The following is a 288,358-nucleotide window of genomic DNA, read 5'->3' as shown; positions in this document are numbered from 1 at the left end:
AATTGGAGTATGTGGTCAATGATCAAAATCCTTCCAGAAAACTGTGCGAAGTTTTGTCACCTGTACTGGAAGAAGACCATACCGCACAGACTCTAAATTACAATGGAGAGTTCCTACATTGTGGTTTCATAAGTATTTTGATACATTCTTGATTGCTGTAACACATCCAAGCAGTCTAAGACTACAGCTTGGTACACTGCCACACATTCTCTTTTCATACAATGACTTTGAGATCTGTGTCAGTTGCTAAACTGACGTTAACAACTTTCAGTCCATTGCCTCACACCAAACGCTGGGCATTGCATGGTGGCGCGTATGCTCTGCTCTGTGGAAGACATCGCAGCTTATGGAAACCGGAAGATTTTGCAGCATTGTGTAGCGTTTCAAAACTGCTGTATGAACGTAATGACCTCTGCATTTAATCTCATGTTCAACAGTGACAGAGTAGCAGATGTCTCAAAATTCCATTTTTGAAGAGACCAAGAGCATTGATTCCTCATATTGCAGCCAGGTACATGATCACTGTTTCAGTGTCATAGGTGTTGGTCATCCTGACCTCTGACATCCTGACCTCCAAATCTTTGGACACTACATGTTTCATTTTTATGGCTTACACTGCATAACTGCATGTGGAGCAGGGTGTATTCTGCAGGACTTAAACACACAGAGCACGGATAGTATGCACCGTCAATTGTCAGTTGCATAAGTGGAGGAATGGAATAATTTTCATAGACCCAGGCTGGCATGTAAGTACCCTCATTTTGTAATATTTTCCTCAATTTTACGTATTATCCAGCAATTTTCGAAATTTTACCAGGTTTTCCATAATTTCAACGCGTTTTACCCAAATTTTTAAGGCTTACATTGCATAACCACATGTGGATCAAGAGATCTTCTGCAGGAGTGAAACCCACGGAGCATGGATAGAACGCACCATCAGTTATCGATCAGACCATTGAATGAATGAAACGATTTTGTTACACCCCGGTGAACAAGTAAGTACTCTCATTTTTGTTGTATTTTCTCCATTTTTACGAATTTTAAATTTTCATAATTTTACAAAGTTTTCCATAGTTTCATTGCATTTTACCCCAATTACTCAAGTTCCAAACCACTGCACTCGACGACTTGTCATGTCAACAAAAAGTCTTATCGCATCGATCCCATGGAGCACTCAGCCAATACCTCTGCAGCACGGTTCTCTATTTCTGTATCATTGCTAAACTACACCTCCATTACCAACGTTTGTGTGACGTCGACTGAAATAATACAATGAGCAAAATCCCTCATGAAAACTGCTAAACTTTGCCCGGTAACCTGGTGGAAAATCCAAAGAGGTTCTGATCGTATGTAAAGTTTGCTACCGGCAAGACACAATCAATGCCTTCTCTGCGCAATAGTAATGGAAATGCTACCAACGACAGTACTGCCAAAGCAGAGTTACTGAACGCAGCCTTCCGAAATTCCTTCACCAAAAAAGACGAAGTAAATATTCCAGAATTCGAATCAATAACAGCTGTCAACATGAGTAACTTAGATGTCCTCAGGGTAGTGAAGCAACTTAAACCACTTAATAAAAGCAAGTTTTCCGGTCTAGACTGTATACCAGCTAGGTACCTTTCAGCGTACGCTAACACAACAGCTCCATACTTAACAATCATACACAACCGTTTGCTCGTAGAAAGATCTGCACCCAAAGATTGGAAAGTTGCACAAGTCACCCCAATATGCAAGAAAGGTGAAGCACTAAATTATACGCCCATAGCATTAATATCGATATGCAGCAGCATTTTGGAAAATGCATTGCGTTCGAAAATTATGAATTAACTCGAAGAGAACGGCCTAGCGCGGGATTAGCCGCGCGGTCTAAGGCGCTGCAGTCATGGGCTGTGCGGCTGGTGCCGGCGGAGGTTCGAGTCCTCCCTGGGGCATAGGTGTGTGTGTTTGTCCTTAGGATAATTTAGCTTAGGTAGTGTGTAAGCTTAGGAACTGATGACCTTAACAATTAAGTCAAATAAGATTTCACACACATTTGAACATTTTTGAACAGAATGGTCTAGTGACACACAGTCAACACAGATTTAGACAACATCGTTATTGTGAAACACAACTAACTCTTTACACACAGAAAGTGTTGAGTGCTATTGGCAAGGGATTTCAAACTGGTTGTGTATTTCTAGATTCCAGAAGGCTTTTGACACTGTACCACAAATGTGGCTTGCAGTGAAATTACGTGCTTATGGAATTTCGTTTCTCTCATGTGACTGGATTCGTGATTTCTTGTCGGAGAGGTCACAGTTCATAGCAATTGACGGAAAGTCATCGAGAAAAGCAGAAGTTATTTCTGGTGTTCGCCAAGGTAGTGTTATAGGTCCTCTGCTGTTCCTTATCTATATGAACAATTTAGGAGACAATCTGAGCAGCCTTCTTAGATTGTTTGCAGATGATGCTGTCGTTTATCGTCTAGTAAAGTCACCATAAGATAAAAACAAATTGCAAAACGATTTAGAAAAGATATCTGTATGGTGTAAAAACTGGCAACTGACCTAAGTAATAAAAAGTGTGAGGCCATCCATATGAGTGCTAAAAGGAATCCGTTAATTTTTGGGTACACGAAAAATCACTCAAATGTAAAGGTCGTAAAATCTCCTAAACACCTAGGAATTGCAATTACGAACAATTTAAATTGGAAAGAACACATAGAAAATGTTGGAGGAAGGCAAACCAAAGACTGAATTTTAATGGCAAGACACACAGAAAATGTAACAGATCTACGAAAAGACTCCCCCCGTCGATGGTTCGAATTCTCCATCGGGCATGGGTGTGTGTGTTGTCCATAGCGTAAGTTTGATTAAGTAGTGTGTAAGCTTAGGAACCGACGACCTAAGCAGTTTGGCCCCATAAGATCTTACTACAAATTTTTTACTAAAAGACTATCTACATCATGCTTGTCCATCCTCTTTGAGAGCACTGCTGCACGGTCTGGGATCTTTACCAGATGGATTAACGGAGTCCATCGAGAAAGTTCAAAAAATGGCAGCGCGTTTTGTATTATCGTGAAATAGGGGAGAGAGTGTCACTGAAATGATACAGGATTTGTAGCGGACAACATTAAAACAAATGCGTTTTTCGTTGTGGCGGAATCTTCTCACAAAATTTCAATCACCAACTTTCGCCTCCGAATGCGAAAATATTTTGTTGCCGCCGAGCTACATAGGGAGAAACGATCATCAAAATAAAATAAAGGAAATCAAAGTTCACACAGAAAGATGCAGGTGTTCGTTTTTTCCGCACACTGTTCGAGACTGGAATAATAGAGAATTATTGTTAAGGTGGTTAGATGAACCCTCTGTTTAAGCGTGATTTGCGGAGAACCCAAGTTCTTCGGCATGTGTAATTTGGGTGTCATGCAGCTCTACTCTTCTATATCGTACACGTAGCACATTAACTGTACATAGAGGACTAATTACCTTAATAGGGAATGGTTTATGTCTGTTCGATACATTGGTTCCTCTCTGCCTCAGGTGTCAACGGAGTGAGGGAGAGAGGGTGTGAGAGGTCCCGGCTTGAGGATCCAACACACGAAATAGGGAACTGTGCTGTTTGTGTGTTTACAACAGAAAAAGGATTGCGTCTCTTTCCTCCTGAGACACACTGGTACCACTCACAGGTAAAACACGTCCATTCACTCGATATTGGTTATTGTGTTGTTGTTTGGTCCTGCCAGCATTATGTTTTCGCCTAAGTATTCTGCTCATCATAGTGTGTGAAACTTGGTAACTGAATGTATGTTTAAGGACTGTTGGATGATGCTAAGTGCTTATTTTGTAATATATTTAACTCAAGATTCAATGTTCTCGGTTCAATATTCATTGTAGCAAGCATAATTTCATACCATGAGAGTGAGTTTACACTTATTTAGCTGAATATTTCATTGATTTTAGCATCATATCTGCAATTTGCACTGTTACCATCACAATATTCGTTTTAAAAGCATAAGACTACACAACCTGAGGTGAGGTCTGACGGTACAATTTTCCTTGTTGCAAGCATAAAAGCATAAGACTACATCCTGTAGATGATGTGAGATGGGGGTCCGTCGGAACAATATTCGTTGTAGCAAGCATAAGAATCACGCCTGGAGAATATATGATGGTAATACCCCATGGACCAAATGAATGTTCGTGTTTATTCACTCACTTTTTTTGTAAATAAATAAGCTGACATTATTGCAGTTGAGCTGCTAAGAATGGAAACACTTTAGGACGTCCATGTCCGCAGCTCGTGGTCTTGCGGTAGTGTTCTCGCTTTCCGCATACGGGGTCCCGGGTTCGCTTCCCGGCAGGGTCAGGGATTTTCTCTGCCTCGTGATGACTGGGTATTGTTGTGTCGTCTTCATCATCATCATCCCATTACGGTCGGAGGAAGGCAATGGCAAACCAACTCCGCTGGGACCTTACCTAGTACAGCGGTGCAGTTCTCCCGCATCGTCCCCTACGCTCGTCGGAGTATGGGATCTCATCATCATCATCATTACATGCAGAGTGTTACTCCATGAGCAGCAAATGACGCGAGTAAAATTTCTTCACCGTCTGTTCCTCTGCCGTCTGTGTAGCAGGAATCACATCTTTCCACAATATACAAGAAAACAAACACGCACACACACACACACACACACACACACACACAAAATTGTTATTTGGGACAATGGAGCGTCTAAAACCTCTACGAGACAGCCTTCGGACAGTTTACCCGAAGAAGCAGAATAAACGCGAGCAGTGACGGTTTATAACCGCATGCAGCTGCGGAGGATACCGAGGGAGGTGCTCTCCATCTGTCGGGTGTACAGCGGGCAGATCGGCACACAGTGAGATTTTGCTTACCTGAGAACTACTTTCAGACAGTGCCAGACGTCCAAAACGTATGCAAGCACACTGCTGTTGACCGTTCAGTTTTTTATCCATGATGAATAGAGCAGTGTTCCACAGGGACCAGTGTTTCTGAAAAATATCGCTGTATGTCAATCTTTTCAGAGATGGTAGCGGACTCATCTATTCAGTACAGAATGTACTACGCCATCTCAGGCCTCCTGACTGACGTGTAAGAATATTCCAGTCTCGGTTCCGGCCAAAATAGAGACCAGCATCTCGAGGGCCGGTATCTGTAGATTTCTGTCAGGAGTCGCTTCAACCATCATCTGCCGTCTATCGGCAGATGATTGTTGGCGTGATTGCTGTATCAAGCAGAAGTCTGCAGACATCAGTCTCTGAATGCTAGCCACTATCTTGATCGGAACCGACACGTCAGGGGGCCAGAAGACGTAGTAAATCGTCAAAACTGGTAGCCCAATAAAATAATAGTTTGAAAATTAGACGGCTGAAAGGTATCTCATTTGACATTCTGTTCTGCAAAATATGTCTAACGATTTGCAGGAACAGTTCTGTACTTGACTCCTTTGTCTGTCTGTGACCGTTTTCTGCAGACTGGAATCAGGATATCACTGCCAGCAGATATATCTCTTTGTGTACAATGATCGATAGGTCAGAAGCAGCATGGAAAAGCGGTATCCCTACCTACAGGGGGAGGAGAGTGAAGGAGGAGGGAAGATAGGAAGGGAGATAAGATTGTTTCACGCTCATCCAATATCGCCTCCTTCCATTCCTCATGTAGGATGCTATGGAGCCAGTCCTCAGTTGTATACCTGCTTACAGGTAATACACTTATTAAACCCCTCTCTGTCCAACACCCCATCAATTGAACGCATTTCTCAGCCATTTAATTAATTAATTTAATTAATGTTTAAATTAATAAACAATATGTTTCTCGAATTTACCATTTATTTCACATCACGGTATCTGTTGTTTCACAAGAGCGCTTTTCTATCGTCATATCAATTTTAAGCAGTTGTGTTTATTTGAATTTCAACCAGCAAAGCTGTAGGGTAATTGTCAGTTCGGTTCCCCCGCCATACATTAGGAAATTCTTACAGCAGGATAATACACATATAAATAAATGAACACAGTTCCCAAGACAGCACCTTATGTGCTTCTTCTCCAGAAGCTTGGCACAGACTAAGTCTTTTTCCATTAATTCACAAGTGGGCAAAGGGAGGAGAAGTTGTGGAGAGGAGCAAGGAAGTGGAGAAGGGGAGGGGAAGAGGGGGAGGGGGAAGGAGTGGGGGTGGTGATGTCAGAAATGTGACATTGCCACATGTGCCCTTCACAGAGACGAGTTGGAGGGCCACCCAGAGAGAGCTGGCATCTTGTATAAATTTGGCAACGATGCAGACTGCACCAGAATGAACATTATTCCCCTACTCTTGTTGTGAGTCTTTATTTGGCCTGCTGGTCGAATCATGCAGTATCCATATTTCTGGGCATTCAGGTGTGACAGGGACCCAGTGACTGGACTGTTTGGGAATGTGAGAGCAACCACACTTGTCATCAAGGTTCCAGTCGACCACGCCTGACCACGACAAGGCAAGATAGCTGTATTGTGCACCAAGCACTCGTAACACCCTTCACGCTTGCGTCTGCCATCCGAGAACAAGTAATGGACTCCTACAACTTTCTTTGTCATTCCGCATCATTGACTGGAGATTAGCAGTGTATGGACTAGAGAATTACCATGCCAGGCTGCCATTAACACATCACCGACGGTTGCGTTTGGAATGGTGCTCTGACCAGGAAGCTTGGACAGTTTCTGAATGTCGTCGCATTATATCCAGAGATGAATCGCATTTCTGTACTAATGTACTACCTCCTTGACTATCATCGACGAGTACGGTGGCAACCTGAGAAGAGATTCCACACTTCGAATGTTTTGAAGGGATACTGTAGTGTTATTGCTGGCATCATGGGGCAGGGAGCGATCAAGTATGACTTCAGGTCATGGCTGGTGGTGACTGAGGGAACTCTGACGGCACTTCGATAAGTCACGGTGTAACGAATATGCAACAAATTTGCAGCAGCAGCGGCTAAATCTAACCTGCATAACACTGATGTATGAGTGTCAGTTTCACTGTCATTTAAGACCTCAAAAGATCGTTAAAACTAACATTTGGATACGTTATATGACTGAGTATTTGAATACGAAAAACTACAGGAGCAAATGAAACTGTAACAATAAATACCTAAGCTAACTGAGTGCGTTTTTGAGCAAGAATTTTCAAGTGATACAGAATTTGACTTCTGCAAAGGAATTTACTGGACTAGAGTACATGACATATTGTGGTGTGTCAATGTCTCTGTTTTGGCACTAAGTTTTGCGCACACCTCTTTAGATGACTTCCTTTTTCAATGTGGTTTACAGCAATGCGCAGCAGCATGGGCTAAAGCTTACTGTTACTAAAAATGAATTTAATAAAAAGGAGTTTGCTTGGGTCCTATTAACTACTAAATAACTTTTGAAAAGGGACTTCATTAATTAAGTCTATTTAAAACTTCAGAATCGCCATGAACAAGTATTAATAATGACGATGACCAATGACATATGTGTCAATAATGGCTGAGTACCAGATTAACAAATTATTTCTATTTCAAAATCACATTAACATTTAGTAACCACAGCATATTATATAGATGTGGAGAATAATTATTATTATTTGCAGGATAAGAAGGCTTCTTTCACTGACAAGCAAAAAATGGGATTATTTCAAACACGGACTAACAATCACGAGCCTAACCCTGCAATTGCAGGTCCCCGATAGGACTAGCTCCGAGGTCAATCTATCTCAGTGCCAGTACGTGGAATATCAAGTATCAGTTACAAGAGTTGTGGGTCACCTTGCCTAAGGAAACGATACAGCTGCTTTATGACACCCTTTCCAAACGAATCAATGCGTGCATGCAGGTCAGATGGGGAGGGGGATGCGACGTCATGCTCATTAGTGGGCTCATACTGCGAAGGTCTTTGTAAATTTGACTCGATTTTGCAGTCAGTGAAGTAACATCATATGCCCTCTTAACCAGTTAAGTTTAATTTCGTTTCCTCCTCCAGTTCTTGGTGCTTCACTTATTTTGTCAGTCAGTGTATTTGTAACTGTTTTACCGCTGATCTGTGTTCTTAAGTCACAGACATACATGCAACCTCTGCATGTTTAAAAGAAGTCTTGCTACCGCCAAAACTGACTGTTAATTGAATAGGTTAAAGTATTTTATTCATCTCTGTCGATCAATTTCGTCCACAGGGTCATCAACAAGTGTCATTTGATCGTATGCACATAAGAACTGCTAATGACAATATGACCAAATTACGCCGATCTACATCTACATTTATACTCCGCAAGCCACCCAACGGTGTGTGGCGGAGGGTACTTTACGTGCCACTGTCATTACCTCCCTTTCCTGTTCCAGTGGCGTATGGTTCTGCCGGAAAGCCTCCGTGCGCGCTCGAATCTCTCTAATTTTACATTCGTGATCTCCTCGGGAGGTATAAGTAAGGGGAAGCAATATATTCGATACCTCATCCAGAAACGCACCCTCTCGAAACCTGGCGAGCAAGCTACACCGCGATGCACAGCGCTTCCCTTGCAAAGCCTGCCACTTGAGTTTGCTAAACATCTCCGTAACGCTATCACGCTTACCAAATAACCCTGTGACGAAACGCGCCGCCCTTCTTTGGATCCTCTATCCTCTCCGTCAACCCGACCTAGTACAGATCCCACACTGATGAGCAATACTCAAGTACAGGTCGAACGAGTGTTTTGTAAGCCACCTCTTTTGTTGATGGACTACATTTTCTAAGGACTCTCCCAATGAATCTCAACCTAGCACCCGTCTTACCAACAATTAATTTTATATGATCATTCCACTTCAAATCGTTCCGTACGGATACTCCCAAAAATTTTACAGAAGTGACTGCTACCAATGTATATTCCGCTGCATATAATCATACTATAAAGGATCCTTCTTTCTATGTATTCGAAATACATTACATTTGTCTATGTTAAGGGTCAGTTGCCACTCCCTGCACCAAGTGCCTATCCGCTGCAGATCTTCCTGCATTTCGTTACAATTTTCTAATGCTGCAACTTCTCTGTATACTGCAGCATCATCAGCGAAAAGCCGCATGGAACTTCCGACACTATCTACTAGATCATTTATATGTATTGTGAAAAGCAATGGTCCCATAACACTCCCCTGTGGCACGCCAGAGGTTACTTTAACGTCTGTAGACGTCTCTCCATTGATAACAACATGCTGTGTTCTGTTTGCTAAAAACTCTTCAATCCAGCCACAGAGCTGGTCTAATGTTCCGTAGGCTGTTACTTTATCAGGCGACAGTGCGGAACTGTATCGAACGCCTTCCGGAAGTTAAGGCATCTACCTGGGAGCCTGTATCTAATATTTTCTGGGTCTCATGAACAAATAAAGCGAGTTGGGTCTCACACGATCGCTGTTTCCGGAATCCATGTTGATTCCTACAGAGTACATTCTGGGTTTCCAATAAAGACATGATACGCGAGCAAAAAACATGTTCTAAACTTCTACAACAGATCGACGTCAGAGATATAGGTCTATAGTTTTGCGCATCTGCTCGACGACCCTTCTTGAAGACTGGGACTACCTGTGCTCTTTTCCAATCATTTGGAACCTTCCGTTCCTCTAGAGACTTGCGGTACACGGCTGTTAGAAGGGGGCAAGTTCTTTCACGTACTCTGTGTAGAATCGAATTGGTATCCCGCCAGGTCTAGTGGACTTTCCTCTGTTGAGTAATTTCTGTTGCTTTTCTATTCCTTGGACACTATCTCGATGTCAGCCATTTTTTCATTCGTGCGAAGATTTAGAGAAGGAACTGCAGTGCGGTCGATAGTGGCGAATAAAACAGTTTATTCAAATGACAGACAGCCATGACTCCGAATAAATGGTTGATGACTGTGGAACCAATCATAAGAAAAACAGTTCCGTTTGTTTGCTAAGGACCACAGCCTACATTCCTTGACCTTTATTTGAGTATTACCGCAGACTGCAGTTGGCACTCAGTACCCTCAGCAGAGGGAGTTAATGAAGAAATACTTCACGATTTCGTAGCGTGAACTGCTTTAATTTGCGGTTCGCGTTACAGTTAGCTGGAGAGCTGCAGGTGAATGAACTCTACAGGCTGCCTCTTATTAAGCGCTCGGTGGTTCCCCCGTGAAGATGCTCATAGCGGCGTGTCCTCATTTCCTGTTAGTCACCTTATATCTACATCTGAGGCCCACACTCGCGGGTCCGCATTAATTAATTGCGTGTGAAGCGCGCGAGGCGCAGGCGAAGGGGCGTGTCCAACAGTACTGGAGGCGCTTCCTGACGTCAGTAAACAGACGGAGCGCTCTGCAGCTGCGATTCTCATCGTGTACAGGCTATTTACAAATTGTACAGAAACCAGAAGGCAGTTATAAGAGTCGAGGGACATGGCAGGGAAGCAGGGGTTGGGAAGGGAGCGTGACAGGGTTGTAGCCTATCCCCGATGTTATTCAATCTGTATATTGAGCAAGCAGTAAAGGAAACAAAAGAAAAATTCGGAGTAGGTATTAAAGTCCATGGAGAAGAAATAAAAACTTTGAGGTTCGCCGATGGCATCGTAATTCTGTCAGAGACAGCAAAGGACTTGGAAGAGCAGTTGAACGGAATGGACAGGATCTTGAAAGGAGGATATAAGATGAACCTCAACAAAAGCTAAACGAGGATAATGGAATGTAGTCGAAATAAGTCGGGTGACGCTGAGGGTATTAGATTAGGAAATGAGACAATTAAAGAAGTAAAGGAGTTTTGCTATTTAGGAAGTAAAATAACTGATGATGGTCGAAGTAGAGAGGATATAAAATGTAGACTGGCAATGGTAAGAAAAGCGTTCCTGAAGAAGAGAAATTTGTTAACATCCAGTATAGATTTAAGTGTCAGGAAGTCGTTTCTGAAAGTATTTGTTTGGAGTGTAGCCATGTATGGAAGTGAAACATGGACGATAAATAGTTTGGACAAGAAGTGAATAGAAGCTTTCGAAATGCGGTGCTACTGAAGAATGTTGAAGATTATATGGGTAGATCACATAACTAATGAGGAGGTACTGAATAAAATTGGGGAGAAGAGGAGTTTGTGGAACAACTTGACTAGAAGAAGGGATAGGTTGGTAGGACATGTTCTGAGGCATCAAGGGATCACCAATTTAGTATTGGAGGGCAGCGTGGAGGGTAAAAATCGTAGAAGGAGACCAAGAGATGAATACACTAAGCAGATTCAGAAGGATGTAGGTTGCAGTAGGTACTGGGAGATGAAGAAGCTTGCACAGGATAGAGTAGCATGGAGAGCTGCATCAAACCAGTCTCTGGACTGAAGACCACAACAACAACAACTAGGCGTGTGAATAAAATCAGTGATACGATTTATTAAGCGAGGATCTGTGAGTGATGAAGCCCCATGCCACAAGAAACATAACCCCTTCATCCATAAGAGGCAACTGCATCAAATAAAAATTTCTCCAAGTCGTTTTTAGAAATTTCTTTCAACAAAATCACAAAAAATGCAGGAAATGACCGATAAGTATTTAGTATTTGCATTATAAGCTGAACTTGGAAATGGTGAGGTAGTGTGAACCTTGACCTCACTCAAGTGGTTTTTCTTACTATGTAAATTTAGCAAGACACAGTATGACTCCGGTCGCAACTAAAACAGAGAAAAACTTTTTAATTAACACGTTCCCAAAAATATGCATCAAAACTAAAAGAAGTTAGTCATAGGTCAGTTAACACCTGTAAACACATAAAATCGAACTAGGCCAATAAGAATATAAACAGTGTGAAATGTTGACCACAGAAATACACTTCTGGCCATTAAAATTGCTACACCACGAAGATAACGTGCTACAGACGTGAAATTTAACAGACAGGATGAAGATGCTGTGATATGCAATTGATTAGCTTTTCAGAGCATTCACACAAGGCTGGCGCCGGTGGCGACCCCTACAACGTGCTGTCATGCGGAACGTTTCCAACCGATTTCTCATACACAAACAGCAGTTGACCGGCGTTGCCTGGTGAAACTTTATTGTGATGCCTCGTGTAAGGAGTAGAAATGCGTACCATCACGTTTCCGACTTTGATAAAGGTCGGATTTTAGCCTATGGCGATTGTGGTTTATTGTATCGTGACATTGCTGCTCGCGTTGGTCGAGATCCAATGATTCTTAGCAGAATATGGAATCTGTGGGTTCAGAAGGGTAATACGCAACGCCGTGCTGGATCCCAACAGCCTCGTATCACTAACAGTCGAGATGACAGGCGTCTTATTCGCATGGCTGTAACGGATCGTGCAGCCACGTCTCGATCCCTGAGTGAACAGATGGGGGCGTTGAAAGGTGGCTACACTGAGTCACAGCGCCAGAGATTGCGCCAAAGAGTATTATTCCGCCGCCTCCACTAGCGCAGTAGTTGTTCAGAGAATGTCGAGGGCAATTGTAGTTCAGAGGTTGCCGTGGGCAGCGCTTGTTGAGAGGATGTCGAGAGCAGTACTAGTTGAGAGCAAGTCGTGTGCAGTTGTTCTGTTGGGCGAAACAGCAGATGCTGTTCGATTGGTGTAATGTATAGATGGAAGATGTTGCAATGATCACAGTATATTTTTCGTCAATATATATGAAGGTAACAAAAAATTTTTATTTCAAATTTCCTAAATAACAATGCTTCTTGGTCACAGGTTCAGTCAACAAATCATCTGGCTCGTGTTCATGTATTATACTGTAATTCTGGTTTCTATGTGCAATTATAGTATTTCTGGCTTTTCAATTAGTTCATTGTAAATGGTGTTTAAAATATCTCGTATTGAGGAAGAACCGTGCCAGATACGTCTACGTTGAATCACACTTCCACACACAGAACAGTTACACTTGTGCTTTGTTGTTTCGTAGCTTTTATAGTTGCTGGGGACTTAATTAATCAATCGTGTTAACGGAAATTTCCCTTCATTCTTTAGTGTTATTTCATGCAGTCAGATTGCGTACTAATACAAGTCAGGGCCAACCGGTTTTCATCATTTTTATAACTAAGCCCCCATGCAACATTTGCAAGACATCAACCATCTGCACGACCAGTTCGTCGACGTTTCTAGCAGCATGGACAATCAGCTCGGAGACCATGGCTGCGGTTACCCTTGACGCTGCGCTGCAGCACAGACAGGAGCGCCTACGATGGTGTACTAAACGACGAACCTGATTGCACTAATGGCAAAACGTCATTTTTTCGGATGAATCCAGGCTCTGTTTACAGCATCATGATGGTCGCATCCGCGTTTGGCGACATCGCGGTGAACGCACTTTGGAAGCGTGTATTCGTCATCGCCATACTGGCGTACCACCCGGCGGTGATGGTATGGGGTGCCACTGGTTACACGTCTCGGTCACCTCTTGTTCGCATTGACGGCACTTTGAACAGTGGACGTTACATTTCAGATGTGTAGCGACCCGTGGCTCTACCCTTCGTTCGATCCCTGCGAAACCCTACACTTCGGCAGGATAATGCACGACCGCATGTTGTACGTCCTGTACGGGCCTTTCTGGATACAAAATGTTCGACTGCTGCCCTGGCCAGCACATTCTCCAGATCTCTCACCAATTGAAAACGTCTGGTCTATGGTGGCCGTGCAACTGGCTCGTCACAATACGTCAGTCAGTACTCTTGATGAGCTGTGGTATCGTGTTGAAGCTGCATGGGCAGCTGTACGTGTACACGCCATCCAAGCTCTGACTCAATGCCCAGGTCTATCAAGGCCGTTATTACGGCCAGATGTTGTTGTTCTGGGTATTGATTTCTCAAGATCTATGCACCCAAACTGCGTGAAAATGTAATCACATGTCAGTATTTTTCCAATGAATACCCATTTATCATCTGCATTTCTTCATGGTAGCAATTTTAATGGCCAGTAGTGTAAAACAATGTGAAATGTTGACCAGAGAAATATTAACTGACCATTCATAAATAATCGACCAGTAACAGGCAACAATGTACGCTGAGGTGACAAAAGTCATAAGATACCACTTGATATCAAGTCAGCCTCCTGTTGCCCGGCGTAGTGCAGTAACTCGAAATGGCATGGGCTCAACAAGTCATTGGAAGCCTCTGCAGAAATACTGATCCGTGCTGTCATGAAGTAATCCACAACTGCGAAAGTGTTGCCTAATGCAGGATTTTGTGCAAGAACTGACCTCTAGACTATGTCCCATAAATGTTCGATGGGATTTTTACGGACGATCTGGGTGGCTAGATCATTTGCTCGAATTTCCAGACTGTTCTGCGAATCAGTTGCAACCAATCGTGGGGCGGTGACACGGTGCATTGACATCCATAAAAGTTCCATCGTTGTTTGGGAACGTGAAGTCATGGATGGCTGCAAATGGACAATTATCGGTTCAATTGGGCCAGGACGCAGTCCATTCCACGCAACACAGCCCGCACCATTATGGAGTCACCACCATGTTGCACAGTGTCTTATTGACATCTTGGGTCTATGGCTTCATGGGGTCTGCGCCACATTCGAACCCCACCATCATCTCATTCCAAATGGAATCGGTATAAAAGTCATGAGCCCAGGAGAGGCGTTGCAGTCTATGTCGTTAGCAAAGACACTCGCGTTGGTGGTGTGTTGCCATAGGCCAGTAACGCCAAATTTCGCCCTGCCATGCTAACGGATACGTTCGTCGTACATCCCAGTTTTATTTCTGCGGTTATTGCGGTTATTTCAGGCAGTGTTGCTTGTCTGTTAGCACTGAAAACTCAACGCAAACGCCGCTGCTCTCGGTCGTTAAGTGAAGGCCGTCGGACCGTATGTTGAACGTGTTGATAGGTAACCCCTGAAATTGTTTTTTTTTTTCTTTCGTCTCGTTCTTGAAACTGTAGGTCTACGAATACTGAATTCCCTAACGATTTCCGAAACAGAATGTCCCATGCGTCTAGCTCCAACTACCAAACCGCGTTCAGACTCTGTAAATTCTGGTCCAGTGGCCAATATCACTTCGGACGCCTTTTCACATGAATCAAATGAGTACAAATGACAGTTCCACCAATGCATTGCCCTTTTACACCTAGTGTATGCGATAGTCATCACCTGTACATGAGCATATCTGTATCCCATTACTTTCGTCATCGAGTTGTACATAGCTTAATTTTAAAATTACTCAGGCTAGTTTAGTAAAATAGTGTATAAATAAAATTTAACTAAGAACGCCCTTAAGAGCACCTTAAACAACGATGAGTAAAATTAATCTCGAGAACGAACACCCAATGCATAAAAACAAGACAAATAATATTTGTAAATTACATACTACGGTCAATCGAGATAGACAGAAATAACAGTAAGATAACAAATTTTACCAATGTAATTTGGCGCGACCGGTAAACTCTTAAAGTTTCTTATTGAATTAATCTCCTGCTTGATAGTGAAATGTCTAAAACTTATTTTGATATCGAAAAGTGTAAATTAAGGTGCAGGGCAACACATCTACGTGAAAATTTAGTTCTGAACGGAAATATGTGAAAATTTAGTTCTGAACGGAAATATGCCACCCGATGGGAAATCCGGACTAGCCAGTACAGCAAAAAGTCCGTCTGCGAGAAAGCAATTCGTTTTCAGTTAAATCTGACTGCAAAACAAAATGATTCAGATTAAAATCTTGGTCGTGAATATTACTAATCTTCATCTTTAGTCTTGCAAACAATAACTGTCGTTAAACTTTTACTGTAATTGCATAACAAATGAAATAAGCGTTTGGTGTCGCTGGCCGGGAGGCCGCTTACGGTTACGGTTAACGCATGTGATGAAACTGCTTGAAAATTCACAAGGTAGCACTTTACTGAAATCTTTTACTGAAATTAAGCCTCTGAACTGATATGGAAGTATTTTCACAAATACACTGTGGCAATCACAGTGCCTTACGATGGACATCAACTTTGATGGTAATTAAATTGTTGGCCTACCTGTGCCCACGGAACGCTCGTCCACTCTGCAACTTGTTGCTACTAGAAATGATGATGTAATAGTCAAAATTCAAATTTCATTTGCCGTACTTGCAATGTGCAATGCAAGAAGATATCTTACCAATTTCTCAGTGCACAACTCGCGATGTGCAATGCGAGTTTGCAAACAGAATCATGAAAGCAAATGAAAATGGGGAAATAATCTTAACGACTAATAAATGAGAACAAAGACTCCAAGTTCGGCTATACTTTATTAAGACACCTTTCCATAAATTTCTCACACCTAGGTAAGTCGGCAAAATATCTCTTGAAAACTCTCCTGCTTCCAAATACCTTCCTTTACACTTTTTCAACTATAAGATAAAACCATATGTTGCATTATAAAATTTCTACAGCAAACTTGAACCATACGCAATGTTCTTACATCAGTAAGCTACATATTGCGAATATAAAAAACTGGATTAACTTAAAAGTTGGCTTCTACCATTTTTCCATTAATATGATATCATTTGCCCAATATCTGTCCTCAAAATACGTTATTGCAAAATCCTTTCTGAACAACGGTGCCTCCATCTCACAGCAGGACAGCTTCCATCCTTTTAAAACCAAGTACTTTACCAGACTGTCCAACGCACTGCTACAATATACTCTGACTTACTGTAAACAATATCTCTGGTGTCAAACAAGGACTTACAAAGAATACAATAATATCGATATTATAAGTGGCTGAGTACATTTAGCCGGCCGCGGTGGTCTCGCGGTTGTAGGCGCTCAGTCCGGAGCCGCGCGACTGCTGCGGTCGCAGGTTCGAATCCTACCTCGGGCATGGATGTGTGTGATGTCCTTAGGTTAGTTAGGTTTAAGTAGTTCTAAGTTCTAGGGGACTGATGACCACAGATGTTCAGTCCCATAGTGCTCAGAGCCATTTGAACCATTTTTTTGGTACATTTATCAAATCCGCAACATCATTCACATAAGCCGAAACTTTCTGAAAATCGTCTTGGCAAATAGGACAGCCCCCTGTCAACCACTTTAAATAACAGCGGTGTTAACTCTAGCATAAAACACCCAGTTTAAAGAACCATACGGCACAGCTTATAGCTTTGAATAACAGCTCGTACAGTCTACAGACGCTCGCCATAGAAGTCCATACGGGTCAGCCATTCAACTTTACCCTAATTTCCGCAGATGCCGATAAGCAGACGAAATCCCAAGGTCGTCTTGCATCCAATCCGAGATACATGTTTGTAGGTCAAGTAAGTTGACGGCTTAGTAACACACACTCTCGCTCAAAATTGTCTCCAAATTCGACCGTTGCGTATAGCGTCCACTCTCGGATGGCCATCCTCTGGTTATCGGCGGTCAGCGGCTGACTGTGAGAGCGAGCCGATGACAGACGCCGTTAAGCGTGGATGTCCCCTGGCGAGAAGAGAAGCACTCCGTTGCTTAGCTACAAGCAAAGAGATCATATCGCAAATTCGATTACATGCTGAAACAGCTCATGGGTCAATCAGCATAATGAAAGAAGAGGAGAAGCTGTAAAACAGTCACACTTTTCTAATCAACACAAACTGTTGAGGAGCTTGGATAATTAGTTAATTATATAATGAAATATATGTTTATTCTCAAACTTAACATTCATAAGGAGGGGACAAGCCTTATAACATGATATTGTGTTGAAAATAATCGTGCAATTATTCAAGGTGTACACAAAGTCCGGGAACACTGTCAATAACTAAACACTGTACAGATGTCATACATACTGTATTTTGAAGAGATACTCTGAATTTTTGTTTTACTAACATTCGATATGTTAATCACGAGTTACCCTGGTAGAGGTTACTACAGTAATCGATTTTTTGACATACCCGTCCCTTCGTCGACGGTAGCAGTCGCTTCCCGTATTCTATCCCAGAGCTCTGCTACATCACGTGGTAGAGGCTGTACATACACCAGATCTTTAATGTGTCCCCACCGAAAAAAGTCACACGGAGTGAGATCTGGTGATCAGGGAGGCCATTTCATGAAACAGTTGTCTCCTTCTGTAGCACGGCCGATCCATTGATGCGGCAGCTCCGTGTTGAGGTACCCGCGAACTTCACGATGAAAACAGGTTGGAGGCCCATCGTGCTGAAAGATGAACAGATAGTCCGAGTGCATTTGAGGCATCAGCCACTGCTGCAACATGTCCAAGTAGGAATATCCAGTGACAGTGCTGTCGGCGAAGGAGAATAGCCCTTACAGTTCTCGAACTGACAAGGCACAAAAAATTCAATGTATTCGTGTGGAGGCTTTGTACCCTTGATTCGACAATTATGCCTGTTCACTTTCCCATTAGTGTGAAAAGTGGCTTCGTCGCTAAAAATTAAGCGATCAACAATTCCGTCCCCATCCTCATTCAGTTATTGCAACAGCGAACAAAACTCAAAACTCTTGTATTTGTCGTCGTTATTGAGCTTCTGCAGTAGCCAGGGTAGCCGAGAGCGCTAGTGCGCTGCTTCCTGGACTCGGGTAGGCGCGCCGGCCCCAGATCGAATGCGCCCGGCGGATTAACGACGAGGGCCGGTATGCTGGCCAGCCTGAATGTGGTTTTCAGGCGGTTTTCCACATCCCGCTAGTTGAATATCGGGCTAGTCCCCCCGTTCTGCCTCTGTCACACGACTCGTAGACATTTGAAATCGTTCGCACTCTTCCACGGCTTACAGTACACGCAGACAGCTGGGGTATACTAATTTCGTCCTGGAGGGTATGGGGTGGCGGCAGGAAGGACATCCGGCTACCCTCTGCCACTAACACTGCCAAATCAATAGTAATAAGACCGACCCCGCGTTGGCGAGAGAAAGAAAGAAAGAAATTGAGATTCTGCAGTAGCACCAATTTGAATGGTTTCACAGACAGCTTCTGTTGCAAGAATTTCCATACTGTCATTGGAGCCATTTCAAGTTCACGGGATGCAAGACGCACCTATTTCGTTGGACTACTTATAAATATCTCTCCTCTGCACTCCACATTCATTTCACTCATACTGGGACGTCGGCTTCTCTTTGCTGGGCTCAAGCAACGCGTCGTAACGAATTTGTTGCCAGTGGTAAATGGCCTTCCTTGTTGGTGACTTCTTACCGTACTTGGTTCTTAACATCCGCTGAACAGCTGTGGCACACTTGTTTTTGTCGAACTCCAACACACAGAAAGCTCTCTCCACACCTGAACTCGCCATGTTTGCGACTAGCGCTGACTATCGGCAAATTATCAAACTAAGCTGTGATGGTATATATCAAAAAAACCTTCAGAGTGTCTCTTCAAAATGACATATGTATTATGTCTGTACAATGTTTGATTCTTGTGCAATAAATAATTGAAATTGTCCCGGACTATGTGTACACCGTGTACACCGTGTATGTCATAGATAACATTGTGAATTACTAGCGCGTTTACGTATCAAATCGTATTCACGATAAAATTAGTTTAAAACCATACACAACACTTCAAAAAATATTGTTGGAAGATTATTTAACTGATCTATCTAAAACTACGTATTTTCATGTTTTTCAAAGTGAATATCGGACAACTTTACTAAAATGTACTGGAAAACTAGATATAAACAGTTTACGAGGTGTTGATAGGTTTTGTGCGTGAACAACACCATTATCAAATATACTACTTGACGAAATAAGTGAAACACCCAGAAGTGGTAGGAGAAAACAAAAGAAAGCTTCATGGGTTGAGAAGGTATGTCACGTTATTTTAGCGATTACAAAATCGACTCAAATTTACAAAAAAATTGACAGTACGAGCCCACTTATCAGTAATGCATTGCTGCAGCCTCTCTGAGTTGGATGGACGCACTTACTCGGTTGCGAAATGTGTCGTAAAGCCGTTGTATCCTCTTCTGGGCCAAGCTGGCCCGCGGCTGCCGACCTTGATATCCTGGATACTGGGACTGATGTCCGAGCTGGTCACACATATCTTCTATTGTGGACAGGTCTGGGAATCTTTCTGGCCACGGGTACATCATAGTCACGCAGGTTATTCATAAACACACGTGCCATGTGTGAACGAGCATTTCTGTTGAAAAATAGCACCACAATACTGTCGCATGATAGGTAATGCATGAGGATACAATACTTTGATGTATCGCTGTGCCATCAGATCTCGATCTATCACAACCAAGCGTGAGCTGAAGTCCTAACCGATGGCTACCCTCACCTTATCATACTTTCATGCAACACAGGGGTGACCTTGGACTTCAGGTACTGAGTTATCCACTTTAACTATAAACTTTCACATTTGTCCTACATGTTTTTTTACAGTCATCTCCCACCATTCGTTAGCTCGTCGACTCGGTCGTTTATTCCTTGTAATCCCCCAACTACTTGTTTAGTCCATCTACCATCTATGCACCTTACTATGTCCCACATCACTTCGTCACAGTATGATTCAGTCTTCCCCTACATGAACCATGGACTTTGCCGTTGGTGGGGAGGCTTGCGTGCCTCAACGATACAGATAGCCGTACCGCAGGTGCAACCACAACGGAGCGGTATCTGTTGAGAGGCCAGGCAAACGTGTGGTTCCTGAAGAGGGGCAGCAGCCTTTTCAGTAGTTCCAGGGGCAACAGTCTGGGTGATTGACTGAACTGGCCTTGTAACATTAACCAAAACAGCCTTGCTGTTGTGGTACTGCGAACGGCTGAAAGCAAGGGGAAACTAAAGCCGTAATTTTTCCCGAGGGCATGCAGCTTTACTGTATGGTTAAATGGTGATGGCGTCCTCTTGGGTAAAATATTCCGGATGCCATTCGGATCTCCGGGCGGGGACTACTCAAGAGGACATCGTTATCAGGAGAAAGAAAACTGGCATTCTACGGATCGGAGCGTGGAATGTCAGATCCCTTAATCGGGCAGGTAGGTTAGAAAATTTAAAAAGGGAAATGGATAGGTTAAAATTAGATATAGTTGGAATTAGTGAAGTTCGGTGGCAGGAGGAACAAGACTTCTGGTCAGGCGAATACAGGGTTATAAATACAAAATCAAATAGGGGTAATGCAGGAGTAGGTTTAATAATGAATAAAAAAATAGAAGTGGGAGTAAGCTACTACAAATAGCATAGTGAACGCATTATTGTGGCCAAGATAGATACCAAGCCCATACCCACTACAGTAGTAAAAGTTTATATGGCAACTAGTTCTGCAGATGACGAAGAAATTGAACAAATGTATGATGAGATAAAAGAAATTATTCAGGTAGTGAAGGGAGACGAAAATTTAATAGTCATGGGTGACTGGAATTCGAGAGTAGGAAAAGGGAGAGAAGGAAACATAGTAGGTGAATATGGATTGGGGCTAAGAAATGAAAGAGGAAGCCGTCTGGTAGTATTTTGCACAGAGCATAACTTAATCATAGCTAACACTTGGTTCAAGAATCATAAAAGAAGATTGTATACATGGAAGAATCCTGAAGATACTGACAGGTTTCAGATAAATTATATAATGGTAAGACATTTAGGAACCAGGTTTTAAACTGTAGGACATTTCCAGGGGCAGATGTGGACTCTGACCACAATCTATTGGTTATGAACTGTAGATTAAAACTGAAGAAATTGCAAAAAGGTGGGAATTTAAGGAGATGGGACCTGGATAAACTGAATAAACCAGAGGTTGTACAGAGTTTCAGGGAGAGCATAAAGGAACAATTGACAGGAATGGGGGAAAGAAATACAATAGGAGAAGAATGCTCTGAGGGATGAGGTAGTGAAGGCAGCAGAGGATCAAGTAGGTAAAAAGACGAGGGCTAGTAGAAATCCTTGGGTAACAGAAGAAATATTGAATTTAATTGATGAAAGGAGAAAATATAAAAATGCAGTAAATGAAGTAGGCAAAAAGGAATACAAATGTCTCAAAAACGAAGTCGACAGGACGTGCAAAATGGCTAAGCACGCATGGCTAGAGGACAACCACTTGTATGAATATCAAGAGCTCAGATGGAAGCCCAGTTCTAAGCAAAGAAGGGAAAGCAGAAGGGTGGAAGGAGTATATAGAGGGTCTATACAAGGGCGATGTGCTTGAGGACAATATTATGGAAATGGAAGAGGATGTAGATGAGGATGAAATGGGAGATATGATACTGCGTGAACAGTTTGAAAGAGCACTGAAAGACCTGAGTCGAAACAAGGCCCCCGGAGTAGACAACATTCCATTAGAACTACTGATAGCCTTGGGAGAGCCAGTCCTGACAAAACTCTACCATCTGGTGAGCAAGATGTACGAGACAGGTGAAATACCCTCAGACTTCAAGAAGAATATAATAATTCCAATCCCAAAGAAAGCAGGTGTTGACAGATGTGAAAATTACCGAAATATCAGTTTAATAGGTCACAGCTGCAAAATACTAACGCGAATTCTGTACAGACGAGTGGAAAAACTGATAGAAGCCAACCTCGGGGAAGATCAGTTTGGATTCCGTAGAAATGTTGGAACACGTGAGGGTATACTGATCTTACGACTTATCTTGAAGAAAGATTAAGGAAAGACAAACCTACCTTTCTAGCATTTGTAGACTTAGAGAAAGCTTTTGACAACGTTGCTTGGAATACTCTCTTCCAAATTCTGAAAGTGGCAGGTGTAAAATTCAGGGAGCGAAAGGCTATTTACAATTTATACAGAAAGCAGATGGCAGTTATAAGAGTCGAGGGGTATTATAGGCAAGCAGTCGTTGGGAAGAGAGTGAGACATGGTTGTAGCCTATCCCCGATGTTATTCAACCTGTATATTGGGCAAGCAATAAAGGAAACAAAAGAAAAATTTGGAGTAGGTATTAAAGTCCATGGAGAAGAAATAAAAACTTTGAGGTTCGCCGATGACATTGTAATTCTGTCAGAGACAGCAAAGGACTTGAAAGAGCAGTTGAACGGAATGGACAGTGTCTTGGAAAGAGGGTATAGGATGAACATCAACAAAAGCAAAACGAAGATAACGGAATGTAATCGAATTAAGTCGGGCGGTGTGAGGGAATTAGATTAGGAAATGAGACAAAGTAGTAAAGGAGTTTTGCTATTTGGGGAGCAAAATAATTGATGATGGTCGAAGTAGAGAGGATATAAAATATAGACTGGAAATGGGAAGGAAAGCATTTCTGAAGAAGAAAAATTTGCTAACATCGAGTATAGATTTAAATGTCGGGAAGTCGTTTCTGAACGTATTTTTATGGCGTGTAGCCATGTATGGAAGTGAAATGTGGACGATAAATAGTTTAGACAAGAAGAGTATAGAAGCTTTCGAAATGTGGTGCTACAGAAGAATGCTGAAGATGAGATGCGTAGATCACATAACTAATGAGGAGGTATTGAATAGAATTGGGGAGAAGAGGAGCTTGTGGCACAACTTGACTAGAAGAAGGAATCGGTTGGTAGTGCGTGTTCTGACACATCGAGGGATCAGCAATTTAGTATTGGAGGGCAGTGTGGAGGGTAAAAATCGTAGAGGGAGACCAAGAGATGAATACACTAAGCAGATTCAGAAGGATGTAGGTTGCAGTAGATACTGGGAGATGAAGAAACTTGCACAGGATAGAGTAGCATGGAGAGCTGCATCAAACCAGTCTCAGGACTGAAGAGCACAACAACAACATTCTAGTGATCACCACTGCCGGCAGTCGTGTACAGTGCATTCCTCCTAAATCTTTCTGAAATACCGCAGAAGTAACATCTAACTTCCCTTAGCCCTATTACACAACCTCATTCAAATCAGAGAGAGGTTGATAGTGGCGTCTTTGTCGCCTTTAAAGACGTTCTTGACAAATATCAACTCACCATGTCCAATCTCAAACGTAACTAACGCTCACGACCATTGCACCGTGTATTTAAAGCAAGCCTGATTTGCATCCCCATAGCTGCGTTACTAGCGCACTCTTATGTGAATGTCATGAAATCTGAACAGACGTCATCTTTCAGATGTGGGGAACAAACCTATCCACTTTCGTTTACATCGCACAACTCCTTCTTGGTATTGCGGTTATTTTCTATCCTGTCTGGAAAATTGAAACAGTGAAACACAAATACCGAGAGATTTGATCACAACGAAATTTATTCCCCTGATTAGGGACATGACACTACAGAAACGATTGGCATTAAGACGTGTACATGCACTGTAACTGTGGTAATTCGTTACAGGACAGTGCCACCATGTCCTGCAATCGGAGCTACTAGATGTCATGGCATGGAATCAAAGAGCACCTGCATATGCTGATGAGGAATACCCTGCGACGCGGTTTGTAGGCACGTCCACAAAGCATCAACTGTGGCTGCTGGAGGACCTGAACGAACAAGTTGGCAAATGACCATATCCTAGACATGATCGATGGATAACATGTCAAGGTGCATATCCATTGAGCAAGGCTGGCACGTGTCACAGTTCGGGGTCGGCAAATCTATGCGTGTTCGCACATGGCAGCTGCCCTCAGTTGCTACGCGACTTCACTCCACGACAGGTGTTGAGAACATCATGAATACGCCACATGCAGTGACTGCGTTGATACTGATGGCTAACATCATAAACAGTAGGAGTGAGAGAATGGTATCGCCAAAGAATGCAGTATGGAAAACCCCTTCTAGTACCTGTTGACAGGTAAAATAAAGTAGCACATTATCTGTGTTTGTGAGAGTATTCTTACAATTACGTAATTACAAATCATACAAGATGTCTACACTCTAGAAGTTAAATTGACTGAAGTTTGTACGTACCAGAAACCGTCGTACGATGTTTTCTAATTCGAGACTTCTCTCTTCTGTAAGGAGCCAGTAAAGATATCATTTTATTTTTCCGTTCTTGAATCGGCATCTTTATTTCCCTGCTTATGTACTTCCATGCGTCCTCACGTGTATTTCTGTTGTGATGGTCTTTGTTCATTGGATTCTCGCTGTTCATTTTTGCCGCACACGAAGGACAGAACTACTGCACGAGCACAGCACTCCGAAATCCCATTGCAGTGGGACAGTTGACCGCTCCGCTGTCAGATCAATGCGCGGCAAGTTCAACCAAGGGAGCCATGGGGTGCAAGCCGTATCGACTGCGTGAGCCACAGCTATGAAAACTGTTGTGGGCTGCTGCCGCATTCAGTGGATATAGCCTTCAGGCGAATGTGCAGGCAAGGGAAACAGTGGTAGCCATAGTTTTTCAAAAAAGGCTTCTGCACTTCTCTCGATATATAGCCAGTCACTGTCCTGCTGAAACAAGGCAAGTGGAATGGCCTTTAGTAGAGACAGTAGCTCAGGCTGTAAAACCTTCCTGATAAAGTGGTAGCGTCTCAGATTGCCCCCAAGATGTAGGAGGCGAGATTGTGTATTGCAGGCAATAGCACCCGAAACCATCAAACTTGTCGTTTGTCCACTTTGTCGCTGAACAATACAGTCTGAGTGATTGTGTTCACCAGTAGCATCAAACGCATATGCTGCCGTCACTGTAGGAGAATATGAAGCAGGACTCTTCCAATAACACTCCATTTTGCCACTCAGCATCCCAGTGTCGATGTTCATGTGTCCATTGCGGTTTGCATTGGTGGTGCATTTTGCTCAATGGAAGCTAACGCGATGGCATGCATGCCACCAGTCCAGCCCAAAGAATATGGCGGTGAACTGTTAACACAGACGTGTCCACACCAATTGCAGGGCTCCAACGTTGCGCCAATATTGTGGACGAAACTCTTGTGTCCATTACAGCCAGGTAGACAAGATGGCTGTCACCTCACAATGTGGTCACATTGTGTTGTCCAGTACCCTGTCAGCACTATGTCGGTCTTCTTCTCTCCATTGGTTTCACGTATGGAACAGTGCTGCAGCCGCATGCCCTGCGTAAGTTCCAGTGTCGTGAAACGACAGTCTTGCCTCCTGTAGAGCAATCATTCTGTGCCTTTCGAATGCATTCACGTTTCGATATTTCACAGTGTGATGGTGGTGAGGCATAATGGCACTTGGTTACAAGTTTGAACTTCGTATGATGGTTCTGCACTGAAAGTTGTGTAAGACTAACCTGTCTAAAAACTCTGCCCGAACAGGCCGTGAAGGCCTAACGGTACCGAATGGCCGCCGTATCATCCTCGGCCCACAGGCGTTATTGGCTGGTCAGCACACAGCTCTCCCGGCCGTATGTCAGTTTACGAGACCGGATCCGTTACTTCTCAATGAAACACCTCTTCAGTTTGCCTCACAAGGGCTGAGTGCACCCTGCTTGCCAACAGCGCTCGGCAGACTTGATGGTCACCCATTCAAGTTCTAGCCCAGGCCGACAACGCTTAACTTCTGTGATCTGATGGGAACCGGTGTTACCATTGCGGCAAATCTGTTAGTAGCACTACTGTATGGTCACACAAAAGAGGGCCCTGTTGGGCCTACGAGAATACCACCTCCCTGCCATTTAAATTACTTATTATGGTTCCACCGTTCTACTAGTCCTCTTATCATGCCTTATCATTGATTCTGAGTATTTCAATTTAGCAGACAGTAGTATATATATATATATATATATATATATATATATATATATATATATAGAGAGAGAGAGAGAGAGAGAGAGAGAGAGAGAGAGAGAGAGAGAAAATGGTTCAAATGGCTCTGAAGACTATGGGACTTAGTTTCTAAGGTCATCAGTCCCCTAGAACTTAGAACTACTTAAATGTAACTAACCTAAGGACATCACAAAGATCCATTCCCGAGGCAGGATTCAAACCTGAGACCGTAGCGGCCGCGCGGTTCCAGACTGTAGCGCCTAGAACCGCTCGGCAACTCCGCCGGCCAGAGAGAGAGAGAGAGAGAGAGAGAGAGAGAGAGAGAGAGAGAGAGAGACAGCGCTGAACACATAGAGCATATAGAGAAATAGGCAGAGGAACAGCAGACACTGCCATAACCACAAAAACGAAACAAAAGACAATATTCTTCTGTGGGATCAAAACCATTATCTTAGTCTTTATAGCCTCTGATGATATAACTAGGATTGAGAGACAAAACATTATGCTGAGAAATATGCCTTAGAACATAGAACAAAAGTCACCTAGGATGCAAATACCGACAAAGAAATCTTGCGTTGTAGGACAGAATACACAAAGTTCATGAGCTCAGCGTGGATAGATGAAAAGATGCAGTGTAGTGTGCTGAAACAATCGAACGCCTGTATGTAGAAGATCGTTGGAGAATAACGTAGAAGGTAAAAAAGTAATTTTTTTAAGATGGGAACTGGTATGATCTTGATACAGTGACCTTTGAAGGTGCTTTAAATAGAAGTGAAACGTGTCTCTTCCAAATAAGACTATATTGCAGACGCAGAAGAAGGTATAACTCCTACATACCCCCGATTAAGTCGAGTTGGTAGACGTTTTGTTGGAAAACGGTAAAATTAAAGAAATGCGGACATATACAGAGATAGGGCGGCGCTCCTACAATTAGGGAGACAATCAGGGGACCCTCCTCTGTATTCTTCTTAAATGGAAGAGGAAAGAAGGGAGACGACTCTGCACCCTTCGCACACACTGTACTGGCGCTTGCAAGGTGCAGATAGTACCGTAGCGGCACAGAGTTCCATTCCAGCGGGACGTGCTCCGCTGAGTCCCTCGTTTCTGCGGCTGAGGAGGAATTACGGCGTAATGGAGGCGCCATCCGGCACGTAGCGCGGATCTGGGCCGTGGTGGAGCGGCGGGCCGCCGAGTTATTGCGTGGGAGTCGCCAGCTCAGCCAGCAGCGAGACCGCCGCGAGCCAGCCACACGTTGGCCAAGACTGCGGAGGCCGCTCTCCCGCCCGCGTCCCTGCGGTCTCGCTGCTGCGGCTCGGAAGCCAGTCTGCCTGTCGCCGCTGTCGTCACCTTCATTCTCTTCATCTACGAGCCTCTCTGAGTGAAAGTGATTCATTTCCGCGCTTGCTGCCGAAGTTGTTATTTTTATACACAAAGTGTTTTTTTTCCCTTTATTGTTATTTCATTCCCCTGCCCCCATATGGGCAGGGGAAGGCTGTCAGCGGCACAATCCGTCGATCCTCAGACGAGTAACATGACAAATAAAACAAGAATAAATTTGCTACATATACAGGGTGTTACAAAAAGGTACGGCCAAGCTTTCAGGAAACATTCCTCACACACAAATAAAGAAAGATGTTACGTGGACATGCGTCCGGAAACGCTTAATTTCCATGTTAGAGCTCATTTTAGTTTCGTCAGTATGTACTGTACTTCCTCGATTCACCGCCAGTTGGCCCAATTGAAGGAAGGTAATGTTGACTTCGGTGATTGTGTTGACATGCGACTCATTGCTCTACAGTACTGGCATCAAGCACATCAGTACGTAGCATCAACAGGTTAGTGTTCATCACGAACGTAGTTTTGCAGACAGTGCAATGTTTACAAATGCCGCGTTGGCAGATGCCCATTTGATGTATGGATTAGAACGAGGAAATAGCCGTGGCGCGGTACTTTCGTAAAGAGACAGATTTCCAGAACGAAGGTGTCCCGACCGGAAGACGTTCGAAGCAATTCATCGGCGTCTTAGGGAGCACGGAACATTCCAGTCTATGACTCGCGTCTGGGGAAGACCTAGAACGACGAGGACACCTAAGGGACGAGGCAATTCTTCATGCAGTTGACGATAACCCTAATGTCAGCGTCAGAGAAGTTGCTGCTGTGCAAGGTAACGTTGACCACGTCACTGTATGGAGAGTGCTACGGGAGAACCAGTTCTTTCCGTACCATGTACAGCGTGTGCAGGCACTATCAGCAGCTGATTAGCCTCCACGGGTACGCTTCTGTGAATGGTTCATCCAACAGTGTGTCAATCCTCATTTCAGTGCAAATGCTTCCTTTACGGATGAGGCTTCATTCAACGTGATCAAATTGTAAATGTTCACAATCAACGTGTGTGGACTGACGAGAGTCCGCACGCAATTGTGCAATCACGTCATCAACACAGATTTTCTGTGAACGTTTGGGCAGGAATTGTTGGCGATGTCTTGATTGGGCCCCATGTTCTTCCACCTACACTCAATGGAGCACGTCATCATGATTTCATACGGGATACTCTACCTGTGCTGCTAGAACATGTGCCATTACAAGTACGACACAACATGTGGTTCATGCACGATGGAGCTCCTGCACATTTCAGTTGAAGTGTTCTTACCCTTTTCAACAACAGATTCGGTGACCGACGGGTTGGTAGAGGCGGACCAATTCCATGGCCTCCACGCTCTCCTGACCTCGACCCTCTTGACTTTCATTTATGGGGGCATTTGAAAGCTCTTGTCTACGCAACCCCGGTACCAAATGTAGAGACTCTTTGTGCTCGTATTGTGGACAGCTGTGATACAATATGCCATTCTCGAGTGCTGCATCAGCGCATCAGGGATTCCGTGCGACGGAGGGTGGATGCATGTATCCTCACTAACGGAGGACATTTTGAACATTTCCTGTAACAAAGTGTTTGAAGTCACGCTGGTACATTCTGTTGCTGTGTGTTTCCATTCCATGATTAATGTGATTTGAAGTAATAAAATGAGCTCTAACATGGAAAGTAAGTGTTTCCAGACACATGTCCACATAACATATTTTCTTTCTTTGTCTGTGAGGAACGTTTCCTGAAAGTTTGTCCATACCTTTTTGTAACACCCTGTATAAAGCGATAAAAAAGGGGAACGTAAAACAGAGTAAGGGGAAATAATGGAGGTAAAAATACACTGACAGGGAGACGTTCATGGGGAGACAATTAAAAAAGTCACCATAAAGTTAAAAAAACACAGTTGGTGAGTATTAAAACACAAAAAAGACACTGAATGCACGCGCACAGGTTAAAAGTTGGCCACAGTATTAAAAACACTCCATAACAACACACTTAAAACCCACTAGGAGCACACATGGTGCAGTATAAAACTGCCAGGTGGGGCCTGCCGAGGGAGAGGTCGGAGAGGATGGAACAGGAGGGGAGAGCAAGGGGCAGCAGGGGAGGCAGCGGGATGAAGAGTTGGGGAGTCAGCAGGTACACTAAGAGGCAGGAGACTGGTGGGGCAGGAGGTGAAGAGGGAAGACAAGGCAGGAGGGAGTGCACAGACACTGAAGGGGAGCACAAGAGAGGGAGGGGGAGTAGGAGGGGAAAGCCACTCAGGAGAAGGACGGGGGAGGAGAGGGAGACCTGAGGAGGAGGCAGGAAGATGGGGTTAGAGTTGGTGGGAAGGGTAGATGTCAGGGCGAAGCTCATCATCCAGGAGGGGTAGATGGTGGAAGTTGCGCTGGGAAAGGAGGCAGAGGGTGTGCAGATGGAGAGAGGGTAGGACACAACGGTAAAGGCGCGGCAACGGGTTGGGGGTGGAGAGGAAGGGAGACACCAGGGGGTGAGGGGGATCAAGGCAGTGGACAATATATAGTGTGCGAATGTGTTCAAGGAAAAGGAGAAGGTGGGGGAAGGGGATGAGGTCGTAGAGGATGCGTGTGGGGGACCGAAGGTGGATGCGGAAGGAGAGGCGGAGCACATGGCGTTCGAGGACTTGGAGGGATTTATAGAAATTAGGAGGGGCGAAAATCCAAGCTACGCTGGCATAACAGAGGATTGGGCGGATCAAGGATTTGTAGGTGTGAAGGATGGTGGAAGGATGCAGACCCCATGTCCGGCTGGACAGGAGTTTCAGGAGTCGGAGTCTGTTGTGAGCTTTGTTTTGGATGGTAAGGAGATGGGCAGTCCAGGTGAAGTGGCGGTCGAGGGTGAGGCTACACAAAGTTCTCCAAAATTCCCTTACAAACATCTAGGGCTCGTAGAAGGGACTGAGTAGATAATAATTTGAATTGGAACCCTTGTCTGGAAAACTACACTTTCTGTGCTACAGCCGTTTGAAAACAAGTTTGCTGGGTAGGCATGCAAGAGGGTAGTCGTGGTGGGAAGTGGTTACCTTGCATCGGCTGATATCATTTGACATCCATCCTACCTCTCTGACCTGGTTCGAACCTCATTCACGTGCCTGTGAGTGCTAGAGCAACAAGGCTGTGTACACGTATACAATATACACCGACGTGATCCTTCAGTATGGTGAAGCTCAGATTACAGAAACACAAAGTGTGATAGAGCGTGTGTATCAAAACTTTCAAAGGTACAATCAATGCACCAAACTTGGTGGTGGCAACATCGATCCTTACTTGTAGTGATCAGAAATCTAACCTTTCTTTAAATGGGACAAAAACGGTTTAACTGTAAACAACAATGTTTGTGAAAACTGATTAACGTTCCTCTTTGCTTATATGGTTATTAATGAATGGAAATGTAAAACAACTGATGTACTGGATGACACCTAATACATTACTTGTAAAAGTCGTCGCGTTACCAAGACGTTTTCAAATGGTTGTACCTCGGAAATGGAAAATCGCTGGACATGGATTCCAATTCAAAATATTATCCACTCCGTCCCCTCTGTAAATCCCAGAAGCTTATAAGGAAGTTTTAGAGCATCCTGTATAAAAGGCAATGTTCTAACTGGCTGAATCATGATCGTCAGCCCCAATCATTAAGGATAGAAACCTGAATTTTCGAAAAGGTGTTGATCTTATACTGTAGGCAGCGTTTAAGAAGGTATTTTTCGAAATTCCACCCCTAAGGGAGTGAAATAGGGGACGAAAGGTTTTTTGAAAATATGTCGCTATTCAGGCAATTTCGAAGCTATAACTACAAAAATTGATCAGAAATTAAGGAAAATATGTTTCAGCATTTTTGGAAATTCAATAACTAAGTGGGTAAAAGATTAAATGAAAGTTTTCTTGAAAATAAATCATTGTTAAAGTACTACTAAAGCATTTTTAAAGCTATATGTATGAAAATAGGCATTTGATTTCTCGGTTATAAATAAAAAATACGTTTTCCCGTGTTTTTGGAAATTCAGCCCTCAAGGGGGTGAAACAGGGGATAATAGCTTTTATGGTAATATTTCATTATGCAACCGGTTTTGAAGCTAAATCTATGAAAATTTGTATTTGGCTTCTCTGTAAGAAGTAAAAAAAAAAAATACGCATCTCTTTGCTTTTGAAAATTCAGCTCATGTGGGGGTGAAATGTTTTATTAAAATATTTCATTGGGAAATCATTTTAACGCTAAATCTTTGAAAACTATTATTTGTTTTCTCGGTTGGAAATGAAAAAACTATTTCTTTCTCTGTTTTTGTAAAGTCAACCCCTAAGGGGGTGAAATAGAGCCTGACTGATTCACTGACTCATTAACGCCCAGATCAAACCGCTAAGGACAGAAATTTGAAATTTGAAGAGGGTGTGGATCTTACACGTCAGGCATCGTTTAAGAACTGATTGTTCCACATTCCTCTCCTAAGGGTGTGAAATGGAGGATGAAAAGCTTTTTGAAAATTTGTCGTTATTAAGGCAGTTTTGAAGCTAGAATTGCGGTAATGGGTATTTGATTTGTCAGTCAGAAATAAAAAAAAGAACGTATTTCAGCATTTTTGGAAATTCAACCACTAAAGGAATAAAATAGTGGATAAACATTTTTTTAACTAAATCATTATTAAAGAACTAGTAAAGCATTTTTAAAGCTACATCTACGCAAACTGCTATTTATCTTCTCGGTTGGAAATAAAAAAATACGTGTTCCGCCAATGTTTTTGGAATTTCAGCCCTCAAAGGGGTGAAACATGGGATGGAAATCTTTAAGGAAATATTTCGTTATATTGGAACAAACTTAAAACTGTATTTATGAAAAACTCGTATTTCACTTCTAGTGAATGTTAGGGGGTGAAAGTTTCTGTGGAAGTATCGCCACAAGAACGGATGGACGCGATTAACAATAGCCTTGGACTTTAGCTACCAGAATCCCTTTTTGGTCAGACGTACACGCTTCTATGGCCTTAATTAGCGTGAAAAGTTTAGAAGTTGTTGCATTTTGCAAACAAACTAAAATTTCGATCAAAGAAAAACAAAACAAATTGGTATACGATACACTGACAGCCATTAAACAGTAACTCCATGAAAGGTAGCACATATCGAAATTTCGCTTACTGTGCACATGTAATATAGTAGGGACAATACGTGACAAAATTTGCTGACGAGGATCTGCAGGGTGCGAAATTTTGCACACAGAGCTACCACCTCTTGCACACTGGACTTGCCTTCGGAAGGAGGACAGTTCAAATCCCCGTTTGGCCATCCAGACTTATGTTTTCGCGTAATAATAATTATTATTTAGTGTCGCTCCATGGTGGAGTGCAAGTCTTTAGATTGGAGGGCTCTTCGTCGATTTGCAACCCTACACGTCCAACTGGGAAAAGGGGACCTACGTGGAATCCGATCCAAGCGTATTCCTTGTGAGTCCTCTTGTCATTGAGAGGTGAAGGCTAGATAAAGACAGACTGAAAATTTCTATTATCCGGCCGGCATTCGATCCCACGACTTCTTGGTTTTCAAGGACGCGTTTTACCGCTAGACCACCACGCCTGACAAGTTTTCCATAATTTCCCTAAATCGCTTAAGGTAACTGCTGGATGCTTTTTATGAATATTCTCTCCAGATTTCCTCTTCTCCCCTCCCCTAATTTTTCATTATCGATGGGCTGTTAAACCGTACTCTTCCTTATAAAGATCTTGAATGCTTCGTGCTCCGCAGCCATAAGACATCTTCTATACACCATGAGCTGCACTAGAAATGTGTGTGTGTGTGTGCGTTAACACGTTAAAATATTAAATCTGATCTATCACGTTGTTCACAGTTTGTTATGTACGATACTGTTGTCTGACATTAGGCAGTGAGGTTTGTTAGTCACATTATAACTGTCATACATTGTAATGATGGAAATGACAGGTCATTCTACATTACTTTTCTTTCATTACTTCGGAGATCATATTAACATACATCTGTGACATGCATTGATATACGTAAATTACAGTCTTTCGACAATTCTTATACTAAAGTAGAACATACACAAGGTATAAAACTGCAAGTGACATCATGACTCAGCAATCAAATTCACATTAATATAATAATTGCAGACGACAATTGCAAGTGAGGTGTGAACTCGGCAGCCAAATTCACATTAATATCATTTAGTTACAACTGACAAGCTAATAGTGCGTGATAATGTAGCTCTGTAATGTAAAATTAAGGTAATGACAACAACAACAGCGGTATGAAGCGTCTTTTCACGGTCCGCGCGGCTTCCCCCGTCGGAAGTTCGAATCCTCCCTCGGTTATGGGCGTGTGTGTTGTCGTTAGCGTAAGTTTGTTTCAGTTAGATTAAGCAGTGTTTAAGCCTGGGAAATCACACACACCCATGCCCGATGCAGGATTCGAACCTGCGACAGAAGCGGTCGCGCGTTTCCAGACTGTAGCGCCTAGAACCGCTTGGCTATTCCGGCCGGCGTGTAAGCTTAGGGGGACCGATGGCCTCAGCACTTTGGTCCCATACGACCTTACCAAAAATTTCCAATTTTTTTAGAACAACAACATATATTTTTTAGGCTTAGTTTTCGTAGGTTAGTTATAGCTTATAACGTGTTTACATATCAAAAGAAAACTGCTTTGACCTAACAGGCGGACCTTATATGCAATAATTTTATCTCCAAATACACCCAATACACAAACAGCAAATCCAAACGATGAACTATTCACTTAAGTTGTAAATTTCTACTTCCTTTCAGATGGTGTCATTTTTTAATTTGTCTCCTTTTTTAGTCCCTGTACTGTTTCACAAAACGTCATCTCGGCTGCTTGGGGTCTACTATGTGTTATAGAGACGATGGTCCAATTTTCACTTCCGTACTTCCACTGGGATCTACCATAACGCTCTAAAATTTTATCAATGCATCCTTTGGTACTTTCCTTCTGAATGTTCTTTTCTGTGTGCCACATATCATACTGAATCTCACAATCTTTCTTCCAATATCCACTTCGCCGAGATATGATAAGTAATAGTCCAAGACTTTGAAAGTGTTAATTTGGTCAATAGTTTCGTTTTATAATATGGATTTACCTCTGTCGTCCGTTGTTCCCATTCCCTCACAACACCGTCTACACAAAAATTAAAAAAAAAGATCGGTGGAACACAACACCCTTGACTAATCCATTCATTAATGTTTCCTTGGTCGATATTTCCAGATTCTAGCTTACCACGAGGGTTGGAACTTAAATAGTGGCAACTATTTATTCACAACCGATACAAAAGAGTTACATGTTTGAACCTGTTACTGTCCTTCAAAGCAGTCACCAGCATTGTGTAGAACCCGTTACCAACGATGTGGAAGGCGTAGTATACCGTCAGCAAAGCCTTTTCTGTGGATGGTGCGAATGGAGCGGTCTAAAGTTATGGTGATTCTCGTCTATGACTGTGATGGTGTTATACTAACGCATTACATTCATCCACGGCAGACCATCAATGCACAGTATTAGTGTTCGTTTTTGGAGCATCACCTGCGACCAACTTTGCGAAAGAAGCGCCGACACTGTCTGCGGAGCCCACCAATCATTCTGCAGGACAATGCGCGGGCGCATACAGCGCAAGCTGTGGCTGCTCTGTTCGGTCGATGAGACTGGTAAGTACTGTACCATTCACCATACTCCCCGGACTTAAGTCCTTGTGACTTTGATTTGATTCCGAAGATGAAGGAACTACTTTGTGGCATTCGCTTCAGAACTATTCCAGAGATACGACAGTCAGTAGACCGCTCCATTCGCACCATCAACAGAACAGGCTCTGATAGAGGTATACTACGCCTTCCGCATCGCTGGCAACGTGTTCTACGCAATCCTGGTGACTACTTTGAAGGACAGTAACAGGTACAAACATGTAACTCTTTTGTATCGGTTGTGAATAAATAGTTGCCACTATTTAAGTTCGAATCCTCATATATATACTTGAGATAACTTCGATCAGATTTAGTGGTGTTCCTCTGTTGTCCTTAATATTCCATAGTTTTCCCCTGCGCACATCATCGACGGGTTACTACCGTCTATAGAGGGTATGTAAGCATTTAAATAATATTCTCTGTTTTGCTTCATTTTTTTAATGTGCAATCATTACTATGTTAACTGTAGGAGGTCACATTCTTCTATTCACTGAGCTGATTGGAACTTACAATTGAAATTATAGTGTCAGGAACTTGTGCCTCAATAATATTATATTAAATGAATAAAATTCATTATTGTAGTAGCCACGTATGCATAAATAATTGTAATTAAGAATCATATTTTTATTCTATTTTTTTGGACTATATGGCGGAACGCCTTAAGACGCAGAAGAAAAGGAGGCGAGGGATGCAAATGTGCTTGAAGATTACTACCCTCCTAGCCACCACTTTGTTGCTAGAGTCATCGCTTTTGACATCCCAAATAGCGGGACGACTTTCTACTTCACTTATAAAATCTTCCGTGTTAGTCACATCTAAACTCATGGCTACAATGTGTACTGTATAATATATAATGAATGTTTCGCGGCACTGTCTCAGAAATGACTGCCTGTCTGTTGGCAAATGTGCGTGGTGAAGTTAAACTCAGTAGTTTCTGTTAGTAGCGCCGAGCGCCGATTACGTCGTTTCACGTCAAACGTCTCCTCCCACCGCAAAGGCCAACGTTGTCATTCAGATTTTTGTTTGTCATTTTCAGCAGTTGTTTTTGAAGAATGCCGATGTGACGAAATAGAATACAAACGTCTCCTCCCACCGCAAAGACCAACGCTGTCATTCAGATTTTTGTTTATCATTTTCAGCAGTTGTTTTTGAAGAATGCCGATGTGACGAAATAGAATACTAGTAGCGTTAAAAACTGATTTCTAACGCAGTTGGTGTGCTGTTGCTTCACACCGGAAATCTTATTATTCCATTCATGCCGTCACCCCCAGTGCAAGCGGATTTCTTCTTTGTGCCACATATGCGTGCTCCACGCAATCAAAGAGAAAGACTGAACATGATGAAAGCTCAAAAAGTAGTAAGACTCCTTCACACACTGCAAGTAAAATTATGTTCTACTATAATTCCAAAAGAAGAATTTCAAATATTTACCGAAAAATGTGAAAAAATATAATATAACCATATCAGTATCTCGATTAGTAAATCTCACCGATACATATAGATTTTTTCTGAAAATGTGTAGGTAGCTTGACATTTTATCATAGACCAGGCGCACACAGCCACGGGCGCGTATCTGTTTTCTGAGACAACCTGGCTCTTGGCGCGGCCGCAGGCCTTTGGCCGCCACGTCAAAGCCGCCGTCTGTGTGACCGACACGGACGCTGCTTTATCGTCGCGACACTAGGCCCCAGGTCGCGCTGCCAGGTCACGTTCTCCCTGGCCTGGCCTTCAGATGAAGGGAAAAATACCGTGGATAGAGCATTAACAGATATCAACCATTAGCTAAGAGCAAACGATTTGGACATATCACTGAGCAAATTGTTTGTCAGTAGAAAAATTACACGACACATACACCAAGAGACGCAACAAATTAAATTCGGTCCTTATAAGGCCCCCCACAAATGTGTTAGAATATCTGGGCCTCCACATTGACAGTAGACGAAGATGCGAAAAATTATCAAGGTAATACGGACGATAACTGGCAGTAAATGGGAAGCGGATCAAAATAGGTGTATGAACACACATTATCTGGTCAAAAATATTCGGCCTACTAGATGTCATGAGAGGCAGAGCCGCCAGTATAAAAGGAGGTGGGGAGTATAGTGTTGTCAGTAGCGAAGCAGTGACAGTCGGTCAGGAGAAATTAGTGAATTCGAAGGTGGATTGGATGTAGCCTGTAACATATTCATTAAGGATTGGATGCTACAATCGAAGACAACAATTCGCAAAATTAATTCAGCTTCTGGTGGCGCCAAAATGTCCTCTTCCAACATCTGTGCAGACCCTCCTGGCAATTAGAGACTACTGGGCCAACAGGGAAGTGATTCATTTCGTCTATACTGAAAAATTAAATACATATTTCAGATATATGCAATCAGATGAATCACTGAGACGGAAGACTCTTGTAAATTTGAATTTGACAGTTGATTTAGTTGATGCAGTTAATTGTAAATTAAATATATAATCCAGATATATGCAGTCAGATCAGTCACTATCAATATGAGATAGAAAACAATCGTAAATTTGATTTCGACGATTAATTTAGTTGATGCATTTAACTATAAGCCTATTTATTTACTAGAAACTATGCACCATGTATGTTGGCAGTGCTTCTATCAGTAATGTAAATCTGTTAAATATCTAGTTATGTGCTTTTGTAGTTTGTACCTTACGTTACGGTTTTATTTCTCTCACTTTTACTCTCTCATATTTTTTAAACTGACCTAACGCAATACCACGTACTCTCTAATTATTTCTCCGTGTACTTAATCTTAAATGTATCCGACCTACCTATATCAGCTAAAAACGTGCTGCGGAAATAGAAGGTTAGACGTTACATATAAATGGCTGTACAGGTAGAGACCTAAAAGCCAATAAACAAAAAAAGAAAACTTCTGCAGCATTTTTATGTAGTTTAAATATTATAAGTGCAGCGGTACTGAGAGGTGAAATCAGCAATAGGCAAGGGAAACTGAAGACATGGCTTTGTTGGAAGGGTTTGTGAAAATCCGCTGTATCTGTAAAGCAAACTGCACACAGTACACTAGGATGACAATTCGCTAGCAGTGCTCCAAAGTTTGGACTCCCTGTCAAAGTCATGGCAGCACACACTCAACGAACCGAGGGACCCGGTACTGGGATCGTAATTGATCAATACACCCTTTTCAAAAGTGTAGCAGAGATTTTTAGAGAACTTAAATGGGCATCTTTGGGATAAATACATAAGAGTATGTTTTCGCAAGGCATTGTTGCGTAAATTTAAACAATCGATTTTCGAAACACACTGTATGACAATTCATCTGTCACGAGAACAAAATAGGAGAGATAGAGAGACAGACTTTAGCCTCATTCTACACGCGAATAAAATAAGGCAAAAACGTCGTATGGAATACCTTAGGCCCGTTTCACGGGGGGCACTGGTGTCGGTCACCAGCGAACGTCACCGACAGAGATATTCGTTTGATCTGGAGTATTCACATCGGGACACTGCACCGCCTCACCAAGCCACTGTGACCCAGCAGCAGTGACTCACGCTCGCCACATGTGACGGACACCGGCCCTGTGTTCACAGCAGTCACCGCCGGACATACACACTGGGACACAGACCACAGACACAGGGCTGCAGAAATATGGAGCCATGCTGCCCCTTTAGCCGTCCGTAGTTGCGAAACTGTTGCCGGTGCAGGATTTTGTGCAGAAACTAAACGCTCGACTATGTCCCATAAATGTTCGATGGGACTCATACCAAGCGGCGGGCGATCTGGCAGGCCAAATCATTCGCTCGAACTGTCCAGGATGTTCTTCAAACTTATCGCCAAAAACTATGGCCTGGTGAAATGACGCATTGTCATCTACCAAAATTTTATCGTTTCTTGGGAACATGAAGTCCGCATCGTTTCTTGGGAACATGAAGTCCACGAATGGTTGCAGACGGTTTCCAAGTAGCCGAACGTAACCAAAGTACACAGTCCATTTAATGTAAACATTATGAAACGTCCCCTTAGAAGAATTATACACGACTGTGCTTAAACTGACACACAATATTTTTAGCGCAACGCAATCTGACTTCCAAAAATCCCTACGAAAGAATGGCCCTGACTAACGTTAACCTATACGTTTCACAAATCACTTACCTCACAAAAATCTTCGTTACTCAAGCTACTGCAATACAGCGAGCGCCACTACTGCCAGCTAAATAAAAGATTAAAACTACGGAAGTCACTAACTACTGATAGGCATAGTTAGCAAATGAAAGATTTTAATACAGAACAAACAATGTATTTACCTTAACAGTCATAATATATCAGTTCATGACACCAATTCTTACAAATTTCAAAACTCCTCCATCTCTCTCCCCACGTCAACCACTGCTGGCGGCTCACCTCCAACTGCGCAACGCTACGCGCTGTTAGCATCCAGCTGCCGCTGCCCAACACTACAATGGCAGACAACAATGCAAACTAGCCACAGACTGCACACGGCACAGCCAGTGATTTTTCATACAGAGCGCTACGTGGCGTTACCAATAAGAAAACGTAAACAGCCTACTTACAACATAACCCACACCATTACTGAGCCTCACCAGGGTGCACAGTGCCTTGTTACCAACTTAGATCCATGGATTCGTGGCGTCTTCGTCTCAATCGAACCCTACCATCAGCTCATGCCAACTGAATTCGGGACTCATCTAATCAGGCGACGGTTTTCCAGTCGTCTAGGGTCCAATTAATATGATCTCGTGCCCAGGATAGGCGGTCCAAGCGTTATGCTGTTGGCAAAGGCACTCACGTCGGTTGTCTGCTGCCACAGCCCATGAACCCCTAATTTCGCCGAACTGTCCTAAACTAATACATCTGTCGTACGTCCCACACTGTTTTCTGCAGTTACTTCATGCTGTATTGCTTGTCTTTTAGCCCTGACAACTATACACAAACGCCATTGCTCTCGGTAGTTAAATGAATGCCGTCGGCTACTGCGTTGTCGTGGTGAGAGGTAATGCATGCAATTTGGTATTCTCGGCACACTCTTGACACTGTGGATCTCTGAATATTCATTTCCCTAACGATTTGCGAAATGGAATGTCCCATGCGTCTAGCTCCAGCTACCATTCCAAGTTCAAAGTTTTTGGTTCCCGTAGTGCAGCCCTAATCACATCGCAAAACTATTCACATGATTCAACTGAATACAAATTACTGCTCCTCCAATACACTCCCTTTTAATGCTTCGCGCACGCTCTACTGTCGCCATATGTACTATACAGAGTGATTCACTAACTGTTGCCACCAAGAATAACTCCGAAAGTATGATAGATGCTGAAAAGTTTCTGGGACAGAAGTTGCATGGGACAAAGGGGGCCATAATATGACGATGGTTTTTTTTTTTTTGCTAGGTGGGGTCGCTTCAGAGATACGGAGGTCAACTTTGTTTTTTTCTTTAAAGGGGCGCTTTAGTTTCGTACTTACTTTCTGATAGCGGCTGTCGAGACGAATCCATGGTGTGTAATAGTAAGGTCTTCGAAGGTCAACGAAGGTCACAAAGGTGGCGTGAGCGTCCATTGACAGAAGGTGTTCGAAGTGATGACCATTGGTATCAATGCAGTTCTGCAGTCTTCTTCTCATGGACTGAGTGGTATTCCTTATCACTTCGGCACTTATCGAACCACATGCTCTGACAATTCTCTCTCGCGTATCTTCAGGTGTAGTTGGAACTTCTTTATAAACAATGTATTTTACGAATCCCCACAAGAAAAAATCCGAGGCGTCGTCTGGCGATCCAGCAGGCCACGACACATCTACTCCGCGTAAAATCCAACGATTTGGGAATTGTCTCTGCAAGTCATTTCTAGCCATCAGCAAAAAATGTGCCGGACACCCAACGTGTTGATACCACATTCTGTACCTTGTTCCTAAAGGTATTTCTTCCAATAACAGACCTAATGTTTCTTCCAGGAATGTGGTGCACTTCATACCATTAACATTTCCTTCGATGAAATACGGGCCTATAATTCAGTCCTCCAGAATCCCACACCATACATTCACCAACCACGGATTTTGGTGTGCAACTTGAGGCAGCCTACATGGATTTTCAGTTGTCCAATAATGCATGTTATGCAAATTAACATTTCCATGGTTAGTGAATGTAGCCTCGTCAGTAAATAAAATCAAATTATTAAATATGTCATCCCTCTGAATCTGAAGTTGAGCCCATCGGCAGAATTCAGTGCGACGCATACAATCCGTACCAGTTAATTCTTGGTGGAGACTGATACGGTAAGGATGATATTTATGGCGATGCTGAACACGAACAACACTACTCTGGCTCATATCAAATTCCCTTGCGATTTGACACGAACTAACACAAGGATCTCGAACCACAGTGGCAAGAGTACCAATTTCCGTTTCCTCGTTACTAACTTTCCTTTGCCAGATATGTTTCTGATGCGTCAAAGATCCAGTTGTTCCCTATTTATCATACACATATTTAAATGTATGACGTGTAGGGTGAGTACGTTCAGGATATCTTTCAGCGTATAAGTCTCTAGCCCTCACTGAATTTCGTTGGCGTTCTCCGTAAATGAGAGGCATATCGCCTTGTTCTTTGAAGGAATACATCATTCACGTTCACTTGATTCGACGATACTAGTCTTACCGTTCCTATTACTGTCGTATTGCGAAACCGTCGATGGTGTTTATATGCCGTTGGCACGTTACATGGATACGCTGTATTCGGCGAATACTTACTATTTGCACGTTATACGAGAGAGAATTGTCAGAGCATGTACTTCGATAAGTGAAGAATCGATAATGAATACCACTCAATCCATGATAAGAAGATTGCAGCACTGCATTGATACCAATGGTCATTACTTCCAACACTTTCTGTAAATGGACGTTCATGCCATCTTTGTGACCTTCGTCGAACTTCAAATACCTTACTATTACACACCACTGGATTCCTCTCGACAGCCGCTATCAGAAAATAAGTACCAAACTATGAACTATAGCATCCCATAAAAAAAAGTTGAGCTTCACATCTCTGACGCGACCCGTCCCAGCAACAAAAAACCAACGTCATATTATGGCCCCCGTTGTCACATGCAACATTTGTCCCTCAAACGTTTCAGCTAATATCATACTTTCGGTGTTTTTCTAGGTGACAGTAGGTAGTCACTCATACTATATATGTGGACAGAGCTAGCCCATGCCTTTTGTCACCTCAATGTACATGTGGATAACAGAGAAATGAAAACTGCATATTCTCGATGTAGTTTCGTTGTATTATCTTTGAAGGTATTTACTTATTCAAAAGTGATACTACTGGAACAGTAACTTACGAAAATGCCCCCTAATGAAATTGCGACACAGTTTCCTTTGCAGTTAATTGCGTTATGAGGAACTGAAGTGCATGTCTATATGGCTACGACAGGTTCAGCTGGTTCACTGTTAACAGGACTCAGGCAATGTCCTACGTAGCGGTGCAAAACATTCTAGATATCAGTGCATTCTTGCTTTACTATCTAGTAAACGGCAGAATGTCTCCTTTTCGGAACGAGGAAACCATTCCCATGCTATCTTCTAAGCAAATGCTTCCCTCTCGTACACACAACAAATTCTTCACGTGGTTCCTGCAGCAGTACATACTCGGTTAAATTCGAAGAGTATGTCAGAAGTGTTCATTTTTCACTGCTTTGACACTACATAATGATTAGCCTTATAAATGGCTAAAACGAGCTATTAACAACAAACAAACCGCTGTTTGCAATACTCAAACTCCAAAATGAACAAAAACAGTTGAATAACGAAAAGAAGAAGGTTTCACAACGCCGTGGTGCCAAGGCAACGAAGGGCGACACGGACATTTGCACTTACCCGATATACTCTCTAAGACAAAAAAGAAAAAAGAACGACGCATTACGAAGGAATTATCCGAATGGGACGGAAGTCAGTAGATGTGATGTACACTTTCAGACAAACAAATAATTACAATTTCAAAAAAAAAAAAAATGGATGGCTTATTCAGCAGAAAGAGCTTCACTACTTGAGAAAGTCAACAGCGCTTTGGTCCACGTCTGGCCCTTATGCAAGCAGTTATTCGGCCTGACACTGATTGACAAGAGTTGTTGGATGTCCTCTTGACGGATATTGTGGCAAATTCTGTGTAATTGACGCGTTAGATCATCAAAATGCCGAATTGATTGGAGGGCTTGAAACTTCCCCTTTGTGTGTAAAGAATGGCACTGCTAGAAAAACTCTTACGTTATTTGATTTTCAAGCAGCTGAACAAAACTGAACGTACTAAGCCAGTTGTCTCTTTACTTATTCCGATCATCACTAAACTAACACACAATATTTTAGCGCACCGCAGTCTGACTTCCAACAATCCCTACAAAAGAATGGCACTGACTAACAATAACCTATACCTTTCATGAATCACTTACCTCACAAAAACCTTCGTTACTCGAACTACTACAATACAGCGAGCGCCAACACTGCCAGCTAAATAAAAGATTCTAACTACTGAAAGTACTAACTACTGATAGGCGTAGTTAGAAAATGAAAGATTTTGATAGAGAAAAAACAATGTATTTACCTTAATAGTGTCCAAAAGTCATAAAATATCAGTTCGTGACACCCAGTCTTACAAATTTTCTTCTTCTGACGAACACACTTCCATATCGTCCGCTCATAGTAACCTCTCAAAACTCTGGCATCTCTCTCCCCACATCCACCACTGCTGGCGTCTCACCTCCAACTGCCCAACGCCACACTAGCGAGCATTCCAACAATGAGTCCAACGAGCCAAGACTGCACGCAGCGCACTCAGCGAATTTCATACAGAGCACTAAGTGGCGTTACCGACATAAAAATCTAAACAGCCTACTTCCAGGCTCTGCATATAACGCTCCAGACGTTCTCAACTGGAGGCAGATCTGGCGACCTTGCTGACCAAGGAAGTATTTGACAAGCACGAAGATAAGAAGCATTTCAGTGGTGTCGGTGGAGTCCATCGGCAGGACGGGTTTCACTAGACATGACCTGCACCTCAAAAGGTATGGAAAGGGGAAGTTGGCAAAGCTTATAGGTGACAGCATAGGTGGGGGTGGTGGAATCACTCATGGGAGAATTCCGGTAGTTGTGGGTGTTAGAGCTGTACCTTTTTTAGATTGAAGCCAGCTGATAGGTATAGCTGCTTAAGGGAAGTCTCTCTAACAAAGAAACCACTTTTGACAAAGCTTACGTATCCGATTAATGAGGGAATTAGTATATTTCATCAAAATATGCAGGGTATTAGAGATGAAGTCAGTGAACTGCTTATAGATGTTGACTTTGAAATTATTTGTATATCTGAACACTTCTTAAAAAATGAGAAAATTCAGAGGCTTCCTTTACCAGGATACATGTTGGCTGGCAGCTTTTCTAGGAGCTCTTTGCGGTGTGGGGGAGTAGCCATGTATGTGAAAAACGGTATCCCATTTGAGTCAATTAATGTTTCAAAGTACTGCACTGAAAAGGTGTTTGAATGTTATGCAGATGTTGTTAAATTTAGTGGAGCTAAACTTCTTACTGTTGTTATTTATAGATACCCAGACTCCGATTTCACAACATTTTTGCTAAAGCTAGAGGAGGTTCTTGGTTCACTTTATAGGAAATACAAAAAGTTAGTTATATGTGGTGACTTCAATATTAATTGTATAAGTGATTGTGCAAGGAAAAGGATGTTGGTAGACCTCCTTAATTCATATAATCTTATGCAAACCGTATTCTTTCCAACGAGAGTGCAAGGGAACAGTAGAACAACTATAGACAATATTTTTGTTCATTCCTCATTACTAGAAGGGCTTCTGTTAGCAAAAAGATGAATGGCCTTTCAGATCAAGATGCACAAATTTTAAGTCTAAAAGATTTTTGTGCTGCAACACATGTTAAATATAGTTACCAACTTTTTAGGAAAGCTGATCCAGTTGCTGTAGAGACTTTTGTAAACCTTATCAAGGAACCAGAGTGGCAAGATGTTTATAGTGCTGATACAGTAGACGATAAATATAATGCTTTCCTTAAGACTTTTCTCGTGCTCTTTGAAAGTTGCTTTCCATTAGAACGTTCAAAACAGGGTACTAGCACAAACAGGCAGCCTGGGTGGCTTGCTAAAGGGATAAGAATATCTTGTAGAACAAAGTGGCAATTATATCAAAACGTTAGAAACAGTCACAATCTAAATGCGGCAGCCCATTACAAACAGTATTGTAAGATACTTAAAAAAGTTATTAGGAAGACAAAAAGTATGTAGTATGCAGATAGTATAGCTACGTCTCATGACAAAATTAAAACCATATGGTCAGTCGTAAAGGAAGTGGCTGGTCTGCAGAGACAGGTCGAGGATATAGAATCAGTGCGTAATGGGAATGTCCGTGGTACTGATAAGTCGCATATATGTACAGTATTTAATAATCACTTTCTGAATATAGCAGGTGAACTAAATAGAAACCTAGTTCCAACAGGGAATCATATAGCGCTCGTAAAAGAAAGTGTTCCGAGACTGTTACCTGAAATGCTCCTCCATGATACTGACAAGAGGGAGATTGAGTTAATAATTAGATCACTAAAGACCAAGAACTCTCATGGGTATGACGGAGTATCTAGCAGAATACTGAAGTATTGTTCTATGTATGTTAGCCCAGTACTTAGCCACATCTGTAACTTTTCCTTTAGGAGTGGTCGGTTTCCTGACCGATTAAAGTACTCGGTAGTGAAGCCACTTTATAAAAAGGGAGACATGGATAATTTTGACAATTATAGACCTATTTCTATGCCATCGGTGTTTGCTAAAGTTATCGAGAGAGTTGTATATACAAGGTTACTGGAGCATTTAAATTCACATAATTTGCTGTCAAATGTACAGTTTGGTTTTAGAAATGGCTTAACAACTGAAAATGCTATAGTCTCTTTTCTCTGTGAGGTTTTGGACGGATTAAATAAAAGGTTGCGAACGTTAGGTGTTTTCTTTGATTTAACGAAGGCTTTTAACTGTGTTGACCACAAAATATTACTGCAAAAGTTGGACCATTATGGAGTAAGGGGAGTAGCTTACAATTGGTTCGCCTCTTACTTTAAGAACAGAAAGCAGAAGGTAATTCTCCGCAATATTGAGAGTGGTAGTGATATTCAGTCCCAATGGGGCACTGTTAAATGGGGCGTTCCCCAAGGGTCGGTGCTGGGGCCACTGCTGTTTCTTATTTATATAAATGATATGCCTTCTAGTATTACAGGTGATTCAAAAATATTTCTGTTTGCTGATGACACCAGCTTGGTAGTGAAGGATCTTGTGTGTCATATTGAAACATTATCAAATAATGTAGTTCATGAAATAAGTTCATAGCTTGTGGAAAATAATTTGATGCTAAATCACAGTAGGACTCAGTTTTTACAGTTTCTAACTCACAATTCAACAAGAACTGACATTTTAATCAGACAGAATGGGCATATTATAAGCGAGACGGAACAGTTCAAGTTGTCAGTAGTTAGTGCCTTAAGTAGTTTGAATCTTTTATTTAGCTGCCAGTAGTGGTGCTCGCTGTATTGCAGTAGCTTGAGTAACGAAGATTTTTGTGAGGTAAGTGATTTGTGAAACGTATAGGTTAATGTTAGTCAGGGCCATTCTTTCGTATGGATTTTTGGAAGTCAGATTGCGTTGCGCTAAAAATATTGTGTGTCAGTTTAAGCACAGTCGTGTATAAATTTTTCTAAGGGGACGTTTCAAAGTTCCTAGGCGTTCCGATAGATAGTAAGCTGTTGTGGAAAGCCCATGTTTAGGATCTTGTTCAGAAACTAAATGCAGCTTTATTTACCATTAGAACAATATCTGAAATAAGTGACATTTCAACACGAAGAGTAGTCTACTTCGCATATTTTCATACGCTTATGTCATATGGTATTATTTTTGGGGTAATTCTTCAGATTCAAAAAGGGTATTTTTGGCTCAAAAACGGGCTGTTCGAGCTATGTGTGGTTTAAGTTCGAAAACCTCTTCTCGACCCCTATTCAATAGTCTGGGAATTTTGACATTGCCCTCACAGTATATATTTTCTTTAATGTCGTTTGTTGTTAGCAATATTAGCTTCTTCCCAGGAGTAAGCAGCTTTCACTCAGTTAATACTAGACAGAAATCAAATCTGCATGTGGAAGGCCCTTCCTTGACTCTTGTGCAGGAAGGAGTGCAGTATTTTGCTGCATCCATTTTCAATAAGCTACCACAAGAACTCAGAAATCTTAGCAATAGCCCAAACACCTTTAAGTCCAAACTGAAGAGTTTCATCATGGCTCACTCCTTCTATTCTGTCAAGGAGCTCCTGGAAGAGCAAAAAAATTAAGCAACTTCCAGTGTTACATTCTTGGTTTTCTTTACTTAAACTAACGACTTGTCGCCTGAATATGTTTCTTATATTTCATTTTATCTGTTTCTACAATCTACAACTGAATATGTTTCTTATATTTCATTTTATCTGTTTCTACAATCGTGTTATAATTTTATGTATTGACTCGTCCATGACCATGGAGACTTCTCCTTAATGTGGTCCCACGGAACAATAAATAAATAATTAAATAAAAAGAAACTCTCGCCGTGTGAGGTCAGCTGAAATGTAACTCCAGGAAGGCTTACCATGAAGGGCAACAAAACGGGGCGTAGAATATCGTTGACGTACAGCTGTGCTGCTGTAAGGGTGCCGCGGGTGGCAACCAAAGCGTCCCTGTTATTAAATGAAATGGCACTCCAAACCATCACTCCTTGTTGTAGGGCGGCACGTCGGATCGATGATAATGATGAATCCGGTGATCTGAGTGCCTCTCTGACGATCGGTTCGCGCGTTGTGTCGTTTCTCTAGGTCAACCGCTTCCTTTTTGACTCTATGTTGGGCCAACATCGTCGAACAGTGTGTCAGTATGAGGGTGTTATGTTGGCGAGTTGCGCAACGGATTGATTTGACAAGTACCCTTTGGCTCTTGCAAGAAGCAATTTCCACCCCACACTACTACAGATGTCAGATAGACGCTCGTAACGTACCAAAATGAAATGCCTGAAAAACTTTCAGCAATAAATATCTTCTGGACTTGTCCGCTGTTAGGAAAAGACACAAAAATATTCTATTTTCTTATGTAACTAGTGGGATACTTTGGTACTGGAGTATTACTCGTTAGTGTAAGAAAACCACTAAACGAACGGAAAATATTATTTATTGCAAAATCTGAGAAAATCAAGTGTAACTTTTTCTTTATAAACACAAAAATTTTCAGGTTCTTTTCGGAATAGGAGGTTACCTCTTATGGATAGGAATCCTGTTAATGAAATTTATATACAAAGTGTGGGGAAAGGTCTTTTCTTCAAGAATGTAATTCAGTCGGCAGGATGGCTGAGAGCCGTGCCTACTCAACTTGAATAATTATCCGATTTAATTTTTCTAAGTACGGGCGAGGCTGTTGCGTGAGAACTCTAGTGGAGTGACGTGAATGAAGTATGTTATTTCTAATGGAGGAAAGATGGGGCTCGCCTATACTGAAGTGCACAATACCGTGAGTTGTGACGACTGCTGCCTGCATCGTTCGCCGCTGAAAAATAAAAAAAACTCTCTCTTTCTATCTGGATTGACCTTCACAAATCGAACTCTCACTATGCCTTAATGAAGTCAAGGACTCCTATCTGCCCCTAGTCTAACTATTGGAGTGGTACACCGGTCAGATAACCAGTTCACCGCGATGCCACTCAATGTTCGCTCGCAGGCACTAACTAATACTCTGTCTGTGTTCACATCGCACCTTAAATGTCGCGGCCAAGACGCTTAATCGCGAACGACTCAATATAGAGTATCACTCCGATTCACCAGCGACAGAGGTGCTCTCTCAGTGCAGTACTGAGTAGAGACTTTGTTCCTCGCTCTCTGCATACACGCACGAGCGCACTCACTCCCGCTACATGTTCCCGCTTCAAGAGCATCACCGGAACGACCCCTCTCCACACAAAAAGCGAAAGGGTGTATCATCGGCTGTCTTTCCCTCAATCCTCCGGCTCATTGCATCCGCCAATCAGCATTACTCTTACAAATGGGAGAATGGCGCTGCGTTTAAGCCGACCAATCCGGAAATATATAGCATCTGTGTTAGGCGTTTACGGTCCACCTGTGAGAACTCTGAAACTGCACACTAGGTCCGTCAAAAAATGCGTATGCTGGCGCTCTCCCAAATAATACAGCAGGTTTTGCTTTTAAGGTGAACACGCAGGCCATTATCCCTTTCCTCTGGCAAGAAAATGTTTTAGTCCGTGGGCGGTCGGCCAGCCGGTGCAGCTGCGTGCTAACTCACCCTCCTGCGGACTTTCCAACATGCTGGTTGCCTCTGTCAAACAAAAACTCCTGTGGCCTTAGTGTCTTGAATATTTGTGTACGCCAGTTTCGACGTTTTAATCTCGGTGCGCACTTGCGATTTATTTATTAGATTTGCATATTGATTAAATGGAAATATGTAAAATTGACTCTGCGCTATTGTGTTTGGGCTCGAATAAAACGTCTTTATAAGCAGAATACGATGACGAGCTCGGAATATGTAAGAAATGAAGGTCAGGAGATCACGCCACCTTACAAGTGGTGTTGCTCCTGTTCAAATGTCGAACAATTTGCCGATTACTCAAACCGGGTTCTTTGAGCCAAGCTACATGCCCTCTCTCAAATCCTGACATCTGCGTATATTGTTCACCCGCCTGTTTCCAAGACACAGTTACTATATAACTATCCAACTGAATACACGGAATGAAACTCATGAAGACTTTATGCCCATGTGTCGATACATCCCGTTTACAACCCTTGCCAGCTGTGCTGTGAAATTGCGCTGCAGTGTCATGCATACATCCATTGGCTTCCAAAGTCTACAATTTTACATTTTCCTTCAATACTTGTACGAATACCAGTTTGTGACCAATCTGCATAACTCCTCCGTGATGCGTTGTTCGTACTTTTTGTCTTAGAGTGTATGGGAAATATGAATTACTTGATTGCAGATAGCCCCATACTGATATATCAATGATATGTGCTCACCTAGGTCTTTTTACTACTATTTTCTAGCATCATGCTGTTTCCTGTTGCATGACACACTGTTCCTCTCTTACAGATAAATTTCACTCCTGCGTTAGGGGAATTTGAGGGCCGAATAAATTAATGGCAGGTGTGGTGTTTTTTTTTTTTTTTTAAAAAAAAAAGAAGAAATATTTTGATTAAATTACTGTTCTCTTGTGAAGATTCTGAAATCTGTTGTGAGTTTTGCACCACTTCTTCGAGGGAAGAGCAAAGACTTTTCAAAAACTTAGGTACTGTATGTGATGTCACCTGAAATCGTATGCAGAAGGCGTAGCGTTCTCAAGATTAAGAACAGAGTTTGCACTGCCACTTAATTTATTTGTGTCACGATCATGTTTGATCACGACCGGATGTGAGACATAGCATCTACGAACAGAGAAACATAAGGGACCAGACAGAGCTGGATATTTTCTTTGCTATACTACCCCAGACATTAAAAGAAATTGGATTTAAATCACAAACAAGGTAAATAGCAATGCGCCTTCTGCATAACTACGACGTTTGCCGACATAGAGTCGGTCCCTGGTAGCTGTATGAAAACTATAAAAGCACCGTTATTTCTGTTGCCATTAATAGGAGATGGATAGCATAGAAATACTTTAAGTAATAAGCAGGCACTACAGCATTTGAGAGCACAATAACCAATGTAATTACCTTAGGCAGCCAGTATTGCTAACAATAGGCTCCTTACATTTCAATTTTATATCTTGCTGGCTCTTTCTTTAAATAAAGTCCTTCAACATTTTCGACATTTCATCTTAGCTGCACACATAAATTCTTACATAACACTGCACAATAGTACTATTTTATAATAACTAATTAGTGATTGCGGACCACGCCATATACACGTCCGCCGTCTTTAAAAAATACCTCAGGACTGTGGTAACAGAAGAGGATTACAATTCTTCAGCTGTCAAAAAATAAGAAAAACAAAATATCTCTATCGATACAATTTATGAACAATTCGTATTCTGCGTCGTGGCACGTAAAATATTCTTTGAAATGTCAGGTGGTCGCTGCTCAGCGACGATCTAAGAAATTTTTACACAAATTGCATGGCTTTTATGAACCTGAATGGTTAGATTATCGAATGTGGGTTTATTTAAGTTATCGAAACAGATACTAATATTACACAGGCTTATAATATTCGGCGTTCAGAAATAGCGCAAATTACATTAGCACTACTTTTACAGTTTCATTGAACTTTGTTTACTGTTTTCCTTACTGATGACTTTACTCTTGGTGATGACTCCTATTACATTATTGGACTATATGTCCGTTACATAGCATGAAATTAATCTAAAATAATGTTCATCGTTCACAGCAAAATAAATGAACCACAATTGCTTTCCCTTGCGGGATCTACATATCACGTAATGTTAAGGTTTCTATACTTCCCCACAATTATACAAATAATTTACTTCAGTGTAGCCTCTGTTTTCTTCATGATAGGCTTGTTCGGCGACGTTCGAGTGTTTCATGTTCCAAATACGAAACCGTAACCAACCTTCGAAGTCTACTTATCTTGTTTGTCATCCAAATATTCTACTGCTTCATAGTTCGACACAGCCGATTTAAGATGAAACTGAAGGTGAAGACGTTGCTATTATGGGCTTTCACGTGATTTCATCGTCGAAGGATGAGGCTGACGTTCGAACACTTGGCGCCCTGGATTGAGCCTTGGACAGATGTTGATCTTCAGCATCCTGTCACACAATGACATCAACTTGACTAGCATGGATGGGATCTATCCACATGGGCGTAGCATAACGCGTAGCTGAGAAGCGTGAAGTAATGCCTGAAGAACGCCAGGGTGTGCTCCCCGTTTGGCTTTCTTTAGTTGCCGTATAGTTTTATTCCTAGTGTAAACGGGTTAATGAAGTGAAAGTGGTGTCTGAATGTGACATTGAGGTTCTTTTACACGTCAAGATTTTTGGGATCGTAGCCCTAACGGCAGCTTGACAGTGTGCCTTCTGTTTCTATATCCCATGGAGAATACTACAGGTCGTTTGCCTATAGCTTCGTAGGAAGAAAGATTACAACGTAACGTTCCATCAACTTCTTGACTGACCTCTAGCGCAGCTAATGCTTCATAGAGGTCCCATCCTTTAGCCTCACGCATCGAAATGTCTCCCTAACAAACCAAATTTCCTTAAATGTCTATGAGCTCGCTTTGAAATATTTTTAGGGATGAAATACTACCTTATTTCTCTTCTGTTACTATATTTTTAATCTTCGATCATCTCCAGAGATACTAAAACATTGATGGCACACAGTCATTGGTTCATATGGCTCTGAGCACTATGGGACATAACATCTGAGGTCATCAGTCCCCTAGAACTTAGAACCACTTAAACCTAACTAACCTAAGGACATCACACACATCCATGCCAGAGGCAGGATCGAAGCTCCGTCCGCAGCAGCAGCGCGGTTCTGAAGCACCTAGAACCGCTCGGCCACAACGGCCGGCACACAGTCATTCACTATATCTTTCAAGAGAAGCCTACACCCAACGAGCCATAGAATTTGCTCGTATTTCTCATCACTGCAGGAATCGAATACTGCACTAGTTGTTGTTGTTGTTGTGGTCTTCAGTCCTGAGACTGGTGTGATGCAGCTCTCCATGCTACTCTATCCCGCGCAAGCTTCTTCATCTCCCAGTAACTACTGCAACCTACATCCTTCTGAATCTGCTTAGAGTATTCATCTCTTGGTCTCCCTCTACGATTTTTACCCTCCACACTGCTCTCCAATACTAAATTGCTGAATATCATACACAAGCGTCAGCCGTAGAGCAGCGGTGTTGACGCAAACAGTCGAAAGTTTCCTGAAGCGATTGCAGAATGCTTCTTCAGTGTTGCAGAACCTGATAGGAATATCAGCTCGTCAAAATTGTATTGCTTGTCACTCTCTGGTACAGTGTCAGCTAATATCTCATATCTCCGGTATTCGTACCAATGTTGAAATACGCATAGTTTGCTTTAAAAACTGTTTCTGAACTAGCTACAGAGTGACTCAGTTAAGCATGTTCTAACATTCTGGGTGGTGTCTGTTTGCTCTATATCGTGTCTCCCTACCACTTTCGCGCAACGACGCTCTGAGCGTGTTTTTTAGGGAATTGACTAGTTTCAACCTGGGGCTTGTTGCTGGTAAGGAGACGCCAGACCACACATGACATGTAGAATTCAGAAGTGTTCAGTGAGACTAGCGATGATATGAATCTTAATACTAACTAAATTTAGTGGAAGGGGTTCAAGGCTTCCCTATTTTTAGTTAGCTGGTGAAATAACGTCGAAAAAACAGTTAAGTTTACCACTGGAAATTTTATTCTACTCACAAAACATTGTTAATAAATTGCACTATTGATAAAAGAAAATGTTTCAATACAGGATGGTAAAAACCAACTGCGTTCAACAAAAATGTGAACGAATATTCCCTGAGTGGGTTTCCAAGTCCTACAATGGATCGAAGGATAATCTATGCCATATCACATCTATAATCTAGGTTTAAATTAAGTTTCACAAGAGAGAAAACTATCAAAATGGTCTACAGTGACCCTCAATATCTTTAATTACATATCTAACTTGTCGTAAATTACAGTGGCTGATGTGGCTTCTCAATAATTATATAACAGTGCATACCATTCTAATTCTTCATTCTCTTTATCTCGCGTCAGTCTTAATTGTTTGTTTATAACTGGTATTTCTTCTAATTTTAGCTTTTGCTCAAAGAGAAGTGTGACATTCCCGAATGTTACGCTACCTTTCCACATATCTATTATCGCTCGTCTCTCATTTAAAAAATCTGCACCTATAATCAAATCTACAGTTAGTTTAGGTATAATCACGAAGTTGGCTTCGATCTTTTGACCTTGGCACAAAAGAGTTAACCTTGCTTGTCTCGTAACTTCGGCAGAATTGTTTCTAATAGGACCTCTTACTTTAATCTTACGAGTTTCCAGAACTGGCAATTCCCCATTGGCATTACACTGCATGAATAAATTCCGCTATCAATTACAATATTGACTGGAATATGCTTTACCATGGCCTTTACAATTGGTTGAATTTGAAAGGGTTGGTTCTGTTCTTCTTCTTCTTGCATCAACGAATCCTCCACTGAATCATACATGAGTCTTTTTAGGAATTTCCCTTGTGAGTTCGAACTTTCTGTAGGATAAGCTTCGACTGCTACTTCTCTCTCTTTTATATCCTCTTCTCTATTTCTTCCTTCATTTACGCTTTCTTCTACATCCTCTACTTTTTCCTCATCCTCGTCTATCTTCTCCCTGTTCGTCGCTACTTCCACATAATCGCATCTAAATGCTCTAATTAACTTCCTTCATTATATACGTTGGGTTGTGTGCCCACTTGTAACTTATTTTCAACTTCTGTCGACTGCGCATTATCCTCATTGAATTCGCTTTCCCTGGTTTCCATCTCAAACAGCTCTGCAATACTCATTACTTCGTCCTTTCCTGCTACATTCGTTGAGGATGCCTCTGGTAATTCATCTTCCTCGTCAGTATTCTCCCAATTAATTTCGTCCCAACACGATATTGTCATTTTCTTGTCTTCGTTTTCATCTGGTCCCTGCGGATTTGTTTCTTCCTTCTTCTATTCTCGTGATAAGATTTTTACTTCTCTGTTCAAGGTGCTGCAATTGTCCTGGGTCGGTGCGTCATTCTCTTTGGCATGGGCACTTAGCTGTCAATTCGAACGTTTATCGGGGTTTGGTGGTCTTACCTCCACCTCTTCTATCTGTATTCGCTTTTCTTGTTCAACTTGTTGATAGTGGTTACTTTGTTGATAATTTGTCGGTCTATTGGTTCTCCAGTACCCGTTCCAGTTGTCGTTATTCCCTCTATAATAGTTGTTGCCGTTCCTGGGTGAATTATAGTTATTGCCATAATCTCTTCTAAATCTATAACCGGTTCTTTGTTGAAATCTATTGTCGTTTCTTGGTGCAAAGTTATCACGTGGTTCGTAATTACTGTTTCTTCGTACTGTGTCTTGTGGATTCCACTGCTTTTTGCTTTCGTTTTCACGTGTGCTTCGTCTTTTTCTTGCATCTTCCGAAAATATGAACTCTAGTTCCCTTAGAATACCTTTAAATGCTTCGACGTCATTGCCTCCGCGACCTACTAATGATTGCTGGTATTTCAATGGTAGCTTCATCGCGCATAATTTAATCAACTCTCCGTCACTGTATGGTACATCTAAGCATTGATTTTTCTTTGCCATTAATTCGAAAAATTTCACGGGACTCTTCTCTCCTGAATTTTCAAAATATGGGTTCTGTAATAATTCGTACTTCACTCTGTTCTGTGATTCGCTGCACCAATATCGTGAGAGAAAGTTCTCTCTCAAATCTTCGTACGATCGGCATGTCGCTGCAACATTCTGCATGGTTTCTGCGACTTCCTGACATGTGTGCACATATAGAGTCTAATTTGTGTGCTAGCGTCCAGTGTTCTGGTAATCCTACTCGGAACTGTTCAATAAAAGTTCGTGGATGTAATGAGTTTCCTTCTTGAAAGTGTTGAAATTTTCTGACTGTGAGGAAATGATCGTTGTCGTACTTCGTCATAGTTCCATATGAAATTCGCGATTCTTCGCCATTTTTGTTTCTGATCATTTCTCCCGTCGTTCTTTCCGGTTGTGGTAGATCCATTGGATATTGTACACTGTAACTTTCGCCTACCCTTGCTTAGTATCGTTGGAGTGGTACGCAATAATTTTCTTCCATCGGTTGTGAACGTGTAGCTGAATGCATTGCACTGTACTCTTCGCGACCCTGCTTTCCATTGTCACATATTGGTTGGGTATCTTGTCTGGCTAACCTTGCTGCTTTATTGCACGATCCAAACTGTCTTGAAACATACATTTGTGGTTGCGCATGTGTTTGTGATGACGTTTGTTCATCAAGAGTTTCGAAACGTGTTTGTTGCTGTGCAGGCTGTCTGATTTCACGTATGTTACTTTCCGCCTGAGATTGGAATCGCAAATGTGTAATATCTTCGTTAATTGCTTGTTTTTCCGGTGCTGTTACAGATACGGATGGGGTTGCAGATTCTGTGCTTGTTCGATCTTGTTCACTACGCTCTTCAATGGTTTGCAACAACTCTGCTAGCAATTTCTGAAATTGTCGCTTCGTTTGCGCTTCTATTTTGACTATGCGGTTATCATGTATTTTCAGCTGTGCTTTTGTGATACGTTTGTGTAACGCAATGTTTTCAACAATTTCACGCGCTGTACCTGCTGCTTGTCTAGTAATTTCGTTTATGTGTTTCTCTAGTTTCTTGACTTCTCCCTGGGTGGTGTTACGTAATGTTTTGTTCTCGTCCTGAATATCATTACGCAAAGTTTGTAGTCCGCTTGTACCTTGTCAATGTCTGTTCTCAATTGCTTGTGAGCTGTTATTAAGTTTCCTATCACTTCTCGAGATTCTTTTGCCTCGCCTTCATTTTTTTTTTTTTTTTTTTTTTGTTCTTTAATCGGACACATTTGTCTCGTGGTTTCTGCATTTTGTTTCGTCATTTCTGCATTCTGAATTTTAATTTGGTTCGCAATTTCTTTATTTTGTCTTGTCATGGTTTCCGTCATTAATTGTAATATTTCTGCCAGATGGTGGGTCCTACTGCGTTTTCTTCCGACGTCCTGCGCTCTGTGTTTTCTTCCAAGTGTTGTTGGTTCGCAACTGATTGCATTGAACTGTGCTGTGACACGTTTCTGCTCGCATTCCTTGTGCTCTGTGGTGAGGGAGCTCTGATTACTTGTACTATGGGTTCTACGTATTCAAGACGCAAGTTAGAATCCTCATCGACTGTCTCTCTACTTCCCTGTTCCTCTGTCGTATTCTGACCTAGGTTTTCTGTGCCTTAGCGTACATTATCCTCGTTATGGTGCGTTATCTGTCCTATTTCTCGCGATACTGCATCGTCTGTTGTACTATCCTCTATTCTCTGTCCATTTTCATGCTGGGTCTCTACCTCAATTCGGTCAAGGTCTCGATCTTCCATTGCTAATCTTTCCGAATCCCTTATTTTCTGTTTTAAAAGCAATTCACGTGCCCTACTTCGCGTCAACATGCGCTCATACGATCTCACACGTTTCATAAACTTTTTGTTCACACGACTTGACAAACCATTCACTTACTTGTTGGGTCAGAACCAACTTGTCAACGATGTATCCGCCACCTGTGCGCTTGCACTGGAGAGAAAACTTAATTCTAACAATATTAAAATTCATAACTTAATTATGCTATTGTTTCTGCTACAATGTCTCACTATTTATTGAATACTTTCTTACTAATCTATCACTGCAGCTACTGTTTTCGACTATGTATAACTTTAAGAAAAAAAATTTTACGGCGAAAATTTTTCAGCAGGTATTTTTCTGACCTAGTTAGGCATGTGGTCGACCTTCAATAATGGTATTTTACTATCCTGGCAGGGTCGTCATTTTCTAACATTCTGGGTGGTGTCTGTTCTATATCGTGTCTCCCTACCACTTTCGCGCAACGACGCTCTAAGTGTGTTTTTTAGGGAATTGACTAGTTTGACCCTGGGACCTGTTGCTGGTAAGGAGACGCCAGACCACACATGACATGTAGAATTCAGAAGAGTTCAGTGAGACTAGCGATGATATAACCATATACTTAATGATTTCAGCGTCATCTCCATTGCACTCCCTGTATAAGAATCTTAATACTAACTAAATTTAGTGGAAGGGGTTCAAGGCTTTCCTATTTTTAGTTAGCTGGTAAAATAACGTCGAAAACGCAGTTAAGTTTACCATTGGAAATTTTATTCTACTCACAAAACATTGTTTATAAATTGCACTATTGATAAAAGGAAATGTTTCAATACAGGATGGTAAAAACCAACTGCTTTCAACAAAAATGTGAACAAATATTCCCTGAGTGGGTTTCCAAGTTCTACAATGGATCGAAGGATGATCTACGCCATATCACATCTATAATCTAGGTTTAAATTAAGTTTCACAAGAGAGAAAACTATCAAAATGGTCTACTGTGGCTCTCAATTATCTTTAATTACATATCTAACTTGTCGTAAATTACAGTGGCCGATGTGGCTTCTCAATAATTATATAACAGAGAAATCATCGCGTTTCAGGTTTTTACTTCAAGTGGCAAATCTGAACGCCATGAGCTTTAATTTACGATCGACACTAGTATTACGCAAAAAAGGGGGTGTAACAGATGAGACTTCTGCAGTTCTGAGTGAAGGTTTATGCGCTGTTATGCGGCATCGCGTGCGTTCATTACCTTGTCGTTGGTTAGGCAGCTTCAGGGGGGCAGCGGCCGGCGCAGCAGCCATCCACCTCGCCGTCTCGGAACTAACCAACCTCTCCTAACTTCTCCTTACTACCATTTACCGAAGTTGGTTTAAAAAAAACTATCTTGCTGTGTTTTCATCTGACCAATCAGGGTCTCAATGTTAACCTTAAGCTCCGCCTACAAAAGTTCTGTCTATCCAATGAGAAACGTTATACTTTTTCGTGGTGGGGCAATGTTTTTGAAGTTTGCAACGTAACAGAGACGCGAAAAAGTCTCACGCTAAAACTTGCAGCTGGCGTTGTCCTAGTGGTTAGCTGGCGACGTGGGTGTCCAGTCCGTCCCTTATGGTAGGGCCTTCTAGCTTAACACGGTTCTGCTCTCGGCTTCTGTTCTCGTTTCTCCCCTCGGAACTGCGTCTGTCTCAAGGTGAAAAGGTATGACATGCATTTAGGCATTCTTGTGTTAGTCTGTGGTATTCCATTTACTCACTCGTTACTCGTATTACTTTGGTTACTTTCATGTCACGATTTATTCGGAGCTATGTGACATACTACTGGATTTGCTTATCATGTCAGGGTTTTCATGGAAGGTGTTGGATTTGCCTGACGCCTTACAATGTGTCTATATTAAAACCACATTTTGTGCCGTTCAGGTACCGTACACGCTTTTTTTCCGATTATTTGCCAAGGTTTTACTTGTCACAAAACTAATTTTGAATTGGTATACCCCCAAACGGCTATGCTTACTTACAAATTATTCAACAGATCAGCGTTTTGTAAAATATTTGTACTAGATATATTCTGTTATGTCCCAAACATGTATTGTTCAGCACTTGAACTACTGAATATAGCGGCAGTCAAAACATTTAGTTCATTGCCGAATCGGTCTGAGTAGGACAACAATTCGCATGACGTATCCTTACTTCTGTCTAGATGAAGAAATTACAGAACACAAGCCTCACACAAAAAGTCCTCATCACACATTTCTCCAATACAACACCGTTACCACAAGATATGGATGACTTAAAAGTAACACAATGCCAGGTAAATGTGCATGGACTTCCAAATTACATAGAGAATTTTTTTCCAAAAAAAGAAAAATAACATTTGAATCTCTTTGCAAATGTGACATGAGTTCATCACTTCGTGTAAAATTCACATACAGTTCGAAGTTTTTTTCTTGCTGAGTTTAACTTTTCACCTACGTAACTAATTAAGAAATTCAGTGAAATACTTTCTAACGGTTAGTATATAATCAAGATGTTTGTAGTTGAATTGATGAATGCTGCAGAGCAAACTGAACTTGTTGTGCTCCAATGCTAAGCTACTTTATCTATCCATTTAGCAACTATGTCACTCACACATTAGTAACTAAATGAAACATCGTTATATTTACTGTAATGATGTCATAATATCTTCGTAAGTTCAAACTGTCATTGTTCGTGTTTTTGTACTAAATATTTTCCTCATTATTTCCATTAACACTAACTCAAGCATTTACTAATCCCTTAGATGATGACTGGCAACTTTTTTTTGCGCTACTACGTCTCTTTTTATAATAATAATAATTATTATTATTATTCGTAGGGTGAGAGAGTTATGTTTAGAATGAGGCGGACGATGGTGAATCGATTTGTCAGCACTGAAAGCAGAAAGGTTCCAACGCAGCGAAGTGCAAATGGAGGTACAAAAGGAGGTAAAAAAAAAAATAAGAATGGTGTCATTACGTCACAAATTTGAAGCCGATGTCCGCCATCTTAACTAGCCCAAAACATTAGGTTCACCGCATTCGTACCTCCATAGTCCATAGTTCACCGCGGTGATACGTCCCCGTGAAGTAACTTTGACGTGTCCGTGCCCACTTTCGGCCGTATATGGTGCTTTAATTGTGTGGAGACGTACTTGTTTCATAAAAAAATGCCAGATTCCGTTATTTACGAGTGTACTAATCGATTCGATAGTAATCTGAAGTTCAAAGGAATCACGTTTCATTCGAACGTGGAGCCGTGCAAGCAATATTTTCTTTTGTATTCATGAACTATTGTTACACGGTTTACTTTTATCGTAGTGGTTTTATTTCTGTCATTTAATTTTAGATTTGCTTATTTTACTCACTATGCGTTCTTTCTGTTCTTTACTGTGTTTTTCATTGCTTTCCAAATCGCAAATGCTCCGACATCCGAGCCACACTGTATCAGCAGTGCCGGCCGCGGCGGTCTAGTGGTTCTAGGCGCGCAGTCCGGAAGCGCGGGACTGCTACGGTCGCAGGTTCGAATCCTGCCTCGGGCATGGAAGTGTGTGAAGTCCTTAGTTCTAAGTTCTAGGGGACAGATGACCTAAGAAGTTAAGTCCCATAGTGCTCAGAGCCATTTGAACCATTTTTTTTTTTTTTTTTTTTTTTTTTTTTTTTTTTTTTTTTTTTTTTTTTTTTTTTTATCAGCAGTATCGTCCCCGCACAATACACGGCTACGTAACCGGGCAGATTGTTGGGGCAGCACCTCTTGCCCAAAATTCCTCTCTCCAATAATTATTACTCGTTGTTCATATTTCTGTTCTGGCTAGAACATCTGGAGATAGCGGTCACGTGTAAGTGAGTTTCGTGTGTGTGAATGTATGGATGTGTATGTGTGCTTTTCTTCCTTTCTGAAGAAGGCTTTGAATGAAAATGTATGCAAAAACACTTTTCGTTGCACCTACCTTGTGCTCGGCTCGTGAATAACAATCTATACGTTTCATGCAATAGTCATTCCCTCATGAAGTTTGTTTGCGCCAAAAAATTTTGATCATTTACACATTGGTAAAAAATGCCTAACACACAGCAAAGTAAAATTTGAACTTAAACTGAAAACATTTCTCTCTGTAACTCCGCCTATTCTGTGGAAGATTATCTATTACTGTTGTGAGTAAAAGGTGATGGGTAGGAATTACTAACATGTCTGTCTATAATTAAAAAAACTAATAAATCTGCATGAAGGTATATTTGCGAAAAAAATTGACGTGAGTACATAATGACTCGTACCATATCACTACGATTTATTCTGCAAATGATACATGGAACATGAGACTAACTAATTAACTAATCAACTGTTAATATATCACAAAGCATGGTATAGACCCCTATAATCTGAAAACCTCAAAATGAAATTCAAAATTAAAATCAAGCAGACGTGCATTTCAAGTGTGACATGTTCGACTATTTTTGAGAAACGCCAGAGTTACTGGCGAGAAATATTCCCGAAAAAGAAGCAAAATGGCAACTGTTGGAAAGGTAGGCCTGCACGGTACACAGGTCAGGCTACCATTACTAAAAAATGACTTACGTACATGTTAAAGTTAAATATCTATTTTACGGGATCTAGGCGTTTGAAATCATTACCTGTATCACATTTGTAGCATGGCATAACGCTGGAACATGTTTAAAAAAATTAATCGTTTTTTACCCTGTAAACCGCAATTGTTGGCCACACACTGAATCACGCACCATAGATAAGATTTCAAAGTGAGAACATGTGTAAACTACAGTGAGACAAATGCACAGGCAATCTAATAAAACGAGAGCCCTATTCTGCATGCAGTTATATTTCTTTGACATTTCAATAATCGTTCACTTTGTCGATATGGAGAAGATACGATAGTATCCCTTGCTTCTTTCCTCACTGCACACGTTTATAGGTAACGAAGCGCACGTAGATAAGTTACTTAAGAGAACATGTGTAAACTACAGTGAGACAAATGCACAGGCAATCTAATAAAACGAGAGCCCTATTCTGCATGCAGTTATATTTCTTTGACATTTCAATAATCGTTCACTTTGTCGATATGGAGAAGATACGATAGTATCCCTTGCTTCTTTCCTCACTGCACACGTTTATAGGTAACGAAGCGCACGTAGATAAGTTACTTAAAACATAAAAATGAAAAATGTTGTGCATACGAACTGAAAGCTGAACATGTAACGAACAATAAGCAGTACCGGTAAGAAAATAAGCATTGGTTTCTGAGTTCCAGCGACATTTGCTATCGGCAAAAACGCACTAAAGTGGAATTAAATGGGTTACAAAAGTATATTTTTCACATCACTTTCTTCTCTTCTTGATTATTCGAAATATATCGAAAAAAAAACAAGTTACATTAACGAGGCCAAATGTTTAACGCAAATAATCATTTAAGGACAGAAAAACCTTCAACATTGCCTTATTGACACTATGTTATTCATGTAAGCGCTTTAATTTTTAGTACTTCAAACAGTTGTTGCATGCACGCGACAGAAATAATGAGCAAGGAGCAATCTTAATGTTTTTGGCTACTTATAATGGCGGCAGGCCGCGAAACAACGTACAGGGTAAGTCTTTAGCGTCATCTTTCTTCTTCGTCTTCTTCTTCTTTTTTTTTTACCTCCATGGAGGTATAAGTACAGTTATGTTTCTAACATCACTGATTGTTTACTCTTAGTTTTCGTTTCTCTGTATGGAAATAGTATATGCAGTATTTGTGTTCCCCAGCAGAGCCATGGACGTTAATAATTAATGAAGCAATTCAGTATTCTGCAAAATTTTTCGTGTGCATTAACTGCAGTACATAAACAGAAACTGCAGTGTGGATTCATGTTTAACGATCACGGTACTGATTTTACGGACTTAAAAGCGCACAAATGTAAATGAAGTCGACAATAGAAAAATTGAATTTACAGTTACAAGAAATCAGAAAGGACGAAGCAGTGAGACCACCAGCCGCGTCGGCCGAAATTTCAGCCTCGCCGGTCTAATTGTTACGAACTCGTTAACACCAGAAAAGAGACTAGATGCTAGTAACTTTAAAAAAATATAGCTACCTGCTTGTGACAGATTTCGGAAGTGGTGGCCATGAGCATCCAGGCATCGCTGACTTCGTGTGATGGCGTTACCAGCAACACGCTGTAATTCTGCAGGCGTGATGTTAATTTTTCTAGTATTTCGTTTATTATGCGAGGATTGTCAACACACACTTCACTTGTTAGTATGCCCTATAAATAAAAATAACTCGGCGTTAAGAGAAGCTTATACTGACAAGTTTGTCTTCAGGGAAGACGTTGGCGATGTGAACCATACTTTGGATGGATGCGTGAGCGGCTGCTCCATCTTGTAGGAATACTGCGTACGTTTTGTCTATATTTGTTCATCGTGCATAGAAATAGGCTAAGATCGCTAGATATCTGGCACTGTTTAAGGTGTAATTAATAAATATGGGACAAATAATGCGCATGCCAGACAACACCCACCGAATACCTATCTTCTCTGAGTGGAGAGGTTCTTCATGCAGAAAATGGATAAGTTCTTCATGCAGAAAATGTAGGTTGTCCTGCGACCAGTATCTGCAAATCTGTGAGTTTACATAGCCTGACAAATGAAACCCGGCCTCATCTGACGTGAAGTAAAGCAAGGGATCCAAGTAACCTTTAGCAATTGATGTTAACAGACAATTACAATAAAGAACTCTTTTTTGTTGATCCTCTTACTTCAACTCTTGCATCATAATCACACGACAGACTTTTAATTTAATATCTTTTAGTACACGAAACTCATCCGGCGGTAGGCTGTGTGGCGGACTGCGGTGAATGGATGTGATAACACTGAAAGCAGAGAGCGTCCTACGCAGCTAAGTGCAGTTGTTTTTCGACATCTCTGACTAGTTTTCATTTTTCGGAATCAAATACGTTCGTGGAATATTTGTGTTTCTCAACCAAGTTGCGGGACCCGCTATCAAACCTTCTGTGATGAACAACGGTATCGCTGCACTGCTTCCTCCTTATAGAACGTCTTGGGCAGTCGATGATGTCGAGCACCGTACTTCCAATGAATATCATTTGTAAGTTCAACTCTCGTGCATAAACCTTCTGCAGACAACGAATTTCACACTTTTGAAAACTGAAAACGGTCGAACAGTATCACAGTTCGGGATATAAGCGGTAAGTTTTCTTTATAAAACTGGAAGACTTACAAATTTAAGTATCTGGTATGTGCACAGACACTGAAATTTTGTAACGTGAATCAGCGCATTAATTTCAAAAAACACAATTATAAATTACACGACTATGCCCTCACCATAGTTTTATAATAAGCGGTGCTCCCGTCGCTTCTCTCGTAGCTGAAACAGTCAAAATATTTACCTTTCATACGTGTTAATGGAGTTACATAGCCAGACTTTTAAGTCGGCACTGAGTTGTCCGTCAGAAAACATACTTTCTCTTATTTATTACATGTATTTCTCGATTAAACAAATGTGCCTTTCAGTTCGGGATTTCTATTATAACAAATGCCACAAGAAAGAAGACACCAGTACGACTGTTGTCTTAACACACGCTTCCGTCTTTCTCTTCGACCTGACTACAACCGTCTGTCTATCGTTTCTGGGTTCATTTCCAGTGTTATTGTTGTTATTGTGGTCTTAAGTCCGAAGACTGGTTTCATAAAACTCTCCGTGCTAGTCTAACCCGTGCAAGCCTCTTCACCTCTGAATAACTGCTACAACCAACATCCGTTTGAACCTGCTTATTATATTCAACATCTCGTTTCCCTTCATATTTTTTACGCCGTAAACTTCTTTCCATTACCAAATTGACCATTCCTTTAAGCCTCAATATGCTTTCTGTCGACCGATCCCTTCTTTTAGTCACGTTGTGCCACCAATTTCTTTTTTTCCAAGTTCGATGCAGTGCCTCCCCATTTGTAGTTCGATCTCCCATAAAATAATCAACATTCTTACAGCACCATATTTCAAAAGCTTCTATTCGCTTTTTGTCTGAACGGTTTTTTTTCGCGTTCGCTTCCGTGCAGGGGTACACTCCACACAAATACCTTCGGAAAACGAATGCTTTTCGTACTTTTGTCTGTCTACATTTTATATCTTCTTCAGCTATAATTTCAGATATTAGCCAAAATATTTTTCTGGTCAAGAGGAATGTTCGATACGATTTGTTGGCTTTGGCCACTGACATTACGTTAATAACTGCGTTGATTCAAACGGCCCAGTCCACAACGAATTGATTGTGGTGACAGACTGATCTATAGCGTTGCCAGTTTAAAAAAATCGCCAGTAGCATCACGTATAGTCGCCATATTGTTTACGGCGTTTTCCGCGTGTTCCCGTATAGAACATTACTCTAAATGCAAATTTCATTTACTTTTGGCTTGGCTCATTTACAGGGAATTTTTACATTTCATACAAAATAACAAAAATATATTTCAAATAAGCATTCACACAAAGGCAAATTACAGGAATTCCTTTGCACTGCCGTGTGTGCTGTCATTGAAACTCTGTACGTTCGTCTCATTTTGATTCAAACGGCCCAGTCCACATTCACAAGAGAAAGTAAGACAAAATACACAGGTCTGTGCACTATCAGTAGTTGTGGATACTCGTTAAAACCACGCCAACGCGATTCAACAACAATAATGCATTCTGATAATGTAATCTGGCGCGGTATCAATGTAAGCATGGGTAGGTAAAACAGCATTTAAATGACACGAAAAATTCGGTGTGTTCCACATAAAACCGATACGCCTCGTGTACCAGTTAATCATCTCTAGTCTAATTGCTTATGAAGTGGCAACACTGTCTCGGAAGTTGGCTACACTGCATTTTGTTGGAAAGTTGAGTACCGCTGTGTGTACTTGCGTCAGGTGTGACAAGCTCGTATTGTGGAGTTGTTACAGAAATGGGTCAGTTCGTATTAGAACAGCAATCATATTGTGGAGTGTGACGGGCTCTATCAAGAAATATTACAAGCGAAATGTCCTGCCAGGAAACTCCCGACGAACAGCACCATTCAAGATCTGTACAAGAAACGGAGTGCTGCAGGATCTGTTCAGAAAGTGCAGGGGAATAATCGACCGACAGTGAGGCCCCATGAAACTGTAGACAGAATTTGCATGGACATTACGAGAAGTCCTTGCAAGTCGGTAACGAGGTCATCGCAGCAGGTTGATGTATATCGTACATTGTTTATCGGATACCAAAAGATCATGAAATTAAAATCCTATCGTAAGAGTGTGGAGCAAGAGTTAAAATTTGAGGATCAGCAAAAAAAAAAGAGATCATTATTGTAACTGGCCGTTAACATCAGTGGCTAACGTTCACTTGGAACTCTTGCTTTACTTCATATCTGATGACGCCTGGATTCATTTACTACGTTATGTAAACTTCACAATTGCGGAAACTAGTCACAGAACAACCCACATATTGTGCATGAAGAACCTCTCCACTCAGAGCAGATAGGTGTTTGGTAGGCGTTATCCAGCATGTGCATTACTGGCCCCATATTTTTGAATTACAACTTAAACAGCGCCAGAGATCTGTGACTCTTTCTACGCACATGCTCCCAAGGTCCCCGGACTTAACATTTACATCCACATAGGCACTGCGCAAGCCACCGAACGGTACATGGCGGAGTGTACCCTGATCACCACTTGTCGTTTCCTTTCCTGTTCCACTCGCAAATAGAGCGAGGGAAAAATAACTGTCTGTATGCCTACGTACCGTAATTTCTCGTATCTTATCTTCGTGGCCCTTACGCGCAATGTATGTTGGCGGCCGCAGAATCCTTGGGCAATCAGCTTCAGATACCGGTTCTCTAAGTTTTCTCAATAGGGTTTCTGGGGAAAAAAACATCGCCTTCTATCCAGGGATTTCCAATTGAGTTCCCGAAGCATCTCCGTAAGACATAGGTGTTGTTAAAACCTACCGGTAACAAATCTAACAGCCCCATAGTTCTCAGTACGCCATTTGAGAAAAGGACAAGCTGAGTTTCGCAGGTGCGATGCTTTCTAAAACCTTGCTGATTCGTGGACTTAAGCTTCTCAGTTTCAAGAATGTTTATTACATTCGAGCTGAGAATACGTTTTAGGATTCTGCAGCAAACAGAAGTTAGGGCTATTAGTCTGCTATTTGGCGGGTCCGTTCTTTTACCTTTCTTATATCTGGAGTCACCTGCGCTTTTTTCCAGTCGTTTGGTACTTTGCCCTGGGCGAGACATTCACGATAAATGAAACTATGTAAGGGATCAATGTTGCAGGGTACTCTTTGTAAAATGAAAGTGGGATTCCTTTCGGACCTAGTGACATATTTGCTTTCAAATCTTTCATTGTTTTCTCTATGCCAGGTACTGATTACTATGTAGTCTGTCCGATGGTCAATTGACGGCAGTGTGCGAACGATTTCTTGAACGTGAAATTAAAAACTTCGGCTTTCGGTTTGCTATCTTCAAATGCCACACCAGACTGATCAACAAGGGACTGAAAGGAAGCCTTAGGTCCGCTTAGAGATTTTACATACGACCAGAATTTTCTCGGGTTCTCTGCTAGAACTTTTGCTGAGGTGTGACGGTGGTAGCTGTTGGCCAGCCACAGTGGCCGAGCGGTTCTAGGCACTTCGGTCCGGAACCGCGCCACCATTGCGGTCGCAGGTTCGAATCCTGCCTCGGACCTGAATGTGTGTGATGTCCTTAGGTTAGTTAGGTTTAAGCAGTTCTAAGTTCTGGGGGACTGATGACCTCAGATGTTAAGTCCCATAATGCTCAGAGCCATTTGAACCATTTTTTTGGTAGCTGTTGTATGCCGTGCGGATAAATGTTTTCACAGACTCACGAATCTCTGCTAACCCTCATTTGTCGTCATTTGTGCGTTCCCTTTTGAGCCGAGAGTGCAACAGCCTCTCCTTCCTCAGCATCCGCCGAATTTCGTTATTAAACACGGTGGGGCTTTTCCATCCTGTATTCACTTACTAGGTAAAAATGTAGATTAATGCAGCTTAGCAGGAAGATAAAGAATAGGTCTCACCAGCGCCCTATATGCGGTCTCCTTCTTTCCTAAAATTCTCCCAGTAAACCACAGTTCTCATATGCTCATTCCACCTTATATCGCTTTGTAAGGTTACGCACTCTGAAAAGCAAGGTGTACGCTGACAATCGTCGCTCAACAAACGATCTTACGGAACATTACTAGAAAAATTAACAAAAAAATGGTTGAAATGGCTCTGTGCAGTATGGGACTCAACTTTTGAGGTCATCAGTCCCCTAGAAGTTAGAACTATTTAAACCTAACTAACCTAAGGACATCACACACATCCATTCCCGAAGCAGTATTCGAACCTGCGATCGTAGCGGTCGCGCGGTTCCAGACTGTAGCGCCTAGAAACGCTCGGCCACTCTGGCCGGCAAAAATTAACATCACCCCTGCAGAAAGATTGTGTTTTGCTGGCAACGACATCATACGAAGTTAGCGATGCCTGGATGCCCTGGCCATCACTTAAAACATCTCCTATAAATACGTAACTACATGGTTTTTTAACATTACCGTTATCTATTCTTTTTTAGTTAGTTCATTGTTAATTGAATCTCGGGCGTGAGGACTATTACCTATGAAGCCCATTCAACGCCTGTTTAAAAGATTTTTTCGACTCATTTAAGTGCTTTGGAAGAGTTGGTGCTAAGAATTTGAATTTCGCATTCATTCATGCTTACCTGTGCGTTAATTGTCGCATTGTTCCACTATGTAACCGTTTTCTCACATATAAAATAGATTATTACCGCTTCAGAAATTCACTCGTCTCGCTCTGTTAAACAGGATTCCAATTTATAGGGAAACTTTTTTGAGATTGTCCCACGTCTTTTTCTTTTAGTTTTACTTTTTCGCTTGCCGCATCAGTCAGCTGGGTCAGTCTGCTTTATTGTCTTGAATTTCAGTTTCATTGTGTTTGCTGTCGTTTCCAGTGCTAATGTTAATAAATTCTAATCTATTAACCACATATTGGTATGTCTCACCTGACAATATTTTTACTGTAGAATTTTACATCCACGTTAATGAATCGAGTGTAGCTTCGCGTGAAGGCCACAGCACAAGACAACTGTGGGAACAGTTGTCTAGTTAATGCATGAGCTTCACTATATTGGTTATTTAATTGTGCACGAATCTGACCCTTTTTTGTGTTTTTCGTGAATGGGTACCTTGTACACCGCATTAGATACAGGAGCAGGGACATAGACAGGAATTTGTGGTAATGTGGTCAGCGTCCTGCATGGTCACTGGTGGCAGATAATGCACGCCATCGCGGAGACAACTAAAGATCTGATTAAAGTGTACGCAACTCGTGGTCCAGTGGCCAGCGTTGTCGCCTCTGGATGACGGGGTTCCGGGTTTGTTTCCCTGCTATGTCGGGAATTTCCTCCACTCGGGGACCGGGTGTTTGTGTTGTCCTCATCATTTCGTCATCATTCTGAAAGTGGCGATAGTGGACTGTGTTAAGATTGGGAATTTGTACGGGAGCTGATAACCGCGCAGCTGAGCGCCCCCAAATCAAATATCATCATCCACATCTGATTAAAGTAGACATGTGACCATAGCGGGTATCCGGAACACATCTGTTCGGTTGATGTATACCAGCCAGCCGTGGTGACCAAGCGGTTCTAGGCGCTACAGTCTGGAACCGCGCGACCGCTACGGTCGCAGGTTCGAACCTGCAACGGGCATGGATGTGTGTGATGTCCTTAGGTTAGTTAGATTTAAGTAGTTCTAAGTTCTAGGGGACTGATAACCACAGCAGTTAAGTCCCATAGTGCTCAGAGCCATTTGATTTGAAGTATACCAGCCATCGCTTACGCAGATTAACAGGCTTAAAAATAATAGTAATAATTATATTTATTGGAAGTAATAGTGGTAGTAGTACTTTAAGGCATCTTTCTTCTTTTTCTTCTTCTGGTCGTATATGCCGCCATTCTTATTTTACCCTGATGTTTTACATGGATAAAAGGTATGTAGTTGATAACAAACTGACATTTGCTTTGAGGAGGGCATGAATCCTTCATATTCTGAACCACTCTTTAAAAACAATTAATGAAATTATTTTAAAGAAGATTGCAGACGGGTGACATCCTTCTTCAATAAACAGTAAACGTCTTCGAAGAATAATTTGGGAAGACGTCAATCGCGAGGAAAGAATGTGCTAGAAAGCACTTTCGAGAAGTAGGAAAACTAAATCACAAAATTTTGTTAGTATTTATTCGAAAACCACTTTGGAGGTTACGATAAATCAACAGCTTTGTTTAGTGTTCGTTACTCCTAGACTTCCTTCTTTCTTCGAGAGTGTCGTCTTTTCTTCCTGGGTCGAAACCCTCATACTTTTCTTTCCTGAAATTATGCATGGAATCCTCTAAAAACATTCTGTTATCCATTATGTCCATTCTAATTTCAATGTTTTTCCTATCTTTGTCAATTTTAGTGAACCATGTCGGTTTGAATCTGTATCTGTTTAGTAAGTAGAAGATCAGGTCGATCAATCTGTTAGTATCCACTCGATAGTATGTGTATCCATAAAACTGTAGTCTTTTCCTTATTATTTCAGTTAGCTTTTCCATTTTAAAATAGAATACTCTGTTTCATATTAAGCTGTGTTCAAAGTCTGCTTGTTGTTGTTGTGGTCTTCAGTCCTGAGACTGGTTTGATGCAGCTCTCCATGCTACTCTATCTTGTGCAAGCTTCTTCATCTCCCAGTACCTACTGCAACCTAAATCCTTCTGAATCTGCTTAGTGTAGTCATATCTTGGTCTCCCTCTACGATTTTTACCCCCCACGCTGCCTTCTAATACTAAGTTGGTGATCCTTTGGTGCCTACTACCAATCGATCTCTTCTTCTGGTCAAGTTGTGCCACAAACTTCTCTTCTCCCCAATCCTATTCAATACCTCCTCATTAGTTATGTGATCTACCTATCTAATCTTCAGCATTCTTCTGTAGCACCACATTTCGAAAGCTTCTATTCTGGTGGTGGTGGTTAATGTTTAACGTCCCGTCGACAACGAGGTCATTAGAGACGGAGCGCAAGCTCGGGTTAGGGAAGGATTGTGAAGGAAAGCAGCCGTGCCCTTTCAAAGGAACCATCCCGGCATTTGCCTGAAACGATTTAGGGAAATCACGGAAAACCGAAATCAGGATGGCCGGAGACGGGATTGAACCGTCGTCCTCCCGAATGCGAGTCCAGTGTGCTAACCACTGCGCTTCTATTCTCTTCTTGTCCAAACTCTTTATCGTCCATGTGTCACTTCCATACATGGCTACACTCCATACAAATACTTTCAGAAATGACTTCCTGACACTTAAATCTATACTCGATGTTAACAAATTTCTCTTCTGCAGAAACGCTTTCCTTGCCATTGCCAGTCTACATTTTATATCCTCTCTACTTCGACCATCATCAGTTATTTTGCTCCCCAAATAGCAAAACTCCTTTACTACTTTAATTGTCTCATTTCCTAATCTAATTCCCTCAGCCTCACCCGATTTTATTCGACTACATTTCATTATCCTCGTTTTGCTTTTGTTGATGTTCATCTTATATCCTCCTTTCAAGACACTATCCATTCCGTTCAACTGCTCTTCCAAGTCCTTTGCTGTCTCTGACAGAATCACAATGTCATCGGCGAACCTCAACATTTTTATTTCTTCTCCATGGATTTTAATACCTACTCAGAATTTTTCTTTTGTTTCCTTCACTGCTTGTTCAATATACAGATTGAATAACATCGGAGAGAGACTACAACCCTGTCTCACTCCCATCCCAACCACTGCTTCCCTTTCATGTCCCTCGACTCTTATAACTGCCATCTGGTTTCTGTACAAATTGTAAATAGCCTTTCGCTCACTGTATTTTACCCCTGGCACCTTCAGAATTTGAAAGAGAGTATTCCAATCAACATTGTCAAAAGCTTTCTCTAAGTCTACAAATGCTAGAAACGTAGGTTTGCCCTTCCTTAATCAAGCTTCTAAGATAAGTCGTAGGGACAGTATTGCCTCACGTGTTCCAACATTTCTACGGAATCCAAACTGATCTTCCCCGAGGTCGGCTTCTACTAGTTTTTCCATTCGTCTGTAAAGAATTCGCGTTAGTATTTTGCAGCTGTGACTTATTAAACTGATAGTTCGGTAATTTTCACATCTGTCAACACGTGCTTTCTTTGGGATTGGAATTATTATATTCTTCTTGAAGTCTGAGGGTATTTCGCCTGTCTCATACATCTTGCTCACTAGATGGTAGAGTTTTGTCAGGACTGGCTCTCCCAAGGCCGTCAGTAGTTCCAATGGAATGTTGTCTACTCCGGGGGCCTTGTTTCGACTCAGGTCTTTCAGTGCTCTGTCAAACTCTTCACGCAGTATCGTATCTCCCATTTCATCTTCATCTACATCCTCTTCCATTTCCATAATATTGTCCTCGCCCTTGTATAGACCCTCTATATACTCCTTCCACCTTTCTGCTTTCCCTTCTCTGCTTAGAACTGGGTTTCCATCTGTGCTCTTGATATTCATACAAGTGGTTCTCTTTTCTCCAAAGGTCTCTTTAATTTTCCTGTAGGCAGTATCTATCTTACCCCTAGTGAGATAAGCCTCTACATCCTTACATTTGTCCTCTAGCCATCGCTGCTTAGCCGTTTTGCACTTCCTGTCGATCTCATTTTTGAGACGTCTGTATTCCTTTTTGCCTCCTTCATTTACTGCATTTTTATATTTTCTCCTTTCATCAATTAAATTCAATATTTCTTCTGTACCCAAGGATTTCTACTAGCCTTCATCTTTTTACCTACTTGATCCTCTGCTGCCTTCACTACTTCATCTCTCAAAGCTACCCATTCTTCTTCTACCGTATTTCTTTCCCCCATTCCTGTCAATTGTTCCCTTATGCTCTCTCTGAAACTCTGTACAACCTCTGGTTCTTTCAGTTTATCCAGGTCCCATCTCCTTAAATTCCCACCTTTTTGCAGTTTCTTTAGTTTTAATCTACAGGTCATAACCAATATATTGTGGTCAGAGTCCACATCTGCCCCTGGAAATGTCTTCAATTTAAAACCTGGTTCCTAAATCTCTGTCTTACCATTATATAATCTATCTGAAACCTGTCAGTATCTCCAGGCTTCTTCCATGTATACAGCCTTCTTTTATGGTTCTTGAACCAAGTGTTAGCTATGATTATGTTGAGCTCTGTGCAAAATTTTACCAGGCGCCTTCCTCTTTCATTCCTTTGCCCCAGTCCATATTCACCTACTACGTTTCCTTCTCTCCCTTTTCCTACTACCGAATTCCAGTCACCCATGACTATTAAATTTTCATCTCCCTTCACTATCTGAATAATTTCTTTTATTTGATCATACATTTCTTCAATTTCTTCGTCATCTGCAGAGCTAGTTGGCACTTAAACTTGTCCTACTGTATTAGGCGTGGGCTTCGTATCTATCTTGGCCACAATAATGCGTTCACTATGCTGTTTGTAGTAGCTTATCCGCATTCCTATTTTCCTATTCACTATTAAACCTACTCCTGCATTACTCCTGCTTATTAAGTCACTTTTAAAGAGACTGTAAAATAGATATAAAATGGAAATAAACTTATTGCATGAATAAGAATAATTTTCTGCATTGACAATGTAGAGCTCTCGATTTCCTAGTGGAACAGCATTCCTCAACTTGTCGCCAATATTGCAAGTTGTAGTGTATAGTCGTTAGAATATTTAAAATTGTTGCATGACTTGTCTCCTCCGGACATAACGAGTCGTTATTATTCCATCTTTATACTATCGAGAACCGTCGTCGGTTTGTTACATATTTTCGAAAATGATTGATTAACAAAGCAAGATCCGGTTTTTACGGATATTGTAAGCTAAGCTATTCCAATATGTCCGCTTTACTAACTGCCTTCCTGAGAGACGTTTTTCGAAGGGTTTGTAATATTCAAGTTGAGTTGCTATCCACTAGAATGCATTCTTGTTTGTGATTTTCGTTTATATATTAGGGGGACTGCAAAGTGATGTTTCTGCCATGTTTATATACGTTTGTGATTTATTAGCTCATTGTCTACTTCAAAATGGTGCCAAAGACACTTTAAGGTTAGAATGAGTGTTTACTCTAAATAACTAAATCTTTTTTTTTGCAATTTTTGGTGAAATGACCAGCCAAATACCAAAGAGGTACACCGTTTCGCAAGCGTAGGAACGCAATAGTTGTTACCAAGAATATCTGCAATTTTTATTTTAAGTGCAGAGATCGATTTCTAAGTTCAGATCCGGCAATTTTGATCTTTCCCACTCATACTGGGTAGGCAATGATATGTTAAGGTGCGAAAGTGGAAGCAAATCCGTTTTAGACTAACGAGTAACCGTCAGACATACTTAACCAGCCTTGGTCGACCATCCAAAAACATTTTCAGCAGATTGGTAAAGACAAACACCATATGCAAGTTATTGCTCCAGCGGCAAAGCACTAAAGCGTGTATTGGTCACTTCATGATTGGAGATAAAAAATGGGTCCTCTGTGATAGTCCAAAACGCAAAAGGCACTGGCTCTCTCCGAATTAACCGCCACGAAGTACAGGGTGATTATAATTAAACTTACCAACCACTGTAGAAATCACACCACAGGTCAGAATGACGTCAGATTGCAACGGAATTTTATCGGAGAAGGGGGAAACGTATGGCAGAAGAAAAATAAATAGTTACAAAATATATCAATATATGGCGCTGTAAGCGTTATAATTTAATAGTGGTCGACTACAAATGACAAATGAATCATACAGCAATGCCTAAGGTGTACGTTTGACATTAAACAAACCGTATTACTCAGTGTGCATGGATGTACAGGTGTGATACTGTTATTTACGTAAGTCCATCCACCACAATAAGGTCATCTCGCATTGGATGGGAAAAATCGGTTTTTAATTGTGCTGAGGCCAAAACCAGAATAAAAAGTATCAATCATGTCGGTTTTTAATTGTCCTAAGGCCAAAAACTGCATAAAAAGCATCCATCTCATCGATTTTTAATTGTCCTGACGCAAAAAACCGCATAAAAAGCATGAATCAAATTCAAATCGGATTATTAATTTCCTTGTGACTGGCGCAAAAGATGTTCAATACGCTGTCTACCATTTTCTGCAACAAGTTGAAATCGAGAAACAGCATGTTCCACAACTGATTGAAAAGTATCCGGGGTACGTTCAGAATGTGTTGCGCAATGCGTGCCTTTAATGCAGCTATGTTTGCAGTCGGAACAGTGACCACATCTTTCAGATAGCCCCACAGCCGGAAATAACGCGGATTAAGCCCAGGTGAGGGGGACGGACAGGCTGTAGGGAAATGGCAGCTGATAATTCTAGCATTTCCGAAATGGAGGTTCAGCAGCTGCTTAACTGGATTTGCAATGCGCGGAGGTGCGCCGTCTTGCATAAATAAGATCCCATTCACACATCCACGCTGTTGGAGAGCTAGAATGACATGGTTGTGCAAAAGACACCCATAGCGCTTGCCAGTGACGGTACAGGTAACAGGACCAAATGTTCAAATGTGTGAGTTCCTAAGGGACCAAACTGCTAAGGTCATCGGTCCCTAGACCTACACACTACTGAAACTATACTAAGAACAACACACACACCCATGCCCGAAGCAGGACTCGAACCTCCGGTGGGAGGGCCCTCGCAACCCGTGACATGGCGCCTCTAACGCCACTTCGCGCGGCGTAACAGGACCGGTAACACTTGGCTCTTCAAAAAAAAATATGGCCCTATGATAAATGATGCCGTAAACCTCACAACGACCTTTTCAGGATGAAGTGGTACTGGTTGATTTGCGTGTGGATTTTCCGTTGCCCATATTCGACAATCCTGTGTATTGACATGTCCTTTCAGATGGAATTCTGTCCACAAAATCTTCCACGCTCAATCATTGTCCACTTACACTCGAGCAACAAATTGTAAAGCAAAGATCTCTGTTGCAGACAGGTCAACAGGATGCAACTCGTGCACATGGATAGCAAAGAAGGATGTTTCGTAGCATTTTACGCACCGGGTATGTCCAATGTTCGGGCAATTCCCCGTACACTACACGTTTGCACACTCGTCTCCTCCTATACTGCTGTGACCACTGCTTGCACTGACGTCGAATCAATTCGTTTCCTTCCTCTACCAGGTTGCACACCAAAAGAACCGTCTATTCGAATTTGCGAGCAGGCCGCTGTGACCGAGCGGTTCTAGGCGCTTCAGTCCGGAACCGCGCTGCTGCTACGGTCGCCAAGTTCGAATCGTGCCTCGGGCATGGATGTGTGTGATGTCCTTAGGCCGACTGGTCCCGGCGGATGTACGAGTCCTCCCTCGGGCATGGGTGTGTGTGTTTGTCCTTAGGATAATTTAGCGTAAGTAGTGTGTAAGCTTAGGGACTGATGACGTTAGCAGTTAAGTCCCATTACATTTCACACACATTTGAACATTTTTTGATGTCCTTAGGTTAGTTAGGTTTACATAGTTCTAAGTCTAGGGGACTGATGACCTCAGATGTTAAGCCCCATAGTGCTTAGAGCCATTTGACCCATTTCGAACTACCGAATCATTGTCTTCAGACGCACGGCAGTCATCCGACCAAAGCCTCTTTTTCAAACCCTTCAGTGTCTGGAACTTCTGCAGAGCTACGTGTGCATAGTAATAACAGCTTTACAAGCAGAGTGTGATCCTTCATTGAGACAGTCATAGCGAACATCGCAGACGCGAAAGTAGGAAAAACCATGTACCCGGCGTGTTTATACCAACTTCAGTGGGTCGTGCACATGACAGGTGTTTCCATTTATGTATTCTGGCTCATACGGCGCCATCTGTTGATCAATTTTCACTCTTTTTTTTCTTCTGCCATACGTTTTCCCCCTCATTCGATAATATTCCGTTGCAATTTGATGTCATCTGACCAGTGGTGTTATTTCTACAGCGTTTTGAAAGTTTAATTATAGTCACCCTGTACATTTAAACCAGGTTTACACTTCAAAAAGACGCTTCTGAGTGTCTGGTGGATTATTTGCGATCAAGGTCACCCGTAGCCAGTGGCAAGAGGGGGTCGACTACCCCCGCCTCGTAGCTCTCAGGGAAAGAAAAAATAGGCGTAGTGAGATGTTTTTCTTTCAAGAAAACGATTTGAAAGTCTGTATTACGCAAGTTTTGAGACTGTCGGAACTGAAACGTTTTTATGGCTACGTACAAGCCGCCGTTCTTCTTCCAAACTATGAAAAATACTCCATACCCCCCCCCCCCCCAAGTCGGGTCGTCCCTTCCCCCGCCCCCCTCCCCCGCCTCTGTTGTTCGCGGTGTCGTTCACTTTGAAGTGCTGAAATATAAAGAAACTACGAATGCAAGCCTTTACTATCGAGAAACTCGGTCTTTAATTGTGAAGTACCCGGCGACCGTCAACAGAAAAGGCGCTACTCTGCAACACGATAATGCAAGACCGCACTGCGCAAAACGAACCGTGGAAACAATAAATTAATGAATTTGTGTGGGAGGTATTGCCTCGCCCACCATATTCACTCCATCTAATTTTCATTTATTACGATCGCTACAACTTTTCAAGTGGCAAAGCATTTGAAAATGTGGATAATGTCCAATATGTCATCACCAGTTATTCTGCTCAAAAACCAATCGATTTTTGTTGATCCGGCATTGAAAATTTCCATGCTTGATGACAAAAGATTGTTGATATCGAGGGTGATTACATCGCTGATTACAAATAGAAACTCGTTCACAATTTACGTATTTGTATTTAATACAAAAAATACATTACTCATCGGTCCAACTATTACTTTGTCAGCATACATTTCTTCGAATATATTTGCAGCTTCAAGAAAAGAAGCATAAATGGAGCTCTCGTTTTTGGGTCAGAGCGTCATGGATGAACAACATTCGGAACTGAATGAGGTGCCGGATTTATACACTCCTGGAAATGGAAAAAAGAACACATTGACACCGGTGTGTCAGACCCACCATACTTGCTCCGGACACTGTGAGAGGGCTGTACAAGCAATGATCACACGCACGGCACAGCGGACACACCAGGAACCGCGGTGTTGGCCGTCGAATGGCGCTAGCTGCGCAGCATTTGTGCACAGCCGCTGTCAGTGTCAGCCAGTTTGCCGTGGCATACGGAGCTCCATCGCAGTCTTTAACACTGGTAGCATGCCGCGACAGCGTGGACATGAACCGTATGTGCAGTTGACGGAATTTGAGCGAGGGTGTATAGTGGGCATGCGGGAGGCCGGGTGGACGTACCGCCGAATTGCTCAACACGTGGGGCGTGAGGTCTCCACAGTACATCGATGTTGTCGCCAGTGGTCGGCAGAAGGTGCACGTGCCCGTCGACCTGGGACCGGACCGCAGCGACGCACGGATGCACGCCAAGACCGTAGGATCCTACGCAGTGGCGTAGGGGACCGCACCGCCACTTCCCAGCAAATTAGGGACACTGTTGCTCCTGGGGTATCGGCGAGGACCATTCGCAACCGTCTCCATGAAGCTGGGCTACGGTCCCGCACACCGTTAGGCCGTCTTCCGCTCACGCCCCAACATCGTGCAGCCCGCCTCCAGTGGTGTCGCGACAGGCGTGAATGGAGGGACGAATGGAGACGTGTCGTCTTCAGCGATGAGAGTCGCTTCTGCCTTGGTGCCAATGATGGTCGTATGCGTGTTTGGCGCCGTGCAGGTGAGCGCCACAATCAGGACTGCATACGACCGAGGCACGCAGGACCAATACCCGGCATCATGGAGTGGGGAGCGATCTCCTACACTGGCCGTACACCTCTGGTGATCGTCGAGGGAACACTGAATAGTGCACGGCATATCCAAACCGTCATCGAACCCATCGTTCTACCATTCCTAGACCGGCAAGGGAACTTGCTGTTCCAACAGGACAATGCACGTCCGCATGTATCCCGTGCCACCCAACGTGCTCTAGAAGGTGTAAGTCAACTACCCTGGCCAGCTAGATCTCCGGATCTGTCCCCCATTGAGCATGTTTGGGACTGGATGAAGCGTCGTCTCACGCAGTCTGCACGTCCAGCTCGAAAGCTGGTCCAACTGAGGCGCCAGGTGGAAATGGCATGGCAAGCCGTTCCACAGGACTACATCCAGCATCTCTACGATCGTCTCCATGGGAGAATAGCAGCCCGCATTGCTGCGAAAGGTGGATATACACTGTACTAGTGCTGACATTGTGCATGGCGTGTTGCCTGTGTCTATGTGCCTGTGGTTCTGTCAGTGTGATCATGTGATGTATCTGACCCCAGGAATGTGTCAATAAAGTTTCTCCTTCCTGGGACAATGAATTCACGGTGTTCTTATTTCAATTTCCAGGAGTGTAATTTTGTCGTACCGTCCAATTACCGCGGTTTGCCTGAATCGCTCAGACAAAATACTTCTTCTGTAAATAAAACTGCCTTTCCCTGCTGCAGCAGTAGGAAAAGGCAGTTTTATTTACAAAACAAGTATTTGTATGTTTGCTGCTGAGGATGGCCACGCAAACAAACTTGTCACTCAGCCAAATTCTGTGACAAGTTCATTTTGAATGAGTGTGTGTGGTTTGTTCTCTCTTAACAAACCACCACAACCAGCTCACGAAGAACGTGTAAAGTGATGTTTACTCGGGCTATATTTTACGGCAATATGTGATAATGGTGTTGCCGTCAACACTGCTGCCATCTGCGTGCGATACAAGGCAATACACCGGGATGGCCGTGTAATATTGTTGATGGATCAGGCTGTTGCAGGTAGCTGCCAACCTTTTCCCGAGGAATTGCCAGTGTTGTCAACCAATCGTGGAGAATATTTCATACTGCAGGGCAATATCTATCTCTACCCTTGTCTGTAAATGCTTCCCTCTCACTCTCAGCCTTGCTTATTCTTTCTCGTCGCTGCAGTAATCCAAACGTTGAAACAATATTGTTTCGCATAGCTAGAAGGGGGGCGGGGGAGGGACGGTTATCGCTGAAACAACTGGTTTCGGCTATACCTTTTTTTTCACACCAGCTTAACCTGGCTGTTAAAACCGATCGAAATAACCTGTTTGTGAAATAATCGATTTTCGGTTTTTATTCCTATTGTTTCCTGTAATAAACTTAGGAAATGAACAAAGATTGAAAAATTTTCTCTCTCTCAGTTTCAAGATACATATAATCAAAATATTGAATTAAATAATTTTCCCGGAAAGTGATAAGTGGTTGAATATCATAATAATCACTAGTATTGGGGTACTTATTGTAATTCCGTTCAAAAATAATGTTGAATCGGGCATCATATCACTATTTGAACATTACCATTTCTCAGTGCTAAAGGGTGAAAACAGGTTGAAGAACTCAGTTTTTCGTGCTAATTTGTTCGTTTTGAAGGGTTGCAAGCAGATGGTCATATTATGTACACAGGTAGCAAATCAGATACTTTCCATTTTTGTTTTATACTATCAACTGTTCCTTTATTTTACAGCTCCGCCTTGTTCACACAAATTCTTTTACCATTCACTATTACCTGTTTCGGCTATTTTTGTTTGTAACAGATATGAAGATGGCAATAGCCATAGTGAAGTTTAAAAAAAAAAAAAAAAAAAAAAAAAAGAAATGTGTGATCAAGACGGACCTGTAAAATAAAGTGCCAAATATATGATCACTAACTCATTTTCAGACTTTATATCTTCAATTGATAACTATCAACTGTTGTTACGTCTTTAATTTATTACTGTTACTATAATTTCCTTCTTCTTTTACTATTTCATAGAAATGGCAGACAAATCATTAATCTTTTGAAGCAAATGAAACGTTATACTATGTAAAAATATTTCCAGACGTGGGTTGGCGGCATTCTGTAATACAACGGATGGGCGACGACCACAGCGAGAACTACCGTATAGACAAAGTGGGGACACGTCTTGCACACAGCGCGCCACGACACGCGACACGTGGCAAGAGGGACATCTTTGTCTCAGCAGTGCTGTACCAATATTCTTATGCGAAGTGTTTGCCGCTCTTTTCTGTGGTCATTAATATTTTTATAATAACGCAGTATTTAAGCCAATGCACATTTTACGAATAAAAACTGTTATTTTTTTAAAAAAATGGTTTATTTAAAAATCAAAATTCTCAGCTATGCTGCTATGGTTAATTGATATTTCGGTTTTTTTACTCACTTATTATTAAAAAATAAGAAACACACTTGAGACCAAACAAATACCGCTTATTAAGATCTAAAATGCCGGTATCGGTTTTAACCGGTCGGTTTTTTTCCCATTCCTAATTCGAAGGACTGCGCGCATATGTAGAGACACTTCATTTGTTCGTCGCCTCAGAAAAGCAGAAATGGGCAAAGGAGACAACTATGAATTTCACAAATATGGTGTGTACATCTACGAACAGACCTATGCAACACAGGAAGTGTTACAAATACGGAGCTGTCAAATTAAACAAGAACACGCTCCACTATGGGACTATGGAATGGCTCTGTACAAAAGTAATCGCCATACGCGTTAAGAAATTTATCTTACTGAGAGACGGAACGCTCAATTCTTGTTTGTACAACGCGGACGGCCGCTGACGGATCACAAGCGCACCCACTGTTGCACTCCCTTGTCCGTCTGAAAACGACGTTCACGCATGTCTTCTTCAGGTCGCCAATGATGTGAAAGCCACACGGTGAAAGATCCAGGCTGCAGTGTTCGCCAAACAAATCGCTGAAGCGTAGCCTTCGTCCGATTGGCCGTGTGGAATGGGCATACTCGCGCAACAGAAGGATTCCGTCCGACAGCATTCCTGGGAGTTTTGGCTCTATGGCTCTACGCCCTTCCTGCAAAATGTTTTCTTAACGCTGCGCACTGGTTGTGTTTCCACGCTCGAGGAAGTCACCGGCCACCGTAGCTGAGCGGTTCATGCCGGCACGGTAGCTCAGCGTGTTCGGTCAGAGAGCTGGTTGGCTTCTGTAATCAAAAACTGAGTGGAAGAATCAACAAACGAACTCGACCGTATATCATGTGACGTCCGCAACGACCAAACCCAACGATCAACAACGAAAAAAATGAAAAAAAAAAAGCCGTTCTGGGCGCTTCAGTCCGGAATGGCGCTGCTGCTATGGTCGCACGTTCGAAACCTGCCTCGGGCATGGATGTGCGTGATGTCCTTAGGTTAGTTAGGTTTAAGTAGTTCTAAGTCTAGGGGACTGATTACCTCAGATGTTAAGTCCCATAGTGCTCAGAGCCATTTGAACCATTTTTTTTTTTTTTGGGAACTCGACGAGCGGAGTGCTCCTGCCGTCGAAGAAGGTCATAATAACATAACCGGAACTTGGTTGAACATTGAACTGCTTTGGATTTCTTTGGTCGGGGAGACGTGGGATATTTCCAGTGTTGGCTTTGCCGTTTGCCCTCGGGCTGCAGAAATGCTGTCGGACGAAATCATCTTTGCCACACGTTAACGCCCTATGTTGCCATGAGCGGTTTGTTAGGGAAACACTACGACATCCTTCGTACAGCCTGGATCTTTCGCCTTGTGATTTTCCTATCTTTTGCGACCAGAAGAAAGGCATGCGTGTACGTCGGTTTCAGTCGGACGAGAAAGTGCAGGAGAGGGTTATGGATCCGTCACCGGCTGACTACGTTTTCCGAAGTAACAATTGGTCCTCTCGTCTCCCAGTGGGGTAAGTATCTTAACACGTGTGGTTATTAATTTTGAATGGAATCATTCTATGGTCACTTTATGGCGGGTGTTCGGTTTTAATTTGGCTGCCACTCATACAGAGAAAGAAATCTGAAAAAGTACATTCTGGCTGCTACCATCGTAGCAGTAATGCGCTGTAATTTTATTTAACATTGATTCTAAACATTTCTATTTTTTTTTAAATAATGAATATGGTATATACGCAGCATCAGTTCACGAGTTAAAGTTTCAGAAGCAATTACTTACTTTTAAAAAATCGTATCCACAAAGCCCAGTTTCGTGATAACTTTTCACCTTGTGGAACGCAAATGCTGAAGCCCTGTACTCATTCACGCTTGCTCGCCAGTTTCGTTATCAGTGTGGCCCGCGTAAAGACGTTTAACCCAAAAACATACTGCCGCAAACATGTGGCTGCAATTCGTGTGGCCAGCAATGTTGCCAGACAACAATGGCCAGTTATATTTTCAGCCATGAGCAATCTCCATGGTCCGTGTGAACGTACCTTACGGTTCATCGAGAATTTTTTTTAAAATCGGAAACTGATTTTTTATACAATGGGAAAGACAGTACTTAAATTTCAGCCTCTACATCTACATCTACATTGTCACCTCGCAATCCCTAATTAATTGCCTCGCATAGGGTTCATCGAATCAGAGCAAAGCTGCTTATCTACCGTTCCATTCTCGAACAGCCCGCAGGAAGAAAGAACTTTTAAATCTTTCCGTGCGAGCTCTGATTTCTCTCATTTTATTATCATGATCATTTCTCCCTACGTAGGTGGGCGTCAACAAAGAATTTTCACACTCTGCGGAGAAAGTTGATGATTAAAATTTCATGATTCGGCCCCGAAGCAGCGACAAACGCCTTTGTTTCAATGTCTACCACCCTAATTCGTGTATCATATCCGTGACACTGTCTACCCCAATTCCTAGATAATACAAAACGAGCTGTCCTTCTCTGCACTTTTTCGATATCCGTCAATCCTATCAGATGTGAATCCCACACTGCAAGGCAGTACTCCAGAAGAGGGCGGACACGAATAGTGTAAGCAGTCTCTCTAGTAGACCTGTCACATTTTCTCAGTGTTCTGCCAAACAATTGTAGTCTTTGGTTTGCTTTCCTTTCCTGGACAAAATTATCTATGTGATCGTTTTAATTTAAGTAATTCATAATTATAATCCCTAAATATTTAGTTGAGTTTACAACATTTGGAATTGTTATAGAGAAACTGAAATTTAGTAGATATCTTTTAGTACTCACGTGAATGACTTCACACTTTTTATGATTTAGAGTCAATTGCCACTTTCACACCATACAGATATCTTATCTAAATCATTTCGCAATTCGGTTTGATCATCCGCTGACTTTACATGACGCTAAATGACAGCATCATCAGCAAACAATCTAAGAGGACTGCTCAGATTGTCTCCTAAATCGCTTATGTAGTTCAGCAACAACAGAAGTCCTATATCACTTCTTTAGAGAACGCCAGATATTACTTCTGATTAATTATTAATATTAATTATTACGAACTGTGACCTTTATGACAGGAAACGAATATGCTACACAGGTACGTAATTTAATTAGAAGTCGCTTCTTAGGAACGGTGAAAAGCCTTCTGGAATTCTAAAAATATGGAATCAATTTGACATCCCCTGCCGACAGCATTCTTTATCTCGTGAGAATAATTCCCGTGTTTTAATAAATGTCGAAGAAAGCTAATATTTCATGTAGCACTCTAATGTGACTGCCAGCAGACATACTTTTCTTGCCTCTTTTTGTTGCTGTTGATGAAAACGCTCTTTTTGTTGCTGTTGATGAAAACGCCTTGCTGACTCTGGAGTGTATGTTACTTTCTCGCTGTTGTTCCACTCACAGCATTTCACATAATCGCTTTTGCCTGTTGTAATATGCAATTGTGAAATTATTTTCGCTTGTAACTTTAAAAAAGATTCGTTATGTATCACTCCCGGATTACTCTAAAGAAATAAAAGCAGTCCTGCACGTTGGACACTGACAGTGTAATTGCTTCTATTACTTTGTTACGGATGATTTTGTTATTGGTTATGACTTTAGGCCTCAATAACTATCAGTGGAGTAGCAACCTTGTGTGACTACATCTAGAATAGTAATAAGAGAATAGCTGTCGAGTTTGGACGATCTCTCTGAAAGGGACTAGACAGTAGAGCAAATGCCTGCTTCTTCGAAAACTTATCTTCACAGTTTTTTAAATTACTCTCTTCAAATATTTGCGTTTTCGTGAGTGCTCAAAACGCTTCGTCTGTAGACAGAATAATAAAAGTAGTAATTCGAAATGTTCCCGTTGAGCTCCGAGACTGACAGCAACTGAATGCGCATGCGCAGACGACAATGGAAGATTCCAGTAACAGCGGTTTGTCAAAGTGCGACGAGATTAGAATTGATGCCACTGTTGACTCTCTTGGATGTGCAACAGTCGACGGAAACGGAATCATTGTCAAAGCCGTCATAGTTATCTTTTGGTTATAGACACAGTAGAGAAAGCTCGTTCTGACGGAACTAGGATAACTTTTAATGTGGTGAGAGTGTAACAATAATTGGCAATTCGCTTGTAGTGACCCGTAAAATGCTTCTAAGCGGGCTGTCACTTGAAATTATCAGCATCGTTTCTCCACAGTATTTTCGCATTCAATATTTACGTTACCTTTCTTGAGTAATTTGGAAGAAATTTTTTCTATGCTGGAAACTGAAGTGTCAAAGCGCTACCTGCAAAGACATTTCTTAATTTACAACTAAGCTTTTTATTTTGTCTACATACTGTCAGCGCCTTATCGTTAAATCTTAATGACGTTTTCTGTTCCATCCGTATCTCATTAATGCTAGAACAGATTACTCCGAAGCGCCGTTCAGACAGGTGCCTCATCTGCAAACAATGACCCACAACTGGTGTTGCAAACCTATTCATTAATATGGATGTGTCCATTGGTGCTTTTACCGCATTAATACGACACATGCTAAATTTTTCCTTATTTATCCATTAATGATTCTCCAAGGCAGAGAAAAATTGCGTTGTTAGTTACAAGCGATTCCTCAACAGCAGCGGCCGAAGGATATGCTGAGTTTCCTTCCGATGTATGTTAGCATGCAACGAAACAGTGGCGATTTCTTGTCGATCCCGTGGTGGCATTTGATTCGCCTGTTTTGAATCGGGCGATTAAAATCTTCTATTGACTTACGGGAAATTATTCCTGTAATATTAACATCTGAGAAAATGAAGCGGAAATCCGCGTTTCTTCGTTCCACCTCCTCCTCCTAAAATCTCTTAGTCCTTACGCAGTATAACATTCCGCCACAGATCATCGCTCTAGACAGTTTAATGCTAAACGCAGGTGTATATAAATTTATTAATAGCGCAAGATCCGTTTGTGCTGCACGAAAAATTCAGGTACAGGTCTGAAACAGAAGTATTTTTTTTCCTTTTGTTCTAACAACGGTTATGATACCAAGGACAGTCGTTTTAAGCTTAGATGACTGTTTTCTACGCTGCTGGAATCTTTAGATTCATTTAGTAATTGTTGTTGCTGTTGTCCGGTTTATCGTCAAATCTTCCGGTACACTTCACTGCCTAGAACAGCAGTTTATTTCCGTAGGAACAGTGTTTGGGAGTGAGGGTCTACAGATGCAGACAGCTTGAGAAAAACGTCGTAGGTATTAACATAACTGCGCATTCACTGAACTTGCTTCGGAGGACCTTCGTACGTAGGCCACGGACGTCCTTAACTGTGTCGACGTATTCATATGCATATTAGGGGCGGCGCATCCTCAATGGGAAGTCTCCTGGTCTTTAGGGATAGCATCTATTTTTTTCTTTTGTTTTCTACCCACACTTCTTTCACTGTGTTGCCTGCCGCGTTCACGAGCAAAGCGATGAAACAAAACGAGTAACGACTGGAAATACAAAGCAGCATCTGGAATCACGGACTTTCGCCAGTATGTTTGTTACTACAGTCCTACAACCAAATATTACATGCTCCCTACGTCCGTTCCGCTGAGGTTCATTGCTCAGGATGCTGAGAACCATTTTCGGAGCTTTGGTGGGATCATCTCAAGAGATTTTCGCCTTAAATACTGACAGACGAAAAAGCAATGTTGGCCATGTCCCCCTTTTTAATACTGTTCTCGTGAATGCTGTGGAACGAAGAAATTTTAATCTCATTTGCTTTACTTTTCTCCAATTCTGTTTCCTTGTAGTTATCTCGTCGTAGTGACTTACACTTGGGAAAAATCATCTTAAATGAATGTATCACAATCAAGTATTATCATTGTTTTTCTGAATTACCACATGAGAATTACATTCACCATTTCTTCTCGATTCCTGATATTCAGCAACTGCCTTCCCTTAATGTAGCTACTGTATACGGGATACTAAATCCCGACAAGAATCGAGGTGATTGACCACAGCATAATGCAACATATTCTCTCTCTCTCTCTCTCTCTCTCTCTCTCTCTCTCTCTCTCTCTCTCGAGGGTTGGAACTTAAATAGTGGCAACTATTTATTCACAACCGATACAAAAATTTACATGTTTGCACCTGTTCCTGTCCTTCAATGTGGTTACCAGCGTTGTGTATCTACTGCCTGTCGAATTTCCGGAACAGTTCTGAAGCGAATGCCACGAAGTGGTTCCTTCATCTTCGGAATCGAATCAAAGTCACGAGGACTTACGTCCGGGGAGTATGGTGGATGGTACAGAACTTACCAGTCCCATCGACCGAACAGAGCAGCCACAGCTTGCGCTGTATGCGCCCGCCCATTGTCCTGCAGAATGATGGGTGCGCTGCGCAGACAGTGTCGCCACTTCTTTCGCAAAGTTGGTCGCAGGTGATTCTCCAAAAACGAACAGTAATACTGTGCACTGACGGTCCGCCGTGGAAGAACGAAATGCGTTAGGATAACACCATCACAGTCGTACACGAGAATCACCGTAACTTTAGACCGCTCCATTCGCACCATCAGCAGAACAGGCACTGCTTACGGTATACAACGCCTTCCACATCGGTGGCAACGGGTTCTACACAACGCTGGTGACTACTATGAAGGACAGTAACAGGTGGAAACATGTTACTCTTTTGTATCGGTTGTGAATAAATAGTTGCCACTACTTAACTTTCAACCCTCGTATATAACTAAGGACAAATAGGTCAGCGAAGGAACTGGAGTGGGAAACGTAAATTTGACAATACCGAAACTTAAATGGAAGTGTGCCAATGAACGACTAAGAAAGTTCTTTGCTGCATTTCTTGCCAGATGCATGTAAAAGTGTTCGCGGGGCATTTGTTCAGCAGTATGTATGAAATGGGTGATAATGAATGTGACGATTTTAACGGAAAACAGACTCACCCGTCCAATTCAATTGATTAAATTTGTATTTCTTTACAAGAAATTTACGTTTGTTTACTTGTGGTGTCTTGAAATCTAGGAGTAGCCCGGTCTGACAGTCTACGTTCCCTTCCTCAAGAATCGAAGGAAAGAAAAGGTTAATCCAGTTTTCGTATACGCTTTTTTGCTCCTGACGTCAGTGTCATTATACTTCAGGCTGGGATTGTTTTCTTCTCTTACCCTATTGCATCTGCAAAGCATTCAATCCACTGCTGTATTTAGCATCAATGCATCGGTGTCTAGCAACATTACATCTGGGAAAATTGCGATCTTCTCTCACCGTTCCGATATTCGACGTTTTTCGTGTGCAAGAAAGGCTCCGATTAAAAGAAGGATATCTAATTACGCAGTTGGAACGGTTTGGATTTATTTCTTTATTTACTGTGATTTATCGATTCCTAACGCGCCCACATTGAAACCACGTGTGTCTAACAGAAGCTTTAGAAAATGTCTCCAAGGGTAATGTCCGAGACGAACTGCATGTGTTTCGCAACATGAATAGTGGCCATTTCTTAAATGAAAGATCGTCACCCTCTCAGCATGTCGCCTGAGCTGGCGACATGGTTGAAGGCGCGCCTCATCCCTTCAGAAAAAGCTCAGTAAGCTGTCTTGTGTGTTATGCGAACATGTGATGACGATTACACGGGTCTTTCATGTACGTAACAAAGAAAGAAACCAGTGTGTTAATAGTAAGAGGTTCTCTCGATTTTTGTCAAATTAACAGTACACTTCAACAATGTCACGTTGGCAGTGGGAGTCTTCCCTTTGTTGAGGCTTGTTGGAAGAGAGAACTATCTCGTATCTTATTGTTGTAGACATTGACACTGTCATGAGGGACATTGAACTTACAAATACGTGTAAATCTGTTTGAAATGATGGTATTAAACTTCAGTTGCTCAGAGAACACTAGTGACATTCATAGGACTGACCTCCTCCAAGCTGTAAATTGTTTATAGCGTGCTGTGAATTCAGTCACGGACTCCACTTGTGTTATATATTTAAACGCCATCAATATGTGGTGCAGTTAGTAAACAATGTGTCATTCACAGCCTGTACCGGTATGACGATAAGTGTCGTATAAAGCAGGTGACGAAGATCTAGCATCCTTTACCAAAAAAGAACAAGACATAAATTCAGTACTCCAGTATAATTTGTGGGAGTAACTAAAGGCTGATTTTGTAATCAGAGGTTCCACGCAATAATTAAGAAATGAGTGTACAGCGCTGCAAACGACGCATCTCAGGCTCTATGTATTATTATATTACATTGGGTAAGAACTACAGGCGTAGTCGACAATGTGAAACTGGACGAAAATAAGCACGAGATCATGAAATAGTTATAGTCATAATCTAAACATCCTGTTGTTGTTGTGGCCTTCAGTCCTGAAACTGGTTTGATGCTGCTCTCTATGCTGTGCAAGCTGCTTCATCTCCCAGTACCTACTGCAGCCTACATCCTTCTGAATTTACTTAGTGTGTTCATCTCTTGGTCTCTCTCTACGATATTTACCCTCCATGCTGCCCTCCAATACTAAATTGGTGATCCCTTGACGCCTCAGAACATGTTCTACCAACCGATCCCTTGTTCTAGTCAAGTTGTACCACAAACTCGTCTTCTCCCCAATTATTCAGTACCTCCTCATTAGTTATGCGATCTACCCATCTAATCTTCAGCATTCTTCTGCAGCACTACATTTCCAAAGCTTCTATTCTCTTCTTCTCAAAACTATTTATCGTCCATGTTTCACTTCGCTCTCCATACAAATACTTTCAGAAACGACTTCCTGACACTTAAATCTATACTCGATGTTAACAAATTTCTCTTCTATAGAAACGTTTTCCTTGCCGTTGCCAGTCTACATTTTGTATGCTCTCTACTTTGACCGTCATCAGTTATTTTGCTCCCCAAATACCAAAACTCCTTTACTACTTTAAGTGTCTCATTTCCTAATCTAATTCCCTCAGCATCACCCGAGTTAACTCGACTACATTCCATTATCCTCGTTTTGCTTTTGTTGATGTTCATCTTATATCCTCCTTTCAAGACACCGTCCATTGCGTTCAACCTAAACATCCTATCCTTACGGATACTATGTACGTACAGAAAGGAAGTAAAACAGTGTATTGAATACTGAAATTATTGAAAAACGATTGACGTCGTTGTGCACTTCACAATACCATAAATATACTACTGGAAAATGGGTAAAAAAATTTTGAATATGAAAGAGTGTACGTTCCCTGCATTTATTCTAAATCTTTTGTCTTTGATTAAAAATAAATGAAATATTCGAAGTGATGTACGTTACACCACATCTTCTAGACAGTCACAGATAACGCCTGTCAATCTTCTTGCGATGCACGCCAGTTTTGCCTCAACAGTATCAAGTATGAGCCGGCACAAGACGCAGCACGCTATTGTTGCGCGCGCACTGCGCATGCGCGATGGCCGTGGCGGCCTTAGCCGCCAGCAGCTAGGGGCCTGCTCTTTGCTTCAGTTGTGGCAGTGCCGTCGTGGCGGGAGGTTCTGTGTAGAGCGGGTTTCGGAAGCTACCGTCTCATCAGGAGTGTACAGGAAGATGGTCAGGAACCGGATCTGCTGGTCAGTATTCAAACGATTGCGCTGTAGAGTGAACATACTTGTTCTTTTCCAGTAAAATACTTATGTTTGTGTAAATAATACGAAGATTTGTTCCTTAAAATGATCACCATGCGTGAGCAGGAAGTTTGAATCTTCTGTAGAGCTTGTCAACGGCTCCGCCTTGAAGGCGCAGTGTCTTTTGTAGAAATGCTAGAAACTGTGGCAATGTTATTGTCGCAAACGTACGGTACGTTATCTGCCCATATAGATATTTCAAACGCTAATATATATAGACAGTTGTCCGAAATGTCGCTCAAGCTCTGTGAAATCCATTGTAAATTTTTAATGTGTAGTGTACTTACACATCGACGCCCTAGCTTCAGACTTCGTTTCGTAGATGTGAAAGTGAATCGAAACGAAGCGAATTTTAAGAAGTCTTATAAACTAAATTACATTCAGTTTATTCAGATCTCAAGCTGACACGGGAACGAATTTATGTAAATATTTTTCTAATATCACAGTATTCCGGTGTGGATGAAATAGTAACAAGAAATTTTGTCACAGCATACAAGCTATTTAGTGTGGACACCGCAAGCATTGCTACAGTTTAGTGACGCTGGTCACGGGCCGGTAAATGGTTCAACATGACCGTCATCACGGGATACGGGGATGGAGAAGCGAAGCAACAGCGAAAAAAAATCTCGTTTCTAATTGAAGATTGCCCTCGATGAAGCCGAAGACCTTGAGAGCACGACACAGATTCGTACTTTAGAATTATAGGCGAAAAATAAAATTGCCTAGTATCCATTATAGATAGAGCGACGTCTTCGTCCAGCTGAGGACGTGTCTTGGCTGCTCTGGTTCCACTAATCACTAAGGTAACGAGATTGGTTTAGCAGTTTGCCTGTTCCTGTAGCCGCGTAAGTTGGACAGCTACAAAAGTTTTGAGTAACAGACACACGATGAATTACCGTCATCAGTTGTTCGATGTAAATGTGTTCGAAATTCGTTTCCCTAAGGCATTAAGCCATTGTAAAACAAGTTTGTCAGATCTTTTGTATAATATTTGCCGGTTTACAGGGGTGTTTATATCATAGCCTTCTTTCTATAAAAGATAAAGCGTAGCACTATCTTCAAAAAATGGTCTTATTTGAATGTATGAAAAGTCTACGCACGCCTAACGTGCTGGCAGTTTGCAAAGTTCTCGGATGTAGTGACAGTGCTGGTGAAAGAGGAAATTAGCAAGTCGGACACCCTGTCCGCTTACAGTTTCAAGCAGTAGAATCATTCCACATTAAGAAGTGGAAGTTTGTTTGATGGCGTTGCTGCAGTGTATATGCAACGTAGTGCGACCTGATGCATGTATATAAGCACCGACAGGCCGGCAAGGGATTAGTGTGGTATTCATGTCTTTTCGGCATGCGTGCGGTAAGAGCATAAACGTGGACGGAGAAGACGTTATTGCATGATGCGTCCAAACAGTATAAACTTGCTGTTCTTTCCGTGGCTGCTGAAGGACAAACACCAGTACACGTCCGTCGGAGAATCGAGAATGTGTTTGAGGCAGCATGTCTGTCGAAGACCACCGTTGTTGAATGGTGCGGGCAAGAGGCGCTGCTAACACAGGTTCCCATATAGCAGAAGTTACGCCAACTCAAGTGACACAAGAGCACCCGCCCTATGGCCATGGTCTCTCCCCATGCGGTTATCATGCTTTCGATCCTTTAAAAGCCCTTGAAGGGTCGACAATTCTTGACGGAATAAAAATGGTTTCCGTTGGATTCAAACTTCCTGCTACATGGAAAGGCGGTGACGGCGACGCCATGACAGTTCTTGACAAGAGTCTACATATAATAAAGTTGGCGTGACATGGGCCCGTCCAGACCGCTAGGTTGTGGCAGCATAGCGCAGTTGCTGCAATGGTTTCACTCAATTTCATCGCTTTCTTGCTATTGTAGTTTGCACTGAATTATTAGCTGATCCCTTGTGTTACTGTAATCGAGCGATTTCCGTAATCGTTTTTCCACTGTTTCGTATTATAATTTTTGTCGAATTCTGGGTTCTTTTTTTAAAAAGATTAGATTTAGTTTCCCTATTTGTCGAAACCAGTTAACATTTGCTTCATCGAAGCTAGAAAAATGCGGTAAGCAACAGTGTTAAACATCAAGCAATATGTTGTCAGCGCGAAGCAAGATTTATCAAAACTAGGCATGATTGTCTCAATGGGAATTCCGCGATCGTTCGTTAAATAAAATATGGCGTTTGTCTTCGGTCGCTATTCATTTTCAATTACCGGTTTTGGGCTATTCAGATCATGTACTGTAGTTACAGAGTAACTTGTCCGTACATAACACTCGGTTCGACAGCTAAGTGTTACGTACGGACAAGCTACTCTGTAACTACAATACATGATCGGAAGATGGGCAGCTAACCCGAAACCGGTAATTGAAAATAAAGAATAGCGACCGAAGACTGAAACGCCATATTTTATTGAAGCAAGATTTCTCATTTGCCTGACTGAAGTTGTAACTTTCTATATTGTGGTATGTTGCGTCGAACGAAATTCAAGATAAGTAGATGGCCGTAATAGGATTGCGTCAGTTTATCGGCGTAGGTCTGTGAGATGCGTCACTTTTCAATAAATCGTTCCAAACGATAATGTATCCTTGTCAGCTTAACTGTTTGCCCTCGCACGTCAGACTTTTTACGTCTATTTAAGTTATCGCTGCGTCAGTCGCCTATTTGCCTTATTTACTTCTCAATTCGTTATTCAACTGTAGCCCATCTGCTGCAATACTTGTCTTTTCTTTTGTTCTTGAGAAATGCTGGGTACGGGTTACCGGTACAATTAGTACGACGTTGCAAAATGGACCTTTTCCAGCCGTCTGTTGCGAAGTTTCAGGCTCTGTGGTTGCTGTGGGCAGGTTCCCGCGGGCAGTGTTCGCGTTTGGCAACGCGTTATTTTATAGTGGCGGAGCTGCGCGCAACCGGGTAGGGTCTGACAATGGGACCCAGTTCCCAGGTCTGGCAGGCTGCTGCCGGGGTCGGAGGCAACACCTGGCCTACAGGGGGATCGTACAGCCGGCTCCAGGACAGCCATCCAGCCACCTTGCAGGCGCACAGCCATTTCCTCTACTGCGACTGGGAGAATGCGCTTTTGCAAGTATTGAGCGCAGAAACCTCAAGTTGCAGCGCACAGTCTGTTCAGCGGAACCCCATAAAGAGAACTGAGAGTAAAGGAAAATGCATCAGTCACGGCACTTTATTGTAATTCTTCGTTGATAATCATTGAATTACTGTAATGTAGAAACGTGATCACAAGCTCGGATTAGGAGAGGATGGGGAAAGCAATCGGCCGTGCCCTTTCAAAGGAACCATCCCGGCATTTGCCTGAAGTGATATAGGGAAATCACGGAAATCCTAAATCAGGAGGGCCGCACGCGGGATTGGACCGTCTTCCTCCCGAATGAGTCCAGTGTGCTAACCACTGCACCAACTCACTCGGTAGGTGTTTCGAATTAGGTTTCCAGGTGCAATTCAGTATCATGCCTCCTGATACACAGGAACAGCTATGTTTGCGATCACGTGTTTCTGTGTGCCTGTTGTTATGCGGACGATATATCGTGGCAGTTTTAGGTGGGGGTATTTTGAACTATGGTTGCGTAAGATACCGGTAGAGGTCGGGGCCTAAACTACCACTGCCAACTGCAGTAAGCAATTGCACTGTGGCCAATACCAAATGCTTTGTGGATTCCAGTTTGTTTTGCGTTGTTTTTTCCTTATTTTGAAATGAGTGAAGAGACTAATCTTGATGCATAAAGTGATTCGAACGCTGCTCTCATCACAAGAAAAAGAATCAGCTATCACTATGAGCTTTGTCAGTTCTGCTTCCGTGGGTGCACAGAAGGCGGACGTAGGATGGCAGTCCTTAGAGACAGACGGGTTTTATTCTCCCGCACTGCTGCTCTTTCCACGGGCAGTCTGGGTCATTGTTTTCTTCCGGTCGTGGCCGACTGCACCGGCCGTTGTGGCCGAGCGGTTCTAGGCGCTTCAGTCTGGAACCGCGCTACCGCTACGGTCGCAGGTTCGAATCCTGCCTCGGGCATGGATGTGTGTGATGTCCTTACGTTAGTTACTTTTAGGTAGTTCTAAGTTCTAGGGGACTTAAGACCTCAGATGTTAAGTCCTACAGTGCTCTGAGCCATTTTGGCCGACTGCCACGATACGATGGCCACGTCACAGCTATTGTTTGTTTTCCAACACATGCTGCTCGATAAGGATCTTCTTCGTCGTGACTGAAGTGCCGCTGTAATACAGCAAAGTTCAGATAGATACTGGTTCAAAATAAAACTGTATTAACGAGTAATTGTTCAGTGGGAATTTTTCATTTTTTAATTTCACTCAAGTGGAGACCACCACTAAAAGGGCGTTGTTGAAAGCTGACTTTGGAAGCTATGCACCACTCTGACGAGCATTTCATGAGCAGTAAGTAAAGTCTTCTCTTGTGTTGCATTTTTATGGCTGGCAAATTCCTCGGCCACTGTTTGAACACATCAGATGACCCCACATGAGAAAAACATGCTGGTTGTAAGGTCCGGTGGTGGTGTTGGCCAGGGGATGTCGCCACATGAAGAAATTGAGCGTCGGGAAACATCTGTCCCAGTGCTTGAGAGAAACAGCACGTGACTCTTAAAGGAACAAAATACAGATGTAACAGTAATTTCCGGCGTACGGTAAGTAAGCGTGATAGGACCGATTTGCAATATATATATATATATATATATATATATATATATATATATATATATATATATATATATATATATAATGGAAATCGCCGATAGCTCTTAGACTGTAGGCAGATGACCTACGGAGGATTGTTGAATGGTACAGGCTATTATCAGTTGGCCCTGAGCGAAAATATTGTGCGTACATAGGAAAAGATAGCCAGTACTGTAGAACTACACTATTGATGAGAAACTGCTGGAAACTGTCGCATTTAATTACTTCTTATATCGGTATATTGTTTTTAATTTACCATAATTATATGGAGAATGACAGTAGTGCTAGTGGCTTGGGCAGCCTACTGCTCCGGACCGTGAAGTATAAAAACCACGAAGAAAATGGAAGAAATCTGAAAGCTACCAAGAAAACAGATACAAAATGTGAAGAGATGGGGAAGTCCTCAACTCAGCCTAAAGGTGTTACGGCATTGGAATATAGTCAAGGAAAAAGTATTCTTGCACCATTGTTCATGTAGAATAACTTTATTAGAAGGAAAGATCGCAACTAGAGATGTTATTGGGTAAACTAACAGTGTGGGATTTCCTTCCAAATCTACATTTATAAAAGGTGTAACTAACTTAGCTTTCTGAAAAACGGAAATGAAAATTCTGTACCAGTTGCCTTCACACAATGAGGGGAAAAGTATTGAAGCTGTACCATAAATGCAAACAAACGACTAACGAATGCTCGCCTTAGGTGGCAAACTGCACCTCGTGTATGTTGGTTCTGATAAGTGGTGAATGCCGTGATACAGCAAAACAGGCCGCAAAGAGAAGGAAAAAACTATAGGGTAAAGGCAGATTGTCTCCCAATATGGAAAGGGAAAATAGTTTTCTGGAATCGCTGATATTGGAAGAAACCAGCAACTGTGCACTCCGTAATATAGAGATTAACCGAAAGAAATACCCATAATATCGAAAGAACTTGTTTAACAGAAAGATGACGCAAAGAAAACGAAATGTTTTAAAAGGATGGTGAAAAAGATTGACAGCTTCTGCATTGTTCGCACATGTTAACCATCACTTCATAAAGGAAATAGCAGAACGAGCTGATCGCTATATATTAATAGTATAGTTTCTGGAGCAAGGGTGCCTTGAAGGAAACCATCAGCGAGAAGAAGAAAAAAACTTGCGTTTGCTCGAGAGCGTATAAGCAAAAATACAAATTCCTGGGACAAGGTTCACAGATAAAAATAAATTTAACATAAACATAAATGATGGTAGGATTTTGGTGTGGAGATGACAAAATACTGAGCTGGATCCGGAACACGTTCAAAGCACGGTGTGTGTATACTTTTCCCCATTATACTTCTTAGTAGATTAAAACTGTGTGCCGGACCGAGACTCGAACTCGGGACCATTGCCTTCCGCGGGCAATTGCTCTACTGGCAGATGTTGCCGGCATGGTACCTCAGCGTGTTGGGTCAGAGGGCCGGTTGGCCTCTGTAATAAAAAAACTGAGTGGAAGGATTAACAAACGAACTTAAACGGATGTCATGTGACGTCCGCAACGACCACACACAACGATCAACGAACAAAATGCAAAAAAAAGCGTGTTCGGTCAGAGGGTTAGCTGCCCTCTGTAATTAAAAAACTGAGTTAATAGATCGACTAACTGAAACGGGTGTCTTCCGACGTCCGCCCCAAGCAGGTACAACGAACCCCAAAAGGTAAAGGTCCGGCACACAGTTTTAATCTGCCACACTCCGCTGCAGTATGAAAATCTCATTCTGGACTTTTCCCATGATTTTACGTAGTGTATATTCCGCGGCTGGTTGCCTACTTCTGTTCCTATTTCCTTTCTGTGCGGTCCTCCAGGGCCGTTGTTAGTTGTAACTAAGGAACATCCTGCTACGTTGCGTATTTACATTTTGCTAAAGATAACCCGTCAGTCACAACACTAATCTAAACTTTTTAACGCAACAAACCCAAGTGTTTTGACCTACGCCGTTTACGGGAACACAGACTACTTTCTTCGTCAATTAGGTAGCTACGTAAGAGTGTGTGCTGACAAGTGGACAAGTAACGAACGACCTGAGAGAGAGCAGAGCAGTTTCTCGCTTGCAGCAGTCGTATGGGAGACGGCGGAGCACAACCACTTTCGCCAGGCCGCTCGCCCGCCCGCTTGCTTGCTTGCTTGCCTGCCTGCTGTGGCGTGAATCATCAAACACCGTAGCGGTGGGGGACGGCGGGCAGACCTGGCGAGCCACGCCGCACCTAGCTGTCTGTCCGCTGCTCGCCACATGCTTTGGCGTCGCTGCTGGCTGGCGCGGCCGCACCCCGCATCCCCTCCCAAGCCCAGGTCTTAAGTAAGCTGATCGCACACGAACTGCAAGCTTGACAAGCAAGCGTGATAACGCACATCATGCAAGCGTACTTGAACATCAGTAGGATAACGGCCATCTTAGGTCATGCCCTCCAATGCTAAATTTGTGATCCCTTGATGCCTCAAAACATGTCGAACCAACCGATCCCTTCATCTAGTCAAGTTGTGCCACAAACTTCTCTTCTCCCCAATCCTATTCAATACCTCATTAGTTACGTGATCTATCCACCTTATCTTCGGCATTCTTCTCTAGCACCACATTTCGAAAGCTTCTATTCTCTTCTTGTCCAAACTAGTTATCGTCCATGTTTCACTTCCATACATGGCTACACTCCATACAAATACTTTCAGAAACGACTTCGTAACAATTAAATCAATACTCGATGTTAACAAATTTCTCTTCTTCAGAAACGCTTTCCTTTCCATTGCCAGTCTACATTTTATATCCTCTCTACTTCGACCATCATCAGTTATTTTACTTCCTAAATAGCAAAACCCTTTCACTACTTTAAGTGTCTCATTTCCTAAACTAATTCCCTCAGCATCACTCGATTTAATTTGACTACATTCCATTATTCTCGTTTTTCTTTTGTTGATGTTCATCTTATATCCTCCTCTCAAGACACTGTCCATTCCGTTCAACTGCTCTTCCAAGTCCTTGAATTACAATGTCATCGGCGAACCTCAGTTTTTATTTCTTCTCCATGGATTTTAATACCTACTCCAAATTTTTTTGTTTCCTTTACTGCTTGCTCAATATACAGATTGAATAACATCGGGGAGAGGCTACAACCCTGTCTCACTCCTTCCCCAACCACTGCTTCCCTTTCATGCCCATCGAATCTTATAACTGCCATCTGGTTTCTGTACAAATTGTAAATAGCCTTTCGCTCCCTGTATTTTACCCCTGCTACCTTCAGAATTTGAAACAGAGTATTCCAGTTAACATTGTCAAAAGCTTTCTCTAAGTCTACAAATGCTAGAAACGTAGGTTTGCCTTTTCTTAATATTTCTTCTAAGATAAGTCGTAAGGTCAGTATTGCCTCACGTGTTCCAACATTTCTACGGAATCCAAACTGATCCTCCCCGAGGTCCGCATCTACTAGTCTTTCCATTCGTCTGTAAACATTTCGCGTTAGTATTTTGCAGCTGTGACTTATAAAACTGATAGTTCGGTAATTTTCACATCTGTCAGCACCTGCTTTCTTTGGGATTGGAATTATTATATTCTTCTTGAAGTCTGAGGGTATTTCGCCTGTCTCATACATCTTGCCCACCAGCTGGTAGAGTTTTGTCAGGACTGGCCCTCCCAAGGCCGTCAGTAGTTCCAATGGAATGTTGTCTACTCCGGGGGCCTTGTTCCGACTCAGGTCATTTAATGCTCTGTCAAACTCTTCACGCAGTATCATATCTCCCATTTCGTCTTCGTCTTCATACTCTTCCATTTCCATAATATTGTCCTCAAGTACATCGCCCTTCTACATAGACCTTATATATAACCCTTCCACCTTTCTGCCTTCCCTTCTTTGCTTAGAACTGGGTTGCCATCTGAGCTCTTGATATTCATACACGTTGTTCTCTTCTCTCCAAACGTTTTTTTAATTTTCCTGTAGGCAGTATCTATCTAACCCCTAGTGAGATAAGCTTCTACATCCTTTAATTTGTTCTCTAGCTATACCTGCTTAGCCATTTTGCACTTCCTGTCGATCTCATTTTTGAGACGTTTGTACTCCTTTTTGCCTGCTTCATTTACTGTATTTTTATATTTTCTCCTTTCATCAATTAAATTCAATATTTCTTCTGTTACCCAAGGATTTCTAGCAGCTCTCGTCTTTTTACCTACTTCATCCTCTGCTGCCTTCACTACTTCATCCCTCAGAGCTACCCATTCTTCTTCTACTGTGTTCCTTTCCCCCATTCCTGTCTATTGTTCCCTTATGCTCTCCTCGAAACTCTGTACAACCTCTGGTTCTTTCGGCTTATCCAGATCCCATGTCCTTAAATTCCCACCTTTTTGCAGTTACTTCAGTTTTGACCTACAGGTCAATAGATTGTGGTCAGTCCACATCTGCCCCTGGAAATGTACTACAATTTAAAACCTGATGCCTAAATCTCTGTCTTACCATTATATAATTTATCTGGAACCTGTCAGTATCTTCAGGATTCTTCCATGTATACAATCTTCTTTTATGATTCTTGAACCAAGTGTTAGCTATGATTAAGTTATGCTCTGTGCAAAATACTACCAGACGGCTTCCTCTTTAATTTCTTATCCCCAATCCATAATCACCTACTATGTTTCCTTCTCTCCCTTTTCCTACTGACGAATTCCAGTCACCCATGACTATTAAATTGTCATCTCCCTTCACTATCTGAATAATTTCTTTTATTTGATCATACATTTCTTCATCTGCAGAGCTAGTTGGCATATAAACTTGTACTACTGTAGTAGGTGTGGGCTTCGTATCTATCTTGGCCACAATAATGCGTTCACTATGCTGTTTGTAGTAGCTTACCCGCACTCCTACTTTATTAATTATTAAACCTACTCCTGTATTACCCCTATTTGATTTTGTATTTATAATCCTGTATTCACCTGACCAAAAGTCTTGTTCCTCCTGCCACCGAACTTCACTAATTACCACAATATGTAACTTTAACCTATCCATTTCCTTTTTTAAATTTTCTAACCTACCTGCCAGATTAAGGGATCTGACATTCCACGCTCGGATCCGTAGAACGCCAGTTTTTTCTCCTGATAACGACGTCGTCCTGAGTAGTCGCCGCCCGGAGATCCGAATGGGGGACTATTTTACCTCCGGAATATTTTACCCAAGAGGACGCAATCATTTAATCATACAGTAAAGCTGCATGTCCTCGGGAAAAATTACGGCTGTATATTCCCCTTGCTTTCAGCCGTTCACAGTACCAGCACAACAAGGCCGTTTTCGTTAGTGTTTCATGGCCAGACAGTCAATCATCCAGACTGTTGCCCCTGCAACTACTGAAAAGGCTGCTGCCCCTCTTCAGGAACCACATGTTTGTCTGGCCTCTCAACAGATACCCCTCCGTTGTGGTTGCACCTACGGTACGGCCATCTGTATCGCTGAGGCACGCAAGCCTCCCCACCAACGGCAAGGTCCATGGTTCACGGGGGAAAAAGATTATACGGTGTATCAAACAAAATTTGTGAGAAGATTGAGGATTTGTTGGCAGAGGAGGCAATATACCCTGGATGAAAAGTCAGACTCAGATGTATGCCAGGGCAGTGTCGTTTTACCATTATACAAGATTAGGCGGCCGCCTAGAACGGCAAAATTTTACGGGTGGCCAAGGGCGGAAAAATTAATTTCAAATAAAACAGCCAAAAAATTGAGCAAATAAGGAGAAAAAATGCGAGGGGAAAAATTACAACACCTAACTGTTTTCAATATCTTACGGAACAGGTATATAGTACGTTTTTACTCATTTTGACGAAAGTGGTTGCTGAAAAGGATGAGAATTACTCGTCAATCTAAAACTTTCAGTTATAATAGAAATTTAATGACGTAGTATAGAGTAATTTCAAAATTAAAGGAAAAATTCGATCGCATCATAAGTTTCGTACCTTTATTAGTTCCTCTTTAAGCCGTTACATTATTCATGGCAAATTTAGTTGCACTGGATATTCAGTTATAGTATAAAATATTCAGCACATTCTCCTGTTTCAATTATTTTTGAAAACTTCAAAAATTGAGGACAAAGAATAATAAACTGAGGATATTTCTTGCCCTCAATCAGTTTTAAAGGAAGTTGGGACAATGCATGAAGATTGAGGACTGTCCCGAAAAAGTGAGGACCTGCGGTCACCTTATTTTAATTATTAAAAGTATAATAGGAAATTGGCATTGTTGTATGATAGTGGTGGTGGAGAGGAGGGGTTGATATCAGGAAGACCTATGGTAGTGAGAGAGGGCGTCATTTTTAATTTCTGGCCTCGTGCGCAAAACACCTAGCAACGACCCTGCCTCAGGAAAGTGTTGGGGCCCTTGTTGTTTTTGTATGTTAAGCGACCTGGGAGACGATGTTAATAGTGACTGAGAGAAGCCGCACAGACGTTCAGTCAGATTTTGGTAAGGTACCGAACTGACGCAGAGGGCGACGCTTGCTTTGAATGTACACGAATGTAATATTGTGCACTCCACAAAACGAAAAAGCCTAGTATCATACGCCTACAATATCGGGGATTTCATGACTGGAATCAGTCAGCTCATAAATTCCTGGGTGTAACAGTTCTTTTGGATATGAAATTGACATAGGCCCAATCGTAGGTAATGCAGGTGGCAGATTTCTGTTCGTGTAGGATATTGGGAAAATGCAGTCTCTACGATGGAGACTGCTTACAAATAATTAATGCTCCCCGTCCCAGAATATTGCCCATACCTAACAAGAATACCAGGGATGTTGAACATACATAGGGAACAGTGGGACGAATGGACACCGGTTTGATTCGCGGGACTGCTGAGGTGGCACACACTTGAAGATTGTCGCAAATTACCTACTTAGCTAGGCGAACGCTTGTGCAAGCTGGCTTGCTTAAGCATGCACAAACTTCTCGCACCACCACACAGTACAAGCATACTAGTACATGCATCAATTTGTTTACAGAAAAAGGGCAGCTCACACCCAGACTTCTAGATGTCAGGCCCTCAGATCGGTACTAAACGTTGTATATCGATAGAGAATCAACAAGAACACCGATTTAGTCCGTGCTGTGTGCCTTCGTCCAGTAGAATATTCATGAACTATAATTAGAAGTAACGCCAGAACTTCGGAGCGCAGGAAAACCATATCTGTGGGTGATTGTTTTGTAGATCTCTAGTGGGTGAGTTGACAGAGCGTGGGGTCGTTGTTGCAAAGGTCTCGCATACAAACCCCGTGGAAGACAATTTCTTTAAGTGATTACGCGTTAAATTATCTGGGAGAACATTTTCCTGTCATGTATAAGTACTTTTCGAAGTTTGGAGCAATGTTCCTTTGGCAGTGTGCTTTCGCGTCGTCAGTTGAAAGTAGACCCGTAGTGCACATTGGAATGTAATTTAACACGGTAAGTTCAAAATTAAACCAAATCACTGAGTAATGCTTGCTCAAGCATGCATGGGCAAGCATACCTGCGCATGTGCTTGACAAGGATGCAGTTGTGTATTCGCCTTTACATGTGATACGATGCCAAGTACCCTCTGCGGTGCACTTCAGTTGCTTGCGTAGCATGTATAGATGTAATTTCGCGCAAGCATTCTGGCTGTTAAAGCTGCTTGAGATTTAATCGGTTTTTCTATTATGTAAAGCTGTGTAAGCATACCAGCATGTACTCATGCTTCAACGTGCGCATCGATTATTTCCGTGCTTGTACGAGGAAACATGTGTTGAGACAATCTTCGTAGCGGCACCATATGTATGTGGAGCGATGTGAAGATCATTTGCAAACTGATGGAGGAATTTCAGGGAATAAACGAAATTTACCTTTCATTCATGTATAATAAATCAAGTGTACCACAGGAAGGCTAAGAGGGATGTTGCATACGTTGTACTATAAAGTTAGCAAAGGTGTTGACCATGCCGTATATAGGAATGTCGTTATTAAGAAGATAAAATCTCCCATAATCAACTACAGGAGGAAAGAAACGACATTTATTAATCTGGGGAGGGAAAGATGAGAATCTAGATAAACGAACACTTGCCTATTTCATATGTGTGTCGATATGTATTAGAGGTTTCATAGCCCCTGCAGATAGTGGGAACAGCAGTATGGTTGTCAGTTTCTAATGTGATCTAATAGCCTCTTTTAAGATTGTAACTTGCATTCTGGTCAGTGGCGTGTTACTAATAGTGGGAGGTTCCAATAAGTTCCTCCATTGAACATAAAAATAATTAAATCGATCATCTGGCTGCGTCTTTAACTCGTGGAGTTACGTAATGGGGCAGTAAATTTTTGGTTTCATTGACCAGTTTGACACACCACTTTTCCACTTTACAACAGCGAAACTGGCCAAAATGGGTAAATCGTCATCAGACCTCCAAGTACTCCAAGCACAGATTAATGCTTGCACAAGTGTGCTTGGACTGCATGGAGCCGAAAGGGGTTTGTGTTACACGTGCATACTTACCAAGCTTGCAGTTAAGTGTGGCCGGCTTCATACTCGCATGCTTCCCACAATGAACATGTTAAAGAGGTTGACTCCTGAATTCTGTTAAAAATTGCTTAGGATTTGTTGTTCAGACGTTTGACAAACGCGCCATCTCGTTGCTGAAGCAGCAAGTAAAAATTTGATATATGTAACCTTGCAAATTAGGGGTAATTTTAAATCTAAACAGACATTTTTCATATTTATTCATTGCATTCGTTATATCGCCCGCCCAAGTTATGAGAGATCATACATTTCGTACGGAATCTTAAAAAACTTAGCAGTAGCTAATTCGGAAACAGCAAAACAGTGCTAGTTATAGCAGAAAAAGTTAATTTGTCTGTGAAAAATAGACTAATAAAGTAAAGGTAACTTACACGCAAGTAGATTCAAGCAGTGGGCGTTGACAGCAATGGAGTGGCATCTTCAACTCTCATAAGTCATCTGTGGGATAGTATGCGGAAACGCCCATGATAGTGGCAGCAAATCGTCAGAATCGGTGCAGCCAGAATGTGTGGGCCGGATTAATGGGAGACTTTATTTTGGGACCAGCCTTCCTCCACGTCGCTTAACAGGCCAGAACTATCGGTGTTTCTTGCGGGTGACTTTGCCTCCTCTGGTGGAAGAAGTGGCATTGAATTGGACGGAATATATGGATGCCACTTGATGGTGCTCCAGCCCACTTCGTCGTCAATCCCCGGACGCATCTCTGCCGTGTCTTCGCTGGTCGATGGATCGGGCGAGGGAATCCAGTTGATTGGCCTGCTCGTTCAACGGATCTCAACCCATAAGATTTCTGGTTATGGGGCCATCTTAAAAGTATCGTGTACGCAGATCCCATTCCAGATGTGGAGACACTGGAGCAACGTATTCATGCTGCCTTTGACACGATTCGGATGCAGCCTGGCCGAAGCCAATGTGTGAGACAGAACGCATACACGCATGCGTTGACACTTGGAAGCCATTTTCAGCACATACTGTAACTGTGGCTGCATAATGCAGCGCGTGTTAGACGGCAGTCCCTGTAACAATGTATGGTTGAATAAATGGTCTGTAGTTTGGGAACCACGCATTTGCGGGCATAAGTTCATTAGACCTTTCCGTATCCTCTCACCGATCACTCGCTAGAGTTGGTAACGGGGGAAATCACCCTGTATATCTGTTTCCACGTCTTTAGATACCAGGTAATATTGAGGTTTTGGACCGCAAAGTGCTGTGCCGAATCCGAGCCTATAATGAAGTTGGGGATTGCACGGTGCGCCGCTCTTGTAATGGGCCCTAGTACTTCTGCACTAAGTGGCACCTTTTGTATTAATGTCGACATTTTATCACTGACGCACTTGTAATTATTTACAATGAGACATTGGAACGTAATTTTTGAACGGAAGTTCGCTTTTAAACCTCCCCTAGGTTATTTCCTTCTACACGGATGGGCAGTCCGAAGCAACGTATAATCATTGTATCCTGGGAATATACTCCAGAGTCAGTACACGTGAGTTGTACAATCCGAAGTAAACGGATTGAGGCGAATCACTGTATGGTGTGATGAAAATTACTCTTAATCCCACGGACCTTAGTGACCTGTAGAGCATAGTTGTATAAGACTGATGGAAGCATGCTGATGCAGGATGTTACACCACGATCAGCCTTTTCCGCAACTTTAGTTCTGCGACTTCATACGATACAGTTGCTTTTGACAATTTCTCCGGCACAAAATGTAATATGCTATTTGCTAGTCATCTGGATAGTGGCAAATTACGATGGCGAACCCACATCATTCGGAAGAGCCTTTTGCTCAGAAAATCACCCACGATATTCCGAAATGATCAACGTAGATACAATCAGACCATGTCAAGGGCTAAAGTGCGGATACTTTAGCAGAAATATTTACCTGGGGAAAAGTAATTATGGTGTAATTTTCCCAGAAGTCGTTGCATCGTAAGACCAACAACAACATCCTCAACTGAGGCGCACAGCCGGCGTGTGGTGGAATATGTTGTGAGGTCCACGACGAGACCCAGAACGCCATTTATTGACCAGATCGACAGCAAGTAGAATTGCCGAGTCCCGGCGACCTCAATAAGAGAACCGCTGCTGCAGCCGATGACGCTGTGCCGATCTGAAGCCTTACTGCTCGGGAAAGGTCACTGTTCTGCGGCGAATTTAGCGAGTAAAGCGGATTTTCACCGCTTCAGGACGTTGCAATACTCTCCGTAAAGGCACTTTCACAACTACACGACTCTTCTTTTTATAATACTCGTGTTGGAGGTTTGCGCAGCAAGACCAAACGACAAGGAACCGTGAAACACGCCGTTGCATGGTCATCTCACAGACCACATTAGCTGCATTAGGAGGATAGGAAGACTGTGCCCAGCGTAGAGCTGATCTTCATTTACTGATAGCTGACAATGACTGTCGAAAGTGATTAATCATTGACAGCGTACGTGGAATACCGTTTTAACAAATACGGCTTAAATAGTCAGACATCGTTCTCGACCTGTATACTGGCTCCGTCCTTCCAGTTTGTTTCATTACAACAACGCGTTCCTGCCGGAAGTCACTAACTCCGGATGGACTACCCCTGGTCTGAGGGACTGATAACTTCGTCTCTTCAGCCCCCTCCCTGACCATCCCACCCTGAAAAGATATGGTCCTAATATACCATTGCTTTCGTCCAGTCTTTGAACTGACGTACCCACCCCTCATGACTAACGTGAAAACCAAGCAAAAGTGGAATTTGGTATTTTCCACCTACAAAATGATTGCCAGAGTTAATGGAAGCGAAAGAGACCAAGGACAGAATGATGATTGAACCCTGGAATTTCGGGTTTCTTTTTATCGTCGTATTTTCTTAGGGCCACCTTCCATCGTTTAAGATCTTTCTTAGTTTGTTGGTTTATTTTCCTTCTCTGTTTGACTTCATTGTCATTTTCGTAATGCAAGAAAAAACGAGGTAATCTCATTTCGAATATAAGTTAAAAATAAAAAGCATTTTATTTTCATTTTCTTCTAAAAAGATGTTGGCAACAAAGATGTTAAGGTAAATAACAAGATAATAAAATTAATGACCTACATACTTAAAATATAAAGGAAAACTTTAACGTGGGGAATCCACTGCAAACTTTTTAGAGTTTCGGTTGGTTAAATCATACGTTGCCTCTGTCTCCTTAAACTAGTAACAAAAATACAAAAAACTTGCAACGAAAATAAGCACCGTCAAGACACAAAAAGTACTGTGATTCGTCACAGTATTATGAAGTTTTTAATCATTTGACAGTGCCTAACTGGGCTGCTAATTTCTTAAATTTCTGTTTTAAGAAAAACATATGGTCCAATGGGTCGAAAACAGTTATAAGAACTGTTTCAGATCCCACCAGTTCTTAAAAATCAAGTCTGTATATTTCAATATAACTGCTACAATTAATCACAAACAAGTTAAAATATAATAAAACTGAATTACTCCTCTATAGAAGATGAAATACCGTAAAAATTGATTTAAACAATATTGAAATAGTTTCTCTGTTTTCTTAAGCTTCATTCAAATTGATGCTTTCTCTAAAATGTCGAACTTGTGAATTAAATAAAATACATGAAATTAGTCTGGAAGGAATCTTGAAAGTTGTGCTATAGTTTCACGATTTCACTAGCTGCGACATGGTCGCGGATTAGAACAGTGATCTAGGAAGTATAGAGTAAAGGTCTTCTTGCCATCAGTGACCGCAAAAATTTTGATCCTGGGGCTACCAGCTTAGGTCAGCAATGACCATCGTCAGATCACGGTGTTGATTTGCTGCTTGTTTACAGAGCCTTTTTGACTCTGTCGTAATCCAGACAAGGCACTATTTCGCAAGCTGCGACTTGGTCACTACATCACTCTTTTAATCCGCGGCAAGAGTTAAACTGTTCATTTGCAGTGTCAATGTGGTATTATGTGCGATTTTATTTACGACGAATCATCAGCTTGGATATACACAGCAGCTGAAATAGAGTAATTTTTGTACATGCGCAAAATCGCGCTTGAAGGGATACTATTTTCGTCCTGGTACAAATCTGTTGTCAGGGAGTAGGCTATAATTCAGTCGCTAAGTTTCATACCTAACAATATGATCAGTATTCGAATGACAATCAGGAAAGGTGCATTTCGGCAGATTTTTGTTAAATGTATGCTAGAGAGAACTTTCTTGTGAGAAGAAAATATTCTAAAAGTTGCTGGCAAAGAGATTATTAAAAATCCGCCCGAATCAATATATAAAACGAAGAAATGGTCAGGTGAAGGGCTGTAGAAAGTTCCCAAATTCGCAACGTGGTAGAACGAATTACGATCGTTACAATTTAAAGAAGACTTTGCCATAATGCATTAGAAAATTCTCAACAGTACCTTGATCAGCCTTTGCATAATGTTAAGTGTGCCTCAGTTCTGAGGCAGTTCTACTTCAATCCCTTTGGTGAACAGTTGTGTACTGAGTTGGAAACACAGAAGAAAGGTGTTGTCTCAGATCGGTCGCAATAGTCAGTTTCCATGTCAGTTACTTAATCAAGAGTCTGATGTGTTACTCAGTGAAACCATGACGAGTAATTCGCTATGCAATTCCTACGTCCACAGTAACGCGAGGACAGAATGAACCCAGGCGCGTTTAACGCATGAGAGAAGGAACCAGCATGTTCGAGAACACGTTTTATTGTACGGTAGTTTAGATAATCAGCCGCGTATGCAGGCAACAGCTGAACGTGAAAGTAAATTGACCATTCAACAATGCCTGCAAGGAATAATGCGCGTGAGCACATACTCGCCATTGTGCTGATGTCACTGTGCTCACACACTGACGCAGACAATCTCGTGACATTCAAGGCGCGTGTCGACTTTTCCTCGCATCGGTATCCACCTGCTTTAAAAAGCTTTCTCCGCCTTTCACGTCAGGCGAAGGATTTCGGGATCTTCAGAACTTACGAGACGTCAATATCTCTCTGTGCACCGGAGTAGTCTGACGCCTCTTCCTTGTTGTGTCACAGATATCCTGTGAGATTACCGTAGCTTTCGCTTTTTCTCCTAGTCTGCCCATTTGTATGCTTCACTACGGGCTTGCTAGGCAATTACTTGTGAATTGGTTTCTTTCTTGATTTCTCAGCACATCAGTCGAGCTTTACCTACGCAATCTTCTTGTAGTTCTATACGTTTAACATCAGCTGTAGGCGTCCGTAGAAATAACTCCACGCTCTGGCTTGCAATACGATCTGTTGCCGTTTGACGAGACATTTTTACTGTAATATCGAATGTAGAATTTCATTTTTAATCTATTTGATGTATCAATAATTTACAGACGTAGTCTGAAGTGCGTGGCAGAGGTTACTTAGGATGCAGCCATGTCAGGGTACCGTCCCACTCCAATCTCGGGAAGAATGCTTCAATACCTTTTGTCTTCGCGGTCCGTACGGGAACGATGTAGAATCACTAGATTCTTCATTGAATCAAGTTTCTTGAAGCTTGTAAGTATGCTTTCGCGAGATAAATTGCTTCTGTGTTTAAGCGGTTGCCAATTCAGGTATTTTCAGCATTTCCTCGACGCTCCCGGGAAGTCAAACCCGTGGCCATTCATGCAGCTCTTACTTTAAGTTCAGTTAGTGGTCTTTGGTGCCGGCCGGGGTGGCCGCCCGGTTGTAGTCGCTACGCTCTGGAACCGCGCGACCGATACGGTCGCAGGTTCGAATCCTGCCTCGGGCATGGATGTGTGTGACGTCCTTAGGTTAGTTAGGTTTAAGTAGTTCTAAGTTCTAGGGGACTGATGACCTCAGATGTTAAGTCCCATAGAGCTCAGAGCCATTTGAGCTCTTTGGTATGGGCCTTACAAAACCCGCGCGTCTCAAGAATATTCCCCAAGTGATTTGCGAACATTCTCCTTCGTAGCCTGGTTCCATTTACATTTCGGTCTAGCCTGATTTCATTTACATTTCTGGCTGTTCTTTTCTTAATTCGAGCGTGGTTTCCAGTTTGAAAATCAGTATATAAGCCCTTAAGGTCTGGATCCCGTAAGAGAAATGTTCGTACAAAAATTTTATGGTGAATGTGATGATGTATGACACTCTCCTTTTAGGCTCAGTCACAGAAAAAGTTTATAATCACGACCAGTTTGAGCTATCCGTTGATCACCTTCAGGGAGTAAAATGGGAAAAGTAGCAAGTGTTCCATAAAACGTTTACCTGAAGGACTTAGAAGATACATAAAGTAAAAAATCAAAATATATGCGAATCAATAGACAAAATGTGACAAGGTATCCATGAAATAAGCTGTTGTGCTAAACCACACAACAGGAAGCAGAAATATGCGTTTCTTTAAATGGAAAAACGTACATGTAGGAGTAGAAGTTAGTGGAATAAATGTTTAACTTAGATACTGTTCCACTAAGCTCACTTTGCTGCATTTGTTTTTATTTGTTTAAATAAATAAATAGAAATAAATGTTGGATTTCTTCGTGCACTTACTGCCAAGCAACTCTGTTCCGGTAAATCTCTCTCTCTCTCTCTCTCTCTCTCTCTCTCTCTCTCTCTCTCTCTCTCTGTCTGTGTGTGTGTGTGTGTGTGTGTGTGTGTGTGTGTGTGTGTGTGTGTCACCGTCTTGACGGAGCATAGGTCTCAAGCATGCGATTTACAGCCCATGTTTGCTAGACTTTTCTGGTTTGAATGATCGTTCCTGTCTTTTCTCTGAATATTGACCATCATGGAACAGCTTGTACGCATTGAAACTTGTAAACAATAAAGGTTGTATCACACTCATTTGGAGTACTCTCAGAATTACTCATGTTTTTGTCCAGGTAAGAACGATGAATTGTATCTCTTTGAAAGTAGTGAATTCAACCGCAAATCAGCTCTGGTAATAAGCTCACTTACCGACACTGTTGAATTGAGATTGTCTTCTGGAAGTCAAGGAATACGGATTCATCTGCGCGTGTGCTTTTAGACTTTTCCCCCCTTTAGCAATTAGCTTTAATTTTTGGCTGTTAGTGGTCCGTCGCTTGCTGTAAGTTGGTGCGATGTGTTTGGGTATTGGGGGTGGGTGGCAGTGTTAATGGTGTACACGGCGCCACTACGGCACTGGAACTGCAAGATGGTAGTAACAAACGTGGGACCGGCCTGCGTGACCGGCAGTCGTGCGGCAGCTGTCGATAGCTCGTTGCGTCCTGGAATAGAGTTTATGTGGCGGGCGCGGGCTGACGTCAGCATCGCGATTAAAGTTTTCGCACACGCGGTGGCGGGTGTGTACGGTGGCGCGTTGCCAGCCGCTCCGGCGCCCACGGCCGCAGAGGGCCCGGGCTGGCCGCGTCTCCCGGCAAACACTGCCGCCATTTGGCGTGCGCTGCCGCAGTGCCGTCTTCCAGCTAGTCGCCCCAAAGCGTTCCACCGTGCGATACCAGACACTGGAGACGTTGCTGTTCTTACAAGGGAACCTCCCCATCGCACCCCCATCAGGTTTAGTTATGAGGTGCATTCAAGTTCTAAGGCCTCCGATTTTTTTTCTCCGGACTGGAAAGAGATAAAAACATGCTCATTGTTTTAAAATGAGGCCGCGTTCATTGTCAATATGTCCCAGAGATGGCAGCACCGTACGGCAGATGGAATTTTACCGCCAGCGGCGAGAATGAGAACTGTTTCAAATACTTAAAATGGCGACGTTTTCCTTACTTGAACAGCGTGCAATCATTCGCTTTCTGAATTTGCGTGGTGTGAAACCAATTGAAATTCATAGAAAGTTGAAGGAGACGTGTGGTGATGGAGTTATGGATGTGTCGAAAGTGCGTTCGTGGGTGCGACAGTTTAATGAAGGCAGAACATCGTGTGACAACAAACCGAATCAACCTCGGGCTCGCACAAGCCGGTCTGACGACATGATCGAGAAAGTGGAGAGAATTGTTTTGGGGGATCGCCGAATGACTGTTGAACAGATCGCCTCCAGAGTTGGCATTTCTGTGGGTTCTGTGCACACAATCCTGCATGACGACCTGAAAATGCGAAAAGTGTCATCCAGGTGAGTGCCACGAATGCTGACGGACGACCACATGGATGCCCGTGTGGCATGTTGCCAAGCAATGTTGACGCGCAACGACAGCATGAATGGGACTTTCGTTTCGACGGTTGTGACAATCGATGAGACGTGGATGCCATTTTTCAATCCAGAAACAAAGCGCCAGTCAGCTCAGTGGAAGCACACAGATTCACCGCCACCAAATATTTCGGGTAACCGCCAGTGCTGAAAAAATGGTTTCTATCTTCTGGGACAGCGAGGGCGTAATCCTTACCCTTTGCGTACCAAAGGGCACTACGGTAACAGGTGCATCCTACGAAAATTATTTTGAAGAACAAATTCCTTCCTGCACTGCAACAAAAACGTCCGGGAAGGGCTGCGCGTGTGCTGTTTCACAAAGACAATGCACCCGCACATTGAGCTAACGTTACGCAAAAGTTTCTTCATGATAACAACTTTGAAGTGATTCCTCATGCTCCCTACTCACCTGATCTGGCTCCTAGTGACTTCTGGCTTTTACCAACAATGAAAGACACTCTCCGTGGCCGCACATTCACCAGCCGTGCTGCTATTGCCTCATCGATTTTGCAGTGGTCAAAACAGACTCCTAAAGAAGCCTTCGCCGCTGCCATGGAATCATGGCGTCAGCGTTGTGAAAAATGTGTAGTCTGCAGGGCGATTTCGTCGAGAAATAACGCCAGTTTCATCGATTTCGGGTGAGTAGTTAATTAGAAAAAAAATCGGAGGCATTAAACTTGAATGCACCTCGTAAGTTGGCACAATGGATACGCCTTGAAAAACTGAACACAGATCAATCGAGGAAACAGGAAAGTGTGTGGAACTGTGAAAAATATAAGCAAAAAACACAAACTTAGTAGTCTATGTGCAAGATAAGCAACATAAAGGGTTCTGTGAGCTCAAGAGCGCCGTGGTCCCGTGGTTAGCGTGAGGAGCTGCGGAAAGAAGTCCTTGGTTCAAGTCTTCCCTCGAGTGAAAAGTTTAATCTTTTATTTTCAGTTTGTGACAAACTATTCTGTTCTCATCACTTTTTTGGGAGTGATTATCACATCCACAAGAAAACCTAAATCGGGCAAGGTAGAAGAACCTTTTTACCCATTCGCCAAGTGTGCAAGTTAAGTGGGTCGACAACATATTCCTGTCATGTGACGCACATGCCGTCACCAGTGTCGTATAGAATATATCAGACGTGTTTTCCTGTGGAGGAATCGGTTGACCTATGACCATGCGATCAAATTTTTTCGGTTAACATTGGAGAGGCACGGTTTTGCGGTGCGGTCGCAAAACACAGACACTAAACTTATTACAGTGATCAGAGACGTCAGTGAACGAACGGACAGATCATAACATAACTTTGCGAAAATCAAGTAAAATTTTCACTCGAGGAAAGACTTGAACCAAGGACCCCTCGTTCCGCAGCAGCTCTCGCTAACCATGAGACCGCGGTGCTCCTTAGCCCACAATTCTCTCCATGTTTCCTATCTTGCGCATGGTCTACACAGTTTGCATATTTTTCTTATTTTTTTCATAGTTCCACACAACTTCTTCCTGTTTTCTCGATTGATCTGTGTTCAGTTTTTCAAGGCCTGTCCACTGTGCCAACTTATCACTAATTCTGAGGGGTGTGCGATGGCGAGGTTCCCTTGTTAGTCAGCTGTAGCTCGCCAGTAGTATTATCAGAATTAAATTTTGCAAATGCAAGCGTTGGCCCCTTTTTTCTTTCAAAGTGTGCATCTGGTTCACTAAAGCCCTCTTTCTTTTCATTACAAATGTGCAAACTCTTAAAATTGAGATCATTCATTACACCACTTTCCGTACACACTGTGGCTGGTTATTAGCACGTTCTGCTGACCCCACCGAACTAGATTGTAACGCCAGGTGGAATAGCGGGCGAGATAAAAGATACTGTGTCTCGGCGGTCGCCCCGTCTGTAACGACAGGGTTGGTTCAAATGGCTCTAAGCACTATGGGGCTTAACATCTGAGGTCATCAGTCTCCTAGACTTAGAATTACTTAAACCTAACTAACATAAGGACATCACACACATCCATGCCCGAGGCAGGATTCGAACCTGCGACCGTAGCAGCAGCGCGGTTCCGGACTGAAGCGACTAGAACCGCTCGGTCACAGCGGCCGGCGTAACGACAGGGGATGGAAAATTTGGGACCGCGCGACCGCTACGATCGCAGGTTCGAATCCTGCCTCCGGCATGGATGTGTGATGTTCTTAGGTTAGTTAGGGTTAAGTAGTTCTAAGTTCTAGGCAACTGATGACCTCAGAAGTTGAGTCCTATAGTGCTCAGACCCATTTGAACCATTTGGAAAGTTGGGGGGTGTACTGCTCATCCTTATCAACTAGGAAGTTACACTAACCTGATACTCTACTGCCCTTCAACCGTGAAGGCGTTGTGGAGCTTTCCTCTGCAGGCGTTTCGTCGCCAAATTGATGGTTTAATTGAAGAGAAAGGGGTAGGGCGAAAGCTACAAATCAGGTACAGCCGGTAAATAAGAGATCGTTGAATGAGGAAAGCAACGAGTTTCTTTTTAGGCTCTTTTTGGTTGAAAAAATGCGGAATTTATGGGCCATCGTGGAATATTCCCGCTTCAGCCTCCGGTAGTTTAATGATTTACCGATAGGTTCTGGCGCTGTACGTAACCTTCAAAATGGCGTCTGTAACGGAGTTGTGTTCCAAGCAGAGAGCTGTCACTGAGTTTATTCTGATTGAAAACCAGAGCATCGAAGATATTCACAGCCGCTTGCAGAATGTCTGGGGAGGTCTGGCAGTGAACAAAAGCACGGTGAGTTGTTGGGCGATAAGTTTCAGTATCGCAGCAAGGGCGCGCAGACTTGTCAGATCTCCCACGTGCCGGCCTGCCGCACGTAACTGACTTCTGCATGTTGGAACGTGCTGACGCACTCGTTCGATATGATCGACGGATCAGTGAAACACCGCGCTGCTCAGCTGCACGTCTGTGGTTGTAGTGTTGACACATTCGTCCAAAACGTGTATGCCCGCTGGTTTCCTCGCCGCCTAATAGCAAACTATGAAGAGCGACGAAGGGACGTACGTGCGGAATTGTGTGCGCATTACGAGGCCGATAGTGACAATTTAGTGTCGAAAATCGTCACATGCGATGAAACACGGGTTCATCACTTCCAAACGGAACAAAACGATAATCCGTGCAGTGGCGCCACACCACTGCTCCAAAGGAAAGGTCACAGCCGCACCCTCAGCCGATAGTAATGGCGACGGCGTGCTGCTGGGCCTCTGAAGGGATTATTTAGTTTGATGTCCTCAAGGTGCAACTATCAACTCTGGAGTGTATTGTGCTACCCCAAGAAACTGAAGAAGGGACTTTGGCGTTCTCGTCGCCACAAAAATGCAAACTAACTTGCCCGTGACAACGCAGGGTCTAATAAAATTCTGCACAACTTTGAGGAGCTCATGAAACTTCATTGGACTATTCTTCCTCGTCCACCCTACAGCCCGGATCTCGCACAATAGACTTCAATCTGTTTGACCCAATGAAAGATCCACTCCATGGAAAGAAGTACTTGGATGATTGAGAGGTTAATGATTCAGCAAGACTTCGGCTCCGACGTCAACCAGTAGAGTAATACCATACGGGCAAACAGACCCTCCCAGTAAGGTGGAGTAAGGCCGTCTCATTGAACGGATATTACGTTGAAAACTAGTTTTGTAGCCAAAAGAGTGGGTAATATTACGGAGCTCGGAATCTTGTATAAAACCTGCTTCCAGAAAAAGTGTTGCATTAGTTACCGAACGCCTCTCGTATGGTTAGCTTTGGAATATGCTGTAGAAAAACACAAAAATGTATGAGGTATTCCTGTGACTGACTGTTAGCGTCCACCAATTATTCTGAAAGACCTAACGAGCTGCCGCCTTCCTTCAGGACAAGGAATGAAATATAAAGGACATCGAACACAATGAAAGCTGAGCGATATTACGTTCAGTACCTAGAGTGAACGATGAATGTTTAATCGAAATGAATCAATGAAGTGAAATGGTAGCCATGAGTTCGGTAATACGAATACAATGACAAGGAACGAACGATAAACCTTACTACATTACGGTCGGTGGATCCCCCAATGCCATATGCTCACCGTACAAACGGTGTGGTTGCACAGCAGCAATCGGTGTGGCCGCTGCAACTTTTCTATCGCCAATAATCCGGGTCTAACCGGATAGTCTCAACAGAAGGCTGCTCCCCAGACAATGGGGACAACACTTGGGTAGGCTATAAAAGTGGCGGTGACAGCCGCAATACTACTGTCTGTGATGTGAAAACGTCCAGGATCAGCAACAGAATGTCCGCCCCCGGTATCTGAGTGGTTTAAATGGCTCTGAGCACTATGGGACTTAAATTCTAATGTCATCAGTCCCCTAGAACTTAGAACTACTTAAACCTAACTAACATAAGAACATCACACACATACATGCCCGAGGTAGGATTCGAACCTGCGACCGTAGCGGTCGCACGGTTCCAGACTGTAGCGCCTAGAACCACTCGGCCACTCCGGCCGGCAGCTGAGTGGTGCCGGCACGGTAATTCAGCATCAGAGGGTTGGCTGCCCTCTGTAATAAAAAAAACTGAGTTAACGGATCAACGACGAACTTAGAGTGCCTTACGACGTCCGCCTCGAGCAGATACAATGAACAAAAACTAAAATGAGGTTAATAAAAAATAAAGATGGGTGGTAAAACAGATAAGTGGTCAGCGCAACACTGTCAATCCAACGGGCCCGGGTTCGATTCCCGGCTGGATCGGAGATTTTCTCCGCTCAGGGACGTGTTCTCTTGTCCTAATCATCATTATTTCATCCCCATCGACGTGCAAGTAGCCAAAGTGACGTCAAATCGAAAGGCTTGCACCAAGCGAACGGTCTACCCGACGGGAGGCCGTCGTCACACGACGTTTTATTAGCAACAGAATGGGGCAGAACGGCCCTCTACCTTTTGCTAACTCAGACGTCCGCCAGTGTGTGCATCCTCAGTTACGGGAAAGATTACTGCAGCCAACATGACACGAGGTGGAGGCAGAACCGATAAATGGAAATGAGCATATGGGGGAGGTCACTATTCGAGGAAGTTCGGCCCTGGTAGCGTTCTCGCTTCCCACGCCCGGGTTCCTGGATTCGATTCCCGGCGGGGTCAAGTATTTTCTCTGCCTCGTGATGGCTGGGTGTTGTGTGATGTCCTTAGGTTAGTTAGGTTTAATTAGTTCTAAGTTCTAGGGGACTGATGACCTAAGATGTTAAGTCCCATAGTGCTCAGAGCCATTTGAACCATTTTTGAAATTCGCCCGCCAAGTGCAAGTCTTCATTCGACGTCACACTGGGCGACTTGCGCACCGGTGATAAGAATGAAATAAGGACAATACAACACCCAATCTCCGAACGGAGAATTTCCAACCCGGACGGGAATCGAACCCGGGCCCGCTTGCATGGGAGGCGAGCCCGTTACAACTTTTTTTTTGCTTCTATCCTTGCGCGAACCTGTGTCCTTTTGTAACGCATACCCGCGCGCTAACCACTTTTTGTTTTATTAATCTGATTTTGTTCTTTTTTGTTCGTTGTATCTGCTTGGGGGGGGGGGGGGGGGGGGGACGTCGCAAGGCACCCGTTTCAATTCGTCGTTGATCCATTAACTCAGTTTTTTTATTACAGAGGGCAACTAATCCTCTAACCGAACACGCTGAGCTACCGTGCCGGCCACCCAGCTAAGCAGGCGGACCGCGGAACCGATGGTTGAGCGCCAGTTCTCAGAGCACGGTGGTGTGGCCCGGAACTTTACAAATTCTCGTCTTTTGCATTTCCTAAATTAAATGGTGAATGGGGAAATTATTGCGCCCCCTCCAACTAATGGTCAGCCACGCACACACGCCCTCGGTAGTATCCATTGTCTGAACAAAAGTATTCTAATTATATGAACTGGTTGAGTTACGAGGGGCTTCTCAAAGCAGGTTGGTTTTAGTCAGGATTCCAATGGACCATATTATTCCCTACTCTTTTGGCTACAAAACTGTTTTTCAACGTAATCTTCGTTCAATACGACGGCCTTACACGTCTTTGCTCGGAGAGGGGGCGGGGGGGGGGGGGCTGCTGCATGCCCACATGGCACCACTCTAGTGGTCGATGTATGGCGGGGGAGGGGGGGGAGAGACAATGCCATGCTGCTTCGATAACCTCCCCATCATCCACGTACTGTTTCTCATGCAGTATATTCTCCATTGGGCCAAACAGAGTTAGAATGTGCAAGATCCGTGCTGTCGGCCAATGAAGTTTCGTGAGCTGCTCTCGCGTGTGCAGACTTGTGCGAGGCCTTGCATTGTCATAGAGGAGACGTTCGTTTGCTCTTTTGTGGCGACGTACGAGTTGACGTCGTTTCTCCAGTTTCCTGTGGGTAGCACAATACACTTCAGAGTTGGTCGTCCACCATGGGGAAGGACATCAAACAGAATAACCCCTTCAGAGTCCCGGACGACCGTTGCCATCTCTTTATCGGCTAAGGATGCGGCATTGAACGGAGGAGAGATGGTGTGGCGCTACTGCATGGATTGCTGTTTTGTTTCTGGCTCGAAGTGATGAACATGTTTTATCGCCTGTGACGACGTTCGGCAAAAAGCTGTCACGATCTGCCTCATAATGAACAAGCAACTCCGCACAGATGTTGCGGGCACACATTTCCGTGTACACCAACTAGTGGACAAGTGTGTCAGAGCTACCAACAGACGTCCAGTTCTGCAGCGAAGTTTTAGTGATCCGTCGATCACCTGGAATGAGACAGCAGGTTCCAGCATTGAGGAGCCACTGCATGAGTGGCAGCCGGCACACGGGGATCGGACAGGTTTGCGAGACCTCTTGCGATGATTACTGGCGCATCACCCGACGACTCGGCGTGCTTTTGTTCACTGCCACAGGACTCTGTAGACATTTTGCAGGAGCCTATGAATATCTGCGATGCTCTGGTTTTCCGCCAAAATATACTCTATCGTAACTGCTTGGAACGCGCCTCCGTTGCAGTCGCCATTCGGAAGGCCACATATAGCGCCTCCCACTTACTGGAAGTTCATGAAACTATAGGGGCTGAAGCGGGAACATTTCACGATGTCCCTCAACAAATTCCGAATTTTTCAACAGAAATTGGGCTCCCATTCTTTGTGAGCGTGACTGGTCTGGACAGTTTCTGTGGCCACACCACACGCATTGCACCGCGTTATTAAGATGGTGCATTGATAAGACACGCAACTCGCGTTCGCTAGTTCTAAATTGCCGTGTGTGCAGTATGCTGCCTTAGCTTACTGCAAATAAATTTAATGTCCCATGCCTGTAACTCCTGACCACATTCAGTCATAGGACACACTGAAAAATTTTCAGATGATAAATATCCTTCTCTGTTGTAAGATCGGTACACATTTAAGAAAGTCTGGCAAAATGTGGATATCAAATTGTTGGAAAATCGCTCCATTCCATTAGACGTATTCTGAATGCCCCTATTCCATGGAGTGCGGTTTGCACTAATAATCTGAGTGAACTGGTCAGGCTATAATCACACGTTACGACTCTGACACCTTTCTAAATTATCCGTGCAAATCATAGCCACGTAAGTTTTTTGTAGGGTTGAATCCGGGTTAGATTTGAGTAGAAACTCGAGCTTCCGAAGATGCGTAGCATCTTCGCTGTCAAATGATTGACTGCTAGGATTAATGTGCGCCTATCACTACTGGCTCTCTGGCTTAATATAGCCACACAGAAATGCAAGCAGTGGGCAGTGGAGAGAGAATAACTGCCTACGACCACCCCACCCCATCCCTTCTCTCACGGGCCGGCATTAGGATCAAATGGCTCTAAACACTATGGGACTTAACATCTGAGGTCATCAGTCCCCTAGACTTAAAACTACTTAAACCTAACCAACCGAAGGACATCACACATCCATGTCCGAGGCAGGATTCGAACCTGTGACTGTAGCAGCAGGGTGGTTTCGAACTGAAGATCCTAGAACCGCTTGGCCACAGCGGCCGGCCCGGCATTAGAGAGTGGTTGGAGACAAGAGACTGCTCCCAGCATAAGCCTGTCCCCTTTGACATCGCGTGTTTTTTCTTTATTTTTTTATTGGCGTTCTCTCTCTTGCACCCGTCCCCAGTTCCCACTAAGAATGTGACCATTACATGTCTTACGTGTAGTGGTGCACGCATTTACCAGTGCCGCTTGTCTATAAAGTTCCAGTAATACGAGACGTAACACGGGATGTTCGTGCCTTCGAAGCTGTTGCGTACGGCAATGTCCCGCAATCGCAGATTTTTCAACGTTCCTGAACTAGGTCTACCATTTGTAATCAGTACGTGGACACCATGCGGATTTTTCCCCAATGTAATTTTCATTCCTTTCACGAGGCATGTTGCATACGTTTTAAAGCAGTCTTCTACCACCGGATGCACCATTTCCTCGATTTGACGGCGGACTGAACGCTGACCTCAGACTATATTTGCCTAGTATATGTCCGATCTTGCTTGAACTAGCGCAGAGGAATGGAATAACTGTTCTCTGGATCTTTCTTTTTCAAGTACCGAAACTAGTTTACGTCTGCTTTTCCAACACATTGAATTTGATGCCGTTTCCTTTCGTGCTCCACAATTCCGACCTGGAGTGAGAGGAGAGAATGTATGATCCATTGTCAATTTAACAAGTTCAAAAAGCATGGGAAGATTTAAGTGATATTAACTAAGGTAACTGGCATCGGCAGGAATACTGTATGTATTATCCAGAAGAACGTAGTATTTAGCAGTCACGCGAATATTATTTGCCGAAATGAAAATGGTGAACTAGAATTAAGGAATTGACAAGCATTTAAGGGAATGCTACCTTCTAGAGTGACCAGTAAAACTCCTTGCAGAAACTGCAGTAGAAACATCACACTGCAAGAAAGAAGCCTTTCTTAAACCAGGTTCCAATCATATCGGGCTAGAGAATATTGCACAAAGACTGCGCCGATAAATGTATAGGAATTGACACATCCGAAGATGTAGTAGTAAGATTAGTCTCTGCTTTTCACCACATGTAAATTGCGAATTGTAAATTTTACGCGCAGTTCTACGAAGCGACTAACAATAGCTCTATAGGTTTAGTGTGTTTATTCGTAAAGAACATAGATATTGATCTTCAGTTGGCTGTGCATACGTATCTTACTTTGTCATTAGATAATATTACGACCCCATTGAGAGATTCTTTGCTGTTTACTTCATTGAAATCTGTATTTGTATTCAGTTAATACACTAATATTGTTATATAAAACGACAGTATACTGAACTCCTTATATAAATGTCACCTAAGATGATTCTCATTCTATAAAAACTTCACCAGGGGAAATAGTTGCACTTAAATGTTTCGTAGTTGTAAATACGTTTACACATATAGCTGTCATTTTTCCCCACATGAAATTTTTACTACACGAAATGTGGAAACGATTTTGTATTTAGACAGTTATGTACATGGTGAAAGGCCCATTGTACTGTCAAACTTCCTTTTGATATTATTTGCTTTTACGATTCGCAATGGCTGATATTGTGTGATCCGGAAGTGACTGGCGGTAACAAGTGCGTATGAACGAGATACATATTGTCGGATGTACCTGGAATGACAGGTCTGACGAAGTAACTACGGAAAACCTATACTTTGCTTTGGTACACGAAACCGTAAAAATCACAAGGATGAAAGCCCCGTGGCTGTATTTATTCCCTACGTATAGAAAGAGTAAATCTGAAGATTGATATGAAAGAAGAAATAGATTTGTCAGGTTTCTGTATAGGAAATCAGAAATTAGTGCTTTCACGTAAGTCTTCAGAGCTGCGAACTTCTTTGGCACTTGAATTTCGTTCACCAACTGTCTTTGCCATGTGCAAAACTGGCTGTAAATAAAAAAAAATGAACGTTACTCCAATTTTCATTCCTCGCTTGCTGAAAGAAAAACTAATTGAATACAGCAAAATTGTTCATGCTCGGCTGCTGTAGTTCTCGAGGAACGTCTCGTCGAATTGTGTTATTCAGTACTGATACATGTTCAGGTCCCATAACGTGATTGATAGAAGATATATATTTTTGTTAGTGAAATACAGTCTAACTCAAAGTTCCTTGTGCCTTCACTAGCAATTCTCTCGCTGGTGGACGAATGTGAAATATTAAACAGCGGAAAGCTTCATCCGTTGTCAGTTACGACCTGAGTAGTAGCCACACATGGCGAAACATTCGTTAGCACTTCTTCGCTTGGCCGGTGCAACATCCGCTGCCAAAGCACGTGATACACGATGGCTGCCAGCTGCGGATCATAGCAGTTGCAATCAGTTCAGTGATCGATCCCACGCAGAATAGAGGATGCGACTCTGTGAGAGAGCCTTTAAGTGTCATAATACGTGTCTGTATTTCGTAGCGTTAAGTGTGGCGAAAATTACATGAGCTATACTTACGTGGTATTCGTAGTCTACTATTCATTATTTTGTAAAAACACACACACACACACACACACACACACACACACACACACACACACACACACACACACACACACACAGCGTGTGCTGCCACTAAGACCATGCCTAGCCATGCTTTCATTGTAATTGGTCATAATGCAGACATTTCAAACTAAATTTGACGACCACTTTGCCTAACATTCATTCGGTGATTAACTTTTTTCATGAGCTGGAAACCGTTTAAATAAATGTACTATTCACAAATAACGTTTTAGCGGGTACATTCTTGAGCTATTATTTCACCGAAGTTAGCGTCTCTGGCATAACCGGTCCGTTGATCCTGCAGTCATTGACTGACTTATGTGAAGAACGAGGTTCTACAAACGGTTCAGAAACCACATAAAAACGGCTGGTCATTTGTTGGAACCAATGGGAATGCCCACGGGTAAGAAACGAGTTAATTATTTTTCAGCCAAAGTGCTGGCTGTCCCAAAGTCCACAGAATTGATCAATCTTACAGAATTTCTCTTAACGTGGGAGAATGGTGAGTAAGGGGGGGGGGGGGGCAGGAGAAAACGTGTCCATCAGAGCAGGACGGTGTGTGTTATCGGAAAGTCAGATTTCGGTCGATGAGCCTTGACATGTAGCGCAGGCGTGCCTCATTATGGTAGTGAGAACTGTTGGACAGTTGCAGCTCTGAGTTGCTGTAACCCAAGACTGTTCGACTGTAGCAACTTCGTGAGTTAACTGGAGAAGATGCTGGTTGGTGAAGCACCCTTGACGAGAATAATTAACCTTTTCAGACACTTCGGCTACAATTGTCTACGTAAATTTTGTGTGTCTTAGCTGCAACAGAAATATTTTTTACCCAATGGAAACCTGAGGTTAACATTTATGAATATTCAACATTTTCACCGTGCGCCAGTGCTGCCAACCATTGGGCATCACTATGAAAACATCAGCAAGTCATTGAAGTAGTGCGCAGCAGCTGGTGGCCACCAGAATACACGGATACGGTTGCTTCGCTATGACGTAAAATTGAATATTGTTATTTTGTATGATAATTATCACTTTGCTACTTCTTAAAATACAGAACATTGGTAATTACTTTAGCCCATAAAATGAAGCCAAGTGTACAAAGTACGTTTCGAAAACTGCTACGTATTTTTGTACAAATCTTGTATCTAAAATCATTAAAAAATCACCTAAGAGCATTTACCACATCAAGAAAAATTTTCCTTCCTACAGAAAAAATTCAGGTGTAATAGGTATTAAAAGCGAGAGTAAAGTCACGTCTGTGGAGACGTAAATTTTTGAAATGGATTTGGCACCTTGACATTCACGTCTTTCAACTAGAATCCCGAGGCTGCTATGTTGAAGTTACCGAATGTGGTGCAGAGTACCAGTAGTCGAGCAAACGTGAGATACTAACCTTATATGTTTACAATAAAATTACTATATTTCAGAATTTATCAGAATGCAATCGGGTTTTTACAGAACAGGGGTTACTGTAATATCAGAGTTGGAAACGTTTAGTTTTGTCCCACGCTCAGAAAAAGAAGAGAGAGATTCATCGAAAACTATTTAGTTGCAACTATTGCTAACAGTTGATCCCCTGATAAACAATGTGTTTGGTAATAGTGGTCCAGTTATGTTGCGTAGCGGGATCACAAGTATTAGTGATTGCACTCTGCTGGTAAAAGGGGTTGCCACCAAGTAACGTGCCGGTACCTTATGAAAAAGCATATGTACCGCGTCCAGTTATCAACATAGAAGCCGTAAAAAGCGTAATTGAAGAATGCTGACATTTACTTACTGCGTATCAGTAGCTGAGGGTAAATGCTGTCTTCGCCTTTTTGTGTTATATTGATCGTAACTGACACTACTTCCTTGAAGTAAAATCGCGATATGCAGTGTTTGATATGAAAAATCTCGCGAGGTCAGCTTACACTGATTGAAATTTAGCTGATAAATTTACTGAGTATTGTATAACTCATTAGTCAGTTGACGACAGCTGATACACTCAAAGGGAACAGTATACACGGTTTTCATTAAAGCGTTACCATAAAAGATATTTCGTTTTGTGTAGGACTGTTAATATCTCTCTCTCTCTCTCTCTCTCTCTCTCTCTCTCTCTCTCTCTCTCTCTCTCTCTGCCAGCTGTAATCTGTTGTAAGTTCGTCCCTGCTCTACACAGCATTCTCGCACGAATTCATGTTTAGAATGAATCTCGCCATACGTATCAAAGGAGACCGAGTAATGACCTGAGAAAGTGATAGGGGTAGGATCAAGAGATATAAAGTGTGGCATGACTGGTGGGGCTTGGTTGAAGAAATGCAGCGCGAACGAAGGTATAGAATGTGTCTTTAGAAACAGGTCTCATTTCCGCCGCGGTTCCTTTTGAAAAGCGGAACAATCTCGCACTCTTATACAGGACGGAAATAGCTTCGCAAGATAGTTGCGTAGCGGGGACGCGGAGATAGCAGTTCCCCCATCAAAAGCGACCATTGAGGACCCGCCTTGCCGGGGACCGGCTCAGCTTTGTCAGCACCTCTCCAGCCAGCCCGTCTCTTTTGTGAAACTTTCAGATGCACCTTTCAGTTGCAGAACTAAATTTATCCTCTGGGAACGGAGGTTGTGTGTGTGTGTGTGTGTGTGTGTGTGTGTGTGTGTGTGTGTGTGTGTGTGTGTCCGGGAACATTGTCGAAAAAATTGTGATGAATTCTTAGTATCGCCTTTTCGCCAAGGGATAATGACAAATGACAGTAAGGGATTGAATTGAAGACATACACGAAAAAGCGGGCTAACCCACAAATGAGAGAAGTTTTGCCATCTGTTGCTGTGTACGGAAACTATCAAAATTGACATTGGTCTCACCCCTAAATATGACTGATTATTGTGATCTTATAAAATAAAAACATGCGAGAAAATGCGTAGTGGTATGCGCATGTAAGTCCTTAGTATAAGACTAAGTTAATAGTCTAACTTCTACGATGTAGAAGCACTGTTCAGTTGCACGTCAGTGTATTGGTTCATGGTTTCCTTAATTCCATGAATCTGGAATAGTTCTCTAAGTAAGTCCCGCTCGCTCACTGCCCTCTCCCCCTGTCCATTGCATGTTTCTTTTTCCGTTGAGGCATTTCGCAGACACATCGGCGTTGCCGAAACGTAGAATTCTATCCTTACTAAAGCTTATGCTTTTATGAACTTAACTGCTTGATGTCGGTGAAGAATGTAGTTGAACATTACAGTACTTCATTTATTAGCTAATCAATTTATTAACTACATCCAGCGTTTCAGTAAGGACCATAAACTGCTGTGCAACCCTCTGAGATTTGTACTACTTATTGATTGTCGGATTATTCCTGAGGTGCCCCAATGCTTTCATTTCCTTGGGCCATGATCTGTCTAGTACTAAGATCGTGGTCCATTAAGTGATGTCCATTTGGTTCTGAATGGTTTATCTTTGTATTTTGTAGTTCCACATTTTGTAGCCCGTTGCTTTTTGAGTGTGCTTCTGATTGCATTTTAATTTATCTTTGTAAATTATCCCTTATATCCATACAGTGTAGTGTAAATAGCAATGATTTTGTAAAATTTTATGATATTTTAGCATTTACACAGATCATCACTGTGGACCAAATAACAATCTGCTTATCCACTTTTTCATTAAAACGCGTTCAAAGAGAAAATCCGTCCACAGATCTTATGTCGTAATTGATAGGTGTTTTCTCTGTGACCGACCTTTACTGCTACATACTCACACGTACTATATTTCCATTAAGGTGACAAACGTCGTGGGATACCTCCTGATCCGTGTCGGACCTCCATTTGCCTGGCATAGTGTAGCAACTGGACGTGACATGGACTTAAGAAGTCGTTGGAAGTCTCATGCTGAAATACTGAGGTATGCTGCCTCTATAGGCGTCCATGACTGCGATAGTCTTCCGGGTGCCGGATTTTGTGCCGAACTGACCTCTCGATTATGTCCCATAAATGTTCGAAGGTATTCATGTTGGGCGGCCTGTGGCTACCTCATTTGTGCAGAACGTTCTCCTAGCAAACCGAGAACAATTGTGGCCCGGTGACGTGGTGCTTTCATCCATAAAAATTTCATCATTATTTGGGAACATTAAGTCCATGAATGTCTGCAAATGATCTCCAAGTAGCCGAGCATAACTGTTTTTCCAGTCATTATTGGTTCTGTTGGAGTACAGGACCCAGTCCATTCCATGTAAACACATCACACACATCATTATGAAGTTAAAAGGTTGCACAGTCCTTGTTGAGTACTTGGGTCAATGGCTTTAAGTCTGTGCCATACTCTAACACTACAATCAGCTCTTACCAAGTGACATCAGGACTTACTTGGCCAGGTCACGGTTTTCCCATCTAGCGTCCAACCGATATTTCACGACTCCAGGAAAGACGCTGTGGGCGATGCCCTGCTGTTAGCAAAGGCACTCGGATCGCGCGTCTGCTGCCATAGCCCATTAAGCCAAATTTCGTCGTACTGTCCAGACGGATAGGTTCGTCACAGGTCTCACTGTTTTCTGCAGTTAGTTAAGGCAGTATTGTTTTAGTACTGATAACTCCACGCAAACGCCGCTGCTCTCGGTCATTAGGTGAAGGCGGTCGGCCACTGCGTTGCCCGTGATGAGAGGTAATGCCTGAAATTCTGTGCTCCCATCACACTTCTGACCGTGTGGATCTCGGAATATTGAATTCCGAAACCATTTCCGATATGGAATGGTCCATGCGTCTAGCACAACTACCATTCCGCGTTCAAAGCCCAGTAATTCCCGCCGTCTGGCCATAATCACGTCGGAAACAGTTTCTCATGAATCACCCGAGCACAAATGTCAGCTGCGCCAAAGCACGTGCATTTTATACCTTGCTTACGCGATATTGCCGCCATCTGTATATGTGCATATCTATACCCCGTGATCTTTGTCGCCTCAGTGTATTTCTCTAGCAGTGAGAGCGTAGCCTACATCTACAACCATAATCCGGAAGCCACCTGACGGCGTGTGGCGGAGGGTACCTTGAGTACCTCTATCGGTTCGCCCTTCTATTCCAGTCTCGTATTGTTCGTGTAAAGATTGATTGTCCGTGTGCCTCTGTGTGGGCTCTAATCTGATTTTACCCTCATGGTCTCTTTTCGAGATATACGTAGGAGGGGGCAATATGCTGCTTGACTCCTCGGTGAAGGTATGTTCTCGAAACTTTAACAAAAGCCCCTACCGAGCTACTGAGCGTCTCTCCTGCAGAGTCTTCTACTGGAGTTTACCTATCATCTCCGTAATGCTTTCGCGATTTCTAAATGATCCTGTAACGAACCGCGCTGCTATCCGTTGGATCTTCTCTATCTCTTCTATCATCCCTATCTGGTACGGATCCCACACTGGTGAGCAATATAGAAGCAGTGGGGAACAAGTGTACTGTAACCTACTTCCTTTGTTTTCGGATTGCATTTCCTTAGGACTCTTCCAATGAATCTGTCTGGCATCTGCTTTACCAAAGATTAATTTTATATGGTCATTCCATTTTAAATCACTCCAAATGCCTACTCCCAGATAATTAATGGAATTAACTGCTTCCAGTTGCTGACATGCTATATTGTAGCAAAATGATAAAGGATCTTTCTTTCTGTGTATTCGCAGCACATTACACTTGTCTAGATTGAGATTCATTTGCCATTCCCTGCACCATGCGTCAATTCGCTGCAGATTCTCCTGCATTTCAGTACAATTTTCCATTGTTACAACCTCTCGATATACTAAAACATCATCCGCAAAAAGCCTCAGTGAACTTTCGATGTTATCCACAAGGTCATTTGTTTATATTGTGAATAGCAACGGTCGTAAGACACTGTCCTGCGGCACACCTGAAATCACTCCTACTTCGGAAGACTTCTATCCATTGAGAATGACATGCTGCGTTCTGTTACCTAGGAACTCTTCAATCCAATCACACAATTGGTCTGATAGTCCATATGCTCTTACTTTGTTCATTAAACGACTATGGGGAACTGTTTCGAACGCCTTGCGGAAGTCCATTAAAATTTGTTGTCCACTTTCTCCTGAGGGCCTAAGTGGTACTTCTTTGTGTTTGCTGTCCACATTTCCTACCCTGCTTGTTCTTGAGGACGCTTCTGTTTTCAACCTTTCTTTTGAGGAAATCATCCCATGCTTCCGTATAGTGTAGTACAATCAGTCATGGCTTTGAAAAATTTCATTAACTTTAGCCTTCACACGCACGTCCACATGGGCTAAAAACACTCCGCTTAGCCATTTCTCACTAAAATGCATTAAAGAAGAATATACCGAGCAGATATTTTGTCATTGATGTATGTTATTTGCAACTGACCTTTCCCGCTACATGTTCAGTCACTAAATTTCCTTTGGGGTCCTAATGCAGGTTTCCCAAAATCACTTCCGGTGGGTCGTGTAAAGAATAAACCCTGGTTTTCGAAATGCGGCTGTAGTTGTCGAATGTTCCCGTCCACAATAGATGTCTGCTCTAATGTTAAACGCCCTACCAATTTCGATTGCGAGGTTCCTTTGCCTTTAAAAAATTTTGGCTAATCTACACAGAATGACTTTCGTGCAGAGGAGGAGAAATGTTGGACGTTTCGTAGCCGGCAGTCGGGACCGAGCGGTTCTAGGCGCTTCAGTCCGGAACCGCGCTACTGCTACGGCGCAAGTTCGAATCCTGCCTCGGGCATGGATATGTGTGATGTCCTTCGATTAGTTAGGTTTAAGTAGTTCTAAGTATAGGGGACTGATGACCTCGGATGTTAAGTCCCATAGTACTCAGAGCCATTTGAACCATTTTATTTTGCCTTGTGTATTTTTAATTGAAGAGAAACAGCTATCGTGCAGACTGAATCTCAAACCGGAACAGCTCTTCTGCGGAGGCCATTAGTGGAAAAGAACTGACAATCGGAAAACCGAAGTTTGAGGCAAATCACGTGAAACAACTTAAGTCGTTAGCGAAAGGAGGTTTCCGGATGTCCTGCATGTGAAGTTGCGCAATTCGGTATTTCGCCTGTAGATGTGTCCTATCAGCAGTGTGTTTTAGTCAAACTGTGCTATATGTTCTCTTCGGCAGTTCGATTACTTGATTTATCTATCCAATCGTCAGCATTGTTCTGTAGCAACACATTTCAATAGCATCTATTATCTTCTTGCCTGAACTGCTTAACTGCGTCGTTTCTCTATCGTACGAGGCTAAATTCCATACAGATAACTTCAGAAAAGTCTTAGTAGCACTTAAATTTTATTATTAGATTTAAGTTTTTTTCAAAGGTCTTTTCTTGCTGTTGCCAACCTCCGTTTAAATTAATTCCACTTCAGTCATCAGTTATTTTGCTGCCCAAACAGCAAACATGAACTGCTAGTTTGTGTCTCACTTTTATATTAAAAAAAAAACCTTCAGCATCGTTTAAGTTAAACTCCATTCAGTTACTCTTAGTTCACTTTTGTTGATCATACAATCTCTCTTCAAGACAGTACCTATTCCATTCATTTAATTTCCTAAGTATCCTGTAAACGCTGATAGAACTACAATGCCATTAGGAAACTTTAGTGTCTTTTTCTTCTGCCTCAGCTTTAATTACCTTTCCAAATATGTACTTCATGAATGTATAGACAGAATAGAATAGGGGATAGGCTACAACTGCGTCTCGCTCCTTGCTAAACTACGGCATCCCTTTTATGTCCTTAAACAACTGCAGTCTTGTTCCTGTACAAGTTGTAAATAACACTTAGCGCTCTGTTTTCTCCAAATTTACAAACGTTATAAACAAAGGTTTGTGGTTGGTTCAAATGGCTCTGAGCACTATGGGACTCAACATCTGAGGTCATCAGTCCCCTAGACTTAGTACTACTTAAACCTAACTAACCTAAGGTCATCACATCCATGCCCGAGGCAGGATTCGAACCTGCGACCGTAGCAGTCACGCGGTTCCGGTCCGAAGTGCCTAGAACCGCACGGCCACCGCGGCCGGGAAACAAAGGTTAGTCCATCTTGTGAAAAGACGACTGTGTGTATTGCTTCACGTGTTCCCACATTTCTCCGGGGCCACATCTAATCTCCTAGGAGATGCTTTGCAAGATTTTTCATTATTCTGTAAACAACACATGTCAGTATTTTGCAACCATGATTTATGAAAGTGGTGGTAGGATAACACTCACACACTTCAGCATCTGCCATGAACAGTGGTACATTTGTTTTTGGATAGCTTCCGCCTTGGGCAAACACAATTTTTTTAGCTTTTCCATCGAGACATTTTTTGCTGAAGCGAGTAACAGAGGGCGCTATGGAGGCAGCGTCTGCTTGTCTTCCATATATCGTAGAAAGAGAGCAGGACTTTGTCCGTCTGAGTTACAGTATCAGTTTGGGGATCTGAGTATGTGGTTTTGGGGATTGTAATCTGATGACAATATCCTGACTTGCAAGACAGAGCTAGCAAGTTGGCAGGAATGATTGACAGGTAACTAGTGAATTAGAAAGATGACGAGTGAGCAGATTGGGATAGGGAGTATGCTTAACAGGATTCGTCTGTAGCTAGATTTGTGCGGAAAAGTTGTTTACTCAAAGCGGAACCTATCCCAAAACAAATTTGTAAGCAAAAACTGACAGTCGTCTGCGTAAGAGTTGAAGCTGAGTGTTGGTACCTTTGCCTAATTGTGATCGGCATTCTGCATTAAAGTCTTGATGTTTTTCCAGCGGCAATGTAGTTTAGTTACAGCACTGTCGGTCGCCATCGTGTAAGCTGAGATACCGGGAACCGCGTCCGTGGACAGGTGTCTCTTAGTGTTCGGGCCGAGTTAACGGCGTGCCTGTGTTTGTTGAACGTGGCCGCGAATGCGCTGGCGTTGCCAGGCTGCCTGTTTGCTGTTGCTGGCGCTCCTGTTTATCGCCAGCCCCGCGCACACGCACTCCGTGTTGCAGACGGCCTGTTAACGCGTTCCCAGAAGGGCGGCGGTGTCTTTGAGGAGGCTACGCACTGAGTAATAACTGCCGTCTGCACCAATGCGCAGCTAATGGCGCGGCATCACAAACTAGCGCAAGAAGGGAGTAACCACACGTATACTGACCAGTCAGTGATCCCGCTTTTGATGTTTTTTACATATGTGGTAAAGTTAGTTGCCTTATGAGAGAGAAATTTTCTGTTTCCAGTGGCTAGTTACATACAGACTTGTAAACGTAGGCTGTTCACGCAGGTGAAGGCACCAATGGGGAATTCAGTGTTGCTGGTTCCAAGCTGCAGTTGTGCTAAGCGCATACACGTGGTTTGCGCTACAGGAAAGCGTGTATTCTACGTCTATAGGTTGCTATGTAGAATTTGTCGCTTACCACCACCATCAGCGATGCCAACTCGCAATATATGGTGAGAGATTCACTGAAAAGCTGTTTACGATCGCGTTTAACCCTAGCAATACAAGAGCATTTCCCATAACGCGCATTACAGATTTGCCAGGAGGAGGGATCATTTATGCCCACCGTAAAAACAACTAAATTCCAATTTCGCTAATTGTTTAACTTGTACTCGCAGCATACTTTTTAAAGAGATGTTGGTGTGTAAGTCCTCAAAGTGAAAATAATGAATATAACCTTTGTCATTGGGGAAGTAACATACCACTAAGACTTAAATTTTTTGGGTAAGTTTAACTGGAAAATTAAAAAATCACGTTACTTCATTAATTTTGAAATCTGAAGTAACATACTTCATAACAATATGTTGAATAGGTGGGCACGTAGTACTCCTCCCCCCCCCCCCCCCCCCCCCCCCACACACACACACACACCATTCCTGGCATTGGCAGGGTTAGTCGTCGCATTGGCCACGACCTTCGGAACACTACTGTACGCTCATTCACTGTCGCAGAATAAGTGATGGAGGTGCGCAGCAGCAGCCCAAACTCGTCCGCAATCGTTCCCGACTCCAGCTTTGGTAAAGATGTTTCTTTGAAGTAGAATACGAAAATATGTCGGCTCTCGATTCGTGTCTGAAAGAACGTAGTGCTGGAAAGTTCGGGTTTTCAACCGAAAGCATTCCAGCGCACAAATAGCACTCTATAACACTTCTAAGATGCAGATGATCGCATATTTTGACCCGCCACTGCATACAATTTCTGTTACTGACTGTGCGAAAAATGTCCTTACTACTAGACTTCATTGTTAGTATTGTTGGATTTAGCTGTTCATAGTTCATGGTATACCATTTTTACGCCATAATTGCCATGGGGAACAAGCTAGTGAAATGTAAACGCAAATGTAACATCTCCACTGCAGGCAAGAAAGGGTCGTAAAACCCTACCATTGGCAATGTTTTAATCGAGAAAAAGAAAAAAAAATTGTAACGAAAAAATCATTTCAGTTGCTATTTACGATATACCGTTATTTGTACAAGAGCAACTGATTACTTGTACACTGAAACTAAGAATACTGGTGATATAATTTCAGAAGTGTCAGCACCCTAAACAGGTAAGACGTTTAGCATATTTACGTCGCTAGAAACATCAACTCGCAGTTGCAATGTTTCCACAATGGTAATCACAAAAATGTTTTTACGAGGAGTATTGCGCACTCCTAAATTACCTCGCCATTGATGATTGATGTTTCTTACGTTGCTCTCAGCAGCGAACAGTTGCGCCTGCTTTAAGGCGTAGGGTACCTCCTATCGATATTTTAGTTTTCCCTGTTCCATTCACGATTCGAGCGAAAGAAAAATAAGTACAAGCCCCAGTTCTCGTCCGGGTCTCCCTCATTTTATTCTCTTGATCCTTACGCAAGATGTACGGTGATAGCAATATAATTGCCGTAAGGCTTTCTTATGATGCCATTTCTCTAAATTTACCTACCAGGGGCCGGCCGCGGTGGTCTAACGGTTCTAGGCGCTCAGTCCGGAACCGCGCGACTGCTGAGGTCGCAGGTTCGAATCCTGCCTCGGGCATGGATGTGTGTGATGTCCTTTGGTTAGTTAGGTTGAAGTAGTTCTAAGTTCTAGGGGACTGATGACAATAGATGTTAAGTCCCATAGTGCTCAGACATTTGAACCATTTTTTGAACCTACCAGGGTTCCACGAGAACATTTTTCTTCCAAAGATTTCTATTCGAGTTTTCGAATTATCTCCTTAAGTTTCGTGTGGACTTTATTGACATGTTACGATACTAACAGGGCGTTTTATAATTTGTTTGGTGTCTGTGTACCTTTATGTGTACTTGAAAACAGCCACTCTAGAATTAGTCGCACTAGCGTAGTTCATGATATTTCCTTTGCAAGTTCCCTATAATTCTCACAACGAATGTCTTCTGATCTTAGGTATTAGTCTCATGTCATCTCTCTTCGTAGTAAAATCAGCCCGTAGGTTGCTATGAATAGCGCAGTGTTTTAGTAGGCAAGAACCTACGCGAGGTGGTTTGTCCTTGACTGTGAACTGATTTAACCACCCTGCCAGTATACAGTTACCTACGGTTTCATCTGGACACGGCATTTTTGGTTTTAACACATTCTCACCTGTAGTGAAGCAACTGATAATGGACACGGACGGGATATAAAATGGGGAAAGAAGGGGAGTTGCAAGAGGAAACTGAAAATTATTAGGATACACAATGCTTTGTCAGCGCTTTGTCATTGGTAGCGTTGAAACTTCAGAAAGATAAACGATCGATTTTGTTGAAGGTTGATACATACCATTGTTCGGCATCAGAAACCATTCCGAATGAGACAGGTGACGTCATGCACAAACGGCCTCAAGATTGTGTTTTACCGGTAAATATAATTCTCATTGATAGTGAGCAGCTTCAAAAAGATCTCCTACCGGTCAAATAGCATTTCTAAACGAATCCCAAACTCGAGATGTATAAAGCACCTACTTCAAAGTTATGGTGACAAATACAAAATCGAGAATATGGATGTTACGCATGTACAAATTGACAATCTTCAGCTGTATTCAATTTAGTCGCAGATGAGATGGAGATTGAAGTTCGTTTCGAATTAATTCATAGTTGACGTCTGTAACTTGGCGCTGCAATGTTGCCACATCGGCTAGCGCTCGTTTAAAGGCGACACGCAAACACGGCGGATCAGTTCACAAGTGTTGATGCTGTTCTTGTAACGGGGAGCGGTGTTGAAAGCTGCTACCATAGGGTATGGCGGGAACGCGAAATGATCTGCCTGCAGCTGATTTTTAATGACAAATGATTGAATTGCGGCAGACAACGCATTTTGTAGCCCTGAATTTACACTCTTGTCCTAAACAAACCACAACCTATTGGTATGCAATGTATCCGAGGAAACGGCGGCCAGCAACCTTCAGCGGAACTATTGATCACGCTCTTTTTGCTAACGACAATTAAAGTTGGCCTTTAAGAGCAAACTCGAGATAGAAAAAAAATTCAGTTTCAGCTCTAAAAGCTGAACGGGGAGCTAAGCGAGCTGACGCGATACCGACAGGTAAATAGTCCCGTATGGAATTCATTTACATCTTACAGGCGACACACAGATAATGATGTTCTGGTCTTCAGTCCAGAGACTGGTTTGATGCAGCTCTCCATGCTACCCTATCCTGTGCAAGCTTCATCATCTCCCAGTACCTAACGCTACCTACATCCTACTGAATCTGTTTAGTATATTCATCTATTGGTCTCCCTCTACGGTTTTACCTTCCACGCTGCCCTCCAATACTAAATTGGTGATCCCTTGATGCCTCAGAACATGTGCTACCAACCGGTCCCTTCTTCTTGTCAAGTTGTGCCACAGATTTCTCTTCTCCCCAATTCTATTCAATACTACCTCATTAGTTACGTGATCTACCAATGTAATCTTCAGCATTCTTCTGTAGCACCACATTTCGAGAGCTTCTATTCTCTTCTTGTCTAAACTATTTATCGTCCACGTTTCACTTCCACACACGGCTACAGTCCATACAATACTTTCAGAAACGACTACCTGACACTTAAATCTATACTCGATGTTAACAAATTCCTCTTCAGAAACGCTTTCCTTGCCATTGCCAGTCTACATTTTATATTCCCTCTACTTCGACCATCATCAGTTATTTTGCTCCCCAAATAGCAAAACTCGTTTACTACTTTAAGCGTCTCATTTCCTAATGTAATTCCCTCAGCATCACCCGACTTAATTCGACTACATTCCATTATCCTTGTTTTGCTTTTGTTGATGTTCATCTTATACGCTCCTTTCAAGACACTGTCCATTCCGTTCAACTGCTCTTCCAGGTCCTTTGTTGTCTCTGACCGAATTACAATGTTATCGGCGAACCTCAAGGTTTTTATTTCTTCTCCATGGATTTTAATTCCTATTCCAAATGAAAAAAAGAATGATACGAAGCAAAGAACAGCAAATAGTATAGTGATGAAAATGATGCGACAAAAGATTAAAAATAAAAGAAATACTTTGAAACCAATTAATTGAAAATGTCATTTTGATAAAGATTTGAAAAATCTTCCAACGTGATTCGAACTCTCAACCTTCTGCATCTCAAACTGTAACTGTACCACTGCTGCACTTCTGAAGGTGCTAACATTGTTACAGCCATAGAACCAGTTGCAACTATCGTTTACAGCCTTCAAAAAAATTTTAACCCCATGTCGTATGGTCACTTATTGTAAGTCGATCTCTGTGATAATTGAATATGTGAAGCAGAATCGCGTCTTGTGCGGAAGAGTCCAGTAATATTGGCCAGTTCAAAAATGGTTCAAATGGTTTTTGGGTGTGTTTACCTTGTACGATGAAACGCGAAATAAAAGGGCCGGACCCAGGATTGAGTAGCCAAGCACAAGAAGAAAAAAAAAAGCCAAATAAGGTATTGGTAGTGAGCTGACCGTTTGTTGTGGCAATTTGGCAACAGCGAACAGTTCAGGCGTGACCTCGAGCCTTCTGATCGGAGGAAGACACTTCCAACACATGAACCGAACGTTAAGCAATTTAAACATACTATAGACAGTGTCTGCAGCTCGTGGTCGCGTTCTCGCTTCCCGCGCACTAGGCCCCGAGCTCGATTCCCGGCGGGATCAGGGATTTTTCCTGCCTCGAGATGACTGGGTGTTGCGTCATCATCATCATCATTCATCCATCCCCATTACGGTCGGTGGAAGGCAACGGCAAACCACCTCCTTTATGACCTTGTCTAGTACGGCGGTGCGGGTCTCCCGCATCGTCCACTACGCTCCTCTGAGTATGGGACCTCATACATCACTATAGTGTTCCTCTACCAGCAATTTTGTGTTCAAGCCATCGACGGTTCGAGAATATTCCTCGCATCTTTCTCCGCTCTTATTCGACAGTCGCTGACAATCTTACCCGCGTTCATTTTCGTAAAGCAGTTGCGTGATTTACGCGTCGAGGACTGCCGCAGGAGGGCGCTGCTCTCGCAAAAACGACGAGGAGCACGTTATTTTCCGTGAGATGCAGCGGGTCGTGTGAGAGCGAGCAGCAACCGCGATGAGGAACACGTCCCGTGTGAGGACGACTTTGAGCGTGTCGCTCGGCACGACGCGCCGACTAGCAGGCAGTTGACAAAAAGGCGGCACGGCAGCGCTTTGCTCCCCGTTGTCCGACACGCGACCGCGGGCTTGCGGCCGCGCGCGTTGAGCCGCCAAAACGGCGATCAGCCTCCGGCCGTCGCTGGTTACGTAAGCAGCGGCAGAGTCAAGGTCGCGGCGGGTCGAGATCGCGGGCCGGTCTGCCAGGCAGCTCCACACCAGCGGCGCGCCGAACCGGTCGGTGCGCGTGGGCGGCTGCCGCACTTTCTCCGCGCCGTTTGTTTACTGCGTGCCTTCCTCCGGCGACGCGCTGTCCCCAGCCACCGCCAGCCGGAGCCGCTTCCGTCGACACCAAGCTTCAGAATGGCGTTGTGATGTATCGTCAGTTTTGGCAACGTGTTGCAGCACAGTAGGTGGGAATTCTGCGTGCTATGCGACACTGATACCCCTAAGAACTGCAGTCTCAAAGGCTATTCTCGTATGCTGTCGCTGGCGTTCGTTGAGCACCTCCGTGAACCTCTCGCTTAGACTAAATAATCCCGTAACGATAACTGTTCTCGAAAGGCTCAAAGGCTTCGTACACGGAAAAAATCACTAGCTGCTGTCTTCGAAAAACACACGCGGATGGAACAGATAACTAGGATGGTATTACACTGAGGTGACAAAAATCAAGTAATAGCGATATGCAAACTCAGGCGGCGGTTATGTCGCTTACATAAGGTATAAAAGGGTAGTACATCGGCGGATCTGTCATTTGTCCTAAAGTTTTTCATCTGAAAATGTTATGTCCGCACGACGAGAATTCAGACTTCGAACGCGGAATGGTAGTTCGAACTACATGCATCAGACCTCCTTCGGAAATCGTTAGGAAATTCAATATTCCGACATCCACAGTATTAATTGTGTGCGGAGAATACTGAATTTCATGCTTTACCTCTCAACACGGACGTTGCAGTGGCCGACCGCCTTCACTTAACGACCGAGAGTAGCGGCGTTTGCGTATTGTTGTCAGTGCTAACAGACAAGCAACAATGTGTGAAATATCTGCAGAAAGCAGTGAGGGACTTATCGACGAACCTGTCAGGGTGGTGCGGCGAAATTTGGCGATAATCGGCAATGGAAGCGTATGACAGAGCTGAGTGCATATCGGTTGGACCCTAGACTGTAAAACTGTGGCCTAGTCAGCTGGTAAGAGCTGATGGTAGGGTTAGAGTATGACGCAGACACCACGAAGCCATGGAACAAAGTTGTCAAAAAGTCCCAGAGGAAGCTCCTGGTGGCTCTACAATGGTATGAGCAGTTTCACGTAGAATGGACTGGATGATTGATCTACATCTACACTTATACTCCGCAAGACCACCCATCGGTTTGTGGCGGAGGGCACTTTACGTGCCACTGTCATTACCACCCTTTACTGTTCCAGTCGCGTATGGTTCGCGGGAAGAACGACTGTCTGCAAGCCTCCGTGCGCGCTCGAATCTCTCTCATTTTACATTCGTGATCTCTTCGGGAGGTAAAAGTACGAGGAAGCAATATATTCGATACCTACTCAAGTATAGGTCGAACGAGTGTTTTGTAAACCACCTCTTTTGTTGATGGACTAAATTTAAGGACTCTTCCAATGAATCTCAACCTGGCACCCGCCTTACCAACAATTAATTTTATATGATCATTCCACTTCAAATCGTTCCGCACGCATACTCCCATATATTTTACAGAAGTAACTGCTACTAGTGTTTGCTCCGCTATAATATAATCATACAATAAAGGATACTTCTTTCTATGAATTCCCAATACATTACATTTATCTATGTTAAGAGTCAGTTGCCACTCCCTGCACCAAGTGCCTATCCGCTGCAGATCTTCCTGCACTTCGCTACAATTTTCTAATGCTGCAACTTCTCTGTATACTACAGTATCATCCGCGAAAAGCCGCAGGGAACTTCAGACACTATCCAGCTGGCCTGCTATCATTGACTGGAAATGGTTAGGTTCGGTTATCATAACATTTGCAGCCATTCACGAACTTTGTGTTCCGAGGCAATGTCAACTGGGCTACAGATGTACTCGGTTCTGGACAATTCGACCGAATGGTGTTGACACGAATCGCATCGGTCATACATGGGACATAATCGAGAGGTCAGTTAGTGCACAAAACCTTGCATCGTAACGCCTTCGCAATCATGGGCGACAATAGAGGCAGCATGGCACAGTATTTCTGCAGCGAACTTGGAACGACTTCTGTTCATGCCACATCGAGGTGTTGCATTACGTCAGGCAAAAGCAGGTCCGACGCGATAATAGGAGATAACTCATGACTTCCGTCATCTAAGTACAGCTTGTTGCTGAATCCCTTGAAGCTTGCTTTCGGAAGTACCACCCACTAGACTGCACAGTCGGGATCATAGTAACATGAAGCGACGCTTACGTCACAGCCACCCTGCCACTTCTCAGTAGCGCGCCCCTGCCGAAACTCATTGCGTTGTCATTGCATTTTTTGGTGAACAGGAGGTTGTTTGAGGAACAGAGATTGAGCTGATAGTTCTGCAAACGTGTAAACATACAGCAATAGGTCTTTCTGCCTGTTTATGCACAGTACGTCAAATTTGTTTAAAGCCATCTGCGAGTCCCTTCACAGAGCTCTGATCCCTCCCAGGTCTTCCTTCGTTTCGTTGCAATTTTCTAGCGTTGTGACTTCTCTATACAACGGCGTCATCCGTGACTGACAATCAAGAGCACATTTGCGCTGCAGTTATCACTGGACTGAGGGATTGTGGGAGTTACATTTTGGATTTTCAGTGAAAAATTGTGGTTTGCTGTGAGAGCGCGAGTTCTTTAACTACTGCAAACAACGAATATAGTTAGGAATGAAAATTTATACGTTTCCTAAGAGCAGAGAGACGAAACAACAATAGAAGCTTGTAAACGTGCTGATTAGCTTTCAGTTGGTAACGCTTGTTTGTGCTAAGTACATATTGTTGATTCACCTATGAAAAGGATTTGAAAATTGAACTATCGAATATCCGATGTAATGAGTAGTGAGGAGCTTAATAACCAGAGAAAAGTTTTGTCACAATAACAAAGTTACCGCATGAAAACATTCTACAATTATATAAACAAACTTACAATAAAATGAATAGCCTTAGCTGCATGCAGGCATTGATATGTCAACGGGGACGGTTGAAAATGTGTGCCCCGACCGGGATTCGAACCCGGGATCTGCTGCTTACATGGCGGATGCTCTATCCATCTTTCTTTGTGTTCGCTCTATTTGGTCGTAGCGGACGTCATATGACAGCCATTGAAGCTCGTTGTTGACCCTCTCACTCAGTTTTTTTATTACAGAGGCCAGCCAGCTCGCTGACCGAAATCCCGTGAGACCCACATTCGCAATTACCACTTACCTCTCTCTCCTATCCTATTCTCGGATTGTACACAAAAGAATCAAATTTGTTTGCCCCTGTAAAAGATTGTTTTATAATTTCATTATATCAGAATTGTTGTTTGGAGGGAGCGTAAGTTTTTTGACGTCTATTGGAACGTGAGCGCTCAGACTTCGTGTTTCCGTGTTTCTCAACACCAACGTTGTTGCGTTGTCTACTGGAGTTGGTCGGGCATTACTTAAACTCATTCAGGCTGACGAAATGTAAACGCAGCTCTCTTGTCATGCGACTCTGTAAGGATACAAGGCGGATGAATGTTCAATAGTTGGTCGAAGGAGGGTGCTGTAAGCGACTATATTCGTGAATAAAGCTTTAAGAATCTTTGAATTCTTCCTGTAAATCTTACCTGGGTATGCCTCTCGTCGCTGGATTCCTGTGGTAATTTCACACCGGTGAGTGTGTCACAGGTCGAACTAAAATATTTTTATGGCTAAGTTCGTTGAATAGTGGACAGTCACCAAAAAGTGAATGATGATTCCATCCTCTGCTACCGGCGGTTCCATTGTGCAGGAAGGTTCGCCCGCTGAAACTACGTCGTCTAATATCGTATAAGGACAACACCTTTCTGATGTTAGTGGTTTATATCACGAATATTAACAAGTGTTGCAAAAAGATGAGGAATCATTTCTGTACTCTGAAGATAGTGTCCTTACCACTGAAATTCCGTGGTGGTTAAGTCCCTCTATAAAGAACTTAATGTTCGCTTCATCATCATTCTTGAGACAGACGGTGTCATATTTTTACCAATTCAGAAGTAATGCCGATCATATTTATCAAGGTATTAACCATTTCTACATGTGTCATGGGGAAAAGTGACATACATCATTGCAATTTGCCGAATCACGAAATGTTGTTCGTATATGACGGGCAGTCAAATGAAAAGAGACAAATAAAAGTAAAATGTTCATTTCAAAAGTAAACGTCGTAACTGTTAACGCATTTATCCCACTGTGAGACAGGACGATCAAAGCTTAGAACTTAGAACCGTAGCGGTCGCGCGGTTCCAGACTGAAGCGCCTAGAACCGCTAGGCCACACTCGCCGGCAATAGTAAATCAATACGTAAATATACAGCTCTAAAACTGGCAGTATATTTACAATGCGTAGCCGATATTTTTATTGGCTGATGCGTAGATATTATTTCCGTCGATATTTCGATAATTTCATCGATATAACGACTGCCGATAATAATTTTTTTTTAAATATAGATACGAGGATCGTCCACAAAGTAAGTTCCGTTTCGATTTGTACCGCGGCAGCTCTACGATCGCAGTTCAGAGCATGCGCGGCAGTTACCCTGGCTGAAGGAGAAGACATGTACGCCATTTTCAGATCGCTGCTGCCGACGTGTGCTTTGTAGTGCTTCTTTATCATGTCAGCCGTAATTGAAAATGCCGCCGCCTGTGAAATCAGATGTGTGATCAGTTTTCTAATTTTAAAGAAAGTTAAACCAATGGAAATTCATCGGCAAAACTGAGAGGTTTACGGACAAGATGCTATTTGTGATTGTGGTTAGATGATGGGTCAGAGTATACAATGAAGGACAATGCCCGACCTCACCCGGCGAATGTGACCAAACAACTCTTACGGGAATTCACTGGGACGCGTTTGATCATCATCCGTACAACCCGGACCTCGCTCCTAGCGACTTTCATCTCTTATTAGACCTAAAATCTGTCCTTGGTGGTCAACACTTCAAAGATAATGGCGAGCTGAAAGATCGTGTTACCACATGGTTGAATACACAGGCGGCAATATTCTTCATAGAAGGCATACAAAAACTTGTGCCACGCTATGACAAGTGCCTACAACATTTCGGAAGCTACGTAGAAAAGTAGTTTGACAGCTGTAGATTTTTGTATAATAAATATTTTTTTCTGTGTCTGTTCACGTTCATTTTATATAAATAAATGGATCTTACTTTGTGGACGACCCTCGTACTTGAGGTTCCCGATATTTTTTAAAATACCAACAGTCCTGGTACGTAGGCACTTCGCAAACATGGAAGCGCGCGATAAAGACCAAACGCTCAGGGATGTTGATGTACGGCATTACTCTGTTGTAGGATAATGGCCGCCCACTTTATGTCAAGGTTCTTTATACTAAACTGCGGAAGTTCAGCTGGGAAGCCGTTATCCTTCCTCCATACAATCCCGATCTCTCCCAGTGCGATTAGCATGTTTTTGGTTTTCAGAAGAATAACATTGGTCTTGGATTTGCTTCGGACGAAGAGTTGCACGCCTCGGTACAACCATGGTTCCATAGGCAAACGAAAACCGTTCTCAATGAAGGCATTTATCCGTCTTGTCTCTGAGTGGAATAAATGTATTTACATTTATGGCAACTACATTAGAAATAATGAATAGTTACTTCGCTTTTTTCCATCTGTCTCGTTTTCATTTTACTGCTCCTTACAAATGACAACGGTAACCAGTAACTTCGGAATCCAAATGTACTACGAAGAAACTGCAGTTGAGTGCTGTGGCCATATTAGTCACAACGAGATCACACTATGAAAATCAGCCGTTACCGTGATAGAGTAGGAAACGGCTGTATCCTTTGATCGGTGATTAGTCCAATCGGTGGTTAGTGATAGCTTATCTGTGTACACATATAGGCACATACCCCATATGCGTGACGGACTTTACGGTCTTTTCATCTAGATCCTATTTCTGCCCGGCACGGACCACACGGGAAATGAGGGCAGTAGCGGATGGGACCACATGCTCCATCACAGAGAACTCAAGGATGAAACGTGGCGGGAATTATGCTACCTAAGCAGTTGACTTCGCATCTAACTGCTGCTGTAAAACTCAGCTGCTGCGTGTAGCAGATCATTCCGAAACATCTGACTGTCCGAGCAAGAGCTTACCTATGCCAGTACCGTCGTCATCATGCAATCTGTGAACGGTTCTGGCAGTAGGAACTTTACCCTGCAAGAAAAAAGCTACGAGTTTGAGTGTCGTAAGGCGAACAATTTCAATAACGTAAGTATTACATGTGATAGACCGTACTTTGTGCGAACTGAGTGCCGTCTCTGACAAAGGTCGGTAGCAAACGCTATATTTATTTCAGAGATAAATCAAATATCGTCAATTCTTGGGACTGAGGACAAATTCTAAGCTGTTTTTGGAACTTTCATATTCGCGATCTTGTGCAGAAAGTGAGCAGTGGTGCCGTCTCAGAAAGATCAATTTCAGCTGTTAAGTCACAGGCATGTTCAGACTGCACGGTGTAGGATTTGTGTTGCTAGTGGTGTTAGTGTCATGACTCGCCGATAGCGTTACGGTGATTGGGGGTTGAAACACAGGCATCAGTGAGCATTACAGGATTTTCAAATAACTTCCGGGAATTCAGCCAGGTAACACTTTCAGCGACCTCCGATATTTCGGCGGGAGAGCACCCCGCCATTTTCAAGGCAAACTGCAACGGACATGCGACTTACATGCAAGTTTAAAACCTCGGTTCTCGGACTGATGCAGGAAAGATAACAAAAACACTAAACACTAGTGCCAACAAAGATGACGAAAGTCAGATATCGATAGTGAGACTACGAACTCGCAGGTGAGGTAGCATTAACTCGGTCACTGTTTTTTTGGCAAGGGAGAGGGCCGGATTCCAAACAGAGCTTAAACAAAAACCTCCATCCCTGTTAACGAGGTTGCTCGCTAATTTAATCTCAACTGCCTCCTTCATAACACTGTCCCAATAGCTGGACGTGCATGCCAGTATCTAGTATCTCGGTGTTATTATATAACATGGGGTGACCAGTATCCAAGCAATGCTCGGCAATATCAGATCTACTTGGCTGCTGTAATCGTGTGTGCCGTTTATGCTCAGTACATCGGTCCTCCATGGTCTTGATAGTTTGACCAATATATGCCATGCCGCAGCTACAAGGAATGCTGCGATATACACCCGCCTTACGCAGACCAAGATCATTCTCAAGAGCTCAAAAGCACTAAAGGAGGTCGGAAACACATTTCACATCATATTTCCATAAACCACCACCGATATTGTTGGAAGTGTTTCCTGTGTGTGGCAAAAAGGTGGTAGACTTCGGTATCGACTCAGAATTACCATCAATCACCCGAAGTACAGTTGATCGATAGCGCAACGCACCTTCAATCTGTCCGTCACTATAACCATTTTGACGAAACGTAACTTAAAGATGGGACAGCTCAGCTGGCAAAGTCTCAGCGTCGGAAACGACAGAGGGACAGTCAATGCTACCTCATATGCGAGTTAGTAGTCTTACTATCGACATCTCTGACTTTGGTCTTCTTCGGTGGCACTAGTGTTCATTGTGTGTGTGTGTGTGTGTGTTATCTTTCCTGTATCAGTCAGAGAACCGAGGTTTCAAATTGGCATGTACGTCGCCTATCCGTTGCAGTTTCTCTTGAAAATGGCGGGGTGTTCTCCCGCCGAAATATCGGCGGTCACTGAAAGTGTTACTGTTCGAATTTCCGGAAGTTATTTGAAAGTTCTTTACGCTAGGAGAAACTCCGGTCTCACATTACAGCTGTAGGCAGTCAACATGGGTCTCAACCAACGGCGTCCATACGATAATTTTTATTGCGGCGTAAACCTGGGGATATGGAGTATTTTTAATAGTTTGGAAGACGAATGGGTACTTTTGAGTAACCATAAAAAGTTCGTGCTGACCCTCTTAAAGAGCTGTGTAACACAGACTTTTAAATACTTTTCTTGAAACAAAAATATCTGGTTACACTATTTTTTTTCCTTCTTTCAAGCAGGCCTCTCAAGTAGCGAAGTTTAATTATAACCACCGTATATATTCCCTGATTAAAAAGTGCAACGTGCACGTCACTGAACAGAGAAAGAACAGAGAACTATGAAAAGGCTGTACGGAAAATCGCGGTTCGGGGTCTTGGTGCTCGGTTCCTATATGAGCAATCAATGTGTATAAAAAGTTTCTGTTTAGCCCAGAACAGCGGCCATTTGTTTAGCCTTCGAACATACCTTACGATCGCTATGTTAGAGTGGATGAAGCAAGTTTTGAACGGTGCACAGGAGATAGCGTCCAGGCGAATGGTGCGATCCATTAATTTCTTTTGCTGAAGATTTTAATTCGGCTGAAATAAGTGCTCAATTATTGGCGCCATTTGCATTTGCTCCGTTCGCATTTTACGTGCAAAAGATTTTTTTTGTCTAAGAGATTTCTGAAGCGCACTAGTTCTGTGTTTCAAACTTCAGCGAGTCGGTTAAAATTTTGTAAGGTGGTGGATAAATACGTGTCATTAACGGTCGTCCTATTTTGTGAGACATCTACAACCATACTCCGCAAGCCACCTGACGGTGTGTGGCGGAGGGTACTTACAGTACCTCAGTCGGTTCTCCCTTCTATTCCAGTCTCGTATTGTTCGTGGAAAGAAAGATTGTCGATATGCCTCTGTGTGGGCTCTAATCTCTGACTTCATCCTCATGGTCTCTTCGCGAGGTATACGTAGGAGGGAGCAACATACTGCTATACTCCTCGATGAAGGTTGTTGTTGTTGTTGTTGTTGTTGTTGTTGTTGTTGTTGTTGTTGTCTTCAGTCCTGAGACTGGTTTGATGCAGCTCTCCATGCTAGTCTATCCTACTGCAACCTACATCCTTCTGAATCTGCTTAGTGTATTTATCTCTTGGTCTCCCTCTACGATTTTTACCCTCCACGCTGGCCTCCAATACTAAATTGGTGATCCCTTGATGCCTCAGAACATGTCCTACCAACCGATCCCTTCTTCTGGTCAAGTTGTTCCACAAACTTCTCTTCTCGCCAATCCTACTCAATACTTCCTCATTAGTTACGTGATCTACCCATCTAATCTTCAGCATTCGTCTGTAGCACCACATTTCGAAAGCTTCTATTCTCTTCTTGTCCAAACAATTTATCGTCCATGTTTCACTTCCATACATGGCTAAACTCCATACAAATACTTTCAGAAAAGACTTCTGACAATTAAATCTATACTCGATGTTAACAAATTGCTCTTCAGAAACGCTTTCCTTGCTATTGCCAGTCTACATTTTATATCCTCTCTACTTCGACCATCAGTTATTTTGCTCCCCAAATAGCAAAACTCCTTTACTACTTTGTCTCATTTTCTAATCTAATTCCCTCAGCATCACCCGACTTAATTCATTCCAGTACCCTCGTTTTGCTTTTGTTGATGTTCATCTTATATACTCCTCTCAAGACACTGTCCATTCCATTCAACTGCTCTTCCAAGTCCTTTGCTGTCTCTGGCAGAATTACAATGTCATCGGCGAACCTCAAGGTTTTTATTTCTTCTCCATGGATTTTAATACCTACTCCGAATTTTTCTTTTGTTTCCTTTACTGCCTGCTCAATATACAGATAGAAAACATCGGGGATAGGCTACAACCCTGTCTCACTCCCTTCCCAACCACTGCTTCTCTTTCATGTCCCTCGACTCTAATAACTGCCATTTGGTTTCTGTACAAATTGTAAATAGCCTTTCGCTCCCTGTGTTTTACCCCTGCCATCTTCAGAATTTGAAAGAGAGTATTCCAGTCAACATTGTCAAAAGCTTTCTCTAAGTCTACAAATGCTAGAAACGTAGGTTTACCTTTCCTTAAACTTTCTTCTAAGATAAGTCGTAAAGTCAGTATTGCCTCACGTGTTCCAGTATTTCTACGGAATCCAAACTGATCTTCCCCGAGGTCGGCTTCTACTAGTTTTTCCATTCGTCGGTAAAGAATTTCGATGAAGGTATATTCTCGAAACTTCAAAAAAGCCCGTACCGAGCTACTGAGCGTCTCTCGCAGTCTTCCACTGGAGTTTATCTATCATCTCCGTAACGCTTTCGCGATTACTAAATGATCCTGTAACGAAGGGCGCAGCTCTCCGTTGGATCTCTCTCTCTCTCTCTCTCTCTCTCTCTCTCTCTCTCTCTCTCTCTCTCTCTCTCTCTCTACTTCCTTTGTTTTCGGATTGTATTTCCTTAGGATTCTTCCAATAAATCTGTCTGGCATATGCTTTACCGACGATCAAATTTATATGATCATTCCATTTTAAATCAGTCCTAATGCGTACTCCCAGATAATTTATGGAATTAACTGCTTCCAGTTGTTTACTTGCTATATTGTACCTAAATGATAAGGGATATTTCTTTCTATGTATTCGCAGCACATTACACTTGTCTACATTGAGATTCAATTGCCATTCCGTGCACGATCGGTCAATTCGTTGCAGATCCTCGTGCATTTCAGTACAATTTTCCAGTGTTACAACCTCTCGATATACTACAGCATCATTCGCAAAAAGCCACAGTGAACTTCCGATGTCATCCACAAGATCATTTATGTATATTGCGAATAGCAACGGTCCTACGACACTCCCCGGCGGCTCACCTGAAATCACTCTTACTTCGGAAGACTTCTCTCCATTCACAATGACATTCTGCGTTCTGTTGTCTAGGAATCCTTCAATCGAATCACACAATTGGTCCGATAGTCCATATGCTCTTACTTTGTTCATTAACCGACTGTGGGGAACTGTATCGAACGCCTTGCGGTAGTCAAGAAACACGGCATCTAGCTGTGAACCCGTTTCTCTGGCCCTCTTGAGTCTCGTGGACGAATACCGCGAGCTGGGTTTCACACGATCGTCATTTTCGAAACCCATGCTGATTCCTACAGAGTCGATTTCTAGTCTCCAGAAAAGTAATTGTACTCGAACACAATACGTGCTCTAAAATTCTACAACTGATTGACGAGATATAGGTCTATAGGTCTGTACATCTGTTCGACGTCCCTTCTTGAAAAAGGGGATAACGTGTGCTCTTTTCTAATCCTTTGGAACGCTACGCTCATCTGGAGCCCTATGGCACACTGCTGCAAGAAGGGGGGCAAGTTTCTTCGCATATTCTGTGTGAAATTGAACTGGTATACCATCAGGTCCAGCGGCGTCCCCTCTTTTGAGCTATTTTGTTTTTCTATCCCTCAACATGTTTCGAAGGCAGCAAAAAAAAAAAAAAAACTCCGGATCAGTCGTCGCCCCCCACAAAAGTTTACGTCGCTTGCCAGACTACGGCGATCTAATATCAAAATTATGGTACAGTAAAAGTCGAGAACTAAAATGGAAAAATTCTCCTGGCGTAGCAGAAAAAGGCGAATATGCCCTGGGAAGAGTTAGAGATGTAAAAGAATGGAACTAGCTTTCAAATTACTTGCAGCTACAGAAACATTTCAATCAAAATATCTTGACATACTCGCGGTTTTTCAGTAGTTAACACTACATCACCAGCGCTGTGAGCGCCCATAGCTGCAATGCGTTGGCACACCGGCATCTTGCAGTTCATAGGCTCAAGTCCCTCCTGATTCTGTGCCCAAAATTCAGAAGATTCGTCAGCCATACTGAATAGACCATACATGTAATAGCGAAAAAAGTTTTCCTTGGTGGGGGTAAATTTTCTGGCGATGGATTTGTTCCTTTGGAGGGGGAGGGGACACTAACAATTATGGCTTTCTGTGGGGGGGAGAGACTGATTATTCCTCCGAGGAGACCTATTTTCCTCCGAATCCACCCCCAGTTGCATGCACGGTGAGGGATGTAAGAACACATATATTTGTGTGTTTCTAAAGAGTGCGATACATCTATAATTGGGCGTGTTAGAGAGTGAGGTGGAACTAAGTGGGAAGTATTTCAGACTTGGAGATGCATACATCCTATTTGTCATATTGCACGACATGACAAATGTCATGTTGCATGGCATGATGGCGTGTGTCTTAAACGAGATGTATCGTGTTACTATACTTGACACGATACACCGTATTACACAAGAATACTAATACCAAAAAGAAGAAAACGAGAATATGCCAATACGTCTTACGTAATATCGGTAAGTGGGTCGAAGGCTTCCATCCAGTCACTCACTGATCCGTCTGGCTTGTCAACGGAAGACAGCAAAACGAAAGCTGAAATTTTAAATTTAGCATTTGAGAAATCTTTCACGCAGGAGGATCGTACAAACATACCGGCGTTTGAGTCTCGTACAGATTCCCGTATGGAGGACAGTGATGGGTTTGTGAAGCAACTGAATGGGTTGAAAATAAATAAATCGCCAGGTCCTAATGGGATTCCAATTCGATTTTACGGATAGTACTGTACTGCATTGGCTCCTTACTTAGCTTGCATTTATCGCGCATCTCTTGCCCATCGTAAAGTCCCGAGCGACTCTGAAAAAAGCGCATGTGACGCCTGTATATAAGGATAGAAACACGGACCCTCAAAATTACAGAACAATATCCTTAACATCGTTTTGTTGCATGATTCTCGAACATATTCTCAGTTCGAATATAATAAATTTCCTTGACAGAGAAGTTTCTGTCCATGCATCAGCACGGCTTTAGAAAGCATCGCTCCTGCGAAACGCAACTCGTCATTTTTTCACATGATATCTTGCGAACCATGGATGAAAGGTATCAGACGGATGCCACATTCCTTGACTTCCGGAAAGCGTTTGACTCGGTGCCTCACTGCAGACTCCTAACTAAGGTATGAGCATATGGGATTGGTTCCCAAGTACGTGAGTGGCTCGAAGACTTCTTACATAATGGAGCCCAGTACATTGTCCTCGATGGCGAGTGTTCATCGGAGGCGACGTTATCATCTGGAGTGCACCCGTGAAGTGTGGTAGGTCCGCTGTTGTTTCCTATCTACCTAAATGATCTTTTGGATAGGGTGGATAGCAATGTGCGGCTGTTCGCTGACGATGCTGTGGTGTACGGAAAGGTGTCGTCGTTGAGTGACCGTAGGAGGATACAAGATGACTTAGGCAGTATTTGTGATTGGTGTAAAGAATGGCAGCGAATTCTAAATATAGACAAATGTAAATCAATGCAGATGAATAGGAAAAAGAATCCTGTAATGTTTGAATATTCCATTAGTAGTGTGGCGCTTGACATGTCGATTAAATATTTGGGCGTAACATTGCAGAGCGATATGAAGTGGGACAAGCATGTAATGGCAGTTGTGGGGAAGGCGGATAGTCGTCTTCGGTTCATTGGTAGAATTTTGGGAAGATGTGGTTCATCTGTAAATGAGACCGGTTATAGAACACTAATACGACCTATTCTTCAGTACTGCTCGAGCGTTTGGGATCCCTATCAGGTCGGATTGACGGAGGACATAGAAGCAATTCAGAGGCGGGCCGCTAGATTTCTTACTGGTAGAATTGATAATCACGCGAGTGTTACGGAAATGCTTCAGTAACTCGGGTGGGAGTCTCTAGACGAAAGGAGGCGTTCTTTTCGTGAATCGCTACTGAAGAAATTTAGAGAGCCAGCATTTGAGGTTGACTGCAGTACAATTCTACTGCCACCGACTTACGTTTCGCGGAAAGTCCACAGAGATTAGGGCTCGTACAGAGGCATTTTTCCCTCGTTCTGTTTGGGAGTGGAACAGGGAGAGATGCTAGTTGTGGTACGAGGTACCCTCCGCCACGCACCGTATGGTGGATTGCGGAGTATGTATGTAGATGAATTAAATGTCTTTGAAGACGCAAGGCGTGGAATGATTTCGTTCCGTAGAGTAGCAGCAGGCGTCTGGAGTTCTTTCACATCGCGCGGCCAGCGTAGAGAACAGTGTCGCCAGTTGAACAGGTGCCGTCTGTGTGTGTGTGTGGAGGGGTCGACGGGAGGGGGGGGGGCTGGGAAGGTTGCGAGGGGTCGACGGGAGGGGGGGGGGGGGGGGGCTGGGAAGGTGGCGAACAGGAAGCGGAAGTGGCAGTCCCGCTGCCTTTCCCAACAAGGAGCGGAGCTATGTCGTATCGCGTGGTCTGTATGGATTGAGAGGCAAATGTTCTGACTGCCCAGATTTCGGTAGATTCTCACACAGTTAGCAACTTTAACCAATCTCGATCAGATGCTGAGGATAGGTCGTAATGTCTAAAACCGCATAGTTACGAAGAATCGTAAGGTATTTAATGCTATAGGTTTTTAATAAAATAATACCTGGGTGTTAAAATTACGAACAACTGCAGTTGGATAGACCACATAGATAATATTGTGGGGAAGGCGAGCCAAAGGTTGCGTTTCATTGGCAGGACACTTAGAAGACGCAACAAGACTACTAAAGAGAGAGCTTACAAAACACTCGTACGTCCTCATTTAGAATATTGCTGCGCTGTGTGGGATCCTTACCAGGTGAGATTGACGGAGGACATGGAAATGGTGCAAAAAAGGGCAGCTCGTTTTGTATTATCACGTAATAAGGGAGAGTGTGGCAGATATGATACGCGAGTTGGGATAGAAGTCATTAAAGCAAGGAAGTTTTTCGTCGCGGCGAGATCTATTTACGAAATTTGTCACCAACTTTCTCTTCCGAATGCGGAAATATTTTGTTGAGCCCAATCTACATAGTTAGGAATGATCATCGAAATAAGAAATCAGAGCTCGAACAGAAAGGTTTAGGTGTTCGTTTTTCCCGAGCGCTGTTCGGGAGTGGAATGGTAGAGAGATGGTATGATTGTGGTTCGATGAACCCTCTGCCAAGCACTTGAATGTGAATTGCAGAGTAATCATGTAGATGTAGATAAACAGTGGCTGGTTACTATATTTAGTGAATTAATACAAACTTCAGCAACCAGTATAATGGATAAATCGTTTCCTTGAAGATACGTGAACTACTTTCGAATAAAAGTTTTCGTCGAATTGATATCCGTACATATTACAAAAATTCATATTAATTTCGTATGTGTGTATGGCAACAGTCGCTGTAGGGTATGAACGACCAACCTATCATATAGATCAGGATTTACGGCATCATGAGCACGGAATTGCGTGAAAAAATGGCGTAGCACAAATGAAGCTTTAATGCATCTATTGTGTACTTCTGAGACACTCGTACAGCCTACTCTGATCCCTGGCAGCGCTTTTGATAGCTTTAAACTGCTAAGTACAAAGGGCTGTAGGCGAAAACCGTGATCATCCATAGATTTATGAAGAGGTTTTGTCAAAATAGTGTTGTAAACACGCGAAGCAGATGCGCCAAGCGTACAGAAACTGTACTACGAAATCTCGTTCCGCGAAAAGTATGCAGTGGCACAAGACTGTGTACTAGGAAGATGGTGGATAATGTACTTGAGGCTATCACCGGAACACGAAAGGGAAAGAATGAAATAGTGTACCGCTCACGGATACCCTGCCTCGGACAGATCACCCCCGTTCACTTAGAGATTGTAGCTTGCCGTGAGGCTTGAATTTGCCAATACAGTTAACGAGTCACCGGGGCAGTCCGTTAAATACTGCGGAGTGGAATGACATTCCCATGTTTTTATACAGACAGCTTTATGTCGCTGGGTCAAAGTCGGTCTCTCATAAGAGTTTATTCAACGTAGCTCTTGGACATGTAATTAGAAATGCTGTTTTCCAGCGAATCCGGGAATGTTATACAACTGCTAAATGATTCGGAATTGTATATACGTACGAATCTCCTTCTCTTCTCTTCTCTTCTCTTCTCTTCGTCTCTGTTCATCGCTCCCCCTTTTTCTGCCCATCTTCTCCCCTCTATATCTCCGCTCCTCCTCCCTCGTCTGTCAGTCTCCTCTTTTCCCCTCTTTCTGACTTAGAGCTTTGTTTGTTATTGCGAACGAATCCTTGATTGGGAACTGAAGTCGCTTGTAATTAATAGGTAAATCGGTTCGAATAATCGGTGATCGAGATACGAGAGGCCTCTCCTGTTGCTGGATCTGTAAACCGCATCGTGGTGGAGTGGGTAGTACACTGGACTCGGATTCGGGAGGATAACGGTTCAAATCCCTTCCGGCCATCCGAAATCGCTCTAGACAATTGCCGAGTCGGTTGCTTTGAAACGAAACTGCCGATTTACGTCCGCATCCTTGGAACATACCGAGCTCCCCCCTGCGGGTTCGGGGGTACGAATAGGCCCGCGGTATTCCTGCCTGTCGTAAGAGGCGACTAAAAGGAGTCTTCAAAGTTTCGGCCTTATGTGATGGTCCCCACTTGGGTTTGACCTGCCATTTTCAAAATTTCCGTTGTTAGTGCGTGCCATTTGGGGAAGGACGCCTTACGTGGTGTTTTTCTATTGGTCCATCGTGCACCTCCATATTGCATGCTATCTATTGTCGTGTGGAGGGATTTACACCCCATGTCTTCTGGGTTGCCTCCTCGTCTTGTGCGCAATCCCCTTCTTAGCGCCCACGGCAATTGTGGACCCTTTCAACACCTAAAATCCAGCACGGTAGCCAGTCCGTTGTGGTGGGGTCGTCATGTACCCTCTTGGTGGTAGCCCCCTGACCACGCAGGGATCGCACTACAGATGCCAGAGCTGTTTCCTCCCCATGCATGCCAAGGAGTATGTGCCCATCTTGTCTGGGGCACGGGGACTCCGGGCAATGGGATATCGGCCAGGTACCCGTTGCTTTGGCTGGGTGGCGCCCTTGGGGAGAGCCCTCGTTCGGAGTAGGTGGCATCTGGGCGGATGTGGCGCAATGAAGCGCAATAAATCTCAGCAAGCTGGTGGTCGCACTGCCACCAGCGTCTCTAAGCGAGGCAAAATTGAATTCGATGCTGCACAATATGATCCTCAGTCGTTCCCCTCGTTGGCTGCGCCATGGGAGGGACGCAGATCTAGTGCCAAGCAGGAGCCTTATGTACCACAATACCTTGTCTGCAGCAGAAGTGATGGTGACTCCTTTCTTTCGACAAAGCCTATGTTTTTTGTGGAACACCTGGAGGATAAGTTTGGGGAAGTGGCGGGTTTGTCTAAAATGAGGAATGGGTCCATCCTCCTCAAGACGGCCTCCCCAGCCCAGTCACGGGCGTTGCTCTTGTGTGATAAGCTGGGAGACGTCCCTGTTACCGTCACTCCCCACAGTAGCTTAAATATGGTCCAGGGGATTATTTACCATCGCGACCTCTTGTTACAGTCCGATGACGAGCTGAGAGCTGACTTGGAACGACGTGGTGTGCATTTTGTCCGTCGTGTGCACAGAGGACCCAAGACCAACAGGGTGGCCACCGGTGCCTTTATCTTGGCCTTCGAGGGTGCTGTATTGCCTGAGAAGGTCAAGGTAATGGTTTACCGTTGTGACGTCAAGCCATACGTCCCTCCCCCGATGCGGTGCTTCCAGTGCTGGAAGTTTGGGCATATGTCCTCCCGTTGCCCATCCAGTGCCACATGTCGAGATTGCGGACGCCCCTCCCATCCCGATTCTCCATGTGCGCCTCCGCCTGTCTGTGTCAACTGTGGGGAACACCACTCTCCATGCTCGCCGGACTGCCCCGTTCTTCATAAGGAGCGGAAGATTATGGAATTTAAGACCCTGGACCGGCTTACTTATCGCGAGGCAAAACTGAAATTTGAAAGGTTGCATCCTGTCCCTCTTCAAACTTCTTATGCTGCAGCTACGTTATCGTCGCCCTCGCGGGCGGCAGTTGTCGCCTCCTCTGTGCCGCCTTCAGTTGGCCCTCGGGGCCGTCCATCTCTGTCTGCCCCCCTTGTGTCTGGGGGCAAGCCTTCCTCTGTTGCCCCCTTAGCAGTTGGGGGCAAACCCCCTTCTGTCACTCCCCCCGCACATGCTTCAGGAGTGACATCTGCTCCAAAACCAGGGGGCTCGATACCTCCCCCTCCCCCTCCCCCTTCTCTGCCGGCGTCGTCTCTGCCGGCTCCTCTCTCGCGGAAGGGGTCCCTCGGGGCCCTCCCTTCTTCCGGTTCTTCTGCTACCCCGCCGGATGTCAGCCAGTGGCTGAAGGTTCATCCACCTGCTGGTCGTAGGGCTTCTGCGTCGTCGTCAGCCTCCGACGCTCCTTTAGAGAAACTCTCCCAGCCCTCTAAGCCAAAGGACAGACGCGAGAAGAAGGACCGGAACGTGTCCAAGAAGAAGGACGCTCCGGCAGTTTCAGTACCGCCTGCTGTCAATAGCTCTGGCTCTGGGGATGCGGTGGAGATCCTCGCCTCTGCCGCGGATCTCGCCCTCACGGAACCCTCGGGGACCTCTCCTATGGACACAGCTGACTCTCGCTCGGTGGCGGCCGTTGACTCTGCGGCGCCGTCTGTCTCTTAGTGGACTTAACGCCCTCCCAGTCCCTTCCTGCTTCCATTCTCCAGTGGAATTGCGGCGGTTATTTCCGCCACCTGCCTGAGCTCCAGATGCTTTTGAGTGTTTCCCCTGTTCTGTGCATTGCTCTTCAGGAAACTTGGTTTCCAGCAATGCGGACCCCTGCCCTTCGCGGTTATCGGGGATACTATAAGAACCGCGCTGACTGTCAACGAGCTTCAGGTGGAGTTTGCCTCTTTGTTCACCACTCTGTCTGTAGCTCACCAGTACCCCTTCTGACGCCTTTAGAGGCAGTCGCTGTCAGGATTGAGCTCTCGCCGGCTATTACTGTTTGCTCTGTTTACATTCCTCCGTATGGGCAACTCCCCCGACATGTCTTGGCTGCGCTGCTGGCTCAACTCCCGCCGCCATTGCTGCTTCTGGGCGATTTCAATGCCCACAACCCTCTATGGGGTGGGACTGTCTCCGATGACCGTGGTCGCGCTGTGGAGCATGTGTTGGCTCAGCTCGACCTTAGCCTCTTGAACACCGGTGCTCCCACGCATTTCAGTGTGGCCCATGGCTCGTTCTCGGCCATCGATCTCTCTCTTTGCAGCCCCGGACTTCTCCCATCCCTTCACTGGAGAGTGCATCCTGACCTGTGTGGTAGTGACCATTTTCCCATCTATTTGTCACTGCCCCAGTGTCATTCTTCTGGGCGCCTGCCCCGCTGGGCTCTCAACAGGGCTGACTGGCCGGCTTTTACTTCCGCTGCCACCATTACTTCTCTCCCACAGGGTGACATTGACGAGGTGGTCCGTGTCTTGACCTCGTCAATTATTTCTGCGGCCGAGATTGCCATCCCTCGCTCTTCTGGACTCCCTCGGAGGAAGTCTGTCCCCTGGTGGTCGCCGGAGATTGCTGAGGCTATTCGCGACCGTAGGCGGGCTCTCCAGCGTCATAAGCGGCACCCGTCTCTGGAGACCCTCATCGCCTTTAAGAAGCTCCGTGCCTTGGCCCGTCGTCTTATTGCACGGCGTAAGCAGGAATGCTGGGAGAGGTACATTTCATCCTTGGGCTCCCGTGTCTCCCCGTCGCTCGTGTGGTCCCGCATCCGGCGGATTTATGGATACCAGACCCCTATGGGTGTCCCTGGAATCTCCCTGGACGGCGCTGTCTGCACGGACGCCGCCACCATTGCTGACCACCTTGCCACGCACTTTGCTACGAGCTCTGCGACTGCAACTTACCCTCCTGCCTTTCGCTCTCTAAAGGAGCGCGCCGAGCGGACGCCGTTATCGTTCCACACACGTCGTTCTGAAAAATACAATGCTCCTTTCAGCGAGAGGGAATTCCTCGCTGCCCTCGCCAATTGCCCTGATACAGCGCCAGGACCGGACTGCATCCACGCGCAGATGCTGAAGCATCTCTCCAGGGACTGCCAGAGACACATCCTCACCATCTTTAACCGCATTTGGAGCGAGGGCGTGTTCCCGTCGCAATGGCGAGAGGGTGTTATCGTTCCCATCTTGAAGCCCGGTGCGGACCCTCTGGCGGTGGACGGCTATCGCCCCATTACACTAACCAACGTTTTGTGCAAATTGCTCGAACGTATGGTGGGGCGGCGTTTGTGTTGGGTCCTTGAGTCGCGCGGTCTCCTCGCTCCATCCCAGGGTGGCTTCCGTCAGGGCCGGTCTGCTGCGGACAATTTGGTGCGGCTGGAATCTGCTATCCGTACGGCCTTTTCCCGCCGTCAGCATCTCGTTGCTGTATTTTTTGATCTGCGGAAGGCATATGACACAACATGGAGGCATCACATCCTTGCTACGTTGCGCGAGTGGGGTCTTCGTGGTCAGCTTCCAGCTTTTCTTCAAAACTTTTTATTGCGCCGCTCTTTCCGGGTGCAAGTCGGTGCCGCCTCTAGTTCATCTTATATACAGGAAAATGGGGTCCCGCAGGGCTCGGTATTGAGCGTTTCCTTATTTCTAGTGGCCATTAATGGTCTGGCTGCAGCTGTGGGGTCGTCGGTGTCTCCTTCTTTGTATGCCGACGACTTCTGCATCTCATTTAGCTCAACGACTACGGGAGTCGCCGAACGCAGGCTGCAAGCAGCCGTTCGCAAGGCGGCATCATGGGCTCTGACTCATGGATTTCAGTTCTCTGCGGCCAAGACTCGAGTTATGCACTTCTGCAGGCGTCGGACGGTCCACCCTCATCCGGAACTTTACCTCGACGGTCACCTACTTGAAGTGGTGGACACTAGCCGCTTCTTAGGACTCGTCTTTGATGCCCGGCTCACATGGGTTCCTCATATTACTCAGCTGAAGCAAAAGTGCTGGCAGCACCTCAACGCCCTCCGCTGCCTGAGCAATGCGTCTTGGGGTGCAGATCGTAGCACGCTGTTGCGGTTATACAGAGCCCTTGTGCAGTCCAGGCTTGATTATGGGAGCCTGGCCTATGGGTCTGCATCGCCCTCAGTGTTGACGTTGTTGGACCCCATACACCACTGTGGGGTTCGGCTTGCAACTGGTGCTTTCCGTACGAGCCCCGTGGATAGTCTGCTGGTGGAGGCCGGGGTTCCCCCGCTGCGGATTCGCCGCCACCGACTGCTCGCCGACTATGCTGTCCATGTGCATTGCTCACCGGGCCATCCCAATCATCGCCTGCTTTTCCCTGCCAGGGTCCTCCCTCTGCCCGACCGGCGACCTAGGTCTGGGCTTTCCATTGCTGTCCGTGTCCAGTCCCTGCTGTCGGAACTGGGGTCGTTCCCTCTTCTGCCGCCCTTCCGGGCCTGTGCACCCACGCCTCCCTGGTGTATGACCCGTCCGTCCGTCCGCCTGGACTTGGCACGGGAACCCAAGGACTCGGTTCCGCATGTGGCCCTCCGTCACCGTTTTCTTGCGCTCGTCGCCTCGTTTTCAGGCTGTGAGCCTGTCTACACTGATGGTTCCCTGGTGGATGGTCGTCCTGCCTACGCTTTTGCCCACGCTGCCCATGTTGAACAGCGCTCCTTGCCGGCTGGCTGCAGTATTTTTACTGCAGAGCTGGTGGCCATATTGCGCGCTCTTGAGCATATGCGTTCCTGCTCAGGTACGTCCATCGTCATCTGCAGTGACTCCCTGAGCAGCCTCCAGGCTATCGACCGCTGCTATACCTCTTGTCCTCTGGTATCCTTTATTCAGGAGTCTGTTTTTGCCATTACCCGCTCTGGTCGTTCGGTGGTCTTTGTTTGGACGCCAGGTCACGTTGGCATCCCGGGGAATGAATGTGTCGACAGGCTGGCCAAAGGGGCGGTCGACGCCCCCACTTTGGCGATCGGCCTCCCGGCTCGTGATTTGCAGCTGGCGTTGCGCCGTAAGGTGCTTCAGATGTGGCGTGACGAGTGGCGTAGCCTGACTTCTCCGAATAAACTGCGGGCTGTCAAGGAGACGACCGATGTGTGGCAGTCCTCCCTGCGGGCTTCTCGCAGGGACTCTGTCATCCTGTGTCGGCTCCGCATCGGCCATACCTACCTGACGCACGGACATCTTTTGCGTCAGGAGGATCCCCCCCTGTGTCAGTGTGGGTCCCGGTTGACGGTCGCCCACATTTTGTTGGAGTGTCCCCGCCTGCGCATCCTCCGGCAGACTTTTAATCTCCCGGGCACGTTGCCTTTGGTTTTATGCGACGATGCCTCCATGGCTGACGACGTTTTAAATTTTATCCGTGGTAGTCCTTTTTATGGTTCCATTTAGGGGGGACCTGTCCCTTTCCCTTTCTGTGTATCTTGTCCTCGAGTGTCTCATTGGTTCCAGATTTTAATGTGTGTATTCGGATGGTTGACTCTTTCCCAATTTTTGTACCCATGGTCAGTCAACCAGTCTCCGACCCTCTTATTTTCTTCCGTTTCTTTCTGTCCAGTGTTCGTCTGTACTCTTCTTGTCTCTAGTGTTCGCTGACACATTGGTGTTCTTTCAGTGACTGGGGGGAGGGGCGTCTCCTCCCCCCTTGGGGTTTTACCTGTTCCGTAAATTTTGTTTCGCTGGTTTTTTGGAATGGGGGACTGATGACCTTAGCTGTTTAGTCCCCCTTAAACATCCCAACAACAACAACATACCGAGCTTATGTTCGATCACCGATGACTTCGATGTCGACGGGACGTTAAACCACTTGGATCTGTGTTGATAGCAGCTTCAACGCCAGTATTTCGCATAGTTTTAATCTGTAAACGTATTGGATTATACAGTTTCAGACTATGCAGATTGCGTTGTATTCCAATCAGAATCAGATAAGACATTAATACAAGTTTCATGTCTTGTGCTTTAAGACTGCGAGAAAGAAAACGACTGACATTTTCATAGCACAGCATTTTCTTCCTCTGTCAGTTTTAATACAAAAGCCGTACATGGCTATTTAAGAAAATATGTAATCTACATTCGTCCAAAGTTCAGTAGAGCAACAATATTTAACGTGAATCTGTCTAAAACTTCTCGATATTGTGCGTAACGTTCTCTTCCTGGAGCTCAGAGCACTTGCTCAACAGAAGACGTTTCACATTAGCAAAGCTGAAGAAGTGCTGCTGGCTCTTAAGGTATGCATTTTAGGGTTCATGTTTCATGATAACGGGACGTTTTTCCTCTTTGTGGTCTATATCACCTCTCAAAATATGGAAAGCAAAACGATTGCAGAGAAAAGATTTATTTCGAAGTACCAAAGACGAAGTAATGATCATAGTTCTAAAGGTATGTATTTTAGAGCCCATGTTTACTAGACGTTGTACCTTTGAATGATCCTCCTGTCATCCCTAAATAGTGGAAATTTCACCCTGGAACAACCTACATAAGACAAAAGCGTTAATGGATACATGTTTAATATTATAGCTGTATAGCCTGAAATCTGATGTCTTTATTATAGACTGCATATGGTATTAACTTTTGCTCCTGCACTTGTTCCCTATTTACTAAGTGCACACTGTACGTATTTTAATTTTTATTGAACTAGTAGTAAAGTACCGATGACTTTCACGGCCTGTATTTGCGGGCTTGACGATGTTTGTTTCATGGACGTTAGGCTGTGGTCCAAGGCTTACTTCTGTGTCCAACCTTTGGTCTCTTAGTGCTGGAGGCAACAGCAGAGGCTATAACGACGCAGGTAACAGTTTGAATTGAACAGGCTCAACAATCGGAAGTGTCCATACGTAACAGCCGTCTTAGACAGCAATCTGATGTAGCGACGTGACTGTTACGTGGATGCGTATACACTTCATCGTGATGAGAATGTTAGTTTTATTTTTGAGTCGTCATAGCAATTGATGTCTCACTGGCAGATGAAACGTTGGGTATGGAAATGCGCCTTAGAGCACGGCATGTCCATAAAACGAAATTAGTGAAGGACGATGTAATGGAAGAAAGCGCCCGTGAACGCTCAATATTATTGACACAGTAATACTGTCAGCGTATTGCGCGAAAGTGCGAAGCCAAGAACGGCACAATAACCTTGCGCAATTTTTTGTCCTGGAAGCGGACATGCCGGCGCTCGATTCTGTTGAACTGACACCTATTGCTTTCAAGTAGGTTGCTTTGCAAAAACACAACAAAAATTGCGCAGAACGGACGAACCAAGTCTGAAAAGCTTCCAGTGAACATTTGAATGAACCGAGGGCTTATTCACGGCACCATATGTTCGTAAACATCTACTGCTACTGATTAAAAGTTAAGCATGTGAACCGTATAATTTATCGCGTGCATGTGCTTTATTTCTTCACTGTAACAACTGTTGCAAACTCAATAAAACAATTACTTCCCGACAGCTGGTAAGTTTCCGTGATAATTTGTCTGTAGTGTGACAGCTGTTGCAAGAAAAGTATGCTCACTGCCAGCTTGCCTTATCTTATTTGTCAGTTCTGAGAACTGCTAAGAGTAAAAATAACAAGCTGATCTTGTCTCCTCTGCTGTTTCGGACAACGAGGTATCTGCTATTTACTGATCAATCTCAAAGTACTGCATGGCACTTTCATAGCCGGCTGCGGAGGCCGAGCGGTTCTAGGCGCTTCAGTCCGAAACCGCGCTACTGTTACGGTCGCAGATTCGAATCCTGCCTCGGGCATGGATGTGTGTGATGTCCGTAGGTTAGTTAGGTTTAAGTAGTTCTAATTTCTAGGGAGCTGATGACCTATGATAAGTCCTAGTGTTCAGAGCCATTTGAACCATTTTTGACACTTTCATAAAAATCTTCCAGCACAAATTGTGATTTTATGTCAAAATGGCTCTGAGCACTATGGGACTTAACTGCTGAGATCATCAGTCACCTAGAATTTAGAACTACTTAAACCTAACTATCCTACGGACATCACACACACCCATGCCCGAGGCAGGCTTCGAATCTGCGACCGTAGCGGTCGCGCGCTTCCAGGCTCTACGCCTAGAACCGCTCGCCCACACCGCCCGCCGATTTTATGTCATTTACTTCATTTCTTCACGGAAAGTCGTTCGAAGAAAATTGTATTTCTCTAGGTCGCGACGGGTACTGCCGTGCACTGCGCAATACCTCACCACCCTCACACGTCACAATGTATGAATGACCGTGAATATTTTTAAAGCTTTGCAACTTCCTTCAGTACGTTCCGCAATAAATATTGAAGTAGCTCAGAAGAAAATGAAGTGCGTTATGCTTCGTATTACTAGGAATAAAAGAATGAGTATAGAAAGTTAACACAATTTCACTAGTGCGTAAAGTCTTTCATACTTTCTCTTTATCCGGCTTGTCATGATTGAGTTTTATCGCATAACTATTAGAATGCACGCTATACGCTTTCCAAGTTTTGTTACATGAACTTCTACTTTACCAAATAATGCCTGACACTAAATATCTACTTGCATTGCCTATAGTGCCTGCATTACCGCATCTTACAAAACATTCACTGCTTCTGAAATAAATTAGACTGCTCGCAGTAAGCAAAACTATCGTCAAGCCGAAGGCCGGACGGAACATAAGTCCTGCACTAGGTGCGGTCTTCTTGGATGTAGTGTACCGTTTTCTATAACTTACCTTTAAACTGATTTACCTGCAGTTAGTGAATTCGAGTTACGATACAACGTGACTTTTACACGCTAACAAATCATTGCCTAGGTTAAAAAAAAGAGGCAAGTAATAGACGAAATGCCGGCCGGGGTGGCCGAGCGGTTCTAGGCGCTACGGTCTGGAACCGCGAGACCGCTACGGTCGCAGGTTCGAATCCTGCCTCGGGTATGGATGTGTGTGGTGTCCTTAGATTAGTTCGGTTTAAGTAGTTCTAAGTTCTAGGGGACTGATGACCTCAGAAGTCCCATAGTGCCCAGAGCCATTTGAACCATTTTTTGATAGGCGAAATACTAGGGGCGACTTCAGAGCGTACCCAGACCTTACCTATTGGTAGTATAAGCCATTCCCGTCAAAAAATTTCCATTAGTTTTGCTACTTTCACAGGAGAAAACGTCATCTTTCACAATAGTGCTCCCAATGGATGTGAACCTTTCACCGCCTTGGCTTCGTGCAGTGGCCAGTGTTCATCTTGGATTTCATTCGCTCCCCAGGTAGACTATTCTGGATTGAGTCTATAGCTGTAAGTTCCTCGACCTTCACACACAACTTAGTGATAGCACATTCATGGTCGCTGATGGCTCTCAGACTGACACTGGTATCCGGTGTGCCTTCGTCATTGACACCAATAATTTCCGGTATCGGCTTCGAGAGCACTGCCCAATACTTAAAGTAGAGCTCTTCGCTCTCATAGATCACGCAGTACATTTACGATTTTTATCGTATGCTCAGATTCTCTGTGCCTTCCAGAGCCTGTGTGTGCTGTACACAGTCCTTCCATTAGTGCAGCGGGTTCAAGAAAACTTCCACCTGCTCGCTGTTCAGGAAAAAATGGTTCAAATTGATCTGAGCACTATGGGACTCAACATCGAGGTCATCAGTCCCCTAGACTTAGAACTACTTAAACCTGACTAACCTAAGGACATCACACCCATCCTCGCCCGAGGCAGGATTCAAACCTGCGACCGTAGCGGACTGAAGCGCCTAGAACCGCTCGGTCACAGCAGCCGGCGCTGTTAAGGAAACCTGTGTTCATGTGGGTTCCTGGTCGCGTCGCTCTGACGGGAAACGAGGTCTCTGCTGCTGCTGTCAGTGCGGCAGTCCTCCTACCTCCTTGACTGCTGCTAGCTCTTCCATTCCTTCGAACGATTTCCGTGTTGCCGTCTGTCGGCAGGTGGTGTCGCTTTGGCGTCACCACTGGTCGTCTGTTCACGGAACAAACACCGGGGAATTAAACCTCTCTGCCCTCGCGCCGCGAGGAGATCTTTTGGCCAGTTGCTTACTGGGCACTGTCTTTTCACCCATCGCCATTTGTTAAATGGTGATTACTCGCCTCTTTATGCTATTTTTCTCCAACCTTCGACGGTTCGCAGTTTCCTGACAGAATGCCCTTTTTTAACCACTTAAGTTCCAACGTATGTTTGCCGTTCTACACACCGACCGTTTTAGCGAACTACGCGCGGACTGAAGACCGTGTTCTACTTTTTATCCCAAGTAGCAACATGACGGACATTTAATCTTTGCTTCAGGGCCTCCGCTGTCTCTAAGACGTATTATGAGGACCTTTCTCAAAGTAGTAGTTCTTGCTCTTAGTTCCTTCCTTCCATCGATTGGGCTTAAATTTTTTCTTATTAGTGTTGCAAGGTTATGACATGGGCGCTTATAACCGCAGTTGTTTCTGCGCCCTGAAAAAAAGTGCGCCGAAATTTTATTAGTGCTGCTTTGTCTTGTAAAATTACCGATCGCTTATTTGGCAGTGGGTAATATGCTCAGTTTTCTAATAGTTCAGTTAACAAGGAGAGGGTGTCTGAAACGAGTAAGTACTGTATTATATGTGGAGGGTAAGCAAATTTTATTGAACGACTTCACCTTTGCTGAAGCAACTTTTAAAATTGAACAGAAAGGGTCCCTATAAGTACGGGATGTAGTGTTCCGTTCGAAACGCAAGGAAATCGCATCTTTCGCGTGAAAGCGTAAAGTGCAGCACAAAATACATTATAAAATTGACATAGTAAAAGGAAGGTGGCTGCATCTTTGTCAGAAGGTTTACCGGGGATATTGCACGGAGTAATTGTTAGATCCTGTAAGCGGAAGTATCCTCAGCCACACACCGCGAAGTAGCTTTCGAGTTGTAAGTGTGAATGCAGTACTGTAAAAGGACACCCCTGTTTCATACATTCGCTTCTGTTTACCGAAGTAACAAGTACTGAAATACACTGGCCCATACAGCTGGAATAAGTCTAACTTTGGTCGGTATTGCGGAGTCCCTGTAAATAAAAACTGATTCGAAACCGGACGTTTACTTAAGCTTTCACATGCCACTAGAGCTGTGCAGAAATTGTAAAAATGGCAGCTGCAAATTGCGTAAGTGTCTCTATTATCTTGGTTTTTAGAACAAAATAAGAGTTCCGGTCAGTGTTCAAGCAAGCAACGCTACGAAATTCACGCTGCGGTGGCAAAGCGCGCAGGCATGTAATGGGCTGTCTATAAAGTTAGGACCAATATGTAAGACGAATGTGATTAAAGTGAAATTCCACTATTGCGGAGTAGCGAGCGCGATTGGGAAGTTCTACATTATTGCTACGTGGTTTAATAACAAAGTTTCACGTTTACTGGAGTCGTGTAATTTAGATTGCATTCATTAATCTTCAAAGTTAAACTGGAGTATGACTTAACACTACCCAAATGTGGATGCAGAGCTAAGATCAATAGTACTGGTCTTAGTGGAGGTGGGCCGTTATAAGTCGGTAGTGCATTTGAATTAATACATGGCTCAGCTGGAAGAACTTCTGTAGGAACAATGGAATTTGTTGATGTCGACAACGTTATTAAAGTGTGCACGTGGACATTATTTAATGTGTAAGTGGGGGGGGGGGGGAGTATAGGGGCATAGCTTTCTTTAAATGCAGATACGATTTGCCGTTCTTTCCTGTGCGTCAACGGCTGTTTGCTTGCTTCGATAGGAGCTAGTTTGTCCTGAAGAGGACATAGAGTTTGCCCGGCGGGTTCCCATGATGAGCGGTTCCGTCCTGGTTGCCAGCTTCAAGGCTCTGTTTGCGCAACTGATGACTCACGCGTGTTTGCCGCGCTATCTCCGCGCCGGCGTTCGATCTGGCCGGACCGCTGGCTGTGTCGGCAGGCGCCCGCCCTGTGCTCCCGTTTACAGTTCTCGCCCTCTGCTGCTTAACGCAGTAAAGCGGCGTACTCGACGCTCTCACCAGGGGTCACAGGAACACGGAGCCTCGCAGCACTTGCAACTAAAACAACCCGAAAGTAATCGGCAGTAAGACTCAAGACTGGTGTAGTATCTAACGTACGTTTTTCTCTCTCTCTCTCTCTCTCTCTCTCTCTCACACACACACACACACACACACACACACACACACACACACACACACACAAATGTGGAATTTGTTGAATTTAGATTCCCCCCGAAGGGGAATGTGGAATATCGTTGCGAATCATTTTATGTATCATAAATGGATTTTTTTTTTTTTTTTTTTTTTTTTTTTTTTTTTTTTTTTGCTGAAACGGCTAGATGGATTTGGATGAAATTTGGGATGGTATAGTTTGTACTCTGAATGAACACAAAGACAACGTTATATACAGGGTGGTCCATTGATAGTGACCGGGCCAAATATCTCAAGAGATAAGCATCAAACGAAAAAACTACAAAGAACGAAACTCTTCTAGTTTGAAGGGGGAACCAAATGGCGCTATGGTTGGTCCGCTAGATGGCGCTGCCATAGGTCAAACAGATATCAATTGCGTTTTTTTTATAGCAATCCCATTTTTTATTACATATTCGTGTAGTACGTAAAGAAATATGAATATCTTAGTTGGACTACTTTCTTCGCTTTGTGATAGATGGCGCTGTAATAGTCACAAACGTATAAGTACGTCGTATTAAGTAACATTCCGTCAGTGTGGCTGGTATTTGCTTCGTGAAATGGGGCGTTTACCAATTGCGGAAAAGGTCGATATCACGTTTATGTATGGATAGTGTGATCTAAATGCCCAACGGCCGTGTGCTATGTATGCTGCTCGGTATGCTGAACAACGACATCAAAGTGTCCGGACCGTTCGCCGGGTAGTTATTTAAGGAAACAGGAAGTGTTCAGCCACATGTGAAACGTCAACCACGACCTGCAACAAATGATGCCCAGATAGGTGTTTCAGCTGCTGTCGCGGCTAAACCGCACATCAGCAGCAGACAAATTGCGCGAGAATCGGGAATCTCAAAAACGTCGGTGTTGAGAATGCTACATCAACATCGATTACACGCGTACCATATTTCTATGCAGCAGGAATTGCATGGCGACAACTTTGAACGTCGTGTACTGTTCTGCCACTGGGCACAAAACCAATTATGGGACGAAGACAGATTTTTTGCACGCGTTCTATGTAGCTACGAAGCGTCATTCACCAACAGCGGTAACGTAAACCGGCATAATATGCACTATTGGGCAACGGAAAATCCACGATGGCCGCGACAAGTGCAACATCACCGGCCTTGGCGGGTTGATGTATGGTGTGGCATTATGGGAGGAAGGATAATTGGCCCCCATTTTTATCGATGGCATAGAGATGGTGCAATGTATGCTGATTACCTACGTTATGATCTACCGATGTTTCACTGCATGACAGAATGGCGATGTACTTCCAACATGATGGATGTCCGGCACATAGCTCGCGTCCGGTTGAAGCGGTATTGAATAGCATATTTCATGACGTCCCCGGATTTCTTGATGTGGGGAAAGTTGTTTATTTGCTATCGTGATCCACCGACAACGCCTGACAACATGCGTCAGTGCATTGTCAATGCATGTGGGAGCATTACGCAAGACCAACTACTCGCTGTTGAGAGGAATGTCGTTACACGTATTGCCAAATGCATTGCAGTTGACGGACATCGTTTTGAGCATTTATTGCATTGATTTGGTATTTACGGGTAATCAGGCTGTAACAGCATGCGTTCTCAGAAACAAGTTCATAAAGGAACATGTATCACATTGGAACTACCGAAATAAAATGTTCGAACGTACCTACGTTAGGTTTTTTAATTTAAAAAACCTACCTGTTACCAACTGTTCGTCTCAAATTGCGAGTCATGTCTTTGACTATTACAGCGCCATCTATCACAAAACGAAAAAAGTGGTCCAACTAGTACATTCATATTCTTTACGTACTACACGAATATGTAATAAAAAATGGGGGTTCCTATTTTTAAAAAAACGCAGTTCATATCAGTTTGAACTATGGTAGCTCCATCTAACGTGCCAACCATAGCGGCATCTGGTTTCCCACTTCAAGGTAGAAAAGTTTCGTTCTTTGTAGTTCTTTCGTTTGATGGTTATTTCGTGAGATATTTGGCTCGGTCACGATCAATGGACCACCGTGTATACCTACCTATCAAAGGGGTGGGGGCGGAAAAGAAGTGTAGCACCCGACGCGCCAGTACCGATACTTTATTCATCCACTATTTCACAAAGACAGCATTTAGTGACTTGGAACAAACTTTACACATAATCACACTCTTGCGAAACTTTTTCTCCCTGACAACCCCACAAAATGATTGGAAAAAGTTTATCGCTTGCTAAATTTTCTCTGTTCATGCATTTTATTACTTCTTTACTACTTAATGTATTCGCGACACATTTTGCAGACAGTGTTCACATATAGCATTGAATGTACACTATCAGCAAAATTATCATTGGGCGACAGAGAGAGGTACAACTTCATAATCATTGTGCTGTGTGAAACAGAACTGCAGGGACAAATTCGCTAGAGATACTGGTGAAATACGGGTACAAAATGTGTTAAATTCGTTAAATGCGAGTGAAAGAATTTGATGTATGCATATGCAAGCAAAGCTGTGGGTAAGAGGTTCACCCGGAAACCCTGGAACCATATCAGCCAAATTTGAACATTAATTGCCATATGGAAAAAAAAAATAATTTGGGGGTAAGACCACCAGCTTCTGTTGGGGTCGAGCGATAACGTCGACAAAAAGGGACAGGACGAGATGGACACAGTTAGGGGGAGGCGGAGGGGGTGGAGGAGACTGACGGGGAGAGGGTGAGAGGAGAGGAGGCAACGGAGAGGGTAGGTGCAGAGGAGAGGAGGAGACAGACAAGGACAGGATGGGAGCAGAGCAAAGCAGGAGACGGGCAGGGAGGTGGTGGCAACGGAAGAGGAGACGGGCTAATAAAGCTAGAAGTAAATACAAACCCAAACAAATTTTTTGTAGGTATTTAACCATGAGGCGGAACTAGTGGGTACGTAATTATGCCCTGCAGGCGGCTCGCTTATCACGAAAACATCTGTAGAAATATTCGTTGATAGTTCTAGAATGATACCTGCTACGTCAAGTTTACAACAACGAGGAAGAGAAGTGCTGATATTTTTCCATAGGACACAAGTAAACGATGGAAGCGTATTTCGCAAGTTTCATGTACCAGATATACAGTTACCTTAGAACCTTGGACACACTGTACGTATTGTTGAGTCATTCAGTCACGTATGTCAATGCAGTTTGAGAAGCAATGTGTCCAGAACAGCTTCGTCAAATATTGGAGCAGAACAAGAAGAAAACTGGAAAGTTACTGAGGAACTGCCTTAAATGCGATTTGTGGACAAATTATAAAAGCCAAAACTGTTAACGGCTGGTCACTCAGGTGCGTATTGAATTTACTGTAACACTTCTTTTCGATGGGACAGTTTTTGAACTGTGGGCTCTCTTGCTGTTCTTCTTAAAACAGCAAGAACAGGTTCGTCTCCCACTGCTCGAAACCGCCTGGGTGCCAAACTGTACTAGGCTATTTAGGTCCAGTCAGGCTTTCGAATGATGTCTCTGAGTAAAAGACATGGCCATAATGAACTTACGGATGGGGAACTAAAGGGCAGCAACATAATAAGTGTCACATGAGTTCGAAAGATATGAGTGCAAGGTCACTCAGATTCATTATGACGTTCATCTCGCCAGTGCCAACAGAACGTGGCATGGTATATTCGCTTGAAAGTACCATCAAAGCCCTCTGTTGGGCAGCAAGTCATGCCAAAACTACGGTTATAACTTTTTGACGATAAAGGCCATTAAATTTGTGGGAAAGCTGCACTGAGTGTGGTAGCTGACACTGTACAGGGGTTAAACCCTTTGTCTACCCGGCCAGATATAGGTTTTCTGTAGCTACACTAAACCGACCAGGCTCAACGCTGGAAAGGACACTGCAGAATTCCTGCTCTCGTCATTGACGCTTCCGAATTTGTGAAAGGTGTTCGTCCACACCTTTTGCCCACCAACTGGCAAGAGTAAACTAGCGGTAGTGCTAAGAAAGTTACTTTTGTTGTGTAATACGCAGTTGAATAGATTTAAATGTACTCAAAACGGAAATTAGTACCACTTCGTCGAATTTTTTTCGCATGGAGTTGGAACTGACAGTTGTGTAGTTTAAGCGGACCGAAAATTAGTGTTGCTCGAAAAGTGACGCTTGTGGCAAAGAGTTTAATGAGACTCAAGTGATGTGCTAGTAGACCTCAGTCGGATCAATTCGTGGCACATGCGCGAGCCCAGCTGTAATTGAGGTTAACGAGATCCGTGGAGATAGTGCGACTCTTTGGCGTTTAGCGAGTATGTTTGACGCGCGACGTCTCAAGTCTGTCTGCCCACTAATAAGTGAAGAGCAGATAAAACTAAATTAAGTGGCCAGTCTAGATAATCTTTGATAGATTCATTTCTTCTTTGATATTTTCCGATGATTTACTGGTATGTGCTATACGTGAATGACACGTGAATGGTGGAGTTAATCTGAGGAAATTTTGCGATGGAGAGGGGACGATGGGGAGAAGTGTCTAATTTCCTTAAAAATTACGAAATTCAACTTAATACCGGTACGTTTATTCCCGTCATCCTGATGAGCTTTCTGATAGTGAACTAAAACCTAAAAATTGTTTATGCAATGGCGGTATCAGTCACAAAACAAGCTGTCATTTATGCGATCTTAATTTAATGTCTTAGTCAAGCAGGTCGCTCCTCGTTTCTAGCATCTCACCACGTTAGTGTCTGTTCGTTCAGATCCGTCCGAAAGGGTACTATTGTTGATCCTGCAGCCGCTATGAATCAGGAGGCAAAGGAATTAGTGACATCAGCTGCCTTTGGATATTGTCGCGAGTGGAGAGGATAGTGGGCAAAGGGCACTACATCAGTAGCGTGTGGATATGTTGAGATCTTGAGTGTGACGGGAAGCGTGCTAGGGTATTGCGTGCCGTTGTGATGACAGCTCGCATCCTGGACTGGCATAAATTTTCAACCATCCCCCTAATGTCGTTAATTTCCTTGTCTAGATATATTTTTATACATATCCTAATCAAAGTTCAGTCATCCATGATATTAAAGCATGTAAGCAGTTTTTTATGCCTAGTTCTTGGGAGCTGACGCTGCAGCCCGTTCAACCTGTTGGTTCTTCTATTCCCTCCAGTGATCTGTGTTGCCGTATGCCCCCGCCCCCCCCCCTCCCCCCGACCGAGAACAACTGAACTATCCAAATGAAATAGAAAATTGTACTGTAGCCATATTTAGTCGAGTGGTTTATGAATACAGTTGCCAAGTTGTCAGTGCAATAATACTCCCACTGCAGAAGTTGTACGTCAAAATTAAGTAACGTTTTGGATGAGTAACTTATTTTTTCTCGGCTTAGTGCGGAACACGAGAAACTAAAATAATATTCCCTTCTGAAAATTAAAAGTGAAGTTAAGCGGAAAAAAATACACACAGAATAAGAAAAACCGGGCACATAAAACTCTAAATATTACGAAAAGTTAATGTTCGACCAAGTTTTTTCGAATTAAACCTAACAGAGGAAAAAACAGCAGACTCCAAAACATGTAAACCAAGAGGTAAAAAAAAAATGACCACTGAACATGACGTAGAAATAATAGCAAAACGCATTCAGTGAAAAACTGTCTTAAATTGCAGTAAGCATGAGACGGAAGAAACAGTAACTTGTATGAATGAGTACTTGCCGTTGCGCCGATTTTTATTTACTCTTATTTTGCATTAATTGATCTCATCGTTTAAGATTTCCTTGTGTTATCTTCTCCTTCCCCTCTTTGTCAGTTAATGTCCTCCTCCCCCATTTCTCTCTCCTCCTCACCATCCCCATCCCAATAGGACGCTGGTGGTTTGTATCACCATAGCATTTCTTTCCAGATCGTAACTAATGTGTAACAAATTTGGTTGAAATCGTTCTAGGGGTTCAGGATGAGGTCGCTTCCCATAGCTTTGCCTGCGTAACGACACGTCAGATGTAATTCACACAAATTTCACATATTTCACACGTATTTGTACACACATTTCACTTGTTACTCGAGCGAAAGAAACTAGTACACCTGCCTAATATCGCGTAGGGTACCCGCGAGCACCAAGTAGTGACGCAGCACGACGTGGCATTGACCCTACTGATGACTGAAGTAGTGCTGGAGAAATTGGCACCACGAATCCTGCAAGGCTATCCATAAATCCGCAAGAGTGCGAGGGTGGTTATCTCCTCTGAACAGCACGTTGCAAGGCATCCCAGATATGCTCAATAATGTTCATGTGTGGGGAGCGTGGTGGCCAGCGTAAGTGGTTAAACTCAGAAGAGTGTTCCTGGAGCCACTCTGTAGCAATTCTGGACGTATGAGGTCTCGCATTGTCCTGCTGGAATTTCTAAAGTTCGTCGGAATGCACAATGGACATGAACGGATGCAGGAGATTAGACAGGACGCTTACGTACGTGTCACCTGTCAGTCGTACTTTGACGTATCAGGAGCCCCATATCACTCCAGCTGCACACGCCCCACACCATTACAGAGCCTCCACCACCTTTAACAGTCCCCCGCGGACGTGCAAGGCCCGTGGGTTCATAACATTGTCTCCATACCCGTACACATCCATCCGCTCGATACAATTTGAAACGAGACTCGTCTGACAAGGCAACATGCTTCCCGAAACATCCTGGCAGATTAAAACTGTGTGCCGGACCGAGACTCGAACACAGGAAGTTTGCCTTTCGCGCGCAAGTCCTCTACCAACTGACCTACCCAAGCACGACTCACGCCCCGTCCTCACAGCTTTACTTATGCCAGTACCTCGTCTCCTACCTTCCAAACTTTACAGAAGCTCTCAATGTCGGTGTTGACGAGCCCAGGCGAGGCGTACGCTTTGTGTCCTGCAGTCATCGAGGCTCCGAAAGCCCATGTCGATGTTTCGTTGGATGGTTAGCACACTGATGCTTTCAGATGGCCCAGCATTGAAATCTACAGCAATTTGGGGAGGGATTGCACGTTAGTCACGCACGTTAAGTGATTTTCTTCAGTCATTGTTGGCCCCGTTCTTGCAGGATCTTTTTGCGGCCGCAGCGATGTCGGAGATCTGATGTTTTACCGGATTCATGATATTCACCGTACGTTGGTGAAACGTTCGTGCGGGAAAATTCCCATTTCATCGCTACCTCGAATATATTGTCCCATCCGTCGTGCGCAGACTGTATCACACTTAGGTCTTGATAACCTGCCATTGTAGCAGCAGTAACCGATTTAACAACGGCGCCAGACACTTAGCTTACATAGGCTGAATTCTGCCTGTTTACGTATGTCTGTATCTGAATATACATGCCTGTACCAGTTTCATTGGCGCTTCAGTGTATATGACGTACAAAGACTTAATCGCGGCAGTCGCATCCGCTATTTTGGCTGTCTGCGAAGTAGGTTGTGAATAAAGTCAGTAATAAAAAAGTAATAAACTAAAACGTCATCTGTGATGAAGCAGTTTCTCACGCATCTCAGTACCATATGTGAATATTGCCTGCAAAATGTCGCGCTTACAATTAGGAGCAAAGAAGTAACAGATCGAAACGTTGTGCTTCATGCTGTTGTTTTGAGGCACTGTGGCGAAACCGGTTTATAGTATTTTGTGACTTTAATTACTTATGATATTTCAGGTAGATGAAAAATATAAAACCAGTTACCTATTGTCAGCGTAACAATTCGTTTGATCTAAAAAATGATTGATGATGATGATGAGTCCCATACTCCGTTTACCGAGCGTAGGGGAGCGACGCGGGAGACCCGCGCCGCCATACTAGGCAAGGTCCTAGTGGAGGTGGTTTGCCATTGCCTTCCTCCGACCGTAATGGGGATGATTGATGATGATGATGAAGACGACACAAACACCCAGTCATCACGAGGCAGGTGAAAAATCCCTGACCCCGCCGGGAATCGAACCCGGGACCCCGTGCTCGGGAAGCGAGAACGCTACCGCGAGACCACGAGCTGCGGACCAAAAAAAATGATTATCCCGGCTAATATTTGTCACTCTGCTAAAGAAATATCCGCTTGACGTGTAGAAATGTCTGTAAAGTTCTGCGAGTGGCACTAAACTGCATATCATTTATCAGATTTTACACAACTGTTAGTTACTTTGGAAGCACTTTTCTATAGCAAAGGGAACATTTAGTTACAAAATACTCTCCGCACACAAAACTGCCGTATGTCTCCTATGAAAATGTTTCATGCAAATCGTCCGAAATAATTAGGCTTCATACATCAGCAAATAAGAAATTGATATTAGGTAACGTGCTGTGAGCACTATTTTTAAAGATTCAATCTAAGTTGAATTCTGTCTTTTTAAAGTAGATTTGGGACCATCGGTGCACATTTATTTCCATTCATTTATTTCTAACAACATTTTTTTGTTAAAATTCTTTATTCAAAACTGCAGCGGAGATATTTTTGCCAAGTTGGCGGCAGACAGACGGTAGTCAGTCTATTGTTAATCTCGATTTATGTTATGAAGATGATATATATTTAGATAAAACTCTTTAAGCCTTTTATTTCTATTCTTTAGCATTTAAAATCATTTTCAATGAAAATAACGTCATATTTTTTATACCAGGTACTAGTAAATTCCGCTGTAGGTTACTAGCGCTAATGGCTGCGCTCCTAATTGTGGAGCTGAAAATTAACACTTAAAAACATTTAAATTGGATTACAATTGAAATAAATACAAATCCATGTCTAGACAACAGCGACTCTATTTTTCAAATTATAAATAACAATATATAGTTACAGGTTTTCTCTTTACAGACCTCACACGTTTCAAGTCCGAACAGTTCATCGGTTAGCACAGGAAGAACTGAACCACAATTATCAAAGATAACCAAAAAAATTAAAATTGTCGTTGTCCATGTGTGTGGTTCTCTAATAATACTTTTAATTCACACAGAAATTAAAATTATTACAGAAATAATGAAATAGTCATTTTTACACGATGCAGTCTTTTTATATGTAGTATCGATAATATTTGTTGAAGTTTGTACACTTAGTTCATTTTAATATCTTGTGGCTAGAACATAGTGTCGTGGATATTACAGCACAAACAGCGAAAACGTAGTAAACGATAAATTTTCTCCTTTCATCATATTGTGGGGCTGTCTGTGAGAAAAAATTTCGTAGAGGTTTGAAATTATTTATAGTTCGTTGCAAGTCAGTGTTGTCAGTCTCAAATATTGTATTAATGAAGGGATATTTGCGCGTTCCAGGCTATATTGCTTCTTTACCCCTACGCCTTCGATAGATAGGAGATTCCGAAGCCCACGGAGATTCTTTTCAGATAGTAAGTTAAATGAGTGCCAAGTTTGATTGAAATCAGTCCAGTGGTTCAGGAGATGTGGCACATACATGTAGAGGGTGTCGCAAACCTTTTGGGTAAAACTGAAACAGGTGATAGTGGATCCACAACCGATTATATTGAGATAATACACTAATGGTGGAAAAAGTATGTTTGTAATGGACATACACAACGTATACCGCAGGGCAAAAACATAGGACATAGTAATTGTTCAATGTGACGACCACCAGTCCATGCATGGCAATGACGCATGAAGTTCCGCAGCACTCTCTCAAAGATACTGGTGTCTGTTGTACCAGGAGGAACGCAGCGCGGACCGTGTCAATCAGGTCTTCATCCGTTTCTACGGGAGTTCCATACACGAACGTCTTGAGTGACCCAGAGGAAAAGGTCTAGAAGTGAGACACCCGAAGATCGCGGTGGTCGTGGGACACGATCTACATGTACATTTATACTCCGCAAGCCATCCAACGGTGTGTGGCGGAGGGCACTTTATGTGCCACTGTCATTACCTCCCTTTTCTGTTCCAGTCGCGTATGGTTCGCGGGGAGAGCGATTGTCTGAAAGCCTCTTTGCGCGCTTGAATCTCATTTTACATTCGTGATCTCCTCGCGAGGTATAAGTTGGGGAAGCTATATACTCGATACCTCATCCAGAAACACACCCTCTCGAAACCTGGACAAGCTACACCGCGATGCAGAGCGCCTCTCTTGCAGAGTCTGCTTGAGTTTGCTAAACATCTCCGTAACGCTATCACGCCTAAAAAATAACCCTGTGACGAAACGCGCCGCTCTTCTTTGGATCTTCTCTATCTCCTCCGTCAGTCCGATCTGGTACGGTTCCCACACAGATGAGCAATACTCAAGTATAGGTCGAATGAGTGTTCTGTAAGCCACCTCCTTTGTTGATGTCCTATATTTTCTAAGGACTCTCCCAATGAATCTCAACCTAGCACCCGTCTTACCAACAATTTTATATGATCATTCCACTACAAATCGTTCCGTACGCATACTGCCAGATGTTGTACAGAAGTAACTGCTACCAGTGTTTGTTCCACTATCATATAATCATACAATAAAGGATCCTTCTATGTATTCGCAATACATTACATTTATCTATGTTAAGGGTCAGTTGCCACTCCCGGCACCAAGTGCCTATGCGCTGCAGATCTTTCTGCATTTCGCTACAATTTTCTAATGCTGCAACTTCTCTGTATACTACAGCATCATCCGCGAAAAGCCGCATGGAACTTCAGACACTATCTACGAGGTCATTTATATATATTGTGAAAAGCAATGGTCCCATAACACTCTCCTGTAGCACGCCAGAGGTTACTTTAACGTCTGTAGACGTCTCTCCATTGATAACAACATTCTGTGTTCTGTTTGCTAAAAACTCAATGCAGCCACACAGCTGGTCTGACATTCCTTAGGCTCTTACTTTATCGGGTGACAGTGCGGAATTGTATCGAACGCCTTCCGGAAGTCTAGGAGAATAGCATCGACCTGGGAGCCTGTACCTAATATTTTCTGGGTCTCATGAACAAGTAAAGCGAGTTGGGTCTCACACGATCGCTGTTTCCGGAATCCATGTTGATTCCTACAGAGTAGATTCTGGGTTTCCAAAAACGACATGATACGCGAGCAAAAAACATATTCTAATATTCTACAACAGATAGACGTCAGAGATATAGATATATAGTTTTGCGCATCTGCTCCTTTCAGTCCAAAGATGAGTGCCTGTTGGTCGGTGCTCGTGGACAGTAACGTCGAAGTGGGTTGATGCATCGTCGTGTTGAAACCACATCCTTTTGCGATCAACAAAGGGTACAGTGTGCAAGAGCTGTGGCAGTACATCTCGCAGGAACACCAGGTAATGTTGATCAATCAAATGGTGAGGCATCAGACAAAGTCCTGTGAGCTGCGTTGTTATGCGGTGTCCGCTGTGTATGTCCATGACACAAATATGCATTTCCGACCGTTGCTTCCTTATTTCCGTATAATCTATTGTGGACCAGTATCATCTGTTTTATCGCGAAAGCTTTGGGACACCCTGTATTAGCACCCTTCTACTGGAATTGTACAGTAAATGTCAACAGCGGTGGTTCCCGGTATGGCGGTGGCGCTGCACTGCTGCTGTGTGGTTGGAGAAGACTCGGCGTTGCTTGTAGACTGCGCGGAGCGTCGGGCTGGCCCAGTGGCGGGAAAGTCTCGAGTAAGCCGGATGTTGAGGCCGGACCTGGCCGGCGAGGCGGCGTAATTTATGGCTGCCAGCCGTGTGCTTTGTGACACCTTTTTAACTCGTCTGCTGAGTCACACGTGGCGCGGCCCTCGCCCGCGTTTCGGTAGCGGCACTCGGAGTGCCCATCCCGTCCTATCCTAGCTCAGCCGGTAAGGACCCACGATCGTCCTGGAGTGGACTCTGAATAGCACCACTGCTCGTTCGTAGTTAGCTGTGCGCTTCCCGCGGCTGAAAGCTAACACGGTTGTCGATTCCTTATATAGGTAGTGTCTCCTACAAGATAGGGCGCCTGTTAAAAAATTCAGGTTTTAAAATTTCCTTCTCGACGAGTAATAGTTAAAAGATAAATTTGGTTCATTCTCTTGAGAAAGACTGCGATAAGTCGGCGAAATCAGCCGTATATACGATTATGTGTGATGATTGCCCATGTTATTACATAGGTCAAACAGGCAGAGCTATAGCAGTAAGGTTTTAAGAACATCTTTCACTAAAGGGCGTAGGAACACGGGGCTCAGCCTTTGCTGAACATCTGGTGCAAATGGCTCATACAACTAAACCTTTACGTGACATAGAGCTACTACGAGGGTCGGTCAAAAAGTAATGCCTCCCATTTTTTTTCTACTTAAAAAAATTAAGTGAAAAATTAGAATTTGGCACCATTCCTCAAACCTTCTTCTGCAATCCACTGCAGTAGTAACTTTCTGTGTCAACAGGTGGCAGCACAGCAGAAGTTTGTAAGATGGGCGACATCGATGTTCGTTTGAGACAGCGTTGTGTGATTGAATTCTTGAATGCAGAAGGTGAAACGCCCATACGCATTCATGAAAGACTGAAGAAGGTGTATGGTGTTGTGACAGTGGATGTCAGCACTGTTAGACGATGGGTTCGTCGTTGTAAGGAAGCTGAAGGGCAAACACCGTTGACTGACGAAAAGCGGAGCGGCAGGCCGGTGAGTGCAGTGACTCCACACAACATTCAGCAAGTTGATGACATCATTCGTGGTGACCGTTGGGTGACTGCAGATGAAGTGTGTCGCATTATTTCTCTTAGTAAAGGCAGTGTGATCACGATTATTAAACAATTGGGGTACTCAAAAGTTTGTGCACGGTGGGTTCCAAGAATGTTAACCGATCAGAATAAAGAGGCAAGGAAAACAATAGCCTCCCAACACTTGCAGCGCTTCCGTTTGGAGGGAGATGAGTTTCTGAAAAAAATTGTGACCGGGGACGAAACATGGGTGCATTTTTTTGAACCCGAATGAAAGAGGCAGTCAATGGAGTGGCGTCACACAAGCTCGCCGAGGAAGAAAAAATTCAAAACTGTGCGATCGGCAGGGAAAGTTATGGCAACAGTTTTCTGGGATACAGAGGGTGTGATTCTGGTTGATTTTTTGGAGCAGGGATGCACAATAAATTCTGTTCAATACGTCACAACCCTCAAAAAACTTAAAGCACGGCTTCAGCGAGTTCGCCCAACAAAATCAATGGCAGATGTTCTTCTTTTGCATGACAATGCAAGACCACACACCAGTCGTCACACCTCTGACGAGATTGTCAAAATTGGATGGGAAGTTTTGCCTCATCCCCCATACAGCCCTGACCTGGCACCATCAGACTTCCATCTGTTCGGGCCACTAAAAGAAGCTCATCGTGGGATTCATTTTGAAGATGAGGAGGCCGTCAAAACATCCGTGCGTCAATGGCTTAGGAAGCAGAGCTGTGATTTTTACCGTGCTGGGATACATGCCCTTGTTCAAAGATGGACCAAAACTGTAGAGATGGGCGGAGATTACATTGAAAAATGACAAAATGATCCTCAATGTTGTGGTTTTCAACCTATGTAATTGCATTTAAATTTCCTGACAATTAAACGTAGAAAAAAAATAGGAGGCATTACTTTTTGACTGACCCTCGTACATCATGAAGTTAAAGGGATATAGATTCGACACGCTTGAGGAACTACAAATTTATGCACACCAAATTACAGATAGAGGCAATTTACTGAACGATCAACTGTGTCTAAAAAATAGGGCATACTTCGAAGGCTTCCAGCCTATATTAGGTTTACAATAATTCATAGTGCATGTGACCATTAGTTTCTGTAATAATAGAGCCTTTCCTACAGATGTTCATACGAGATTTGTTGGTCAGTTTATAAGGCTCTGAAGTATGTAAAACGTAGTTATGCTGGATACTGTAATTAACTTACAATAGTAAAGTATAAAATTAATTCGTAGCAGAAAATGTTACCTGACGCGTGCGTAATAAGTTTGATTCTATACGTCTCGCGCATGCGCGACGCCCTCTGTGAGGCAGACCGCGAAGCCCACGCGGTCCGCAGTCTCTAGGCACACGACGAGGCCCATACAACTGGATTAAAGTGAATTTGCTGCAGCTTGTTTAATAGAAGTGACAGAACCTTATGGTTATGCATAAAGTTTTATTCAAGTTGACTTAGGACATGGCTTGTTTTAGGCAAACATTTAAATAAAATTTATGTAAGTACTACACGTTGCATCCTATAGGATTACCATATCTAATATAATTTACTAGCACATTATAATATTAACTTTTTGCAGGTTCTGAAGACGACGTTATTACTAACGTTGGAACCTAGTTATTACTAACGTTGAAACCTAGGTAAACGATAAAGTTAACCTGCAACTGTAGGTTGTATATTCTTATATAAACAATATCAGTTGCTGTCGCTGCATAAAAATGTTAAACTATAACATACGGTCCGCACAACACACACAGGACAACAAAACGAATTTGTCAGAATTCAGGCAGTGTGTGCCCTTAACGCATGAGTACTAGAGTCCTCTCATTGACAAAGCCTTTGCAATGAAAGATCTTGGACTACTTTTGAAAAACTAATAATGCCAATCTCTCGATCATTTATGCGTAATACATTTGCTGCAGGGATTAAGGCTGCCTGTGACGTTTAGTTAGCTGGAAATACGAGGGTAATCCCAAAAGTAAGGTCTCCTATTTTTTGTTTATTTCTACAATGGTTTATATAAGTTTACAGCTTGAAAATTTAGCTATTTTTCGACTTAATCACCATTTTTGTCGATGTATTTTTGTAGACGCTGTGACAGTTTTTGTATGCCCATGTCATACCGGCTCGCCGCCATGCTTTCAGAAAGTTATGAACTTCTTCTTTCACCTCGTCGTCCGGAGCTGAATCGCTTTCCGGCCAAATGTTTCGTCACCCGTGGCAATTGAGTCCAGAAAGTTGTCCTGTTCGGCTGCAAGGTGAAGAAATGCGCGCGAAGCATCAACTAGTTGCCGCATGTGGTCCCCAGCCAGCATGCGTGGCATCTTGGGCACATCTTCCGGTAGTTCAGTGTTAAAATTCTGTGAACGGTGCTTCGGGAGACCTAAGGGTCCAACGTGCAGAGATCATCCAGGGTGATCCGCCGATCTTCACGCATGCTATGCTCAACCTTCAACACTGTCTCCTCAGAAATTGACGGTGTCCCGCTCCTTTGTTCGTCGTGAATTTCGGTTCGACTAGCTGCAAACTTTCTGCACCACTTACGAACATTTTTGACATCCATGCACGTCGCACCATACACTTTGTCAATTGGCGATGGATTTCAATCGGTGCAGTGTCCTTTGCGTTCAAAAACCGAATAACTGCGAGCAATTCTGTCTTGGCGGTAACATCCAACTGGATCTCCATTCTCAACGGTTGCCAAGCCAAGACAGCGCCTCAGCGCGGCGTTCGTATGTTTACACACAGCGCGTGAAGCACTCTTCATAACAGTGTGAACTGCCACACGAACAGAGTTCTGTCCTTATAAAAAAATAGACCTTACTTTTGGAATTACCCTGGTAGATCAGTTTCATGTCTGAAGGAAAAAATGATTCTTCCGGTAACCTAAAAAAACTGTGATGACGGTTCGTAGTGAGCATGAATTCCTTTATTATTTATTAAAATTCACGTGTTTCTAGATTGTTTTAAAATGTACAGAGTAACGTAAAATCACTTATTACCTTGTATAAATGTATAATTCTTGTATTTCCACGCAACTAATTGTAAGACATTTCGGCATTCTGCGTAACAAAACTTTTGCAGAAGTAACTATTTAACAGAAATAAGTGCACCGTCGTGCGGATTCCATATGGAAAGTACTTAAGTGTAAGTGAAAACTAAATTTATAAATGTAAATGGGCGGCAACCTTGCGGCTCATTCTTTATCATTTGAACAATAATTCTGGCTACTCTTCGAAGCATTTTCAAAATAGGTTTCCTTTCTAGGTGAGCCGTCTGAGTAATACATGCACGGGCTCGCTCTATGATCTAAACTGAGAATAGAAGTTAACAGAAATGATACATGTGCACAGCGTACAGTCGTACACCTAAAAAAATCTCAAGTGATTCTTTTGTACGATGTCTTTTGTGTAAATTTTCTGTTAATTTATCGGGAACATAGTCCTCACCCTTGCGCTAGGCGGAGTAGTTTCTCGTGAGTAGCTATACTCTGAGTATAATTGTTCGTGTTATCAAAATATTCTCTATAAATGAACAATGCTGTAAAACGCTACGTAAGCAAATATTTTTTTTCTTAATGCATTTTTGTAGGTCAATCATGCGTTTCACAGATGACACTGATTCTTTTAAAGTATTTATAAGCTGCCCATGAACTGGGAATTACCTTGCATACGGACAGATTTTTGAGCATTAATTTTATTTTTTGTTTTTATATAGACGATTTGCTCGGTGTACACCATCGTCTAGAAGCAGAGTCTTCGCCCATAAACAGAGTGCATCTGTGTTAAGACAAACGGACCCATTACTCATCTTTATCGGTAAGTTTTCTAGCAGAATGTGTGGTGGTGGTGGTGGTGGTGGTGGTGGTGGTGGTGGTGGTGGTGGTGGTGGCCAGCATACGGTAGTCAGCATAAAAGCTTGGAGTTACTGTACTTCAGTTGAGTTTTATCAACTGCTTGTTTAAATTGTTATAAAAGTGAGAAATTCTTTCTTGGTAGAGAAGTGATTACAGTTCCACGCCTTCGTTAAAGCGAGTCCTCTAAAGTAATGGAATGGGGAAACACCAAAATCAGATAATTTCAGGAGCATAGTATTCACAGGGGCCGCACGGGAACATCAGCCATGACTACAGTGACGGAAGTCCAGTCAGCGATGTTAAACAAGGCGGGCCTTGTGTAAAGGCTCTAGCCAGTAGGGAGCGGCCGAGCGTTTGCTCGGGCAAGCTGCGTTCTTCCGGAGAGTCTCTCTCTCTCTCTCTCTCTCTCTCTCTCTCTCTCTCTCTCTCTCTCTCTGTCTGTCTGCTGCTTTGTGGATATAGTCTTCACCGTTGTTGAATAAGAAAGACATGACTGCTCTGATGATTCGGAGAATTAGGTCTTAACTTTAGCCCTGTAAGTCTCACAGATACGCTTACTTAGCTTTAACTAGGACGTAAGATTACAGCTGCAGGCATTGCTTTAGTCAAGCTCTACGTTGAGGTAACCACTCTTTAAAATAAATTTCTGCAAGAATTAAATAAGTTTTAAGACAGCACGCACAAATAGTCGGTAAAAAGTTTTGTCCGCATTAGGGTTCCAGAAGTTTACATGGGGCTGCTCATGTGTGGTACTTCGACGTTCAGGCAGGTGACTTTTCGAATGTGTGTGGTGTTAAATGGCAGCGTCGTCCCAAGACTGCAGCCATAGGTCCACCTCACACTACGGGTGTAGGGTAAAAGCAAACGTTGAAGATTCCGAAGGTTATTTTAAGAATGCTTGATGGGAGGAAGGTCTAGTTAGTGTCAATATCCTAAAGAGCCCAATAAGACACATCAGCTGCGTGCAATCCAGCTCTATCGCGATGTAAATATCATTATGCTCGTGCCTGCTGAAATTCGTATGCGCGCCGGGTACTAAACTTCGTCGTCGAAAAGACATTAAGGTTTTGTCTTTTTTTCGATGTGGGATATCACTGATATTTCTTGCAATCGTAGTGCGCCGTTCCGAGTCACCTCGCAACGTAAATATGACAGACCAAATGTAAATCAGAAGTACCTGAAGATAAGGGATAAAACCTTCAGCCACTTAGGATATTGACATCTTCAGTTACGGTTTAAAGATTTCTTTTTTTCTCTAAAACTCTAGTTTTTGTACACACAAAAAATCGTGAGTGGTATTTCTTGAAACCGGTTAGTCATAATTGAACTGACTGTGTTGAGAATGCTGCAGTGCAGGCTTTGTACATAGCAGGACGCTGAAAAACCGTAGGTATGTTCATTAAGCTGAAAAAATAATAGTTACACTTCCTGCCACAAGATGAAAATATGTCGCTGTAAGTACTGGGGATATGCTGCAGGAAAGTGGGAGGAACGATTACACACACGATAACGGTGATTCTGGCTTGTTTATTGGAATAGGGTCGCAAGTTACGTGTTAAGTATATCCTCCCGACTTGGGAACGTGCTGCATTCGTGACATGGCGTGCTCGACAGTTGCAACATATCCGGTATAATCGGAGGGATATGTCGTCGTATCCTATCTTTCAGATTCGGAAGAAACAGGACTCATTCCCGATAGACACGATCTTTCTGATATCCCCACAACCAGAAGTCGCGTATATTTGACGGGAACCACAAATCTTGAAACTGCCTAGCGATGGTGCGGTCATTACCGCAGATATCTTCCACTTGGCAAGAGACAGCTGGTGTCGCACCATCTTGTATGGAAGTGGAGGTGTGGACTCAGTTACGTTCTTGCAAAGCTGACAAGGAGGTCCTTACAACGTGCAGATGTCACCGTACACCTAATAGGCCCTTGAGGAAAAACGGACAAAGAATGAAGTAGCTTGTGAAATCACGCTACACACTAACATACGCAGAGTGCCGTGGGTGTTCCTGCACATGTGGCGGAGTAGAACCCTATATGCTTCAGTTCTGTGCATTCACGGCACCGTGTAGAGTGAAATGCGCGTCATCCGTCCCAAAAGTATTCCCTGGCTACAAGTCATCCATTTCCATGCGTGCAAAAAACAAAAAAAAAAAAAAGCGGGCAAAGTCACTGCTTGGGGCGTCATTTGATACACATTGTAGGAATACCAGAAAAATACGCTGCAGAATCTCTTGAACTGTTGACGAAGGGAGACACACATCCGGCGATAGAGCTCGAGCACTGGCTTCAAAACGAGGCAAGTGTTGCGTGGTAGGCTATAGCTACAGCAACTTAATCAACTAGTGCCAGGGGAATGGGTCGCCTCCCTCTCCCTGCTGCATCATCTATTTCAGATCCTTCTTCAAATTTCTTGATCATATTCTTTAGCCTATTTATTGACATGGGGCCTCTTCGCAGCTGTTTCTGTGGGCGATATTATCGGAGTGCAGCGCTGCTATTGCTGCCGTTCTGATCGAACAACTTCACCAGATCTGCACGGTCTTACTTCGCAATAGCAATTCGGTTTCATACGGAAAAATTCAACTACCTTAACCCTTTACAGCAACAGTCACTTAAAAAAAACTGTTAAGCGTTAAACAGTACACTGACGTCAAAATATGAAATATTTCACATTGCTAGCTTACAGCGCCACATTTTCACCGGGCGGGATTAAGTGGAGCGCACCGATTAATGAACATACCTTTGGTGTTTCAGCGTCGTGCTATGTACACAAACCGCATTGCAGCACTCGGGACACTGTTTAATTATAATCACCTGGTACAATTCCATACGTGGCAAGTCTCTCGATTTAGGCGGGGGACTTCAGATTTTCCACTTTCTCTCCAGCCTCGAGATTTTTTGCTAACTATCGTCATATCGGGGACGTTCGTTTGGAAAAACCTGCCTTTTGCCTAGTGATCGGAAATCCTTCGCAGATAAATGGTTTTCAATCGATATATGTATCGAAGTTTTAATCAAGATGTCTCACGCGATCTGTATATCGATTGGCACTTTCCCTCTTACCCACGCATTTTGTATGATGTGTACTTGCATTGCTCAGAGTTCTGCTATGGACTAGTTTGTGTGTAATTGTGCTTAAATGAAATCGCTTATTACTCATTGTTTTTATAATTAATGTAAATATTCAGAGTGAATGGTTATGAATTTTACTTTATCTGAATCCCTGAATTCGTGTAACCAATTATTTTTCTGCGTCTTCGTCATATTCGTAGTAGTATTGGTTCGGCGTTTTGGTTTTTATTAATTCAAAAGATATAATTTACACAGTGTGGCAGATAATGTTTTACGACAGTCATACGTTCTTATTTAAAACCAAAAACACATCCCAACCTAGTACCGCTTAGCTGAGCTACACTACACTACACGTAAGGGTATAGAATCAACGTTTTGGATAGTTGTAGCATATTCCTTTTTATAGCTGTTACACAGCTTAGTGAGGTCATAGGGAAAGACACCTGATTGTTTTTGAAGGTTAGCAGATAAGCAATTATATATAATTGAGTCACTGTGGTAATATTACTTGCGATGTTGTGTGATAGTATCGCAGTTACCATACCAGCTTCTTTACTTACTTAGTTCTATTGACGTTAATAGAGGGCAGTTTCATTCAAATCGATTGCAACACATCAGTTAGCTACGAGACTCAGAATTTGCTGTTCGCTCAATCGACGCATCGCGGCAGTTTTGAGCCTTAGGAATGAAGTTTTCATGGGTCACCGGTACATGTGCTGCCTCGCCTGCTGAGTCTGCGCATATTGTGGCTCGGATTGTACATGTTTAGAAACCCGGTGCGGAATAGAGCGGGTGCTCACTTGCCCTTTATCGTATGTATGCATGGTGGCCGATTCTTCTGCAAAACCTGGAACTCTCAGCGAATTAAATTTTACCGGGAAAGTAAGGGAAATCTCAATAAAATTCAGCTTCAGTGCTAGGTTAGAATTCCCCGAGTTTCGTAAATTACAAATTTTAAAATATTGGTATTTCAAAGGGTATTAATCACATGAAATTATTCCATATAAATTAGCAGTTACACTGCTGCTTATAGCCGGTACACAGCTCAGTGGAGGGCAAAAAAAGTTAAGTCATTATTGTGGTATGTTGCCCCCCCCCCCCCCCCCCCCTGCTCCGCTCACCATTAAACTATCAAACGCTTCTTGACACCATCGTTCTCCTAACACCAGGAATTATCAGGGAAGTTTCTAAAAGTTTGATTACCCACTCTGGCATGCTGCCGCTCTTGACTTGGCCAGTGTTACAGGGAGCTCGGCGCGTAGCGCTTACCGCTCTCTCTTTTGAGGCTGATGATGCGCTCTCCGGGTCGCAGTGTATTTAAAAACCGCCACGGCGGGAGGCAGGGATAGCGTCTGCATTCGTCGGGATGCCGCTGCAACGCGTCTCGCCGGGACGAGAAGCATGTGACGTGCAGCACTAAAGAAGTAGCAGTCTATCTACAGCACTAATTACGCGGCCCGCTAATTAGACGTCCTTACGTCCGCGTTAAGTGCTCTACAGCAACAATTGAAAATCTGAACCTGTGTACGACGAGAAACTTGAACGACCCCTTCACATTCTTTGCGTGTGGAATATCAGCAGACGGCGGAAATGCCTCTCTTGCGTGGAAAAATCACTTACGAAAACGGTCCGTCGTTTTATTTGTAATGAATTCGTACACGATTTTAATCTAGCAGCTTTGTGTGTGTGTGTGTGTGTGTGTGTGTGTGTGTGTGTGTGTGTGTGTGTGTGTGTGTGTGTGTATTGTGGGAAAAGTAAACAATTATAATCTATAAAATGGGATACTAAAATGTTTTTATGGAATTGCAAAGCTAATGTGAATAGAAACTTTTGTGGGAACAGATGCTGGATTTTTCTTCGCAGTGGTTCTCGTCCGCGCCCTCATTCTGTGTGCAAACAGTTCCCAGTGTCGGTATCAGTGGGAAGCTCAACAAATAGTCTTCGGTCAAAGGCACTGTAGATAAGTTTTACCAACAAATAGGACGACTGTCTGTGCTTGGGGATCGTTTCGGGACTGTTATAGTGTCATTGTCTTAGTTCCACCGTTAAATGGTGCTGTCATAAAGGAGGCATAACGCATCTAGGTCGTGACCTATAAATGTTTCAGTTAGTAATCTCGTTCGCGCAATGCCTTCGTGAGTTGCGCCATTTTAATGCAGCATACAGATTCTGTAATTCGATAGCTGTCGAAGGACACTGTCTTGTTATGGAGACGTTTATAATAGTCTTACAAGCGGAGGCGCAGATGGAAGGAAAAGTGGTGATGTTGTGTAGTGTTTTGGTGAACGTGCACATGTAACTACTCAGTGAATCCTGTTAAGAGCTCAGGGAAGTCTGTTGATACTCGGCACTGACCTAGGCTGGCCGCAAAGTCCGTACTTGATAGCCATCACACACAACTACGTATTAAGTCTTGCCTACATTTTACTGTATCTGATTAAACATTCAACTTACAGTGGTTGAACCATACTGCTTTCAGTATGAAAACAGCAATGGCAGATGTATTGTAACGGTGGGAAGAGAGAAAGCCAGAAAAGAAGAAAATATTCAATATGCTGTGCCAGAAATTATATTACCTCCTTTCATGGTTACACTTTCGCCAATACTCCACAACATTTGATTTTCTTAGACTGTTGAGTCAAAAATGTCCCTGATAAGTCTCACGTTGACAAATCTTCCCTTCACGTGTCACATTACTATGAAATGTGGTGTCGCCCGGTTTTCTGAGAACTGGTGTTCATTCTAACATTACAAATCATACCTTTTTGTCTGTATTAACATCACTAATGTATATTACATACCGTCTATTCCAGAGTATCTACAGTTTTTTTTTTCTAGAAATCGACTGATAGTGCGGTATCTCCTGATTACTTTTTCTTTCTCATTAATGCTACACAAAGAACGAAAATATACGTGATTTGGTTCTGGCGTTTGCAGAAATGCGCCCAAAGTAAGATACAGTTCAAATCTACAAAATATTCTATTTTGTCCCATAGATAACGTTTACTTAGCATATTTCATGCATTTCCATTGCATTTTACAATTCAAATGAGGAAACAGTAGTATAACTATTTTGTTAGGTATTATGTCAAGGTTTTTTCCTGGGTGCTAGTTATTATATAAAGACAAATGCGTCATTGACAGAGGTGCGTAATACAGGAATGCTGTAGTAAATATCATTAAGAGGCGATACGTACGTATAGCGTGTCGGGGTCGCAACTGCTGCGTGAGTTCTGCACAGCGTGTTAAGAGAAACGCAACGTCTGCGTGCGTTGAAAGCGGTGTGCTGCAGGGATGGTTGGTAGCAGCGTGGCCTAGCGGCTACCAACCGGACGCACTGTTCATCATGGATTAGCACACAAGCAAAGTCCGAAGAGGTCTGCCAGCAGATGATGTCACATGACAGCCAGCAGTCACATGTTGCATATTAGGAGTTTTTCATTCCTGATGTTCTGCAAAATTTAGTTGCCCCCCCCCCCCCCCCCGGCATTATTCGTTAGTAGCTTCCATTCTGTTACCAACTCCGTTATTGTACAAGCACTCGATAAAATGATCGTACTAACGCAATCCTGCGTTATCTTCAGCTACGTTCAGCTTATCCGATACCTGTAATCTCCGTGTCCTTTGGAATCGTGAGTTCATTGGTTTTTTGGGATGTGTTTTTATTGTTCAAATACCTCCGTCAGTTAAAGTGAAAACTCGCGTTGGGTGCTTTCCGGTCAGCAGTGGTATTTGGAGGCTAACAATATCCGATTAAAAACGTCTACTTTTCCTGTCTAGGTGCCGTCGTGTAGATTAACAATTGGTGTTTTAACCATGTGTGGATTGACACACAAGTTTCCTCGAGTATAGTACCACGTCATAATGTAAAAAAACGTTTCGGCCACAGTTACAGTGGCCCTCTTGCGGGCCTACTGGTGAGGTGGAGCTGTGTAGAATCATATTTTGTCACTGCTGCTCCCCTGATATGATTGTTCACTTGAGGTGGAAGGAGCGAGAACTTTATAATATATTGATACGATGGAGGAAGTGATCTGCTGTGGTCTGTTGCGTTTCATATTGTCTGCTATCTTTGGTACTAATCAGCGAATGAGGCGTGGGCTACAGTTTTCCTATCGGTAGGCGCAGACCGCGCGACGTTAGGGCTCGCGTCACGTGTTGTTCAGTGCGGTCTGTTGGATTGAGGGCTGGCGGCCAGAGTGGCAAGCCCATATCCGTCTTCTGTTAAAGTTGTTAGGCTTTTGATAATTTCCACGGCTTCACTACTCTCCAGTTTCAAGGCTAGCTGCTCAGTCAGTACGCGGGTTTTTTTAAAATTTGCTTTTCTTGCTGCAGTCTTGCCAGTGTTCGGCCACTGCAAACTTGTGCTGTCCCAGACGAAAGAGCCGCTCGTGTTCTCATATGCGTGTTGCTAACGCACACTCACATTCCACTGTGTTCGCACGTGCAGTGTGTAAAGCATATATCTTAAACTTCGTTGAGCCTAGCGCGTTGTGGTAGACATGCCGGACACCAAACCTGCGAAGCAGTTCACCAATCCTATCAATGACATTTTTCTCATGGGGTAAGAGCACTGCCGGCTGCAGTGTGTAGATATATTACCTACCTCGCGCTCTTTTGCTGGTTGCCATGACTGTTCGTATCGATTTGATTGTAGCCGTGGCCACGAACGTTCTACTCAGCCTTAGCTCATAGGTTGTTTCGAGCGTTGCTTAATTACTTTTGAGCTTCGGTTAGGCGCTTTGCGTGGATGTCCAAAGAACGAATAACTGCGTTGTTCTGCGCTGGCTAGTGGTCGGTTTGGGAAGGCAGATACCTGTTTCTATGTATAGGCTTGCGAGACACTGTCAGCCGGCCGGTGTGGCCGAGCGGTTCCAGGCGCTTCAGCCTGGAACCATCCGACTGCTACGGTCGCAGGTTCGAATCCTGCCTCGGGCATAAATGTGTGTGATGTCCTTAGGTTTAGGTAGTTAGAAGTTCTAGGGTACTAATGACCTCAGATGTTAAGTCTCATAGTGCTCAGAGCCATTTGAACCTAGTTTCGACGCTGTTTCATAGTATGCTGTCCGTTCTGCACAATAAAGTGACAAACGTCATTGTATAGCGCTATGCACCTGTACATATGGCATTGGCATCGCGTGCACAAGGGCTGTGCGTTGGCGGAACTGTGATTTGTACTCGGACGATTCATGCGTAAAGATGTTCGACGTGATCATGACCGCACGGCAGGAACTGGGACTTCGAACGCGGAATGGTAGTTGCAGGTAGACTCTTGAGACATTCCATTTCGGAAATCGTTAGGGAATTAAATATTACGATCTCCACGGTGTCGAGAGTGCGCCGAGAATAGAAAATTTCAGGTATTACGTCAGACTATGGACAGTGCTGTGGCCGACGTCCTTCACGTAATGCTGGGCTAGTGACCTTGTCAGTTGGACCCGAGAAAACTGGAAAAAGCTTGAGTCCTCATTTCAGTTGGTAAGAGCTGATTGTAGGGTTAGTGCAGCGGAGACCCCACAAAGCCATGGACGCAAGTTGTCAACAAGGCACTGTGCAATCTGCTGGTGGCTCCATAACGGTATGGGCTGTAACACTTTCACAATTATGGACGGCTGTAGATAGAGCATGGCTTATCATTTCTGCCGGGGATTTCCACAGACTTGAGTCCATTTACGCCGGGCAAAAGGAGGTCCGTTAGGAGATGACTTGTCACCTCAGTAAACACGACCACTTTTAGGAATGGAATTGTGCATTCCTCTCTACCTCTCTTACCTTGCCGTGCATTTTATTCAAATATCCGTGAAATCAGTGTAGCTGGGTCATATCTGCATCTACATTTATACTCCGCAAGCCACCCAACGGTGGCGTATGGTTCGCGGGAAGAACGACTTCCGGAAAGCCTCCGTGCGCGCTCGAATCTCTCTAATTTTCCATTCGTGATCTCCTCGGGAGGTATAAGTAGGGGGAAGCAATATATTCGATACCTCATCCAGAAACGCACCCTCTCGAAACCTGGACAACAAGCTACACCGCGATGCAGAGCGCCTCTCTTGCAGTGTCTGCCACTTCAGTTTGCTAAACATCTCCGTAACGCTATCACGCCTACCAAATAACCCTGTGCCGAAACGCGCCGCTCTTCTTCGGATCTTCTCTATCTGCTCCGTCAACCCGATCTGGTACGGATCCCACAGTGATGAGCAATATTAAAGTATTGATCGAACGAGTGTTTTGCAAGCCACCACCTTTGTTGGTGGACTACATTTTCTAAGGACTCTCCCAATGAATCTCAACCTGGCACCCGCCTTACCAACAATTAATTTTATATGATCATTCCACTTCAAATCGTTTCGCACGCATACTGCCAGATATTTTACAGAAGTAACTGCTACCAGTGTTCGTTCCGCTATCATATAATCATACAATAAAAGATCCTTCTTGCTATGTATTCGCAAAACATTATTTTTCTATTACTTTTGAATACATTATGGGAGAGGCAGTGATCAATGTCTTACAAATATTTACTATTAAAAACAGTGTTGATCACGATTTATTTATCAAGGTGACCGGTTTCGACCAGTACTGTGGTCATCTTCAGACCTTTGAGTAGGAACTACTTTCTGTTGGAGAATCACTACTCCAACAGAAAGAGGTTCCTACTCAATGGTCTGAAGATAACCACAGTACTGGTCGAAACCGGTCACCTTGATAAATAAATCGTGATCAAGACTGTTTTTAATAGTAAACATTTGTCTATGTTAAGGGTCAGTTGCCACTCCCTGCACAAAGTGCCTATTCGCTGCAGATCTTCCTGCATTTCGCTGCAATTTTCTAATGCTGCAACAACTCTGTATACTAAAGCATGAAACGTCCGACACTATCTCGTAGGTCATTTATATATATTGTGAAAAGCAATGGTCGCATAACACTCCCCTGTGGCACCCCAGAGGTTACTTTGTCTGTAGACGAACGTATCGTCCACGTGTGTGAATCATCGCCGGGGGCATAAAGGAGCGTAGCGAAATGGCTTTGCTTCAAAAAGCTCGATGAAAATATGTGATAACGCGGGTAAGGGTGCGATGTGCCGGGGCTAGCAGTGTATTTAACACTAAAATTCTTCTCGAATCTTCATATGGAAATGATGCTCTAAGCCCCCCCCCCTTTTTTTTCTAACTCCGACTTTTGCTGTTGCACGTGGATTAAGAAGAAACGCGAACTGACTGTAATCGACCTTGCAAGTAGAGTAGAAAAGAGTTTGGCACCTGCAATAATTTAATTAGATAGAACTTAAGGGAAGTTTCATTAACGTAGTGAGAATAAAAGGGTTGCTCTACCGATCTACAGAATGAAAGTTCTTTCCAAAATAACAATTTGATTTATTATGACTAAACTCAAAATAATAAACAAAACACATCAACCATTTACAGTACATCAAATTGGATACTCAAATAGATGCTGTGGAGGTGAAGTTGTCCATAAACTAAATTGTGACATTTGTGACAGAGGTATGTGGAGCCAATTCCTTGCAACTCAAATCTTAAGAGAAACACCCAGCCAACCCAACATTAATTGCTGCTACAGTAGTGATAACTCAGACTATGAACACCCAAGACAGAACAAAGTTAATAAAGACGAACAGGCGCTCTCTGCTGAGCTCTGATTATCACCTAGTAAAATTCCCTGATTTGCCGATGCTGTGGACGTACTTTACCAAGCTGTCTTAACTGCAAGGACACGATTTGGCATACTGGAGGCGATGGCTGGTTGCTTCGACGTCCCGTCGTGGTGATAATGTCGTGGGTATAGCCCGAAACAAATTCTGCTGGTCTGGTTGTTCCAGGCTAAAGACTTCGTAGCAGCACAAATACGCCTCTGAGGGAGAAGAAGGCTCGCTACACAATCACTGACGGTACAGTGAGTGATTTTAACAAGAGAAGTCACGCAGTAACTCCGGTGCAGTCAACTTTAGCCAAAACTGCTCAAGGGGGACAACATAGGCCGCTTGTACGCAGAACGCTCAGTTGCCAACTGTAGTCGGAAAGTTAGGTTGAAGTCGAAACTTCAGCAACTTCGTCACAGTTACAATTAAAGTATACTGGACAGCCAACGGGAGGCAGGCTGTCCAGAGCAGCGAGAGCTCAGTCTTGTAACCTACTCAGACCGAAAGGCGAGAGCCGACTCTCGCAAGAGCACCCGCACAAACCGAACGCAGAACATTCCCGCCCCCACGACAGTGGCCGTGGTTAAGCGTTCCACTCAGCAACTCGGCGGAAAATTCCACCAATGGAGGTTCTTGGTGCCAATTTATGCGCCGATTTTGCTACGTCACGGAGCTGTGACCTGAGCAAGCCAATCACAGTTACGATTTTGCAGAAAACGCGGGAATTTGCCCGCCAAGACTGCCTGGGAACAAGTCATTCCCCCGCCTCGCTGGTTGCGCGCCAGAAACGGTTTTCACTAAGTTTCTGCTAAGTAACGGAATCTCTAGCCCAGCCGCTCCGTCAGTTCCCTGTGGGCGTGTCGCCGCCGCTCTTATGACAATGTCGAGATCAGGAAAGCATCAACTCGACTCCCTCACACCCGTCGGCTTAACCTTTACAAGCTCAGCAGAACTCTCCTGTCACCGGACCACCCGCGTGACGAGAGACGCTGCGTGGGAAGTCCGCATGTGAAGGAATAGCAACTTTTCACCGCATGCAATTAGAGAGGAAAATCGAATTACTCAGATTAAGGTAGAAAGCTGAGAGGGAGCTCTTGCCACCTCTCAAGGGAGCCCCTATTGCTACGCCATCTGTCTGCTCTTATATTTTCGTTGCCGTAAGTATGTTGGTTACAAACGTTCACACACAGGTCCGGAGACGGATGATTGGAAATAAAGAAAGACGAAACAGTCGCAGCACCGTCTAGTCAGAACCAGGCAGGAGTTGTCGACGGAGAGGAACAGCCTGGCTTATCGGATCTGCGGCGGGCGTCCCCAATATTTACAGAGGCCCGGGGCTGACAGATGGTCGCGGCCTGCGCCGGCCCGCGGAAACTGCGAGCTCCGGCTCGCCGCGCTTATAAATAGCTGCGCTGAAACGCAGGCCGCAGTCTGCCGTGTCGGGCGCTGCGGGACTGCGCTGGCCGGGGCGAGGCGAGTGTCGGCGCGCGTGTGGTCCGCGGGTCAGCGCGCTCCGGAAGTCGCCGCTTGCCGGCCGCGTGCCTCGGCGCGCCGCCGCCGCCGCCTTGCCGGCCACTTAACTTTCGGAGGTAGGCGAGCGCTGACCGCCAGCACACGTGCTCACCAACAAACTAGAGGCTCTCCTTGTACACCGAGCGGGTCTGTGAAACACAGACTCAAAGGAAGGCCTCGGCGCATGTTGGTCCCGACGTCGCGTCAGCTACGCACGGCAAACGCCAGGTCTGTTGCAGGCGTACTCATAAGGTGAGACGCATGTCCGTGAGGTGACGCAGGGTGGCTCACGGCGAGTTTTCGCGAACCACACAACTGAATGGGCCTGCGCACGTTAGAGCGCAGCGTGACGTGACGCAGTTCCTGCGCTCGGTGACCCCGCGGACCGCAGTCTCCTGTACGCAGTTTACTGCGAGGCTCACGGTGGTTCTGGCTGTTGGTAGTTCGAAATGGAGGAAAAGCTAATTGAAGCCGTACGTGTTCGCGAAGTTCTGTATGATACGAGCCATGAGCATTACTTGAAAACGAAGCTGAAAGCTGAGAAGTGGGAGGAAGTGGCCAAGGAAACGGACATACGAAATGGTAATTGCATTGTAATTCGTTGTTAGCATTCTACATTGACATTGTTAAAACTCTGTAGCAAATTTCGTGATGTTCTCTGTCCTGGTTAAATGTTCATCAAAAAAGATGCCTAGGTTACTTAAAATATCATTCTTTACTAGCGTGTAGCCCTTCATATCTACCAGTGAAAACGGAATAGATGGATTTAACCACGTCTTTGATATCAATATAGAATCGAAACTGTCGTCAGAGTACATTTCATTCTTGATGAGACCATGAACTTCTTGGAATTGATCACGGTTTAATCTAAAATAGTTGGTGAATTTTTCATCATCAAATTCCTTAGTTACAGCGAATTCCGCATGACTTAGTCTTCCTTTCATGTACGCACTTTTTTCTGCTTTTCGTTTCATCAAAGCGATGTAACACACCGTTTCGAAATCAAACTCAGAATCGGAAGGCCGGCCGCGGTGGACTCGCAGTTCTAGGCGCGCAGTCCGGAGCCGTGCGACTGCTACGGTCGCAGGTTCGAATCCTGCCTGTCCTTAGGTTAGTTAGGTTTAAGTAGTTCTAAGTTCTAGGGGACTAATGACCACAGCAGTTGAGTCCCATAGTGCTCAGAGCCATTTAGAGCCAGAATCGGAATACGATTCTGAACTTATATCTATTAACATAGCAGAAGTAGTCGCCATCTCTGCCAGAGCCAAAGTTCCTCAGCAAACTGCGTATTGAAACTGCGATCCAACCTGCGATGATTGTCGCCGTCTCACGCTGCCGTGAGGAATTTGGCGTGAGCCCCCACTGTGTCACCTCACGGACCTGCGTCTCATCTTGCGGCCCGCCTAATGGTGGTGTCTCCCTCTCTGACACAGGAAAATGTGGAACAATTGGCGGTAGTTGACCAACACACATTGTTTTGATAGGTTTCTGCAATCAATTAATTGTGCAATTCATTACACTTCTGAACAAAAAGTGTACTCCTGAACTTAAATTTCCACCTGTTTTGAGGACTGACATACAAAAACTACTTCATGGTCCAGCAGAAACAGAATTCGTGCTTCTTTACCTTATTTGTATATCTGAGGAAGTGACGTTTGTACTGGGTTGCTTTTACAAGAAACTGTGAACATATTGGTGCTCTTCTTTAGGTATCTTGGTCGACTATGGAGTGAGGAGCACAGAATGTTAATGAAATATCTTGCGATTGTACACGTTGGGAGATGGGGTGGGGGACAGAAGAAGAGGCAGAAGAGAAATACTTGTTTTATCAAATAATTTTTTTCTAATAAAGTTTCTCCTTTCAGTTGCAAGAGGGGAATATTTGTTTTCTAATGTGCATGTTTAAAAAAGTTTAAGCTCAGCGGTATTTTCGATGTATGAAGCTATTTTGTTTCCTGTTCAGAATTCCTTTCGTTGAAAACGACTGTAATCTAATGACTGGCAACAGTCGGACATTTACACATGTAAATTACTTCATTTCCAGTGACGATGTCAAACGAAAATAAATAAATGAAACGAGTTAATTGTAGGGGGTTTGGGGTAAGTTTCGATAGCAAAATGGATCAAGTAAATATAGTTACTTCAATGTGAAATTTCCGAAGCTTGCAATGGGGCAAAGCACCTTCTCATATTGCTCTACGTTTGTTTCGACAGGATTCAGTAATACAGAACTATGATCTTCATTTGTAGCTTTACGATAGTAAGAAAATCTTTCATCTAAATAAAACTGCGGAATCCAAAACAATACCAAACATTTTGTCCAAAAATAAGAGTTATAGTGATAAGCACGCCCAGGCGTTTCTGCCTGTAAACATCTTGCGTTCGCCGTGCCTAGCTGACGTGACGTCACCAATAAGCGCCGAGGCCTTCCTTTGAGTCGGTGTTGGTCTGTCGCCATCTATTATAAATGACTATCGTTACGTAGTTTCTGGAGGAAGAAAAAAATTTACATATGAACAATGAGTAGGACTAATCATTCTTCCCAGTCAAAATATTAGTCGCACCACCGTTAAAGACCGAACTTGTCACGGAGCGTTGTAGATGATGTAGGGCGGTGTCCTGTTAATTGCGCTTTATATAGGTGCAGGTGGTGGCAACGGCCCTGCCACAGTGGATACTCTGATTCCCTTGAGATTACCTAAGTTAAGCTCTGTTGGGCGTCGCCGGCACTTGGATGGGTGACCGACCAGCCGCCATGCGCTGTTGCACTCAGCCTCGAGATGCCAGTAGAGGAGCTACTCGACCGAATGGTAGCGGCTTCGGTCAAGAATACCATCATAACGATCGCGAGAGCGGTGTGCTGACCCCACGCCCCTCCTATCCGCATCCTCCTCGGAGGATGACACGTCGGTCGGATGGTCCCGGTAGGCCATTCGTGGTCTGAAGACGGAGTCCTTTGTAGGTGTAGGTGACGTACACGAACCCCCCTGTCCGAATCTCCGGACTTGTGGGAAAGATCGAAGGCACGAGGACTATTACGTTGCATACTGATCAAGAGGACTGGACGTGTCCGAACAAGGACTGTAATGCTAAGAAGTTGACATTTTTATTTTATTTTTCCGTCTCATGCGGTCACAAAATTTGTATTCACTACCAGATCTTGAGAAACTGAGAGGGAAAACATAAAATGCAAATCACAAACGCGGACAAACCACGTGCAGGGCAATTGGAACATTCTGTAAATTTCCGAACTTATGCACGAGACTATTACTAATAGCCATCAGTCTTAACAAAACGTTTATCTCATATAATGTGATCACCTCAGGCTTTTCAGTAGGGTTACTGGTAGCTCACTACATTATATTCGTCAGCTTATGAAAACAGCTATTAGTGAGGAAGTCAGACGTTTGTACTAACTAAAAGGGACGAATTAAATTAAAAATAATTGCACCTGATGATTGGCATTTACTGGCCTGAAACAGCAAGTGAATTTAAAAGAATAAAAGCTTTACAACTCAGACGGTGATTTCCATGTCCATTACAAACGCGAAATTTAAGAATATTATTTCTTGTACTTAACAAAGCATTTCTTAAATTTTATAAAACAAACATACTCGTGGATCAGTATATGGTACATGTAGAAGACATAACATGCGTTTCCATGCCATGCTAATAGCCGTGGAGTATGGCGTATGTAGGTGACATGAGCTGTACCTAGTTTCTCCTTCCACTCATAGCACTACATACCGGCATCTTCTCCATGTGATGCAAAAACATGAAAACAATTTTCTTTATAATTGTGATTCTACATACCATTGTCATTGCCAAGTGAAAGATAAATGACGATTATAAGATTGTATGCTATGTAAAAAGTTTTTTAGATTATGCATCATAAAATAACTTAAGTAATAAATTTTTCAAGGCGATGACGCAAGAACGTGACCTTTTATATAATGGCATAACCATCGTGAAAGAAAGAAATGCAAAGCAGAATTTAAACGTTCAAACAAATAGAATCAATTCAGTATGATTATAGTGGGTGTATCATGTTTAATGGCGTTAACGCATACAGTTGATACTGTAGGGTACTAGAAGCAAAAAGTGTAATAAAATGGGCTTTAAAATGCTTATCTCAAGTGCTATGAGCATCTGTTCATCTTAGATACGGTGAAACACGTTTCTTCTGAATAAAAACTGCTCTTAGCTCTTAAGATATTACAGTGTTAAGTCTCCCGTACAATCAAGATGTTCGTAGATGTGCATACAGTAAATATCCTACGTTGAACTCATTATTCTAGTGTTGACAACAGTATATAATTAACATAAGAGCAGAAATATTATATTAGCAGATAAATGTCGTTTACCTTCTTATGGCTGTCTCGCTTTCTAGGTTCCGGTTCCTGTTTATGCTTTCCAATTAATAGCGCCAAGGCTTTTTTGTTTCAGTAAAAGTCGCGGGAATGTTTATTTTTGACGTCAGTATTTATTTATAAATTCTTGACACTTTCTCCAATACCACTTTTTAATTACATTGTGCAACATTCCAACACATGGACTTGATTGTTACATTGAGTAATCTTGACACCAAGTGAAACTATAGTAGTGAGTTTAGTGCTTAAAATTTCTGTAAGTATTTCGTACATTGCTTAAAGATCCTTATAGAATAGAATGTATATCAAATGAAATTTATTAAGACTGTCTCAACTGAAATTGTTTCTGATACAATTTACGTTAAGGATTTATGCGCCGTTAAGGACGAAGCTTGCAAATTTTGACAATGTAAGTACTAATAACTTCCTGTCATTGTTCAAATGTGTGTGAAATCTTATGGGACTTAACTGCTAAGGTCAACAGTCCCTAAGCTTACACACTACTTAACCTAAATTATCCTAAGGACAAACACACCTATGCCCGAGGGAGGACTCGAACCTCCGCCGGGACCAACCGCACAGCCCATAACTGCAGCCTTTAGACCGCTCGGCTAATTCCTTGCGGCTCCTGTCTTTGTATAAATGTCGATTGAACCATCGCTAATAAAATAAGAAAAATGGAAACAAATTTTGTTTACATGAAAACTTGAGCAAACTTAGTATTAAACTTCCTGGCAGATTAAAACTGTTTGCCGGACCCAGACTCGAAAAGCTCTTCTGTCCTTGGTGGAGCACTTGCCCGCGAAAGACGAAAGTCCCGAGTTGGAGTCTCGATCCAGCACACAGTTTTAATCTTCCATGAAGTTTCATATCAGCGCACACTCTGCTGGAGAGTGAAAATCTCGCTCTGGAAAAATACTAGTTTGTTGTAAGTCAACAATTGTGATTACTAATAATGAAATATAAAACTGCATTATCAGAAAAATAGTGTTTTGGTAATCAGAATATATGCAAAATTATCTTTCTATGCGGAATATATAATTAAAGTATAAAAATTAAGTCAGGCCGAATTTTGTATGGAATCAAAATTTTCAATTGAAGTACGAAAGTTATGAGGAGGCAAAATTCATTACAATATGCATTTTAGAGCCCATATTTACTAGACTTTTGCTTCTAGTATCGTTGATTTCAACTGTAAGCGTATACACTATTAAGATACACCGTGTACAACAGGGCATATCGTAGAACGTTATGTCGATCATTGGTAGCGCTTGTCTCGCGGCAGCAGGAGTTACCGCTGCTGGTGGCTGGGATAGGGTGACACGGCACGGCACGTTGCTGCGGGCATACGGGCCTTTCCCAGTGTACGAGGATGTTCAGGGTGATGGCACGTCGTGACGCACTGAGCACCTGGTTAGCAGGAATTGTGATCGCAAATTGCTCTGAGCACATTTTTCTCTTACCCGTGTAGAACTGATACCAGGCAATCATATGACTCCACCTCTGACTCAAGTAATGTCACTGAAGTGGCGTTTATCTCCCAAGCGGTTGTATGGAATCAACATCATAAGAGGGGTAGAAGCGGAGATTCGACAAAACGGCAGAAAGGAGCTATCATTTTCGCCGTGACAACTCCGTGAATGAACTTGGCAGATTTTTTAATATATCAAAGCAGACTGGCTATCGTACCTACAAGGTGTGGTGTACGATTCGTAAGTCTTGTAACTTCACGTAAGGACAGTGGTTGTAAAAAGATCCTAACGACAGTTTTCAGAGAAAAGTCGCACCTGACTAGGGGCAGTCGGTTCCAAACCCGACAGAAATTTGTCAGTGAATGAAAGTCTGTCTAAAAACCATTGTTCACATAAAGTTGCGAGTCTTCAGTGGGACAAAATTGTAATGTAATGAAATAAATAGTTTTTTCTTTACTATCAGTGTAATGTAATAGAATGAATGAGCAGTGTCTTACATAAAAAGAAACGCACATTAATGCAATGGCTCAGCATAAAAGAGAAACAACTAATGTAGGAATATTATTAACAATGTAATATGTTGCTTAATTTAGCCCGACGCGTATAAACACTCAGTAAACTAGCTCAGTTCTCAGGGGTTACGGAATCGTAAATACTCATTTTTTTAACTATTAAAACACCACAGATATTCAATATATGCCTAGTCGACAAATTAAGTCGTGTGCTTATAGCACCAGAGAATATTTCACCAGTTCGTTCACTGTACAACAATAAATCCCGTAACTCAAAATCGTGGTTTCGTCTAGTTCCCAATACAAGATTACAAGCGTAGCTTCATCATCATTTAAGACTGATTATGCCTTGCAGCGTTCCGTCTGGAGCATAGCCCCCCTTATAAAATTCCTCCATGATCCCCTATTCAGTGCTAACATTGGTTCCTCTTCTGATGTTAAACCTATTACTTCAAAATCCTTCTTAAACGAATCCAGGTACCTTCTCATTGGTCTGCCCCGACTCCTCCTACCCTCTACTGCTGAACCCATGAGTCTCCTGGGTAACCTTGCTTCTCCCATACGTGTAACATGACCCCACCATCTAAGCCTGTTCATCCTGACTGCTACATCTATAGAGTTCATTCCCAGTTTTTGATTTCCTCATTGTGGACACCCTCCAGTCATTGTTCCCATCTGCTAGTACCTGCAATCATCCTAGCTACTTTCATATCCGTAACCTCAACCTTGTTGATAAGGTAACCTGAATCCACCCAGCTTTCGCTCCCATACAACAAAGTTGGTCGAAAGATAGAACGGTGCACAGATAACTTAGTTTTGCTACTGACTTCCTTCTTACAGAAGAGTAGATCGTAGCTGAGCGCTCATTGCATTAGCTTTGCTTCCAGTTCTTTCACTATGTTGCCATCCTGTGAGAATATGCATCCTAGGTATTTGAAACTGTCCACCTGTTCTAACGTTGTTCCTCCTGTTTGGCACTCAGTCCGTTTATATTTCTTTCCCACTGACATTACTTTCGTTTTGGAGATGCTAATCTTCATATCATAGTCCTTACATTTCTGATCTAGCTCTGAAATATTACTTTGCAAACTTGCAATGGAATCTGCCATCACAACTAAGTCATTGGCATATGCAAGACTGCTTATTTTGTGTTCACATATCTTTATCTCACCCAGCCAGTCTATTGTTTTCAACATATGATCCATAAATAATATGAACAACAGTGGAGACAGGTTGCAGCCTTGTCTTACCCCTGAGACTACTCTGAACCATGAACTCAATTTACCGTCAACTCTAACTGCTGCCAGACTATCCATGTAAGGACCTTTAATTGCTTGCAAAAGTTCGCCTCCTATTTCATAATCTCGTAGAACAGACAATAATTTCCTCCTGGGAACCCGGTCATATGCCTTTTCTAGATCTATAAAGCATAGATACAGTTCCCTGTTCCACTCATAACACTTCTCCATTATTTGCTGTAAGCTAAAGATCTGGTCCTGACAACCTCTAAGAGGCCTAAATCCACACTGATTTTCATCCAATTGGTCCTAAACTAATACTCGCACTTTACTTTCAACAATACCTGAGAAGATTTTACCCATAACGCTGATTAGAGATACCTCTGTAGTTACAATCTTTTCTGTTTCCATGTTTAAAGATTGGTGTGATTTCTGCTTTTGTCCAGTCTGATGGAACCTGCCCCGACTCCCAGGCCATTTCAATTATCCTGTGTAGCCATTTAAGACCCAACGTTCCACTGTATTTGATGAGTTCCGACTTAATTTCATCCACCCCAACTGCTTTATTGTACTGCAATCTATTGACCATTTTCTCCACTTCCTCAAATGTGATCCTATTTCCATCATCATTCCTATCCCATTCTACCTCGAAATCTGAAACATTGCTGATCGTATTTTCACCTACATTGAGCAACTATTCAAAATATTCCCTCCATCTGCCCAAGGCATCCACAGGATTCACTAGCAGTTTTCCTGACCTGTCCAAAATACTTGTCATTTCCTTCTTACCTCCCTTTCAAAGACTGCTAATTACCCTCCAGAATGGTTTTCCAGCAGCTTGACCCATAGTCTCCATCCTGTTTCCAAAGTCTTCCCAAGATTTCTTCTTGGATGCTACAATTATCTGTTTGGCTTTGTTTCTTTCTTCAACATAACTTTCTCTGTCTACCTGAGTTCTAGTATGTAGCCATTTTTGATACGCCTTCTTTTTCCTTTTACAGGCTGCCTTGACACGCTGTCATTCCACCAAGCTGTTTGCTTCATCCTACTTTTACACACAACTGTTCCAAGACATTCCTTAGCCACTTCTCGTACTGTGTCCCTGTACCTTCTCCATTCCTTTTCCAATGACTGTAATTGACTACATTCAACTAACTGGTACCTTTCTGAGATCGCTGTTATGTACTTGTGCCTGATTTCCTTGTCCTGAATTTTCTCCACTCTTAACCTCCTACATATGGACCTGACCTCAGCACTTTCGGCCTCACAATCCCAATTTCACTGCAGATTAAATAATGATCAGTGTCATCAAAGAATCCCCTGGATACACGTGTCCCTCACAGCCTTCCTGAATTCCTGATCTGTTATGCGTAGCTTATGCATATGAAATGTCATACCAGAACTAGTCCTGTTACCAGGCTTTCCTCCCTGGGATGTTATCTCGCAACTTTGAGAAAATCTGAAAGTGAATCTTAATAAATTATTTGCAGCGACCGCCAGGGTCGTAGAATCTGAAAGAAAGGTTGTTTTCTGACCGGCGGCACGTCTCTACGATGAGCTAAAATTTCTTAATTATGTGTTAAGATGGCGCCTACCAATGAAGAATGTCTGTTAAGGCCCATGTCTACTCTAGAGAAGCAAGGTTTAGGATTACAAATGATTTCAACACGGACACAATTTTTAAGTCACAAACAACTATTTTCAGTTTTGTTAATAACTTAGATTGGCTGATACAGCAAGATGAACCTTCGCTCAACGCTCCTTACAGTTCGCATCCAGATCATAAGCGAGAACAATAGTAATGACAAAAGGTCAGAGTTCAAACACAGAATCTCAATTCCATGGAATAGGCATACATTGTAGCATAACATATTGTTCCTTGGTAAAACTCGCAAGTTATTCATACAATACTTATCGTAAAAACATGTAATCTATACATTTCACATTCATCTCCACCCAGGAGAAACAGTACAAAATACAGAAACCGAACACTTGGCGCGGTCCGCTGAGTCACGATTTTGCTTGTTTTCAAGTGATGGAAGGAGCATAACGCACCGATGGCCAAATGTGAAGTCAATCCAGCGGTGTTTGGTGGGTATATTTCCTGGTGGAAAGTAGTTCTGTAATGCTTCGCGTCTTCTTACGTAAAATGATGCATATTACCATGAACATGAACCAAGATCTTTAACATGCCTGCTGACCATGTTTTGCTCCGCTTTTGTACCTCTTCATGGATGAGTTTGCCGTGGACTCTCGCCTTCAAAGATAACATCCATGTCTTTCCTGCTATGACGATTACTCGGGTACTCTGTCCAATCTTGAAAGGCCCGGTAAATCAGGTGATCCTAATTAGAGATATTTTCGTTTTTACTTGTCCACTGTCCTGAAATATTTTAGAAACATTTTCCGCCTGAACTGCTGCTCTGAATTTATTCACGACGTTAATACTTTCAGACTGTTAAGCTATTTTAAAGTGATAGATCGCTATAAAATGCGTCTATGCAAAGTTCGTTTTAACAAAAAACTGCCCTCGGGTTGCCCGTGTTTAAATGTTACACACATATAAGAAACTTCGTCGGTTACAAAAATAACGTAGCACTAAATCAGTTGTTACCGAATCCAGGTCACCTGGTTTCTCAGTTTTCGCTCTTACAGCATGTATTCTTTTTTGTTTATTAAGTCCGTTCCGCTGACGTTACCACTTCGTCACTTTCTGTAGTTTTCGGCTCTCTTTATTATGGAACTGGTGATCTCATAGACTCTGGTTGGGTCTTTGCGCTGTATCGGATATTGTCCAAAAGTGCCTACTTGATGCGTTGTTCACATACATATAACGTATAATGTGATCTAGTGACGTCCTTACAAAGGCGTAAAATACGGAAAGTTTACGTGGACCTTGTAAGGGAAAGCCCAGACTGCAGTGCCACTAAAAGGTCGAAAGCCCCCGGTGTGGTAGCACCGCTATTTTCCAGTGAATAAATGCCATCTCTGAGATCAGCTTTTTGAACCTCTGAAAAGACCCATCTGCAGCTGTCATACTATCTTCATTGGATTAAACGTTTTCCAACCCAAATTTGTATTGTGTGTGTGAGCTCTTTTTGGTTTGGTTTTGCTTTAGGGCCCAAAAACTGGGGTCTTACGCGCGCAGGTCAAAACTACAGGTCACGTAGACAGAGAAGAGTTAAAAAAAGACTATAATCAGTTCCAGTTGACATAATAGAAGACGTGTGTGTTGGTTTCGTTTATTTTGCATTCCAGTTCTTTCCTAGCGTATTTCATCAAATAAGTCCATCAGAACTGCGTACTGTTTGCCAGTTATGGTTTTACTCTTCGCTAGGTAACAGGTAAGAACAATTCTCCCTGTATCCCAGAAGACAATGGTCATAGCATTTGTGCAGATGAAGTCGACTGCTCTTTTTTTGGGTAGGACACTGGCTACCTCGACCTCTGTCGAATTTTTGGCGTGCTGTATTGGGGCGTGACCTACGTACTGTAAACACACCGAGCTAGACGGTACAGCGTTCAAGCACGGGTTCGATTTAGAGATTAGTTTTCCCAAAAACTTAAGGAAGTGGCGGTATGCTTCCCTACCTTACTCCAGAGAGAAAGTAGTCGCCAGGCGACATAAAACGCGTATCTTCCTTCCCTCTTTGTCCAAAACAACAAATATAGCTATAAACTATTTTGCGTTCATTTTAAAACGTCGAATCATTCCTCACAAATTAATTTTCGCGTTTGGTTTTCTTCAGCGTTGTATAAATAAGACACCTTTCTTGCTCGGTGTTCTCGTTCTGATTTCATGTAAAATTAGCCGCGTACTCTCTTATGTTATGCAGATCGCTTCATAAACATTTAGCTGTTGAACGCCCAACACCACATTGTGTACTTCTTGATTTTCTAATCTCTAAGTTTTGGGACGTTCTTCGTGTGCACGATTTTCAAGAAATGTTCGGCATGGTTAAATTCAACCACCTATTTCTTAACTGTTGAAAATGTAAGGGAAGACTCTTAAAAACTGCGGATGAATTACCATTGGCGAGCAACTGCCTATCAGATTTTTGCAAAGGTACGGTATTTAAATGCATACATTACAACGAAGCACATACACTGTCTACTTTAAGATTCAACAAAAGGTCGTAACGAAACTATCCCACAGGGTTTGACATTTGGTTCTCGTTATTGGGCGACCTGTACCCACGTTATAAAGACCAGACTCGATTTCAACGCCGTCTCCATGTCTGCTCTTAATACTTCCTAGATTCGCTTTCACAAAAATGTGTGTTGTTTCCTAAGGGACCAAATTGCTGACTTCATCGGTCCCTAGACTTCACTTATGCTACGAAAACACACACACACACACACACACACACACACACACACACACACACACACACACACACACACACACACACATCCAAGCCCGGGGGGAGGACTCGAACTTCCGGCAGGAGGGGCTGTGCAATCCGTGACATGGCGCCTCAAACCGCATGGCCACTCTGCGCGGCTACACTTTCACATACAGTACTGTTCGTCTCTTACCGAGTTGTCATAAATTTAATGTTTGATGGCGTCGTTAATCCCGGCTTCCTCTACGGTAATAATCTAAGAAAGTGAGGTTATGCGATGTCTCAGCTGTCCTATATATCAAGGGGAGTGATACTACCCACTAAAAATCTCTTTACAGATTATGCCAGTATCATTTTAATACTATTTCATTCACACTTGCAAAGGGTGCACGGATGTCAATAAGAAAATCAGAAAAAGTATGGTACATTAAATGTTCGAGCGAATTATATTTTATGCGCAGCATCGACCAATGAATGAAAATTGTAGCGGCAGCGATCTTGCATCACTCTCTGCTCATACATGCTCCTCTTGGGGGGGGGGGGGGGGGAGAGCGTCTCTATGGCATTCCTCTGGATCCCGGGGCATATTAGTATCGACGGAAACGAGGTAGCCAACATAGCGGCCAAGGCTGCTGTCTCTCTTCCTCGGCCCATTGTTCGCATGGTTCTCATTGCCGATCTGCAGAGCGTTTTATGTCGCTGTGTTGCTCTTTTATGGCACACAGATTACTCTGCACTTCATGATAATAAATTACGGGACATAAAACCTCTTCCCTGTGTTTGGACCTCTTCCTCCCGGCCTCGTCGTCGGAAGGAGGTAATTTTAACTAGACTCCGTCTTTTTAGCCACCGACATCTTTCAAGTGGCGATCCTTCCCCGCTTTGTCCCCATTGCTCTCAATCGCGGACGGTGAGACACCGTTTACTTCAGTGCCCCTATTTTAATCCGCTACGCGCCCGTTTACAGCTGTCGCCTGATAATCTTCCCTTTTAGCAGATGACGCGCGCTCAACCGATCGCGTCCTTGAGTTTTAGTCAGACGACATCGGTCATTTGAAACTCATTTTCGGGGAAAACAACCTCTTTTCAATAGCAATTTTCTAAGATTTCCTTCCTTTTAGTTTCCCTCCTCAAATTTCTCCCCCACTGCTGCTAATTTAATTTTCGGTTTTCACCCTTCACTAAGCCACAGAATGGGTGATTATGACCGTAGCAGTTTTGCGCCCTAGAACCATAACAAAATATCACTCTGCTCAAAACCTGTGGAGTATAAATATGAAACTAGTATTTCAGGCTTCCCTAGTAGGCCACTAATCGCAAGGACCTCCTGTCCACAGAGATATTATTGAGTCCCTGAAGCGACTTTTTACCCATTCGCTGTTTATCGTGGGTTGAAGAGCTGCGTGTACAGGGCCCTGTACTGTTAAATGCTTCATCTGGACAGAATAAGGCTCGCAAGGTCTTAGCCTGCCCAGAATGCTAGATAAAGGAGCTTTCAAACGACACCCGATTAGAAACCAGGTCAGCCCTTCCCTCACTGCCAACGACGCTGCACTAGCAGAAGATATACGAAGTGCAGTTGGAGGGGAAAAACCAATGTGACAAAAACATGTTATGCTCGCTCTGGAGGAACCAGGCGAGTGGGCCAGTTGCGTTCATCACTGCATGCTGGGAAGTACGTACATCATCGAAAAAGTATTCATACACCGTTCTTCACGTAGAATAACTTTATTGGAACTAAAGATTGCAACCAGATAAGTTATTTGGTAAACAAAAATATGGGGTTTCCTTCGTAATCCATGCACATAAAGGATTAACTAAATTAGTTTTCCGTGCAAAAGTAACTAAAAATTACTGTACCAACTGGCTTCATACAGCGAGGGGAAAAGTATTCACACTTCTAGAAATGTGAACATGAAACGACTAACGAACCGCTTGCAACAATGAAAGCCTGCAGCAGCAAACTGCGTCTCATGCGTGTTGGTTCTGATAAGAGCTGAATGCTGTGCAGCAGCAAAATGGGCCTCAAAGGGAAGGAAGCAAATGTGGAGGAAAGTCAAATATTTATTTCCCAATATGAAAAGGGAAAATCTGATACAGCTGATACCACTGGAAGAAGCCGGGCAACTGTGCAGTCCATAATACCGCGGTTTGGAGACAGAAGTGCTCTCGTAACCAGCGAAAGAAGAGGTCGACTACAGAAGCTAACCCAAAGAGGACGAAATATTTTAATAGGGCTAGTTGAAAAAAGATCCTAAATTGACAGATTTCAGGAAGGAAATCACACCATGGGCTATTAACTATATGTTAAGTAGTGCAGGTTATGAAGCAAGGGTATCTAGAAGAAACCATATATCAGCAAGAACAACAAGAAATGGAGACTTCGCTTTGTTCGAAAACAGGATACTGTACACAGGTCAAAGTAAATTTAGCATATTTGCAAATGATGCAGATTTTTTGTGTGGACACGACCAGACACTGACTTGCACCCCAAAGATATTGAACCCACACACAGTAAACCGCGGTGTTGGAGAAACTATGGTTTGTGGAAGGTAACATGGATGGATTTCAGTAGTTAAATATCCTAACGGAAAATATGAAAAAAGTGTTGAACGGTCTTTCAACTAGACAATGACCCCAAGATACAGCGGAAATTTATCTTCTGTGGTAATTCTATCATACTCCCCTTGTTCCAAGTTTACAGCACAGAGCGCAGACCTTAATCCAGTTTAAAATCCTTGAAGTACGCTTGAAAGAATGGTGAGGATGCTCGAAAAACGAAGTAAGACTGCCTTGAAACAGTCGCGCAACAAGAATGGCAATTTAATACCTCAGAGACAAAAAAGGGTCCGTCCATTCCAAACAGGTTAACGGAAGCGATACATAGAAGAGCAGTGCCTACAAAGTATTAACATTGTTATTGTACAGTATTTATGTACATCGTGATTTTCTTCGTGGGTATGAATGCTTTTCCCACCGTCTGAAGTCAACTGGTAGAGAACATCTATTTACTTTTGCAGAAGACGAATTTAGTTCCTCCTTGAATGTGTACGGATTAGGAAGGAGACCCTGTACTGTGTATCTGCTAAATAACTTGTCTGGTGTTTCTCTTTAGTCCTAATAGCTACTGTACATCAACAACGGTATAGGAATACTATATTCCATGGGTGTATATAACCGCCGCAAAGTTCCTATTTACGCCTGTCCGCAATGGTGAATTTCCCTGGGGAATAGAAGCTACGTTGCAGGGCTTGAGAGTAACAAGGTGTTCGAATCTGGCAACTGGCTTTTGCGGACAGTGGGAGACATTGTGTAACGGATCTAAACTGTCTTGGTGCGATGTACAATTATTTACGATTAGTTTAAGAAGCACGTAGCCTGCCGACGTAAAGACCGAATTGAAGATACAGCGCTACTGAAAGCTACTATGAACGACTGTCGTTTCCAAAGTTACGTATTTCGAAAATTATTACATATACTAATATGATCGCAGCATGAAAACTCAGTGTTTGCATTGTGCAGCGCCGTGACAAAATGACGGCAAAGCATGAAAAGAAGTTTTGTGCGTTGGAATGTGTCAGATATTATGTTGTAACACTGCAGCGTTCATTCAAAGCAAATTATTGAAAAGAATCTCCATGTACACTGAGCACTGTGAGATAGTATCGACAATTTTGGGACGCTGGAAGTTTCTGTAAACACACAAATTCCGACCTAGCAATTGTGCCAGGTGTAGCCGCGCGGAAGTTGCGGCCTAGTTTCGCACGCTGTTCAAAAATATCAGAGGCCCGCGCAAGCCACGAACTTCGAATACCGTAGCAAAATGTGCTGGTGATTTTGTAACTGTGGTTACGATTCAAACTGTACTGTGTGCAGCTTGCGCAGTAAATTTAGGGTCTCCTTGTGAAGTTGTACATATAAAAGGCTTAATTAAATTAGTCTTTTACGAAAGTATATAAAAATTCTGTATGAGTTGGCTTCAGACACCGGGGGACAAATATTCATACGTACGAAGAAATTAAAGCCGGAAGATAATGGCCGGCTCCTTCGGTTTTGCATCATAACGTGGGGGTTTACTCAAGGTCCTCATGAAATTGTACGTGAACGAGATTCCCAGAAATTCAGTATTTCCTGTGTAATGTGACAGGCGAAAGGTGTATGGCCATTTTTCTTTTGTGGCAAGTCTGGCGGGCACTTCTTACCTTGACATGGTGCAGTTCTGGTTTATTGCACAACTAAGTACAGTGTCTGAGAATTTAATCTTCCAGCAAGACGGAACACCCTCTCATTAGTGCGTCGATGTTTCTGTACGTAAACGGCGAATTTGCGCTGGATTGTTCATAGTCGTAGATGATGTGCGTAAGTTAAGTTTCCCGACCCCCCCCCCCTCTCTCTCTCTCTCTCTCTCTCTCTCTCTCTCTCTCTCTCTCTCTCTCTCTCTCTCTCTCTCTCTCTCTCTCTCTCGTGACATGGTCTAACGCCTTTCGACTTTTTCCTTCAGGGATTCACTATGGACCGTGGTTACGTACAGGCACTGCAGAGAACACTGGAACAGCTCAGAGAAAGCATCAGCGCTGCTGTGACGATCATTGACAGGATGTTGCTAGATAAGGTTTGAAACGAACCCGATTACCGCCTGGGCTTTCGTCGTGTATGAGGACATCCACAGGACGTTTATAGAGCGGAAAATGAAAACTGGGTGAATTTACGATATTTGTACATATAAAGCTTTGACCAATATAGAGATTTGAAAATGAATTATTGTAGTCCTGTATAACGGTTGGTTGTTTTAATTCTGGTGTTGACTATTTTTAAAGATATGCTTGGAGTCGAACACGAGTAATACCCTTAAGAATTGAGTTGAAGATACAGATTTGCGTTTCCCAAAATGCCACTGTCTCCGACGTAAAAACTGAAGAACTTTTAGCACGTACTCGCCAGTACTTGGTTCAAATGGCTCTGAGCAGTATGGGACTTAACTTCTGAGGCCATCGGTCCCCTAGAACATAGAACTAACTAAACCTAACTAACATAAGGACATCACACACATCCATGCCCGAGGCAGGATTCGAACCCCCGACCGTAGGGGTCGCGCGGTTCCAGACTGTAGCGCCTAGAACCGCTCGGCCACATCGGCCGGCTCGCCAGTACTACTACAGTGGTACTCACCTGAAGACGGCCAGAAGACTATGCGCCGAAATATCGTGGTAGGATGTTACCGACGTCCGGCAGTTCTCCCGGGTTTTTATGGAACTACTTTTAGGTAGTTCGAAGGCTTCATTGACTCAGATGTGAGGGAATAGAAACGCGCATCCATTATAATCCTATTGAGGAAATATGGATCCATCTGTACTCTCACAGATATAACCAGGCCGCTGATCTTCGACGAGACGATTCAATCTGCAGTTTATATATTCAAAGTTTGTATTACAGTAATAGACTGAAATGTGGCAGTTGAGCGCGACAAATAAAGGCAAATGCGAAGAATATCTTCAGAATGTAAGATGGGAGTTAAAGCAGTCGCTCTTCCAGGCTCCATCCATGAGTGAATGGAACGCGAAGAAACGTCAGTGTGTGATACAATAAGTGTCCTCCACCACACACACACACACACACACACACACACACACAACATAGTGATTGGCTGAGTGTAGGTGTGGACAAGGAAATTTAATTAAATATTGCGCTAAGTTCTCGGTTAGAATTGTCACTAAAACTGTTATTGGCAAGGTTCGTTTCAGTGTAAAACTCGCATAGGTTCCTTAATGGCTTAACCAGTTTCAAATGTCTCATTATCATTAGCTGTAAAAACTGTTAAGAGTCGACTTTACATTGATAAACTAAACATATACACAGATAAACTACATCAAATGTAAATGTGGTACTATAAACACTTACATGGCATCACCTTGTAGTATGCCATAATCGGCTCGCAACAGAACTGAACGTAACGGCAACTGACATCCGTCCTCTCACGAGGAAATTGTCATACTTGTCAACAGCATCAGAGGGCACTGTTGATGACGTTATCACTTTGCAACGTTATGGTACCAAACAACATAGATGCAATGCCCTTCACTAACAGTTAATGCCAACTACATTCTCAAGTACATCGCTGACATCATTTGTGACTCGTCGAAACTACAAAAAAGAAACTACGCTCCTCCTCCTCCTCCTCCTCCTCCTCCTCCTCCTCCTCCTCCTCCTCCTCCCCCCCCCCCCCCTTGAAATTCCACCGTCTGGGGCCACCATACATTTGTCGTTCCCGTAACGGCCTTTTTAATCGTAACCAAATGCCTGTAGACATCTCGACACCATTGCAAAATATTGTTCGTTACTCTACCTTTATTCGAAATGATACGTATGCAACACACTGATGAAACAAAACATATAATCCTATTGAGGAAGTATGGATCCATTTGTACTCCCACAGAGACTGAATGCCACCTGCCGGCGTTGCGGGCACAGGATACACAAAAACTAAGACATACGCATAAGCGGAGGAGAGAAGAGTAGGAAATGCAGAGTGTACATAAAGTCCGGGAACACTGTCAATTATTTATTGCACAAGAATGAAACATTGTTCTGATGTCATACATATTGCGTTTTTAAGAAAAACTCTGAAAGTTTTTTTACAAACATTCGATATGCGAACAATGAGTGACACGGTAGCCGTCAATACGGTAATCCAGTTCTTGCCATGCCCGTTCCAGCACGGCATCGTCGACTGGCAGTCGCTTCCCATATTCTCTCCCGGAGATATGCTACATCACGTGGTAGAGGCGGTACATACATCATATCTCTGTCCCCCCCACAAATAGTCACACGGCGTGAGATCTGGTGATCGGGGAGGCCATTTCATGAAACAGCTCGCTCCGCACGTGAACTCACCATGTTTGCGACTAGCGCTGACTAACGGCAAATGACCAAACTACGCTGTGGTGGTGTACATAAAAAAATATTTTTTCAGAGTTTCCCTTCAAAATGACACTTATGACATCTGTACAATGTTTGGTTCTTGTGCAATAAATGAGTGTTCTCGGACTTTATGCGTACCCTGTAATTCTAGCGATGAAACTGACGGTGGCCGAGCGGTTCTAGGTTCTGGAACCGCGTGACTGCTACAGTCGCAGGTTAGAATCCTGCCTCGAGCATGGATGTGTGAGATGTCCGTAGGTCAGTTAGGTTTAAGTAGTTCTAAGTTCTAGGGGACTGATGACCTCAGATGTTAAGTCCCATAATGCTCAGATCCATTTGAAACATCTTTGATGATACTGGCCACAAATGAAGATAGGAAGGAGCATCTCTGTCGTGGCCGTCTATGGAAGGTCGATAACGGACGGCAAAACCACGAGTAGGTGACAGAGCCATGAACGTCTAAAACTAATCATAGAACGTGATGGTCGGAGGTTTGCTCGTATTGTAAAGTATGATAGGCGGCGAGCTATGGCCGACGTGACGAGAGTATGTTTCTGTTGCAGGCATAAGTGTTTAGTAGCAGACCGTTCAGTGCACACTGTAGAAACACATAATGGAACACGCAGTACATGAAATTAACATACGATGCAATTTAGATGAATCCTATGTTGATGACAAGCTGCGTGTGTATATTACCACAGTCAACAATATAAAGCACAAAATAACGTAATTTTTTCCAGAAACTGACAAATAGGAGTGGTGATACTTCAGGAAATTCTTCAGTTTAGTTTCGAATGTGCGAGCATTACTGCTAAGACATTTTAATTATTGTGGTAGCTTGTTGAAAACGGTTTCAGCTGAATGCTCTACGGTTTTTGTTGTCGGTCAAGAAGGTGCGATCTAAATGCAGATCGGATTTCTGACTTGTGAAAAATGTTTCTCGGTAAAAAGCTTACATTAACAAGAAGTGACATTAAAGGAAATAGGTATTTAGAGGTCAGTGTTAGAATTCCCGAAATCTGAACAGGTGTCAAGAGGTTCGCGAACTTGCACCACACGTTGCTCGAAGTGCCCCTCTGAGTCAAAAATACCTTTTCTGAACTGGAACTCCAGAATACAATGCTGTAGGTCATAAGCGAATGAAAATAATCGTAGTTGACTAATTTTTGTGTTGGCTCCGCACATACTGCAGATAGTTATGTTAAATATAGTAACATTCAGTTTTTGAACAAGGTCTTGAGTACGGGCTTTGCATAAAACCACCTATCTGAACACCAAAAAATCTGTGGGGCTCAGACTCATTAAACATATGCCCATTCTGTGTAATTAGAAAGTCAGTTATAGTTGAATTGTGTGTTGTAAACTGCAAGAACTGATTCTTGCTGTGATTTGGTGTAAATTTATTTTCTACAAACCGTGAACTTACATCTTGAACTGCAGTATTTGATACATTGCCTGTGTTGCACTGAACATCCTTCACTACCAGGCTAGTGTCACCAGCAAACAGAAATACTTCAGAATCACCTGTCATACGAGGGTCACTGCATAAGAAATGCACACTTTATTTTAAAAATCCCCCTTTTATTGTACATCTGTGAAAGTATTAGTGTGTAGATACATCCTTTAGGAACAATACTTTCATTTCCATGCCTCTCAACTGCCTTACGCCGTCTTGGAATCAGCGCCTGTATACCTGCACGGTAAAATTCTAAACCAACCAGTTGGAGCCACTGTCTGGCAGCGTGCACAAGAGTCATCATCTTCAAGCATTGTTCGACGAAGTGTGTCCTTCAGTTTCCCAAAGAGACGATAGGCACATAGAGCCAGGTCAGTACTGTAAGGCGGGTGTTTCAGTGTTGTCCATCCGAGTTTTGTGATCTTCCATGGTTTTTTTTGACTAACATGTGGCCGTGCATTCTCGTGCAACAGCAAAAACCCTGCTTTGGCCGATGTGATCGAACACGACTCAGTCGAGCTTGAAGTTTCTTCTGTGTCGTCACAAATGCATCAGAATTTATGGTGGTTCCACTTGGCATGATGATGTCCACAAGCAAGAGTTCTTCGGAATCGAAAAACACCGTAGCCATAACTTTTCCAGCAGAAGGTGTGGATTTGAATTTTTTTTCTTGGTTGCCACTCCCATTGATTGCCTCTTCGTGATGGAGCCATGTTTCATCACTTGTCACAATTCTTCCAAGAAATTCATCTCCACCATTCTCCTACTGTTCCAAAAGTTCGCTGTATACCGTTTTTCTTATTTCTTTGTCAGACACTGTCAACATCCTGGGAACTCACTTGGCACAAACCTTTTTTAACGCAAACACTTTTAGTATTCTGCAAACACTTCTTTCCCCTATCCCGACAATTCGTTCACTGTGATGCGTCTGACAGCAGTCACCAATTCGTTAACACTCTGCACATTGTCTAGAGTGTGCAGGACGAGGCCTGCCGTTGCGAGGACAATCCTCAATATTGTCCTGCCCGCTTTTATCACGTAACCTCCTTGCCCACCCACTAACTGTACTGCGATCGAGAACAGCATCTCCATACACCATTTTCAATCTCTTGCGGATGTTCCCCACTGACTCGTTTTCACAGCACAGGAATTATATGTCAGAACGTTGCTCCTGACGAACGTCAAGTGTAGCAACCATCTTGAAGACATGCTGTGACGGCGGCACTCACGAGAACAGGTTGAAGTAAGTTTGAAAGCAAGCGGGAAGTTATACAGTAGTGGTCTCAGCACCGATCTCTGAGACCCTCGTACTTAACTGTGCACCAATCAAAGACCACCTCATAGCCGTTTTCACTGCTGTGTGTAAATGACATTCTCCTCTTAAAGTATGCGAGGAACCGATTGTGAACTGTTACTCTTATTCCATAATGGTCCGCCTACTGCAGTTGCGTCAGTTAAGATTGCCGTGAGCACAGGATCATACGTATTAAACTGCAGATCAATTGAAAGGTCGACCGGTCGGCTAAATCATGTTTCTTGTTACACCAGGTCGATGGTCGTCAACTGGTATACCGTCATCCAGGCGAATGGCTGCACGAAACACGCATCGCACCATCGACAGTATTATGCTACGGGTGACATTCTGTTGGGCTTCCAGGCGACCTATGGGGGTGGTAGAAGTCGAAGGCACCATGGATGCTGTGACAGCTTGCATCGCTTCATGCTTAATGTCTTCCCCCTACGACGGTGGCATCTTCCAGCAGGATAATTGTCCATGTCGCGAGACCAGAATCGTGCTACTGTGCTTTGAGGACTATGGCAATGAACTTAAGCAGATGTCGTGGCCACCGAATTCACCTCTTGTGAAACCGATGCAGTACATCTGGGATTCTATCAGACACGAGCTGCGCGCCTGCGAGCCACCGGCCCATAATTTACGGAAATAACTTAACCTGTGCGTAGGCGCCCAAGAAAATAGGTGCTGTTAACCGGACGGTCATATTTTGGCTCCGAAGAGTAAATCAGTGTAATGGCTCCAACAACCACGTCTGACTATTGTAAGAATTTAAAATTAGTTCTACCCCACAAGCAGCAGCCTCACGAGAATATTTATTCGTATTTTATTCAGACGGTCATTGGGCAACAAGTACCTACATTTTTTAAAAACATTGTACTTGGTGATAAAAAAAGTCAGTATAAATTTGAAAACTTAATAAATCACGGAATAATGTAGATAATGTACACACACACGCTTGGAATGACATGGGGTTTTATTAGAACCACCCCATATTGCTAGAAGTGTGAAAGATCTCTTCCGCGCGTCGTTTGGTGGTGATCGTGTGCTCAGCCGCCACTTTCGTCATGCTTGGCCTCCCAGGTCCCCAGACCTCAGTCCGTGCGATTAATGGCTTTGGGGTTACCTGAAGTCGCAAGTGTATCCTGATCGACCGACATGTCTAGGGATACTGAAAGACAACATACGACGCCAATGCTTCACCATAACTCCGGACATGGTTTACAGTGCTGTTCACAGCATTATTCCTCGACTACAGCTATTGTTGAGGATTGGACATACTGAGCATTTCTTGTAAAAATCATCAGCTTTGCTGTGTCTTACTTTGTTATGCTAATTATTGCTATTCTGATCAGATGAAGCGTCATCTGTCGGACATTTTTGAACTTTTGTATTTTTTGGTGCTAATAAAACCCCATGTCATTCCAAGCACGTGTCAATTTGTACCTCTGCATTATTTCGTGATTTACTCTGTTTTCAAATTTATACTGACTTTTTGATCACCCGGTATACAGCTAATGCAGTAACGTATTTTATCTGTTTCATGTCTGCTTGCTTTATTTTTTTTTTATAGGGGTGTTAATAATAAATAGCCAGTAAAACCGGTTCAACTGCTAAAGAATTTATGTAAGCGTTTGACCGGAATAAACTTTATTGTAAACGTGCTTGCTAGTGCTCTCTGCCAGTAGTATCAGGTGAGTAAGTTCGACTTAATACTGAAGGTGTGCGCGTAGTCAGGCATCGGAAGTCACCTGCTGAACAGCTGAAGCTTCTCCCTGCACGCGGGCGGAACGAGCTGCTGACCTTCCCAGGCGCATCAGAGGCCATCCACATTGCGCGCCGCCAATTTCCGCGGAGCCTTCCGGGGAACGCGCTGGCCCAGATCCTTATCCGCGTAACGGGCCGCCGTCTCGGTCCGTAGCTGCGGAGGCTAAGGGGGGGGGGGGGGGCACTTAATAGCGCAGGTGCGCGTCTCTGCCAGGCCATTGTCCAGGGCCCGGCATTGTACTCGTGTTGTTTGTTTCTGATTGTGACAGCGCCCAGGGCGACTCCGGATTAAGCTTCCTTTCTTGGCTGCCGTCTCACTGTTTATGCAAAAGTATTCTCGTGCAGTATTTGTGGGCGAATTCTGGTCTGTTCTTCAGGTCTATTCTTTAGGAAAACCAGAAACTTGCTATCATTGGGTGACGTAAGATGTTAGAAACCGAAAAATATCCGTAAAAATGTGAATCAGTACATTTACGACTATACTCCGCAAGGCACCTTACTTCTGGAACCACTACCAACCCCCGCCACACACCAACCCCGAGTACCTGATCAGTTCGCGAATGGTGCGTCAGGAGAGCAAAAAAAATTGTAAATAAGCCTGCGTATGAGATCAATATCTTTCGAACATTGCTTTGGTCCGGAATTCTTGAACATTTTTTTACTTAGAATATAATACATTTCCTTGAGGCCGAGAAGCACGTGTCTACGAATCGGCACGGTTTTAGAAAGCATCCCTCGTGCGAGCACAGCTTGACCTTTTCTCACATGATGTACTGCGAGCTATGAATGAAGAGCAATACGCAGGATTCATATTTTCATATTTCCAAATTTCCGAGAAGCATTTGGCGTTGTGCCCCACTGCAGACGGTTAACGAAGGTACGAGCAAATGGAATAAGTTTCCAGTTACGTAAGGAGCTTGAAGACTTCTTAAGTTATAGACCCCAGTTCTTTGATGTCGACGGAGTGTGTCCGTCAGGGAAGTGTGACAAGACCGCTATTATTTCCTATACATACAAACGATTGGCGGACATGGTGGGCAGCAATCTGCAGTTGGCTGATGATGCTGATGATGCTGATGATGCTGATGATGCTGATGATGCTGATGATGCTGATGATGCTGATGATGATGATGATGATGATGATGATGATGATGATGATGATGATGATGATGATGATGATGATGATGATGATGATGATGATGATGATGATGATGATGTGGTGTATGGTAAGGTGTTAAAGTTAACTGAGTATAGGAGAAACAAGATGACACAGACAAAATTTCTAGTTCGGGTGGTGAATGGCAGCTAGCTGTAAATGTGGAGAAATGTTAATGTGTTTGACCAGGAAAAACAAACCCATAATGTTCGGACACAGCATTAGTAGTGTACCGCTTGACAGTCAGGTCATTTAAACGTTTGGCGTAGTGTTGCAAAGCAACACGAAATGGAACGAGCATATGAAGGATTGTGGTAGGGAAGCCGAATGGTCGACTTCGGATTCTTGGGAGAATTTTGGGGAAAGTGTAGTTTACCTGCAAAGGAAACCGAAATATCCTGCGACTTATTGAGTACTGCTTGAGTGTTTGGCATCGTAAAAATGATCAGATGAAAGGAAGACTTTGAAGCAATCCAGATGCGGGTTGCTAGATTTGTTAGCAGTAGCCGCTGTATTGCAGAAATGCTTCGGGAACTCGAAAGGGAATCCTTGGAGGGAAGCTGGCGTTCCTTTCGAACGCTGAGAAAAATTAGAAAACCTTCATTTGTAGCTGACTGCAGAACGATTCTATTGCACCCAACATTTTCTCGTAAGGACCACAAAGATAAAAGAAATAAAGACTCATGCGCACGAATGTAGACAGTTCTTTCTCCCTCGCTCTGTTCGCGGGTAGAACAGGAAAGGAAGTGGCCAGTAGTAGTACACAGTACCCTCCGCTTACGGTGGTTTGGAGAGTATATATGTGGAAGTAGATAAAGAGATCATCATTTTTATGATGATTCTCCTCGTGCTTAACTCGGGCATCGTATGTAGGATGAAGTAGTTTCCCGATTTGTGTAGGAAAGTACTCTATCGAAATTTTAACAGTAACCTTCACCGTGATGCAGAACTCCTGTAGCAACGACTCCCTCTGGAGTTCGTGGAGGTAACGATCCCGCGATACGAACAGCCCCGATCAATGCTGAAAATCTTGCTATGAATGCGTGTGTTAATGGAAGAACAGCTGTACATGGATGCGCTAAGTCAGGCAGGCTTGTTGTTATCGACATACCTTTATTAGAGCATTTGGGGTAGTAGGTAAGAGATTCATATAGAAAGAAATTTAAATAAAAGTGGTGTGAAAGGACGTAATGCCCCATGAGGAAACAACTGCCACATTTCACATACCAGGTGAATACGGCAGTACGTTTGTATAGCACAAGCGACTCATTTCCTTGTAAAACTTAACGGCTCTGTTACAATTTAGTGTGGAATTTACCTCCTTGCTTCGATAAAACAAGCTTCAAAAGAACCTGAGGTAACTCGTTAGGATGAAGCCACACGTTATTACTCGAACCGAATAGAGAACACATTTGACAGATGTACGCTGCACTTGCGCGGTTTCGATGAGTGCACCGCTAAATAAGCGTTTAGGTATCGAGAACTGCGGTACGTAGCCATAAAAACAGGCCACGCGGATGCACTGGACGAAGTAAGAAATCGGACTATTGTACATGATCGCACGAACTTCGCGAAAGAAAGGAGCACCGGCTACGATTATTTATTTCCCCTGTACATCTGAGAAGCTGTGGTAACAAATGAAAAAAAAACCCGCAAAAGCGGTGATCATAAAGGTTCCTATAGCGAATAAGAAATGATTGCAAAAGTGTGTTGATGCAATAAATAATACGTGTTCTCCGATGTCGCCTTTTTCTCTAACGGCGCGTAGCTAGCTTTCTCCAACGCTATACATTCGCGGCATTGCTGGATCGAAAAGATACGCGCAAGCGAAACGCGTGACGCAGCTGTGAGCCCGCATGTCGCTCGCCCATGCGTGCCGGAGCGTTCCGCCGTGGAAGTCACCCACAAACCACTAGACTAACGGTCCCACAACTGCCGTCTTATTAATGGCAAGTGACGAGTGCTATAACTCAAAGCAACTATCTCCTACGCTGAAACTTTCATTCCAAACCTTCCCCAACCACCGCACCCCAAATATCTCTCTCTCTCTCTCTCTCTCTCTCTCTCTCTCTCTCTCTCTCTCTCTCTCTCCGTTTGGCCACCTATTGCAACTATGTAAGCGGAAGCGACATGGACTGGGGATCACCATAGCGAACATATGATCTGGAATTGGGGAAATCTATTGAGATAAGCGACTTCTACAAAGGGCAGATCATTATTTCGCAGAGCGTGTGAAAGAGTATCTCGAAAATACGAAGTGGTCGAATGTTAACAGGCTAATGTCATGAGCATCTACGGAAAGAGGTAAAAGACAGTGAAACCACCATTATGTGCTAAATGGTTGGACGTCCACCATTCTTCACAGAAGATGGAGGCTTGTCTGCTCTGTAAAGTAAGACAGATGATCTGTGGCATCTCCGCCAAAAGAGCACAATGCTGGTGCACGCACAAGTGTTTCTGAGCACACCGTTCATCGTACAGTGTTGAACATGAAGCTCCGCAGCAGACCACCCCTGTGAATTCACATGTTGACCGAACCACAAGGTCATCGACAGCAGTGGGCTCGGGACCACCGGAGCTCTACCGGCGATCAACGGAAACGTGTCGGCCCTACGGGTGAACCACATTTTTACTACACGAGGTCGATGGCCGCTTCTACGAACGGTGTCAGATGAACAGCGGCTCGAAACGTGCAGCGCACCACGCAGTTTAGTTCAAAAACTGTTCAAATGGCTCTGAGCACTATGGGACTGTTCTGAGGTCATCAGTCCCCTAGAACGGGGAACTACTTAAAACTAACTAACCTAAGGACATCACACACATCCATGCTCGAGGCAGGATTCGAACCTGCGACTGTAGCGTTGTCGCGGTTCCAAACTGTAGCGCCTAGAACCGCTCGGCCACTCCGGCCAGCTCGTGACTGCCGAGCCAGCTAAGATTTTACAGCCGAACCACTGCGCCCGCTATCAACGTCAGGCGCGATCCGAAGATCACCGAAGTCCTTCGTCTACCTCCCCGTTTAGCAGTGTTCGTTATTCTGCTAGTTATTAATACTTCTGAAATAATAGAATGATAGCACGCTGTTGAGAGGTTTTAATTCGAAATGCAAGTAAATACACTGGTTTCTCTAATATTAACAGATTATTATCATTTTGGCGTGCATCTTCCGAACGCAGCAACCAATCGCGGAGAAGAACCACAATTTAGGCGGTCTTTCACGATATCCGTACCGAACAAACCACCTCTTATCGGTACCTCACACAACACACCACACCATGTTACGTCTTCCCATTGCTGCCTTCTCAACTGCTCTAAAAAGAGCTGCTTGTGCATGAGTATGACGGCTTCCAAGCCAGAAGTATTACAGGTGGTCAAACTGCGAGCCCGAATTAATTATTCGTGCCGGCCACGGTACTAATAACATGCACGTAGCAGCGGAAGCAAAAATGGTCAACTATCATTAAGAGCTTCTTAAGAGGGTAGTTTTCCCGCTCAGTAGCAAACAAAAATACTCGGAAGGTAGTAGTTTAAGAAATGCTTAATTTTAAGTCACGTTCGTTAAGTTGCCCACCGGCTAAGGAAAGTTCGTCGTTTAGCTCAGTGGCAGAGGTACGTAGTACAGCCAGTACACGGTAGAGAATATGAGGACTGTTTGGACTTCTTTAGTTATGGCGATTCACTACTCCACTGACAAGAGGTCGCTTCGTCGGAAAAGGCAATTCGTCTGAGATAACCATCATCGTCCTCAATATGTGATAGCATTTCGACCGCAAAGTCATATCGACGTGTACAACAAGGCCTGAACGATTTGCACTTTGTATGCACGAAACAATAAACGTTTGTGTAAAATGTCATGGAGAGAGCTTTTTGGCATCTGTAATTCACGTGAGGCCCCGCGCACCGATTTCTTCGGACTTCGCAGAAAAGACTGCTTTACAGCTCCCATCCTGTCTGCTGAGGTTCTTGGTCGACCAGACCTCGGAAGGTCGGCAACCGATTCTGTGTTCTTGAACTTCTCGTACCAGGCTTTAATGCTCTTGACATCGGGTGGATTCCTTCCAAACGTTGTCTGGAAGTGTCTGCACTGTGGTTGGTGATCGTGTCTCGTGGTACCACAGGACGCACTGTGCCTTCTCCTGATCAACATGGCTTCTTGGGCACTGCACCTCATCCACTACTTACGTACTGCGAACCTATAACAGAAAAAAAACTTTGACTGTTGTAAACAATTCGACACAAACTTCATATTTGTATCTTACTTCTACCGTGAGTTATCAATTGATATAATCAGGGAAAGTCTAAGGAATTCGATCTCAAGAAAATAAATGCAGTTCTCGTTACGTAACATATTTTACGAGTGTTACATAACGATGTGTCTGCTTACAATTTTGATGACCTCGTAGGTCAGAGCGGAGGGGATGATACGGTGTTCGTAATATTCCGTGTGTGTATGCTGGCGGCGCCGAGGCCATTTCGGGGACGCGGCGCTCGGCTTGCCGGCGCAGCACTGACCCGGCTGTTTGGCGAGGCTGCTCGAGACGGCCGCCTTGGAGAGCGGCTCTCGAGGCCGGCCGTAACAAGCGCGCGCCGGGCTGAATTCCTAGCGCCTCGGCTGCCTGCTGCCTGCTCTCCGCTCCCCGGTTTTTGCTGCCCGCCGCCGCTGCTGTACCCACAGCTGCCGGAACCGCCGCAGCTGCCGGCCGGCTATGCGCGCGGTCTTAAGCTGCTGGTGCACTCCCTCTGCCGTTAACGACTCTCTGCGATCCTCCAGGCGTGCGCGGCGTACGTCTACTTCGGCAAAACGTTAGTTGCTACTCACCGTACGCTAGCGTGAGCCTGCACTGGAAACTCGTGTTGAGACTGGGGAGTAAATTCCATATTTACTGTTTCATCGCGTGTAAGTCCGCCCCCGGTAGCTGAGTGGTCATTAGTTCACTTAAACCTTCCAGGCTGATGGGCCGTGGTCATGTATAAAACTCTACCCTGACGTTTCGTCTCCGACTACTGGAAACATCCTCCGAGGTAAAGCAACCTTCCCAACGTAACGTGAACCTCTGATAGCTCTATAGCTAAGGATGATCCGAAAGTACGTTGACAAACTGACATGGCACATCGGGCCTACAACAAGGATCAGTAATCAAATATAAACCGGGTGGTCGCAAAGGCCACCCGGGGCTACTAAATGGCGTTGCAGTTTTTCAGTCGTATGCTGCAAATGGACACCAAACACAGGAGATGTTCAACTTTTGTCCAGATGCATCGACACACACCTGACATGGACGCTGCGCCCTCTCAAAGGTACCTGGCATATCTCGAAGACATCCTTCTGTCGCAACAATCTTGCCAATACCTCATTGCCGTTGTGATCTTCGCCCCCCCCCTCTCTCCCCCTCCCTCCCTCCCTCCCCCCTCCCAAAAAAGGGAGGGGTGTGTGTGCTATGCATGCCTACAAAGGTGCCGCACATGTAACGGCACGCTTCACATGCATATGTACGATCAAGTATTTTCCGCAAACAAGCACAAACACCATTCGTCCCCACGCAGTCCAAGCATTCTCATTCTTTTGCAAGCATCAATTTGTGTAGAATATGTGGAGCTTTGGTGAAGACGATATGCTGCGAGTAGTTTCGGTCGGCATTCAGTTCGTGGTGCGGGGGAAAAGAAAATAACGAGGACCTAAGAAACGTGATCTTTGAGGTTTTTCTTGTCCTATCGTCCTCAGTTGCGTATAACAAGGTATGTTAATAATTTTTATTTTTGGATCGTCTAAGAACAAAAGATAACACCAAAACAAGTGTTCAGATCCTAGTGCTGATCTCTGAGAAACAAAACGTCACATGGCATTTATAAGAAAAAGAACAACGCCAAAAATGGAACAAAACCACAGCATGCAGAAAACCATCCATGAATCCTGCCACTGAAGATACCTTGCAAAGAATAAAGGCACGAAAATAATATTATTGAGTTGTAATTAAATGGTCCAGAAATCAAAATTATGAACTTTGCGTAATATGAAACATGATTCCTGGAATAAAGGGTTGTTAGGGAAGCGAAAAACGTATTCTCACAGTAAGATAATCTGAGCTGAAGATAGATACGTGATTGTTAAAATTATTTCAGACTAAGAAAAGTATTTTTTCAACTTCTTCTAGTCGCTACGTCTCAGATTACACTCAAAACACTTCATGAACTCTTAACTGACGTTCACTTGGTGAACATTTAAGATAACTCGCAGTTTGCGAAGAAAATGTCATTCGGCACGAAAAAGAAAGCATTTGAAAGTAGCTGATACAACCGGCTACTGATGACACAGACCCACAATCTCGCGTACTTTTTACAGACGTACACTGAGCTGTAGCGTGACTCATTGTACACGAAGTCGATTTTGCAGTTCTTCCAGTCAATGTAGTTAGGTCTACAGCGTAGATCTGTCGTAAAACTGGTGCCTTATGAGTATAAAATGTTAGTCGATTGCCACCGTCTGGCCTACATGGTTAGCGGTCGGACACTTACGGCAGAGGTCTCGGGTTCGAGTCCTCCGTCACTTTTTTCTTCTGTTGCTTGCAAAATTGCAGCGCATTGTTACAGGAGAATCGTGGAATTAGTTCCCAGGAAGACTGTGTAAAAATTCATTCTATAATTCACCATCGGTTATCATCACCAATATTCCGAGACATGTTTAAATATGCCTAGTTTGCCTCAAAATTATCAAACTCAAAACATTTTCGTAAATGTTAATGGGGCATATTTTTGTAGCGATTTATTGCAAACGCCCCGCGATTGTAAAAAAAATCCGCTTTTATATGTTGCGCAAGATTTCGCAAAAAATATTGCTTAGATTGTTTTTACGGTAATTACCACTGCGGTTCTTGTTTATAATTATATGTATAAAAATTGAATGTTTCCCAATTGAATTTGTTATTCTGATTACACACCAATGATTCTCATTATATATTTTACAATGAAAAATGGAAAACCCACCACCATGAATTGTGTTGTTGGACGAAAAGAAAATAATTTTGATTCAATAATTTAACTAATTTGTTAAAGATAATATAAGTTCCGGAAAATTTCTGAATAATTGGTGGAATAAAAAAGAAAATAAACAAAAGAAAAAGTGCCAGAGGAGGAATAGAACGCGAAACCTCTGGCGTAAGAGTCCGAACCTTAAGCATCTAAGCCAGACGGCGGCTCGGCAATGTACTAACATTTTATACTCATAAGGCACCTAAGGAACTTTGAATCGATTTTTCTTGGTACTTTCCGGGTAGTGCGTCCTAATATTTTAACCACGTGAGGTGTTAGGGGTCCTCTTTCACCACACAAAATTTCGGACCAATCCCAGACCCCACGTTCGTTCCGTCTCCTTGTCTCCTTGTCTCCTTGTCAGCTTGTGTTCAGTTTCTAATGGCCTAGTCGCCGATGGGACGTGAAACTCTAATCTTTACTTTCGTTAACGATCCTATTCATAGAGGACATTGAATTCGTGTGGTAAATGTTTGACAACGAAGTAGAATACTGTGTTGCGAAGTTTGCAGTCCCAGTCGAAGGCCAGCTACTCGCAGTGTACGTAATGCTCACTATGTACAGAACCGATGTTATTCTGACTACGAATCGTGTTGTCGGAGTAAAGTGTGTTGTGGTATGGCTACGGCTAAGGTTGGGCGTGTAAAATGAGCTGAGAACATGCTGCTGTTAAAGCAGCGGTCGCTAGCGGTTTGACACGAGGGCGCCCGCAGCCCAGCTGTCAGGCCGCAAGGTGGCGCAACCAGCCCCCCGCTCTCAGGAATAGCGGCGGCCGTTCGCCGGTGACGTCACCGCATCCTCGCGCCAGAACTCCCTCGTGACGTCACTGCGCGCAGGCAGTCGGCAGCTGTCAATATTTACAGCCAGCATCCGCCCGCCCGCGCCGGCACCCTCCCTGCTCGCCTGCTAGTATTCACGTTCCCTATTCCGGGTGAACGTCCAACTGGAGTGCAGTATGGTGTTCCGCTATTAACGCGGATAGTGATCTCGAAGTCAGATAACAGAGCGCTGAGTTTCAAGTTACCAAAGGCTGCAATTCTCTTCGCTCTGACTAAACATCTTTGGCCCTTCCAAATGCAGCTTAATATTTCCTTCTGGATACCCACACGTGACACGGGACCGAAGCGTAAGTATTCTATTCTAAAACAGGAGCGAATTCACTTTCTGTTCATGATATAAATGACTGAGTCCTCAGCGAAACTGTATATTTTCCAAAGTACTACGTGTACTGTTGTGATTGATGTATGAATAGAACCGTAAATTCACGAAGTTCGCATTTTGCACTCGTCACAAGTTCTATTACTGCCCCTTTGTTCACACGACAACATCAAAGCTGTAATAAAGTTCCATCTCTCATGTAGCTATATCTTGTGGATGGTCATCACAACAACATCGATTGTGATCACTGAACTGTTTGTGTTCTTGGCAGTGGAGGTTCGTAAACATGGTCCATAGTGTACCCTAAAATGAAGTCACAACTCTTGACGTGGCTCATGTTTGCTGACAGAACTGAATCTTTCGAGAACTAAGGCGCTACTTAATGTAAAATGGAAAGAAATGAATCAGCTTATACTAACATGCGATTACACACTTATAATCAGGGGTTTTGTGTCCGCAATCAGTTGGTCTTTCTGTCGTCATTGTTAACGTACTCTGGCGTATGTGAAATGTCAAAAGTATTTAGTCTTTCGTTCAAACTGGTTTTCGGATGCTAGAGCAAACGCGAGTGTGACATGGAACTGTTTTCCACAGTCAAAGAAGTACTGAGCTCTTTCCCGTTGGGAACAACTCAAAGATGAAAGTAGACTTAAGTTATTTTGTTGGATCCACATCGATTTCGTTTACATTTCTGTAACGGTACGCTATACATATAAGCAAAACTCGTTCAATCTTGGAATGACGAGTAACATTTCACATATTTATAGAAAACCTAATTAGGAATAATTCAGCATAAAGCTGGGTTTAGCTAATTACGTTGTAGTTATGGCCTCATCTTTTAATAGTATCTGAAACCACAATCTTGTGGAAGGGTCCGTACGTATGTGCGTACCTCCCATTCAAAATCCCACTGTGCAATTTCTTACAATTAGTCCGGAAAGATACCTTCGGTAATCGCACCTTACGTGACACGCGATATCTCGGTGGTATAAGGTTGCTTACCATTTTCCCAAATTGATAGAGATGAGATTTCAGTTGAACTTGAGATCTACCAAGGTTTTTCTGACGTTTAATCGAGCCTATGCTGGCAGACACTTAACTCGTGACTTCCGTGACTGTACTTAAAAGCGTTGGACAAAAATGTGGAAACTCCGCGAGATATGCATGTTTTAACATAAATGCAGATGCTAGCCATGAATACAGGTTGCGCTGTTGTATTTGACAACGAAAGGCCCCATTTGACCACGAAAGGCCTCTGCGCAGTGCTCGCACAAATGGTTCAAATGGCTGAGCACTACGGGACTTAGCAGCTGAGGTCATCAGTCCCCTAGAACTTAGAACTACTTAAACCTAACTAACCTAAGGACATCACACACATCCATACCCGAGGCAGTATTCGAACCTGCGACCGTAGCGGTCGCGCGGTTCCAGACTGTAGCGCCTAGAACCGCTCGGCTATCCCGGCCGGCCAGTGTTTTCAATACGTTGCAAATGTCACTCGTGGACAGAACACACTTCCGATAGTTGTCGGAGCGAATTGAATTCTAACGTGGACAAATTGTTCCTGTTCCTATGTTGGATGCTACCGTAAGCGAGATAGCCGAAGTGTTCACTGTTTCAAGAGGTACCATGTCGCAGATCTATACCGCGCCCAGGGAAAGCGGAGAAACATCAACCGCTAACTCAGATCGCGGGCAGACACTGTGTGTGTGTGTGTGTGTGTGTGTGTACGAGCGCGCAGTGATGGTGACGGACGGACACTTAAGATTTTGACGAAAAACAAGCGGTTGGCAGCTGCAGAAGTCACTGCAGAGATGTATGTCTCAATTTCGAACCCTGTGAGTACCGAAGGGAGCACCATGAGCATGGAATTACAGGGCGAGACGGAATTCCAAAACTACTCGCCAATGATGCAAATGCCTGTAAGAGGAAAACGTGGTGCTGAAGCCATAAAACCTAGATCAGCCTACTTCCACACTTTATCCGACTTCTGGTCGAATTTACGCCCAAAGAGTGAAGTATTATTTGGGCAGCCATATAGTTATACTAAATGGGCCCCAAGGTTACTGTGCAAGGCCGCATTACTGTCAAGGATTAAGTCACCATTTTGGTTGAATAGGTATATCCTATGGTACAGTGTTTGTTCCTCAATGGCGATGCTGAGTTCAAAGACGAGGGGCCCCTGTTCACAAAGCTCTCATTGTCCAGGACTGTTTTTGTGTACACGAGGATGAATTGTCGCACTTACTTTGCCACCAGTCACAAGATCTCAATATTATTGAGCCTTAGTGGTCTACTTTGGAGAAAAGAATGTGTGTCGTTACCTGAACTAGCCACTATTTTGAAAGTAGAATGCTAGATTTCTTTCAAAACCACAAAAGACATACTTTTATTCTTTCTGAGACTGTTGGAAGCAGTTTCGAATGCCATCAGTTTTCCTACTCCGTAGTAGGTACGGTAATGTTTTTTGATGTTCACATACTTTTTTGTCAACCACCTGTACCTTTGTTGACGTACTTCTGTACAGGATTACGTGTGCACGACCTCATCTGATCAATGAGATAATGATGTTGAGGTTTCAAAAGTTTTACGGAATGTTTAACATCTATACGTAGGTTAATTCTTACAAAGAAGAAGACAGCAACCAGCCTTAGCTATGTTCTTCTTTGTAAGAATTAACCTACATTAATTGTACACAGCCACTGTCTCACCACGTCAGTTTTAGACAAAATAGCAACATCCATACGTTTTAACACATCTGTCTGCAGTCCAATATGGTTACCATCACAGCTATCAGCAACGAAACGAAAACACACCATCAGGAGTGACAGCTGCAGCTATTATATCACCCCACCCCTTGTCGCTGTCGTACCCTGTTGGTAGCCTGCTTCATTTAACTGAGGCAGCTTCTTTTCTGACGGTTGCTTGTGGCTTCATTGTCACGGCGTCACTAAACTTAAACGTCTTAATAAAACAAACTACCTGATAATTCACATATTTTATATAATTTAAAATTACGCCGAAGGAAGGCTAAACAAATGGTTTCTAATATGTTGATTGAACTGGGTTGACAAGTGGATAGAGGAGCGAGAAGCCTACAAAAGAAAAATCACTAAACAAAATATAAAAACGAATTGAAAGTTGTGTGTCTCAAACGATTTCGTTTGATCAGGAGAGTACAAATATGAAATGCTTCGTCAGGGCAAAATTTTAGGAACTTGCAGATGCTTAATTAATCACAATTATTTTCACAAGAAAATTAAAACGTCGTCTTTTAGATGAAACTAGATGCTTCAATCGATGCCATGTGCTCGTTGTTTTAGAATATGATACACGTGTACTAGCACACTTGCGTACCATAACACGGGTAATCCTCACACACGTGTAGTGTAGGGAGGAAAGTGGTACAAACCAGTTCTTGGGTTTCCACCAATGAAAAACCATTATGGTTGGTTAGTACTAATGACTAGGAAGATGTTACACATCCTCGTGTTCTGCTGCAAAATGTGCTGTCGTGTCAACAAAATATCCAACAATGTGTGTGTTAACAAGCAGTTAAGCGTCCATACGCTCTCTGCATTTAGTCCAGCACAGAAGTTGGCTTTGTCCGTCTTCTGTTCAGCTGCCGGGAAGGAAGTCTTGGGCGGACGATGTATTGAGTCATTCGCTTATCGCCATTGATAAGGAGTGTGCTGAAATTCGTTTTAGCAGAGCCTCCTTTCTGAAGATATATATATATATATATATATATATATATATATATATATATATATATATATATATCGTGTTTTTGCGAAAATAATTCGTCAGTTCAGATGTACTTTTGACGTAGATTTCGCTTATATTCTCAACTAGACGCGTTCTCTTCCCCTTCAAAGTACAAGTAGCAATAGAAAGTTTGCTTCTAGGATTGATATGTGTGGCATAGCGAATAATATAGGTCTATTATTATTACTTTCTCAGTGGTCCATTACACACGAAATATTCGCGTTGTAATTCTGATTCAGTTATGTTGCTGGACAATATTTTAAGATTTCACATTTTCGTCCAGTGGCGTTTCAGGACCGTTCTGGAGGTTCTAATACTTCGGCACTAGTATTTCGTAGCACTGATGTGCTTTCTGTAGCAGCTTAGATTGTAAAAAAAAATTATATATTACTAATTGATGTTTAAATACTGCCTCTGAATGTAAAATGTTAAACGATGTTTTGATTGTGATAATATCATTAAAATTTTCTAAAAATTAAACTTCTGCTTGATGATACCTCCAAAAGAGAATTTCATGTGAAGGTGATGACAAAGCCGTTCCCAAAAAGGCAGTGACGAAAGCAGTGTAGTTCCGTAGCCACGGCGAGACAAAGGTTCGCCCTTGGGTTTACAGAACGCCAGTTCGCAAGAAAAGCCCGTACGGGGGAACTTTTGTTGGCGGCTACCTCCACAAACACGACTGCTTTACGTATCATCTCAGTGGACCTCTTAAAGCACCTCCGCCTGTCCTGGTGAATCGTAGTAAACACTCTCAAGCATGTAATAACCCATTTACTCTTTTTTCCCCCTCTTTTAAGTTAAATTTGCTGTTCCTCGCACCGTCCCAGTCAGCCCGTGCCCGCTTCCGAGCGGCTCCTCAACTTGCACGGTATGTTCTGATATATTTACAAGGCCCTAATCCCGCTGTTATTCATGCTACTGTTCCGCACTTCGTCGTTCGTGTTTAGGGGTGTTTTATCAGCATCGTATTTGATTTTTATTTTCTAGCTCAGGGGTTCCCAACAAAGTTTTCACGAGGACCCCCTCATCGAGCATGATTGGTACCTAGTCGTATCAGAGTATCAAGTACCTAAAGCCAAATTAAGTCTTTTTATACGTTTTCTATTTTTGATACTTAGAAAAAACATATTCCATATTGAAAAAATATGGAGCTTCAAACTTTCTCAGTTTAACCATCATTGTTATTGTTAACTTTTTTATAATTACTCAAAATCTTTGTCTTCAAATCTGGGTGTTTAGTATAGGAAACTCCTTAAAAATAAAAATTGAGTATGAACTGAAAATGGCAGGAAGAAATTAAAACTTAGTGTAATGGTCTTTCAAGTGTACTACACTTGAGATTGCATTGAGTAGACATATGTGAAAAATAAGAAAACACTAATTTAATACAAGATATTATTTGGTTAAAAAAATAAAGTTACGACAGATTACTCCATCAGTATACAGTTAGTTTCAATTTTCAGTTCTTAATGAGACGAGTTCAGTCTGACCTTTGAGTCCATTATTTCTGAAATGTTAGGTTTCAAACTTCAAACTTTCTCTCTGAAATCCGACCGCATGTCGAGCCGATTGCTATATTTGTTTGCGGACTCCTCTTGGCATAGCTCCCCTGGGGGGTCTGCGGACCACCCACCTCTTGGGAATCACTGTTCTACCTCATTGCCGCTGTCATCATTTTAAAAATGTTTTTCAGAATGGTTTTTAAATTTTAACTACTGCTTTCACCAGATGACGGTATATTGGACGTGAATGGTTGGAAGTGGCTACAGGGCAATGTTCAACGTTACTATAGTATAAGTAGCGCATGTGAGTACTTCTTTGTATCATTCAAAAAAACTGTATATTTAAAATTTTAATTTACACCTCAGAATTGGGGGATCGAATAGTTTGAACTCTTATATTTTTGTGCGGATTGCCTGAGGATGCACTGATAAGTAGTGCGAAACCGGTCGCAGAATTAATAAAAATCATTCATACAGCCAGTGCGGAATTTTCTTTGAAAGAAAAATAAAGTTCTGTGTAAGTTGAAATAAAATTACGGTGAAGAAAATCTAATCTTAAATTAGATCTAACGGGCAAATTTATATAAGCTCGTTTAGTAGCTGTTGTAACTGGACAAGTTTCGGGGAGGGGATAAAAAACACTGAGTTAAAGCACACTGCTACTGGACCAAACGACTACAAGCAGGTGGCAGATACTGTCATATTCAGAAACGAATAAAGATACTAGAACGATTTTTAGAACTATCCAGTATGGACTCCCTTCTGCCAAGTCTCAGCGCTTGGGTTGAAATAGCTCCTTTCAGCAGGTTATCCTGTTAGACATGGCCCTGTGCAGTTAAGGATAATTTTCAGCACGGAGTGAGATACACACTAGCATCGTTGGGGTAGGGGTTAAGATAGCGGTCTGGTTCTCCATAGTTCCTAAATCACTCTGGGAGGATAATGCATAAAGTCAGGCGTAAATTTTGTCCAGTTTTGGCAATGTTGCATGTTATTCTGACAGTAAGGAACTCGTACAGAAAGCATCTCTTAGTAATGTCATCCAGTCGCTATCCGCTAGGAAAAGTAGTGAGCAAGTATCCTGTTGTACAGTCAGTCGGCAGTCCCCAGAAGAATATCACTTGCACTGTATAAACATTACTGTTTGACGTCACATCGCTTACGTATCATCCCCGCCTTCGAAATATGCAGAGGATCTGTTTTTTTTTCCCACTAATTAGTTGTTTGATTCAACATTGTGTGCCGGAATTCTTACAGAGAAAGTGGTCGATTAAACTGTATCGGAACAGATGTACGCTTGCGTTGAAGACTTAGTACCAAAAAGAAGTAATTGCATCGCTTTGAGTGAGATAGTGTGGCATCTTCTGTCATCGTCCAGTGCTGTGACATGCTCGGGTGTGTGAAAAGTGCAGTGCTGCAAAACTTTCCCGCTGGACGCCAGAGACGCTATACAAAAGCAGCATTTGTTCTGTATTTTATTCTTCGATTGTTGGTTTCCGTTTCCACGTTACACTCCGTGGCGAAAGCGTGAATCCAAGCGTGTTAGATACAGAATAATTTACCGTACTGAACTTTTCTCACGCCTTCGCACGAGCTATCGGTTGCAGTGTAATATTGTCTGTTTCGACCGCTGGTTTTCGTAAATAAATTATTCCATCAAGCTGAGACAAGCCTACTTCTCTTATTCAGCCTACAAGCACACGCAGATGTTAAGCCGACGAACACGGTCATTCAAACCGGTACCGACAGTCAGAAATGAAAGCAGCAGCTCCCGTACCTCGAGGAAGCAGTGTTAGGACCGTTAACGTTCGCTTCCTGTACTCTCTCGACCTGTTCGTAGACGGCTGTGTGAAGGGTCGTGCGGTGTAAAGACTGCCAGCTGGCCCAATATATTTATTCTTCTGCTTTGCACGTAGGTAGAGGAACAAAACATGAGCACCTAACAAACTGATCAGTCACTTGTACGTCACAAACACCTGATTCCCTGGAACATCTCCCAGGATCTACTTACAGTGGATCGCCTAAATAAATTTGATATTTCGGGGTTGCCGCAGGACATTGTCGGCTTCTTGGCAAGATATTTAGGCAGACAAGTTGTCAGGAAAAATATCGTGGCGAGACGTCGACTTCATCCGACTGCAATTCCGAAAACTCACGGAATACTGATTACGCGAGTTAAACTTCAAGACGTGCATAGAAAATAGACTGCACCAAAAGCCTTCGCCCCTCTATGCGAAGGAGTTCAAAAATGTTTGTGTGTGTGTGTGTTTGTGTTTGTGTGTTTTTGTGTGTGTGTTTGTGTGTGTGTGTGTGTGTGTGTGTGTGTGTGTGTGTGTGTGTGTGTGTGTGTGTGTGTGTGCGCGCGCGCGCCAGCCCACCCGAAGGAGGGCTTGAACCTTTGGCTGAAGGGGCCGCGCAATTCTTGACATGGCGCCTCGAACCGCGCGGCCACTCCGCTCGACAGAAGAGTCTATGGAGACTTGCCTTCCATTCGCCCATTTAGGAACTCACACACTACTACCAACCAGTGAAGAAATTTAAATAGAGGGCCTCAGGTGAAGCTGATATAGTAGCGCAGATGTGGAAATACGCAGATCAAAATTCCGTAAAGAGTATCCATCACATCATATACGGGAGATACGAATAACAATGACCTTGTTAGGATATAGATCTCGGCTTTCGTCCATCCTCTTCACAAAAGCGGCAGATATACCGAACTCGACAACTACACGGCATATGTCACCGCCACCTAAAAGATTTTCTCAAGAGCCCTGTTCACCAACCAGCTTGTTTCTCATCTAGGTGAATATCAGCGTGGCTTTAGATCTGTTAGATCTTGAACAGCAAATGCAAAACATCAAGACCATTCTTATATACTGGAGTATCCACCCTAGTGGACTTACAAAAGATACATAATTAGATAAAGAGGCTGATTCTGATCTCCATCCTGCATGGACTGACCTAACTGAGACCACCACCAGGTTAGTCAAGTGCACTCTGGATTATAGCACTGCAGAGTTACAGAGGTGAGCTTTCTGAGAGTTTAATCTCCCAAGGGGAGATAGACAAGGTGGTGGTATTTCGTGCAGGCTTGTGGCGGAAACGGAAGTTACAGAGAAATAAGGCTAGCGATGGTCCAACTCGCGCACCGCCTGTGTAGTAGTATAAAAGATCAGACTGGTCTGGCAGCTGCTGGATGCACATTCTTTCACAAATGCTTGTAACCAGCCAAAGCATGTAATCGAACACATGAAATAACCTGGACCATAAGAAATCGAGAGTGTGTGGGAGGAGAGGGGGAGGGTGTTTAACGACGCTTTTTACCGGCTGTAAAGTTTCCAGCCAACCGTGTCCAGAGAACAAAGCAGATGCTTACGAAGTCTCCGGATCATAAACGCCACATTAAGTCGTGTCTGCTGAGCCACGGAGCAGGGCTGGCTGGAGAAAGTGGAGAGTATCCGGACTGTTAGATTAAGCGGGTAACGTGCCACATTGCTCGTTTTGTGTGAAGACCAGCTCGTAGCTTTGTATTCCTAACGTCTCCGTGTTGGCCGCCTGGGAAGTGTGGGCGTCGTATGGAGCACGCGGTCGTCGTGTATTCCGGGGAGCCCAGAAGTGGCCTCGGGAGCTGCAGGCCTGACCTGGCCCGGTTAGTGGTGGCTGGCCACAGCTGGAGGCCGGGCTTGGTAATCGGGTCACCCACAGCCATTGTTCCCGGAGCCTGCCGCGCTGCGTCCACAGCACGGCCTGGGAGCTGCCGCCTCACTACACAGGAGCGGCGAGCGTCCGAGGACGGCGTGCGGCGGGCCGTCACTAGCGCTGCGGAGTAACAGAATCACTACGACAAAATTCAGGATTAGTGCTGAAGTCATTAGGAAAGAAATTGTCAGGGTTCAGCTGAGGAAGGGAACTGTGTTAACATCACTAGCGTGAAGCAAATGGTTAAAACAGGAAAATGGCAACAGGGAATCACACAGTCTTCATTGAAACTTCCGATCCTTACGCGCAACATCGACGAGAATAGAAATGGGGCACTGGAAATCATAAAGGACTCTAGGCCGATCAACAATATTGAAAATTTTAAGAGCTCCTACTAAGTGGAATAACTTCGACAAATGTCTAGATTTTTGAGTGAGGACTTCCTCTTCTGCGGTAGCAATTTTATTCCTAGAAGTGTTCTGACAGGTGTTGATTTAGGTACCGTTTGAGGTAACTGGCTTCCACTTGGTTGCGTAGTAATATCTTGTCTTTTGGGGTGTCATATTTGGTTTCATCCCGCAATTAAAATTAAGAATCAAACTTTCGAATATGGTCATTTCATATAATTTGTAAGACGTCTGTTCAAAAAAAATTCCGGAACATTCGTAATTTCGCGTCTATGGTATGTTGGAGAGAAATATGGTTGTCGTCCGTGCACACGCCTGTGTTTGTGTGTATCTAATGGAACTTCCAGTGTTGTATGTCCGTTAATAATTGTTAAGCATCTTGGAGCGCATTGTTTTGCCGCAAAGGTCGTCCCACGCCTCATGAGTCAAGACCAGGATCTGTAAAGAGCACAGAAAACAAATCGCTATGCTGCCTCATCCTCTGTACTCTCCAGACCTGCCCCCCTGCGGACTTGTTTTTATTTTCAGAGTTAAAAAACCACGTTGAAAAAATGATTTGCAACGATAGACGAGATAAAAGAAAATTTGCAAACGGCGGTTTGCACGATTTAGCAAGATGCGTACCAAGTCTGCTAAAGGAAGTGGAAACGGTGTTGGGAGCGGTGTATCAATTGTAGGGTTGAGTTTTTTCGAAGTAGACCACGCACAAAAAGTAAACGGTAAGCATACAAAAATGTTGTGGTTAAAGTGTTGGAATTTTTTGAACAGATCTCGTACACGAAATGCGCCAGAAGAATGCAGCTACGCGACAGTGAAAACTTCATTGAAATTGACCCTGTACCTTCAGAGATCTCCACAGACAGACAAAGATGCTGTTGCCAAAATACAATAAGTAGGGAATACTACTTGAACATCAGTGACTGGGATGTTCTATTTTTCAGTTTGCTGCAGTGAGAACGAAATGTTGAAATAACAAACTCACATTTACGCCAATAGGCTCTAGTTCGGTGGTTTTGACTAAGAAACATTGGAGAAAATTCACAAGTGTTGCGTTCTTTTTCATCAATTTTATTTGCAATTCTTGGATTTTTTCGAATCCACTTCACCTTCAACTTTGGAAAGTACTTCCAAACTTCGTCTTGTGTATTTTTGTTTTCATCAACGTAAGCTGCACTGTATACTTAATATAGTTTGCGGCAAAGAATACCTGAATCATTTCATTCTCACTTTAAATTTGTTTAATATGTTGACAATCACAAAATAGCAAAACTAAGGAACGCACACTTCACCTAGTAAGTGAAGTTTCGACTGAATGATACAAACAATTCAACATAACGAAATCAGAGCGGTAACGATTTTTGTCATAGCCTCAGGGGCGATGTTGGCCTATCGGGGACACCATACGTAGAGAGAGTTACGAAGCTTGTGGCTCGTAAGCCCTCCCCCCCCCCCCCCCCCCCCCCCCCCCCCTCCCCGTCACACGATGTCTCACTTTGCCGCCTTCCGTTCCCCTTAACGTGTGACAGAATTATGGATGGCCCCGAAGATGAGCAGGGCAAACCGTAAGGCAGTAGCCTGGCAGAAAAACTGCTGATGCAAAGTCAGCGGCGCTGCAATGCGCTTGCATCACATCTGTACGTCTGAGAGTAGAAAACTGTGCTAGGCAATTTGACTGACTAGATTTTGGCGCATAATGCTCCAGGCCAATACTGGTGCAGGGCCATCTCAGCTTGGAAGCATGTGTCAGGTAGAATACGGCTTCCCAGTATCTATATTCCTTAATGAAACTTGTCATATATAACCTTTTCGAGCCACTAGCTCAGTTCATGTAACCTGTGATAGAAATAAGAATAATCTTAACAAAGACTTGGTCAATAGCCTATCTTCAGCAACACACATGACAATAACTTAACAGTAGCCGTAAAGTTTTACTACTACTACTACTACTACACTAAAATTCAGTGTAAGAAGCACCTAAGGAATTTATTGGTGACCTACTCCTGCTATTCCATTAGCGAGATTCTCAGTAGAACCGACCGATGTGTGTGTTGTGTTAAATAAAATCTGACTTAGTGCATATTCAGTGTAGTAATGCGGTCAATTTGAGTGTTGTAAACTGGTTTTCTCTTCCATAATGTATGACTAAAATAGTCTTAAGAAATACCACAGTATACAGTGCTTCGGTGTATAGTACATTTATGTTCTGTGAGAAATTTGTTACTTTCTTTTAAATGAAAATGTTTAAGATTTTGTGACTTACCCACATCCATTAAGACCATGGGACTTCGGAAAGATAAATATGTATTGGGTATGCTTTTTTGCTACCATGTTCTACATCCTTGAGGATCTCTTCACCATGAGTCAATTGGAACGAGTTGGACGTCTAGTCTAACCAGACGAGGAAAACAGTCATTGAATAAATCACATTTGCCATTGTTTCCTATGTAATATAATTACACCGAAACATTTTGTGCGTTATAGAGGTACAAAAAAAATTGAATATTACAAATTTTCATTCAGTATACTTTCATTCACCAAGAACGGAATCTGAACAGAAGGATAAATAAATATTTATTAATTCTGAGTTAGATTTCGTCGGCTATTGGTGTTCTTAACAGTGAAACAATGACGTGTTATGGGAAGGGGGTTATTATATACTACCATTGGGAGAATTGGAACATTATTTAAATACCTGATTCGCCTTTTGGGAGTAGACGAGATTAAAGTCCTATGAAAGCGAGATTCTCATTAGAATGGAAGCGACAACAGTAGTGTAGGTCGAAATTCTGACGTTGCGAGCAGAAGGTGAAAATACATTAGGATATTTTACAGTAACTCAGTATGTAAAGTGAGATAAAAAATCGAGAAATGATGGAGATTTGGAACGCTGTAGCAGGAGAAGGAATAGAAGACAGAAGCATACTTCCTCGGCTGTAGGAATGAGAGGGAGAGAGACTCCTTTGTCCTACAATAAATTTCTGCTAGTAACAGACATACTCTTAAAGAATCAGAAGAGAATAAATTATACGGGGGGAAGGAAAGTACGCATGGGAAAATGCCAGTCGGATTGCACGATGGTGGGACGGTGATCTGCTGTTACTCTTACGAAGGAATAGCACCACGCACATGCGTTCGGCCCTCGCCCGAGACACCGGAAGGATGATATCATAGAACACTATGCGCAGAAGGTTGCATGAAGGTTCTTTGTGTGTTAGTCGGCTAAGCACTTACGTGACGCTTAGCACTCGGCGCTGCAAGGAGCGTTTACAGTGAGCATTGCCATCGCGTACGTAATCCCAAAATCAGCGGAGTAAAATTGTCATTAAGTGCTTTACTTTTAAGTAACTAGTACAGATTCGACGTAACCCTATGGTCAACACGGTGAACTTTCCTTGCTTTCCATAAAAACCTCTTCTAGACGAATTACTACAGATATAATGCACCTTACAAAAGGTCCGAATTTTATGAAGCTTTAGTGTGCTGTCTCTAGGTGGTTTCTGCGTGACCTAGAGAACCGTGTGCCAAGTTTTGACACTTTCCACTTTTTCTCTTTATTTTTGCCCCCTTACGTCCTGTGACAAAAAGTATTCGCACCTTGTCAAATGTTGTTACTTTCGGCAGTTATGTGGATGACCTCACACGTCTCATTATTTAGAATCAGTTGCCTATTCTCGTACGAAATTCTTCCGATGACTTTACTAGACGATAAACGACAGCATTATCAGCGAACAACCTAAGACGGCTGCTCAGATTGTACAATAGGGGGGGGGGGGGGTTTACAGCAGCCGTAGCAGCGAGAAATATTTGCGCCCTGTATGGGGATAGCGCAAGTGGTCAGAGCACTACAAGAAAATGGTTGTATTGGTTTGAGGAGGATCGTTTTGACTTGAGTGACACTCCACGTTTAGGAATACCTTTGGTGTCCGATGATCTTTCGAACGCATTAATCCACGTCATTGTACTCAAGAAGTGGCACATGTGATGAACTTTGATCATTGCGCCATGTGCGACATTTGCATGCGATGGTAAGGTTAAAAAATTGGATATATAGGTACCTCATGTTGTAGGTCACCACAAAAAAATCAGCGGGTGGTCGCATGTTCGTCTCCGCTTCATCAGGTGGTTCGTGAACACCACCCACCATTCCCAACCTGTATCGTTACTGGTGACGAGAAATAGCGTCTTATGGCTAACATCAGGAAAAGATGGGAATGGTTGAGACCAAACAAAGCAGCATCAACCCTTACAAAGACATGCGCGCTTTCACGAAAGATAACGTCATGCATCTGGTGTAACAGCGACGGTGTGGTGTACTACGCATTGCTTCCCCCGATGTGTAACTGTCACTGCTAACATTTATTGTTGACACGGAGGCGTCTTGCAGAGACAATCGAAGAACGACCAGGCAGACAGCAATGAAGTGATGCTACTCCACGATAACCCCCGCCTACTTTCTGCTAGACCACTGGTTCCCAAACTATTAGCCCTGAGTGCAGTCAGAAATCAGGTATTAACCCCCACCCCCTCTGTCTATTGCATCTCCCCCCCTCCCTTTTCTCACATTATCAGCACATAACTAAACTGTAGAATGGCAGACTTTTCTTGGAACAGTTTTATGTTTAAAAGATGAATATTATTTGTGTGTGTGTGTGTGGGGGGGGGGGGGGGGGGGGTGTAACTAAACTGTAGAATGGCAGACTTTTCTTGGAACAGTTTTATGTTTATAAGATGAATATTATTTGTGTGTGTGTAGGGGGGGGGGGGGGGTTACGCCGAAGGAATTTATGGTGCATAGCATGTGCTACCTACAACTCTTCTTCAGATAAGAAAACAAACTATCCACAAAACATACTTCACGTGCATTATTCCTCTCAATTGTGGCACTTGCTTGATCTGCACACTGCAACACCATTTCACATCAACCAAGGTAAAATTTAGTGTTCGTAAATCACTTGGTCGCTGCACTCGTTGCTTGAAGACATCAGGCTGTTAATGCTTTGTATCTGACCACAGGCAGTAGCTAGTAGTCAGCCGCGTATTTACGGGCGGGCCGCATTGGCCCGGGCCCAGAGCGGCAAATTCTTACGGGCGGCAAGATTTTGAACACACACATTTACGTCTGTAGAAAAAAAGGTAGCAGTGGTTGCGGGAATTATTATTAGGCTCCTTCGTCTTAACTCGGAACAGTTTCGACCGCGCTAAAGCACTAATACTGAAGGCAAATTATTTAATTCTATTGAAAAGACTGTCTGCAGAGCTCAATAATCGTCTTGGTGTCAGCAAACAGTTTTAAAGTTCTTCTTATCCAGTTTGATGGAAATGGACCCTGATGAAGTCTATAATGCTGCAAAACAGCTGCAGCATATTTACTCAGGGGATATAGAGGATTCTTTTGGAACAGAATGTGTCCATCTCAAAAGCTTCCTGTTGAGCTCTGGCTCTGAGAATGGTCGTTCTTTACCAGTCCTAAATAAGATGTTAAGAGAGAAATATCTCAAACATCAGACTCGCTCTACAAATTTGACCACACTATCAACGAACTGCTTTGCTGAACGATCCTTCTCTTGTTCTTGGAAGAGTTAAGAACTACTTGCGTGCTTCTCAGTCTAAAGATCATTCGAATTACTTGGCTGTATTAGCAATAAAACATAATCTGACTGTGAAACTGGACTTGGAAAATGTGATAAATGTGTTTGCTTATAACAAGGCAAGAAGAAAGCCATTGAACTGATGACGTTCTTTGTTGATACTGTATAATAAATTACCATAATTCCATACAAAGTTATAAAATTGACTGTTGTTGTTGAAGGAAGGGGGTGGGGGGCGAAAAAAGTTATTGGGGCTGGTAGTAGTAGTGACGACGTCGACGACGACGACGACGATCTAGTAACTCTTCTGTAGTTACTTCTGTGTCGTGCTGTCAATTAATTCATTTATCTGTTTCGAAGTAATTCCTGGACTACTGCAGGTAAACTACGACTTCGAGAAGACATTATCGTAAGATATTTACATTTGTTACGTATGTGTGTCGCTTCTGTCATCAGCGATGTGCTGGACAAAGCGCAACATACGTGTGTAGTGGGTTGACTGCGTCAGGAACCTGTAACCTCCACCGAATTAATGCTACTAATTGAAAAAAAATAGTTATTGATAGCTTAAATAATCAATACTGCTTCAAATGGCTCTGAGCACTATGGGACTTTACTTCTGGGGTCATCAGTCCCCTATAACTTAGAACTACCTAAACCTAACTAACCTAAGGACATCACACACATCTACGCCCGAGGCAGGATTCGAACCTACGACCAGAGCGGTCGCTCGGCTCCAGATTGTAGCGCCTAGAACCGCACGGCCACTCCGGCCGGCTAATCAATATTAGTCATACAGAATTGTCACAATAACAATGGTCTTTCGAAAATAAGTTTCCCGACTGTAACAGAATCGAATCTTTCATTTTTTTTACCCCTCACGAAATTTCGTTCTACCCCTCATGGGTAATTATATCCGGGTTGGGAACCACTGTACTTGACTTACAAAAAAACACTATACAGCAGCTTTCTGCAAGTAGATTTTATCTCGAGAAGAGGCTAATGTTACCCGCAGTACTACAAAATAAGAGATGTGAGTCTTCAACTATGGTGATAATGCAGTGATAGTCAGAAGTCTTGTCAGCCTTTGGTACAGTGGTGTTCATTATCACATCGGCACCTTTTATTGCCTGCTTAACCACAAAGCCTTTTACTGCCAACTCAGTCATCATTATTGAAATGAAGTTCCTTTTGTCATAGGCGTACGGAAAGGGGGGGGGGGGGGAATATGACAACAAGGCCACTATTCACCTCCATCCCTCCCCTCCCCCCCCCCCCCTTCCCTCAGTCAGTTTGTGAAATTCCTGAGGATCAATTGGAATTTAGGCTGATCATGTTCTTGTACAGACCTGCTCTCTGGCATAGTTCAGGTGATCTTTTGCGTAGAAGTAAGGGACAATTTTTCACATTTTCAACGCGCAGCTGCCCACATCGGTCCACCTTCAACGAAGTTCTTCGTTAGTGTATACACATGGAAGTACTGAATCCATAGTGCTGCATAGGGCCACAGTACTCTGAGAAGACTCCAGTTTTCAACAGCAGTGATACAGTGAAGTCGAGAGAGGGCGGGGGGGGGGGGGGGGGGGGGGTACCGTCGGCATTGCGCCTACCGAGGCGGTCGGACAGCTTCCAAACCAAGCTGCAATCACTATCCCACTGGCAGAGGGAAGGGGATACCCGGTACTGATAAATGTTAACTCTTAAAAAAAGTTGTAAAATTATAGTGCTAAAAATGCACTTTGCCCTTTAAAGATCTGCAGCTTGGTAAGTATCTGGCGTAATAAGAATTCCACCCAGTGGAAACGGTAGGGAATTTAACGTCAACAAAAAATATTTAGGTACTGTTGGTCGTGAGACATTCGGGAGAAAAGTGTGCAGATAAAACTGGAGTGTCTCAAGTAAGCACAGCATTCTCGAGGACGAAAACTTAGATTATACACTGACTGCTTACATGCAACATAAGACATTCAGAAAATTAAGAGCTTCGGGAAGATGTTAGCTTCTAGAGTATCTACTGAATAAACGAAATGCCAGAACCCATCATTTGAAAAGACCGCGATTAACTCGCTGCGTCTCGCTTCTCCATTCAGATACTGTGCAGCTCTGGACGTTAAATCCTAATCTTCCTTCTCCACTTTGTCACATAATAATGGCTCGAGGTTTGACTGATGCAGTTGTGCGGAAGAGCTGCGCTGTTGCCACATTGACGTAATCTATTTTGTTGCAGGTAAATTGTGTTCAATGTCTGGCTACCAGTCTGGCAACATGGCGGGGGAGATGTGGGTGCAATGGTTCTCCTGCTGCATAAACCAGCCGGCTGCGCAACAGGTGGGTATCGTTCGTGGCCGCTGACTTGCCTATAACAGGATGAGCTTGAAGCCTTATCTAATTCGCAATCTATATTAAGCTAAAAGAAAATGTTATTTCGAGATGGCCCCAATGTACCTGCGAATAGTTTGTATGAAAAAAAGATTCTGTAATTTCTGCGAAATACCATACAGTGGGTGCTGTAAGCACTGCGTTTCATTGGAAACATTTCCCCCCATTACAAATTTTGCATGTTGTGCATAGAACACACACACATTTGTGCCAGATGTGGTCATTTGACTGGAAGTTTCAATAGTTTTTATTTCGTATCCTGTACTTCTCCTGTCTACAAAACTATAAACAGAACAAAGAAAAATTTGAAATTACTCCAGCGAATGGAGAAGTCCACTGACACAGCTTATAGTACCCACTGAAAGATATTTCGCAGAAATTTCTGGAAAGCATTAGACATTGCATTCTGTTAATGAAGGTACGAGCTTATGGAATAAGTTCTCAAATACGTAGGTGGCTCAAAGACATCTTAAATTAGTGAATCCAGTATGTTGTCCTCGACGGCGAGAACAGTCCTGTAATAATTAGATACAGTATTCCTAGTGTCCAACATGACACCATCAAGTCTTTTAAATATCTGGGCATATCGTTGCAAAGCAATATATGAGGTGGAGCTAGCATGTGGAATCTGTGATTTTCGGTTGTTGTCTTCAGTCCAGAGACTGGTTTGATGCTACTCTATCATGTGCAACCTTCATCTCAGAGTAACTATTGCAATCTACATCCTTCTGAGTCTGCTTACTGTATTCATCTCTTGGTCTACCTCTACAATTTCTACCCTCCAAAACTAAATTGGTGATCCCTTGATGGCTCCGAATGTGTCCTACCAACCGGTCCCTTCTTTTAGTCAGGTTGTGCCACAATTTCCTCTTCTCCCCAATTCTATCCAGTACCTCCACATCGGTTACATGATCCAACCGTCTAATCTTGTGTAGCACCACATTTCGAATGCTTCTATTCTCTTCTTGTCTAAACTATTCATTGTCAGTGTTTCACTTCCATACATGGCTACACCCCATACAAATATGTACAGAAAAGACTTCCGGACACTCAAGTCTAAACTCGGATGTTAAAAAAAAATTGTCTTCAGAAACATTTTCCTTGCCATAGCCAGTCTAAATTTTATTTCCTCTCTACTTCGATCATCCTCTGTTACTTTGCTCCCCAAATAGTGAAAACTCATCTACTACTTTAAGTGTCTCATTTCCTAATCTAATCCCCTCAGCACCACCTGACTCCATACTACTACATTCCATTATCCTCATTTTGCTTTTGTTTTTCGTGTTACATCCTCCTTTAAAGACACTGTCCATTCTGTTCAACTGCTCTTCCAGGTCCTTTGCTGTCGGACAGAATTACAATGTCATCGGCAAATCTGTTTTCTATTTCTTCTCCAGCTCCAAATTGTTCTTTTGTTTCCTTTGCTACTTGTTCAATATACAGACTGAATAACATCATGGATAGGCTAAAACCCTGTCTCACTCCCTTGTCAACCACTGCTTCCCTTTTATCCCCCTCTACTCTCATAACTGCAATCTGGCTTCTGGGTGAATTGTAAATAGCCTTTCGTTCCCTGTATTCGACACCTGCCACCTTCAGGATTTTAAAGAGAGTATTCCAGTTAACATTGTTAAAAGCTTTTTCTAAATCTATAAATGCTAGAAATTCAGGTTTGCCTTTCCTTAATATATTTCCTAAGGTAAGTCGTAGGGTCAGTATTGCCTTGCGTGTTCACATTTCTACGGAATCCATACTGATCTTCCCCGATTTTGGCATCTACCAGTTTTTCTATTCGTCTGTAAAGAATTCGTGTTAGTAATTTGCAGCCATTAAACTTACTAAACTGGTAGTTTAGTAATTTTTACACCTGTCAACACCTGCTTTCTTTGGGATTGGATTTATACAGGGTAGTCCATTGATAGTGACGGGCCAAATATCTCACGAAATACGCGCCAAACAAAAAAACTGAAGAACGAAACTCTTCTAGGTTGAAGGGGGAAAACAGATGGAGCTATGGTGAGCTCGCTACATGGCGCTGCCATAGGTTAAACTGATATCAATTGCGATTTTTTAAAATAGGAACCCCATTTTTATTACATATTCGTGTAGTACGTAAAGAAATATGAATGTTTTACGTGGACCACTTTTTCCGCTTTGTGATAGATGGCGCTGTGATAGTCACGTGGTATCACGTAACATTCCGCCAGTGCGTTCGGTATTTGCTTCGTGATACATTATCCGTGTTAAAATGGACCGTTCACCAATTGCGAAAAAGTCGATATCGTGTTGATGTATGGCTAGTGTGATCAAAATGCCCAACGGGTGTGTGCTATGTATGCTGCTCGGTATCCTGGACGACATCATCCAGGTGTCCGGACCGTTCGCCGGATAGTTAAGTTATTTAAGGAAAACAGGAAGTGTTCAGTCACATGTTAAACGTCAACCGCGACCTGCGACAAATGATGATGCCCAAGTAGGTGTTTTAGCTGCTGTCTTGGCTAATCCGCACATCAGCAGCAGACAAATTGCGCGAGAATCGGGAATCTCAAAAACCTCAGCATTGAGAATGCTATATCAACATCGATTGCACTCTTACCATATTTTCTATGCACCAGGAATTGCATGGTGGCGACTTTGAACTTCGTGTACAGTTCTGCCACTGGGTACAAGAGCAATTACCGCACGATGACAGATTCTTTGCACGCGTTCTATTTAGCGACGAAGCGTCATTCACCAACAGCGGTAACGTAAACCGGCATAATATGCACTATTGGGCAACGGAAAATCCACGATGGCCGCGACAAGTGGAACATCAGCGACCTTGGCGGGTTAATGTATGATGCGGCATTATGCGAGGAAGGATAATTGGCCCCCATTTTATCGATGACAATCTAAATGGTGCAATGTAGGCTGATTCCTACGTAATGTCCTACCGATGTTACTAAAAGATGTTCCACTGCATGACAGAATGGCTATGTACTTCCAACATGATGGATGTCCAGCACATAGCTCAAGTGCGGTTGAAGCGGTATTGAATAGCATATTTCATGACAAGTGGATTGGTCGTCGAAGCACCATACCATGGCCCGCACGTTCACCGGATCTGCCGTCCCCGGATTTCTTTCTGTGAGGAAAGTTGAAGGATATTTGCCATCGTGATCCACCGACAACGCCTGATAACACGCGTCAGAACATTGTCAATGCATGTGCGAACATTACGGAAGGCAAACTACTAGCTGTTGAGAGGAATGTGGTTACACGTATTGCAAAATCCATTGAGGTTGACGAACATCATTTTGAGCATTTATTGCATTAATGTGGTATTTACAGGCAATCACGCTGTAACAGCATTTGTTCTCAGAAATAAGTTCACAAAGGTACATGTATCACATTGGAACAACCGAAATAAAATGTTCAAACGTACCTACGTTCTGTATTTTAATTTAAAAAAGCTACCTATTATCAACTGTTCGTCAAAAATTGAGCCATATGTTTGTGACTATTACAGCGCCATCTATCACAAAGCGAAAAAAGTGGTCCAACTAAAACATTCATATTTCTTTGCGTACTACACGAATATGTAATAAAAAATGGGGGTTCCTATTTAAAAAAAAAACAGTTGATATCCGTTTGACCCATCGCAGCGTCATCTAGCGGGCCAACCATAGCGCCATCTGTTTACCCCCTTCAAGCTAGACGAGTTTCGTTCTTCGTAGTTTTTTCTTTTGACGCTTATATCGTAAGATATTTTGCACGGTCACGATCAGTGGACCACCCTGTATTCTACTTGAAGTCTAAGGGTATTTCGCCTGTCTCATACATCTTGCTCACCAGATGGTAGACTTTTGTCAGGGCTGGCTCTCTCAAGGCTATCAGTAGCTCTAACGGATTGTTGTCTCCTCCTGTGGCCGTTTTTTGACCTAGGTGTTGCAGTGCTATGTCAAATTATTCATGCAGTATCATATCTCCCATTTCATCTTCATCTACGTCCTCTTCCATTTCCATAATTTTGTCCTTAAGTACATCACCCTTGTATAGACCCTCTACACACTCCTTCCATCTTTCTGCTTTCTGGTCTTTGCTTAGGACTGGTTTTCCATTTGAGCTGTTGATACTCATACAAGTGGTTCTCTTTCTAAATTTTCCTGTAGGCAGCATCTGTCTTAACCCTAGTGATATATGCCTGTACCTCCTTACATTTGTCCTGTAGCCACCCTTATTTAGCCATTTTGCACTTCCTGTCAATCTCATTTTTAAAATGCTTTTATTCCTTTTCGCCTTCTTCACTTGCTGCAAATTTTATATTTTCTCCTTTCCTCTATTAAATTCAATATCTCTCCTGTTACCCAAAGATTTCTACTAGCCCTCTTCTTTTTACCTACTTGATCCTCTGCAGCCTTCACTATTTCATATCTCAAAACTACTCATTCTCCTCCTACTGCATTTCTTCCCCTGTTCATGTCTGTTGTTCCCTTATGTACACCCTGAGACACTCTACAACCTCTGGTTCTTTCAATTTATTCAGGTCCCATTTCCTTAAATTCCTACCTTTTTTGCAGTTTCTTCAGTTTTAATCTACAGTTCATAACCAGTCAGTTGTGGTCAGTCCACACATGTTCCTGGAAATGTCTTACAATTTAAAACCTGGTTCCTAAATCTGTTTTATATAATCTGTCTGAAATCGTCCAGTGTCTCCAGACTTCTTCCATGTATACAACCTTCTTTCATGATTCTTAAACAAAGTGTTAGCTCTGTGCAAAATTCTACCATGTGGCTTCCTCTTTCAGTCCGTAACCCCAGTCCATATTCACTTACTATTCTTCCTCCTCTTCCTTTCCCTGCTGTGGAATTCCAGCCCCTGACAACTATTAAATTTTAGTGTCCCTTAACTAACATAATAATTTCTTTAGTCACGTCATACATTTCTTATGTCTTTTCATCATCTGGGAAACTAGTTTGCATATAAACTTGTACTACTGTGGTACGTGTGGACTTAATGTCTATCTTGGCTACAATAATGTTTTCACTAAGCTGTTCGTAGTAGCTTACTTGCGCTCCTATTTTTTTTATTCATTATTAAACCTACTCCTACATTACCTCTATTTGATTTTGTATTTATAACCCTGTATTTATTTGACCAGAAGTCTTGTTCTTCCTGCCACCAAACTTCCCTAACTCCCACTATATCTAGCTTTAACCTGTCCACTTCCTTTTTAAATTTTTTAATCGACTTTCCCGATGAAGGATCTGACAGTCAATGCTCCAATGCTCTCCTAACTACGATGTTCTCCAGAATAGTCTCCACCTAGAAATCTGAATGGGTTAGTATTTTACCATGGAATATTTTACCCAAAAGGACCTCACCATTTAACCACACAGTAAAGCTAAATGACCTCAGCAAAAATTACGCCTTTAGTTTCCCCTTGCTTTCAGCCGTTTGCAGTACCAGTGCAGCAATGCCGTTTTGGTTAATGTTACAAGGCCAGGTGAGTTAATAATCCAGACTGTTGCCCCTGCAACTACTGAAAAGGCTGCAGCCCCTCTTCAGGAACCACACGTGTGTGGCCTCTCAACAGATACCCCTTCATTGTGGTTGCATCTGCGGTATGGTTGCCTGTATCACTGAGACACGCAAGCCTCCCCACCAACGGCAAGGTCCATGGTCCATGGTTCATGGGGCGTAAATCTGTGATAGGGAAGGCAAATGGTCAACTTCGGTTTATTGGGAGAATCTTAGGAAAGAGTGGTTCACCTGTAACGGAGGCAGCATGTAGGATGCCGGTGTGACATATTTTTGAGTACTGGTCTAGTGTTTGGAATCCGTACTTAGAGAACTGGCATTAGAAGCTGGCTGCTGAGTGATTATATTGCTGACAGCATACATTGTGCGTAAGGACTACAAAGATAATAGAAGAGAAATTAGGGCTCATATGGAGGCATACAAACAGTCATTTCCCCCCCCTCTATTTACGAGTGGAACAGGAGAGGAAATGACAAATAGTGGTACAGGTTACCTCCTGCCACCCACTTGCAGGGTGGCTTGCAAAGTATTGATGTGGATGTAGGAAGCAGCGAAGGTGTAGTGCTGCTTCCATGTTACTGTTGTTAGTGTCTACTGAAAGCGAATGAAGGGTGCTGAAACCATAAGTAGGCAACAAGCTGCTGGACATCCATGCCTCATCACAGAACGTGGTCAGAGGATTACCTGTAAAGTAAAGCTCGATAGGCAGCGACCTGTGGCAGATATGACAATAGAAATTCTCATTTCTCAACATTTCAACATGGTGCAACTGGCAGACAACCCCCTCTCCCTCTGGGTCACAAGTCAACAAGGGGCACTACAGCTGATGTCATGCTGTTAGCAAAGGCACTGAACATCGGTCATCGACTGCCATAGCCCATTAATGCCAAATTTCAACACATTGCCGTAATGGCTACATTCATCATACATCCCATGTTTATATTTGTTGTTACTTCATGTGGTGTTTTTTGTCTGTTAGCACTAACAACTCTACGCAAACACCACTGCTCTTGGTCGCCCCCTCCTTTACCCATGAATAAATTCAACCTACTTGTTTCCATTGCTTCATTAACAACGTTCATAAAATTGGTAATAAATATCCTAAGCAAGCTGTATGGAAGCAGATATGCAAGGCACTGCATACTCTTTTTACAAAAAAAGTGAATTCACTATAGTCACTGTTGTTATGGCTGCATGAATTACTTCACATCTTTGGCACTAATTATGAATTTCTAAGTATCAGTATTTACGTATACTAAGTTTCGTGTAAATATTGAATACATCTCAATTTAATATTTTCTGAATAGTCTCTTAATCTAAATAATATTGGAAATGCTTCCTGGCTATCGCATACTATCATCCGAAAAAGCGGTTTTTCTCACCTCCATTATTAATTTTCTGGGAAAGTTTCGTTAGAATGTAAGTTCAGAATTAACAGAACATGTTGAACGACTAGAGATAGGATGTTCATATTCGCAGGATATGTGAATTAATATGTTCTGCATAAATAAGTAGCATTTAAACCATGTTGGCCCACAGGTTCAGAGCGAATATAGATATCATGGTGCAACACCACCTACGGATTAAATGTGCATGCGGCTCTCGTTACCGCTATAAACCATAGGTAACAGATGAGTGCGACTTTAGCAGACATGCAAGGTGCCTCACGGGCGTGTGTGTGCAGTATCATCGAATCAGTGCTTTATGAGAGAATGTGATGCATCCATCTGGGAAATTACTGTTAGTGTAGGACGAAGTGTTCCAGTAGTGCAACGGGTGTGTGCAGAATGGTTCACAGAAGGCTGTAGACTGAGAAAATGAGGGATGACAATCTATTGCTGTTTGTGCACGAGTTACGTGCAAATTGTCCACTTCTTTGCTTGCCTTTGACGAATGTACAGAAACATGCTAGATGGCAATGGTGTATGGAACAATGTCATTGGGGACAGGAATTGCATTAGATATGATTTTCAGCAGGTTCTGTCTGTTAAAAAAATGATGGCCACATTTTGGTTTGCCCCAGGCAGGGGGACCGGCATCAAAGTGACTGCATTCGCACAAAACCTACAGTGCCAAGTCCAGGCCTTTTGGTGTGGGGTGCTATTGGGTACAACAACAAATCATAGTTGGTGCCCGTCCAGGGTTGCGTGACCTATATGAATAACATCCTGTGACCTGTGGCCATACCCCTTCACTACAACACTCCAGATTCCATTTTTCAGCAATGCAATCCACTATGGCATGTAGCTGCATTTTTGGTGTCGTAGGATGTCAGCCTTTTGTCCTGTCCCACCAGACTTTTCACAAATTGCAAATCTATGGGATATGGTGAAGCGATTGGTGCTGTGCTGTGACCCAATGCCAAGCATCACAAATGCACTTCAGAATATCACATGGTTGGCTTTATGACAGGACACTATTCACACCTTACGTTATCATGCATGGAACAAGTTATCAGTGCCTACTAGGCAACAGGACAATTGCCAAACTGAAACGACTGAAATGCTATTACATTCTGTAAAATGTCCTAATGTACTTGTTCCATGAATGTGAATTTCCTATCACTAGTTGTTCAAAGTGTTCTGGTTTTTTTTTTTTTTTTTTTTTTTTTTTTTTTTTTTCACATGAGAATACTTTGGAGTAAAGGAGACAGTGGTCTCCATTACTCCAAAGTATATACGTGATTAAGGATGAGTCCAGCTCATACGTGTCCAGTTTTTCCCCCATATTCTTGCCTGAGGAGCATATATGTCACACGGATGTAACTGAAATGTTAGTACATAGTCAGTAAGCAAAGTAATAGCACTGCTTGTGTTACAAGCAAAGAAATATACCTGCTATATAGACATCAGCTGTAGATCACCTGATAGTGCTGTGCAGAAATTATAAACTTATGTTTCCTTTCCTTGCAGCGGAAGAGGCAACAACGGAGGACAAGACAAAGAATTGACAGGTCCATGATTGGAGAACCTACCAACTTCCAGCACACATGCCACATTGGTTCAGGAGATGCAGACATTGCAAACTCCCATTTACAGGCAATACAGAACCAGATGCAATCCAAAGGTGGCTATGAAACAGCATTTGCGGTAAAGGTAGGTGCCTTATTTACACAGGGAGTATAGTTATTAAAAGTTTACTGGCTCATTTCCTGTGAAGAGGTCGTTATTATAAACAAAGGTTTTTAATTTTTACCTATGGTTTGTTGCCATCAGTAATTTTTAAACTGGAAAAATGCAGAGAAAATCAAACCAACTTACACGAGGCCAGAGTTCTCAGCTACTTAACCCTTGAATTTTTATTTCTTGCTCTTAGTAACAAATAGTTCATTTTCTCTTTATAAAGTAGTAATATTTTTCTTAGTGTTAAATACTCACTTCTAAAGATCTTCATTAATCTTGAGTGATTCATTAATCTTGAGTAATGATAAATTGCTGACTAAAGTACTGTATTATTGACAGAAGTTTGTGTTCAAATAGTGTACAAACTGAAATAAACTTCAGCTGTTAGCTAACTAAGACATATTAATATCATTGTCATTCTTTTGGATCTTCACAATTAATGTTATGGATAGCTTTTGTTGATAGCAAGATGCATCTAAGCTAACGTACCAACAAAGGATGAAATGGTTGTGTAAATTGTCATCAAAACTGGGAGCTTTGTAAAATAAGAGTCTGTATGTTAACTGTAAAAAACCACATAGTTTAAGGTGAATGGAAGAAGAGCAGAATGTGATGAAAGTAGATGAAAACAATGATGTGAAAGATTTGTGGTACTTGTAGGTAATACAGGGATATTAAATGTTAACAGATACCTTGAATATAACCAGGTCTGATAGTTAATTTTTTCTTCTTTGAGGGAGAAAGTTGTCATAATGCTCTTCTAAAAATACTTTCTCTAATCACTGACAATGCTAAATTGGGGATGATGAAGCAGTTCGTAAAGAAATTTGAAAATAAATTAGTCTCATATTATTCTTACTGTAAGATGGAAGACAAGCCGGAGAATATGACTGTTTCTGACTTGGCAAAATTAGGAATATTATTTGGAAGGAAGCAATTTTGTGCTTACCTAGTTGCATTGAGCTAGTTTCTGTGTATTTTCCCTAAACCCTTTAAAGTGAATACTCATGTGATTCCTTCAAAGGTCTTGGCCAGCTCCTACCTATATTTAATAAAATCCTGACATAAAGAACTTGGGAAGTCTCAAATTTTCCTGCTGCTTCAATTTTTATGTGGCTTAATAGCCAATATACTTTATTAGGAAATTATAATCCTCCTGTAAATGATTGAAATGTACACACACAGTTCCAGTAAATTTCAAATTACTTGTTATTACACTATTTTGCCCCTCTCCCCCTCATACAAGGTCAGTCACGTGACTGGATGGATTTTCTCAGTTTTGTTTATTTTAGAACTACTGTTCAATATGTTTTTGTCCAAAACTAGAGCTGAGCTTTGTAACCCAATTGCAATATGATGCGACACTCTGAATAGCAATATAAAAGCTCTACAATCTGTTATAACTCTTTAATTTTGTCTCTTGCAGGCTTGTTAAAGCTGGTGGAGTGGATAGTGATCACCATGGGAATGAGACTTCAGCTGTGGGTACTGGCCCTCCTTGATGCAGATGCAACAGTTCGGCAGTAGCAGTTGCTAATTCAATGTTACTGCCTGCTGAAGGTAAAGAAGACAGCTGCACTGGGGCTAGTGAAGGCTGTAAATATTTGTAGACAAAGGTGCTGTGGATGAAAATGATAGACTGGACTGTGTTAACCACTGTGTATATAAGACTTTCATCAGATTTATGTAATGAGATTGAGTGGCAAGAAGTTGATGGGGTGGATAAATTACTTGAAAGTGTAGCTCTACCTTATAAAGAATACCTGCAACCATACAATCATCTGTAATTATAATGTAGCTCACAAACTTCGGAAGACTGATTCATGCATTATGTTTTAATTTAAACTTGAAAGAAATTGTACCAAATATTTTATATTCTTCTGACTGATGTTCTTCCTGACAATTGAAGGTAAATATTTCTACTCATTTTCTAATGAATCACCTCATTGGTGCCTTCTCAAGTTACAACTGTGTTTCCTGCACAGAATAAGATTCTGATGAATATAATGCCTTCCATCAGTTCCTACCTTTATATTGTACCTTCACCTTACACTTTCTGAGCTATGAGCACTTCATAAAATATTTTAGTATCACTTGTGTGTGTGTCAGAGAGACAGTCTTTTGAATATTCATATTGAATAATAGTAGCTATTGAATGTGATACTAATGTTTAGTGTAGCTTCCCATGACCACACAATGTTTCCCCACAATTGTTAAACTTATCTGACAGGCACGTAACAGATATGTAGTACACAGGATCCTCATTGTGACAGTTACATGCACTTTTAGATGTACATGATGTACACACACATAGAGCAAAACAGAAATGATTACTGTATGTAAAATATTTATTAATTATACAGTTAGCTTAAGATTTGTGTTGTGAAAATAATTACCTCTGTGACTTGTATATCATTTCTGGAATATGAATGTAATTATATTGTGATATTACTTGTTTTAATTTGTAGTTGGAATGTGGACGCTCAGAAAGAGACAGTGTTACACACCTGTTTTTTCTGTTCTTTCAAACACTAGTTGTTCTTGAATAATAGAGAACATACACAAAGTTGGAATCACTAATGTTAGCCTGAGTCTCAGTTGCAAATTATAAGTGAAAATAAACTCTGGAATAAAGTAATTTTTCTTTTCCATTTTCTACCCCTCTTTACCAAGCAACATAGATTTCCTTTGCAGCATCAGCGTCGTGTATGAGAGACGATTGTTGATATGCGTCACTCTCGTAACAATCTTACTCTAACATTTTCCAGAAACCTGAATAAATATGAATATTGTATGGTGGGAAATAAATGTTTACAGATGTGGACAGTAGCCAAGCTACTGTTTAAGGAGGTTCTAGAAAATTGTACAACTGTACTTGAGATCATTTACTACTACAGTGGTTAAATGAGTTATGCCTGAAGCTTTTTCTGAAGGAATGTCCGAAGCAGTTCCTTGTCCTGTAAGAGACAATATCATTGTGGCTGTTTAAACAGTAAACATATTACCTGGAAGGGTACATAAGTACACTGAACTTTGTTCAGTGTATTAAGGAGGGTAGTACTGATTCAATGCCAAGAACACTCGAAGTAAATTTCAGATACCACATTTGGTGTACTTAAAGCATAGACTTGATTCCATGAAATCAAAATGTGTGAAAGAAGGCAAAAGGCATATTGTTAGAGGGAAAACTACGGTGAAGCCATTTGGGATGTAGAGGGCACCTATATAATAGACTTAAAGCTAAACTAGTCATGGCGTATTGTATTTTTTAAAGAAACTGTCAACCTAGAGCCAAATTTGTTACTTATGTTAGTTACCAGATCAAAGTATCTGAAGATCCAGTACTAGAATTTAAACTGATGCCTGAAAATGTCGGAACTAGGTATGCTCAACATTTAGTTCAGTTTCTAAAATAACGCTGATCATACCTACTAAGAAAATATATTCCACATTGAACCCTATTAAATTTGTATGTGTGTAGGTTCACCAACAGTAAAGAAAATTCTGGCCATTCATTTTTTAATGTTTGTGAGAAATCTATTCAGTTTTCATTGCGTAGTTTTTCTTACTGTTACACAATGAGTAATTTGAAACAAATCAATACTGAACATTCCTTGTCATTACAATAGGCAGCTCAAAATCCATCTTGAGACCCATTATGCATATAGCTTCATTTGGTCATGGTCTTGCACTTAATTACTCCCCTTTGAAGCAGTTATCCAAGAGGGGCATTTGAAAAGTCCATGCAAAAATAAAAACTACTTATGCGTTAGTGGTAAACCTTTTTTATTTATTGACTGTCTCCTTTTAGACTTAAGCACTTCATCCAACGCTGTTCTAATTTGTTGATCCCTTCTGAATTATAGGAATTGTCCAAGACGACAAGATAGCTATTAGTTGCTGCAATCACCTTCTCGTTTGAATAAATTCTTTGTCCCGCTAGGCATTTCTTCAAATTGGGGAACAAATAGTAGTCCAAGGGAGCCAAGTCTGGAGGATAGGGGAGGATGTAAAAAAGAGTTGGAATCCTATTTCCATTAATTTTGTGACCACAACTGCTGTGGTGTGTGCTGGTGCATTGTTATGATGGAAAATGACTTTTGCAGTCCAATTGCTGGTGTTTTTCTTGCAGCTCTGTTTTTCAGATGGTCCAGTAATGATGAATAATAATCACCTGTAATATTTTTACCCTTCTCCAGATAGTCGATGGGGATTATCCTTTGTGACTCCCAAAAGACAGTCCCCATAACCTTTCCGGCCTAAGGAATGGTCTTAGCATTTTTTTGGTGCAGATTCTCCCTTGGTAACCCATTGTTTAGATTGTTGTTTGGTCTCGGGAGTATAGTAATGTATCCGTATTTCATCCACAGTGACGAAACAATGCTTAAAGTCCTGTAGATTCTTCCTGAACAGCTGCAAACCATCCTTGCAACACTTCACACAATTCCATTTTTGGTCAAGCATGAGTAATCGCGGAATCCATCTTGCGGATGCCTTTCTCATGTCCAAATCTTTATGCAGAATATTTAGTACTCATTCACTCATTTATCAATTATTTCTGGAGTCGTAACCTCCACAGGGTGTCCATAATGTTCACCACCAATTGTGCCCATATGACCACTTCGAAAATTTGGAAGCCACTTATAAACTGTTCTAATCGAAGGTGCAAAGTCACCGTAATGTTTATCAAGCTTCTGTTTAGTCTCCTGAGGCGTTTTGCCTTTCATAAAGTAATGTTTAATCACCACACAAAATTCTTTTTCGTCTTTTTCTTTCTTCAATCACTTGACTTCCATGATTCACATGAATGCCAAACACACACAAATAGACCAATATGGCAGAAACTTGGTGTGTGTTCTCCAAAGATGCTACTAACTAAACATGACCTCGATATGCGCCAGTGGTGCCATCTCTTGGACTTTTCAAATGCCCCTTGTATTACAGAACAGCAACCATTTAGCAAGACAGCAATGACTCATTAATACTGTTAAATGTTGATGCAGAAGTGAATATGTTCCAGCTGCAAGTAACTTCTTACCCCCATCAGGAGCTACTGAGTCATGACTGTAATGTGATGGTGTTACTTGCAGATGAAATGTATCCAGTAACAGTTAATAGGGATGAACTTCAGGCAGACATACACCACTGAGCAAGCAGTGCCACTGTTACATTTCATAAGTTGACACATTTACAGCTTAGTGTGTGTTGTGCAGACTTGTGGAAAGCCCTTTACTTGGAAGTTACACCAACTGGAGATACTACAAACAAAGTTACTTTAAATTTAGTTTTGTTTACAGAAAAGATTCTATTTTTAAATGTGAATACTTAATTGTTGAGTGGAAGCATAAATACATGATTATTAATCTTAAATAAATCAAAATTAAAATTGATTTTTCAACCATACAATAATTTGGAAAACATAGCTACAGTAATGTGAACTACTGAGTTGAGTTCAGTGTATTTCCTGGCCTATATTATCAGACCTTGTGGTTAGGTTTTATAGAAAATAAATTTCATTCTCCAGAATGAGTGAGATACTGACAATGAAGTTTTTTTACATGCAGTGTATTGAAGTAGAAAGTTGTGTAAAACACCATCTTGGCCGCTAAAATTCTTCTATATTAATCCTTAAAAACCAAACTAACCAGTTTCATTCCGCAGTGTACTTGCCTGTGAAAGATCAGAAACTAAATAGTATATTGTAATACTGTTGCACATTCTAAACAAATTTCAGTTATTTCATCGGATAAACCCCTCCAATGAAATGACGTAAAATCTTCAGGATGTTTCACAAACATTCCCCAGAGGTCATAAAACTATATATTTTACACGAATGAAGTTTGAAACATAATAAATTTTAACTGAGCTATGGGACTACTGTGTTTCTATTTTCAAAAGTCCCTTTAGATTTTACGAGAGTATCTTTCACATACTAATGTGTACCCTGTCAATCCAAAAAGTTTCCAGAATGGGTTTATGAAAAATAAACTAAAATTTAAAATGGTGGCTTTAGTATTTCTTGTGTTTACTTAGTCTTAAACACAATGCACAGAACACTCGTACAACTCCGTGAATGTGTTGGAAAAGTCCTTCCTTAGGATGTTGTTAAAGTCGCTCATCATCTTGGCTTGAATGTAGGTGATGTTATCGAGGTGTTGACCTTTAAAGTAAATTTCTGCACTGTGTTATTTTGGGGGTAGTGTATTGTCACCTGTTATGAATCTCTTATTTTCATTTATTTATTTTTTTTATATTAAAACCAAAGATTCCAAGACTTACCAAGCGCGAACCGGTAGATAGGCACAATAAATAAAACACACAAACAAACACACACAGAATTTCGAGCTTTCGCAACCGGCGGCTGCGTCCTCAGGAAAGAGGGAAGGAAAAGGAAAGACGAAAGGATATGGGTTTTAAGGGAGAGGGTAAGGAGTCATTCCAATCCCGGGAGCGGAAAGACTTACCTTAGGGGGAAAAAAGGATAGGTATATAGACATGTGCATGTGTGTGCGCGTGAGTATATACCTATCCTTTTTTTCCCCCTAAGGTAAGTCTTTCCGCTCCCGGGATTGGAATAACTCCTTACCCTCTCCCTTAAAACCCACATCCTTTCATCTTTCCTTTTCCTTCCCTCTTTCCTGACGAAGCAGCCGCCGGTTGTGAAAGCTCGAAATTCTGTGTGTGTGTTTGTGTGTTTTATTTATTGTGCCTATCTACCGGCGCTTTCCCGCTTGGTAAGTCTTGGAATCTTTCTTTTTAATATATTTTTCCCATGTGGAAGTTTCTTTCTATTTTATTTATATTTATTTTTTTAATTAGAGTTGTCTGTGTTTTGCATTTCAATCAAGTCATGGCAATTGTCAACACGCCATTTTTGTTCAGAAGTCAAGGTGTGTGGCACGGACTCGGCACACCCTTTTGAATCAGGGAAAACATTCTGGAGAATGTGTTGAACACTTGATCTATTGCTCCTTTGCAACTTTTATAATGAAACTATTGACAAACTGTGGCCACACATCCATTACTTAGCAGTGTCTGCTCACAGCTGACTGATCAAATGTACACTTAAGGGGGAAAAAACCTGTTCACACTCAAAATGACTGTCCTATACTGCCCATTTTTGCATGTACAGGCACATTATAAATTGTCAATACTTTGACCCCATTAATGCCCATGTTGAGTTATAGTGGGAACACATTATCAAACTAGCAAGATGTACTATACACAACATTGGAAGTTAATACTCATTAGACACGGAAGTACAGGGTGTCAACAGTGATGGCAAAATATGTACAAATTCAACAAGCAGTGTGCTAGATGCGATCCAAAGGTGATGGTAGTGTCATTGTGGAAGTAGTTCACAGTTAAAGTGCCTGGTTGCACATGTTGAATTGAAGGTTGGTTGCATCAGCTGGCCAATATTTTTTATGTTTGTCATGGTAGATGACAACAACCTTTCTATGGTAGGTTGTCTTGCCTTGATTAGTGCAACACTGTTATGCACTGTTTGTAGTCTTTAAGAGAACTATTGTAATACAGGCTGACAAAAATGGTATCAGAAAACACAGAAAGATTTACAAAAGATTCATCCAAGTTATTTGAAGGATGTTGATTTTATAGATACACTCCTGGAAATGGAAAAAAGAACACATTGACACCGGTGTCAAGTGGGCGTATAGTGGGCATGCGGGAGGCCGGGTGGACATACCACCGAATTGCTCAACACGTGGGGCGTGAGGTCTCCACAGTACATGGATGTTGTCGCCAGTGGTCGGCGGAAGGTGCACGTGCCCATCGACCTGGGACCGGACCGCAGCGACGCACGGATGCACGCCAAGACCGTAGGATCCTACGCAGTGCCGTAGGGGACCGCACCACCACTTCCCAGCAAATTAGGGACACTGTTGCTCCTGGGGTATCGGCGAGGACCATTCGCAACCGTCTCCATGAAGCTGGGCTACGGTCCCTCACACCGTTAGGCCGTCTTCCGCTCACGCCCCAACATCGTGCAGCCCTCCTCCAGTGGTGTCGCGACAGGCGTGAATGGAGGGACGAATGGAGACGTGTCGTCTTCAGCAATGAGAGTCGCTTCTGCCTTGGTGCCAATGATGGTCGTATGCGTGTTTGGCGCCGTGCAGGTGAGCGCCACAATCAGGACTGCATGTGACCGAGGCACACAGGGCCAACACCCGGCATCATGGTGTGGGGAGCGATCTCCTACACTGGCCGTACACCTCTGGTGATCGTCGAGGGGACACTGAATAGTGCACGGTACATCCAAACCGTCATCGAACCCATCGTTCTACCATTCCTAGACCGGCAAGGGAACTTGCTGTTCCAACAGGACAATGCACGTCCGCATGTATCCCGTGCCACCCAACGTGCTCTAGAAGGTGTAAGTCAACTACCCTGGCCAGCAAGATCTCCGGATCTGTCCCCCATTGAGCATGTTTGGGACTGGATGAAGCGTCGTCTCACGCGGTCTGCACGTCCAGCACGAACGCTGGTCCAACTGAGGCGCCAGGTGGAAATGGCATGGCAAGCCGTTCCACAGGACTACATCCAGCATCTCTACGATCGTCTCCATGGGAGAATAGCAGTCTGCATTGCTGCGAAAGGTGGATATACACTGTACTAGTGCCGACTTTGTGCATGCTCTGCTGCCTGTGTCTATGTGCCTGTGGTTCTGTCAGTGTGATCATGTGACTCGTATCTGACCCCAGGAATGTGTCAATAAAGTTTCCCCTTCCTGGGACAATGAATTCACGGTGTTCTTATTTCAATTTCCAGGAGTGTATTTTATTATTAGAATATTATTTTGAGGAGTGAATATAGGTAAGACTCATAGCAAAATTTCATCTTTCATGACTCTCTGGTTTCAAAAGTGAGAACGAATAACTATTTGGATAATTATTCAATTCCTTGGCACGAATAAAGTAAGTATTTTCTTTTATCAGTCTACAAACTAAAATTTTGAGTGACAAGATCAAAAGTGATTTTTTTGCCCTTTTATTTGGGGCTATAGACACCTGATGCAGTGCACTATGCTTTCTCTTAGTGGAATTAGAATTTGAGGTGATTACTGCTTATGTTCTGATTTGACGTAGTTTTTAACTTATCCAAATATTAATAGCATTACTGAAAAATAATTTTGATGTAGAGAGAAGGTGCCAATTGTGGGAGAGTCTGCAGATGTGAGACACCTCGATTCTGACAAAAGTGTATGCTCAGCTGTGTCTGGAAGTATCAGAACTTAGTTCTTAAAGCAGTGACAATAAGACAATTATGGAGATGGACATTGTTGAGGATCCTTGCTTTTTAAGTGTTGTATTTAAAGTTTTTTGAGTGCTTTGGCGTGTAGGCTGTAATATTCTTAACAAAATTCTGTCATTTGCTACAGTGAACTGTTCTTCAAACAAAGCAATGTAACTGAGACTAGCTTTTTAGTCAAAGACAGCTTATTCCTTACATGTTATACTATGGGTATCTTAATATTCGACACTGGTGCATATTAGGGCGTGCTATCTCATGTGAGGATAACTTTACCTTGCCAAGCTAGTATCTGGATTCATTCATGTTTTTATTAAGTGGTTTGATAATTTTGTGAACTTTGTGGAGCTGTCTAGTGGTGACACTGTTGTGCTAATACTTGATGGACATCGTGTCACATTTGTGATATTCTCTCGACAGAAAGGAATAGAAAACCATGTCCACTTCTTACGTTTATCACACCATTTCATGAATAAAAGGCAATGTCTTGTGTGAAATTCATGGGACCATCTAAAATGAATTAACCCCAGAAAATAGAAACATAGCGGGTGGACAATCCAGGTGAAGTAGTAACCTCATGTTTGATTTTTGAGGTTACTTGGCATGGCCAGATTGAGGACGTGTTATCAATGGAAAACGCTAAACCAGCCTCTGAACAACTGGTATCTAGGCATATACTCAGACGCAATGACTTTGCAATACAACAGGAGTTTGACATACAATATATAAACAGTGGAGTAAATGCGAGTCTAAATGGTATTTGGCTGGCTGCCAAAATCAGCCCAATGAGCCACAGACACATTAAGTCTCTAGAAATACATCTCACTGTCTTTCCCACAGTTGGTTAGGTGCACATAGGGCTGGTGGCGGCAAGTGTAAGCCATATGAAGCTTCATTTCAAGTGTAAGCCATATGAAGCTTCATTTCAAGTGTAAGCCATATGAAGCTTCATTTCAAGTGTAAGCCATATGAAGCTTCATTTCAAGTGTAAGCCATATGAAGCTTCATTTCAAGTGTAAGCCATATGAAGCTTCACTTTGGCCCAAAAATTTCAGTGGGATTCCAGTATGGCACTCAAACTGGCCAGCTGATTCAGTGCCAGTCCGTTGTGAACACCATTGCTGAATCATTTGACTCATGTGAACTGAACTGCTGAAACTGGATCCCTCCACTGGGATAGCACAATTTCAAACTTGCACCATAACACGTTTCATTATGTGTACATACTGATCTGTGGTGAGACGACCATGAATTCGATACACTTGTGCAAGAAACTGTCACGTGGCTAATGAGCGAATGTACTGTGGATTATAATGTGCTCCCTGTGGCCTGTAGACCACTGCCAGACCTTCATTCCCCGAGCTGATTAATGGCTCAAGATCAGCAGAGGGGGGCTCTTTATTAGCACAGAATCTAAGGTCAGCACCCTGTAAGAGTTTGCGACCAGTTTGTGAGCATCCAAGGAAATTTATCATTCTTGAGTTGGAAGACATTTAAAAATGGACATTCCATATAGTTGCCAGCGAACACCTTGTCTTCCTGAGGCATCAACACATTTCATAACCAGATGCTCTAAAACAGCCAGTTTCTACCATCTCACGCCACCACTTGATCCAGTTCTGGGCACAGTGAGGTTCAACACTGCATCTGGCTGCTGCTTCATGTGCATTGAAACCATCGTGCTGGAAGAGTGTCAGGACGCTCTCTAATGGCCTGCAAGTGCCAAGACATCCTGGGAATAAATTACTGTCTTATGCCCATCTGTGGAGCAGTGTGTCATCATGTTCGGCATATGTTGGCTGCATTTTTGTTATGCTTGGAACACACCAACAAACAATACAGTGCATATATAATACATGGTTTGGAGAGGACAAGAACCCTATACACATCAGTTGAGTTAGAGCGTCTCTAATGCTGCTGCATGGCTACCACGTAACTATACAGATTTTCTGTTATTTGTTTACTTGGGGGAAAAGCAGCTTGGATTTTCAGATATAACAAAATGTGGTAATTATAGGCAATCATGGGAAATCAAAAAGGTCAGCAAGTAAAATGTTTACATTAAGAATGCGATGTCACTGTTGCTAGTGTGCATGTTGATACCATTTAACTATACAACTGTTGATAACAGTTGAGAGTTAAAGTTGCCACTGTAGTTACAATGCTGATGTTGATTATACACCAGGAATAAAGCAAGTCCAGGAACAACCTTGCTGATAGTTTATGTACATATGTTTAAAGTTATATTAAAAACAAAGATTCCAAGCCTTACCAAGCGGGAAAGTGCCGGTAGACAGGCACAATAAAATAACACACAAACACACACAAAATTTCCAGCTTTAGCAACCAACGGTTGCTTCTCCAGGAAAGAGGGAATGAGAGGGAAAGACGAAAGAATGTGGGTTTTAAGGGAGAGGGTAAGGAGTCATTCCAATCCCGGGAGCGGAAAGACTTACCTTAGGGGGAAAAAAGGATAGGTATATATACGCACACACGCACCCACGCACACACAAGCAGACATATTTAAAGGCAATTTCCGTAAAGGCAATTTCCGTAAAGGCAATTTCCGTAATCTACCATACATTTTATCCTGCCTAATTCTTTAAATATGTCTGTAAGTGTGTGTGTGTGTGTGTGTGTGTGTGTGTGTGTGTGTGTGTGTGTGTGTGTGTGTGTGTGTGTGTGTGTGTGTGTGATACCTATCCTTTTTCCTTTTCCCCCCTAAGGTAAGTCTTTCCGCTCCCGGGATTGAAATGACTCCTTACTCTCTCCCTTAAAACCCACATCCTTTCGTCTTTCCCTCTCCTTCCCCTCTTTCCTGAAGAAGCAACCGTTGGTTGCGAAAGCTAGAAATTTTGTGTGTGTGTTTGTGTGTTATTTTATTGTGTCTGTCTACCAGCGCTTTCCCGCTTGGTAAGTCTTGGAATCTTTGTTTTTAATATATTTTTCCCATGTGGAAGTTTATTTCTATTTTATTTACCTCTCATATTTTTAAAGTTATGTTTACGACCAATGTTTCCATTTATCTTCCAGATGTGTGATGAACATCCAGGTGATACCAAGCTACAGCTATGTTGTTGCTGTGCAAGGTTGCAGATCACCTTAAGTTGTTGCTAGAGGATGCACATGATCGAGTCTTTGCACAAATTCACCCAGAGGGTTGAGGTCAGGTGACCTCGGTGGCCAATGGTGCAATGTGAGATCTTTGTGCCCCTCATGTTGCGGCTGCACATTAATAAATGCTCTTACATACAAATGCCAGTGCAGTTGTCTTCTGCCCTGTTGGAAAACAGGTTTCTGGCATGTTCTCATAATTATGGAAAGTCAGATCTAAAACATTCAGGTATATGGTTCCTGCAAGCAAGCTGTATCAGGGAGAGTCTTACTAGCAACCACATGAACTGGTAACTCAAAACTGACACTAAGATAGTGTTGATTGTGATGTATAAATTAAAATGTACCCAAAGTTTTTATCTTAATAGTACACACACAATTATCAGGACAAGAATATGTACGTTAGGTCATAAAAATGAAAAGTACACATCTTTAACTGATGCATCCATACTGCCATTCACCATTTCACTTCAGTTTTTCCCTTTCTTATTCTGTCGTAAATGGTGATATTTTGTGTTAATTGGTTACTGGCAACATATTTATTCACTGCCTCAACTGGTGGGAAAGATTAGCAAATCTGAAACTGTAAAAATGGTACCTCTTAAAACTCTAAGGAATGATGTTTCTATCTAATAAACATGGTAAACTATGTCCAGTTTCTTATCAAGTGAGCTGTAAATTTTTCTTCAAGTGCCTTTTCCTCTCGGGTCAGTCAGTCAGTCAGTCGGTAGAATGACCTGTTGTTTGTCCATGGTTGTTCTGAACAGAAAATCCATGCTCAGTTCAAACCACTGGCCAGGATAATCTTTTACTTCCTGGACCATGTTTGCAATTCCTTGAAGTATTAGTTGTGAAAGGCTGTATCTCTTGGCCAAAGTATTCTTTTTTCCCCTCTTGAAGATATTGTGAATTTATAACCCTATGTTCACACACTATAGAACTGCCACAACTATGACTTTATCTATCCGCAGTATCCTTAATACCTTACAATACACTCATATTTCAAATACCTCCAATTCTTACCTAATAATGCAGCAAGTGTCCACAACTCAGCTCCATAGAATGGGATACTGAACACACAGCACTGAAGTAGTGGAGTTTGAAGTGTAATACTTGTCAACAGAACTGTCTTCTTTTTCTGCAGGAAACTTCTTGTTTGTTAAATTCAGCCATGAATTTTCCTGAGAGAAGTCCCAGTTATCATTGATTTGACATACACAAATACTTGTATAATGAAGCTCTTTTGATCTTATTACCAAGTGTGAGAGTGCCATGAATTTCATTTTGGTTTCTGCAGACAACCATCAATTTTATCTTCTTGGTGTTTAACTGTAACATTATAGTATTCCTCTCTTCAGTAAATGTTTAGTAGTTCTAGCTGATCTTCCTACACTGTTGCAGATCAGTGTCATCAGTATCTCTGAATTACTGATGGTAACTCCATTAATCATCTCTTCTTCATACTTTCCATGAGCATCTTGAGAAACCTTTCTAGAAAAGATGTTGGAAAGTAATGGGGGGAGGGAGGAAGGAGAATGATGTCCTGGCAAAATCCTTTCATAACCAGTACAATTACTGACAGCTGAAAACATGCAAGGGAAAAAAAAAAAACAGTATTTTGGATCCAGTACAGTTTTCCAATCGATTACATGTCACAACCGTCCAGCCCCAGGTCACCTAAGACATACATAAACGTGCCTTGATGAACAGTATCAAAAGCTTTTCCATAATCAATGAGCAGTTCTAGTAATGCAATGTACTTTCTGTCAGGACGTGAAGTGTCCCTATTCTTTGATAATGTTAACATGCTCTGCTTCTGCCCTTCCGGTGACCATAACATTACTCTCCCACACACCATAATCAACACTACTGTTGTTCCTGAAATGACTATCAATGTATTGCTTCCACTCACCCAGTTTCTTCTCAGTTATGGGATTTGACATGACTAAAATACTAAGAAATTTTTATGGAAAACAAATTTTATAACAATAAGTTCATGAAGATATGAAGGTAACACAAAGTTGTTGCATAATATAATGTATAGTCACTGTGAGTGGCCAAATTTGCTTTGTACTTTTATAACATTGATTCAGTCAGATTGATGAATTCTTGAAAATGAATCCTATACCTTTGAAGAAGAGACCTGCTTGGGAATGTGTACAGAGTTACAGTAAGTCTTTCTAACAGTTTTTTAACATATTCCATAAATGGCAAGCCTTGGTAACTCCCTTGCCACAGCATTTGAGTGATACATTAAAGACAAAGAAAAAAAATGCATTGACGTTTTGGTTGTGTTAGTTGGTTTACTTTAGTTTTGTATCACTTGGTACTATTTCACTTGCATGCATTCTGTGCCATGTGTCACAGTGTTCTGTTGAATTTATTTTTTTGTTTAGAAGAATCTGGCTTGTAAGTAATTCTGGTTGCTCCCATGTGGACTATAGCAAATTATCAAATGATGACTGAACAAGAATTTTCACTGTCAACCATCCATTTCCAGATGTTTATTTCATAACTGCATTTCATTTACAGTTCAGTACATTAACATGACTCTAATACATTCTTCCTCTATGAGAATGCTAACAGAGTGCACCCTATCTAACAGCAACACAAAAGCTGTCTTATGTTGCATTAAAAACCATCATTTGGTTTTCTCCTAAGAGATTCCATAATAGTGCCATAATCCTGTTTATTCTGCATATGTATTCTGAGTCCACAGCCTGCATACCAGAGGCCAAGCAACTGGTCAGCATTCTCCCGGCTTCCGCACACTACAACTGCATTTTTCCTCGTATGTCCACCTTGTAGGATGTACATTCAAACCTCCCCCAACCCCCTTTACTTAAACATTTTGAACATCTTTAGCTGATGTGACTAGTCTTCATATAGTGGAACAGGACTTGACTCACAACGTCCTATTAAACTTCCCATTGACTTAAAATTGGTAGCCTTCTAAATGGGACTCACTACTAGAGGAACCATTTAAATTAACTATTCACTGAAACTGACCATGTACATCATTCAAACAAACTGCAAGGAAAATATGAAACTAAACTGCTTACATTGGTATTCAGCTCTCACAGTGTTTTGACTGACATTAATAACAGTTGGTATTTTTCAATTTAACAACCGTGTAAGGCATATAACTGCCATGTCTTTGCAATTCTAACTTAGAAGATCATTTAACTTAGCTTGCAAAAATTACACAGTTGCAGCAAAGGTAGCTTGTTTTTTTAGTGGGCAGCAGTTGTACTGCTGCTGAAAGTTGTAAGCTACCTGAACACTGTCAGCTTCTTTTGTATCAATAAACATAGATGCTAACTGAAACAAAATGTACTAGAAGTCCTAAAGACACAAATGATTGACTAAGCCTGTTTTATATCCTGAAGAAAACATCAATGCTTAAGCTTCCATTAGATTTCAGAAAGACAAGAAATTCATAACTAATAAAGAACCCCTGGCAAGGAGATACCATTATCACCAAAACTATTATCAGCTGTCCTAAAAAAGTCTGTGAAACCAGAAGGTGGAGAGAAATGAGGAATACATGTGGTATTATTAAAAATTAATGACTTAAGTGACACTGGTAATTATATGGTCCACTGATATTCAGTGCTGTTTGTTACTTTATTTACTACAATCAATCAATTTTATTGGTATTAATAAATTCACAATGGTTCCTGTGATTAGTATGAATACAATTTTTATGTTTCTAAGTTGACGAGGTTGATATATCAGTTAATAAGTAAGTAATAGTAAGAAAGTTTACCAACTGTCATTAAGATTATCTTCAGAGATAGTTTTGTGGTCAGCTTGGATTTACATTTCTAATGTAAATGATGGTAAGTTCAATTCACAGCAACATTTCTTCCATTTTAAATGACAGAATAGCCAATACAGGTAAGCACATTTACAAGTAGTTTTCTTACATGCCATACGCAGAAACAAATATGTGGCACAATCGAATGGCAGATGAACTTCTGGCTGACTGTGTAATGAACAGCGGGGGAGAGATTAAGAAGTGCACATGGATGGTTCAGAATTTGAAGACTTGAGCTAATGATGTAGCTACTATTTCTACAGTTTCAAACACTACTACCATCACATAAAGTAATTTTGGTAACACAGTATCAGGTGAAGCAGTGGTTAAAACATCTAATGCTGATGCAGTAGGCAGGGAAGACTGACTGCCTGTGTTTGAAGGATTTTATGAAAGTCATGAAACTAACTCTGGTATTGAAGTGGCTGCAGATGAGGATTTATTATATGTATGGTACAAAGTTGGTAGTAAAACCCCAGCATGTTGGGAAATGTCTCCCTCCTGATGGCATATGTTTAGTAACAGAAGTTGACACTGCTAATTTCCTGCAGATTTTTCAAAGTTTTCCAGCACAGATTTTGTACTCCCGTTTTATTTGTATGCATATTTACCACCACATGGCTCATGCTGGGCTTAGAAATACATAATAAACTGAGCAGTTTTATTGATTACCTTTCCTAAAGAATACACACTGATATATACACTGAAGCACCAAAGAAACTGGCCTAGGCATAGGTATTCAAATACAGAGATACAGAAACAGGCAGAATACGATACAGCAGTTGGCAACACCTATATAAGACAAGTGTCTAGTGCAGTTGTTAGATGAGTTACCTTACAGTGGCAGGTTATCAAGATTTAAGTGAGTCTGAACATGATGTTCTAGTCGGTGCATGGACAATGGGCCACAGCATCTCTGAGGTAATGATAAAGTTTGGATTTTCCATACAACCATTTCACAAGTGTGCTGTGAATATCATGGATCCGGTAAAACATCAAATCTTCACTGTCAGTGGTCGCTGCACGCAGAAAAATATCCTGCAAGAACGGGACCAACAATGACGGAAGAGAATTGTTCAATGTGACTAAAGTGCAACCCTTCCACAAATTGCTGCAGATTTCAGTACTGGGTGTCCTACAAGTGTCAGTGTGCAAACCATTCAATGAATCATCATCAATATGGGCTTTCAGAGCTGAAGGCCCACTTGTGTACCCTTGATGACTGCACAACATGAAGCTTTATGCCTTGCCTGGGCCTGTCATCACAGACATAGGACTGATAATGACTGGAAATATGTTACCTGATTGGATGAGTCTTGTTTCAAATTGTATCGAGCGGATGGACATGTATGGGTATGGGGACACCTAATGAATCCAGGACATTACATGTCAGCAGGGGACTGTTGAAGCTGGTGGAGGCTCTGTAATGGTGTGGGGCATGTGCAGTTGGAGTGATATAGGACACCTGGTATGTTTATATATATGACTGTGACAGATGACATGGATGTAAGCATCCTGTCAGATCACCTGTATCCATTCATGTCCATTTTGCATTCCAACAGACTTGGCCAATTCCAGCAGGACAATGTGACACCCCACATGTCCAGAATTGCTACACAGTGGCTCCAGCAACACACTTCTGAGTTTAAACACTTCCGGTGGCCACCAAACCCCCCAGACATGAATGTTATTCAGCATATCTGTGATGCCTTGCAACATGGCGTTCAGAGGAGATCTCCAGCCGCCCCCCCCCCCCCCACCCTCTCATACTCTTACGGATTCATAGATAGACCAGCAGGATTCATGGTGTCAGTTCCCTCCAGCACTACTGACATTAGTCAAGTCTATGCTATGCCATGTCGTGTTGCAGCATTTCTCTGTGCTCACAGGGGCCCTACATGATATTAGGCAAGTGAACTAGTTTCTTTGGCTCTTCATTGTATTAAGGAACAAAGTCAGCTGGTAAACAAGGTACAAATATTTCATTAAGATGGTTCTACACAAATTTGCCATTAATCAAAATTCCTACTGATTGTGCACTGTAAGTCTTGAAATGTCCATAGTGCAGATGGGAACATCAGTTAATAAGTTGATTGTCACACATTTAGTGGTGGATGTTTCACTGCTGGGCCAGATGAGGCACTCAGCATGAGGCTCTGCTGTGGTGGCCAGCATCGTCACGGCAGTCAATGTGTCAAACAAGTGATATAAAAACGATAAAATTAATGTAAAGATGCAGGAAGAAGATTGTGTAATGGTTCTGACAATTGTATGCTCATTATCTTTGGAAGTGTGATGATTTTCTAATAGTTTGATCTGTTAATAGACTTATGGATACAAGGTTGACTAACCTATTTTATACACACTAAGGTGATATTGAAACTTTCCAAGTATCTTACTGAGTCGTTTGAGCTCAGTTCTTCAAACACAATGTCAGGTACAAAATACACTTAGGTGACGAGTCATAGGATACCTCCTAACATTGTGCTGGACCTCCTTTTGCCAGGTCTAGTGCACTCAATGTGGCGCAGACTCAATAAGTTGTTACGAGTTCCTTACAGAAATACTGAGCCATGCTACCTATATGGCCATCCATAATTGTGAAGGTGTTGCTGCTGCTGCTGCTACAGGATTTTGTGCATAAACTGACCTCTCAATTACATCCCATATATGTTCAATGGATTTAACACTGGGCAATCTGTGTGGCCAAATCATTCACTTGAATGACATGGGACATTGTCATCCATAGAAATTCCATCACTGTTTTAGGAACATGAAGTAATAAGTGGCTGCAACTGGTCTTCAAGTAGCTGAGTATAACCATTTCCAATCAATGATGGTTCAGTTGGACCAGAGGACCAAGTCCATTCCATGTACACACAGCCTACACCATAATGGAGTCACTACCAGCTTGCGCAGTACCTTGCTGACAACTTGGGTCCATGGCTTCATGGGGTCTGCACTACAGTAAAACCCTAACATTGGCCCTTACCACCTGAAATCGGGACTCGTCTAACCAGGCCATGGTTTTCCAGTCATCTAGTGTCCAAGTGATATTGTTACAGGCCCAGGAGAGGCATTGAAGGCAATGTTGTGCTGTTAACAAAGGCACTTGTGTCAATTGTCTGCTGCCATAGCCCACCAATATCAAATTTCACCACACTCTCCTAATGGATACATTTATAATATGTCCCACATTGATCTCTCCAGTTATTTCATGCAGTGTTACTTGTCTGTTAGCACTGACAATTCTATGCAAACACTGCTGCTCTTGTATGAATATGGTATCTGTTCTTTCAGGCATGTCTTACAGGGCTTGGTAAGATTGTCTGCTGTGAGTAATGAATGTAATGGGCAGGGGCACTACGAATGTAGGGTGTGGACATTAAGTTGGGAGTGTGGGTCTCACAAGGAGCGTGTAAGGGATAAATCCCTGCAAATCACACTATACTCTGGGCCCTGGCTCCAATGGATAGAGCGTCTGCCATGTAAGCAGGAGATCCAGGCTTCGAGTCCCGGTTGGAGCACACATTTTCAACTGTCCCCGTCGATGTAAATCAATGCTTGTTGGCAGCTTAGGACCTTGATTTAATTATCATTTCATTGCTGCTCTTGGTCATTAAGTGAAGGCAGTCGGCCACTGCGTTGTCTGTGGCGAGAGGTAATGCCTGAAATTCGGTATTCTTGGCACACACTTGAGATTGCGGATCTTGGAATATTGAATTTCCTAATGATTTTCAAAATGGAATGTCCCTTGTGTCTAGCTTCAACTACCATTCTGCATTCGAGGTCTGTTAATTCCTGTCATGCGTCTGTAATCACATTGGAAATCTTTTCACATGAGTCACCTGAGTACAAATGACAGCCTCACAAATATACTGCGCTTTAATACCTTGGGTACACAGTACTACCGCCATCTGCATGTGTGCATACCGCTATCCCCTGACTTTTGTCACTTCAGTGCATAGCACTTAATCAATTATATATCCTTTCCTGACGTACTGCTGGAGTGTCATCTTTCAGCACGATTTAGATTTGTTCTTTCGATACACCTGTACTTAAAACTAAGTTTCTACATATACTCTTACCGCTTTTAAAGTGAATGTCTTTTGAAGCTTCCTTTCCGTAATGCTTCTGAAGCACATTATGATGATTTCCACTGCTGATGGTTTCCTTAACGGAATCAGAATTTAAAGTTAAACTTTTTATGAATGAGATTTTCACTCTGCAGCAGAGTGTGTGCTGATATGAAACTTCCTGGCAGATTAAAACTATGTGCTGGACCGAGACTCGAACTCGGGACCTTTGCTTTGTGGTTAAACTTTTTATATTTGTCTCATTGTCAGACATCAGCAATGTGCACAGTATGTTCAACAGTAAAATTAATTGCAGTCAAATCTCATAAGTTCCGTAACACTTTGTAAAAAAGTACAATGTTATGAATGGAATAATTCAGTGCTAATGTGTGGCAATGACCCAACTGCCAACACAGCTGTTGTTAAAACGCAATACCACCCATTGAAATCTCTCAGATTTTAATAGGCTGTAGAAATGTCAGTGGGTGAAGGAAGAGAGAGGAAGGACAAGAAAAGTGGTGTCCAGTGTAGAGCACTGCATCTGCGTGATGAAGCTGAATGAGCAGCACTTGTTTCCCCTAACTCAGTTTCAGCATGTGAGCACTCGCGGACTACAACCAAACAGGTGCAAGCCTCATTCCACACGTTGAAGGAAACATGGCAGTTTGCTAAATTACAACACAGCACAAGATCTACAGAAGATCGTCGAGCCTGTGCACACTGCAATTTTGTGCTCTAATGGCATCGGTGTGCTTTGTATGTGGTTATGCTTGCTGCACAAATGGCTGTGTTGTTTGGCGAGGTAGTGTTGGTAATTTCTGCCAAACGCTGTCCCTTTTGTGCAGTGGTGAAGCGTATTTCCACTTATGTGGTTGTGCAAACACACAAACAAACATTCTGCTATTGGTGTGATTGTAACACCCAAATCATGCACAAAAGACCATTGCATTCCGATACACTGACTGTTTTTGTGCAGTTTACACAGATGGCATTTTAAGAGGAACGTTTAATAGTTATGATCAATCCCACTGCTACATTGAAAACTATTAGGTTGGTGCATAAGTTCATAGGGTTTTTCCATAAGTGTGATAAATGCAACAAACACACATAACAGGGTGTTTAGTCATCAATAATATATGCTCCTTCACTATGTATGACAGTCTGCCAATACTATGGTAACTTCTTGATTCTGCGACTGTAGATATGGTTTTGAGGTGAAGAACTCGTCAAACAATGTTCGGAGCGCATTTTCTCCCAGAATGTAAATTCCTTGAAGGCTGTTTGATAAAGAGGGGAAAACGTGAAAATCTGAGGGTGCAAGATCAGATGTTTTTGATTAGTCTAGCAGAAAGCAGTCAGGCATTACGCTTGGAGTAGCATCATTTCAACTAGTATTCTTGGTTGTTGTTCTTGGACTGTGTCTGTAAGACATCTCAGTGTTAGCACTGATGGTTACACCTAAGGGAAGCAATTAGTAATACACCACACCATCATTGTTCCACCAGATGTATATCATCATCTTTTGTGCATGTGCACAGGTCTTTGTATAAGGAGTTTGCCACTTTGTTTGGGCACAACCATTCCTTTCTTTTCATTATATTAGTATAAAGACACCATTCCTCATCATGCTATGCGGTAGAAATGGCGGATATTGTTCATGAACCAATTGATGACGAGCAAGCAGAGATGCATACATGCTGATTTTTTTGATTTTGGCTTTTAGCATGCGGTACTGACACGCATGTCACATGATGGTGAACTGATAACAGTTCATCATGTTTACCAGTTCTTGAGTACACTGACATGGATAATTGTGGATTAATGCGTTTAAACAGTCTCCATCAAATGCTGAAGCTCTTCCTGAACATGTTGAGTCATTAATGTCAGAACTATCGATAAAACTATTTTCTTGCCTTGATCTACCCAGTGCACAAATGTTTTTGGCTCCCTCCACTGCTGTCACCCCTCCACTGAAATCAAACAGAAGAATATATCAGAAATGTTCTCCATTTATCACTCTATTTTCTACCGTCCAAAGCTCCACTCACTATCTCCAAATTACAAAATGACCATATGTAAATTCACATAGCAACAGTGAATTACAAATAAAAAAATATCTGTAAAGAAACCCACCGCAACCAGAATACTGACATGCAGACCAAAAGCACTACAAACTTATGCACCAATGTAACACATGTGGATTCCAGAACTTTGGACTGAGTAGAGTAACTGCTGTGTGATTGCAACAAGATAGCACTACAACACAAATTGACAGAACATTGAAAGTGCTTTCTCTGACTGGGTTGTCAATGGGACATTAAACTCTCTTTATTCCTTCAATAATGCTGATCAGATGTTTCCTGGAAAACTGATCATGTTATGTGTGGGTGTTGCATTGCTGTCGCTGTAGCACTTTGTTTATAAAATAAGTGTGAAACAGCAGCTGCCATCGTCGTTTTAAAACAAAAGTTATATTAATCAGCCAATTAAGCAAATTAATTGCAAACTGCCACAGAACGTCACATCACTATAACTGTCCCCCACTTCTACTAACATCACATGAAACCTTATATTTACAGCATATTTGAGTAAATCATAATACTGCATAATGTGGTAAACCTGCCTTGAAAGCCTTGCAGTTAAAAATGGTGCCAATTTTGGTCATTAGGCACTATACAGCAACATAAGAAACAAAGCCAGCCCCCCCCCCCCCCCAAAGTTTGTTTCTGGAGCCAGGATCCTGTTTTCTGTAATTTTTTCTGAGTCATCAGTTGAGTTATGTGGCTGTTTTCAGTCCGTCTACACTAACCCCGGTACTTCGACATATAAAAAGCCATTATGTTGATACCATGGGTTCCTCCTAGTGTGCAGAGGAACATCAACTAACATCTGTGGAAGATGGTCTGTTTGGAGGCTTTGATACTTGTGCATATTCAGTGTTCCATATATGAAAAACGCACCTGTGAACTGATGGTTCACAATCCCATTGCACACGTTTACACTGGATGAATGCACACGTTCCACCTCATGAAACCAACATGTATTGTTAATAGACAAATAGTGCGTGTTTTGGCAGTTTAGCTGTCCATGGTTGATAAATGTGGCTTCATCACTAAACAAAAGCCATGACACATCTGAAGTATCCTGTCTTAATGCCCATGTACAGAAGTTAACATGATTCACATAATAATTTCCACGCAGATCTTGATGGAGAATGTGTAGGACACTTGCCTTCAACAGGTCACTTCCTCTTACGATTGTGTGGGAGCTAACTTGTGGATCAACTGCAACAGCAAGAACATTAATTCCCCTTCTTCCGCCATCCCTTGTTTCCTTCCATTATGTTGTCTGTACACTACCACTTTCACGTAACTGGTTGATGAGGTTGGTAAATATTTGCCGAGATGGTTGATATCTGTTAGGATGTCTTGCTACATATGCCATACAAGAATGAACTGCATTCTTCCTACACTCTCTATACACCATGAGCATGTTGGTTTTTTCTGCATTGATAAATCTTGTTGTCCACCCACAACCTATTGCTTGGACTATCACACAGTAACTGACCAGCAAGTCGCAATACACTTAAAGAAGACACATCTACATTGTTAGCAAACATAATGACTTCATACCTAGCAAGTACGCAGGTTGAATGGCACAGTAGCACAGACTGGTGTTGGTGCGGAAACTTTTCAAAGTATGATATCTCATAAAGACTCATACTAGACTCCTCCAACAACCACCACTGACATTCAAATCTATCCTAGTTTTAATATGTTAATATCATTAGGCATTGCTTCATTTAAAAAAGTGTATGTTTGGACAAAAAATACACTTCCTAAGGATTATTGCAATCTGTTAATTGGCTAACATTATGAGCCCCTGACTACCAATCCATTATGTGAAAACTGCACATCAATAGCACTTTCCCCGTATATCTTGTTATTGTATTAAGTAATGATGGTAGGGAGAGTTAGCTTATTCCTTGGAAGATATGGTTATGGAATGTAACATTCCTCACAAGAAGACCAGCAAACAATTTCATAGTTAAGGATGTTTAGAGTTTAACATCTCTTTGACAGCATCAGAGATAGAGCACTAGCTTGAATTGGGGGAGGAAATTGGTTATGTTCTTTTCACAGGAAACATCTCAGCATTTATATTAGTTAGTCTCTGGAACTCACAGTAAAACTAAACATGTACGACTATTTTTGAAATGTGTGTCCAATGGCTTATCACTGCACCATTTCTCTCAGATAGTTTTAATGTATAATTTTCTATTTACAGTTTATGGTGAATTTATCTATGCAGGAATATGAAGTGGAGCAATCACATAGACTTAGTTGTAGATGAAACAGGCAGCAGATTTCAGTTCACTGGTAGAATAGTAAGGACATGCACTCAGTCTACAAAGGAGATTACTTACAAAAAGCTCGACTGATATATTGTAGAATACAGCTCTTATCAAGTAGCTGATGAAAAACTTGAACTGAAGATAAATGCAAACTGCCCCATGAAGTCCACTAAGCAGTTCCAAGAATCGACTTTGACAAATCTAGGAACGAACAAAACCCCCAAGTATTACTCATATAGGAGCCACAAAGACAAGGTTAGACTAAGTATAGTTAGCCACTAGTTACCAAAAGTGATTATAGTTGTAGCAAAGACAACTTCAATGTTGTCTGCAAAGCAACAGAAAGTTTATTGTAAAAGAAGAAAATATAATACCTGACTATTAGCAAAATATTGATGCATGATAATGGACATAACTCTCAGCCATCATTATGATTGTATTGCATTGTTCACTTCACCACTACTGGTGGTTTAGAAATTTATTAACATGTCTTGGTAAATTTTAATTTTTTTTCTATTTTCTTTTGGTCAGCATTCAACATATGTAACCCATCATAAGAAAAATTTTCTCATTTATTAATTCATGTTAAATACACTAGACTATTTCTTCTAATACACACTTGGTGTCCACCACATTACACACCTTTCTTTACTGATCATCCATGTCATATTAGATAAAAGGGCCGAATATGTTTGCATTTCAGTGGTGGTGAAGGAGGGGATGTAGGAGAGGGAGAGAAGTAAGATACCCAAAGCTGTTTGATGTAGTTGATAAGACAATTGAATTAACATGTTCAGTGCTTTCAGCAACACAGAAAGTTAGACAAACAATACTTGTTTATTGGAAATTAATACCATATAGGACGAAAGGCTGAACAATAATGAATAATAGCTGACGGCATTTCAATTATTTCTATTCCCTCACAGCAGAGCGGGGGTGGGGATGCAGGTATGCAGGTTTGCTGAGATTTTTTTTCCAGTCTGTATTAAATGTAATTTATGACTGATCTTTTCGAATCTAAGATTCCTAAATTGTACCCACAGAATATTTGCCTGTATATTACAAGAGCTGTAGACTTGCAATTTCCCTCATCACATTTAACTACATATTTATATATTACTGACATTTTCAAGCTTGTATTAAGATACCTTCTTGATGACTTGTCTACTGTAGTTGGTTCAGCATAAGGATAATTCATTATGTGCTGCCTGATACAGTCATATTTACACTCTGGCACTACTTTGTGTGGCCAATGTCTGCCAAATTTTTCTTGCTCAATAAACTCACAACAACAATTTTAGAGAACATTTCTCAGTTCTCACCATAATTCGTTGTTGTTGTTGTGGTCTTCAGTCCTGAGACTGGTTTGATGCAGCTCTCCATGCTACTCTACCCTGCGCAAGCTTCTTCATCTCCCAGTACCTACTGCAAACTATATACTTCTGAATCTGTTTAGTGTATTCATCTCTTGGTCTCCCTCTATGATTTTTACCCTCCATGATGCCCTCCAATACTAAATTGGTGATCCCTCGATGTCTCAGAACATGTCCTACCAACCGATCCCTTCATCTAGTCAAGTTGTGCCACAAGCTCCTCTTCTCCCCAATTCTACTCAAAGCCTCCTCATAAGTTATGTGATAAACCCATCTAATCTTCAGCATTCTTCTGTAGCACCACATTTCGAAACCTTCTATTCTCTTCTTGTCTAAGCTATTTATTGTCCATGTTTCACTTCCATACATGGCTACACTCCATACAAATACTTTCAGAAACGACTTCCTAACACTTAAATCAATACTCGATGTTAACAAATTTCTCTTCTTCAGAAACGCTTTCCTTGCCATTGCCAGTCTACATTTTATATCCTCTCTACTTCAACCGTCATCAGTTATTTTGCTCCCCAAATAACAAAACTCCTTTACTACTTTAAGTGTCTCATTTCCTAATCTAATTCCCACTGCATCACCCGACTGAATTTGACTACATTCCATTATCCTCGTTTCGCTTTTGTTGATGTTCATCTTATACCCTCCTTTCAAGACACTGTCCATTCCGTTCAACTGCTCTTCCAAGTCCTTTGCTTAATCATAGCTAATACTTGGTTTAAGAATCATAAAAGAAGGTTGTATACATGGAAGAATCCTGGAGATACTAAAAGGTATCAGATAGATTATATAATGGTAAGACAGAGCTTTAGGAACCAGGTTTTAAATTGTAAGACATTTCCAGGGGCAGATGTGGACTCTGACCACAATCTATTGGTTATGAACTGTAGATTAAAACTGAAGAAACTTCAACAAGGTGGGAATTTAAGGAGATGGGACCTGGATAAACTGAAAGAACCAGAGATTGTACAGAGCTTCAGGGAGAGCTTAAGGGAACAATTGTCAGGAATGGGGGAAAGAAATACAGTAGAAGAAGAATGGGTAACTTTGAGGGATGAAATAGTGAAGGCAGCAGAGGATCAAATAGGTAAAAAGACGAGGGCTAGTTGAAACCCTTGGGTAACAGAAGAAATATTGAATTTGATTGATGAAAGGAGAAAATATGAAAATGCAGTAAATGAAGCAGGCAAAAAGGAATACAAACATCTCCAAAATGAGATTGACAGGAAGTGCAAAAGGGCTATGCAGGGATGGCTAGAGGACAAATGTAAGGATGCAGAGACTTATCTCACTAGGGGTAAGATAGATACTGTCTACAGGAAAATTAAAGAGACCTTTGGAGAAAAGAGAACCACTTGTATGAATATCAAGAGCTCAGATGGAAGCCCAGTTCTAAGCAAAGAAGGGAAAGCAGAAGGGTGGAAGGAGTATATAGAGGTTCTATACAAGGGTGATGTACTTGAGGACAATATTATGGAAATGGAAGAGGATGTAGATAAAGATGAAATGGGACATACAATACCGCTTGAAGAGTTTGACAGAGCACTGACAGACCTGAGTCGAAACAAGGCCCCCCGGAGTAGACAACATTCCATTGGAACTACTGACGGCCTTGGGAGAGCCAGTCACGACAAAACTCTACCATCTGGTGAGCAAGATGTATGAGACAGGTGAAATACCCTCAGACTTCAAGAAGAATATAATAATCCCAATCCCAAAGAAAGCAAGTGTTGACAGATGTGAAAATTACCGAACTATCAGTTTCGTAAGTCATAGCTGCAAAATACTAACGCGAATTCTTTACAGACGAATGGAAAAACTGATAGAAGCCAACCTTGGGGAAGATCAGTTTGGATTCCGTAGAAATGTTGGAACACGTGTGGCAATACTGACCCTACGACTTATCTTTGAAGAAAGATTAAGGAAAGGCAAACCTACGTTTCTAGCATTTGTAGACTTAGAGAAAGCTTTTGACAATGTTGATTGGAAGACACTCTTTCAAATTCTGAAGGTGACAGGGATAAAATACAGAGAGCGAAAGGCTATTTACAATTTGTACAGAAACCAGATGGCAGTTGCAAGAGTCAAGGGGTATGAAAGGGAAGCAGTGGTTGGGAAGGGAGTGAGACAGGGTTGTAGCCTGTCCCCAATGTTATTCAATCTGTATATTGAGCAAGCAATAAAGGAAACAAAAGAAAAGTTCGGAGTAGGTATTAAAATCCATGGAGAAGAAATAAAAACCTTGAGGTTCGCCGATGACATTGTAATTCTGTCAGAGACAGCAAAGGACTTGGAAGAGCAGTTGAACGGAATGGACAGTGTCTTGAAAGGAGGATATAAGATGAACATCAACAAAAGCAAAACGAGGAAAATGGAATGTAGTCAAATTCAGTCGGGTGATGCTGAGGGAATTAGATTAGGAAATGAGACACTTAAAGTAGTAAAGGAGTTTTGCTATTTGACTGATGACGGTCGAAGTAGAGAGGATATAAAATGTAGACTGGCAATGGCAAGGAAAGCGTTTCTGAAGAAGAGAAATTTGTTAACATTGAGTATTGATTTAAGTGTTAGGAAGTCATTTCTGAAAGTATTTGTATGGCGTGTAGCCATGCATGGAAGTGAAACATGGACGATAAATAGCTTAGACAAGAAGAGAATAGAAGGTTTCAAAATGTGGTGCTACAGAAGAATGCTGAAGATTAGATGGGTTGATCACATAACTAATGAGGAGGTATTGAGTAGAATTGGGGGAAAGAGGAGCTTGTGGCACAAGTTGACTAGAAGAAGGGATCGGATGGTAGGACATGTTCTGAGACATCGAGGGATCACCAATTTAGTATTGGAGGGCATCATCATGGAGGGTAAAAATCGTAGAGGGAGACCAAGAGATGAATACACTAAACAGATTCAGAAGAATGTAGGTTGCAGTAGGTACTGGGAGATGAAGAAGCTTGCACAGGATAGAGTAGCATGGAGAGCTGCATCAAACCAGCCTCAGGACTGAAGAACAACAACAACAACGAATTATGGTGAGAACTGAGAAATGTTCTCTACAATTGTTGTTGTGATTTTATTGAGCAAGACAAATTTGGCAGACATTGGCCACATAAAGTAACGCCAGAGTGTAAATATGACTGTATCAGGCAGCACCTCTTGAATTATCCTTATGCTGATCCAACTACAGTAGACAAGTCATCAAGAAGGTATCTTAATACAAGCTTGAAAATGTCAGTAATATAGAAATATGTAGTTAAATGTGATGAGGGCAATTGCAAGTTTACAGCTCTTGTAATATACAGGCAAATATTCTGTGAGTACAATTTAGGAATCCTTAGATTCGAAAAGATCAGTCATAAATGTTACAGATTTGTTTTCTGACAGGAAGGAAGCTGCTGAGCAAGACCATCTTGAGAAATATTTGCAGGGGTTATATGTTGCTCAAAAGAAATGCAATGAAGGCAAAATGCAAACACATGGTGACTAAAGTCTTTAGAGTGTAAATTTTGATCTACAGGCTGTGTTGAACAGTCCACATAGAACTTGCAGCCTATTCAACACAGTACAACCTACAAAAACAAAATATCACTTTTTACTTGTGGAATGGGGAAGGGAAGTGAAACAGGGTCAGTTGTAATAGTCTCATATGCCTATGACTGTGTGATAGTACTAGATTAATATTTAAGTCAGCAGAAGTAATGTGTGTTTATTTCTTTATACAGGGTGTCCTAGCTATCTTGTCCACCCAAAATATCTCTAGAACAATAACAGATATTCGAAAATGACTTTCACCAGTATCAATGTAGGGCTGGGACCCTAGAATGTACATATTTGTAAACATTCTAAAATGACAGCATATGTGTTTTTTAACACAAACTTATGTTTTTTTTTAATGGACCTCCTATATTTTTTCTTCAGCAATCCATAGAATGACAAAGCACATACACAATGACGTTGATTGCATCGCAATATTCCCATTACCTCCCGAGATACTGAGACGCGAAGTTGACGCTTGCAACACCTGACATGCGCTGCTAGTGCACGTCCTGAGGCTCAGGTGTGAACCCCATGCTGCCTGTAATCACGATGTGATTGACGTGTAATCACACCTCCATACTTATCAAGAGGTCTGAAACGAATAATATGGTCTGTTGCCATCAACTCTCATAAGCACATAATGGTTTCCTCTTGCACGTTTTACGTATCTACGTACACAATATGAACCAGTATATTTTGGGTGGACGAGATAGCTGGGACACCCTGTATATTGCCCTGTGCAAGACCATCCTAACTTGCAGTCTATTTATCACAATTTTTTTCTCAAACAGCACAGAAATGGCTAGTGTGACTATTCATTCCAAGATGTAGACTATGTGCCAATGTAACACAGTCAATGAAATCTCTTCAAGATGCATGAGGAATCCTTGTTCATTCAGAGTCTGAATTGTGCTGCACAACATTTTCCTCAACTTTTACAGAGTCCAGAAGGATATCTACAAAATTTCAGTGCACAGTGTTAGCATACTCCATCACGAAAAAAACAAACCTCTTTCAATGTTTGCTAAATCAGAAATAAATCGAGCAGCCTTGAAAAGAAAGGGACAACCTTTAGCACATCTTTCAGTTCCCAAGGCATACTTCCAATAGCAACAGCAAAACTTAACACCTGCTGACAAGCTGAGAGAAACAGATGATTTAAGGAATACCACAAATATTATTGCTGATTGTTGAATGACAGAATTGTGCAATGCACTGACTGAACCAGCCATGGAACAATGCTCTGATGCATATAAAAGGGTTCTGTGGTACAGACTGAGTTTGTTCACTGACTGAATTTTTGGTCTCAATTTGTTGCAGTGTAAAAAGTGTTTTGAAGCATGACTTCCAGTATGTCTCGAATCTTGTAGTAGTATGTGAAAATCTATCTACCTTCCTTCCTTCCTTTGTGCGAGTTTTCTATTTCATGGTCTCACATCAAAGTTTCCAGCTCCTCCTATTTTGCCAGTCCTCTTCTTGCATGGCCCTGTCCCACATCACACATCTCACTCCATCTTTCCAATGCAGCACAGTTCTTTCTCTCTTTTTTAACATGGAGGACTCCAGTGCAATCTGTAGAACACCAACCCTACTCTGTCCATACCACATCAGGCATTTGTTTTCGATTGTGTCTGCAATGTCCTTGGTAGCTCCCATGTGTTCTCATAGCACTTCATTTCTTATTTATTTATTTTATTTATTTATGCATTTATTTTACCTGGCAAGATTAGGGCCTTCAGGCCCTCTCTTACACCTAACCAGGCATACTCAGATTGAACGAGTTACAGTTTTTACATAACATTAAGGACATATAACGTATTATGCAGTATTGATGTTAAAGAAAAAAAATAGAGATTATAAAAAGAAAAAAAATAGAGATTATAAAAGTAGTACATTGATAATTATAACAATAAAAAATAATTATAACAATCAAGAATGATAATGATAATAATAATAATAATAGTGACTATGTATATGAAAGTAAACATACTTTTCTTTTGTGAATGTCAGTTCCATTGTTAGTTGGGAATTTTCTCGTTATATTCTTGCAGCTTGTGAGTTACTCTCATCGAGTAGAGACATAAGACGATAGAATGGAGTGAAAGAGATATATAAGAGGTAGATAGGTTAGAGGAAGAGAAATAGAATGGTAAAATTCTTAGCTGTGATGGAGAGGAGAAAGAAGGAGATGGGAGGGGCACAACAATGGTGGCTATACCGTCCCTAATATGTATTAGAGTTCCCTCTTGAATGTTGAGTAGTTCTGGATGAGACGCAGATCACAGGGGAGTGCGTTCCATAGTCGTATGGCTGAGATGGAGAATGACACTGAGAAAGATTTTGTGTTATGTAAAGGTACAGCCAAGATGCTAGACGTATCCGATCTGGTATTGCGATTGTGGAATGATGATAGGTGTTTAATGTGAGAAGATAAGTATTGGGGGCACCAGTGGCTAAGAAATTGATGAAGTAAGCACATCATGTGGAGATCGTGTGCCTTATGTGGGCGTATCCAACCTAGCTGGGAGTATGAAGGACTGATATGATCATACAACCGAATATTGCACACGTATCTAACGCAAGCATTAATCACTAGCTCGAGGCATCTAGAATTTTTACTATTTGTGCCGTGTTGAACTACATCGCAGTAGTAAAGATTGGACTAATCTTTGTTTAACATGGGTTGGAAATATTTTTCTAAATTTTTGAATTGCATGTAGGGAGGAGAGCGATTTCCGGCAAGCTGTGACTGTTTGTTCTTCCCAGTTTAGGTGTTCATCCAAGATTATTCCAAGGTCTTTTACTGTTTTTTGGTATGGTAGTTGGGTACCATTGAGGAGTATTGTAGGGACTGTTTCGCGAAAGTACCGGCTGATTAACTTTGGATGAGGTATAAGTATGACCTGGGATTTCTTGGGGTTTAGTTTCAGACCTAGGTTCTGTGCCCATCGAGAAACAGAGCAAAGATCTGCGTTCATACTCGCTACTGCACCAGCAATGTTTTTGGGGCTTGCACTTATGTACAGTTGGATGTCGTCGGCATATAGATGGTAGGTGCAGGAGTGAATCACTGAAGAAATATCATTAATGTACAGTGAGAAGAGTAGTGGACCAAGGACGGAGCCTTGGGGAACTCCAGAGCGCATTCTTTTTCCATGATGACTTTTCCGACCCACAAATTACTTGTTGACTTCTGTTTTTGAGGTAGCTGTCGAACCAGTGTATTGCGCTGTTTGAGAAATTCAGCTGTTTCATTTTAATTAGTAATATATCGAAGTCAACTGTGTCAAAAACCTTGCTAAAGTCAAGCAGTGTTAGGATAGTAGCTTCACATCTGTCCATAGCATGTTTAATGTCATCAGTTACTTTGATTAATGCAGTTGCTGTACTATGGTGCTTTCGAAAGCCTGGATGTTCTGAGTTTTGAGGTAATCCGTCAGCTGTTCATGGACGATGTATTCTAGGGCTTTAGATATTGCAGGTAGTATGCTGATCGGCCTGTAGTCACCTGGCGACTTAGGGTTGTCAGTCTTTGGTTACTTCTTGTTACTTCACTTCACCTCTAAAATCCATTTTCATTGCCTTTAATTTCTTCTTGACGACCCCACAGTTCAGCACCACACAGAGCAATGCTCTCAGCTATAGTTTTGTATACCCTCCTTTTCAAAATTTGGACTTTTTATATTCCAAATAATGGAGTGTAGCTGCACAACTGCTACCATTCCCTTTCTTGTTCTGTGCAACATTTCCTTGTCCAAAATGTTTATATGATCAATTATCTTTGCTATAGATCCATCACCCATAACAAGATCTCTTCCTATACTTCCAACAACAAAACTATTCAGCTTATTTTCATACTTCACTCCTCATATTCTCCTGTAAACTTTCTTAATATACATCCTCCTCATCTTCACCGAAAATGACCTGATTGTCATCACCTGTTTAAATTGCCACCTTTTTGTACGTCCCTAATCAATTTTTCAGTGCTTTTTTCAAAAACAGTCTACAGAGGGTAGGGGCTAAGTAGTATTCTTGTCTCAATCCTTTGCTAAATTTCTGTGATAATAGCTTCCTGCTTCAACCCAAGTATTACCTAAATACCACTTTCTAATGGCTTGTACCTGACATTTATTTATGTTCTGATTTTCATTGCTACCCACATCCTAGAATGTTGTAAATTGTCACAGGCTATTTAAACCACGTGTGTTTAAGTTATAGCTGGGGAGGGAGGGAGGGAGGGAGGGAGGGAGGGAGGGAGAGAGAGAGAGAGAGAGAGAGAGAGAGAGAGAGAGAGAGAGAGAGAGAGGTTGGAGCTAGCAATGTTGTGTGTCTTGTTATGTGTCATCAACCCAGTGCCTCAATTATTTAGTGAGTTCTTACCGTTACTCCTTCGCTTGCCAGGCACATGTCTAATGCTGCAGATATTATCAGTAGGAAACCTGCCTTCCCAGAAGCCACTCAAGTTCTTATACTTACTCATTTCTACTTTTAAGTATCTTACTACATAATTTGATATAGAATTGAGAACTGAGATGCCTTTGTAATTTGTGCAATCATCCTTGCTTCCCTTAATATATTTGTGATGAACACTTCTTCAACTTTGGCAGGTGTTTCCCCTATACTAAGGCAGAGATAAAATAGCTTTGCAATATTGTTCAAATAATACGTTTTGTTCAGCCTTCAACAACTCTATACAGACAGCTCTGGGTCCTTGTGCTCTGCTATTTTTCAATTGTTTAACTGTCTCTTGTACCTTTACTACTGTTGTGAAATGTTCATTGCTTATAAAGAAGCAAATGTTTTGAAATTCAGATCTATCTTCTTACAAAAATTATTC

General features: G+C 42.8%; 1 protein-coding gene across 1 annotated transcript; it reads left to right on the top strand.

Moving 5' to 3' along the window:
* Nucleotides 1–91,256: 91,256 nt before the first annotated feature.
* On the top strand, nt 91,257–256,606 carry LOC126343410 (CDC42 small effector protein homolog). Its single transcript, XM_050001935.1, has 4 exons — nt 91,257–91,441; nt 245,174–245,274; nt 253,759–253,941; nt 255,395–256,606. Exons 2-4 carry the CDS (start codon nt 245,188–245,190, stop codon nt 255,401–255,403), a joined length of 279 nt encoding a protein of 92 aa, XP_049857892.1. The 5' UTR covers nt 91,257–91,441; nt 245,174–245,187; the 3' UTR covers nt 255,404–256,606.
* The last annotated feature ends 31,752 nt before the right edge of the window (nt 256,607–288,358 follow it).

Source organism: Schistocerca gregaria, chromosome 1, assembly GCF_023897955.1.
Source record: "Schistocerca gregaria isolate iqSchGreg1 chromosome 1, iqSchGreg1.2, whole genome shotgun sequence".
Taxonomy (NCBI): Eukaryota; Metazoa; Arthropoda; class Insecta; order Orthoptera; family Acrididae; genus Schistocerca; species Schistocerca gregaria.
This window is presented reverse-complemented; position numbering and strand designations above follow the sequence as displayed.

Bases quoted from the DNA above. Each gene is read 5' to 3' on its own strand.
- LOC126343410 (XM_050001935.1), top strand. From the start codon at position 245,188: ATGTCTGGCTACCAGTCTGGCAACATGGCGGGGGAGATGTGGGTGCAA. The intron at 245,275-253,758 runs GTGGGTATCGTT...CTTTCCTTGCAG, and splicing joins ACCAGCCGGCTGCGCAACAG to CGGAAGAGGCAACAACGGAG.